At 37.9% G+C, this 222,431-nt stretch overlaps 2 protein-coding genes across 7 annotated transcripts; both read right to left on the bottom strand.

Moving 5' to 3' along the window:
• Window positions 1-6,722: 6,722 nt before the first annotated feature.
• On the bottom strand, window positions 6,723-94,729 carry LOC124164851. Of its 3 annotated transcripts, none has more exons than XM_046542053.1 (13): window positions 94,547-94,729; window positions 33,767-33,907; window positions 30,657-30,853; window positions 29,156-29,295; window positions 28,688-29,066; window positions 27,483-27,673; window positions 26,985-27,166; window positions 25,851-26,107; window positions 25,044-25,290; window positions 14,838-15,014; window positions 12,865-13,020; window positions 10,355-12,241; window positions 6,723-8,683 (listed from the first exon to the last, which is right to left on the bottom strand). In XM_046542053.1, exons 1-13 carry the CDS (start codon window positions 94,617-94,619, stop codon window positions 8,679-8,681), a joined length of 4,032 nt encoding a protein of 1,343 aa, XP_046398009.1. In that variant the 5' UTR covers window positions 94,620-94,729; the 3' UTR covers window positions 6,723-8,678. The 3 variants fall into 3 exon arrangements, with proteins under 3 accessions (XP_046398009.1, XP_046398008.1, XP_046398011.1); XM_046542052.1 differs by having other exon boundaries at window positions 14,826-15,014; window positions 94,547-94,728; XM_046542055.1 differs by lacking the exon at window positions 94,547-94,729 and adding an exon at window positions 36,003-36,075 and having other exon boundaries at window positions 14,826-15,014.
• A 145-nt stretch (window positions 94,730-94,874) lies between these two features.
• Window positions 94,875-132,722, bottom strand: LOC124164852 (stathmin). 4 transcript variants are annotated; one of them, XM_046542057.1, is made up of 8 exons: window positions 132,585-132,722; window positions 124,453-124,583; window positions 116,801-116,973; window positions 109,392-109,583; window positions 106,613-106,753; window positions 105,848-105,988; window positions 101,503-101,658; window positions 94,875-96,745 (listed from the first exon to the last, which is right to left on the bottom strand). In XM_046542057.1, the coding sequence occupies exons 2-8, from the start codon at window positions 124,484-124,486 to the stop codon at window positions 96,665-96,667; spliced, it is 918 nt and encodes a 305-aa protein (XP_046398013.1). In that variant the 5' UTR covers window positions 124,487-124,583; window positions 132,585-132,722; the 3' UTR covers window positions 94,875-96,664. The 4 variants fall into 4 exon arrangements, with proteins under 4 accessions (XP_046398013.1, XP_046398014.1, XP_046398012.1 ...); XM_046542058.1 differs by lacking the exon at window positions 132,585-132,722 and adding an exon at window positions 132,236-132,301; XM_046542056.1 differs by lacking the exons at window positions 124,453-124,583; window positions 132,585-132,722 and adding exons at window positions 119,977-120,054; window positions 120,490-120,802.
• Between the last annotated feature and the right edge of the window lie 89,709 nt (window positions 132,723-222,431).

The raw sequence follows: 222,431 nt of genomic DNA, 5'->3' as shown, positions 1-222,431 counted from the left end.
TTATAATAAATAATCTATTCACATGCAGAGGTTCAGAAATGTTTAATTAAAGTGATTATACACATATTCAAGACAATGCCATCTTATGATATGAAAAAGTTACAATTTTGGTTCAGCTACGTTTGGCAATACGGGTGGCCCCGCAAAGGGGGGGCACGCACCCCCTCTCCCCCAATCTGTATCCACCACTGCAGCAAATAACTTTTCATGAAAATCTACCTTTATTTTGTTAGTAATCTGTTAGTGTAAGCTAAAACTGGACAGTAATTGGATTAAGAGAAAAACAAGGAGAAATATAGGCAGTATTGACAAAGGCATCCAACATATTCAAGCCATTAAATTTAAAAACAATTGCTATCTAGGAAGCAATGGAGAATTTTTATTGAGGTTCGAGTAGAAGTCATCAAGGAATGAGGGCCCTAGGGGGGCCCTTTGAAGGATACCACACAATGGGGTGGGGACCCAATAATTCAATTGATACGCCCAGTCACCCAGGGAGGGGTTGGAATAAGAAGGAAAAAAGGAGGTGCCACTATGACAGGAGCCTGTTGAAGCCTCCAGGGAGAGGATTAGAGTGGAAGGTAGGGGATAGGGAAATTGCCATGGGGACAACAGGGCCTACTACTAGCAAAACCATTACTTGATTTACCAATGAAATTGACAGATTTTTCTATGAGGAGAAAATGCCAACGATATTTTCGTTGGATATCAGTAGAACTCATCAGTCATCACATTCATAAATGCTCATTGCATTTCAAAAATGAATGAAGAATTTTTATTCTATGGAAATTCTCTTTTGCCAGATGAGCCACGAATAAAAAACAATTTCCTTGAAATGTTCTGTGGTCGATGCAAAAATGAAGTGCATTAATAAGACATACTATGAAAGCGTAGCAATTGAATACATGCATAGGAGTGGAGTAAATTAATAGCCCTTAGTTATAACTAACTCAGGACTGAACGACCAAAAACTTTAATTTTATACTGCTTATCACATAAACAGGTAGTACTGACCAATTATTTGAATCTTAAGGACTATATAGCTGTGAAAAGGAGTGTATTATGTATTTCCTACGAAATACAGTTTTCCCTCCAAAATACTGTGTGAAAAATAAAAATCTTAGTATTCTTCAGTTGATGTATTGAGGAGAAACCATAGAAAATAGGAGTTCAAGATGAATACTAAAACAACAGAAATATGTATACTTTGCCAAGAAATTACCACAAACCCCTGAGTTATGGAGTAGATGACCAATCTCAATCATTCTATTCAGAATCACATATTGTTTATACTGGAATGAAATTTGAGAAGCCCTAATCATAATAATGGTAGAAAAAAATTATCTGTGGAAGGGGAGGTGGAAGTACATCTGACAGTGTCCACGTACTGCTAATGATAATGAAACCCTTAGCTAAGAGCGAAGTGCGTTCAAAAAGAGCTCATAGGTTTCATTCAGTTGCTTACTCCATAATGATCCTTCACAGCTTCTGATATTTTTAAGCACTATATTTTTCTCAAAAAGTAACTACACGAAAAATGAGGTTGCTTCAGCAGATAATTAATAAAATGCTTGTTAACATAGGGTAGTGCGAACCTCTACCCAGGCAATCTCGAAAGTTATGTACATAGTATATCTAGTAACTGCCTGATGGAGAGGGAGCTATCTCATGCAATATTACCTGTTTCCACAGTCAGGTTAGTACATCCTGAAGGTAGGACCTAGCATAAGAAGGCTTACACTTACTGAATAGCCCCTATCAGGCACCCTAGCCAGAAATTTGCCTTGGGGGATGCTTGGGAGGTGTGCGGATTGCCTTCACAGGTAATTTGTGACCAATTCGCTCACATCGGTATACCATATGTTTAGTAAGTAATAATTTCATTTGGACTTATCAAAAGGACAGTCTGCACTCATTCTACCTGCCCGGAGGCTCGACAGTCAGTCCCAGGGGCGCAACTAGGAATTAAGGCTAGGGGGGGTTTAACGTGCAACTGGGGGTATTACATACCTACCAGGGTAACCAGGAGTTTTGGGGGCCTTCCTCCAGAAAAATTTGAAGAGTAATGGTTCAAAATGGCGAGTTTTACGGCTTTCTGAAGGGTATTTGATAAATCCTAACACTATCCTATATGTAATACTGATCCAAATAAGTAAAATGGATTAAACTTAAAAATTTCTCTGATCTCTGGGGAGGGTTTTGTCCCCCAAAACCCCCCCCTCGCTGCGCCACTGGTCAGTCCAATCACGTATCAGTCTTCTCTTCGCTATAATGCAATGATCATATTTATCTCGATTACCCCCAAAAACAGCATAATGAGGCCTTTACATCGGGAGTTTTAACAATCAACAACAAGCGATCACACATACCCATGTCCGGGAAGGAGCAACCTATCCAGGTGGGACTCAAACCCACGACCTGTGGTAAGGTAGGTGAGGACTTATCCCCACCACCACCGAGGCCGACAATCACTCTTTCTGACTTTCATTCATCAGTTTCATACTCTAAATCTTTACGCCTATGTATTAATTATAATGTTGTCCAGTTTCATTGTAATTAGAACAATGAATTTGATTCTTAAATGCGATTCAGTGACAGACGTAACTAAGTATTTGTAGAGAAAAAGAAAGTGTCAAGGGATAGATGCCCCAGGGCTAGTGGTCTCCTCAGCAGATGTATCATGGGCAGCTATCACAGGAGAAAAACATACAGACACTGCAGTAGTCCTTTTCACTACTATTCTATAATGTTCAAGAGAAGATGGGAAACTCCATTCAAGGGCGTACCGAGAGGGGGGGCTAGCTGTGGTCGTTTAAGTTGTAACGCAGAAAAGGTTAAGGAAACCAAAATTTCAAGAACATTATAACAGCCATTATTGGTTTTTAAAGTTATGTATTTGCTCGTAAAAATTATTTTGCTTAGACGTTTTATAGTAATATCACTTTTAATGGGTTTGAAGCAAAATTTGCTCAATGCTTTCATTTTGAACTAAATTTACTTTTGCTTCCAGGGGGGAAATTACCCCATGGGCTAGGGAAGTCCATGACTCCATTCTTAAATATTAATGAGGTATGTGACTGAAATAATTAGGGAAATTCAGTTAATTGATACACCTAGTTGTGAATATAACCCCATCTTTTAACCAAAATGTCACAAAAAATTAATCGCGCGACTACGTTCAAGCTCAAAGGACCAGTGGCGTAGCCAGGGGGGGTGGGTCCGGACCCCTCCCCCCAAAATATAAAAAAACTCAATTATTTTCCTTCATAAAAGAAAATGAAATATTGAAAATACATAATTTACCAAATATTATTTTAACAAATGAAATTTTTTCAATTATGAGAAGTGTTAAAATTAGTTTAAAACCCATTATTTAGTTCCCTGTTTTTCGAGAAATTTCTCCCTGCTTTCGGACCCCCCCCCCCCTCCCGAATGATATTCCTGGCTACGCCACCGCAAAGGACTAATGTTTTTCTAAAATGAAGTCCTCAAAAATGGGGTGACAATATTTGGTGAAAAATAGTAATTGTTACCAATATGTAATCATTACAAGAAAGTTTTATTACTACCATGAATGTATGAAACCTCAAGTAATGACAAAGAGGATTTTGAGGGATGGCTACAAGCAATAGAGTATTCATCGTTATCTGTCGGCAAAATTGTTCTCTCAAGAACAAGCCTATCACGTTGTTTTTACTTAATATAAACTCAAAATGTCATGTTGCTTTATGTATTCATCGTTCTTAGGGGTATTTACCCAGAACACTGAATAAATTTCATTTCATCATGTAAGTACACAGATAAATCACAATTTTGATTTTTTGTGAGTACATAAATGCAAAATTCAATCCATTTTGTGATGGAGAGCAATAAAAGCTAATTTGTGCAATATGCAGGACTGTATCTGACTTGGACAATCCAACAAGCTGACCAGAGGAGACTTGAAACCTTGGAAACCTGGTATAGGCAGTGAACTTTAGATCAAAAGATGGATAGGGCGAGAAACTAGGTTTACCAAAGAATGGAAGAATTACAGAGAACCATACACCAGAGAAGGATTAAGAGATAGGCCTTGTAATAAAACCTCAACAATGGAGAGAGAAACTGAAGGGAAAGTCCCCCGTGGAAGATCCAGTGCTAAAGGTAGATAGATGAGAACACAAGCAAGAGGAACATCAGGGAACTGGTACAAGTTGTGGTAAAGGCAGACATGAAGGGTTTGAGTGTACCAATCCTAGGAATGCAGCACTATGACCAGTTGAATAAACTCATGCTTTCATTCTCTAACCTGTGGAATGCAATTTTACTAGAGAACATATCGATACATCCACTGCATAAACGCTCAACAATCCCCCACCGAATCAAATCCGTTCATCTAGTAGCCCAACAATACAACTATGCTCAGCTGGCAGAAGCCGTAGCATAAACGCTCACCTCCAATTCTCAAAGCTTCGAAGGTGAGCATTTGCGATCTGGCTATTGCCAGCTGAGCGTATTTGTATTGTTGGGCTCCGAGATGAGTGGATTTGATTCGATGGGCTATTGTTGAGCATTTGTTCAGTGGAGGTATTGATATCAAAGCCCGCTTCCCTGGCAATGGGGTGAAGTCCTCACCTGCCAAGCAAGATGTCCCACAGGTTCGAGTCCCACCAGGATAGGTTGCCTCTCTCCAGGGCACGATTGTTTGTGCATGTGTAATTGTTATCTTGTTGAAAACACCAATGTAAAAGGCCAATATGTGCTGTTTTCGGTGGAATGGGAATAAATAAATAAAACCAAATGAAAACACTAAATAGTTCACTTCACAGTGCTGCAATGTGAAGGTGACTGACTTGACTGATGCTATGATACCGATGGATTAGGTACCTAAAGGGTAAATAACGAGCAAAAATATAATATATGCTTGCATAAAATAATTTGCCTCGTGCAACATTCAAACCCAGTTATGCTAATGAGGACGTTTCTTGACCTGGGAGACGAAAGTTGCAAATTTTCGTCGGAGATTTTTCTACGCAGGCGAATGGATGCCGAAAATGTACATATCCTTGGTCTCCCCCTTTTATGACCATTGCAGGTTTGCGAAGTCTTAGTATCAGGACCTAACATAGTGGGGCTTAAGCCGTACCCTCAAAATCTGGGAGCAGTTACCCGGACCCTTTGTCTTATTTTACCCATCTATGTGGTAAGGGGTCATACAATTGTTCATTCAGTCAGTTTTCGAAATAAATATTTGTTCCTTCCTCAAAAAATATAAACTAACAATTGAATTATCTTTTGAGCAGTGTTCACATTTTTTAAACAAAATTCTGCAATAAATATTAATTCATATCTCGATTTCAGCATGAACATCAACATGGAAATTGCTGATGCATTAAATCCATTAATATTGACAGTAGAGCTTCGTTCAAAAATTGACAATTCTCAGAATAAAACGAGGTATTCAATTTGACATAAATAAAGCATGTGCAAGCAACATTTATACATATAGCTAATTCATATAAAAAAAAGCATGAGTTTACAGCAAACCAATGCCGCATATAAACCCGGAAAGGAGGGAGCCCAACTACCCTTGGTGTCCGAGATAATGCAGAATCTCCGCTGGGAATGGTCAAAAAAGATATGTGCCGAGAGTGTGTGATTATCCACAAGACCCTTCCAAACAAATGTCCTACAAAAATGCTCCATATAGAGGGGACGGAAGAGTCTCTTGGGGCTCCGTACAGCAGCCATGCTAAGGAGAGAACTTCACCGTCTCAAAAGGTTTAAAGTAAAGCATGGGAGCATACTGGAAAGAGTTCACCCCTTGTGAAAGTGTTGTTGACTGATAACAGGCTCTGAGATCCAAATTTTTATCAAAATCAGATACATACTAACATCAACCTCTGCTGCCGGAGCCCTAAATGCGTATTAACACATTCAATGCGGGCCCGATTTTCATTTAAGTGGTCATAACTGGCCGTAAAAATAAGAAAGAAAAATGGAGGTTTTCGCACCATAACTTCCATTTAAATACGGCTTCTTTCACGGTTCGAAAGAGGAAAGCTTGCTGAAGGCCATACACACGATCGGAAAACTCAGAAGTGGATATTAGTCACGTATGGAGGCGGAGAAAGGGCTCCCGGCCCGACAGGCAGAGCACGTCAATTGACGTTCTCCCTATCTCGGCTTGGACAGGACCACCTCAATTGACATGCCTTGCACTGAATGTGTAAACCTCAAAACCCCTAACATGCCTACGCAGGCACAGGAAAAAAGCTCCACTTGGTGCCTGGCGTGATTATATGGACATGCTAACTTAAAAGGGTTAGAATAAAGGGTGATCATTGAGAACTTAAATCCAGCACAGAAGGGCCAAGATTATTTTTTTCAATATGGCAAGGAGACATTTATGTGGTTTAGCATCTGGTGCACAAGCTTCAGTAGTTCTACACTTGGCAGGAATTCATCGTATTTTGGATTACTATGCCAAAACAATATTTTTTTATAGTCAGGGGATTTATTGATGTCCACCAGTAAAAACTATGGACAATCAATGCTACCTTGCAATTACCACCAAATTTAAGTTGAGAGTTGCGAGATTTATTTATGCCATGCAAAATATCTGCTAAGTTAGATCACGTTAATGGTAAAAATGAGAGAGTGATGAGGTCCTTATTTAATACGAGGGCATTAGTTAGAAAAATGTTACATATCACAGAAAATATTATACCATTCAGAATCACTTCAAAATTAAAATACATTTTATTGAATTAACTCACATTCAATTAATAATCAGGCTCATTAAAAAACAGATGTTAAATCAGCTTCATTTTCATAACAGACAATTACAATGAAATTATTAAAAATACACAAAAAACATATGAGTAGCAATATAAAGCAAAGTGCTTGCTTAAGTTGATCTTACATTATTCCATTGCGGACTGCATCTACAAACCAACATAGAAACATAAAGCACAAGTCATCTTATACCTTTACACAGTATCGAATTACAAGTTCAAAAGCACGTGTATATTGGGAACACACAAAATACAATCGATTCTTCTGCAAGTGAATCTCCTTCATGATCTGTTGTCAAAATATCAACATTATACTCCATCAAATGTAAAACAACAATTAATCCACCAAAGTAGTAATTTAGCACTCTGACACATAATGAAGCCAGATGATATTGGAGGAACTTGGATGGGTATATTCCTGAAATTAAAATCCAATGCTCAAAAACCATAGCCAACCCTCCATTTAGCACTGAGGAAAAAAATGGTACCAGTTGAACCAACTCCCTGTAGACATTTCTCATTTTGAACATATAATATCAGCAACAACGACTTCCAAAAATGCATCCAACGTAGCATAGTAACAAAGGTCACATTCTACACAGTAAGCGTCACACATTTACGATCTCACTTTTTGCTATCTTCATATTTTAAGTGTAAAAGGCAACACAATCATTGGAATCTTCGGTCAGAAAAAACACTGAACATTAAGTATATGTGCCAAAGAACACTATTTAAAATTCTCACATTTACTCAACTCCTCAGCAAACCAAAATTTAAAATAATCATGAGGCACCAAAGAAACTAATGCATCTTTTATCAAGAAGAAAAAGACAGAAAATTTTTAACTCTGACAAATGTAAGGAGACTGAATATATCCGGAAACCAAACAAATGACAGTCATTATTTCAGATCCTTGAAGGAATGATGTCTAACAGAAAGCAGCATTCACACTACAGATCTTGAAAGACCACTTTTTCATGATAACAGGTGACTACAGGACATCTGATAGTGAAAGAATCCACAAACTAGAAACTGGTCGTATTTGGATACAATTATCGCCAACAGAGAAATAACTGTAATAAGCCATTAAGGCCCTAACACCCATTCCGATGTATGTACAGAACTAAAAAAATCCCTAGAGCAACCAGCTCAAGGGGATCATGATAAATTAACAATTCAAACCATTCATTCTACATCATTCAGAGCACTTTTAACATGACAACTATGAACAAATCAAACTGAATACAACTACATATTTACAAATACACAAAAATACAGTCTTCATCATGGGTCAGGATGAATCGCCAGATTTAAATCATGATCCTCATAGAATTTCTAAAACAAAACAATACTGTAAATTATTAATGCAGGATGAAAATTTACATTGTACTTACATACATATACATCTTATAACATGCATAAATTTAAATTTGAGATAACAGAAATCTACAGATTTACATTCTTAATCAGCAACTCCGTAACATGTTGTATAAAACATAATAAATGCCAAGGGACATATCATCCCTTCCTCTCAAACATCAAGCATAAGCCTTATCCATCAGGTATAATGACCAACGAATGGGTTAAGGCTAATATGTAGCACCATCTACCACTCCATTTCTGTAAATTCAAAATCTTACACAAATTTTACAAATCAGAATTCTTAATGAATTCCATGTTTGTTTGTTTTTAATCACTCTGTGTGCATAGTATAAACAAACACTACACTTAGCACCTATCACATAACTAGATTCCTCGAGTCTTCGACACCTCACAGTTAAACCAGCAGCTAATTTTTAAACCATCACCACCTCTTTGGCACAAATAATCAGCAACCTTGCAACCAAACAATTTCAATAAGCTTTTTACAGGTACTTCATGATCTCCTGAGAATAGTTCTGCTCACACTGCAAGAAAATGAAAAGAAAAATCAAAATGGCACGTTGTTTTATTTCATAGTCTAATCATAACATATTCCTTTAATATCATAATTTCGCATCATTTTGTGAACTAGCCAGGCTAAATTATTTTGAGAAATCTGTTAGTTGTCTGGTGGAGGCCTATAACAATCAAAAACAACAACGGGACTGTAAGCCATCTTCATTACAGAGGTTACTCTTAGCTTATAATTTTGGTGTTTAATGAAGATACATGCATTACAGTGTACAGGCGGTCCTCGACTTTCGTACACTCGACTTTCGTACAATTCACACTTTCGTACGTTCAAAATTGACACCTTTTACTTGACTTCCGTACGCTAAATTCGGACTATCGGACGTTGGTCTGTATTTTTTTTAAATTCCCGCGATGTTTATTGCGCATCCCAACATTCAATTGTTTCAAATGACAGTATATGCGAACAATACGAACGTTTACAATGAAGGGAATTGTTTTTAGTTGACTCAAATCTAGGTGACTTATTTGGGAGAACGACTGCCTGCTTTAGGCTCCTTCATCAAGAGAAGAAGAAATCCTTCATTGGAGAGATTTTTCAAAAAAGTTGACTAGACATCATCAAATAGCTTTCAATAAAACTAGTAAGATCTTATTTCGAATTGTGTTTTTTCATTTGAGGGCTGTTTAATTCAAGTACACCTTCAGCAACGATATTGCGTATTGCACGAAATATCACCCAAATTCCGTTAGTCTTTCGTCTTTTTTGAATGGCATGCGAGATATACGCAATCACGAATGTCACCTGCCGGATGTCGAATTTTGGTGTGAAAATTAAAAGGCATCCCGAGTGCGGGTTCAACAATTACATTTGGTTATGCTTCTTGATATGTCTTTTCATTTATAATGGACGTAACAAGTGGAATGTCAGTTTAAACGGCAAGAGGAAGTTTCACTCGATAGCCAACGGAGTTCTTGTTTTTTTTAAACTTTTATTTACAGTTTCCGGAAACAGCGGCCGCGTATTTTCGAAATAAATCAGATGATTTGAGGAATATTATTAACATATTATTAAAATTTAGTGAACTGAAATGAAATATGTGGAAAAAAAGGTTTTAGTGCATATATATTCCGCTCTTATGGAACGTAACCCCAAATTAGTATTGAAGTCAATGGTTCGACTTTCGTACAAGTTCTCGGGAACGCATTGTGTACGAAAGTCGGGGACTGCCTGTATTACTCATGTAGAAAAATATCATATTTAAGCATCAAAAAGCCTTATAAAGGGTAAATTTAAAAAGATACCTCTCTATTTTTATAAATAACAAAAAAGCAAAAGAGAGATAAAATCAATTAACTTGATATCTTCATGAATTAATTATCTATAAAAGTATACTAGATTTTATAGAACCATATGGTGTCAACTGTATTTAATTTGTGGAGGTACAATAATTTACGCCAAACTGAAAAATAGACTCCAAAACAAGTTAACTGACTTAGGTGCATAAATACTTCCCATGCCCCTTAAAACCTCCTAAGATGGATCAGAGATGAAAACGGCATCAAATCATAGGAAGACTAGTATTAAGTTTTAAACTTAACAGACTTTGGGCAACAGTTTATAGAAAATTCTTTCCAGTGATAATTTGAGCTATGATAATTTAAGTTCAATAAATGCACCTCACCTTGGTCAAAGCAACTGGGGTTGATGTAGCTCAACAGATCATGGTCAGACATTTGCGTGAGTTCCTGAGGCACCATCCCTCCATCTTCGCCACACTTTTTTGGACCAACCGTCACTGCCAGCTGCAACTGTGGCTGCAAGGGTGCCTGAGGTGTCACATTTTCTTCGGAGTTCAGAATCCTTGTCGTCGATATGTCTTCCTTCAACACCCTCTCCATTGCAGCTGCAACTCGACTTTGAGCTCTGTGCTGATCCTCTATATCTTTCCTTGCCAAAGGATGAACAGGCATTCTGAGCAATGGAAAAGCTACAGTGTTCACGCTAGGCATGGGAATGGTATCTTGGGAACAAGACGCTTTCTCAACGTTTTGCAACATATTCTGACGGACATCAATCTGGGAGGGTGCCAATGCTTCTACATGACTATCAATACTGAGATTCTGGCATTGCACACCAATGCTTTCATTGCTGTGACTGCTGACTGAAGGGCAAGAGCTGCTCACTAAACCAGGGCTGATCTGGAGATTATCAGTCTGGACAGACATCGCATGTTCCAACCTTGGTACCAGACTGGCACTTGTAACAGCATCTGCCACGCTGAGAGACAAGGACCCACTAACCGGCAACGAGGCACAGCCGTGATTCAGCTCAGTGACGGAGTCCTTCTGACCGCTCTGTCCTTGCTGAACAGTCATTACTTCGTGCATGATCGCAGCAGAGGTCACTATAGGCAAGGAGGGGTTGTGCTCCAGGGTCAACTGTGGCATGGTCTGTGCCATAGTTGGAGGCATGGAGTCTCGAGGTTGGGCCCCTAAGGAACCATCTCTGAGGGCTGCGGCCAGGGCATCCGAGGCCATCGTGCAGTTAGGCTCCATGGAAACTGACAAAGGCATCGAAGTATTGGGCATCGTAATCATACAACTTTGCTCCATTGTTTGAGCAATATTACCATTTGTCACTTCGGGAACTATTGGATTACTGGACAGTGCTGACACCAGGGACAGTCCACACAAACTTAGCTCCTCCTTGGGGCAAATCTTAGCGGGAGATACAGTCATGGCATTGCCACTGCACATATTTGTGGTGATGGGGATATCGGAGATGCGTTGGTCAGGCTTTACAAATGCAAGACAAGCATCAGATGGTGGCGATGCAACCGTTTCCACCTGATTTTCTTTCATGGGAGACGTGGGATCACTAGATCCTGTAACCGGATTTGCCAGCACTTCTGACAGAGTGTGATTCAAAGAGTCTATTACAAGCCTATGGGGACTGACAGAGGAAGGGTTTTCATTGGGAATCGAATCTACTTGCTCATCCACAACAATCTTTTGTTCCATGGCCTGAGTTTGCATCATTGATGCTAATTGTAAGGCAATACTTGACGGCAGTGATGGTGCTACAGAAGGCGTTGATGCATTGGCATGAATTATGGCAGTAGAAGACTTTATGGGCAACTCTCCTGATACAAGAGATTGAGAAGTTTCAACTTTCACCTCAGAGGGTGGTTTTAGTTCTCCTTCGATGCGAGATAGGAATTTTTCCACACTTTGACCAGACTGAGCTGGCAATGGACCGCTTGTGTTATTTGACACAAATTGCTGAATTAGATTGGCTTCGGAACTAGAAGACGCCATCAGATTCCCCTGGGGTTTAGGAATGCTATCAGCCACAGTGGATGAGCCAACACTGGCAGTTTCCTTCTGACTTGAGCAGGTCCCTGGCCCTGCCAATGTCTCTGTCAATGGCAAGTGAACACTTGGCTCAGCAGTAACCACTGCGGTTGGTAATTTAATTGGCCCAGAAAGAACTTTGATGACTTCTGTACCAGCACTCCCTTCTGTGGACCACAATACAACAGGATGAACACCATCTTTTGTACCTGTAACTGCAAACATACCACATTTAAAATATCGAACTGAGAAAAACAGATAAAAGTTATAACATTTTGCTACAATAACAGTGAGTGAAAGAACTCAACAGAGAAAAAATCATTAGCCTAGACTGGGATTTGAACCCCGATCTCCCAAATTCATTTCAAAATCTCTACATAGGATGAAGATGCCCAGGTAGTTTAAGTGGTAATACATCTTGTGCAAATTTGGGCAATGAAGTAATAACTTTTAGTGGCTTAGGATACAAAAAATTTTCCTCAATAAAATTCCACACTCTATGCACACTTGCTGGTAACCCTGTTAAGTTACAATACTTGATAAACCGCATTAATTTCCATAGTAAAATGAGTATTTCAGATATGAAAACTTACGCCAGCATTTAATCTAAAGAAAATATAATGAAATTCAGCTAAAATCACATCTGTTTTTAATCTTTGGCGTATCCTTGTATGCGATAAGTTCTGCCAAGCAAATCCTAGAAGCTCAGATAACTAAAATAAATGCATGTACTCCCTATAAATAAATGTAAGATACCATTTCACTGCAATATTCTTTTCTAAAGGTAAAAAATTTCATTACGTCTCACATTTTTGGTCATATGAATCACTACACTTACTTTGAGGGGCAGATGGATGGCATGAAATGAACGACCTCCCCAAGGTGGGTAGCGTTGCAACTCCAGCGCCCGTCATAGGTGGCTCTCCAACCACTGCAGCAGAAACTGACACATCTCCAGATTCCACTTTGGGAAAGTGTTTGTTAACCTCCAAACCTATGAAAAGAAGATGAAACAAAATATAATATTTAGCATTTCCACCCGTGTGCAAGAGAAAACTAATATAATGCAGAGGCACAGTCATACTCATTTCCCATGGATTTAACTACATCAGGCCCATCTCGTTGAAAATAAATGTGAAAAGCAGTCAAACCCAAAAAATAAAACCTTTCAGGCACCAAGAGGTCCAATGACATACGCAACTCTGGGCAGGAGATGCATACTATCCAATTTCGTAGGGAAATAATCACCAATTAATTTTCTTGATATGAATACCAGAACCTAATAACAAATTTTGCCCAATTGGCATTACATTAAGACGATTAGCAACATTCAGGTTCATTACTTAGAGTGCTAAGCTACTGATCAAAATGTTTCATGTTACCAACCATGCCTGCGTGAAACTTTTGGACACTCCCTAAAATATCCTTGAAGAGCAAGGTAGACCAGGAAAAGATTTCACTCCCCTGGTGAGTGTGATATATGTTATAATGACTGCTACTACATGCTAGCTGCCGGATTTAAATTCCAAATGATATACAGTGGAACCTCGTTAAAGCGAGTACGGGCTATAGCAACACCCCCGCTATTACAAGAGATAGCCGATGCACCGTCAATTGACCCTATAATAAGCGTGTTAAATTCGTTTTTACGAGACCCTTTCGGTGTTGGCTCTCGCCATAGCGAGGGTTTCACCGCCGGAAGACTTTCATGAAGACTCCTTAACCTCTGTAATTGCTAGCGATCTGTTAGAAATGAAGTTAATGGAGTGCTCAGTCTCAAATTTATGTGGTAAACTGTTGTTCGATAAATATAATGATGACGAAACAATGCTTTGCATGATTTTTATTCAGTGCGGCGCTTATAAATTGTTTGAATAGTTAGTCGTTATTTGAGTAAGGAAATTTAGTGATGCAAAAAAACATCACCTTTCGTCTGGATTTATGCTTACGTTTATCGGATAGATGTTTATCTGTCGCCGCACCACTCCTGTTCCTGTATATCTGTTCGCAACAGTTATATTGGCAATTATTTGCTCCACCTCCGGTAAAGCGACAATTCGCTTTAGCGAGTGTTTATTAGTGCACCGTGGGGTGTCGTTATATCGAGGTTTCACTGTACTTAGGCATTAAAAGGATATCGAAATACAAAGGAGGATATAAGAAATTTTTGGGTGGACATCCATGTCTTAAATCGAAAGATTTCATTGCACCATACGCAGTTCTGGTGAATGATTCTTTTCTTTTGATTTAGCCAGGGCTCGAAGATCCCTTAATTTTGAGTAATATTTGCACTAATGTTGGGTAAAATAAAAATACACTTCTATTCTTTCCATGAAGTCTGCCAAGAAATGTGCATGCATGAACATTCAGTGTGCAACACCTATACTTTCCTGTTTTTACATATTGACAATCTGGCTTTGTTGAGCAAATTAAGGTGCCAACAATTGTCACTGCTATGAAGTAATCTTTAAGGTAGTTGATAATTATCCTTAGCCTGGATAATCGGGAGTATACCATCAAGACCAGAAATCCAGAAACCCTTAGGTCCCAAGCTTTCCGGATTTGAGGTCATCAACTGTACTAACAACAAAATAAAAACCAACTAAGACCAATAGTAATTAAAGATGAAAACTAACAAGTTAATGGTTGGATCATTAAGGATGTCATGATGGCTGAAATACAGTTACAACATTCACTTTCTGTGTTACAACCCAAGGTGGATGGATAATCCTGGTAATAACAATAAATCTATAGCAATCTATGGGTATTAGATACATGACTCTTGCGCATCACACTTACTAAAAGGAATACCTTGATGCACATGCTGAGGATGATGATTAACAGCTGCACCCAGAGTGACTGCATTTCCCATGGCTGGAGCTATGAGGGTGACCGCCATTTTGCCATCATGTATGCCTTCTCGGGATGTTTCTGCGGGCACCACCAGAGACGACGAAGCAACCGTACCGAGGGCGCAAATTGCCGGGGCTAGTGGTCGCAGAGAGGGATGAAAGAACAGAGACACGATGAAAACACTAGTACGAGACAAGGTGTGCCTACTATCACAATGATATATACAGATGGGACAGAGAAATCACAGGGACTACAACCTTAAACAATGTCCAACAATGCTCTCTTTTCAGCAACCCACTTTATTACATTATAAAGTGACGTGAATATAGAGCATGGTTGGTTTATTTTTTTTTTTTGGCTGCTGCGCATGGACAATGGTAGAGAGTGTAAAAAAAGTGAGGATAAGGAAAAGGATTAATGGGGAAATAATATTTGAGGTTTAAAAAAAATAAGAAGTCTGCTTTCCAGGGTCTATAAAAAGGTTTTGTAGGGACAGGAATTGCATAGCAGCACAAAAATGAAAGAAATTGAGAATATGCTGCAGCTACTGCATAGTTTCTAAGGCAGAAACTTTGCATGATGCAATAATAGCAATTATCAAGGTTTAAAAGGAAAAGGAAGGCAAAAATAGGATGCGCAGCACAATGGTGGAAACTTCACAGCGTGGTCAGCAAATGATCATAGAAAATCCAATCAACACAAAAAGTTAACTTTCATTGAGGTATTACTAAAGTCGATTCTTTCAACTTCATCATCACTTAAAGAATGTTTGACCTTCATTTTTCCAAGTACGTGACATGTTCCAAAGGAAAATTGAAATATATTTTTATTAATTCCTTTTCATCAAAAAGAGACGAGCTTATTTCAATGAATGTCAAACTAAGAGAGTTGTGACGATAACTGACCAGTACTGTGAAGATACCAGCCACACCACAGAACTCCGTCACTTTCACTCACTCAAAACAAGCACAGCACACAATCATCTCATGTGTTCAGTCACTTACAACACATCCTTCTTCCTTCCAAACAGCACACAAAACGCACACGCAGACTTCATACTAAGATATACTCACTCATTTATTTCACAAGGCAATCGTACAGTCAAGCACTCACACTTAAAAAAAATAAACACTCTGCCCAGAAGCAAATCAACATAGAAGTAGCAGCATGCATTTTTGAATGCTCAGCAATCTTATCATTCGTTCAAAAGAAAAACATGCTTCAAAATGTGCAAGAATATATTATTAATGAGTAAGTTTCTTCAATGTTCCTTTGAAAAGATTTCTAAGCACATTCCAAGTCTGGATAAAAAATTAAGGCATTTAATGAGACAGAGATATTAAGAACTTCTAAGATGTTGCAGCTCGCTGAGAACTAAGTGAAGAAAGTAAAATAAAAGAGAAAAATATTGATAGGTACTTAATACCCGATACTTCCTCCCATAAAAAATATCCCAATGAGTAAGACAGGGTAGCAAATCTCACAATACCGGAGAAGTACAGTAGCACATGCAATATGAATATTATAATCCATATGAAACGGTAAAAATATGCCCTGAAAAGACTTGCAAGGAGTCCCTCCATTAACACTGACAGGTACATATTAGCAGTTTTGAAATTATCCCCCAGAATAAGCTAAACCGAGAAAATTAACCTTCACAAAAAATAATTTAATGAAAACTTAATCATAAAATGAGCCAGCCTAACAAATTTTTAAACTAGGAGATATTTACTTTAATAATAAAAAATACAAACTTGGTTTGCTGAAAATTTCCATAAATGATTCAAGCCATTATATGACAAGAAGAAAACTGTAACTACTTGAAGAAAAGTAGCCTAAGAGAGAATTTCTCCATTCTTTTGCATCCACTGATTCAAAGCTAAAATCTCAGAATCTAATCCATGCTCTCCACATCATGAAATAATGATGCTGAAATTCAAAACCATATTCTTAGAACTGTCTAAATCTCAATAAAGAAGCCTTTAATTAAGTACCTTACTTTCTAAAGATTTATACATAAGCCCCAATTGACAACATACCTATACCACATAATACATCACACTAAAAAACCATAGATCGTATATAAAATTAAAACAATTTACGCAACGTTTAGCTGTTGAATCATTTTGAAATAATGATAACGTAAACATTATTTTTCCACCCCATTACTAACACATTCCAAATTCTAGCCCCAAGGGGATTCATAGAGTAAATATAATTTCTATCTGTGAAAAATTCCCATTATTAAGCTATGACAATCCAAATCTTATTTCTTTCTTTTCCAACAAACCACAATATTTCTTACAGAGAAGTCATTATTTTTTCCATACTTTACATCACTGGAGACTCATTGATTGAATTATGAGGTTGGTTTAAAAGGGTGAGAGTAAAGCTCGACCCAGACTTCCCCTTCGATCACTGGCCCGATGATCTAACAACTTGGCAAGCATATGCTCATTGGGTTTAAAAAGGTTTGTTCGCTAAAAGATTAATTTTTCTTTAATTGCTCATGGCTCTAACTACATCAACCAACATTATGGTTTGAATACAAATGGAACTTAAACAAAAGGAGACAAAAACTTACAAGGCATGCCACAAGTATGTATCTACTAAATATTACACATGCATTTTAAAATGCTTCATTATTTTCAGCTAATAACTTACAATTAAGTCACGAGTATTTTTTTCATGGAATAAATAACATTCAGATCAGCTGAGCATGGATAGAAATACAATTACTTTACCTATTCCTACTATATTTAGTTGAATCTCATATATTAAATTTCTCATCATAGACGGGGAAATAATTTAAATCTATGAGCAACATGAGCTCTATTAATGATATTTGGAGCATTACAATATCACTGAGTTATCAATAATAACAAGACGTAACAAACAATAACTTATCCTTCTGTGTGTAAGATTATAAATTACACTTTATGATATGATGCACTTTGAATTTCCAAAAAAAAAGTTTTCACCACCCTTGGTGAGCTAAGTCACAATGTATATTAAAACCCATAGAGGACTCATAATTTCATTGAAATCACATAAAACAAATGAAAAAAATTTGAATACTCATCTCAAGAAAATGCTTAACAATAATAATAAATCTATTAGCAAGCTTATCCAACTAGGAGGGTAATAAAGAATTACTTTGATCACACATAATCTTCTAAGGAAGTTTTTACATACTTGGTATCTCATAATTGTTTCTAAAAATTGAAATGGCTTTTTTTTGTCCAAAATTTAAATAAAATTTTATGATAACGGGCATGACAGGATTAAACAGTTTACCGACCTAAAGTATGGATTGAATGATTTTGCAATGCTGAGGAAAGCATTGAGTAAGCTATTTAAGAATACTTGGAGGCAAAAAACAGATGATGATTCTTAGAATATTATAGCTGGCCAAGCTATCATGCACAAAAATTAAAATAATTGGAGTATTACTGAATCTTCTGTAGTTACTATCATGCATTTGAATTTCAAGCATAAAAAATAGTTATCATGAAGTCAAAAAAAACTATAAGAGATTCCTACAAAAATACAGGAAAATGCATGAGCCCAAAGGGCAAACAACTCTTCAGGAAAACTATTAGGGTTCAAGACAAATACTGTATAACCATAACCAAAGTATGATTCTAATTGAGTGAAAGAAAAACTAAGGACTTTTCATACTCTGGGCCACTCACACACACACACACACTAAACAATCAAAACCAAGCATACTCAAGTGCACATTCTTTCTCTCTGCTTCAAACACTAAAGACGGAGCTCTGCGGTGTAAAAATAAGAGGGTAAAAAGGAAGAAAAGTGAGGAATGGGGACGAAAGGTGCAAGGCATCTCAGAATTGGTGCCTGATTTAAAATGCCAACCAAAAGCTTGAAAACTAAGGATGTTGGCAAAGAAAAGGAATCGGTCTAGGGAGGCAGGAATTGACAGATGTGAAGGCTGTGTCATGAGGCACTAGTGTACAGGCCATGGGGAAATGAAGGATGAAACATGAAACGAGGCACGTTTTCATACTCTGATTTCAGCGAACCATCACATACATGCATTCCAGCAATGAGAAGACTTTTTATTTATCGATCAACCAGAATTAACTTCTCATCCATGAGTTCTGAACGATATATTTCTTTCGATAAAAAAAAACAGCAGCCGTTCGAAAATTACACGAAATTTAGAGAAAAGCCATTATCCAAGAGAGATATTTCTTTTAACTACAACCAGAATAGAATACAAAAAGTATTCCACATTTTTAAGCCAAACATTGGCAAAGACCTTTATTCAACAGGCTAAAGAAAAATTGCAAAGTGGAAAGACATTACACAGACATAGGTACTTCTGTGTCATTTCTGACTAATCAGTTTAAAAAAGCCAAAAAGAATATCGGCAAATTTATTGCTGAAAATAGGACTTTATATGGCTCCATTTCAAAAAGACACAACAGGAAGGAAGGGTGTGTTCTTACTTCTCAGCTAAGAGGTGCTACAAGGGAGGTAAGGCAGGATTTTTAGCTGTAGAATATTTTCAATGAGTTCAAAAATAAAAAGGATCATATGTCATAAAGATAAGCTATGGACCAGCGATATTTCTGTCCCCTTTTGAACTGAATGGTTTGGCACCATTTCAAATAGACAGTGAAAGACAAGAACAAAAAATGATACAATATGAGAGGCTTGTTCTGGACATATCACCGGCATTGAAATTCATCACCAGGACATTCTAATTCAAAAGTAACAAAGATACGACTGCTAACAATCCTGAACAAAGTGAAAAGTAATAGACTAGATAAACAGTCTCAGTTGTGCACGGTGGACCTACGAACTTAAGAAAAGTAATGCTGACTTAAACTGAGCAGCACAGCTAAATGATACCCCTCTGTTTTATTGCCAAACAAAAATGAAAAAGGAACCGGATCTGAGACTGAGGAATGCACAATTTGGAGAAATACAAACTTATTTATTGGAAATATAAATGCATTTCAAAACCACCGGCCTTAAGTAGTATCTTTATTGAAACAAAGATTAAAAAAAAAGACAGCAGCATATGAGGGACTTGCCGAGGAAGTCAATCACAAATCATTTTCGATAAGAGTAAAAATCTACCGGAGTGGTTGCGAGCATTTCAAAGGGTACAGGCACCTTCTCGAAAGAGAAACAAGAGAGAGATAGAGAAATAGAGATTTCTCGTAGGGTATATCCAGAGAAAGATGTTGAGGATGAGGATAGAGTAGAGGGATAAAGAAAGGTGTGTGTACGAGAGATAGAGATAGGGAAATAGGAATTGCTAGTTTTCTTTTTTTTCTTTCTTTTCTGATCCCTCCCCAACCCCTGCCCCCAGCTGACGATTGACATACCGCCCTCTGGCACACCTGCAAGAAGTGGAGTTCAAAGATTATCATCACGCAGCTGGAAGGTGAAGTTGGTGTTGGTGGGAGGGCAAGCCACCACTCTCTGCTGCGGATGGTAGAATGCCCCGACCAACCGAACACAACCCACAGGTCAGACGGATGGATCGGGGCACTAGAGGCGACTGACTGGTGAGTAGATTAGAAAACCAAAAAATTAAACGAGAAAAAACCAACAGGCTACATATATATATAGTACACAACCATGTAAAAAGAGTTGAGAAAAAAATGCACTTCTCATGCAACACTTAATATGTTTCTATTTTTTTGTTCTGTGGCTCTATAATGGCAAGGTTATTTTTTAATTGACGAATGAATTCAATAAGCTTAGTTAACTCATTAAATACTCATCTGAACTTCCACTGGGACGTTTATATTATCACCAAGAGATTTAGATTCTGTGTACACATTATATTGTTTTTTTCAAAGGCAATTTTGTCCAAATTAAGAGATATAATTTAAAATTAAATTTTTTTCACTTTTTACAAAGCTGTATCACACCTGATGAAACTGAGAATGTTCTCAAAAACTCAAGCCTTGCCAAATTATTTAACAAAAGATTTAAATTGCAAGCAATTTTTAAAGTGATGCTGTGAATCAAAAAGCAAGGCATGAAATAAGTGAATTAATTAAAGCAGGATTGTTAAATGTTCATTTGTTCAAATTATGTTCGAAACATGATGCAGCAAAACACACACACTTGACTAGTTTGCATTTATTCATTCATGATACATGCAAAATTTACGCATTATATGGTGTCCGGTATAGGCATGTTTTACAGAAATAAAACTGGATTTTGTGCTTAAAAGGCATTTTCAAAGAAAAAATCACGAATAACTGTAACACCCTCTTAAATTTCCTAAACATTGGCAAAATGAATAGAAGAAATATTAAAGAAAGCAATGCCTTCAAGATTCAAGCAAAATACCTCCATGAAAGACCAAAAATCATTGACAATTCTTATCCGACTTGTATTCAAGTTCACTATTTAAATGGATCAATTATTCATGTAGTTAACTTTTAATAACAGATATACTAGCTACTAAAGGTCACCATTCTGAAGGAATCTTAGCAAAAGTGCAATTCATCCAAAAGAAACAAGCAATATTAAATTTTTTTAAGGAATGACTTCAGTAAACATATGGGATAATTTAATGATTGGAAATATTAAATCATTAATTAGCATGAATTGTTAAAAAAAATGCTCGTAGAGCAAAATTACTACACCTTACGCTGCCATCAAAGTTATTCCTTACTGATCATGATCTGCATTGAAAAATTACCCTTCTTAACCTCCAACAAATGAAAAAAGATTAAAATATTACTGCAGCCTCAAAAATACAATTTTTTTGTTATAGATTACGTTGAGACAATGTTACTATCAATTAGCTCACACGATATCAAAATGCCCAGCACAAGGTTCTTTCAGATTCTGCATTCTGAATCTCAAGAATTAGCAAAATTACTGAGGTACGCCCTTCTAGATCACTTTAACTGGACTTCAGTTAGGGCATCCCCAAGCCTGACATCATGAGCAACAAAATAAAATGTGAAATGCAGTCTCAGGCAGCTTAGATATTAATCTCTACACGCACTTCTGAGCTCATAAATGTGAAAAATATAGAAATATATAATATTATATAGTAGTAATAAGTAGTCACCATGTACAACTACCGATCACGGATCTTGGCCCGTTACCAGCTCACCCTCGTCCTTGGAGACACTGCAAAGGTATGGTTCTAGGAAGGGGGCCTAGGGTAAGGAGGACTCGGAGGGTCAAGGAGGAGGAGAGGCGGGAGAGGAAGGGGAGGAGGCGAAGGAACGCCAAGAGGCTGGCACCCTCTCCGTCCACCCCACATAGCTTGCCCAGCCTCCCTTCTTCCTTGCCTTCCGCAGAGGCAAAACAAGAAGAAACGACAAAGAGTTGAATGTCAGTAGTGGCGGGCCACAATCACTCGCTCAGACACCCTCGACCAAACACTCGCCCAACTACGCTAACAGACACCCGCTCAGTCAAATATCAGTAGTGCAGGAACAGTAATCATTACACATAATACAATCAAATTGAATCAAAGAACACTTTCACTGAACTATGATTACGTTTCATGAAGTTTCGCCATGGGCTCCCAAGGAAACTAATGCATTAATCTGGTTGGCGGTTAACAGTTTATTTTCATTCTTACGATGCTGACCACTATATAAGATCAATCGATCATAATATTTTGAAAACTTGAGCATTCTCGGCAACAGTCAAGAAGAGAGGTGCCCATGGACAGCTTCAGAGACTTGAGAAGTGAACCTATAGTCAAACATTCTGCTCATTCTCCCCGATTCACATACATTTGGACACACAAATGTAGGTGTATGTAGGAAAATGACAGCACAAAGATTGATTCAAGCATAAGATGAGACTGATTTTTAAAATAAGAATATGGGACTTGCCACAAAAAAAACAAACTGTTCATATGCCACACATTAACTTCATGTTTGACCAAGCCATTCACTTCTCCGAAAGCTGTAAGAGAAACACATTTTTACAAAAATATCTTTCCTTGGGCCAAATTTCGCATGGGCACACACAATCACCACTCAGTAAAATAAAAAAAATAACCTCGCAGACAATCTCTCACTTCCAATCGCTCACACACATAGGCATGCAGGCGTTGGAGAGCTTAAGGCGCTCCAACGCAACACATTCAGCCTGACGCACCACAATCACTCCACATGCCCCCAATCGCTCTCACGCACCTCCCCATTCACGGCTGTAAACACAAATCAGCCACACGCACGCAAGTTCCAGACACCCTCAGCCACCGAACACCCTTCCTCACGTTCCTTGGACATCAAAAAGAAATATGCAAACACGCTCTCACTCGCGCAACCACTCATGGAGGTGCATGGCCAATCACAACTTCAGCTCATACCCCACGAGAAATTTGCCCCAGGGAAAACTATAACTTAAGAAATAAACCTAAGGGGAGCCATACTTCATAGGTGAAATTCTGAAATGACAGTGGAAACGGCATCTGTGCGGCAATTATGTGAAACAATGATTGAAAGAGGTCAATTCAAACCTCAATACTTAAATAAAGGTGCCTAAAATGATGTTAACACTGTCAATTCAAATGTGCCATGATGAGCAGCAGAAGATGTACAACAGCCGACCATGTTAACAAATCTGGGGATTGATGTGAGCTACATTTCATTGAATAAAGATAAATGTGAACATTCATTGTTTTAAGATAAAAGGAGAAGAATGATGCCCCTCATACTAGTCAGCTATATTCTTGATTTCCATAACTTGATTTCAAATATAATGACGAAATAAATCATTTCAAATGGTAACTCATTTAATATAACAAGCATTAATTATTTAAATACAATATGCCATTTAGTAATCACAAGGTTTCCCAGATTTTAACAGGAAAGCTTATTGAATGATGAGATGTTTTCTTTAACCATGTGCTGAAAATGGTCGTTTGATCAATTTCAATATATTCAGTTGATGTAACTATTTAATGCCAATACTATGAAGATTTAAACACATGCATAAATTATCAATTACAAGTCTCATCCTTCAACCGACATTTCACTGCCACGCACCATGACACCTTTTAATTCACTTGTGAATAATAAAATTAAATAGAAACTAACTATAATCAAATTATGCTAAGACCATAGTATAAATAAATTAGCCAAGACAACTGCCATTCCTGCTTGGATAGGAGCACTAGCAGAGAAATTCAAAGCCAAATGAGAGGTAATTGATCATTATAATAAGAGAAAACGTCTTTTGAGAATTTTCCAACTAAAATCAGAATTTTTTTCATTCCATGCTGATTTGAAAGTGGGAATGGCAGTTGAAACTCAGTCCTTAAAAAGGCCCCAGTTCAGTCTTGGCTGGCAAGAGTGAGTGAAAATTGAATGTAAGCAACCACAGATCTTCTGCATCATTTTCATGAAAATTTTTGACACAATCTATGCCTTTAAAGACATCAAAATTTATAAAATGGATAGCAGGTGAGTCAAGTAGATGCTTACAATTTTCGCTAACTCCAAAGCGGTTTTCTCCCAACCTCCCCAAGTCATTCCCAGTCAATCTTGGTTTGTATTAAAATTTTTACGGAAGCAACTAATTTGAAAAAAAGTCATAATCCCTCAGTTATTTCTTTCTTTAGCACATTAATGATCTGATAACCCCAACTAGTTTCAGAAAATTTTCAAAATCAATGCTTGGCTTCACAAGGGAATTTTCGAAAGAATTCAAATGAGTGAATTTTGAACAAGGAAAAAATTTAACTTCCCATTTGTTCCCAATGATTTTAATTTTTTTTAATTCTTTTTTTTCATATCCTTTCACTCAAAAACAAACTGAAGACCTCTAGAGCAAAAAATCAAGCCACCAAACTGCCAATTTTTACAGAGAAGTGAGCAGAGTCAAACTGATATAATTCAACTCTGGAAATACTTCCAGGGAATCACACCAATTTCCTTTGCTAACTTCTCACTACTACAAGTCAAAAGACTTTTTCTAAAACAAAAACTTTGTGGCCCATGGTATCCCATCTATTCCAGATAAAAATAAGATGGCTTAAAATATCAGGAATGATGAGAGAGACCCAAAGGTGTAAGATTGCAAATAACGAAACGCTTAGGCAGCATCGTGGTTGACCTTTCTCCAGCCCTTCCCCTTTCTTCCCATCCCAGAGCCCCGTCATTCTCAAACAACTCCTTCCGTAACCGCTCTCACCTATCTTGGTCGGTGACGCTAAGGGCGTGGTTGGTGGGGTAGCTGTGGATATCCCAGACCCCCTTTGGCCCACAAAAATCTTGGCCATTGAGGCCTGAGGCAATGCTTGCGCTGGCAATCCCTCAGGAGAGTATGTGAACACGTGTGCCTCACTTTTCTTCCCACTAGAAGTCACAAGCAGCCTGACCTGGACGGGGGAGGTGATGTCTCGCCGTCGATAAGGAGGTACAACGCAGACAAGATGAGTCTGGAAAAAGAGAAGTCATACTTATGAACAACAATCAAGAATAGCCACTACTATCAACCTCCAATAATATCAAGACATACACTAATCAAGCCTTCATCTAACCTGGATAAGCATGGAAATATGTATTATATTTGTTAAGCCACACGAAATCAAAATCTGACCAAGTAATAAGCTCTTATTAACTAACTTTCATTCTACATTTAGATTCAAAGTCTGCATGGAAACATTTATGAACTGGTAATAATGTAAGCATTATTGTCAATTTTATAAATTTTCACGCACATTGAGGTAAATTTCTTGCTACAGGCAAAAAGGAAAATATATTCTGACTGAGCATATGAAATGATGACAATATCCTAAGCACAAAATAAGACTTGATTGGACATCATTACAAAATACCAAAACAATTATTAATAATAATAATAATATCAAAACCTATAATGAGTCTCTTTTTAAAATACATTTGCAGACAGAAATTTAATTCTTAAGGAGGAGTGGCCGATTCTAATTCTAGGGTTAAGTACTGAAGGAAGTATAACTCAATAATGAAGTTTACTTACTGGCTGAAGAAATTCACGATCTGGAATCACTTGTTCTTCCCACAGAGGTTCCCCATTATCACCACAACTGTCTTCATCTTCACCCGCTGAGCCTCCACCACCATCGTCACCATCTCGTGTGACATCTCGGCCCGTCCGAAACACCACACGAGTGTCTTTCAGAAAGTTTTTACCAAGTATAAACAGCTCTGCACCTCCACCACAACCACATCCAGTCAATGACTTTTTACATATTTCAGGTACACCAGGGGGCTGAGCTGTAAACAGAAAATGAAGATATTTGAAAATATAGCGACATCAAATAAACCACAATGATAATTGCAGAGCGCTGAGATGATGCTTCAAATTCAAATCAAGATCTACCTACAAGCATCATTTAATTTGCTTCTGAGGTAGTTTTCAACATTTTTTTTGTTACATCTTAGCCCACAATCTTAACTGTAGTAGACCATTAGAAAGAACTTAATCACAATTTTTTTGCAAGTTTCACCCAAATTTTAAGTAGGAGGAATAATTTTTACTTAAAATGCAAAATCACTAATGAGGCCAGAGCCGACTTCTCACAGAATTTAAATTAACTTTAGTTGCTATTTTAGATTAAGGTCGCAATTTAGAGAACTGAAGTCATACATTGTGTATTATTTAAAAGTTGTTATAAGTAATAATTTGGTAATAAAAGTAATTATTTGAAGAACCATCCATATTCTACTACTTCATCAGCTTCACAACAAGATGCTTCCAATTGTGCCTCAACTTAGTAACCAATATCTTGGTCTACGAGTTCAGAAAACAATATTAAATGAAGAGCTATGACTTCACAATTCCACAAAATTTATTCGACCGATTATTCTTTCCGGGTGGCACTTCATCATCAGGGATCATCACAAAGTACAAACTCACAGTTCTTACAAAGTCATTGCTCTTCATTTACAATGATTAACAAAAGAGCAATGACCACCAAGTCACACCGGAGACTACTACTTTAAGAATACAACTTCATACTCTCCTTAGTTCTTTCAAGTAGTTATCACTTTATCAATGCTAGCACAATGGCGGCTAGTTCTCATGCACCATGAATTGGATGGACTGGAAGAAATAGCTCCAATTATTCATTAAATGAAAACATATACATACTGCAAACAATGGGCTGAGAAATGGTCTGCAATGTCTCCGTAGTTCCATTAGGAAGCATTAAGTTAGCCCTGAACACCATGCGGCAGCGAGTTGACTTCTTTTTACTCCTCCCAGCAGATTGCTCTGGAAATCTATGCTCAACATCCACATTTCGTTCTTTGAGAATTCCAACACAATCACACCTAGTTATAAAAAATAATAAATATTTATTAGTCACCACATCAAATAAAACAACTTAAATGACTCGGGTATAAACATTTCACTCAAAGTTATTTAACACCAAATACTTAAATACTATTTTAAGATCTCTCCATATACCTTCTCTCACATAATAATGTTTCCACCCAAAGATATCAACCGAGAAAAGTATATTCTTCATCTTTGCATCCCAAATTATATTGTATTCATATTATATTTTATTCATACCGATGTTTCAAGTCTAATAGCATTTATCCAAATTATTTCTACATATTGCAAAATGGAAATTATATTACTCACGTGATAACCATATCTTTGGCAGGATCAAACTCTACTTCAATGAGAATAGTGCCATCCACTTTCAGCTCGGAGCAAGGAGTTGAATTCTTCCCACTGACACGACATGCTTGATAGAACATGTGCGGTGCAACACGCCCCAAGTCAGTGCCAATGAATACTTGGAGTTTAGCTGGACCGTTGTATCCTACCAGCTGGTAAAATAAGATAAATACACAATTATTCGAAACTACTTCCAGCATAATATCAAAAAAGAATTCTGCAATCACACACAGCAAGATTTCTACTATTTGAGATGGATAAAATTACTATTTTTTATGAAATTTATAGTATTGTCAGTCATCGATACAGAATATCACATTTTTTAAGTATCTCAATCATTTCTAGATCAGCATTGACACAAATAAGCATTGAAAACACCTATTAGAAATAAATAAGATTATATATAAGCCAGATAAATGACCATAGATTTCAAAGCTCATACGAAAAGGCCAATCCCGCCACGTACGATGGATTTGAAGCCTTCATAAAAGATTGATAGAGCATTTCATAAAGTCAAAACAGGGATCATAGTAGAGATTCCATGATTTACTATGAAGATAACTGGAGGAATGGACATATTCCAGGTTAATTACAGAATAAAGATGAGAATAGGGTGGTTTCCTATTTTTTTAATGCCTAAATTGAAAGGTTATTACTCCTGGAGTACGTATTTCATGCTTTTAGGTTTTTAAATTTTAATTTAGATTTTCATGCTTTTAAATTTTTAGAATTTTCACGCTTTTAGAGTACCTTGCTAGCAAGTGGTGCTTGGCTTAAATAAGGATTATTAATAGCCTATCAAACGAAGGAAACTTTCTGACCATAAGCAATTTTAATAAGTGATTATTAAGAGATGTTTCCCTAAGCTTTGTGCCTCATGCATGCATTGGTAACCGCAGACGATGTAAAACTCTTGACTACTCGTATAGCATCTAGGTCCCTGCGACATCACGTGGAGTGGCATCGCATGAGCTCCAATCTGGCCTTTTTTTTCAAATGTTAAAACTGACCATTCATATTCGTCTAAAGTGGGATTTCCAATGCCGAATAATTTGTATATTATGAATACACTAATGGTGGGTAACGAATCGCAATCAATGCCTTTCCTTTTCTTTGATGAAGGAAACTACCCCACTATTTTTTTTTTTAGAAGATTACAAACCCACCTTGACAATAGGGAAACCATTGCCACTTCGGTCCTTCACCGCACCACGGCTACCTTCAGTCTGGTATCGAGCGCGATGCTGTGATTCTGGCTGTGCCAGTATGAGAAGCTGTGCAAGGGTAGGTGGCCCACTGTCATTTTTTATCAGGACACTCGATGGGAGCTGTGCTGTCAGAGGGTAGTTGCCATCAGGCCCACGTGGTGGCAATACAACTGATGATGCCGCTGTTCCTGATGAGTGAGAACCTGAGCCAGCACTTCCTTGGGAAGATTTTCTCTTCAGAGATTGTGACTTGGTTGGTGTAGGAACTGATCTAGCTTGGCTGACTGGCCTGATTGCATTGCTAGGCACTAGTGGTGGAATGGTTGCAGGCTGTGGTCTAAAACATAACATGACACATTGAGGTAAGTCTCAATCAAATGAAAAAGAATTATAAGTGAATAACTTAGACAACATCAGCCACCTTACCTCAACTCTGAACCCTGAGAACTGTTACGCGAAGACATTGAGAACACTGAGAAACAGTCACTACCTCCTTCCTCAATTTTCTCCGTCTTAATACCCAGGCACTGCTTTTTAACCTCTGGACAATGATTGTCCCAAGATTCCTAAAAGAGGAAAAAAAATAAACACATGAGTAACGTACATTAACACATAACAAATCAGCAACTATGAATTCATTGAATCAGCAATTAAATTTAGAACAGCTTTCACAGCACCTTAGGCCACCTTAAGGGTTCATATTCTGCATAGAATTCAAAGAGTTTTAGAGGATAACTTGAGGAAGGGTTCTAAAGAATACACAACAGGGTCCAAATATTGTTAAGTACATGGGTTTATTTGTGTGTTTTGGTCACATTATGTTGTTTTGCGTTCACGCGGTTTTTATTCTTCTTTTGTTTTTGCTGTTTATTTGAGTCCATGAAAGTGATGTAATAAAACGAGTAAGATAATCTGACAATTTTGTCAAATTCGAACTCAACGAGTGCAGAAATTGGGAATATTTTAGTAAGAAAAGCATTTTTCCCAAATTAAGGGATGACCAATAAAATTTCAAGTTTAGTAAATTTAAAAAAAAATCAAGTTATTTCTTATGAAACAGGGCTTTCATTATCCATCCATAAACATTATATATGCAATCTTTAATTTGCTTTATGTATAATGCTAAAAAAATCATGTAATAAAGTAGTTGATCTTGAGGAGGGGAAGGGTAGAAAAGAGTTTACAAGGGGATGGGGAAGAAAGAGCATAAGAGATTTTGAAGACTTAGCTAGGGAAGCAAAACATTATTAATCTAATGAACGCAACCTCTTCAGGACTAATGTGTCATTAGTCCTGAAAGCCTTCTGACAGAGAGGAAAAACCATTGACTGAAATCATTGGCCACAAAATGCGGGTTAACTCAAAAGTTTTCTTAAATGACAACATTTCAGTATTAAAAATATTAAATTAACTGATGAAGTTAGAAGATGAACTTCATCAGTTATTTATCTATTTCTCACTTCCCTGTAAACAGATCAGAATGGTCTTTACAATGGGTGTTTCAGCATTAACAATAGAACATCACAAACATCCATGCCTTGGATTTGGGCAACCTATCCAGGGGGGATTCGAACCCACGACCTATGGATTGGCAGGCAAGAACTTTAACCCTCCGCCACCGAGGCCGGCAGACCAGTTAATTTAATATTGAAATATACGGATCTTCAGATCTAATAATAGTTAATTTAAAATTGAAATTAAAGGAGGTTACACTTGTCCATAAGTATTTAATGCATGTGATACATTATGGCTCACAAAGCCATCATTTAAAGGCTCTGTTGAGTTCATTTAATGACAAATAAAATTTCTAATGCAATGACAAAAGTAATTACAACCTCTGTCAAAATCTACAGGCAATAAAATCAATTAAAAACCGTTGCAAGTTGTAGGAGAGCAAAACTGAGAATACAGGATGACTTCTACACACCTCTTGCCCATTAAACTGAGGCAACTGGCTGCTAGTAGCAGTGGGATGAACAAACAATTGCACCTTTTGAACTTCAGAGGGGTGGTCAAATCCCAGCCCTGAATCATTAGAATTATCGCATGGATCCAAGGCTCCAACAACACCACCTCCGATCCCTCTATTTTCTTCTGACCTTCGTCGAGCAGCAATCAAGCTTCCTGCGAAAGAAACAAATACAAAATTTTATGATGTCATCAAAGCCTAAATTCAGTCAAGTTATGCCTTATTTTAAGTGGTAAAATAGCAGAGCAGACCAGCCCTAACACCAACATGCAAATTTGTGGGTATTTTGTACATAAAAATTAAAAAAAAAGGAAAATCAAATACATAGCGCAGTGAATAGTCCACCAGAAAGACACATTGGGTATGAACTGGGTATATTATCCCAATAACAATTCTTAATTATCATGCTCAGAAATATGATTACCAATGCTCAATGACAACAAGTATACTCAACAATGCTGAAGGGAACCATTAGGTCTAAAAAGGTCAAGTTATGTTTAACATTCACCATCAACTGCAAACCAAGGTGATTCAGCCTTTGAGAAAGCAGGCCCATTATACCAACAAGAAAATTTGTATGTATTTATTGGATGTATGTAAAGAAAGGGAAAATGTACGAAATACTGCATAGTCCATCAGACAGATGTGAGTATGACCTGGATTTTAAAACGAAATGACTGTTAATTTACTAAGAAGGAAATTTGGGCACTTGAGTGTTGGACACAGTGTACAATGAACTTTATTTTCCATGCAGATAGTCTATGCACCCACATAATCAAACCTAAAATCATAAACAAAATTTTACCTAATAAGGTTTCAATTCCATTGTCAATACTTTTGAAAAAGAGACCCATTAGTTACTGTATTTTTGTCGTACGTAACCAACTTTACAAGCGACTAAGGCGTAACATTATAGGTGACAAAAAGTCGAATTTCTAGAAGCCCTTATCACACGATTAATTTCCACAGCTTTCAAGGGATAGCTTCAATTATGGCTCAAATTATTGCTTAAAATGAGGAAAACTTTTTCAAGGCTGACTCAAGGGATAGAAATCCCAGTACTTTTTTCATCATAATGCCCATCCATCTTTGTGACCCAGAAGATATCATTTAGTTATAGTCAAAGCACACAGCCGCAAAGAGTGACTGTAATGCCACTTTCAGTTTTCAATGGAACTAGAGGAAATTGAAGGAATGATGCAAAAAGGCAACATGAAAAAAGCAAATTAAAATAACCAGTGATAAAAAAGATGGATCAAACCATCATTTCCAAAATTTCAGACAAGCTTTCATTGAAGCTATCCTTCAGAGGGACAGAAAAAAAATGTTCATATGATGAAAGCTTCATAGTTTCATGGAAAGGAACATGGTAAGTTTTAGTCAGTACTTGTTCTACCAATACAATTGCAGAAGGCAATTAGTAGCATTACTTATATTTCACTTTCCCTCGGACAGATGATGAGATAATAAAATTTTCATGAGGGCAACTTTTGAAACACTTCACAATTATTGGTGAGATGATGAATGTAGAAGAATAGTTTTCCTTGAAACTTTATTTTCTCATTGCTATTTTGAATTCCCAGGTTAAATGGGATATTGGATAAACTGGAATTTGAAGAGTAAATCATTAATTACTGAATGCTACAATAGAAGAAATCATAAACAAACAAAGGAGTTATGAGTTCCATCACTGTAATTCTTGACAAATCATAGCTTATCTTACACTTTTTACCACATGAGCATTAAATTAAAGACACTGATTGAAAAATACATAATGACTCTGTTTACACAACTAATTCATGATTTCGACCACTCCTTCAGAATGAGAGAATAAGCAAGACCCCAAAGGCTTTGGCATTTATTCTGATATATTCTGAGAATTAAGTTCTGATTTTTTTTATTTATTATTTATCACTCACAGGAGGATTGGCTAATCTCCACCACATTGTATTCATGAGTGCTTCTCAGGACAACTCTAACTGCATCATAATTCTAATTTTGGGAAAAGGTTCATGACACCTGTGTAGACCTCTTATGCACTTTTATGCATTAGTGCTATTTGAAGACCAATATCTACTGAAACTACCAGGCTAACTTAGCAAAAATACTTTCTCCTCTCACCCTTGCTTCTTCCCAGCCACCAAAGCAAGAGCTGCAATCCAATACTGGATAAGGCAAAAAAATGATGGGATTACAGTGCACCTTAGGTTTACACTTCCCAATTTACATGCCTGAAAATTATTTGCCACACATCAATTTACTGTAGTAAATTACCTAATGTAAATCTCTTGTATTAAGCATGACACATTGGTCCACTTTCCAACAGAATTCACACTAAGGAAGGACCTGAGAAATACATTTTTACCATTGAGCTGGAGACTAACATAGCCCATAAAAGAGAGTGGAATATCTTAGAAAATGATACAATAATAAGGCCACTAGGCTGGTCACTCTTCCAAGAGTATGAGGCATGCATTAAGAATAAAACAGTAAAAATAAGGTTAATAAGAAAATGGTAAAGATTATTTACCAAGCACCAAAATGACACCAAAACCATTAAATTGAAGTATTTGATCGATCCTCAAAAGTATTTGAAGAGAACAACCATACAATCAACAACTACTATCAGAAAAGAAGAAAATTGTGAATGATATCCTCCGGTAAACCCAAAAGGTATCACCAATTCAAAAGGTAAATTCAAAATATCAAAAGATATGACCAATTATCAATGGCCCTATTTATAAAATTTATGCTTGAATAAGACCAACTCAAATAAAGGTAAAAACAAAATATGGAGGTGAAAAAATATATTAGCCAAATTTTACTTTTAAAATATAATGTAATTGCTGAAAAATTGTTCATTTTTATTTATTGGAAAAATCAAATGCTTCTGCACATGAGGCAAATAGTCTTGGCTATGAAACTTAAAAAATACTTTAAAATAATATATAGTCTGTTATAGTTATTATACCATTAAAGGCGTGAACTGGATGATAAATAAATCAACCATTTGTCAGCATTCATTTTCTCTCCTAAGGTTGTTGAATGATTAATTGATCCATGCATACCTGAGTTGATACTAGGTAGCCTTTTATGAGGGACAGAAGCTCTTTTGGATGCCACAGTTCCGCCGACACTAGCAGAGCTGCCTTTCATTGACTTCCGATGAGGCCTTGGGCCAACGCATCCTCTGGAGGGGCCTTTCATTACTGAAATAGAAAAAATAGATATTTCCATGAGATCCCAAAGAATAACACATTCAAGCATGCAATGATAGTTATTTTTTTAAGCTACCAAACTAAACTTAAGATAGTACAAATAACCGGGATAATACAAGTCTGGTCATGGTAGATTATCTTTCCACACTGGAATTATTGCACTTTACACTAGTGAGACACTCCAAAAGGGTGCTCCGCTAGCTAGTCTATGGTTTATTGTCTATAAAATATCCAAAGAGAACATCTGTGTTAAACATGAGGCTTTAGCTTTGAGACTGTGGCACCACACATGCCAGGATTATCCTATCATATGGCGTTCAACATCTGACATAACCATGGACCTACGCTTTACTATCTATTACCCTTGACTCAGCACAGTCCATTGAGAAAGAAAATGGGTTGGTATAAAAATAGCAAAAAGCACCTGTTGGGAGTCCATCATATTCAGATTTGAATTCCACTCAAGTAAAAAAAATTGTTCAAACATTTAAGGATAAACCAAATTCCCCAGTGATAATCTTCTTAGAAATTTTCTAAAGCTGTCAGCACTATAGTACAGTTCAAGTTATTCTTAACAATCCACAAATTGGAGAAATTTAAAAAAATCTATGCAAATGTTGAGAACTTAATGATAATTATTCAGCAACATCAGAGGAACAGCAAGTAGGTATTTCTGAATTACCACTCACCATCTATAGATCAAAATCTCAACACTCACACAATGATTCTGCTCTTTCTTTATTTGCCATGATGGACTGAATGGATCATTTAATCAAAAATCTAAATTCCACCAATATTCAGCGACTCCAAAAACAAAAATTAATGCCACCATCACCCCTCATAAATCATACGATACACGAGGAGAAACCCCAAGCCGAACGTAACATCATGCATGAAACTGGCTCATTCAGGCAGAATCAAAAACTTCTGGCCAGCATTAGAATACATTGCTAGGTAATATAAATAATAAATTCTTCGATGATAAAAAGAAAATATTTAACTAGATAAATACAGCAAATCTTTGAACTTCTGAGAAACAAAAACTTGAGGTCAAATATTCAAGTTTTGCACTGAAAATGCAGATAGAGTAACTTCTATACAATACTTCTTCCAAGATTTAGAGATTCTCATATACGATTTTGTAAGAAAAAGTGGGTACTACTCCTCACCATACTTCAATGGAGAAATAGGATGCGAGGTGAATTCGACGTTAGTATTCAAATAACGCAGAAAACTCAACAAGGAATACTACTACACTCATTCGACAACATTAAAATGAAAGGTGAATAACAAGGTAAAACCTTGAGTACGATCAAGAAATTTAAAAAAGATGAAGAAAAGTTTTCGACTGAATATCCAGAAGCAAACCCAAGGAATGCAATTAAAAACAGAGTAAACATCTAACTCTTACAAATTTAACTTAATCTCATTCCGTATTAATATGCCTAAATCATTACCCGTGTCGAGAAAAAAAATCCAATAAAAACACAACATCACTCATCTCCGAGAAGATAATTAAACACTGAAAATAAATACATTTTCTTTTAGGAGGCCGAAAAGTCACAGAGGCTAAGTGGCTATTGCGTCAAAGAAAAATAACGTTTATTTGCCACCGTTTGTTTGGGCTGCCGTATCCGGTAGTTGGGTACAATAGGCCACTCTCGTACACAGGCACACTATTTTTGGAGGACTAGAAAGCTGTCGGCCCAGGAGGTAACACCTTGGTAGCAGCAAAATTATAAGGAGCGAAAGATGGTAAAAGCTCTTGATCGTAAATCACGTTTTTCACACCTTCAAGTGACAATCAAAACGATGCGAACCGGCGAGCCGGTTACGCGATACGACAATATTGACGCGAATGACAATGGCGAATGATTTTCGTCGGGAAATATGTAGGGGGGGAAATTATCTGTCTGAGATCACGGACGAGTACGATAATTCCGCGTGGCCATGAAAACGCGCGTGGTGTGACGGTTACGCCAAACATTGAATGTCACGTCCACAAAGGATGACCCCGAGTAAATACTAATGCTGTGCAAATAAGATGCCTAATATCGCCCAAAAAGGAGACAGCGTAATCACACACTTGTTCTTCGCTCTCGTATCTGCGATCTTGCTGACGAGTATACCACAAGACAAATCATACTACTCCGCCATATCACTGCTTTATCTTCCCCAAAATTGGCAGCGGATGGAAACGGGAGGCCATGAGATAGCTGATCACGAAAAATACCAGGGCAATGTACGGTTTGCGCATGCGTTGAGTGACGCAACAATTCCGTGGGGCGAGAATCGATCATAGAAGACGTCAAACTTCAGCCTCCGTATTTTCCGATAGTACCGAGTACAAAAGAGTTGATGACGACAAAAAAAATATGAGAAAATTATTTATTTTAATTCAGAATGAAACGCGGAAATGAATGGCTACTGCGAGGAACAAAATTGAGACAACCCATACGTTCCCGAAAATCGTCTGCATGTTCGCATTCATTGCAATGAGAAAACAGTCACATGAGCGAGAATAGAACCATGGACCTTTGGCCTCAAAGGCCAAGGCCCAGGCTACACGTTATCCCATACACGAAGGAGATTTGGCTGCAGCCTGTAAAGCCGTGAGACTGAGGTTCAATTACCGGAACAGGAGGCTTTTCTCTCATAGCAATTTTCACTAGTTTCACTGCTGATAACACGGCGGATTCAAAATTTACGCACTCACCTATGAATTTCTAATGAAGTAACTTTCAGATAATATTGTCAGCTATCATTACAGTTATACCAAATATGCAACGTAAATATACTTTACTTCCTAATGATTCAAAGAGATCGCAATCGCTGGGATTAAACAAAAGCTAAGTGGATAGAGTATTTCGAAAAATGTTGTGCTATTTTTCAAAGCATTAGGTGAATAATCCAACATTACAAATAAGTTCAACTTGAAATCAATCGGTGAAGAGACTAAGAAGCCTATAGGCAAGCGCCATCCGACACTATCACAGATTGGCGGAATGAAAGTCACAATATCCAAACGATTTCGAACTGAAGAAAATGCCGAATCAAGGTCGAGTGCAGAGAAAGTACGTAATACCCCCGGGGTACGGCATTGACAGCAACTTAAGGCTATCTTCATCTCTTTCACCGAGCAAGCAGGGAAAGTACGGAGACCAAAAATCTAACTGAAGTATAAAATTCGAAGAATCAAGCGAGATGGAGTGGAATTGATTCATAATGTGTAGTAATTTCCAAATGATGTAGTAACATCGAAACTCGAGTCGAATTAAATTTTATTTTTGTGGAAAATTGCAAGTCAGTGTTTCATTACTAACTGAAGTAGTTGAAACACATGAACATGAACACATGGTTAACAATCCTCATTTAAGTCTAACCGTAAGTATATCTAAGTTTCTAACTCACCTTGAGAATTATTATGTGATGGTTACGAAAAACTGCTAAAAAAAACTTGTAAAATAAAAACACATGATAAGTGCAAACGATGAAAGCATCCGTTACAAAGAAGAGTCCAAGAGGGAAGACCAAATTCTTCAAAATAGAAAAAATATTTTTAATTTTAACGTTTTTCAACAACTAGGTGCATAAATACGTGAAATTTAACAAGATTAAGTCTCAAGCTCTAAAGCCCGCTGAAAACGTCAGCAGCGGATCTTTCTTAGGTAACAATAAGATCGCAGAGTAGAATGAGACTAAAGTAATCTTATGTCACCACTTCTCGAAATACCGATTAGATAGCCAAAAAATGAATTACCTAGGGAGATGGCGACATATCTATCCCGTCACTACAAATGTATGGTTCGAATGTTCAAAGAAGCAAATTTTGATATTATCCCATCATTTCCAGACGGTTCCTCCGACATGATTTTTGGAAATACCCCCTTAAAATACAGTATATTTACAAAATTTCATCTTGAAGTGGAGGATAAAATGTTATTTTAACATGAGCTACACCGATTTCGACATTAATCTCATGATCCAGTCTCAAGTGTTTCCATTAGAGAAGAAAGGTGACATAAGATCACGCGTTTTGATAAGGATAAATCCAAAAAGTAACATTTACAGAAAAAAACTCGACCCGCCTCTGACAAAAAAATCGGGATATGATTTTCCTATATTCTGCAAAATATATTCATATCATTAATGCATTATTGCATTGGTTTTTCATAATTAGTTAAGAGGGGGAAAAAGTTACTATTATACTACTAGCGTAACGCATTCCGTCGAGGCACGGTACTTACTAATTACAATTGTTATTTCGTCTTATTTCAGTTATATATGAAAGCATTAACAACAGGGTGAAGAGAACGTGAAGACAGTTGAAAGAATAAATATTCACCCATTTTAAACGAGGTGGATTAACTAGAAGCTTCAATACCGTAAAGCATCAACTCTCGAGTGCGGTCCTAGAACTGCTTAGAATTCTCCTTGCCACATCTTTCTAGCACGGTCCGACGGCATGCCCAAAAACTAGATTACCTGAAGCGATGGCGACATAGCTAGTCGGTGGAATGCAACCGGGTCGGTAGGCGAGCGTAGGGGAGGGGGAAGACTGGCTCATCTCGAGTCGGTAGGGGCCATGAGGGTCAGATGTCCAGATAATAGACTGTCGCGAGCAAGTGGCAAACAATTCAGACTCCGCGTGGGATGACGAGCCAAGCCTTGGGAGAAACACATACCTACCTCTCGACCGGTCTTCTATGGTGACGCACTGTGGCCAGTTCATACAGAAAAATTAGCAATAAATTATCCGCACTAACAAGGAGACATCGCCAAAGTGATGTTCGGGATCTGGATGCGGATATTATTATCTGAAACTACATAGGTGAGGTAGAAAAAGTGTCACGGCTTTCTTCCACATAGGCCCGGGTTCGAGAGATATTCATATGTAAAGATTTCGCGCAGCATGACACCCCTTGAGTTGCGGGACTAACGCCCAGGACCGCACCGCCACGGCCGTAGTTGAGAGGAACGCTTATTCAAGGGATGTCATGCTGAGCGAAATCTTTACATGCAAATATCTCTCGAACCCAGACCTATGTGGAAGAAAGCCGCGACAATTTTCTATCTTACCTATATAGTTTTAGAAAATAACGTCCACATCAAGACCCCGAACATCACTTTGGCGATGTCTCCTTGTAAGCATGAGATTCCAATTTCATACGTCAATGGCGACGTTTATAAAAACTCAGTGCGGGACGTGGTGAAATTAGCGTGGGGTTAACACGATTTTGAACTAATGGGAATAATTTTTCGAAGTCGAAGTATTTTTGTTAAATTGTTTCATACGCTTTCTACCCGTGTCTTGTTCATTCACGGAACGCAAAAGTTATCGTGTGGTTTGGTCGATTTTGAATTAACGGAAATATTAGCGTGAAATTTTTTCAACGCGTGAAGTCGTAGTCATATGTTTATGTGTATCATGCGCTATTTAACCGTGCTTTGTTCATTCAACCCGTGAATCACAGAAGAAGATACCTTGGGATGAAAACTAACTTGGATATAATTTGGAATGGAAAAGTTAACTCCGGAAAAAACATCGATGCGGCTGAAAAAACCAACTCAAATCGATTTCAATGCACTGCGTGCGGTAGTCGACTGTTAGTTCAGTAGAAAAATAATAGATGGCGACCACGCTAATTCTTTCTATAAACGACTAAAAGCTATGAAGCTAATTTTTACTTAAGTGCGAATTTAAATTTATTGATCATTTCTTCAATGAACCAGCTTTTCCTTCCGTAAACTTAACGCTATCATCGTGACATTTTCAGGGCAAACAAAGTGGAATCAGTTCAACAACTGTCTCTTTCTCCAACATTTTAGTTATCCATCTGAAAAATGAATAACAGGTAAAATAATCAAATTTGAGACACAGGAAACACAGGATACAGGATGTTGACCACGACCTTTATGCACCCTGAATCGGCCTACGAATTGAGCTGAATTTACACACGCCTTCTAAAACTTCACATTTCGTCGCTTTTGATTCCATTCGCACTACGCCATCAACTGTTAAACTTTATGCCTCAGAAACATTATTTAAGATACCGACATTTGCATGCGCTGAAGCTCTTTAAACTGATTCCACGTCCAGAAATAATGAAGCTAGTTCAGCATGCGATTAAATTCGCTTTATGATCGGTCCTCCAGATTGATTTAACTTCGTAAAGCGAGTGTCGACTGTACCCTGAAAATTTCAGCATGATAGCCAAATCTAAAGGCCTGTTCACACGATACATTAACACGCATGATTTCATGTCTGTTTGCATGGACTTGGACATGGACATGGTTTGCATGCATTGGTGGAGGAACGGGACCTGTACGAATGCATGAGTCAAATTAGAACAAGTTCTATTTTCTGTTCATGCATTCGCACAAGTTGGGTGGTTACGCGGTGCGTTCATTCTCGCGTTCTTGCATTTACACAAGAACTGGTACGAGCGAATGAATCGAGTAAACAGGCATAAAAACAAGTGACATGTCATGAAAAAAAAAAACAAAATACCATCGGTCAAGCGGTTCAAACCGAATACTTCACGAATAAAACAGTTAATTTTCCTCTTATAGACGACAGTTAACGAGATGAAAAAATGACACACACACAAAATGATAGCATTTTAAGCCTTACATTTTAACAATAATCTTTTTTTCAATATTTATGAGCAGTAGGGTAATTTTCATGCCAAAGATTTAATTTTAATAACGGCATTCATTTCCTATTAGCAATTAAAGTAAAAACGAACTTAACGCTTTAATAAAGTTTTTTTTTCACGAAGACATCAATATTCTAGCTGTAATCAAACTTTCTTCCTTATAATTAGATCAGCATCGCCAACACAAGCCTACGTAAAAAAAAACTGATTTTAAACTAAAATCTCAAGGAAAATGGACATCCCATTTTTGAGATTTTTAGACGAAAAGGTAACAAGATCAGACTTCGGAATTTTCATTAAAATGGCATCTCTGTTCCTCCCTTATATGTTACGGTCAGACTTCGAGTATGAAGAAAGGGTGGGAAGAAATGCTTCAAAAGACAGAAGGGAGAGAAGAGGCGATGGCGTCAGGAAGGCGCGTATGGAAACACGACAATCCCATCCGGTTATCTCCGATGCCGTGTTTGCTACACACTTTCTTAAGCCCAGCCGGGACAGTTGAAGGAACACCTCCACAAGAGAGTAGGGACAGCCTTGAAAACGCGAGTGATGATAAACCCACAAAAAAGCTCATTGGCTCCACCACGAATATAGACATTGGATTTATGATGCCGACGCATCGACGAAATCTCCGTATCATCTGACGCGTTCCCATGGCGATGTTGCACCATGACGATTGCGCTTCCGCCGCTGATACAGTAATAAAAGCGCGCGTCGCAAGTATTTGCCTTCTTTGATATACGAAACAAGATAGAGATATGTCCTTTTCTAGGTTTTGCCATTCATACAGTTGGTTCCAACATCCATCCATCCAACTGGGCCACATATAATATTTTCACCTTAGCAGCCCATTCATAACATGGCATCCAACTAGTTGCATTGAATTTCGTATGAACAGTTCGATTAATAAGCCACATGACGCTAGAGATCCAAGCGAAGCTCCTATTGACTCCTTATGAAAATTATTTGATGCTGGGATACTGTTTACATGATCGAAGGTATTCATCATTCCTCAACCCCCGATTCCATTATTAGCACTATTATTATATTAACTATCCATTCCCTCGCGTGAACAGATCAGCTCATGGATGAATTGAGCGGGGAAGCTACCCCTAAGCTTTTTTAAAGGATGATCATTGATCACTGGTGAAGAAGGACACAAGGAAAATGAACTAAAAATCCAGATTGGGTAAGAGATAATGAAATATACCAATGCTATGATTACAACAAGCACTATAATTAAAATGGCCATTGAAGAAGATGAGCTCTGGATACAATCGCTTGTTCCTAAATAGCTTATGTATTAATAGGATAGGAAGTGCGGTAACCTGCTAAGTATGGCCGAGGACTCTTACTCTTCTCTAGTATGGCGTACTGCTATACGACCAAAGGACCCCAGTAGGAAATTCGGGGCGCAGCTTACGGATACCCCCAACAGTAAATCCATGCTTGACGAATTCATCCAGGGAAAGGAACAGGGCCCCGATACCCAGAACGTGTGAAATTCACACTCCTGTAGCTTAGTCTGGGGTGAATTTTACCTTCACCAAACCAACCTGCGGGTTGGAGATGCAAGTGATTGAAAATCTGGTGGATTAACTCCCGCGGCCGCGTATAATCTCCTCTCTACAACGTCCCACGCCAGACAAAAGGATGTTTGAACTTCCTCTCCTCCTCCTCCACTGTTTACCCAACATCTAGCGGACACTCGGGAATCACGTGCAAGTGGGGGGGCATTAATCATGGAACTGATCCAGCTAACCAATTGACTGGACGTGGCGATCTGACCCAATAATGGGTGGTTGTCCTCTCCGGGAGACCAACGTCCCTTTGCCCCTTCACCTCCCACAACCACGCTATCCAAAACCATCGAATAAGCTATGTCCCAATCTGAAAAAAGCCGCAAGGAGAGAGGAATTCCCAATTTAGGAGGAATAAAATTATCTATATGTACAATCAGTGGCGGATCCAGAGGGGGGCTGTAGCCCTCCTTTGGGGTATCCAATTTCTACAAAATAAAATGTTAATTTTGTTCAGTTGCCGAATACATACGGGGAAGGAGATCCTCGAGAGAGAGAGGAGAGAAATGTTTGATTTAAATAGTTAATTCTTTCGAAACTTAATATGAGACAACTTAACCTCCAGGACCCCCATTACCGCAGGGAGGTTAGCCCCCAAAGCCACCCTACCTAGTCCCCCCTTGCACCTACCCTGGATCCGTCAGCGTTTACATTAGAGTTTTTCTTTAACTTGATATGATAAAATTACAAGATATACATGAATAAAAAGTTAAAAATAATTTTCCACATATACTTCAAATTTCCTTCCATATTCGGTTTCAATACATTTTGCATTATCCGATTTTTGTATGGATAATGCAAAATTCATTGAACCGGTCGTGGAAAGAAAATAAAAGTACCTGTAGAAAAATTCCATCAACATCATCAGATTCTATTAATTCCATTTATTTTTCCATTCCTTCCATTAATTTTTAATTGACTAATTCAGCAGCAAAAGATGCGCGAAATTGATTTACGACGCAAGCTATAGACGAAATGCACTATTTAATCCTATGACGTAGATCTAAATTCGCGGAATCTTTCCAAATTTAAATATCAAAACTATTTGTTTCCAATGGTTCAGAAATTTCTTTACATATAATTTAAGTTATTGCTACAATGTATTTATTTACCACGATGAAAAAGGAAAACAGCATTTTTTTTAAATTAATTTATGTCAATTAAAAGAAGAAAGTCATGACATGAATTATCTCCGACGCCCTGGAAGGCGTTTCCTGAATTTTCCCATTTCTCATTTCCTGACTTATCAGATTTCCACGGACTTTCACAAATCTGCCATACAAGCAAAGAAAGATATTTTATTAAAAAATCCCCGTGCCTATGAGTCAAATTCAAACGTGTCGCATGAGCGGTGGTTAAATACACATAACTACAATGAAAATAAATTTTTTTTCCCGGACTAGGTTCGAACCGCGAGCATAACGAGCACCAAACTGAAACTCCGCTAAAGTATCTCTAGGCAATTAGAGTGGCACTAGGAAACAGCAGTGATCTACGCATTGACCCGCACTACCAAATTTCCGCGGATCACTTTCTGGTTGACGTGATCTCTAGCACATGGAAATTACCGTTCATCTCAAGGTCTATCATTGATTTTATCACATGTCCTTATCATTCATTTTTGAATCACGGACCACGGGCTTCTTAAAACAATGATTGGACCACAACTTTGATAAATAACTTCCCATTGAAATTTTACCAGGGTTTGGGGGAATTCTAATTGTAAGTGAAACTTAACAGCAACTGGAATTCTAAACGTCATAGTGAGCGAGCTTACCCAGACAGGCTTACGTCAAGATTGAACCCTGGCCCAAGAAATATTTGCTCCTTGAAATGTGATTGGTACTACCGACTGTAATTAATTTTACTGACGATTTTTTTCAACGGGGAAAAGATAAAATTATTCCGACTGATCGTTGTTGGACCAGCATTATAAGAGATGCAGAAGATTCAGAAGAGAATATCAGCCAAGTATGAGGTGAGATATACCCTAACCGATCAATTAGCGCAAAGCAAACGAGATATGACGAGCGTGAAAAAGGACAGTTAAGTTTATCATGCATATTATTTTTCCATCGAAAATGTCCATTGCAACACAAAAGCATAGAAACACACCATAAACTTTCGACTACATTGAGATACATAATAAGCTCGATCAATTCACAATGCACTAATAGCACTACCAACACCACCTGACCTGGAGACGCCAATCCAAACAAATGGTACGTGAATAGTGGCAGTAAATTTGACACTTAGTTTTCATCACCGACTTATTCAATCTACTCAAAAGTGGACCAATTACAAAGCAGTTAACAGTAAAAATAACGTATACAACGCTAATTCTTCGTTTAAACTTTCGCGGGTACTCGTCACGTTGAATAAAAGCTTTTGGGCTACGTCGCCGCGTCAATTTTTGGGTGGCTCCAACATTTTCCGACCGATGCTGATCGCTGTCTTAAGGGATTCTGAGAAATTCTGAGAATCCCTTGCGAAAGGGACCAGCATCGGTCGGGAAACGTTGGGACCAGCCAAATATTGACGCGGCGACGTAGCCCAAAAGTTTTTATTCAACATGACGCATACAACGCTGTTTTTATGATTGGTTTAATTCACAAAATAATGATTGACGTCTTGATATAAAAACTGGGAGGCATTAAAGCAATTAAAAGTTTATTCCTATCATCATCATCCTTCAATTAGGGAAGAACAGAGATAACGCACACTTCAAACAGCCTTAGCATCACAAGGTAGTATTTAATTTCAGGACCAAACCCCATAACGCAGCGTCCTCTAGTCTTCCGAATACGATGGAATTTTATGGCGACATTTTACGCATTCGCTATCTTTCGCGGGAAAATTCTGAGGCTTAGTGAGAACACGATATTGATCCCAGTAATCAAATCTTTATGAAATGTCTGGTAAAGATAACAAAGAATTATCCAATTTTGAGTAAAAAATGTGGCCTCTAAAAGGTGTATTCTTTGATAAAAGTTTTGATAGTAAAGCAGTCTCTTCCTCTCTTAACTCCAGCTAACTTCTCGTATTTTCCCCATTGAGTAAGTAACAAGGAAGTGCTAAGAAGGGTGGGATAAAAGAGAAGCCTCCTAAAAACCTTAAGGAGAAGACGGGACAACCTAGTTGGCCACATTTTGAGGCATGATGGGCTGATGAAGACAATCGTTGAAGGACAAGGGAAGAATGGCATAGGACGGCCCAGAATGAGTTGAATAGGACAGATTGTAAAGGATATAAAAGTGAAGAAATACGTCGCTATGAAAAGGCTAGCTGATTGTAGATAGGAATGGAGAGCTGCGTCAAACCAATCTGGGGATTTTAGACTAATGATGATGATGGCGGTATGTATTGTAATATTCAGATTTCCTACCTATTTGAATATTAATAAATTAAAATGTGCATCAAATTGAACGGTTCTCAATTTACCCTGAGGGCCTCCAAAGGTCGATCCTTATGGTAGAAATTGAGTCTTGAATATTAAAAGAGCGTAAAGAGTGAAATAAGAACTGAGTATATGGACCAGCAATATGCCTGATATGGGAATATCCTTCACATACTGTCAAAGCTCCTAAATTAGAAAAAAAAACATTCCGTAAAAGACAAATAATTTCGTGAACCTAAAAAAAAAAAAAAAAAAAAAAAAAAAATCGTCATCCAAATCCAGTTTTGTAAGTTACAAGTTCACGGAAATCATCTGAATTTTGGCAAGCACCCTCAGGGGAGAACGCATCTAGTCACGTCAAAAATATGTTTCCGTCACGATAACAGCTCAGCCCACTCAAAAAGCAAACTATTCTTAGAGCTTGTCCAGCTCTCAACGCTTAGTTGAAGCACATTTGAAAGATTTCTCTTTTTACGCTGACTGCGAATTTGAGGGAAGATGAAAAATTCATCGATACATATTTAACGGGTATCAAAAAGCATGTACGGTAAAATAAGCAATCAACCGCGAAGTACTCGTCTATAAATAGATCATCCGATTTCCAGAAAAAAAGACAATTTCAAATGAAAAATGTCGCATAAATTCGACCAAATGCATGATAAATCATGGTGGTTAATTCGAAATTACTCACTTCCACATCTTACACAATCTAGCTTGACTAACCATGAAAAATGATAACAACTACCAGATTTCTAAACAGAATTAAATATCGTATCGGAAGCCACAATGACAGCGAATCAGGTAAAACCGGGACTAAACTTGGGATATTATAACCACAATATAACGCTTCTCACAATTCCTTGATGGAAAATGTTTTCAAAATTAGAAAAATTCACCGATAAATCCAAGTCATGCAATAGTTCATTCGCCTACTTCCACTTATAGCGCCTCAGGGGCCAATCGGCGATTCAAACTGGGACGGAAGGAGAAACTTATTTAATGGCGACGCCTGGGGAGCGTTTAGTAACTGGCACCCTTAAAACCAATGTCGGAGACTGCGGAGGCTTTAAAAAGATTATTAATAAAACTAATGTATTAACAATTTATTTTTAATCAAATTGTTATTTAAAATTATGATACACCTAACACTATTCCAAATGATATGCAGTGTTCATGATAAGAGCACTACTACAAAAAATCTGAAAACGTAACGACCCTCAAACCAGAGCAGTTTTCTGGCTTCTACAGAAAACCCTAAATTACCTTCGGTAAACCCACTTAAATGCGCGGAGGTTGACAGCACTGTTAATTGCCGACTGGAGGATACTACGCTGTAATACTTGGGATTTTTAATATAAGATAGTCATGCTTTCTCTCAAAATACTGAGCGTAGCGTTGTAAGGACCCCTCCATTAATGTTCCACACATACTACAACGATTGTTTGTGAGCACTGAGTTTAAAGGCCGTTTTACACGGGGCACGGAATTGCGCAGGTTAGAGCTGCATGAATTTCTAAAATGGCGTGGAATTGCGCGAATGCATGAACGAAATTAGAACAGGGGCTATTTTGCCGTCTCGCATCCACGCATTCTCGCATGTGTTCTAGCAATTCACCGCTTTACACGACGCAATTTTGATTGCGCCTTCGCACGTACGTCAAATTGCGCAATTCCGTGTACCGTGTAAAACGGCCTTAAGAAAGAGCCCGTGTCTAAAAAAAAATACTTTAAAAACCTAAGCATCCAAACCAGTTCAGGAGACTTGTATCAACACTCAAGTCACTCCCGTAGGGTTAAGGCCTGTTAAAAGGGAGGATGATGCCCAATAGAGGCATGGCGTCGTGCTATCGTCATCAGATGACGCCGCGCACATCACGTGGAAACGAAGGACGCTGATATAAAACGCATGGCCTTGCGTGGAGTCAGGCGTGACAGCCGCCGAATTCCGTCTCACCAAGGGTCAAGTTCACAGAACGCGAACTTTTGAACATGACCAAAATTGGCCTTCGACTGCGAGGCATATTACATACGAGATAAGCGAGGAAGAGGAAGAGCGACCACGAAGATTTCCTGCCCCGAGTTCCAGCAGCGGGCTTGTAAAACCCATACAACAATGAATGGCAGCGCGTAAACCACACTCACGCAGCTTCTTGTTCGACTAATGATTCAAAACGACGCGACGGCGTCACTGGGTCAAACATTGCCAAAACACAATCCAAGTGTACTAAAATAGAGAATTCTCCGGTCAACCTCAATATTTTTTGTCATCCACCGCGCATTTAAATGGGATAATTAAAGTCGCCACTTTCGCGATGGCCAGAGCGATCGGAATTTCACGGAGAAATAAGGTATACTTTGGGAAGTTAACTGTAAATTAAAGTCATTTTATTTTTTCTATTGAAATCCATTACTCTTAAATGTTATTTTTCGCAATTGCAGATACTATATTGCAAAATATTACAAGAAAGTGGATCTTTCCGCACTCATAGGAAATTTTGAAAACTGATTAAAAAATACCAAAGTGGCAAGAGAAACCAATCGTCAATGGGATGGAATTGGACCTCCTTAATATGGTCCTCTTGATACAGTCGAAGACTGCAGTCACGCAAAGGTCACATGTAACTTTAAATCATTCACTTCCAACGCGAAAATAATTTTGTAGAGCAAGGGCTAATGCAAGCATCCTGTCAAAGAAATCTCTCGACTTCTAATGTCTGCTGATTTCCGTGGGAAATTTTTTTGAGAAGAGACATGTGTCAAAAATGAAAATAAATTATCTGTCGTATCATATCAGCTTCAAAATTAGTAGTAGCTAATATAGTTTGGTCACTGTGTTGACTGCGCCATTAGCTTTTCCAGGAGAACGCCCTCAGTATGCTGCAGAATCATTGAACCTGACCGTCTTCAAGAACAAAACTGGTAATGAGCTCACATGATGGATTGGAGTCACTGGGTAAGCCGCTTCTGCCGTTCACGGATGAAATGCCTAAGAAGTCAGAACGAAATCCACGTGATAAGCACTTAATAAAAATTTAATTGCAGGGAGTAAACTTCCGATTCTGTACCAGCTCTTAGTCTTACCAATCAATCATCTGCTGCACAATTTTAACTCGCGATATGAATTTGGAACGAAAGCACGCGAATTTTTTCCAAATTTTTATTCTTACGATAACTATACCCTTCAGCGCAGAATGTCGGAAGTTCTTCCGGGACACACTTTTACCACGCACACTGCTAGTAGAAAAAATAAATATTATAAGACTGCCCAAAAGAAATGGTATTAAATGTTCCCAGATCATCAATGAGTTAAATGGCTGCTATGTTACACTTAAAATAAACGATGTATTCAATTATATAAATAATATATCATATATACCCGTTATTTACGGAGTTAAAAGGGAATGCAGACAAAAAATACAGGGAATAAAACCACAATCAAAAATATACTAAGTTTTATTAATTTTATTAATACAGTTTTTTTAATCGCTAATTAATTGAACTGGAATAGAAGAAATGTTATCCCATTACGAGAAACTACATGCAAACTGGAGTTTCCAAGAAGCACCTACGAGCAGATTTCCTACGAGCAGAAATTAGAAGGTCCTTATTTTTTTCTACAGAGATCACAAATACGAAGCATTCGCATCTACTGACACTTACCGTATTTTCCGGCGTATAAGACGACTTTCTAGCACCTAAAATCATTTTTAAAAAGTCGGGGTGGTCTTATACGCCGGGAATGTGGCAGCAAGGAGGAGGGGTGGCCGCACTGAACAAACACTTCACACATTTGCAGAACCCTAACCCTTACCCAGTGCTGAGATCTAATATACCAGGCTTTGTGAACTTCCATGTTAAAAGGAGGCCAAGGGAGAACCAAGCAAGACAATTAAACCAACGGTCGGAGGCACTTCAACACAATCAGCAGAGGACATGAGAAGTCCAGTTTTACAGTGGTACTAGCTTGCACAGCTGATGGCGCCAAACTGAGACCAATGGTTATTTTTAAAAGAAAAACAATGCCGAAACTCAAGTTCCCTGTTGGTTGTTTTGTACATGTGAATGAAAAAGGCTGGATGGATGAAGAAGGGGTAAAGCTATGGCTTGATAACGTATGGACCAGGCGACCAGGTGGACTTATTAAAAAACGTAGCCTACTGGTGTGGGATATGTTCAGGGCTCATTTAACTCCCAGCACCAAGGAAAGGCTTGCGAGACTAAATACAGATTCAGCAGTTATTCCTGCAGGATTGACATCATTGGTACAGCCACTGGATGTGTGCCTAAACAAGCCGTTTAAAGATCGCATTCGAGAACAGTGGAATGAGTGGATGGTTAGCGGTGAGAAGTCATTCACAAAAGGAGGAAACATGCGTGCTCCACAGTTGGATGTTTTGTGCAAATTTGTTATAAAAGCCTGGAATGACATTGATGCAAAAACAGTAATCAAGTCTTTCAAAAAGTGTGGCATATCAAATTCGTTAGATGGTATGGAGGACGACTACTTGTGGCAAAATGAAGAGGAAGTCGAAGCTGAGACCACACCATCTGATACGGAATTTGATCCATATGATGATTGCCTTACAAATGTAGAACAAGACGTTATTGATGTACTGATGATATCAAATGACGAACAGGAGGATTTTAAAGGTTTTTAAATGGAAACTGCGTTGCTGACTCGCAGTGACTTGCGAGCTCTCTCTATCGTTTGTTAACTTCCTTGTATCAGACTGCTTTAGGAAAAGTTTAATCCACTTGCACTGTTTTAGTTTTATATGTTTTATGAGGAACTGACTTATGTTTATTAGTGACCGTTTTCATGCTATCATGTCATGCCATGATGTCATAAGCATATTAATTAAAAATTTCTATATTGAAATCAAATCTGATGTTTTTTATTTACCGGTAGTGTGCGTTGGAAAAGGGGTAGTCTTATACGGAGAGTATAGCACGAATTATATATTTTAACAAAAAAGTTGGGGGTCGTCTTATACGCCCAGTCGTCTTATACGCCGGAAAATACGGTACTTCGACTACTAACTATGTGCTTTTTTGTTCCTGAAAGGTGAATACTCAACTTAATTCGCAACTCCACATGGAAACGATTTAATGTCAACAAAGCTTCATGGAATCATGGCTGCTTTAATCCTCATATTCACATTCGGCATACCACTACATGCTGGATGTCTGCCCACGAAGTTAAACTTAGAATAGGGTGCTGCACGACTCACGAGAACTTACAAGAAGTGACGCTGCACGGAAGAGAGTCACGCTGATTAGAAGATCACTTAATTATAACAAACAATCACGGCCGAAACATTTAGCATTGTACAATGTATCACTTGAAATCAGATTATTCAAATAATACAAAATGCGGCAAATTTACAAAGATGGAGTCATCAGAGATAGAAAAATGACGACACAAATGAAACAAAATATGGGATATCTCTTACTTCAAAACATATACTCCCGTTAATCCCCTAACAACACTTACTATACGTAAAATTCTATTCGAACACCACTACATAGTGAACCTCTAACCAGTAACAAATCTAGTCTGTGAGGCACAACATTCCATCCTTACTAATGCTTATTGGCTTTACTAATCTTTACGTGCCATAAAACCATAATATTTGCACAGAGTAAAAACAATCATTAAAAAACATAAGCGATGTCGCGGTACACCAACTACCATTACCTACACCAAAAAACCTTAAAAGCATAATGGTCAAATACAGTATCAAGATGGTACAGAAACTGGCTTCATAACGTAGCACGGCAGTATCAAAGCGAAATCTGCAATACATTTTCATATGATAGCAATGAGGACGTAGTCCTACAAAGCACGAATACAGTACATCAAACTAAACAAATAACATATTTCAACCAAAATGACAGTAACGTCGAATCACAGGGTCGGAGATGATGGGAAACTCAATAGAGCTTTACGACAATCATAAAATCCGAGAAGGGTTGTGGTTTCGTGTTAAAATTCTACCGCCAAGAAATTGGAATAAAACCACTATTACAAAAAAACGGCGAATAAGAAATATAGAAAAGAAGATAAAGGAAAATCATGAGTCAAACCATCATCAACAAGGACAGAATCACGGTGAACTACATAAACTTACTTACAGCATTATGTTAAATTACCACATGAATCAGTAAGCGAAGATCAACCCCACTACGAGATTCATACATAAATATTTGAGTTCAACCAACAGAGAAAATAGCGGATGACAATTTAATTTCTGACATAGGAATAGTCTCTGCACTGTCTTCCGTCCTTTGATCCTCATTCTTCCAAGTAACTGAGACCAGCAACCTTTTTCTAGGCCACAGAAATAGAGGCCGCTAGCCGTATTCCTATCAGAAGCAAGCCTGTCGCATTTTCAAGCGCTGCTTAGCACAGTAAAGCGGTATCTGGGATTACGTGGTCGCACGAGCCATCTAAAATACTATATTAAGAGTAGATATTGAGGAAAAAAAATGCAGGTAACAATATTTACTTTTGAGTTTTACTGGCGAATCGAACGGTCATTTTTGTAATACCAAAAGCTTAAAATAAACAAAGGGGTTTGGACGCAATTATTTTAGGAAATTGCCATTTATAATTCCGCATGTTGATCTCATTGCATTTTTAGCCTTATTCGTAATATAAATAAAAATCAAAATTATAATACTAAAGCCATTTTTACAAAAAAGTAAGAAGGACCTATGGCTCGAATAAAGGTCATATTAATAAATATAAAATAAAAATATTCCTATTTTCTCGAGTTACACGCAAATTATTAACGAAAATAATATTACAATAACTTAACTGAATAATAATGGCGCTAGCATTGGTTAATACGGCTGGGAGAAATGTTACAATAAAATGATATTTATGGAATAATTAGCATCCTTCGCAGTCTTAACTTCCCGCAACTCCTCATTTACTGAAAATTTAAATTTAGAAACGCTGCGTGACGCATGTAATTTGTTACAGAGACATTCAAAAGGATTTTCGTTGCCTTTTTCTCAATCCAAGAACGTTGCGAGAAGATGGGACATAATCGTATCTATGATATCCATTAATAAACAATTGTCATTCAAGGCTTAACGACAGAGAGACGCCATTTCCGGGAGGAAGAAGGCCGTAATCAGACACTCGCTAAGAGCGTAAAATTAACACTATACTCAAGATATCGTTCCCTCAAGGATAGCAAATAAACTCTTTCGTGAGAAGGCATAATAAAGCGTTCCGAGGATGCATCATCGACGAAGTACGATAAACCTATCCATCCTCAAAGAAAATGCTTTTAAAAGAAATTAAAAAAAAAATTTCTAACATGAAGGGCCGTCCGGCAATAGCCACTTCAATTTCAAGATAAATATTTACAATAAGTCTCACAACTGCACATATTTTAAACCGTGTGAGCCAAAATCAAAATGAAGTCTTTGGACACCAACCAGTACAAAAATCTTCGAAACGCGAGGTGATCCAGGGAAAGGAATTGGCCTCCCAACCTTAAATAAGGGTAAAAATTAACACGATCGTAGCTAAGTTTGGGGCAAGTTCTAACTTCACTTATCCGAACAAAACCTCGGGTTGAATCAATGAGCGAGTGAAACCGAAGATGATAAAATATAAGTTAGAATTCTGGATCAGTATTTTATCGCGTGAAAATGATTCACTCGCTAATATAGATGAATAAATAACTCTCTTAAAAATATGCGACGGAGAAATATGAAAACGTAGGGGCTAGATACGTGTGTGATAGAAAGTGTCGGCTGATAAAATTCACATACCTACTACATTTTTTTAAATTTTCGCAGGGGCCAAAAATTGTTAACGTACACGAAAGTTTTTTTTTAGTGTTCGTTCACAAGTGACTAGCAAGCATTATAGAAACTATACGAATAGACTAAGCTACAGTACGACATGCTGGAGGATAGACGCGTCAAGATAACATTCCTAGACAGGCAGATAGCCAGAATTAGTTTCGTGAGGCGCTTGGGAGGTATGCAGGTTGCGTAAGCTACAGTTTCGCTGTCATTTCTCTCGTATCGCAAAACGCTACACTTCATTCAGCAAGATTTATGTTCCGCTTGAATTATACTGAAAGTTAAATTCATTGCCAACAATTGGCGGACACTATAAATGAAACTAAGTCGAACAAATTGAGTATTCGAGGATGGCTGTCCTTGGACTAGTGGTCTCTTCAGAAGATGTATCGCGGGTTGTAGCCACAAGGGACAACATTTCAAAGAGGGGAAGAAATCACAACACCCCTCCCTCCGGCTGCGTGTATAGACCTTGAGAATTTAATAGTTGAGATATTGAAATAATAAAGTGAAATTTTCAGCATCATAAATTTTTATCTGACTTGGGTTTCAATGCAGCAACATCATCTTCCGGATATTAGTAATATATATAAATTTATCTTGTAGAAAGTTGCACCTAATTGCTTCAAAAATGGCAAATTCCACTCCATTCTGATAGAATATTCCGCTTTTATATGGAAGAGATTGATTGAAGTGAACCTATACAAAGTATTTCCAATGCAATTTTTTATTAATCTTATGCAAATAATCGCAGAAATACTACCTAATGATTATGCACTGAAAGATATATTTATCTTGAGCCGATAAGAAAAACCAGGACCTTTATTTAGTGTCAATCGTAAATAATTTGACATTCTTCCATGTCAACGGATGCATTCGCCTCCACAACTATCATGGAGAGTCAAATCTGATATCTGGTAATAGTAAGGGGTCAGGAGTTCAAACGCTCACGAAGACATATGCAATGCAGAGGGCGTGTCTACAACCGTTGAGCACAATGACCTTGGCACTTAAAACATATCCCCTATCTCGCGACGTGAGTGCGCAAGGTGGGCATATAACATAAATAACCCCATTCCGGCGAGTGAATGAATAAATTTACTTCATTTTTAGGGGGCGAAATAAGCGCCTTCACGTACGAGGAAAAGGATATATTTGTTTCACAAGTCTGTTGACCTTTACTTGCAAACACAAGAGAGAGTCAGATTTCAAAAATAAGTCTAACGCTGGAATGGAGTAAACTAATTTGTAAGCGCCAACGGTTAAATATTACATGCAATAACGATGAATACTATGGTTCTACCGATTGATAACTGGTATGTAAAAACCCTTTAAATAAAACACGCGCACGGACAGGTATGTAAAAACCACACAACCCTATTACGCAAAATATTTCCTCAGAAGATTTTTTTTACATTAACCTCATCAGACTTTATATTAAACGAAACAAAAATTGAAGCTTTTCAGAGGGGATCAACTGAAGGATCTATTGCATTCATAAAATAAAATTGCTTATGAGCCAGACGAAGGGTAGTCCACGTGATGGTGTCACGTAAAAGACACTGTTGGAATGGACGTGGGAAAACCTACCAACTATCTCTTCCCAGAAAACATCGAACTAGCCTCGGATGGACTCGGGAGCCCTTGAGGGCGTGTCCCGCGCAAAACAAAAACTGTTCCATATCAGCAAGTACCTGATTCAAAAGAAAAAAGCCGAATGTGTTGGGCAGACCGGGGCACGTTTACGCAGTGCACTTTTCTTAGCCAAGTTATAACTAGGGCCCCACAAGTCATGGCATATTAATGCTGCTCCATATGGGCTATTCTTTCGAGATTTTGAGCGTCAGTCAAGCAACGGTCTAGAGTTCCGTAAACTTTCCCCAAGAACGGGGCAAGTTTACGCAACAGATGTGGACCAAAAAATACTTTTTTTACTGTTAAAAACACGAATAGGCTAACAACTGAATGCATACAATTTTGACCTTCGTAACGGCTATATAAGATAAGGATGTATAAAATTTCCCAAGTAAAAACATATAAATTAGAATATTCATTGAAAAAAATCCGCGTGTACGTGCCCCGGTCTACCCTATATAGATTGAAAAAATTTCTTTCCAACAAGCCATTTTAACGCTTATTTTTGTAGTTTTATTGATTTTTTTGTAAATCAATTATAATAAGTCAAAAATTATTAAAATTAGTACAGCCGCTTTAGATTTATAAATGATGTAATTAAATTTTTCATCGATTATTAGGCGGCACGAAGTTCGCCGGACCAGCTAGTAAATTTTAAACAATCACTTGCGATTAAGGCCTAAAATGGTATTCGCAAGCAAGCATCGAAAATAAGTGGGGTTGAGTATAACGGGACAGAAAAGAACCCTGAACGACCACTAGCTTTTGACGACGTTCTTCATTCGAGGAGGCAAGACAATGATGCTATTCAATAGGCGATGATACTCAATATATCGATCACCTGGTCACAATCATTTCTCGGAATCAAGTACATGTGAAGCACTTCGAGCAGGCTGCTACGGTACAGTAAGCCTGACCAGATTGATGGATTAACCACGAGCATCCTTAAACTACCAGAAATATAGCGCACTTCGACTTTAACCGTGATACTTCATTTTCTGAGATATCGCTTATATTAAGGGCTGTACATTTTCTCATTCAAGAACTCAATACCATATTACTACTATCCGCGATACATCATCTTACACATTACTTTCCAATGCTTATTGATAACATCCCTAAACAAAAGAACGCATACATCGAAACGGTCCGAAACTTATGAATCATAACCTAATTATCACCTATGTATTTCAAAGTCTTAATCGACTTCCAATAATCCAACTTATACGGAATATTGGGAGTTTCACGAAAGAAATCCAGGATAAAAAAGCAAAATATTCTTAAAAATAGACAAAATGCATGGTTATAGCGCGCATCATAAAAAAGTTCTAAAACTTTTTGAACCACACAGTAGGGAACGTGAATATTGTTTTAATATTCCCCATGACATTCCTTTGAATGTCTACTGCTTTCCAAAGAAAAATAAAACAATTCCTGTGATTTAGAAAGACGAGAAGATTTTAGGATATTTTTTGAATTCCAGTCTGAGAGTCACAAAGGAATTCAACGTAGGTTCCGGAAAAGTTACGAATGAAATAAATAAAGGCACCCACAAGAAATATTTTAAAGCAAAAGCACAAAACAGCTTTGTTTTTCTAGTGAATGACCCACAAAATCTTGCTCCCTCTTTCAGTATCTTATTTCATGTACTTACAATCATCATCCTTCAGTAACTCTATTCCATATGACTAAAATTACATTTGACTACTTGGTTTACTCTTTCGTCTTCAAATATTATAAATGGAATTTTTATTACACAGATCTATTATGTGTGCTATCTATTTTCTAAGAGAAAATTCTTCCTAAAACGAAGACATTGATTTCAACCAGAAACTGAATAATAGTACAGAGGTAACAGCACAATACGAAATCCTAATTTCATCGACGTTATCACGCTGAAGGAATAAAATGAGAAGAGGAAAACGGAATTTAGATTCTTAGTGTGAATAAAGAACTACATCATTTTGATTTCCAACTGCGTCATTTAGAGATTTTGATCTTTAAAACTTCTTCTGAGCAATAATTTCCACAATCAACAGCATTACTAAAACCAGACATAATTAAAATGCCCTGACATCCATTTTCACGATTAAAAAACAAGATAGTAGACGGTAGCTTCCGCAAACATTCAGAACGGCTACAAAACAGAAAATAAACTCCCTACCGTCTAATGAACGTGTATATCAAGGCTCTTAGAACATGGTGACGATAAGAGACTCGTTAGAATGACCAACAGAGCTTGACGTTGGATATTCCCAGCGTTCAAAATTATCACGATAGACACCACCGAGTAATGTTGTCACTGTCGACACAAAGAAAAAAAAACGAAGGCAGCATTAAGCGAAAGAACAGAATAAATTATAACAAAAGAGCGGCATCGGCTAAAGACAAATGATGTATTCGGGTTACCTATCATTTACGAAATAGAGTGGCACAAAAAATTAAACAAAAGAAAACAGAAAATGGAATGAAATGTGAGATCAGTTCTGCACCTCAGCACGATGCTAACGTCAAAAATGATTTTTTAAAGGTATTTACAGTAGTCAACTTGACTAGTTTCAACATTACTTCCAACCTTCACAAACTGTTGATCACATCTTGACTAAACATTCACAATCTACACGGTAAATACTAAATAAATGTTTATTTATAAACAAAATATGTTTAAGACGCATGTAAAAGCCGGGAAAATAAATATATTCGCGAAATTTAGGCGAAGTTGGGAGTAGTGGTTTCCCTGTTGCGATGTTGGTGCCAGAGATTCCCAACTGCCATGCCACTTTCTGTCAGTTGTTCGCAAATGTCTTTCTTCTTTCATCATGAACTTATAAATTCCCGTACACATTTAGATTTTTCATAAAATTTTGCTTCTAATGAGTGCCGTCTCAATAGCGTCTAGTCACAAACAGCTTTGCTAGCTCGAAAAACAGAATTTCTCCAATAATTCTAAGTCTACCATCAAATATCTCAGAAACGGCTCATGGGAATCCCTTTTTCTTTGGGTCATTGTAAGGGAGTCTTTCAAAGAATATGTGACCAAAGTTTCGTCAAATTCTTGTTACTTTTACCGAGGCGCTCGAATTACCTTAAATGATCCCAAACATTTTGATTGGTCTAATAGTTCTGGAAACCTCCAGCCGACCGATAAAAAACAATTAATTGCGAAACTTCACAATACAAGAACCAAGCATTTTAAAACACGCAATTTGTTCCTATTTCACGGGAAGGAAGTTATGCAATCTGACGAGTCATCGCCAATCATAGACGGTAAAGATCATACGGCATAAATGGCAAATTTCCACGGCTACCATGCGATAAGTAATTATAGCTCGGATAAATATTATCATACAACACCTAATGTACACCGATGCTAATACCACGACTGTCCTAAAGCTCTTCGTTCCAACACTTGACGGAAAAGTCTTTAATATCAGTGGTACTTCATCTAGATTACCTGACGTATTACTAGTTAAAGACTTATCCTATCATATTGAAATTTTAGAGTCCATACAGCATATCTTTGCTTACATTGACATGTATTTTAAATACAAAATTTTATCTCAGATCAGGACAAGGCGCAAAATTTTCATATTTGAGGGTTGGTAGGTAATTGGCGATGAAACTAACTGCAGGCAGGGATCGGGAAGCCTCCAAAAAACCCATCCGGCGATTTGACCCCAGATATACCAATAGGAAAAAACCTATTGTCTCCCGTTGGATTTTGCAAGTCGGAATGCGCGCGTCGGCCATGTTCTCAATGCGTTAAAGACGGGCATTCAAACAACGCATCTCACATCTCAGGCAGTGTCCATGAATAAAATGCTGGAATTCCGTGTATACAGAGCCGAGTAGCCATAATTCTCACGTCCCTGCATCTATAAGAAAGGAATCCGATTACGGAAGGTAGTGCAACCGTGGCTACGCATTGTTAGACGAAAATTTTGTGTTAAAAGCCGCAGTAAATGGTATCAGTCTCTACACATCACAGTAGTGCTGTAATAAAGTGTACTTATCCGAGTTGAAAATTATCTGCTTAGAAAAGAAACGAGAAAAATGAGTGCACTCCCTAATATACGTCAACAAAGAAGTAATCAAAGCTCGGAAATGTAATGTACTAAAGACTGTAATGCACTCTGTGCCCATTCTCCCAGGGTGATAAGCCAATACTCCGGCCATGACGGCAATCTGGTCCCCTTTCATATTCAAGATGAGTTACACATGGGGTACGTGATGCGTCTCCTTAATAGTATTACCGTCCTATTTTATCGTTCTTTCTGCCGCATCACCAGCTTAAACATAAGTTATCACTTTCTGTATTACAAAATAGACCTTTGTCAACATTTACCTACATCGGAAATACGAAATTTTACCTCTGAGAAAATAGTTAGTGTTAGTTTTCATACTCAAGTTTAGACCCCACATATCTTATATCTACTCAATATCACTCAGTGAAATAACCTGTAGGTGAGGGTAGAGTTCACCCTGGACTGAGCCACAAAGCTATGCGTTTCACAATTAGGGTAGAGGGTTAATTCCTTTCCCAGGACCATCTCGCACTTGGAGGATTTTCACTTCGGGGTGCTGGAAGGCTCCACCCGGTATTTGAAACCAGGATCCTACGAAAACTAGACCTACGCTATAACAAAAATATCTAGGAGTAGGACTCAATAATGCTCTATAGTGGAAAAAACATAATCGGGAAATAACCGGTCAAGCTAATCTTAAAATGGGTTTTGTTAAAAAAATATTAGGAAAATGCGACGACAAAGTGAAGAGTTAGAACGCATGTAAAGAAGAGCTGCCAGGTATGTGAAAGGTCGTTACGATAGTCTTGTTAGTGTAACTGACCTCTTAGATAAACTCGGATGGGAATCTCTGTCAGACCGTAGATTGAAAAATAGACTAAACCTTTTATATAAATTCAAGAGCAGTGTCTTTTCTAACGAAGTTAGCCATATCTTACGGACACCAACATACTACGGTAGATCAGATCATATAAATAAAATAAGAGAGAGACTTTAGAACAGACAGATTCAGAATGTCTTTTTTTCCACGATTAATATGAGATCTTAACGGCAGCGATAAAACTCATAAATAGATTAGATGACTTTTGGTGTAGCCTACTAACCTATGTAAAACTTAATGCATGTTTATTAATTTTATTATTATTTATATTAGCATATGGTAGTATAATTTGTTAGTATGCGTGACGTTTTTTGGACTGTGTGGTGTGCATGTGGGAGTCCAATTGCATGCTGGATGCTGGTGATTGATCACCCCCTGCCGAACACCCTAGAGGTGGCTCGAAGGGTATTATGTAGATGAACCACTAGACCACCACATTCTCCTCACTCGACATAAACATGGAATTTTCAAGACGATAGCTTGAGCACTAAACGGTATGGTATAATATTGTTTTTGGTGTAGGCGCGAGGTCATTTGCTGCATGAAGGAATGGTAGCTGACTTAAGCCAGCTCTTACCGAAAGGCGCCAAGAGACCTTGGCTTAACGTCCCATCCGAAGGATGGCGTAAAGGGGACATCATTAAATAAGGCCCAAAAAAATGGCGGTCAAGCGTTATGTCTGTTGCCGTTTCGCGCGCATTTTATTCGGCAGAGCCACTAGGCAGCGGTACCTCGTTCAGTGTGACTTGAGCTTTTAACCGTAGTGGAGGCGGTTTTTTAAGTTAAAAATTATCTCGCATGCGTTAAATGTGTGGTTTATATGATGTATTGGCTCATTTAAGTATTAATATATTGTATTTCCCCGTAAAAAGTGGATATCGACGACTGCTAGCGCCGCAATTTTCAAATCTGATTTTAATACGCGCGGAGCGACAGAAATTCAAGCGGGAGATTTGAGAATCCTAATGTAATATCCGTGGGTGGAATGCTATATTTGAAGTGCCCTCCAAAAAGCACTAGAGCAGGGATCGGGCAATCTTTAAAAATTTCTTCCACCCCAGAGATTTGTACTCGGACCACCGCTCTAGCCACCACACCAAACCGATCGCCGCTAGATTCAAACAAATAATTCGTAATGAAATCGGAACGGAAGGGCGGTAGCGATGCGTCTTAATGTAAGACAGCCCCTCACCCTAGATTCCGGTCAAAAACCCTTCATCGGAGCACGCTTATTTTTATTTCCATTCCGATATGAATGGCAAGATCACACATATTAGAAGGCAGCGTGAGAGACAAGAGAGACGAGGCATCGGCTCCTGATAAGCCAAGGCCGGTAATGGCATCGTGATGAAATTCCCCCACGGTGCGTAAACTCATTAATGGAATAACTTGGGCGGGAAACCCAGAACAACAAGCTGGAGCAAGTGATCCCGTGCCCTCACGCAGCGAGCTAATATGGCCTTGAAATAGGGAAAAACCTAACAAAGTAAGAGATATAGAATGTTTGGGCGGCGCTCCTCCAAGGACGGCTGGAATAATGCTACGGACGTCCAGCTCTCCAAAGAATAAGGCATGACTTTATACGGTGATTCCAACGTAACTCCTCTAAACAGGCATCCAATATACAAAGGGATTCAATAACTGACGATAGACCCCACTCGGGAAAATCTGGGAATATCGATGGCTCACTAATTTTTCCTTAATTGATATAAACAACGCATTAATAAATAAAAACTACCAAGGTTTCGTTTTAGTGGCTTTAATAAGTTCCAAAATTGAAGGAAGTGCGGAAAATGCTAATCTTAGGGTCCGCGGAGTTAATGAATCCCCTGGTGTAATTTAAATAAATTTTTTTTATTTGTAAAAAATATATATTCATCGCCATAACTTTATTACTATTATGTGTGTGCAAAATAAAAGTGAGCATAAAAATCGAAATATTTATGTGTAAAGTCATTTTGGGAGCAGCAAACTATTTTCAAAAGGTCACCTACGCTGCACTATTTTCCACAATTATTACCACATATAGGGAACAACTGCAGGTAAAATTCAGAATGGCAGAATTCTTTCCGAAAAAAGAAAGGAAACACATGTAAATGTATAAGTTAAATAAAAAGTTAAGGTAAAAATAAATTACAATAGGTCATTTTAGGTATCATAAAAAAGCTATATGAGACACAAAAGTATGGTTTGGGAGGTAGGGCAGAAAAATTTATCGTATTTGGAAAAAAACGTAGTATTAGCCCGATGGGTCTACAATCTTGAGGTAATTTTCCCTGTAAAATTGAATCGTAGATAACCTCAACCAGAGAACATTGAGACGCTTAAAATTATTTGATTCCAACCACGCGGTGGAGATCTCACTGGAAACAGCTTTGCTGCCAGCTAGGAAGCCCATGTGACACTCTACCCTCTTAACATAGGTAATTAAATTCAATTGATTCCTTCATCTCGACAACGTAAAAATAAGGATGGTACACGGATATCTTGGTTAGGTGGTTCAAAGCATATGCATGCATAGAAAGCGATGCTGATCATTAGGTTCATCAGAGTCCAACAAAAATCACATTAGCCTTTACGAGCACGAAATGAGCTCGGGGATGCGTGCGATGGGAGGGAGCCGCAGGGCACCCACCTCCAACCGAACGCGGGTGACGAAATTCGAGCAACTCGAGGCACGTGGACACCACGAGCAATCCCAGCTGTAGTCCACGACGAAGCAGAAAAATAAGTTCTGTCAAAGGCATAATCAGCGCGAGAGTAGAGCACCTATGATCACATCGAGGAAGACGGTCCAGCCTCTGTTCCCAAGGCTTTCGGAGCCCGAGAGTAGCACGAAGCATCTCGGTGGCTCCTCCATTACTCGAAACATTAAATATATTGGAACGCAATTACTCAAATTAGCTTTGCGATCTCTGTCACGCCAAATATACAGGGTGCTTCAGCAGGAATCTGAAATACCAAAGGAGGTGGTAGTGGAGACCATTTAAAGATTTTTTTGTCCATAAAAATACGGTGGCAACTCCTTAGTTACTGAGCTATAGCAACGCAAATTTTTTTTGGTTGCACTAAGCAGTTACCATGAAAACGGATTTCTTTGTTATCCAGCCGTATCGACATTTTATTTAATACTTTGGCTTTTTAAGGACATTCAATAATTTAAAAAATATTAATAATTTTAGACTACTATAATCGCATACTTTCGTCCAGCCTAGAAACAATGGCAGATACAATAGAAGTAGGCGTTAGTTTCTTTTTATCGTCTACAGCTATCATGTTCTCGCAAAATGCGAATGAAGAAAGAAACGACGGAATTATTCTAACACAGGAAGCTCTTAGATAAACACAGTTGAGCGAGACACCAAAAAACTAGATAGAAGGGAAAGAAGCTAGTCGTCAGACCAGGAGAGTAAGCATCATTTCTAGGCGGCTTCACAAGTTATTCAAACACGCACGGAGCGGTCCAAAAAGGAAAAAGACGATACGAGGAAAACGATTCACAAGGCATCCGAGAATAACAAATTCAAGGTCTTTGAACCGCTCACACTTCGATTCAGGCAGGACCCGTTTGTTTATCGGTTCTGAAACTTGAGTTGAGACGTCTCCGAACATTTTGAAACGACTTTTAAGCATTGGTCTCTGGCAGTCGGTTCTTCCGCCTGTGATTTAAAAAAAATCGGAGGACTGGTCATACAAGCTCGTAAAATTTTTTCAAAATTAAGCTTTCCCCCATCAATCAGCATCAGCCTTGGGCACTGTGGGAACGTTAAATCAAATTCAACGTTAATCCAGGGAGTGGCGGGACGCACTTCCAAGAATGAAAACAAAGTTCTCCGCGACCTTGAGTTGAATCAACAGGTGAGTGAAGGGGAGGGAAGCCAGCGGAAGACGACTCGGAATGTTTACCGCAGGTGAAAACTTCGCGCTCTCCTTCCTAAACATAGGGACCGCTTGGCATTTTAGTCAGGACCTTTCTTAAAAATAAAAAGTTAACCAAAGGAATCGAGGAACTACACAAAACAAAATCAATCGAAACAACGGAGCCAAGGAGACTGAATAGAGGAGGCCCAATTTCATTCCATATAAGGCTGATTCCTGTGTTGCCACTTCGGTCGCATTTTAATCGGTTTTCAAAAATGTCCGCGGCGCGGTGATGAGTGCAATGCGATCCGCTTTTTTTCCAATATTTTGCATTATTATGTTTATAATTTCAAGGAATAGCATTAAATAGTAATGAATTCGGTATATCATATCATCATGTGTTTAAATTTCGGTTAATACCATTAATTTTCCTTTATTTCCCCATGAAACTCGGATCAATTTGTCCGTCAGGGACGCGAGTGGCGACTTCTGTAAACCCATTAAAATGCCCGCTGGTTGACGACACATTTAGTGGCCGAACTGAGGATCCTCTTTTGTAAAATTCCTGAACGGAGCAACAACCGAGATATCCTGACATGAGCTCAAACCTAAAAATTCAAAGATCTGCGACATCCACAATAGAATGCATGAACAAATTACAAATTCGGAAAACGAACAATTCTACTGCGAGAGTACTTTTAGGAGTTAATAAGGGGAGCTGCAGATAATAACAAACATCTTACAGCGAGCATTCTTAACCGCACTTCACTTCTTTATCTAGCACATTAATTCTACTTACAGTTAGATTACCGATGGTTTCCGGCATAACCTAAGAGAATCCATTAACTATGGACATTGAAAAAAGCATTTCCTTACGATTTAATGAAAAGAAACATAGGTAGCAAGACACTCAAAAGTTTTAATTTTTTTTAATTGTATAGGTAGTAACTTAAACGCAGCGATTTTCAGAAAAGGCTGAGTCAACAGTGTGCCACAGTAAGTTGTCCAACTGTCGTTCACGAATATAACGAAGGAAAACGGACCTTATGTCCATTGATCAAAGCATCTAAACGCACCTTCCACCTCGGTGTTCGAAATTATCGCATATTAATTTCACAGTGAGGAAGTAGAGCAATGTAAGAAACGCATACAAAAAAGACGACGAGTGATGCATATGTGAATAAGTGTCGATGCGACTACACACGGCTAATCACAATTCGCACTCGTTGTCAAGCTATAGCTACCTTATTACGCATTCCAGTGGGATAACATCTGAACAGAGGATGCGGTGAGCATCATTATTCACTGGCGCGTAATTAATCGTGAGTAATTATTTCCAGAAATATAAGACCGGTAGATGGGGAGGGGAAAAATACCTCCGCACACTCAGCGTATAAACCGCCGGAAATGACGGCTGGAAGTACCATGAGATGAGCGAAGGAGACCCACCACGACGGATGTGCAGTAACACATCTACCTACTACCCCGCAAGCCCCCTCAATATGCATGCGGCGGGGGTGTTAAGTGTTAGGACACTAGCCGTTTACGAATGAGAAGGATATGCTCTAACGAAATTACTCCTAGCATTTATTGAAGTCCATTGTTCGGGGGAAAAACGATACCCCGTACCCATCCGTTCGACAAAATATCTCCCATCTCTCTTCATTTATCGTTTCTGTCAGACCTGGAAATGTAGTGGGGTTCTAGTATGGGGTTCCCAAGGATGTTGTAAATATATATACTGGAGGGGGCACCACTGGTTCCGAGCGTTGAGTGGGGGTGCTTGAGTAGCATAGCCTAGTTTGAGTGCTTGAGTAGCATAGTACTTTGACCAAAACATTGATAATGCCATAATAGTCAATGCTAAATATTTGGTGAAATATTCGATCATGATCGTTGTTACGTTAAAATAAACTAACGCCAACGAACTAAACCTCTTTTCTATCATTATGGGAAGGCTTGGTGAAAATATGCCTCGAATATCTTTTGAATATATTGAAAGTGGATCTGTGCGAGTATAATATTTCTCCAGATGTTCATGTTAACATTTTGTTATGAAAAATTAATAACAACGCTCAATGTCCCATTGAAAATCCCACAAGATTGTCTCAAAATTATTTGTGTATGTACTTATGCTCCAAAAGACAATCCTAGAGCAAATAAAATATGTATTTAACTAGACTTTCATTGTTCGGGGGAAAAAGAATTCCCATATCTATCCGTTCGACAAAATATCTGTCTTAATTTATCGTTTCTGTCGGATCAGGAAATATAGTGGGGAACTAATACAATGTTCTCCGTGTAGCTTTCAAAGATATCTTTTTTCAGTTGCTCACGCAATATAAGCCTAGCGCGTAGCCACCGAGTATCTGGCTGTTCCCAGACTAATTCGTTCAACATCTGTGTAACGCTTTCTGTACGCCCGTAGCAGCTTTTGAGGAATCGTACAGCTTTCCTTAGTATGTTATTGAGTTCACGGAACGTCTTTTAAAGCTTATATTTTAAAATAAAAAGAAGCCATCCTTGGAAACCACTTGAAATATAACTCAATAAACAATTGTTCCCTTTTATGCAGGCTAAATTTTACATGGCTCCGTCGCAATACCATTTACAAAAGGAATCAGCGAGAAGGCTGGTGTGAAGATGTCCAAGCGATAAAAAAATTGAAAACGATTAAGTCACGAAAATGGAACAAATAGATGATATTTTTAAAATAATCTCGACGCATGCCAGTATATTACAAAAACTAGCCGGTTGTGGTATATCCATATACTCCATTACACCTTTGGTGTCCTCTAATCGAGCTATCCCTCCGACTAGGAGAGGATTGCTCTCTCTCTGTAGATAAGCCTGCTACCGCCGACTGCCCACAACATTCCTGAAAATGAGGAATCATTTTCCCGGCGGTTTTTTCTGCAAACCCCGCCCAGACGCGGCCTCTGTCCACCTCACCGCACATAGACAAGAGCACATGCAGAGGCGCCGACTTGTCGGGCTTTCTAGGAAACAGGAATCGTTGGTGACGTCAAAGGAAAGCAGTCTCGGACGCGAGACGGAGGTTGAAAAAAAAATTATAATTGCATTCCTGAACAACAATACGCCACTTTGAAGTGGAAAGTTGCAACACTTTGAGAAAAATGAACGATTGACATGACTATTAAGAATATTCGGATTACAATGAATGGGAGCCGCGATGAAAACGAAAACGATAAGAAACAGCCCAGAAAGTTTAACAAATTAATGATATTTTAAAAATAATCTCGACTTATATCCGTATATTATGAAAACTACCCTATTACGATAGCATATGGGATGTAAACATGCATGCACCCCTTCTCCATAACAAACATGAATAACGAACGCTTAAAAAAGTGCCGCATGAAAATAATGCGAAAGTGTCAACATGAGTAAAAGCAATTCTTTTTCATCACAAACAAAACTCAGCATTAAAAATTGTTTTCTTTTAAATACATTTGCGATGCATTCAATAACATGCAATCTTATACAGAGGAAGCACTTGACTGAAAAACAATTCTATGAGGCCCATTAAGTAACCGGCGACTAATTATTTTAGCGCATGAGATGATAAACGTGAAGATGTTTTATAGATTCAATTTCGTAGATCATTAATGAAATTACACAAATATCCTAAGGAAAAGACTCGTTTTACCATCCTGAGCAGTAAAGCCACTTTCGCAAACAAAATAACACTTTCCCACCACTTAACACTAGGAATACCGGACTTGACACCCCTCCTTGAACTACCAAATGGAGTCATTTTGACTCCTACCTTATAATTGTTTATTTTTCCAGTTTATCTATGTTTTTATTTATACATTGCTTTAGTTTATCATTACTGTTTATTATTGAATTATTTCAGACGTTATTTAAACAAAAAAATCATATTTTTTTAAATGCGAGTTTCGACGGTATTGCTTTGAAATTCTTTTTTCCTACATGTTATGTTGTTTTAATAGGATTTTCACACGGTAATTGGATAAAACAGTGAACATAGACATTTCCACACATTTTATCATCATGTTTGAATGATCAAAAATATTACCTAGGCTACATGGAAGTTGGGAAGATAATTAAATACAGCAAAAAAACTGCATTTGATAAGCCACGCATTTGGCTAAGGTGCTTTACAGTTCAAGCATTGTCGTTCATTGTCCACAGTTGCCCACAGAAATACTTTTGGCAGGTCATACAATTCCAAACTGAGCGATTCTTTCTGCACTTTGGTATTGCCTGGAAATATTTTTTTGCAGGATCCCGTCAGAAGAATATGCAGCATTGGACACGCTTTTGTCGAGATCTAACATGAGTATCAGCCGACTCTGTATCGAGCTTTTTCAAAAGCGTCTTGCGCGAAATGTTTTAGGTAGTCTCCTTGTACACTACCCATGAATACCTGCTAAGTCGGAAGTATTTTCCAACGAGTGGATAGGCCATCGCTGAGTATATGTTCTTGTGGTAATAATGTGATTTCATTTCTTTTGGTACTTCTCTTCGAATTATTTACCTTTCCCATAATGCTAGAAGCCTAGCTTTTTCGCTGTTCGGCGAGTTTGACTGAGGTAATGTAATTATCTACAGTAACATTTCACCCTTTTTCAGAAACGTTTGCATTAGTTTCAGTACTACTAAACGGCAATATGCATGAAGTGAATAATCTTTTCCATCATTAGGGAAGGCATTTGCAAAATATTTTCTATCATTGTTAACAGCTAGCCAATATTCATGACCGTATTTGTCCGGGTTAGATGGAATGTACTGAGTAAAATACACCTGATTTTACTGGGGAGAATTTGCTCAACAACCGTTATGTATGGACCAGGTTTTTAACAAGGAATGTAATTATCTGTGAATCTATCCTACACTCTTGAAAAGATGGCATAATTGACAGTTTTGAGCCGCTGGAATCGATTAGATTTCTCATCAAATCTTAGATAATGCAAAATTTTTACAAACCTTTTCCCAGTCGTTCATTTTAGATAATGGTATTCCCCAGTCGTTTGACCAAATACTTGCAATAGAGAGATCATTTGTACCTGATATTCAAGGGCATAAAATATGGCTATACATGCATCTAGCTCCCCACCGAAAAGAGTAAAATCTTCATAATTTTGTTTGCGTGCTTCCACAATTTTACATCACTTTATGTGAGTCAGCACACACGAATCGATAAATAATTGTAGATAATATCTTTGTTTTGTAACTCCTTATGAAAGGGAAAGTAAATGTAAATGACTGCATGTCTTTTGCACGTATAATGTCTGAATCTTCAGACTAGCTAGAAACGTTGTGAGGAATAAAATCTGTGACTTCGTCAGAGACGAAATGATGTTCCTTTTCGCAATCCGATTTACCTTCCGGTATAGAATGCAACATAGAAAGGACTTCACGCTTTAGCCTACTTCTTCTGGTCATACTGCTAGTCAGGAAAAATGAAAGCCTTACTTCACTAGAGTTCTACAATCCATTCCAGAGTTCACTGGATTTACTAATGCGAAGGACAGCGCACGATTTTCCTGTGCGGCGCGCGACAGCCAGCGCTGTCAGAGCCGACAATGCTAGGACAATAACTTTATTTCATTCTACTGATTTATTTTCCTGGTTCATCCTTGTATCAATGGAAGGATACAAAGGTAATTTTTCAGGTTTGAAAATGAACTTCCACGAAATCAAGGGTGAAATAAAAGCGCTGCAGTTCAATACTGTGTACACAGTATTGAGCTGTAGCGAGCCTGATAGGCGGGGAGAAGGGAGGGGTAAGGGATGAGGGCAAGACACGACGGCTTCTAAACACATTAATTTGAAAATGCTCAATATGAATGGCATATTCACCACTTTACCGCAGGATAAAATTATATCAGGACATTCATATGGTTTGTAGTTCCAAACACGGACCCGTAAAATTAGAAATGCCTTCAAATTCTCGCAAATATTGGCCTTAAAGCGAAATTATTATATATTTAAGCCATCTATTGATTGAAATTAATTATTAAAATAAGAAGAAATAAACTGTTGAACAAATATTACTATTTGGCGAAAAGACGAGCAAAATACAATAGGGAGTCAAAATGACTCCCTTTGGTAGTCGAAGGTAAATTTTAAAAAATAAGTACTATTTTACTTTCTAGAACTATTTTGATCGCAAAGTTTTATTTCGTGTCAAAAATGAATAAAAGTCACGAAATTTCAGGCCGGAATTCGGAAAATTTTAGTTAGGGCGGAGAAATAAAAATTGCGAGGAGTCAAAATGACTCCATCGATAGTTCTAGTGTTCATAAAACACCGTGGATAAATACTTGAAATGCCATTTTGACGTGGACGCGTAATTAGCCTTTATAATATTATTTTGTGCCACATCAACGAAAACAAAGCTATTAGGCTTCTGCATCGGGTTTTTCATAGCATTTAACAATAAAGCGTACACGAACGTCCATATCATGGATAATGGTAATCTATCTAGGCGGGAGCCGAACCCGCGACCTTCGATTCAGCAGGCGAGACCTTTACCCCGCAGCCAATGAGGCCGGCTTATATTAAAATAGTCTTTCAATATACTAGAACAGGTTCTAAATATATTCGCCAGGATGATGATGTTAGATCTGCAGGCCCGACGAAGTTATAAAATATACAACTTGCAATGAAAACCATATCCTTATATCCCCAAGTCTTCCTTATGGCCCAAAATGACGCACAGGAAATGTCAGATGAAGAAAGGATGACTAACAGGAATTAATAGAATGTATTAAAGAGTGCGGATTATAGGAAACTAACGCCGTGAATTTCAGTCTTCGTCGTAAAATACTTATCTCCATCTAAATTCAAGTTCTTTTGTAGAAACGCTTCTATTAAAACACGTGAAACCACAACGTGCTTGAGTATCGGCAATTACCATTATTAACGAAGGATTTTCAATGCCAACGCATGAGAGAGAAGCAAGTCACTTGAGGACGTACATATGCTCCTTTGACGTCAGAGAAGATGGTGGCAGCAGGTCACAAATAATACTACCTCCTTAAAGGTAATTCGAGCGCCTGGGTAAAAGTTACAAGAATTATTATTATTATTATATTGTACAAGTTACAAGTTGGCCATTTGCCAGGTGGTAACAGTTTATACAAAATAAAAAAACAAAAATATTGTAAATGAAAATTACATCACCAAAATGAAACTAGATAGTGAATATTTAAAATGCAATGATATTAATTTTCCAATATAAATCTTTCACACCTCTTCTTGAAAATCCTTACGTTGTTAGGGTAGGGCTTAAACAGTTCTGCAGGGAGTCTATTCCATTCCGTAGATTCTATTCCATTAGATGAAACTTTGGTCATATATTCTTTGAAAGACTCACTTACAATGATCGAAAGAAAAAGGGATTTTCCATCAGGCGCTTTTGAGATATTTGACGGTAAAATTAGGATAAATTAACATGGGCCCTTAAGGAGAAATTCGGTTTTTCGAGCTACCAAACCGGTTTGTGACTAAACGATATTGAGACGGCACTCATTAGAAGCAAAATTTTATGAAAAATCTAAACATGTACGGGATATCATAAGTTCATGATAAAATAAGAAAGATATTTGCGGAAAACTGACAGAAAGTGGCAAGGCGGATGGGAGTCTCCAGCACCAACGTCGCAAAACGAAAACCACTACACCGAATTCGCCTAAATTACGCATTTATATCCAGTTCCCGGGATTTACGTGCGTCTTGCTTATCTTTTGTTTATAAATAAACATACTTATTAACGATTTACCACTTAAATTGTGAATATTAAGTCGATATGACTCGTCAACAGTTCGCGTTCAAAGGTTGGAAGTACTGTTGAAACTAGTCAAGTTGACTACTGTGAATACCTTTTAAAAATCAATTTTGACGTTCGCATTGTGCTGAGGTGCAAAATTGCTCACAAATTTCATTCCTCATTATATTATCTTTTGTTTAATTGTTTTTGGGGACTCTTTCGCGGGATAATATGTAGCCCGAGTACATCACTTGACTTCAGCCGATGTCCATCTAACTTCCTTAACTAAAACTTTTCTTATAAAAAGTCACCAGCTGTCAAGAAAAACCGTTTTGTCATGCCAAGGCACATCCATACAAACATTATAAAAAATTAAGTGAATTAAAACGCGTTCAGAGTATCTATAGAACAAATTAACTTGCGTATATCTCTTGTAACCCTTGTAAAAAATGATCAAGAGAATTTCACTCGTATTAGAATTAACTTTTGTTATTGAATATAAAACAATGCCTGATCTTTATTTCACAAACAATTTTCCATCTACAGCGAGAAAGGATGATATATCAGGGGGTAAAATTTAGACTCCAATGTAAAATTATAAATAAAACTTCATGCGAGGAGTTCGACAGGTCCTATGTAAATCACTCCAATGACAACCGTCAGCTAAGAAGAATGTCTAACTACAGAGAGCTGTAAAAGAGAAAGAGCACAACATACAGTGGATAGGTTTTTCAACGCCTGACATTAATAATTACATATAAATTAACAATTAGACCACTTGTCTTAAGCGTGCTACCTCCAAAACCGAACATTAAAAAAATTGAAGCTACTATCGAAAAATATAGATTATTCAAAAAATCATTTCGATGGCACGAAGAAAGAGTTAGAAGCATTAAAAAATGCCTGTTAATAAACCAAAGAACTCGGAGAAGAAATCAGTCTCAATACAAGTTTAACTTTCACCATCAATATAGAGATTTAGACTCATAGGTACAACACACAGCAGAATTTATGGTTATGAATAACTAATTATACTATGCAAGAAAATGATATAACCTGTAAGAAACAAAAAAAAGGCAAAGGCATTCGAGGAATTCACCCAAAAAGAAAACCAAAGCGGTACGGGCCGAGAGTCGAGAAATAACGGGGGAAACGAGGAATGAATTTAGAAATAAAGATACGCATAGCTGAAATCAACACAACCCATAGAGGTTAATACGATAAATTATACGCTTCTTATTTAAAAAAAAAAAACAACGTTCATTCACAAATAAGTTCGTAAATATTATTTAAAAAGCACTTGGCACAAAATTAAAAGAATTAGAGTAGCGCATCCCACAAAACAGGTACAATGTCGGTGGTACCTGAAGTAACACGCGAACTGCACCGTGAGAATACTTCTCAAATAGGACATACGAGTTGAAATTGTGGAAAAGTATCGATTCTGACAAAATGAAATGGATAATTACGTAAGGAACAAAAAACACTTTCACCAGTCAAAACTCTTCTATACAAAACATGACGATTCCAATACTTAAGAGAAATGAATGATGTAGCTCTTAAAATTTGATAATTATTCCGAAACACTGAGAGCTTAAGAAAAGCATAATCATGCAGTCAACGAGAATTGATAGGGCTCGGCTATAAACATGACGCAACATACTTTCTCTAGCATCCAAGACCCATAGTTAAAAGGGATAAGGCAAGATATCCAGATGACCTAAAGTAAACAAAACAAGGCTAGGAAGTGGTTTGGAAGGCCACGAAGCGGACTCGATCCGGAAGGAGAAAGAAAGCAGAGGCCACTGGTTAGATGGGCGGGGAGGCGGGATGAGATGTTGAGCAGGGGAAGGTGTTATCGTGAAGGGGAGGGACCAGAAGATCTGGAAGACAACCGAGGCTACGAATCGCCTCTCCAGACTCTTTCGAGCCTCGCCTCCACCAGATGCGTCTGCGGTTCGAAGCGTTCTCGATCCACTCTACGCCCTTTACGTAATGCCCCCGCCGCAAAAAGACTTGAGCTCAAAGAGGGCAATGGAGAGGTGATCGAGGGCGGATCAACAACGTTCATACGTACGAACGAATACATGCTGACTGGTCAAATTTAAGAGGAGGGTAAAAAGCCAGACGCGCAAAAAACAGTACCTGAACGCTAATAATAGAAGAAAAAAACACGTCACGTCCATGGAAATGTGACGGTTGTTTTGATTCACGCACATCAAGCTCTTCACCATGTCAACAATTATCCTTTCCCCGATCCATGTCAGTTGTACTTCGCTCTCCAGCCGAAAATATTCTTAGGATATAGGATTCTGTGGAAATAGATGGAAATTCTGCTTGGTGGCGTGCGGTTTTCCGAAGGGTTTCTAAGATTCAATACAGAATAAAAAATACCTTGACTGACTTAATATAGGAAGATCCACGGTATAATTTTGAACAGACATGGCGTCGCGGCGTCGATCTATTGACGGCGTCGCGTCGGCGGCGCGGCTGCCCACAGGTCCAGTTTATGGCAGTCGCAGTCCATCAAACTAAGGGGCGTATAATCTACATCACGAGGCACTTTTCGACCGCAAAGAACTATCAAAGGATTTTAGCAACTCGCTCCACACGTCCAGCTACCATGAATAATGAAACATAGACGTAGAGGTAGACTCATCCGCAAGAAATTAGCCAACACTACATGCAATGCATCCTGAGTGGGAGATAACCACAGAAATCCATATGCAAGCGTTAGTGAGGTGCATATATAAATAAACATGTTTTTTCACTATGAGCTTGTCGAAAAAAATTACACCCAGGAAGACATAGCAGGTAACGCATAATATGAAGCATACAAAATTGCTAACATTTCGCGATTTATTTTCTGAATATAGTTTAAATAGCATCATATGAAGGCGTTAAACTGCCAAAATACGTTATGTCTACTGAATTTGCATTCAGAAGAATGAGTTGGACTTATACCCGACGATCACGATTGAGTTGTAACAAACACGGCATGCGTATTGCAAAATTATTGATTTCCACCAATATTCAGCCACGCATTTAAAATCTAAAAAAATAATACAGGTCTAGGAAAACAATGACATAAGAATCCTCAGAGAATTTGTAGCTTTGAAAAAAACTAATGAAGTGATTTAAAATCTCGCGACGCCTGGAAAAACATCCAAGATCATTGCTTTCCGCTGAGTCACATTTAATTAGAAGAAACGTGAAATTCAAGGTGACTCATTACAATCAAATGCACGTCAATTGCTGCTCGAAGACCAAGAGAGACTAGCAAATGAAAGTCCGTCTACTCTAGAAGCTAGCTTCGGTTTCATTTTTAGCAATGGATAGTGAAAACTGCAATACGCATGGTAATACTACAGTAGAGTTCACATGATTCACTTGCCAGGTCCAAATTATAGGTATTATACCATAAATACCATGATGTATATGGTCAACCATTTAAGGTATGTCTTAATGGAAGCATCTCATACGCATGATATTAATTTTTAATTTTCCTCTCACGTGCAGAATAACATCGTAATATGAACCAAAAATAGCAGATGGAAGTTTTTCCAATTGAGAAGCTACCTTCGTTTTCTCTCAAAAACCGCTCGCTCACCAGAAATTACATGTGCGAAAAACGATTAATACGATAATTTAACTGTTGCTCGCAACGAAAGAGTCATCGAAGGGATAAGAACTATCATCCGTTGACCTTCGCCAGTCAAAATAAGACCTCCATGATATGACAGAGCGCTGGAAAAAGCCGCAAAGCAATAAATTCTGAACCACGAAAGCAATCGTACACAATAACCTCTCTCGGAAGACGAATCACGAAAGTAAAATTTCGCGATCTGTCACCCGTAAGAAATGAACTTTTTACAAGTACTAAACTGAGAAATTTACGAACTACAGCACAAACGTCGACCGAATTAAACCATTGCGAATACTGACTGCGGGCGCCTAAAGTGAAAATGAAAAGGAATAGAGCATACAGAACGGTGATTGCATCACACTACCGCTGTAGTCATTTGCTAATTAAAAAAGAAAACGGTTATTCCTCTTTCTTGCACCGCCAATATTCCATTCTTAGGCATCGAAGGCAGCGAGTCTGTCCTCGTCCGTTAACCCTAAAGTCACGGGTTCGAAACCCACCCAGGTGGGTTTTACCCCATACAGGGCTGGGTTGCTACATTGCATTGGTGAATGATATGCATGGAAAGCTTCACGTCAGAGAAGACTAGGTAGAAAACTATTGTCTTAAGCATGAAGGGAAACTAAGGACAGGAGTGAGAAGCGACTGAACATCCCTTACAAATGTATGTAATAAGAATTTGCATTACATCGAAACTTGAAGCTTGTACGTGGTGGAAGGGGCCAATATTATCAATAAAAGACACTTTGCTACACCCGCAAAATATTTATAAAAATTTCTATTTCATGAAAGGTTTCGGCTGTTCCACCATTATCGAATACAGAAAAAATGCCTGTATTTGTTAATGGTGTAATAGCCGAAACCGGTCATAAAATAGAAATTTTTATAAACATTTTGTGGAAGTAACTAAGCGTCTGTTATTGATAATTGGAATATGCATACTGAAACAGAAAGGAGAAAAATAAAACTTAACATAAACATTATACGTCACAGCAGCCAATGAAAGTCAACGATAAATGGGCAGAAGGAAAAGAATGCACTACATAGGAATAACGAGGATGCCATACATCCACACATATAGCTGAAACATCTCGGGGGGATGGGAAGAGAATATAAATAAAATGCAAGTCACCTATGCCCTTTACATGCCGAAATCAAATATACGGCGAAAAAATCTTTTACCTTGACTAGGATGGGAACCTGATTCTCCTGATTTCCGAACCCTTAAAAATAACCTTCGACCAATGCTTGGTGGCATAAATGGTACCTCGCCAGACCGTTAAACAGGAGTTCGAATCTCGGTCGCGTGAAATGATTTTTGGGCCGCAAATTTCCTGCTTCGGTATTTAAACACTGGCAAACTTGCAGTGATCCGCTTATAGGCTTTAGAAGAGAAATCTACCTTGGGATCAAATGCATTAGCTTTACCATCCGCAGATTACCAAACCTCGAATATATAATAATAAGCAAACGAAACATAGATGTTTTCTTGGTCAATGCATATATAGAGGCATCAACTAAACGCCCACCTTACATCGTACAAGATCACGTTGGCAGTAGAATAATCAATCAACAAATCGTTTTACAGTGAAAAAAGGTCTACACAGGAATGGCGTTACCAAACCATTTTCCCGAATCGGTGGATAAATAGCATCTTATGGTGAAGGAGTGGAAACCTCGCAGTAAAAAAAGCTTTAAAATTCACTTTTATGAGGCCAAACATTAAAACGAGGAACAATGTTTAACTTTAGTAAAAACGTTTAAAGAAAGACTAATTGTAAGAGAAGGTGTTGAAAGTCATTTTATTACATACACTATTCACAGGGCTGGGCAGTATTTCAAATACAAGTTTTTTAATACGTATTTGAGAAATAAATTTGTAACTAGTAATTGGTACTTCAAAAACAAGAACTCAATGTATCTTGTGTTTTGTATTTCAAAAACAGTTTTTGGTATTTTCTTATTTTAAATTAAAACATAAATGTGTAAAATACTTTTTATGTAGCTCTGACAACACTTCTGTAACATAATGCTCATGAGATTACTTAGTTTTCGTTAGAATCGTTTTCTTCATGATTGCAACTATTCATATCGTGCCAAGGCAGGTTATATTTTTTAAGATCCCTTAGTTTCCATACAAATGTTTTTTTTTTAATTTTAAAAGGTATTTAAAATACTATTTCGTAGTTTTTTTTCAAATACCCAAGACAAAAGTATTTTTTACTTTGCATTTCAAATAAAGTTGGAGCGGTATTTTGTATTTCAAATACTTCTCGGTCTGTATTTTGCCCAGCCCTGACTATTCCCTGTATACACACACTATTCGAAATAATATCTACTAAATGAAGTCATTACCTACGCAATTTTCCGCCAAAAAGGTAACCCTTGGGCCTTCTTCACAAAAATTAAAGAAACCTAGCTCTAAGGCTATAACGAACTCACATGACAGGGTTCCCACTCCAAATAAATTATTAAATTCACGGTTTTTTCCAGGTTTTCACGGTCTAAATATCGTCTAATTCACGGTCTGTTGATTAGCTATTTTAGGTAGAAATATTGATCAAGTAACAATAACCGACCACACGTTGACTAAAAATTTGACAAAAACGACAAAAGCCGTGAATTACAACGCAGCAATGAAAGTGCTAACTCTTATGACGTCGCCTTTCGATAGCAAAATTCAGGACCGACTAAAGGTTGTGAGTGGGAAAATGGAGTGTTCAGGGTGTCAGGGAAGTGAAGAAGTGTCTGAATTTTCGCCCGGACTAGTGAAAACTTTGGTTACCGATCTTCCAATCACAGGCTTAATGTCAATGTGTCGTCATAGCACACGGACCAATAATCGCGTTTTGAATATACCTATACGCGTGCAGATATATGCGTGGAAGGTGTCTGCGCGTGACTGACCTTGAAACATGATCGACATATGAATTTTTATTTTGATCTGTCAATCGTAGTTAAACAATCAAGTTTGATAGATTTTTAAGGTTTTATGACGAAATTCACAGATTTTTCCAGATTTTTTCACGGTAGACGAAATTCACGGCTCATTCACGATTTTAAGGTTTTCACGGTTGAGTGGGAGCCGTGATTTAAGCACATCAGCTATTTCTAACCAAATGCGAGGTTGGGTAACCCATCCTAGATCGAGTGAAGTAAGCTAACTACAAAAATACCCAATGATAACAAAACCTATACGAAGGTGTGGCAAGACCACGCGATACTGCATTTAGAATCGCCGCATGTCCACCCTAGATTTCAGTCGAATTTATGAAAATCCGCCGTGGGATTACCTGTCGCACTGCTACAATTTCAACAAGATTATTCTTTCTAATTTTAGCACACCACCGCCCGTTTTATGCACAGCACCACAAGAGCAACTTACTCAGAATTTAAAAAAAAACCTTCACAAAGTTTTCCGCTCCCAAGGCGCAAGGTATTTTAAAATAAGGGATCCTTTCAATGCTTCCCGTTACGGTGCTCAATAGAAATACCAACAACGAAGAACGGCCGTGGTAACACAATTACTAAAATGTAATCGGCCCGGTCCACCGCAACAAAAGCCGTTAAGACAAATACCAACAGTTAAAAAAAATTAAATATCATCGTGCCAGCATCCAAAAATCAGATGATTGAGTATTAGCATGAAGTATTACACGAAATACTAAAGGTCAAAACAAATAAGGTGTGCACCCATTTCAAAATTACCCCATCCATATGATATGAATGTCTATTCCGTAAAACCTATAGAATATAAATAGTTAAGTCAAAAAATACCACGGGATTTTGCCACTTAATTCGAGTCCCAGTTGTTATCATTAATATTTTAAACATCACTGTTAAACGGTAGGATTGCGTACAGGCGGGCACACCTACGTCATCATAGACTCAATGAGTCCATTACCTCGAGTCCCTACCTCGCTTTAGCTCAGCATGTGGCCTCTTATGCATCCACAAAAACGATTCTTTTCTTCCCACTTCGCCGCTTACATAACATACTCCCTTCGATCGCGATTTTAGTATCCCACCCTTCTAGGTACATATTTGCCTACTTTATACCCAACAACAATTTAACTTCATCCGACATGTCGAACAAATTCTCATTAGGCTACAACTTCGTCCACCTCTCATCACCAGTTTTTCATGATACCGTATCATTCAGTGTCGACTTCTGTAGTACAAATACCACACCATCATGTACATTTAAGGGAGCGTTACTAATCATGCACATCTCAAATTAATTTCCTGACATATTTACAAATTCCCATCACTTTTCAATGATCGACCGATGGTTTCATTCCGAATCTAGGGAGTAACTAACCGAATTGGGTATCAATAAATAAACTTTAATCCAGTACCTCTCACCAGGCATTCTCCACCATTACAATTACAACCCCGGCCTGCGAGTTTTAAGAATCAGTCCTCCGCCAAATTAATCCACGCTCATTTTTATTGGAATGTTCGTTACATTTCTCCAGTTCTTACATTTCCTCACAAACCGAAATAAGAAGCAAACACCCCTAGTCGATTATGAGTCACTTCCGAAAGCATTTTGATGGAATTTAAAGGAACTTGAGTTTAGTTCATGTTAAGCTGTTCGGACAAGCCGTAAGCTGACTGATGCATTCAATCGCATCCAGTCGTCGATTATAGCTTAAGTTGGCAGACTACAAGTAAGGAACAATTCTAACCACGTAAGGAACAATCATAAGTATGTTCGTACTTTCGAAAAGAGAGCGAAGCAATTTCAGAGATATGTTACAGCCGTAGATTTAAAGTAAATAATCACGGGTTTATTATTGCGATAGATGCGACAGGGCCTATTTATTATACTATGACAGTTTTCTTGGGGTTTACTTGCACATAATTTTGAAAATACCTTTTTAATCAGTTAATATATTTCGCCATTCCTTTACTATAATTTCGGTATGGCTAGACATCTTTTATCGACCAATATAACTTCCACCCCATATGTGTAATATATCCTCTCCTCATGTAGCTTTACCAATTCACCGAATTTCCCTAAGCTATTATGAACCACTCCCTCTCATCAAAGATTGACGTTTTCGTCAACTCTCCTCTGGACATTTCGGCGCTCACGTTTTCCACTTCCTTCCCCCCTCCATGTCCCCAATCATTTCCTCTGGAACCAATGGCTTCGCAACTCTTCAGGCTTCCACGGATCCAACAGACTTCACAATCTGCCGGTGAACACTTTAATTATGCACACCAACTTTCACTCATCTTGTCTAGAATCCTTCTCTTATCCTACCAACCACTCGCTCCCGGTGCTGAACTATGGTTAATTTATATCTAATTGCCCCACGCTAACTCAAGCTTTAGAGTCTAACGACGCATTTCATTGACTCAAGATTGCGATTTTCATCCGCATGATACTACTACGCGCCGGCGCGATGTGGGAGGCTATCATTCAAACAACTACCCACAAAAGAAAACACTATACCACCACTTATAACCCATTAATGGTAGATTAATCCATAGTTACGGCCCAATCGTGCACATTGGACAATAGCGCACAGTTTGATGTGAAAAAGCCTAAAATTAATCAAAAATTATGGATGCTGAATTTTGCGGGGTAAGTAGGCGTAAGTGACACTTTCTTTTACAAGAAACTCAAATTTCTTCTAATATTATTTTTCATTACATATCGGCCTTTAACTGGAAGTGTCATCAACAATTGTAGCGATATATTATTCAGGATCGAAACCGACTTCATTCAGTAACGTTAAGAAATAATATTTTACAACCCACAACGTAGGGCGATCGCATCGTGAAACATTTCGGTACCTAATCTTATGGCATAAGAGCCAAAGCTATTCATCATCCGTTTGGCTCCCTGATACCAATTATCTCGTTCATTACTCATACCTACTTGGAAACTGCTCACCAAACATTGCTGAGCAGACGCCCTAGCGCTATCTTGAAGGGTAAAATGAAGACTCATAGAATTAAAAATAGTTGTTAAGATAATGTAGATGGCATCGTTAACTAAAGATTTCCCAACCGTGTATTCCCTAAAACCCAATGAAGTAATGCGTCCTAAGAAGAAATGAAAATATATTTGGTGAGGCTACAACCCAGTTTAAACTGAAATCTAAAGACATACAAACAGATGCAAGGTCCTACCTCGTACACCCATGGAAAAAATAAGAGGTGCAACTTCCGTATCAGAAGATTCTCAATCCAAAACCATACGCAGCAAAACCATAGTAAAAGTATACCTTTACTTTCCCTAAGTCCTCAATTACTGCCGACATGAGATTAGGGCGTAGGTTAAAAAAGTGAAGAGACGCAATACATTATTAATTACAAAGACAAATTAATAAATTATTCCTCTGAATTATTCTGTTTTAGTGAGAATACTCATATACAGTAAACATATCTAGTTCGATCTATACACATGAATTTATGATCCTCTGATGCCTATTAATTAAAACGGTATATTACCGATACTATCAACACATACACTGGTGAACTAAGTCTTAAACGACCCCCTACGAGGAAACATCGGGGATAGCGACCCGCGGTGTACAATCATGCGGCTAGAAATAATTTAGGGGGTAATAGGTCCAATGCTAGTCAACCGTTCCCTTTAAATACAAAAAGAGAAAAATTGTCTTGAGCATAGACCAATTTATTGAGTGGTTTAAGAAAAAATGAAGAAATGCATCGATGAACAAGTTTATATACCAATGATTACACGCTAACTCATGTTATGCTTAGTTGGCCGTAGTAGCGGATCCAGGACAGGGACAAGGGGGGGCTAAGTAATAATAATAATATTTATTGTTCTTGGACAAATTGTCCATTAAGAACATAAAATGAATATTAAATACAAAAGAGATCACAAAATAAACTTGTACAAAATATACCAAATATATCCGAATGGAATTCGGCACAACTAACACATCAGGGTATAGAAATGAAATCTTGAAGTTAACTCAATCAATCATAGCAAGAAAACCTAAGTATGCACATATACCCATCACAACATTTAGGGTAGAACAGGAAAAAATAATTAAATAACTAAATAAATAGAACATGAATAATGATAAATCATTTACTCCAACAAATATGGCATTCGATTTCAAACAGTATGGGGTAAACTCCCAGAAGTACTGCGGGTCCGAACAAAAATTGCCATTCTATCTGGTGTAAATTGGATGTCGAAGGGGGGGCTATAGCACCCTTGATAGATCCGCCACTGGTTGGCCGCACACAATATCCAGGGATTCTTAATACCCCCGAAATCACGAAGATAATCACTCTCCCTCGCTACGAGCCTGGCTGCAAGGAAAGACCCGTATCGAGTGCAATCACCATTCCGACTAACTACCACGGACCGTTCCGATGAGCTTTTCCGCGCTAATTTTATTTATAGCGGCCATGGATGCAGCTCGTGAGGCGGGTGACTGCCCGCACAAGGCACCCGCTTCCTAGGAGATCGATGCCCCGACGGCAAATAGACGCCGGCATGACTAACAGTCACCAAACGATGTCTAAGTTAATACGGTGTCCATCGAATTACAGTTGAGGCCCAAAGAGTAATACGAGCGCAAGTCCTCCTACGCTGTTTTTTTACATTGCCTATGCTAACCTAGACAGTACTAGTCCAATGTCAAACTTGTCTCTAGTCTACAGTTTAATCCCCCAAACGGTCACAAATTACTCTCTCAACCAGTTGTTAAGTCTTTTTTAAAATGAATAACTCGTTAAAACTCATATTATTACATAGAAATAATAGGAGTACACATGCTAAATCTTCGTCAACATTCACCTAAATATCTGTATAAAAATCTTACTATCTGAGAAAATAAGTACTGAAGAAAATTTTTCAAATATGCGGTACGAGAAATGTTGACACGGGTTCAGAATTTTTCAAAACAAAACCTTAAGCACTAAATGAGTCATTCATCAGGAAAAATATAGACTTGGTGAGCGGCATTGATGCGTCCTAAGTTTTCTTGAAATGTTGAGCGGTGCCATTGCTGCTACGACCTAAGTTGGTTTGTAGCGGGATGTTTCTTCCTCCCCATGTTCCAGTTGCGATACGTCCATAACATATTTCAAGAGAGAAAACGGTAAAGTTACCACATTTTGGCTTCTTTTCTGGCTCTTACTTAAATGAGTGGGTAGATATATGAGAGCACATTTGGGGCATAATTATCTCTTCGTTGTAATACCAACCCAATAATATATCCTACGGAAGGAAATTCATATCTTACAGAAATATTGAATTTACATAGTAATAACATTGGTATAACATTATTTATGACTATTCGTTATAATACTTTTTATACTATCATTTTTTATATTTTATTATTTTTTGCAATTTCTTTATTATATTGAGTTTTCCAAATGTAAGGGATTTTGAACAAGTGTCTCAGCTACCATGGGAAGAAGGATCATTACCCACGATTGGTTTTTGAAGCACTCCTATTCGCCTTTAAGGTCTCGGCTGAATGGTTTCCGGCTTTATACATTTGTGAAGTTATATACTGCTGTACAAGCATTCAGGTCTTTGTATAAAGGTGATGGCTAACGTATTTAAATCTTTATCCGTATCCGAATCCTTATCCCTAATGAGCCATCTCAGAGAAGCATGCTCACCGTTATAAAGACCTGCAAAAATTGTGCATTTAGGCTCAGTAACAATTCCCTTGCCAATAAGAAATATTAGCACAAAATAAAAAAAACAATATACTACTCTAAATGTCTTTTAACTACAATTAATAAATCTTTTACCTTGTAATTAATGTCTTAAGTTTTCCATACACAACCAATTATCGCCAATTGCTATGACTTCTTACGATTTTCTTAAGATTGTTGAAAAAATAACAGCACAAAAAATGTTAAAAATGAAGACATATCGTAAAAATTATAACATAAACATAATAAATAATAGCAGGAAACAACCATTTTTGTAGCTAATTTGGATAAAATAACGACGAAATTATTATTGGTCAGCTTTTTTCGATTTGGGAACACCGTGCGGCGGCGCGCCGGTTGGACAGTCGGTGACAGCGGGGTACAAGTAGGTACACCTCAGTCCGTAATAAAAAGGTAAGGAACAACAACTATCCACTTTGGTTTCTGGAGAAAAGACCGTTGAAAGTAACTTCAAAGTCAGCCCTGAAATTAGTTTGTATGAGAAGTAAAGGAGATAGCTGGTAAACGAGATAACTATGCGTCATTAAAAAAAATAAGCTGCGGTTAAAATAATACGGGGGAAGACAAACAACGCGATCCCCGTACACTCATCATCTGAAAAAGAGCGTTGGAAACGGGCAAGAAGAAGGGTCGGAGCAAGGTCTTCTCGTCTGGGGAGCCGGTGAGAAGGCCGATTGGCAAGAGGCCAAAAACAACTGCGCTACGACACTGGTCACCGGGCAATTACGATAATCGCAGGAAAAATCGATTTCCTGAAAATACTACTTCAAAGTGCTCAAGATTGGCGAAATTCGAGAAAAACGAAGATTTGAAGAGACGATAAACGTTAAAAGGGGCTGAAAAAGAGCTACTACTAGAGTGAATAGAAAATGACGACTACAAATCAATAAGTGAAAATACAAACTCGATGCCAAAGGCATTATAACGGAAATAAATGGAAAGGCATTTTGAGTGAGTACTAAATAACGTAGAGGAGGCGATGAGAGATGAAATAAAAACGGAAGGGTCTTATGGGAAAATTTGAACATCTACCGTGGGAGCCTTCTAGAAACGAAGATGCCTAAGGGGCTTTCCCCGACATATCCATGCATACGGGGATACGGTTACAGTTAACAAAAATGTAGATTGAATAAGCATGAGTATTTCCTCTGATGCCATAGTTCTGGAACCACGGAAGCTGTATTGACTCACGAACAACAAATATGCGTCTATTTCAACGCGAACCGCCAAGTTCACGGGAAGGGAATCCGAGTCATACGAAAACATTTTTGTGGCACGAAAAGCAAATGGCTCCCATTGATTTCAAAATCCTAAGTAATGACATCACTTCTTTATAAGCATCGCTGCGATTCTTGATCATTGATTTGTGAAAACTGAATTCAGGGTATCAACTATACATTAAATATGGATAAATTAATTGAGTCTAAGAGGCATGAAACCCACATCGAAAAAGTGAACTCTTACCGCACAATGAAAGACATATCAAATAAAAATTTACAAAAATATAAAATAAAAAATATTTAAAAAAAATAGATCGAGTTTAATTATAAGGAGCGTCTCAAGTATACCTTCTTACGTGAAAATGCGGCACGAAAGTACGAAGAAGTAGCTGAACTCCGAAGTACGAGATTTATTCTCCTAGGAAAATTTAAAGAAAACAAAAAAGCAAGGGATCAGTTAAACTATCACATTGCCGGATGAAATGCCATGTTCTACATCCCAGTGGTGATAGCAAAATCGCTACCAGAAAAAAATTATAGATCCTTCAGCTCAGTAATCATGTCAATTCTTTATAAAACTCCACCTATACATATCGGGTATCGTAAAATGTTTTTCGCGACATCCGAAAATACCTCACCTGGGTACTTCGAGGTTCACGAGAAAATATAGGCGACATTAGAGGTCAACAAATGGCCATACTAACGTCATAAGTGCCTTAAAGCATGAAGAAAAGGAATCCACAATCGGAATTCGCTGACTGTATACACCCCAGGGGATTCTCAATTTCCGCCCAACTGACAATCACATGCCACACTAAAACCACCACGTAAAAGAACATAGCCAACCAAATACAGATTTGTGACATAAACAAAACGCGAGTAACTTCCAAACGGGATTCCCGCCGAGTTGGTGGAACAGTTGCGAACGCTCGCATGACTCACTCCACTAGCGTCTTCAGGGCCTCAACCCGATGGAAATCCCAAATGGTATTTTCTCGCATCATTCGACAGGGAAACCGCAAGAATTCAAAGCACGAGGAAATCAACATTTGCTAAGTATAACCAAATAGGGTAGTAGAAACGATCTTTAAATTCCCCCAATGCTTTAATAACTATGTTTGGGATTTTCATGAAATAGTCTTAAAAACAGAGAACGCGTGGAAAGAAGAGTTGCCAGGTACGTGAAAATCGTTAAGATAGTCTTGTTAGTATAACTGACCTCTTAGATAAACTCGGGTGAAAATCTCTGTCAGACCGTAGACTGAAAAATAGACTAAAGCTATTACATGTATAAATTCAAGAACAGTGTATTTTCTGACGAAGTTAGCCTTATCTTACGAACACCAATAAACTACGGTAGATCAGATCGTATGCGCGACGTTTTTTGGACCGTGTGGTGTGCATGTGGGAATCCTATTGTATGCTGCATGCTAGGGCTTGATCACCCCACACCAGACACCCTAGAGGGGGCTCGCAGAGTATTATGTAGATGTATATATGTGAGAAGAAAGCGCACAAGGGCCAATATGACAGTTTGGGGGAGCGGTTACGTTACTAGGAAATGTAAACTTGGAGGTGAGCCATATAGCAATACAATTGCTCCGGTTCATTCCCCCTGTCCATCCACTACAGTTCACCCCACCCTTCAGGAGTATCATTACGTAATACAACAGCTCAGGTATACTCCTTCGGAGCATCTGCACCACCTCACCAACCCCATCTCTGTCATTACTGTTCTAGTGGTCCTCCTATTTCACATCGTAAGCAGCATTCGTCTGTTTCATTGTTTTAAACTTACTAGTGCTAAATTTATATATACTAGTGTACTAATTGTTTTGAACACTTAAATTCTTTTTTTATTTTTTTAAGTTTTAGTCAAGCAAGTCATCACTGCTGACAAGGATAAGCTCGCAGCAAATTAAAACGGATACGCATAAAGGGAGTTTAGGAAGAAGATAGATGGGTTCCTTTCCTTATTACTTATTTATAAGAAGATAGGGGCTGGATTGCTTTAGTAACTCCAAAAGGGTAAACTGTTCGCCTTTTTTCGCGACACCGTATCACCCTGTAGAATTTATTTTTTCGAAGAACCGTTTGTTACCTCAATCATCTTACCTGGTTAGAATCTTCACGTAATTTTCATTAGTAAATTTGACCCGGTATTGAGGAAATATGAAAGCAAACGATGGAAGCATTGGTGGGTATGAGGCCAAGTGAAGCATGAGGTACAGGGAAATAAGTTCGCGAAAGTCCCACGCTCAATAAAATTGAGGGATCCCAAACTATGGTTTCTGAACAAATATATTAGAGAAATCCACCATTAATTGGGGTACATTTTCAAAACAAGTCGTGGAATCGAATTCTACTTCAGATGGGTAGGAAAATTTGAAGAATACTGGGCTGGAACAATTCAAGTTTGGAGGGTAGAGAGGATTTTCAGGAAGGCCGAAAGGTAATATCAGCGCCAAGAGGTTCGCGATTTGATATTACATTCGACGAACTGCGCACTCACCTTTATCTCATTCCCTTCAAATATCAACATAGAGCTAAAGAATCATTTGGAGAATCTTCGAAAATGCTGGGATACGACCCTTGAGGAGGGATGCTAGCAATCTAGAAATACTACTGACCATTAACAATTGGCCCATAAGTAATTAACACCTAAAAACCACCTAATGCCTGAATGGGTTAACTTGAAAACAAGCAAACAATTTCTTCGGGAATACGAAATCATTATTTAATACGTGCGATAAGAAAAAAATATGAACGATCGGGCTACTTACGATCCGACGTACTTGCTTAATGAAAATTTACTTCATCCATCTTCAAGTTCTTCGTATCTAATTACAACTTAAGCCCAAAAATGAATCCATTAAAAACCCATGTCTATTACACGTTCCGGAGTCATGGCTGCATAATAGAGAGCATTAACTACAACATATACATAGTTGCTAGTAGCGCAGGTTCTCCAAATATTCAAGTTCAAAGCTACATTATAGGAAATGTTCGTAAAATTAAGTAACGTGAAAGTACCTTCTCTTACCTGAACCAACGAGTGAAACGCATCACTAATTTAAATGTATACCTCTGATCAGAAGGAAAGTAGGATATAAAAGCACCTATTAAAATGAAATATGAATGATCTGCTGAACACAATAGTGCGACTTTTTGTTCACACATAATCCGTCAACAACGAAGTATAAAAGTATCAGATGCGAAATCAACACGAAGACTAACCTTTCTTGTAATTATAATACTCTTTTAATAAAAATCCATGAAAAACCAACAAAACCATAAATATCGTTTCGGCATTTCAACAAAACACGGCACTGCAAGTCAGTTCCCTAGGAAGGAGAAGGTTTTAGTTCTCCAGAATCTTAAATTGCGACGCTATGAGAAAAAAGTAATTAAATTGAAAATTTCAAGTTACAAATCATATCCGCTTCACCGAAGTGGCCCATTTTTCCGACAGTCCATCAATTACACGGTCACCGAAATCACACTAACGCGTAAGATTGAAGAAGGTCCATGATACTGCTTTTTTGACCCATGATAAGAAGAGGAGGCATTAAGAGATACTTCTGTTTACTAAACCAAACAAAGGCATCAGGTGCATAACAACAAAAACTAGATAAAGATCCCTCACATTAATATTTCGGTAAACATTAATTAGAGGCCCATAAAACAGCTGAATGGCACAACGGTGCATCAAACAGAGGGCCTGATTCTTCCCTATCTCTTGAGATTTCCGTTTGATCTTCTTACCCAATTTAAATAGTAGCAGCCCGTAAATCACATCACTTAGGTTACGAAGTAAAGCAAAACTATGGACCGAAGAGATGGATAAAAAATATTGACTAACGAAGACGTTGGGCGCAGAGTAAACAATCATCCGAAAGCTTGCTGATATGAAAGGCCGGAAGTGAAGTCGTTTTAATCGACAGCTACATAAGTATCGGATTCCGCTTTAAGTTCAATGATCTGATATTCGGGGGCAATTGCCAAATCGACAATTCAACAAACACAAAAAATACGGTAGGAACAACGCGTTACCCGATAGAGATGAATGGACAGTGCAAAAGTAAATTAAAAATGACAATCAAGATAAAAAAAATACAGCCAATAAAAATGTAAAAAAAATAGTTCCTCCAGTGATGCCTAGATAGTCAATTGAGGGAGTGAGAAACCAATGGCTACAAGTGATTTTTTTCTTAGCAGAGTTAGGTAGAGAAATTTTTAGAAGAAATACAAAAAAACTTCAAGGGATACGAATCTCTGTTCTGGGGCCGTATTCTGTATTTCGTCGGTGCCGCACCGGTCGGTTTCCCTTTCAAGCCCACCGACTGGACATCAAACCGTACCGACAACGGATTCCGCACCGACGACGACACTTTCAGCGATTCTGTAAGGTCGTCGGTTTCAAACCAGTCGGTACGGTTCCCCTTCCTTCCCAAACAGGGAAAATCCGAATATATCCGAAGTTTCACGTGTCTCCACCAATGAAAGAAGGGTAAAAACAAGTGAAGACTCATTGGCACAGTTTGTTGTCGTCATTCTCAATCTTTTTATTTGCGGAAATTACGACTTATTGCTAGATTTAGATAAACGATATTGGATAAGTTGTTAACAATGCTTATATAATGTGTGGTAGTAATGCTGTACCTACAGAATCGAAGGAAACAATATTAAAACATCACAATAAAGTTTGTATGTGATGGAGATTGTTGTTGCTGGAATGAATTATTGAAACTATCCTTGAGATCGTAGTTTCTTTTAAATATTGGTTCCGTATAATGCTATTTATTCATGATTTGGTAATATAGTTGTCATTAAGTAAGTTCCGTATAAATGTTATCAACGGAAGGTTATGCCATTGGCACCGTAGCAGACGAAAATAGCATACCATGGAACGTGAACGTAGGATTCAAATGCAAATGTAATATTAGAGGAACAAGTTAGGAAATTGTTATAAAAATATGGAGCTGGGTGCAATTAAAAGAAGTGTAATGACGAGGAAGTAAATAAATTGTGATTGGGTGAAATACATATGAATAAGTTGCGCATTCCAAGTGAGAGAAAATGATAATATTGCGGTAAACCTCATACTTATTAACAAATATCTTCTTTTATCGTCAAGGGAATCAATGGCTGACGATGAAATGAAATATAGTTGCCCGTTACAAATGAAAGAAACTGATACCGTTGTGGCAAACTTCATACTTAAATAAAAAGATCTTATTTCTATGCCGAGAGAAACGCCAAATTGATGATTGAGTGAAATAACAGTCGCCTATTCAGAGTGATATAAAGTGATAACATTGCGGCAAAACTCATATTTAATCAAAAATATCTTTTTTATGTCAAAGGAGCAAGTAAATGATGATAGAAATAAAGCCTATTACAAGCGAGTGAAAGTGCGGTAACATAAATGAGAGAAAGTCATTATATGTTAGCAAACCTCATTTTTATTATTTATCTTATTCCATTCCATTTCCATTCCATTCCATATTCCAGTTCCATTATCTTATATTTCTGTCAAGGTAATTAATATAGATGATGACACAGTGAATTATAGAGGCGTATTCGAAGGGGCAGAAAAAGATAACATTGGAGAAAACCTCATTATTTACTCGGTGATGAGGTAAAAACAAAATAAAACGTACAATGCGCACCGGGGAATTCATGAAACCCACTAGTCGGTGGCCGTACCGACACCTCTTTGCTGTCGGTACGGCTACCGACGATCTCCCGTCCTCTCGTCGGTGCCGCACCGACCGGGTTCGTACAGAATCGCACGACTTCTCACCGGGAGTCGGTGTGACGTCGCACCCGACGAATCGGTGCCGCACCGATCGGTTTGGAGTTACAGAATACGGCCCCTGTGCTGATATCGAGTGCTAGATCAAATGTACGAACAATTATCTAGTTGATCTCGTTTGTTTTCTTTACCTAATTTCTGTATCTTACTCTGTTTAGTAAAGAAAATCACTTATACCCTTGGCTTCTCACCCCTTCATTTAATATTAAAAAATATCTACGCAATGCCGGCGTAGGGAAGAATATCTTAAACCTTATCGCAAAATCTTACGGTCATGGAATAGTTACGCAGCATTCATGCACCACGGCGGTTAGTATGTCTTCAGCAGGATATTATTGCCTTCTAACCAGTCTTCCGCAGAGCAAACATCGAGGTTCTCAAGACGGACGCAAACTCGCTCCCCCTACCAACTTCCCACGCCTAAATTTCCGCGTCTTTGCATTCCACAGTATATTCCTCCTCTCTCAGGACCGTTTAGAACATTGAAACACCTATCTTAGCCCCAATTATAAAATTTCCGACATTAGAGTGACCTTTTCTGTATTTTCCTTGTAAGAACCTTTTTAGATTGCTATTACGCATTTCTAATTTCACAAAGATTAATCAAATTTTTGGGTCTTTGAGCCAATAATGATTTTAAAAATCGGATTCGCCAATTAAAATATGTTCCTATGTTTATACCAGCACGGTAGTGAGCTTTTCTTAGCGTCAGCACTTAGAATAACAATATCATGACGTTCCTACTGTTTGACCACCCTGCACACATACTGTTAGCACCATTTTCTATTTGAAAACCAGAATGGTACAATCTCATCTACAAAACTAGAAAAACTCTGGTCAATCACGGTAACAAATTACTAATCCAACACCACTCTAAGTATACCTTATCTACCTGTGCAGCCTGCGGTGAGCTTTCACTAATAACTGACCTGATTCGTGGAACTCATGTAATTACGTCTAAGAAGAAAATTACATCCTCCATGGCACAAAAATGTATGTACTAGCTTTCTGAATAGAACAAATTAGTATTGTGGAAAATGCCAACCTCCAAGTGTGAATTCTTATTTGAATCAAACTGAAGGCTGTTGATGTAAATTCAAAATAAAGATAATGAACTTTCAGGCCTGATAATGAGCAAATAATTTCCTTAGCATCTCAGAATTTTCGGTTAAAAGTTTATTCATTCTGCCATTTGCTAAATCTGCCCTAGACAGTATAATTAAATTATACATTTGAAATTAATGACACCCATGGGGATGGAAGAAAAGATTTTGAACTTAAAAAAGTTGAACGAAAAACCTCATTCATATTAACTGGGACAGAACATGGACAAAAAAATCTTCAACCTACATACACAGCACAGAGAGAGCTTGAAATAATCATATATGGGGCAATTTTATTTGGATATGAAACAGTTCCATACATTTATGACACTAAATTCCATTTCCACACCTTCATACATATACATATTTTAATCAACAAAGCAAATTCCAAAACACCACCTCGTCCAAATATACAGTGACATGTATTGGTCTGAGAAAAGCCAGAGACCTATTAATTTCCCAATGAGTTTAAATAATTGTCTGATAAAAAAATTGAAAAATCTTATTAATCAAGAAATTAATATGCAGTTTTTTTCAAACATCTTAATGCCCATTAATCGGCGAGCTTAAATGATAAAATATGTTTCTGATATCAAGTGATTCAACAAATCCAGAGACTAACTTTAAAATGCTAGCAAAGAGTGCAAAGGGGAACCACCACAAGTTATTTGTATTTATGCTGGAAACAGTTAATGGTAACTGGCAAACTTAAGAAATATTTCTTAGGAGTATGAAGATTTGTATTAAAAGAGAGACCAAGCCAGAAAACAAAATGAATATTTGAATTATTAGTCCACCAAACGGTAATAAAACTGGTGTACTGCACGACTATTGAGGTAACGACCACATTAACTATGACACAGGTCCCTCCACTGAAGGAGAATAAGGTAAGCTTTCGCTTACATAGCATCCAGATGCCTCTTAAATAAGAGGTTCCACAGTAGTAAGTTTACTAAGAGTTTCAGGCCAATTATCCCTCAGGAGAACCGCCACACCCATTCACATATCCACCTTGGAAGTGTCAACAACGCTATTTCGAGCACCCCTTCGTCTCCATGAATGAGAAGGCGCGGTACAAAGGAAAACACAGTCCGATCGATTGTTTTCCAACGCAAGCGAGAAGACAAGAAAAAGGATGGTGGGACGTAGGGGTGTACCAGCTTATAACGCACCTACCGTATCCTACCCAGCACCATACACTAATCTGTAATAAAATAACGAATTCAGCAAAATAAATACTAACATAAAAGTCCAACGATGTCTGCTCAAACCATATGAAGAATTTAATGAAACCGGAGGGTAAAGAAGCATGCCGATGTCAGAATGAATCAAAACACACATTGAATTTATATTCTGAACCCTGTTGTTAAAAATACACTTGCTTACGAAAGCACTCCTCAAATAGTTGAAAAAAAGGGCCTTAATAGTGTTATCTAAATAAATTGATATATATCTGTAAACAATTAAGCTTAAGGGCATTCCAATGTGCTTCACGATGAGTTTGGCGGAACAAATGACACTAAGAGTAAACACTATAATAACTTCGGAAAATTTTAGAATATAATTTTTTTCTTAATTTAAAGATTCGAAAAAGCTTTCCATTTGAGATTCGAACGAACTTGGTACATGGGGCTTCATTCATTGCTCGTCGGCTGCTTAAGTTCTATGAGTTGGTGTCTAGGGGATTACTTTTCATGTCGTCGATTGAGCGTAAAATAAATAATAAATTGCAAATGACACTATGAAACTAAAACAAACAGCACATATCACATCTTACAGAAACACCTCGACACCACCACAACAAATAATCACCGCTACATAAACTTGAAGTAAGAAGTGGTTATAATCAGCGTTTCCATTACACATAACTACTTTTTTTAATGGCACGACAGGCACTGACGAAAATGGGAGGATCATAATATTATTCAATAGGAAGTAGACGAAATTAATTCCTTCGTGAGGAATTCAAACCAGTCACACCGCCGTAAACCTTTCACTTACACGACTATCAAAGCCAATTTCTTTATAAGGGTAGTGCTATTTAGACGCACAATCAAATCATGAAAAGGTACAATTATATTAACGAGAAGAGTGATAACATTGGTCCATTGCAAGCGTGCCGAGGCATAATAAACAAAATTATACTTTATCGCATGAAATGTACATCTGAGCCACTCGAAGTACACGGTATGGCACCGTTAATACGGAGATATACAAGAAATATCCAACGGTTATCGACGCTAAACCTTTGCAGGCCATTTCTTGATGAATTCCCGCAGACAAGGGCAAGTACACAAATACTGATTAACTTGTTTGGGATGGACTCTTGCAGAACTAACGCCTAGACATTAATAACAACGCACCAGACAATGCAGTACCATGCCACACCTTCACAATGCGAAATGGCTTATTCAGTAATTCATTCACTAAGTTCAATCTTGTACACTAAGTCGATACGCACCGAACACAGAACAACATGACGCCATTTTGCATCGTACTATGTACCGACTACATCAAAAAACTCACCGGTACTCCTCTGCTGCTTACAGATTACATTCAGCTTTGTCTTCTTATCGGCTTGCGTGTACTTGATCAGCATTTCCACACTTGTTCATTCACTCTAGGTAATTGCAACGAGATACAACGAATGCAGATCGCTACTTCCAATAGCCAGTTGTGGACTACGTTCTAAAAGACACTGACGATACTGTCGCCCTCTGAAACTGAGACAAGTGAACGTCGAAATTATCGATCCGCATGACATCAACGCGGGAGTGATAATTTTTACTTGGAATTCGATTTGATGCAACATTTCTTCATTGGAAAGGGAATGTGATTTAAATAAAAACATGAGTTTTTCGTGGTATTCGTTTTATTGAGGTAAACTATCAATACGTCTAATGCTCAGGCCTGTTAATTTCAGTACTAAGACTAAGCACATTATCACCAAAAAGAATAATCAAAACCAAAGTTTTAAAACGGGCAAAAATACAAAAAACAGTATGCAAAAATAGACATTTGAAGAAACCACACAAAAACCAACTGCTGCGAACCATTCTTTCACTCCTTAGAAAAAGGGACAGGGTTTCCCAAGGCAACTTGACAAGGTAGAGTATATCAATGATTTTCCTGGATTTTACTTGATTAGTAGGGAAAATGGGAAGTTAATAATGCAATCAATGTAGGATTGTGGCACTGAGGATAGGGGAAGTGAGCTAGAGTGTCATTACGAGGCCATTGCTCTCGCTATAATCACAGAACTCGACTCAAGCCCTCAAGTATAATGCTAAGGATATTTTTGCAAGGATATCTCTATTAACTTGAAACCAATAGCTAGAACAATGACATCTAATTCCCGGAAGATGGAGCCTTTCCTCTAAATGACAGGCACTTAAATACAGTAATGTTGGTGCATGAGGAGCTTTCATATTTTCATAATCTTGTAGACTCGATCAATGAGGTGACTACAAACAAGTGAGATCGAGAAAATGCATTATTAAAATCCGACATGCATATAAAATACAACTCAAATGAAACAATAAGTTTTACTGAATTACATAATGAAAGCACAAACATTTGCACCATGAAGAGCTCCATGGTCTCATGAATACCAGTTGAAAACACTTCACTCCTCAAGCCAACACAAATTCAATCACACCTTGTACATTTTGTTTATAAAACATCACAGAAGCTTGGCTAAGCTAAATATTTCACATAGTATAATAAAAGTATGAACACAAGATATTTTTGTTCCATTTCAAGACATTATTCAGCAACATAAAACCCTCCCACTCTCACAAAAGCTTAGCCGGGGAGGAAAATAAAGGGTGCACATTCAACATCAGCAAACACTGCTGCTTCCCAAATACACCAAGGAGCAAGAAATGTGCGTGAACTCCACAATTTACCATTAAGCCCAATACCTCAAAAAGCAGTTTTGAACATCTACAAAACTGTACCAAATCACAAAACTCACACGGTGACTGAATTCTTTGCATGGCCCCCTTGTAAATATGAATCAAGGACTTACTTCAAAAATCTGATACCGTCAATTTAACACATTTCTCTTGATATTATTTAAGTCTCTACACACATTGCAATTACCCAACCCCATCAATCTGCTTCTCAGGTTCTCCAGCAATTAAATAGCGTGCAGTTAACAGCCCTTAAGGAACTGCAACTTAAAAGCAATCCGCTGATTATTTATGGTTTTATTATAAGGCTTCACAATGCGCTCATTCTTTCTCTCACATTCACTCTCACAGGCACACTTTTCACAATCGCACAATACAGGAAAAGGAGGCAAGTCTGAAACACTGAGAACGACAAGATTACATGGATTAAAAAGTGTTGAGGGTTAGGATTGACTTAAAAGAGGTACAAAGGGAAGCGTACTGGGGACTGACAGGAATGTGGTTGGGTCAATGAGCAGGGAGGATGATATCCTTAGATAATAAAAGCGTATGAACAATATCAAGCTTCTCCGGAGCACCGGCAGTGTTTCACTGACACGAGATCCACAACTTCATGTTTAATGGTGAAGTAGGGTAGGAGGCTAACTGCAGCAGGACCAGGAAAGGAGACCAAAGAAGATATTTTTAAAGGTAATAATTTCTCCTTTCACAAGGTCTCACACTCAACAGCTTAGCCAGAAGAGGCAGTCTGCTGTTCGCTCTGCATACTAAGTCGTTCCTTGTTCTGACGAACCATTTCAGCCCTGCGTTCCTGGAATGCAAATAATTTCCATCAGATTTAAGAAGAAATTTTTTTTTCCATTCCTTAAAGTGAGTTTTTTAATATTTTCTTGAACCTACAATATCCACAGCATATTCTCCAACTCTCAAAGTTAGATACATGTATATAAACTGGGTATAATAGGTATATTATTGTTGTATTTCAATCATATTTTGAAAGAAAAACTATACAAGGCTTAAATTTTGAAAGCCATAATGAGATTTAGCTGAGAACTTGAAATAGAAGGCAACACGCCACCAACTGTCATGAATGCTAAGGACATAATTACTTTATTAAAAAAGGGCGACAATGCACAGAAAGTGTGAGTCTTCTTTCCAATATTCATACTCAGAAGGGACCTTTTGTTTCAGTATCATATTTACTGAAAAAATATTAACATAGGTGAAGACTTGAAACTAGTTCACATAACTGAATATTCTTCAAATCCTAATTTTGTCTAAGTAAGACATGCCAATTCTGAGTGCAAGTTGCATTGAAAAAGATTAAGATTTAAGAAAGCTGTTTTCTTCTGAGATCTTGCATGTGCAAGGAGAAAACAGTGACACTTTACTAATGTTCTCTCTAAAGCTTCAGGAGTCAATTAATCTTATTTCCCAATAACTTAGCTGTCTCGCCTCCTCAATCGAATAAGGACATAAAATAATCAACATTAAATAAATATTTTGCAAGCACACCATTTTTTACTTTGCAAGCAATGAATAAAAACAAACATGCAATTTCCTCGAGTTTCAGCATAAACCCAAATTTTGAGGATTAAGTTGAATATTAATATAAGATAAATTTTAACATACTAGCTTCTTGACAACTTCCAGACTATTCATACTGCAGCAAGCATGTTCAACAATCATCTCACAGACAAAATAAACTCTTAATAGATTCAATACCACTCCCTCAACCACATCCATAATTGCAAAAGCCATGAAAATAAGATTATTGACAACATAAAAAAATTACTGAAGTGAAACTTCTACCAATAAACTCAAGAAAAATATATTAAAATATATTCTTCAGTATTTTTCCATTTATTAGGCTGGCAATAAAGTTATTGTAGTTAAACACATTTAAGTTGTAATTCATTTCCCTAGTATTTCCTAGTAGAATGTTTTAATGCTGTTGAGGAAAATTTTCTAAACATACAAAGAAGGAAACCTCTCATTGAAAGCGGCACAATGGTCACAAGTTATATGAGTGCCTAAATTTTCACCCTCGAAATGTACCGCCCGACAGAGTATAAGTTATCACACAGTGCATTAGTGATTTTATCCACTGTATGTATGTCCACAATACATAATACATCCAAATATAACCAAGGAAGTGGATTAATGGTTATTCAACTGATGACGATCTGACTGATCTTTCTTTATACTGGCCTCAACTCACCTATGCATGACATCTGAAGGAGATATAAGCATGCAAGGACTCTGGCTACTTCCTAAAAAGCTCTGCTACTCTGGTGTGCATAATTTTGTAATGACAAAGTTAAGTATTAATAGTCATAGCTAACAGGCTTGCATGAAAAATATTAACTAAAAAAGTATCTTTGGCAAAATGATCACCAGGTGATATTTAGTTATAGACATTGTCAGCATGGGAGTTCTTTCAGTAACAAATGAAGTTTAATAAAATATCTAATATACAAGGATACCATCAAATTAAGCATGAAAAATAATGATTTTTCCAAAAAGAAAAGAAGGACAAAATTATTGGAAGGTTGATGCAGTTCAGCAATATCACTTAGCTGGAGACAAAAAAAACTCAAAATCATGACCATTAGGCAGAAGAAACTAACGGACCTGATTTCATTGCAAAAATTTTGTTCATTTGAAATTCATCTCGCAAGCAAATGAAACGATTATTATAAAAATTGCCCCATAACTCTAGTCTTAAGTTATAGTTAGAGAAGTGAGTAATCTTTCCCAATAAATCAATCTTGTAGGAGAGACTTAAAGCTTAGAGCTTATTTGCTTACTGAGAAATTGCTAGTTCTTGGAATCAGCATTTTTGTTGCCAAGTTATTTTCATGATATCAACCAACACTTTCTCTGCACTCATACTAGCTGTAGAGGGATGTTCATCACCTACTATCACGTAGCAAATATTTCTCGTAGCATTGTGTGTATGTGCTACCGTATACATATTTATTAACTTAACCATCATTTATTTCTGCTATATACTTAAGAGTACCGTGATTACAATCACGACAACAAAAATTGATTGAATTCAAATGTTTCCTCACAGGACTGTTCAAACTTTGAATTAGATATTAAAGAAGTGCCTCCTAATCAAATCTTAATCAAACAAGGATGAAATATTCTCACTTAAATTAAGCGATAAACATTGAATTTACACAATAAGCTAAACAAGAATTTAAATATTACACAAAGAAAGCCACAACCTATGCGTGTCACCACAAACCTCAATGCTAGAGTTAAAAAATATATCATGACAATTCTGATTTCACTGTGAACTTATTATTCTTCTACATAATTTACGAAAAATATTCCAAATTTGCAGTATTAGTGACAACAAGAATGTTAACTTTTTTCTTCGCATACATCCAACAGTTGTATTATGCTTTCACTATTAGTTCTGACTCTAAAATAATGTCACATAACTTTGATTTCTTCCTTAGTACTATAATTGGTTTAGATTATTCCCATGGAAATTTGAATCCACACTTCTTTTCTAGAGAAATTAAACAACAGTCCTTTGCTACCTAACTGTTTATACACACATTTTGATAGAAAATTGTAAATACACTCCAATGACGTCATTACTAGATGCACAACATCCTACCTAAAATTTAACTGATAACTTCAGGCTTGACTTTGTGTAACCTCTCCATATTGGTGGTACCATGCCTATGTTGAATGTATTTCCAGGATATTGGCAACAATCAAATAACTATGTTGTGGCACTGTTGTTCTCAGTACTTCTAGCTACATGTATCACTACCATTATTTCCATCACCAAAATTGCTCTCCACAAAAAGCGTAAACCTTAATTTGTCTAATTTTTGGGTCATATTCCCATATCAATAGTTTCAGATGGAAAACAAAATATTTATCTTCATTTTTGATTCCTTACCTAGTAGAATTATCATATATATGATCAAAAAGAATTAAAAAGGAGAAATTTTACTCACAATTTTCCAATTATTCAATGTACGCTCCATGATATACTATATCGCATCGCAAATATATTGCTGAATGCATGAATTCATCAGAGCTGAAGGCACACTTCACTTCTGGTAGCAGATCAGTCGATTCACTTCCAAATATGTAGCTTGAATATTTAGTTGGATCGCTTAAGTCTTAATTGTTTCCACAGAAAGGGTACCATGTCTATCCCTGGGTACCATGACAAGGTTTGCTTGATTGTAGACTACATGTCTCCGAAAAACTTTACTTCATTAAAAATTGCTAGGGTATGAAAACTTCAAAAAAGGAATTACAGCGGTGAATACCCTAAATAAATTTTTAGGGCCACTGATAAATAGAAAATAGTTAATTCAGACTTTTCCTCAAGAAAACGGCTGTCATAACAATGCACCACTAGGCATGAGTTAAAAAAGTTCATTCGATGTAAAAACTTATATTCAACAAATTATGCATACCTGAACTCATACGGATATAATGTAGTAGGAATACTTGAAAAATGCAAGCTGTCTGGAGTGCAAATAGGAAATTACAAAAATCATCCAAATCAAAAACATGTTGCTATCATAACTGTTAATAGGTGGAATCTATGCATTTTTCTAATCATTTTTATGTCCTTACACTCCTACTTGTTTCAGTCTGTTAGCTAAGAGAAAAATGTTTTCAATTAAATGCTGGTGAATTGTATGAACTGAATTGTATGATAATAAATCTCATTTATTTTCTCATATTTGTATATTTTATAAAATTAATGACCAATTCAGTAAATTTGCAAATAGGATAGTAGAGAATTACGTACTGTCAGATGGAAAGAAAATGCCACGAATGAATTGCCAGCAAATGCATTGGATAAAATAGTATTCAGAAAATTATTCCTGTCAGACTTACAGAATATTTGAGGGGTGAATACATTTGAGCGAAGGGAGTCTTCAGACCTTTCACATAATCAAGATTAACATTCAAAAGTTAGAATTCACTGTTGCATTTATTCCCCAGAGTAATAAACGTGTGAAAGGGCACTGGCCATAAGTCACTACTTTGCACACTGACTCAAAGTACATATAAGCATACACTGTAAATATAGAAGAGCAATTTTATTCACCTCAAAGGCAAAAATACAACATTTTAATGATTAAATTAATAGTCTGAGCATGAAATCTCTTAAATGTATCCAATCATACAATAAAAGCTTCTAATGTAGCCACATTAATGCTTCTCTTTCAAGTGTAGACAGCTGACAGGGGTTCACATAAGGAATAACTTATCATTTTTAGCCATTCTTATTACAAGTAGCATTTAACTAAAAAATTATGATTTTTTATGTGCCAGATTCTTATACAAGATCTCATCTCATCACTACAAGAAAAAAAATCACCATATCACATTCCATAACTTCATCATTTAAAAGCATGCTATTGCATTCCAACATTAAGAAAATTCAGTGCCACTGAACAATTCATACATGGGCACTTACCTCAGAAGTGGTGATGTGATTATTTATGAACAACAAAACGTTGTACCCAGACCAAAATATAAAATCCATTTTATTTCTCATTTATATCTACAGACCTGTTTCCTCAAAACCTCCAGTTTCTTCTCCAACTCCTTTGTTTTCCGCTGCTCAGCAGCCTCAAGCTTTTCCTGCAGCTCTTTCTGAAGTTCCATTTCATTCTTCTTCACCTGTGACTCCGCTGACAGTCTGACTTCCTGCAGCTTCAGTACATTCTGCCCAACCATCAGGTACACAAAAGCATTAATTTCATGCAAAAGGCAAGTAAATTTCTTACGTCACCAAGTGAAGCAAGCTACAGAAAAACATAAACACTAAGGTATCTCTTTTAGACATGCAAACTCAAAACATTAAGAAATGTAATCAACGCCTTCAATATGTAAAAATACATAGAAAGAAACTGAAGCATCAGCTAAGATTAATAGTAACATGTTGAAATAGATTAAATACTAAAAAAGCATTAACCATTTGTGTATAATGTGTCTTCCTTGGGACATTAATATGCATTATCTTCTGATTCTTACAGGAAAGATCATGGCTATTATTACTATGAAACATTTAGGGTGGGTCTTTGTGGTGCAATTACTCCAAGAACAGCAGCCTTATCACCTTATAAGAACGACTTTGGGGTTGAATATGAACATATGAATATGAATATGAGAAACAATTAAAAAATCATGGTAAGCAATGATGTAGAGATTTTAGGCTGGTTTAAGAGCTAAAATAATGCTCCTTTCCCTCATTTTGTTTAAAGAAAAAATTCAGTTCCCAGATACATATATATCGGGTATGAATTCAGAGGACACTTCACAACACTTTAATTTAGGGATGGATTTATGCAACACTTTGAACCCTTGGAATGTTATTAGACATTAGGTGAAAAGAAAAAAATAGCTTATGCCAATTTTAAATACCTAAAAAAAAATTTAAAACCATTTTATATCAGCGTATTTCATATCTCAATTCTTTGGAGAACCATTAGCTGGTCAGTTATCTCATAGAAACAGATTCCCCAACCAATACTATTCTAGTTCATTTTAAAACAGAATTCAAGCTAAATATGTTCCAACGGAATAAATTACCTTCATAAAAAAGAGTTTTTAGACTATGTATTTCCTTTAAAAAATTGAGAAACTGGGCAAATCGAAATAGGACTAGGAAAATATATTGGAGTAAAGAAGGATTTGGTGCTTTCCTGACGAATGCTGTTGATAAAGTCTTCATGAGAAATCAGCCTGGTAAGGATGGACATTGCTGCCAACATTTCACTGGCCTTCTCTGCCATCGTCTTCAGGGCGAATGATTCATTCACCCTGACTCATTCGATTTCATTCGCCTTGAAGACGATAGCATAGAAGGCCATTGAAACATTGGCAGCAATGTCCATCCTTACCCGGATGATTTCCCGTGAAGATTATATTGGAGTAGCTTGGCAAATACAGGGGCATTTAGGACAACTGGGTGGAGCACTCTGCTACTGATCAGGAGTCCTACATTCAGATTTAGGAGACGCCTTCCGATATCCCCAAACATGAATCATAGCAGTAACTTGATATGACCCATGGAAAGGTACTAGTACAGTCCTCAGGGTGTGTGAAATTCTCGTGCTTGTAGTTAAGCCCTCCAAGATCTTAACCCTCATTTGTCAAAGTAACTTTAGAGTAGAAGCAGTGAGTGTGAGTGCCAGATGGCAGGAACTGTGGAGTAAGGATTTACACGGGTTGTACCAAAAGTAAGGTTCCCAATGAGCTACAACGTTGAGGGAAGATGCTAGGCTAAATCCCACAACAGTGCCGTGCATAGTGGTTCCCTACTCTCACGTATGCTCGTCCATGATTCACTATGTCGCTCAGTATTGGCTTCGCAACCGGCAACAATGGAAGTGTCGATCCCTGTTCCCACCAAGTGTGAGGTTCGAGCAGTAATCCGATTTCTCCATGCAAGAAAGTTGGCACCCATGGAGATTCATTGGCAACTGATAGAAGTTTATGGTGAAGAGTGCATGTCCATTCAGCACATCCGCAAATGGTGCTGGGCTATAGCTGAGGGTCGCACGGAAGTTCACAATGAAGAACAGAGAGGAAGACTGCCGGTTTCAGATTGTTCAGAAAATCAATAGTGAGCTGCACAAAGATTGGAGGGTCACAGTCCGCGAAATTGTTAAACGCATTCCTGAAGCTTCCCATTGCATAATTGAAAGAACTTTAGAAGAAATGTTGAGTTATTGCAAAGTGTGTGCTCGCTGGGTCCCCCCTGCTGACTAACAGACACAAGGAGTAATGCCTTGGCTCAAATTTCTTCAACAATGAGAGGGGGGAAACAACAAGGAGAAGTCGTTGGACTATATCGTCACGGGAGATAAAGTGTGGGTGTTTCATTACATTCCCAAAACAAAACTCTTAGGTGGCAAATGCTTCAAGAGCGAGCTGAGTCCGAGCAGACGTCACACACTTCCTCATTGGGTTGGTGGGAGACTTCTTCAACTAAGGGATACAAAAGCTAAAGCACAGTCTTCAAAAGTGTGACAATAAAAAAATGGACACTACGTTGAAAAATAGGCAAAAGTGTAAGCTTTTCAACTACGTGAAAATAAATAACAATTAACCAAGTTTTCTCTTTGTAAAAAATATCGGATCATTACTTTTGGTACAACCCTTGCAGCTGAAACAGTACTACCCTATGTATTTCATGATGCATGTCTTTGACAGCAATAAAATATTACGCAAGCACATCAGCTCTTTGGTGGTAATATGCAGGAATGTTAACAAAAATTAATCCTTGCCTCTGGAAAAGTTATGAGTGAGTTAAATTAGAAACTTCAATTTCTTATGAAATTGAAGTCAAGTGGACATTTAAGTTTTGTTCTGGATTGCTAAAAACAGAATTCTTCAATTACGGCTTCATTAAACATTCCTGGTAATAGACATAATCATTTAGTCAATTTCCTCAATAGCAAATGGAAGTATGACACCAATTAAAACTTTAAGGGTGCAGGGACAACAACTTTCACGATAACGGTAGTCTACAGTGAGCATTTAGCTCTAACCAGTATCAAAAAGTTTCAAGTAACAAGCCACTCTCTGCATAGCTACCACCAAAGATAATAAGTAGAGAGCAAAATGTCAACTCTTGAGAATATAAAATAAATGCAATCGCCAACCTTAGACATATCAATGCAAAAATTATATGAAGGGCAATGGAACAGAAAGTAGCATTTTTTATATGGTAGTAGTTGGCATCTTCATTTTGAATTCAAATGAGATTTTTTTTACCATGAAAACTAAGATAAGCTCTCCCCAAGATCATAAATCCTGCTAAGATTATTAATTTTGAAAATTAAATTATAACAACACATACCCCAACAAACATTCATAATACTTCTAAATGAATAAATAAGTCACTAAATTCTGTCAGGCAGTTGAGAAATTTGAATAATTCTTTTGGTTGCCACAACTACTTATGAATAATAAATTATTCCCTATAGAAGTTGAAACTATCCAGGCCATGGATGGTTGTGATAGCCCATAATTGTTGATCTTTTTCAAATGAACCTGATATGAAGGCCTAAAATGTGGGGTTTTTGGGGAGTGACGATAAAAATAAAATTAAAAGAAATCCCTATTGTGAAACAAGAGTGCCGTTGCACATAATTTTGTTATACATAACATCCAAAAATAATAGTTTAGTTTAATAATATTTCTAAATGTTGTTAAAACCTAAACTTTATTCCATTAAAGTTTGAAAAGAGTAACCAGGTGAGGTAGTCAGCAATGAAATGTAACCTGGCACAGATACTGAGAATGCAATCTGATAAAACTGGGAATAGAACACAAGTGAGTATAGTTATAGGGCTAACCTTGTCCACAAGAGATATCAGCTGATGTCCAAAAATTAAAATAATTTAATCAAACTCCTTTGATTATTTTAAAAGTATGTAGATTCTTATCGCAAACTGCAATATTTCATTCAACAAAGTTAAAAATAATTTCAACTGTTCAAAAACAAAAGAAAACAAATAATCGAAGTGCCAAACAATTTTCTTTAGCCATGGTCTAACCAATAAAATGGAAATAATAACCTTCTTAGCGCAACGGTATGATTTGTAGGAAAAATCACCTGCATTAAATTTTACGGTCATGCAGTGATTACATTTATTCTTCAAACACTGCAAAATTTTCATCACAGATAATAGTTCAACTTAATTTAAAAACCCTCGTACAGACACATAAAAAACTTCATAATAAGAAAGTTAGATAAGAGTAAGGACTTAATGAAGACGCCAACCTCAGTTTGGAGGGAATAAATGGAAGTAGTTAATGGATTGTAAAAAAAATATTAAATTGTAAAAAAATCATACAACTCGAACTGCAAATGAACATAAACTAAGAGGCCGACTAAACTTACATGGCTGTGCAGCTTTTCCTTTTGCTCCTGTTCCATCTGTTCTCGCCTGTTTTGCGCAAGCTCCAGCTTGCCTTGAATTTGAGACTCAAGGTGTGTGACCTTCTCCTGCAGACCATCACGTACTCGCTGAGATTTCTCCTCCTAAATGCAGTAGCCATAACTATCATGAGCCTTAAGTGTATTAGAGAACAATGCAATAGCTTACCTTAATGGGTGGGACTGGAGAATGAATTATTCCCAGAGTCACAACCACTTACCTTGCCACAAAATACCATGCATCACAGAAGTACTTTGAAACATATAATAAGCAAAATGGGATATTTGAAATGTGAAATGTACACCAACATGCTCGAAAATAATGAGCCAAAACTTAAGCAAGAGATAGTCTTACAGCAGAAGTGGTGTTTCTTGAACAAATGGATAAAGATAATGAGAGATATCCATGTCAAAGGGCCACAAAGAAATAAAATCTTAGTGTACAGTTTTGAACATGCACCACTTGATTAACTCTATAAGATCGTAATTCTTACTGAAAGTTATAATTTTTGGTGAAAATTATCAAACAACAAGGGGCTACAAGTGAATAAGAACATTATGTCCAACATTAATGAGTCCAATCAAATAAATGTAAACCACCCCTACAAATCAAGGTGAAAACTGGGACGAAGTGCAGTATAAGAATATGAAATGCACACTTACTAATTTATGGCAAAAACAGATAAGGCACAGTATTGCAGGAAAACTATCATAGCTCAAGTGACTTACATGGTCCCGGAGTCTTTCAATCATCTTCTTTATGTTCTCATCCCTTTGTGCGGCAGCTGTCTTCAACTTTTCTTCCACAGCAGTCCTCACTTCTTCAGTTTGCTGCTCAAGACTAAGACGAGTCTTTTCAACAGTTTCCAGCTATAGAGGACAAAGTATGCGTATGAACAGACGACAAAGATACTTTAAGAAAATTTTCCAAACAGAGGGTTATAGATTTCAATACACAGAATTGGCAATACAAAATGGGAATTGGATAATAATGTGAGAACAGTTGTAGGCATGAGACCAAAATATGGACAATAGTGATACTAAATAAAAACGGAACATGGAACCCAGAATATTTCTCAGCTCAAACAGATGGAGCACTCCTTAGCTACCTTAATTTCTATATATCCATCTTAATTCTAGTTACACTGTACGTCAGCTACTTTCAGACAGTCTGGCTATTCCCTGTACACTACACACACTTTTGCATGGATGGATGCACAGCATAACACTGATATGCAATTGATAAACAGAATGTACAAATAATCACCAGCATAGCTTAAAATCTTAGTATCCCGTTTTGAACATGCGTCACTTGATTTACTCTATTAAATAACAATTCTTACTGAAATTCAGAATTTTTGGATAAAATTATCAAACTGCATCTTTCATATGAAAAGCCGCACAGAAGCATGCTGAACAGAAATGAGTACCTTGATGACAAAGGTGTCTCAGGATTCATATCAACTACCGATTTTCGATTTCTCTGACTATTGGCGGATTTCCAGTCAGATTGTTTTAATTTCCCTAACTTTACATCATTGGCGAAGGAATTTTATAGAAAAATTCAGTGACGTGTGCTGTGAAATTACTCCTGGGGTGTAATATATTCCAGTAAACATTCCAAAATAAAAAAGATGTAAAAAATCCTATGCAAGTTTGGCTTAAAAATCTGAGATAATTAAAAATCACACTTGTCATCACCTTGACTTGACATCAATGCAACAATCTTATCATCATTTGCATTTATTTCTCAGTTCTCACGAACCTAGTCCTCTCACCCTTCAAGTCAGCCAAGTTATGTGCCAATGACCTCGTCTTAACCTTCTTCCCTCTTTTTATGAAAGCAAACAAAATGCAACACCCAATTCGCAGCTTGAACTCACCAATTCTCTGCCCATCCAACTACAGTAAAACCTCTTTAAATCGTAATGGAGGGGACCAAAATTTGGGCAATTTGATGTATGGAGGTTCACTATAGAGAGGTTTTAGTGATAGGCACCATTTTTTCATATCCCTTGGAAATGAAAGGCACTACTGTCTTTTAAACCGTTATATTTATATGTTTAAACAAACAAGCACGCATCAGTGAACATATATTTATTATTTAATAATTACAGAAAGTGAGCGCTATCGCATGATTTTTACCATGATTCGAGAGAAAATGATGTGATCTCTCTCAATTCAACAGTCACTTAAAATGATTGGGATAGTTGGATACCTTTTTTTCTTATTTACTGTTAGGTATATGCTCTCATATGGAACAAAATGGCCATAACTAGTGATTAACGTGAAAATTACAGCATAATAAGGTATATAAGAAAAAAAATAGTGAAACATCTATTGCCGAAAATGTCATTCCATGTACGTATTCGCGGCTGCATTAATGGTCTCTAGTTGTATTGGTACGATTTGCGGAGGTAGTTCGGCCATCTCGGGAGTATCCCCTTGGTATGATAAGTGGAGGTTTTATGATATAAAGAGGTTCACTACAAAGAGGTTTGCTATAAATTTACATGTAAATCAGACGGGACCGTAGGGGTGGTATGATGTATGGAGGTTTATGATGTAAAGAGGTTCACTATATAGAGGATTTACTGTATTATTCTCCCTTTTGTCGCTGAACCGAGTTTTTGCCTGACAAGAATCTAATTATCCTGGACATTTCCCAATCTTTTAGCTCTGATTAATTCCCCGACTGATATGAACCCTGCGGCTATCACCAGTTAGGAGCTGTTGATAGCAAGGTTTCCAATACATTAAGACACTCCTTCAAGTTTACAATTACAGCACTTGTGTAGAATGCATCATGAAATGTCTGAACAGTGTTAACAGAATAGGATTTCACATTTACTCTTGCATTAATGAATATGCAAATTAACTCAAGAGTATATATAAAATGTAGTAAAATTATTTTGTAGTATAAAAGACTTTTCACTTGAACCCAGCAGCACTCAACCACGTGTTTCCCTGAGATATAATCCAAAAGGATGGAAATTTTCCAACTAATTGCCTATCTTTCATGACTCAAAACAATGCGGAATACACAATAGCATAACCTGACAAGTCATTATCTTTTCCTCCAAAACTAATTACCCAAAGGGCAACCTTAAATTACATAAACGCACTTTCATCATGACAGGTCTTGATAAACATTTCAAGAAACAGCAGACGCTATTTGGTGCAAGTTTTATCTTGTACAAAATATTTTAAAAAATTAGAAGGGAAAATAAATTACTCTATAAAGTGCAAGTGACACACAAAAAAGCCAGCTGCATTAATTTCATGGAGAATCGAATATGATGAAGTTTCACAACGGAAAGGTTTGAGTGAAATTATACAGGTGAAAAGTTTGAGTGAAGATAGCACGAATCACTCACGACATTTCAGCCACTAGCCTGAAGGAATACTTGTTCTACACATAGATAACACCTTCTACACAAACTGGCTATTTTCTGAATATTTGACAACAATAATTTACAAATGAGATCTAAATTATATCTATACTTACATGATCTTTAAGTTTGGCCTTGAGATCACTGAGATATGCCTCCCGCTTTCCAGTGTGAGTCTCCATCTTCTGCTCTAAAGCATCACGGGTTTGGGAAATAAATGCATTCGTCTGCTCATCCTTCTTCTTTGAAGCCTCTTCAATGCGGGACAGCTTGGCTGCTAGTGTAGCAATTTTGTTGGCCTCCAAGGACTGAAATGTAGAAAAAAAGTCCATACCATGATGAAATTCTTAAATTAGTTAACAGTACCTACATGAAAGTATCAAGACTTTGATGAAACTTTGGCCACGTATACTTTGAAAGACTGACTAAACTATCCAAAGAAAAAGGGATTCCGTAAGCTGTTTTCGAGATATTTGACGGTAACTTAGGATAAATTAACATGGGCCCTTATGAAGAACGACGCTTTTTTCGAGCTAGCAAAGCTGTTTGTAACAAGTAGTTGTTGAAACTACACTCATTAGAAGCAAACATTTGCAACAAATCTAAATATGTATGCGAAAATATAAGTCCATGATAAAATAAGAAAGATATTTGTGAAAAACCTCCTGAAAACAGCTGGAATTCTCTAGAACCAACATCGCAAAACGAAAACCAATACTCCTACTCCTCCTAAATTACCCAAATATATATAGTTTATCGCCTTTTACATGTCTCTTAAATATCTTCTCTTTATAAATAAATTATTAATTTAGGATTTACCACATAGATTGCAAATATTTATTAAAAAGGGTCATCAACAGTTCAGTGCACCAAGGTTGGAAGCATTCTTAAAACTAAACTACTGTCAATACCCTGTAAAAATCATTTTTGACATTTGCATTTCCCTAAGGTGCAGAATTGCTCATTTTATTTAATATTACTTTATCTTTTGTTAAATTTTATTTGGAGACTCTTTAGTGCAAAAAAATATGTAATGCAAGTACATCAATTGACTTCAGCTGAATCTGCTCCAACTACCTTAAGTCAATCTATTTGAAAAAAAATTATTAAAAAAGACTGGCAGAGACAAAAAAAACCACTACAATTTTAAATAAAACCTCAAATCACAAACTAGAAACTCCCAGTGCCTGGGGTTTACTGAAACCCCACTCTTAAACCTCAACAGAGCTTTATCCCCAACAATGATACAAATCCTAGTACATATGTTCAAATCACATAGCTATAATGTATAAAGCAGTTACCGTATCCCAACATTTTTAGGCCTTTAGTTTATGTACAATAAAATTGTTCATTTTAAAAATTTCCTCATCTCTGATCTTTAGAAAATCCAAGGCTCCTTTTCAAAATACTAGAAGCACAGGGTGAAATTTTGTCTCATTAGAGGACCACAAAGGATTAATGCCTATAGCTTATACCAGCGGTTCCCAAACTGGGGGTCGCGGGCCATTCGGAAAGGGATCGCGAGATGTGCGAATAATAAAGTGAACTATGTACTTAAACGTAGACAACCATTTTTAGGGGGTCGCGGCTAAAACGTATGGGCTAAAATGGGTCGCAGAAAGAAAAAGTTTGGGAACCGCTGGCTTATACTGATATATGGATCTACATGTAGAAACAGAAAACAAGCATATTTACTTGCTTATTAAAACATAGTGACTATTCAGATAAACACACTGAACACTGGCAACAAAAGAAAACAAACCTGATAAGTTGTGTTGAAAGCCTACTAGTTTTCTCGCAGTAAGTAATTAGAATTCCATACATTATAGAAAAATACATCATTCGACAAATTATAATTTTACTATTCACAATTTTATTTTGTACTCCAAAGAAAGAATGCAAAATAACATGTGTACAAGACACTTCTAAGAGGTCAAAACCTAATATAGTTGAAAATGTATGATACCATTCATTATAACTAGAAATTGATTTTCTAGGGCTCATGGAATAGGTATAGGCATGACCCTTTTCCAAATTGAAACATTAGTTCATGCCTGGGAAGCATATTAATAAGCAATCTTCACTTGAATGACATTCTCAAAGGGTATGCATTTGCTAATGAAGAACTAAATATGTACATACATACATGGATCCTATCCACATGAAGCTATGTAATTGCAAAACCAGATAGTGGAAGCTTAATTTGAAAGAATTTGAGACACAAAGGTACAAAACTACGGGATTTGTACAGAAATACCGATCAATTTAAGAAAAAGTAAACCCTATTTGGTTGCTCCAGCCTGACATGAAGTTCATGGAATTCCAAAATTGTAAATGAGAGGCAGCTCATTCCAGATTCAAAAATGTGTTAAATGAGTAATAAAATATTAAAAAAAAGGGAAATATTGTAATGAACATAATTGCAATGATAATTTTGTTGAAAAAACTTGAAGCCACATTGTGACTATGATACAGATCAAACCCGTGAAAGAGGTACAATGGAGGAAAAATATGATCAATCCCCCAATTAATGCCAAAATAAAAAAAAATTAGCTTAGAACATACATTGTGTACAAATACTTTAGTCCACAATGTTTAGCTGCAAGTGATTTATAGGTAGGCTAATAAACAGTCTTAGAGAAGTGTCAAAATTTGGTAAGCCAAAGTTTAAATAGTAAAAAGTACTTTGTATCGTCCTCAAATTGATAGAATACTCATCGCTCAACACAAATCTGATTTCTAGTTATGCAAATACACTATGATGCCAACGGGTTTTTGCATGAGGCGACTGACTCATTTTTGCTGTTAGTACCTCATAAGGGTAGCTACTAAAAACCAGCAGCTGGCATAAGCCTGCTTTTAACAGGATCAGCAAAGTTGAAATCTGCTCTATATTCTATCTGTTGCAGAGGTATTTGTACTGCAAGACACTCATGAAAGAGTACCAAATCAGGGAGCAGCATTGATCAGAATTACATCTGCAATCACTGGGTCTGATCGCAGGTCCTCTACATAAGGTGCCCTAAACTTAAGCCATCTTTCCAGTTAGCCCCTCATCCTAAACTCCAACTTAAGGTTACCATGACACTCAAGTATAATATCCAGATCTTTTACATAAATGTTGTTATTTTAACACTAGGAATACCGGACTTGTCACCCCCCCTAGAACTACCGAATGGAGTCATTTTGACTCCTACCTTATTATTGTGTATTTTTGCTGTTTATGTCTGTTTTTATTGATAGATTGCATTAGTTTATCATTTTTGTTAATAATTGCAATATTTCAGACGTCGTTTTAACAAAAAAAAATATTTTTTTTAAATGCGAGATTCGACAGTGTTGCTTTGAAATTCTTTTTTCTTACATGTTATGTTGTTTTATTAGAATTATAATGGAGGAATTGGATAAAACAGCAAACGTAGACTTTTCAACACATTTTATCATATTGTTTGAATGATCAAAAATATTACTTAGGCTACATGGTAGTTGGGAAGATAATTAACTAAAGCAAAAAAGTGCATTTGATACGCCACGCATTTGTCTAAGGTGCTTTAGAGTTCAAGCATTGTCGTTCATTTTCATTGCCCACACAAAAACTTTTAGCAGGTCTTACAATTCCCAACTGATAGATTATTTTTGCACTTTCGTTTTGCCTGGAAATAATTTTTTTGCAGAAACCCGTCAGAAGAATCTGCGGCATTGGACACGCAACGCTTTTATCTACATCTAACATGAGGATCAGCCAACTCTGTGACGAGCTTTATCTAAAACGTCTTGCGCGAAATGTTTTAGGTAGTCTCATTGTACACTATCCATGAACACCGGCTAAGTCGGGAGTATTTTCCAACGAGTAGATAGGCTATCACTGAGTAGACGTTCTTGTGGCATATTTGTGATTTCATCTCTTTTGGTTCTTCTATTCTCTTTTATTTACCTTTCCCACAATGCTAGTACCCTGGATTTTTTTGCTTTTCAGCGAGTTTGACTGAGGTAAAGTAATTATATACAGTAACATTTCGCCCTTTTTCAGAAATGGTTGCATTGGTTTCAGTACTGCTAAACGGCAATCTGCATGAAGTGAAATACCTTTTCCAACATAAGGGAAGGCATTTGCAAGATATTTGTTCTCCTTGTCAACGGGTAGCCAATATTCATGGCCGTATTTGTTCGGATTAGAAGGAATGTACAGAGTGAAATATACCTAATTACACTGGGAAAAAGTTGTTCATCAACTATAATGTACGGACCAGGTTTGTAACAAGCAATGTAATTCTCTATGAATCTATCGTACACTATTGAAAAGAGGGTAAACTTGACAGTTATGAGCCGCTGGAATCAATTAGATTTCTCATCAACTCTTAGACATTGCAAAATGTTAACAAACCTAGTCGTTCGTTGTAGAAAATGGTATTCCCCAGTCGTTTGACCAAATACTCTCAATAGAGTAATCATTTGTACCTGGTATTCTTCGGGCATAAAATATGGCTATACATGCAACTAGCTCCACATCGGAAAGTGTAAAATCTTCGTAATTTTGCCTGCGTGGTTCCACAATTGTACATCGCTTTATGTGAGTCAGTATAAACGAATCGATAAATAATCGTATATAATACCTTTTTTTGTAACTACCCATGAAAGGGAAAGTAAATGTAAATTACTGCTTATATTTCGCGCGCGTTTCGTCTGAATCTTCAGACTCACTAGAAACGTTTTGAGGAATAAAATCCTCGACTTCGTCACAGCCGAAATGATCTTTTGTTTCGCGTTCCGATTCACCTTCCGGTGTAGAATGCAACATAGATAGGACTTCTTCACGCTTTCGCCTACTTCTTCTAGCCATACTCCCAGTCAGGAAAAATGAAATCCTTGCTTCATAAGAGTTTTGCAGTCCACTCGAGAGTTCACTGGATTCACTAATGCAAAGGACAGCGCACGGTTTTCCTGTGCGGCACCCGGCAGCCAGCGCTGTCAGAGCCGAACGTGCTAGGACAGTAACTTTATTTCATTCTACTGATTTATTTTCCTGGCTCATCAGTATATCAATTTTTCTGGGGAATCGGTATATCAGAGGTACTGTTTCATATTTGAAAATCAACTTCCACGCAGTCAAGGCTGAAATATAAGTGCTGCAGCGCAATGCACAGTATTAGCGGGCGGCGGCAAAGGTGGGCGGCGAGAAGGAAGGGGTAACGGAGGAGGGACAGACACAACGGATTCTAAACACATGGATTTGAAAATGCTATGAATTGCATATTCACCACTTTATCGCAAGGTAAAATAATATCAGGACATTCACATAGTTTGTAGATCCAAACACAGACCCGTAAAATAAGAAATGCTTTCAAAGTCTCGCAAATATGAGCCAAAAGGAAAATAATTGCATATTTAAGCCTTTGATTGATTTATATTAATTATTATTGACATAAGAAGAGATAAAAACTCGTATAAATATTACTATTTGGTGAAAAGACAAGCAATATACATTAGGGAGTCAAAATGACTCCCTTTGGTAGTTAAAGGTAAATTTTGAAAAACGTGCACTATTTTATTTTCTAGAATTATTTTGATCGCACAGCCTTATTTTGTGTCGAAAATGAATAAAAGTCACGGAATTTCAGGCCGGAATTCGGAAAATTTTAGACAGGGCAGAGAAATAAAAATGGCGAGGAGTCAAAATGACTCCATCGGTAGTTCTAGTGTTAAACGTCACTTTCACTGTAAACGCGATTACTTTAAAAAATGCAGTGTAAAACACTGCATCACTAATTTTGAGCGCAATATAGCATTTAAAAAATCATCAAACACAGAAACACAGGGTTAAAACAGAAGGGCAAACTTTACGAGTAAACAGCAATCATACAGGAAAAAGCACCAGAGCGAAACCAAAAAATTACATTACGCGCAAGAATTAATGGATCCCGTAATCGTTAGTGGTAAATAGATGAGGGAGTAAAGAACATCGAACAATCGCACATTCCCCCTAAAGCGTATCGCGTTACATTCACGAAATATCAACTCAATGGAGACGCAACATGATGCTTCCCGAAAAGAAGAACCGTTTCGCATTTCAATATTGAATTACTAGATCGTTTCTACGACAACGTGAGAAAATAGGAAATTTTCGCATGATTATTGAGTTTCATAACTTTAAGGTTACGGAAAAGTTGCCAAGAGCGTAAAAACATCGACATTTAGACAAAGTGTATACGACAACTCGAGCGCGAGATATGTCCGCGGCGCAACAATCGTAGATCGTAAAAAAAGATGTCCATGCGAGTGAAATAAAAAAATAAGACTAGACGCATTCTGGAAAAATAAGCATCGTCAGAGGACGATTTTAATAAACGCGTATGTTAATAAAAAATCAATCGGAGAAAAATTGTTCACATGAAGTGACTACAATTAACTCAGATTCTAATTACAAAATATGCTCATGAAAGAGATTCGTTTTAGCCACTGCGGCAACCGTATAGGTTTTGATAAGCGATCGTAAAGGTCTTAAAAAGGGCAAGAAAATGCCAGCGGTCGAGACGAGGACAAAATTCTAAAGGTAAGCTGAACTAACGATAACTTGGAATTATTTACGAATTCGGGGAATGATGAGAAAAATAACAAGCTACCTGCAAATCAAATATTTCTCGATCTCGGATATATTTTAAGACATGGCTCGCCGCAACATCAAGGACCTATGTTACATAAATGCGGTCGGTGAATACGCCTACCCTTCATTCACTGTAGATATTAGCCAAAAGCCAAATACGTACCAACTTCAAACAAAATGCCCAACGGGTTCAATTGCTCAATATTATTCAATATAATAATCTTGTAGCCTTAATTTGATAATGAGAAAGGCCTTACTTTTACTCAATTCATGAATCAAATTCACAGATTATCGCCAGGAAAGAGGACGACAGCGAGATTTAAACTTATTTCAACGCGCGAGTCTAACATCGGCAGGTGATCTTCACCACTACACCACCAGGGCCGGAAATTCATACGAGGTTCAAATGAAATCAGCAGCATTTACGGAATAAATTTTCAATTGGGGGAAGGTTGGTGCTTCATAGATGCGAGAGACCTGATTTTAAGTTCTGAGAGACTGCTTCTCATGAGAAACAGAATTAGGAAGTCGTCAGAAACATACAATTCTTAACTAGATATCGACGAAGAACAAGTGACATTCTGCGACTTCCAGACAACCTTGGTTCGTCTACAGTTTGTTACTAACACTTGCGAGTTGAATTCAAACGGTCAAATTTGACGACAATTCAAAGAAATGGAGGGAACCGATAACTACACCTCGTTAGCCAGATGACGAATATAGACACTTTTGTAATCAACCAATTGTGCTAAATTCTTGTACCTTATGAGTTTGCATACCAATTTCAAAGTTTAAGTAGTGAAATGAAATATATGAAGCTGAAAATAATACTTGACATGGTAAGCAAGACCTCGAAAAAAGTCATCGAGAGAGGAAAAAAACCGAAACATTAAGCATAATAAAAATTAACAATAATTTACTCACCTGTCTCCTCTCCTCTGCAGCCTTCAACTTTTCAGTAATGTTCTCAGCTGATATGGGTTTGTTTGAAGGAGGTGAAGGGGGCCTCTTTGGTGGGGTCTCGGATACGGGCTCGGCTAGGATCACCTCATACCTCAATCCTCCCTTTGACTTCTCCTGGCATCGAATCTCTGTCGCTAAAAGATTCATTCAAAGAAGGGAAAATAGGAAGTGAATACATTAGGAATTATTTTAGGGGTAAGGCATATATCACTTCAAACGAGGACTCCTCTACAGTAAGCACACCTAGTAATTCATGAGTACAACTACGCAGAGGCTGATATACCATGAGCATTTACGTACGCATGCATGCATACTATAAGGAAACCTCAATAATCTATCCTATAACATACCATAAGGAGTCCACAATTAAGAATACCTATGTTTAAGATAGGCTATACTTTATAAGCTTTATTAAGATAAGCTTACAACGCTCAAAAGCATTTTCGAACATTATCTACCAGTGAAAATACATTATGAAAAATTAAAGACAGAAAGATTTTTAACAAGACCAGAAAGATAGGAACTCTTAATTCATCCATTTGCGTATTTTTAAAAAGTTGTTTCATTAAATTAACGCTAAAAAAGTCCGCGTATCTATAAAACGTTGTTTCATAAAATAAATGCTAAAACAAGTCAACCACAAAAGAAATTCCAAGAGCAATTACGATGGCAGAGAGAGAAAATAATATAAATGCATCCGCATAATTTTTTGGGAAATAAATTTAAAGAGAGAGAAAGAGTACCAGAGAGCAATGAACGATTACAGAAGGCAGAGAGAGAGAATATGATGACACTTCCGCAAATTCTGCCGGTCATTCACCTCCTTCGATTCGCGGAGGATTAATCCCCCGCAGCATCGAATTGGCAATTACGAAATTGGGGGAAAGAAAACAATTCGAGGGGCGGAAGACGGCCAAAATGTGTGGGGTCGGGGTTTTTTTTTTGGCTACCCGAAGGAGAAGACGTGGGGGTAGAAAAGGAAAAGGGCCCCATGGTTCTGCGTCGTGTGTTGCAGGTCCGCCGGGGGCATCCGCTATCGATCTTTGTGGGCGGCGCCGCTCCGTCTATGCCAGACGTGACGTCACGGACGCCCAGACTGGCGCTGGAGGGCTACCGCCGGCATTGGGAGGGGTTGGGCCGCGATGGGGAGAGCCCTGCGGCCCGCGGTGTCGGGGGGGTGGCCGAAAAAAATGGCCCGCGGTGCTGGGGGGGAGGTGATGTGTCGGGGGAAAGCCCATCGGCCTCCGTGCCCTGTTCACGGCCATTGCCACACGCCGCCCCCAGGCCGGAGACAACGCTACCGGCAACCAGAGGGACAGGCAGTAGTTGCAAAAAAACATTAAGATTCTTGGATCAAAGATGGAAAGGGAAACGGACGGACAGAAACCCGGTGCATCCGTTTGAATGCTTCACACCACCGGACCAAATTCACCGGTAAAAGGATATGATATCGGGAAGGTGCCAAAAACAATAACTTGCTATGCCTAGAAATGGGAGAAAGGGAGGAAAATCCAGTGCAAAAAATTCTCCCACCAACACACACCGACTAGAGCGGTTGATGGCATATATAAGATAGTAGTAGCCCAAAACACCAAGAAGAAACGATCAAAGATCGTACAGAAAGAGGGCGGAGAGAAACCAGGCGTATCAATTGCCTACACTTCACTCCTGCCGACTAAAATTACCATGAGTGACTGGCATTTAGGGAGATTTTGGACACACTAGACATTAGGCGCCGAAAACTGGGGAAAATTCGACGATGTGAGAAGGCAATGACTGTTGGAGAGAAAACCGGTGTATCCTACTCCTTACAACCACCAAATCAACGTGAGTGCCCGGAAACTAAAGGGCTTAGCGGTACAATTGAGTAAAACCCGGTGGATTATGTGGCCCTCTGTAACCTCCACCGACTATTATCTACTACAGTACGTAACCGGATGAGATTAGAGACATGAAAATGGGTTGCGTCCAAAACACAAAGAGATGCTAAGGTTGCGAAAATACTCTAAAGGAAGTAGAGAAACCCAGAAGATTACGCACACTAACGCCGACGGAGGAAAACGATTTGAACGACCGGCACCTAGAGAAATACATACGCTGGAGAGGATACGCTTCGAAAACACTTGGGAAAATGTACGAACAGAATTGGAGGGGGGAGCAGAGAAAATCGGCGCATCGTATGGGCTAAACTTATACCGCAAGATTTCCAAATGAACGACCTGCAACTGCAGAGAACAGGCAATTGAAAACGTGTAAAAGGGTGGATGGAACATTGAAATAGAATTGAAGGAGAGACGAGATAAACTCGATGCATCAAATTGCCTACCTTTACGCGGCTAAACTAAAACGAAGAGAACGTCCGGGAAAAGTTAGTGACATAAAAGACGAGTGGTCCCGCAAACACTAAACACTCGAGATGGAATTGCAACAGAGGGGATAGAATCCGGAGTTCATCCAATTTTCCACTGAAAGCGTAAAAGGCACCTATGAATGGAAAATCTCCTACGAAAAATCTTCAACCGAACGGGCTCGAACAAAAACGAAATAACCACATGGTGAAAGAAAATAGACGCATAGAGATACCTGATGCATATTTACATGCCTTATCTCGGAGAGGATGGTTCCACAGATTACACAAATAAAAATACCACTTACATGAGAATTTTCGATCACTTACGGGGATGAACTATAATGCGTGGTATGGATACGAGATGAAAATAAATAAAATACGGATAGTAATCCCAAGGCATTCATAAGCCTATGCATGATAAGATCGGAGCAGTGCATCAGCGTGCAGCCCACACAAAAATACCGGAAACGCCGAAAAATCTATATCATTACGAACGGAGCTTGAACCTAGTACCGTGGGGAGTAAGGCTAGCACGCTGTGGCTGGCACAGCAGCTCCATCTCTTGAATGAAAGCCATGGCACACACTAAGTGATACACGTAAACTTCGAAGATCAAAAAGAACAGCAAGTGCACAACACTACGAACTCCGGTCCCAGCACGTCTCCACGACACGGTAAATGCAAAAATTAACTGACTGCTCCGAATATCCAAATCCCATCGAGTGGAGAGGACGAGATAAACGAAAAAACTAAGTAGAAATTGCAAAAATATTACTGGGTTACTTACTGATAAATTTCACTTTCTTCGGTTGCTTGGAACGCGGCTTTGTCTTCGCCTTCTTCAGAGGCAACGCCCCTCGGCGATCTGTAAACGCACACACAAAACTTCCAGACTGAACAAGGAACCATGGTCACAAGCACAGCAACAGTTGTATTCAACAAGCATAGGGATGCCGGCCAGTCAGAGGAATGACTCCAAGAGCAAAATAACCACGGTAAAAGAATCATCACATGAAAAAACTGAATGCCGGCAAAGATGATCGCGGTAAAAAAACTAACCCGTACACTATTAAATTAACCACGGAAAAGACAAAACGGACTGCATTAAAATAGCAGCGAAATAAATCATTACAGTCACAAAAAGCAACACAGGAGATGATAGCATGGATAAGAGCGATTAAATTCGAAAATGAAATAACTTGAAAAAGGCTGCATGTACAAGAAGGCAGAATGCAACACGGCAACGAATGAAGGGAATCATTCCTCCACCGACAATCCCTGGAGTAATCCCAACAGTTACCTGCAACCATCGGTGCACGACATGTCTGGCAAAAGCACTGCAGCACGGAATTCTTAACTAACCCTATCAACATGACGGCGGACCCCGCGGTTCAGGCGCAATGTACAAACTTGAATAAGAAAAATATGAGGTAAAAATACTCTCGGCCGGGGTAGGACTGGAGGAGCAACGGAGCTACCGTTTCTTGTGGGCCTGGCGGACTGGATGGTGTGAATCCGTTGGTGGTATATTGAAAAGGATGGCCCCCCTTCGTTTCCTTCCCTCAACAACGTCCTTTCCCTTTCTCTCCTCCGTCCTTCCTTGGCGCACCCCTGCCGCACAGTGACGCCGGCAGGGCGCCGCGGCGCTCCCAGCCCTGGCTACGCCCCCCTACCGCACCCGCCCCCCCACCCCAGCGGACCAACCCGAAAGCGGCGCCTTCCCCAACCCCTGAGAATCGATGGCGCCGGTCGATACACGCGAGTCCGGCTCTGGCAACGCTGCAAGCAGGCGCCGACACAAGTAAGCAGGCGCAGCAAAGACGAGTTGAATAAGATGGGGAGCCGAAGGAGAGGTGACCCTCAAGAAAAAGGAAGGGGGGAATGATATCTTTCCCCGACACATACGACTATCTCCGGCGGTTCCTGACATGCCAACACTCGAGCCGGCACCATCCGGAAGAGGTACAGCAGCAGGAGGGGCGTGTCGAGTTAATAGTCCTCCTGAACGGCTTCATCGGTCCGCCTGATGCGCGGAGCGCTTGAATCACTGGAGCACTCCCACCCTCAGACGTTCGCTAAAATAATTCATTAAGCATCCGGACTCCGGACCAGGCGAAGAGAGACGGTAGAATAGCGCAAATACCGGAGAATTACTACGGGTAAGAGATCGTGAAACTTGCACTCGCACTATGTAAATCTATTAAGAATTCCTTCTCCGCAAACCGTCAAGACTAGCGAGTAACTCGAATGTCAAAGGTATATTCACAAAACCGAATATCTACTATAGAGTAAAGACAGGGAAGAGACAAAGGAAATCGTTTACCCGACTGTAGTGACTACCTACCTTCAAATTTACCACGCTACTAGAGAGATACGTACTTCAAAATACTCCTATATAGTAGATAACAGCATTATTGAAAGACTAAGCGACAATAGCAAGATTTCCTTCCTCTACCTTCTCCCATCAGATTCGTATGCGAGAAAACATTTGATCATAATTGAGTCAAAGAACGCCATAGAGAAGACAGCAATGCATAAGTCTGCAGGTATACTTGCGAATACGAAATGCAGTTATTTCAACGCTACACAACGATCATAATTAAACAAAAAAATTAATTCTGTTTCATACCTAAACAATAATAGCGTGCTTTCATACAATATTACAATTTAGCATAAACGACGTCTTAAATACGATCAATCCAGAAGATTCTTCAGCATATAAAATTATTGAGCTTTCGAAATTACACACGCAAGATGCCAATAGTGACTTTTGATGGAAAAAAAATCGATGATATACCTTGAATTCTCGCCGCGTACCCATCATTAAGTTGACTATCCAGACTAATTGGCTCCAAAATCTTCGCAAGCGAATGACTTCAAATCTGACAAAGAACTACGCCAAGGGATGTCTAGAAACCGGACGTACTGCCAATGCGGTACTAACGTTTAAGCGTACTGCCAATGCGGTACTAACGTTTAAGCATACTAAATAATAACTTGTATCTAGGAGGAAGATAACGTCAAAACCTTGGGTCGATGGAAAAAAAATGTTCACAGGAATGATGAAATCAAAACATTATCTGAACGTATTTAAAAATTAAATAAATTGTACGGGCATAACTTAGGTAACAGTAAAATTTATTGTTAAAATTGCTAAAGAGAACAAAAAATTACCGTAGTGTGACCTCTTCTTATACGATGTATAAACGGGCAATGTCAATTAAACCCAGGATGGATGACCTTGAACAGGCAAATGGCCCCTTAATTTTACTTATTTCCTAACGAGAAGTAGGTAAAGACACGAGGGCAAAATTAAGGGACACGTGGAAAGGACATCACTGAGAAGTTTAATAAGGCAATTCTAGGAGTGCGACACGAGTGCGGGAATCGATTCGTGACCGAGGAAAACTGCAGGTACGAAAACGATAGGACCAAGCGTTACACTGCGGGAATCCACCCACACAAATTCAAACACGCGAAAGAATATCCGAGAGAAAGAGCCAATCAATGCTAAAAAATAACACAATCTGTTGAAAGACGACGGACAAGAAGGCCAAGAATAAATTATTATATTACAACGAAGCTTTAAGATAATCCGCCAAAGTAGAGAACCAAAGTAAAAAACCAGAAGTTTTTCGAAGCTACTAAAAACATTTGTATGACCAAACAATTACACCTCTAATGCAAAATCGTCTAAATATGTAATGATTAGGCTCTCGCGAGGACATAACACAAAATCGCTCTACAACTACGGCCCACTATGAATAAATGGAAACTAAAAAAGGCACCAGTTCTACGAATACAAAAAAACGGAAGTTTGGTACATGAAATTACCAAAACATAGCTACTAACTTCAAGGATATTTCATAGAAGCATGCCATACTATGCTTCATTCAAAGTAGCATTAAATGGAAGTGAACTAGCAAGATTTTAAACGAGGAAAGTAGAAAATGACTTTTTTTAATAAACCACGCACGACCATGCACACTGACATTAGATTTATGCAAAAAGATCGACACAAGCAATTGCTGAACTAACATAAAACGAGTAATTGTAGGCTGCCATAACACTTTGAAACGAGAGGTTGAAAACAAATGAAAGAGGGGATGCGTCAGAACACGGTCGCCTGACCCTTACGCACATGGGTGTCAGGCATTCAAAACTCACTTATGCAATAACGACCACAACCAAGGAGTACCGAGCCCAAAAATGCCTTTCAAATTTGTCGATGTGAGCCATGAAAAATCAGAGTACTTCGTCCAAAAGATAGGTTGAAAAGCATAAAAAATTAGCGTATGGTTAGGTTGAATAGGGCAACACGCCCTAGTTTTCTTTGTAAAATTTGTAATCCCACCAATTAACGCTGCACGAAAACGCCGAACGCTTTGTTAGGCATTTATTTGTGCAGAGACAGCTGTACACCGTCACACCTGCCCTACCATAGCTCAGGATATTCAATGATCCCCTATTCACGGTAACTCGGGTAGGTTCTCTAACCACTTCCTCCCTGGCAACGCAGAATTCGCACAAGGTTATGCTTAAAGGGATTACATACATTTGTTAAGTACAGCAATGCACGTGGAAGAAAATTAAAAAATAACAATAGTTACACCATAAAAAGGCAGAAACAGCGGCTGGGACTAAACGTGTACAGATAATAGACAGGACGTCAAAGTTTAACATCGACGATTTATCAAGAAAGGCATTTTCACGGACACGAGGGGTACAGTTCATACTACCCCACGCTGACAATTTTTGCTATTACACAATGCCAGCAGCCGAAACTCAAACTTACAAAGAAAATTTCTAGTAAACCATCACGACATAGTACCTGAGAGAAAGACTACGTAATGCATCAGGTAAAGGGGGTATGAGGACTGAACATTAGAGCAAGGTAATTGTACAAGAGTGGATACGAAAATAATACGAGATTAGAACAGTGAAACGATTATAAATCCACCGAAAAATAGAGTGATCAGGAATAATTGCGAACTGATATATATAAATAACTTCATACAGGAAAAGGGACATAAAAATGTAGCAAGAAACATAATGCAGTTATTGCCTGAGGTACTTTCATAGTCTGTTACCGACCGACAGGATAAAAATTAAGCTTCCTTCACACATTCCGTAACCAAAACTAAGCCTTTCCGGCCAAAATCTCGGTAGATACACCACCCACGACAGGGAAGGTGGGTGGCGAGCTACGGAGGGAGTTGAGAGAGTCAGCAGGGAAAGATCCGCAGCAGACTCCCTGACCTACCTTCCTTGTCCATGGTGGCTGAAGGCGAAGACATCTTATATATCCCGTGGGCGGTTCACCGGTGACTTCGCGATGGATCAGAGGTCCGGCAGGATGCTCCCTGGTATGGCTTGCAGACTGGTCGACACTCGCTGCGGGTAAAAGAGAGACAAGCTTTTGAGCCAAGCCGAGGAGCAGTGTGAGAGAGGTGTGCGCCGGCGATGAGGACGAAGTCTGGGGGCGGGCGTCGGGGGGGTGCTGCGGTGAAACGGGGCAAGCGAAAAGCGGGAGGAGGTGGGGAGGGAGGTCGCGTGGACGAGAAAGCGGGGAAAAGCGAGAGTGGCAAGGCGGAGAGGGAGGGCGCACATGCCGACACCACGTTGCAACCGGAGGGAGGACCATTGCGGAAGGGGTATCGGAGGCTTAAGTGGTCCGGTAGGGGTGCAAGATTTTAGGGGACGAGGGAATAGGGGCATGACACTACATACTACGTCGGCGGGGAGTAATGCAAGCATGCCCCCGCGCGAGTTCTTCCGGTCATACTCGAAAAAAAAACTGCGAAAAAGTAATCGTCCATGTGATGGAAGGATTGCTTCATGGGCGATGCGGTGTAACGCGTAAACTCTTCTCGAGACTAGAAGGAGGGAGACCAACAAACAAATTGTCTATCTTCACTCATGATGGATATAATGTCTAAAACTTGATTAATATGTTGTTGCAGGAGCGACAAGGTTATATATATTCTAACTTTCCGAAATATATGATTGTAAAGTTTCCAATTATATTTATTTTCTTCGCAGGACAAGAGTTTTAGGACACCGTAATTATGTGATACAATGAAAGGAGTCCTGCAATTTTGTAAATACCAGCGAAAATATAACATTTTTTTGCATATTCAAACCAACGAGTAATATAGACGAAAAAGGGCCACAACTCCTTCCTAACAAAATAATGCCTTAGGAAAGGGACCTTGGAAGAAAAACCTGAAATGGTATCGGAGACTAAACGGCTAGTGTAGGGGGCAAGACTTCGGTGTGAAGGAATAGGGGCATGATACAACATAGTATTACCGCGGGGAGCCATACAGACAGCGTTGCGCAATATCGTCTAGTCGCGAGATCGAATACTATCCCAATGCATCCAAATACATAATTTTCCTCGAGATTGACGAGTTTATATTTGGTTATGAATAAACCACTTGCTTTTAGCATAAATATTGTAATTCATAGGAATGCCAACATAGTAATGCACTAAATTCTACACAAAAATGGTAATTTTCACCCAACAAGTGAGTGCTGAAGATCCGGAATTCTGGTATCACATACTTAAATGGATAAAATACTGTCTTCTGTTAACGATCGCTTAAGCCAGTAGTCAGCGCGACAACCCAAAGATTAGGGATTTCTTAAAAAGGGGTTAAACTAGGAATAGTTATCAAAATTTAGCAATGCAGTATGTATCTACTCTGAGGCAATCTCTCCGGGATAACATTCAGCTGTGCCTGTAATATTCTGCTATTGCAGGATGCAGCCGACATCCCGGGTCAATGCAAAATCCAACTTTGATAATAAAATTAGGAGGGGCATGTGATAACATGCAAGAGCTGGCTAGGTTATGGCCATCTCCCCCGTTAAAGTCCATTTGCTAATTAAACGTCATCTACGCCTCTAGATCTAAAGCGGCGGAACACCACTAAGATCAAAAGCAAAAATTGGCATTAAATCGGAGCAAGTCCGCCACACCAAAAAGGAAATGAATACCACAAAAAAAGAAAAAAACATCTTAGTTTACGAGAGAGTTGGCAGAATGACGGTAGCATCAGCAGGATCATAGGTACGGAGAAAGGATTACGACCGCGAGATTAAACACCACTATCCACGCTGAATATCATGCAACAAAAATATGAACAATTGGATAGCTATGAGAAATATGATCCGAATGATTATGCATGGATTACGTCGCACGGTATTTCATAATCAGAATCGTGTTTCTTTTAGTAGGCACGCTATGAAGGATAAATCTTGACGCATTTTCTGGTTATATGACGTAGAAAGGATTATTAAAAATTGCGAAAAGCAGCAATTGAATAATACCCATCAAGAACGGCTTTAATAGAAAAATTAAAATAACCAAATGCATAATTACAGCTCTTAATCAAGTTGGATTCGATCACTCAATCGCGCTACAAACTTGAACAAACAACGGGTTCGTATATCTTTCGGACCCACAGAATGCCCTTAACGAAAATACACAAGAAAATTCCCAACAGTTACGGGAAAGAGAGCAAGATAAGTATGCAGCACATGCAAAAAAAACTGAGAGTCTAAATGTCTACGGGTGTTGAGTAAACCCAGACAGACAGTCCACACGAGCTCAAAGCCAGAAAATGATACTATGTCACCTCAATTACGCGAATGGACCGCTAGTTCAATACCGCGAAAGGGAAAACTTACAGTGGACAGAATACAATTACATGGAAGAGCCGATGTCGATTGTACCGGCCTCCGAGTCCCTCATCCACAAACAAAAAGGAAATTATCGTGATAAAGAAAAGTTAAAATAAAAGAAGTATAACTATTTCCAACTGTACGTACGCGAGATACCGAAAATTTACCTCTAGAAGGATTAAGAAGGACTCACATTAACGGAAAACATTGAAGTAAGACCGTCAAAGCAATCTTTACGGAAACAACGGGAAAAAAAGCAACTGTGGTATAGAACCCGGCTACCCCCTAAAAACAGTAGCACATGTTGAGGTGGGAGGAGGAGTAAACACACGACAAACTGATGCATCGAGACAAAACGTCGACCTATGATTAGGAAAACTTTTGCGAAGACGAAAGCATACAATAGCGCCTTCCCAAATAAGTCTTTGAGTGGAGAGAATGAAGATGGGGAGTTTTAGGGGTAGAAGTAAGTTTTATGAGGCGGCGGAAAGTAATATCAAAATAAGTATGTAATCAAAATTGGATAGGTTGGCCGGCACATCGAAAAGGCAATAAATGGCGTAACCATTGAGAGTAACAAGCCAAGGACACTGGGAACCCACGCCGCAGTGAAGGATTGTCAGATATTTGGAAACAAAGCGAAGAACTAATAAACTATGACGTAAAATAGCATAAATAAATAACCCAAGTATCCCCAAGCGCTGGAGTAAAATCTTTTCACCCGTTATAACTCATTATTTTTGAACATGGTAGTATCAAGGAGCTTTACTACCGATGTGATACTTTCAACGACTGATATATTTTAAGGTAGACACCTACATGACGTAAACCAACACCAAATACTTCTCAGACCCTATTACTTACAAAGCTCTCCCACAACTGGCAATGGAATTGGATATAAACGCACTGTGGCAAATATTCCACTGAAAGACGAAAAGCAAGCACCTCGGGCAGACGATCGAAGGAGGACCACGGAATACGAGAAGCCAAAGGCAGTCGTACGAGTTTACAGCTCGGTAGACAGGTGCGGAGCGTTCAGACTGGGGGAGGACAATGGAGGGGGAAGAGGAGCTTACCCTCAGACGAGAGAGGGGATAGCGGCTGCGAAACGAGGGCAGGGTTGGGTCAAGCACCGCGGCCGTGTGCAAACGGGAGCCGGTTCAGCACGCACCACCATCACAGAATACATATAATACCCTCGGAGTATAATATAGTGAATATTCAACGAACACTAAAAAGTTGCCTCAGTACCAGAAAATGACAGCAGTTTCTATTAGTTAATGATAAATTAGTTCATTATTAATTGGACTGTAACAATGACAGTCGTACTCAGTTTTAACCATAATATCAAAGTTAAAATAGAAAAAGATGTAGTTATTCTGCATGGAAAGTTATGAATACTCCATCAGAAGTCAATCCAGGAGAATAGTACCCATGGTGCTTTCAAAGCTACTATGTTAACAGGCTACATTTTAATAAACAAAAAGTGAATACATTTTACCTATGATTTCCTTGCTAAGTAATAGTTGAGTATAAATGCACCCAGTTAATTATGTTTTATTATAGCCTTATATACCTTGCATCCAGTAGCCCTGATGATGAGCGCCGAGTCGGAGCTCGAAACGTCGGCCATTATGAAGCCTTTAACCCGGTGGGAAACCCGAGAGAAGTTTACTCATATTATAGCCTTATTGGCCCAATACAGTAATAAAAAATTGTAACAATTAGACTCTTAAGAAGAACAAGAAGATTTGAAGTAATACCCACATATTATTAGGTCTAAGGCTTGTACGAGCAATTACAAAAAAACTGTTATTAGCGGAAATTATGTAACTATTGATTAGGGAGGCTAGTCAAACACTTGGCTGCAATTACTGATTTTCCAGACCACTTAACTGTCCAAACCATGAAAGAGTATGTCTAAAAATTTTTATAAACATCAATATAACTGATAATGATAAGTATGGGCACTTTAAGATAATACGGGGTATAATGATATTTAAGATATTTAGAGAGTGGGAAATAATATAAATTCAATAATATAAAAACAATCAAAAAAGCTACTGGGAATCCTCTGGATGACAGCATTGTGCATTCATATTAATGTACTTCAACGAATTCCATTTTGGGTGAGACTTGAAAAATGAATAGCCCTGTGTAACAGGGTTACAATATATAGGTATATGAATTGTCAAAAAGAATTGGATTATCATATATCTAAGCTATACCACTCTGTAATGTGGATGAGGAAACATCACCTCTTCACATTAACACAAAATATGATTATTCTAGATTATTCCATCTCCCTGGCATGATTTCAAGATACAATGCAATATCCTAAAAATTCATTTACTCAGCACTTCAACCAGATGTATGATTAGGATAGGCAGGGGTAGAACTAACACCATTAATTCATGATAGGGATGTTAATTTACAAATCCATTGCAATATTTATTTCCTTGATATTCTTTTTAAAACTAAAGGCCAAACTGTCGAGTCAACATTAAACTAAAGAACTGATTTCATAGGAGAAAACTCTGGAAATTCTCCAACCAAGTCTACTCATTACTTCAACTCTATGGCTGGATTGGCAGGTAAGATTAGACCCATGAATTTAATACACTCACGGCAGGGCAACAAGCCCCATCCCATGAGCCACTTAGTACTCCAAGTAATTATGATCAGGAATATAATAACCTGATCGACATTATGAATTTGATTGAATTGATCAAGATTCATGCTCGATATTTATGATGATCTCTATATACTGTGACTTACAGCGTGCAACCATTGTTCACATTAATAAAACAAATTCAGGTTTAGAAAAATAACCTGATATAAAAGCAACCCTGATACTAGGACAGGAATTCAAACCATTACTAAGTACTTCATTAAAGAGGAGTAAGAGGCAGGCCAAAAACATAGAGCTAATCCTCAGTATATTGAAAGGAAATCATAGGAATGTCCGGAGCAGCCTACCATGACAATAAACTGATCCAACCATAATGGCTCTCTAGGGGAAAAAATATGTCAAATGCCCTAAAAAAATATAAAGTTAATCAACTTTTTATGAAGCAGATACAATGTGGTAGATATATCTGAACACCAAAGTTCTAAATCCAATGCTATTGCACAAAGAAACACTTCCTAAGGAAAGAATTGTCCCACGAAAAAGAGGGAAGTAGTTCTTATATTTAAAAGGTCAAAATGCTGAACAAAGCAAATTCAAAGTAAATTAACGTAGTTTAATTTAATAGATGACCCCTTAGTATAAGTTCGTGAGATCAGAGGCTGAGCCAATAACAAAACCTAGAGTGGTAAATGTGTAGGTCAAGCAATTGACCTAGCTTATGAGGCAAATGAATAATCTTAAATAAGAACAGATGGAAGGCAGAGGGATCCAAATAAAAGGTTTTAATAAAAAAACGAAAAAGCTATGCACTAAAGATGCAGGTAAACTCATCACATACTGAAGGCAGGTCATTAAATGCAAACTAAGAGAGCGATCCATTGAGATAAAGAAAATAAGTTCTATATCATGATAGTAAATTTTAGCAATTATATCGATGTTTAAGAGATACCCATACTACCACACTACAGTCTAGGCACATAGACCAACAACTGTTAATTTATGCCAGGTAGAATGGTATACAAATAGTTGTAAAAATAAAACCTGATGAAGATTTGTTAGAGGAATAGGAAAGTGACTCTGAAAGCTTTGTCTAGCCGAGTCCAACATTCTGTCTTACAGTCCAATAAAAAAAACTTAAAAGCCTCCTGTAACAGACAAAACCAAATTCCATGATACCAAACAAATGACTTGAATTAATTAATAATAATATAGCCAATGACTCAAGACATTCCTGAACAATAAACATTCAAGTTGCTAAACATGCTAAAAAATACTCTTGAGCCCAAAATTTAAAGGTTGCAAAGCCCTGACTTGACGCAGGTATCGCAATGCTAATTCTTTTACATAGAATAGGTTTTAAATAGAGAATCATTGATAATCGGAAATGAGACACCTGAAAACTTTACGGCAGGCGTAGTCCTGAGTCGTGTAACGCCACTGCGTAAGATCAAGTGATCTATCCTAAGTAATCAAACAAACCAAATTCTAATGATTGCAGTGTTTAAACAATCAAGATTAAAAGAATACATACACCCCCCTGAATCTCAAGGGGTGCAACATCAGCAGGCCACATGAATGGTTGAAGATTCAGTTAATAGCGTTAAGCCATTGCAGTTATCTATTTATTCACATTAGACTGTCTCTCAAGGCTTATAGCAATACTTCATTAATTTTCCTTCTGGGATACTCTCAGTCCTCCAATTACCAAATAAGACTAAACGCAAAAAACTATTGTTGGCACTTTCAAAATTATGATACAGAACTCAGTGGGTAAAAAATTTTAATTCATGAACTTCAGAAATCCACGAGACGATAGTATGAGAGACTTGTCATTAGTACGCAGGGCCCAGTAGACCCAGCAGCTTCCGCCTGAAGCACGAGATTGGAACTGGTAAATAAAACGAACCCTTTGAACATCGAATGTCAGTGCAGACAAAAAAAATACAACACTTTATAATTCCTAACCGAAAGCGCATGCATTATAGCACCAACTTGTAGGAATCATTACGTCATGTGCTCCTTCCTCGTCTTTAAGGAAATTAAAAATACGACATCCACACATCACATAAATCGATATCCCCGAAGACGAAAGTAAATTAGTAAATCCTAGGCATGACAAACGACTCAGGATGCTGGAGTAACTTTAGATAAAATCTGGTATACACAACTTAATTACGATAAATAACAATCAACTTGAACAAGGTTGACTGCATAGTCGGTAGAAAGCACGGTCGTATCTAACAAGGCTTAAAAAAAGAACTGAGCAATTACGAAAGTTAAAGCGAATCTAACACGTGTTTACCACAAAGACCGCAACTTAAACACAGATTATTTAACAAGAGCTGAAAAGATCCTAGTACATGCCACGGAAAACCATAGGAATCGACTTTTAACTGAATAAATATCAAAGCAATCAACCTCATTAGACAGTAAAAACGAGAATGCACCAACTGTTCCCACACAATACGACATTCACAAATTGTATGTCGACAGTGCAAATATAAAAAAGGCAACGACATTCAGAATCGTTAGCAATACGCAAAAAATATAATTCTCCGGCAAAACCCGAGAAAAACTTGAAGTCGACTGAGTATTCTCAGTAACAAAGAATAATCTCTTGGATGTCAAGTGCTGAAATCCTTCCCATTACAAAGGCTTCTAATATTTAGAAGGTAACTAATTTTATGACACAAACAGAGGTTAAAATGACGACAGATAGACTCACGGATTATAACTGCTATGATTCTTTACGAGCGAATGTATTTTGCTTTCACAGGTCCCCAATACACCAAGCAACAATAGTAACTAAAACGCCATGAACAACAGGTAAACGATATCCACTACGAACATGGCAACAAAAGAAAATCTACAGGTATGACAAGATTAGCTAGCATCTCAGATTGAACAAAAATTACCAAACTCTACAAAATACTTGACAAGACACGTGAAAACTCAATCATATACTTGCATTATTTGAATCGAGTAACGAATATGATACCCACGCCACCGTTGTGTTCCCTCCACTGACTCGACCGAAGCCTTACTTAAATACAATTATTAACGTCTGTACTAACCTTCAAATGGATTCTGAGGATGAACCGGAATGCTCTCAAGCACACGAATGCACAAAAATGAAGAATCCACAATGAACACGGCACTGACGGTATGCAAGAGAATGCTTCAGCAACGATCCTCACAGACGTTTATATCGTCCACCATTCCCTTGTAAACACACATTGAAAACGACTTCGGGATTGGCTCATTCAAATTCACAGTTGTATCGCGGCGTACCATTGGGTATTGGAGTCACGTGGTTGTAGAAAGCACGAGAGGGATACGGTTTGAAATTTTTTGAAAAATAAAAATATTTTTCTGAGGATATATCGCAGTCTCCTGCGAACACGGTGAACTGAAACCATTATTATAACTTCAAATTAATGCTTTTCATCTCTCAATTACGACATTCCAATTAAAAATAGTTATTACGTGCGTTTTTAATCGTTTATCAATCATAAAATTTTTGGTCGCCGTGAAATAATCAAGCTTCAAGTAATACACCAAGAATAAAAAAACACTTCATTAACCAGTGTAACCTATTTTTCAAGGGAAAATATTTTAATTTAACTAGACCTGAGAGTCCTCCGATTTGTAAAAATTCAGTGAATAAATTGACTAAAATATAAACGAAATGAATTCAAAGGAGATAAAGTAATTTTGGTTTAGATGATTGTAATCTCAGTTCCACTGCATAATTAAATAGGCTATAGTCTCACAAAGTACATTATTCTAAATAAAAGACTACGGGACTCAAAGCCCCAGGTAGAAAAAAATTCCAGAGTAAAAAATTAAAATAATTTGTAGAGGGGCCAAATTTTGGAGTGCAGGGCTCCATTAAAGAGTGCGTTTAAGACCCATATCTTGGAAATATATTGAGGTAGTCGAACCCCTTGATCCTATTACCCGCTCGCTATGGCCTTGATGGGATTCAAGCGGTTACGAAGAAAGTCTCGGTCCGCAACTCATATTTTCACAACGCGATTTTTGAGAAAAAACACCAATTTAACTTAAAAATTTGAATTAAAATTATAAAACTAAGAGCTATAATATGGAAAACAAGGTAACACAGTACTCTGTTCCATGAACGGCGCAAAGGACGTAGTCTACCACCCCCTTTCTATCATCCGAACATGACCTTTCGAAAAAATAACTATATAATCTTCAAACTTCGATAAATAAATTTTAACCGCGGAAGCGTACCTTTTAGAATAATTTTCAGTGAATGATTTCGGGAATGCATTGCATTTTTTATTTACTTCAAATAATTATAAGACTTGACAGAGCCATAAGGAAGTGGAGGTGGTTACCTTTGTGCTCCGAGGCTTTGATGGAACTTCCAAGAGTTGTTTCCCGCCTTTATTTTTTTCGAGACTACATTCCCCGCTTACACCCTCGCGGGGCCCCATTCCGCGTACTGACTCCCCAGGCGTGTTAATCTGGCATCCGGAGGCTGAATCGTAATTTATTTCGCATTGCTTTCTAGATAAAAGCCCATGAAATAGCATAAGTTAAGAATTGGTAATATCTATAGCATTGGTCTTCAATCCGCGGCCCGACGGGTAATTTCTTGCGGCCCCTAGAGGCCAAAGAAAATATTGTATCGCAAACCAAATATCGACACACGGGACAAATATTAACGATGTTAAAAATCGCATTGATTGATTGAACCTTTTTAACCAATAAAGATTATTGCACTTTGGAATTATAGGTTTTTTTTTTAATTTTATTGATGTGGTGGTAAAGTGACGTGGAGCATTGTGGCCCCCCGGACGATATGAAATCGATTTTTGGCCCTTGCATTAACACAAAGGTTGAACATCCCTGATCTATAGGTTGGCGGAGTTTGTGTTGGAATTGACGTATTAACGTTGGATGCAAAACCAAGAACTTATCGAAATTTCATTTATAGGGCCGGGTACACGATTTTTTTCTGGGGGGGCACAGGATCTGACATGCAAAGACATTGAGATAAAAAACAAGATACAACACTCACTGTACGAAATGTTCTCTTTATTTTAATATGAAAACTAATAATATGGAATTTAAAGATTGAGGCTCGGTAGTATACAAAACAAAAGAACTTAATGATAACCGTAAAAAAAAATTTTGTCTATTAATTAAGCGTCGGAGGGGGCACGTGTACCCGTCCCCCCCCTAAATACGCCTATGTTCATTTATATATTTGATTAAATTGAGGAACATGGTGGCCCAGAGGGAAGAGTATTGGAGTAGTAATCGATGGGCTCCGACATCAAAACCCGGGTGAAGCCTGGAATCATTGTTATAACCACAAATAAATTTATATGCATTTCTTAAGTACTCAATTTCAATTATAAATACATAGTTTATACATGTATTTTTTAAATCGCTTATCAAGCATTTAATATTTAGTCAATAATGAAGTAAAACCACCAAATCTAAATCTATATATGAGTAGACAAACAAATGTTTAGAGTTATTAATGACAGTTCCCTAACGAGCAAACTTAAGTTAGCACCCCCCCCCCTGAGAACTCTCCCTTGAAAATAAGGATACATATACGACACTGGACCAAGGGAATTATTCATTAATTTTCTCCATTAACTAAGGCTACAGTATTCTACTCAGTATTTAATTCAGGAAAGCATGAGTATTTTGAAAATGAGCAATGAACCAAGGATATCGGCACAAGCGTGATATCCTTGAGCGAAGTTACGGGTTGCGTGACTTCGCTCTATCACGCCTTCGCTTGCCGCGAATACAGTGGCATGTGGACACAAATTTCGGTGTGGACCTTGAGCGTTTTCGTACGCCTGCACTGCAAGAATTTAAATTCTATTTGTCTTGCAGATAACATTCCATATGGTCAATAGACAGCACTTTCATAGTAATCGACCCCTCTTACCATATGTGGCTTGTTGGCTGGCAATTCGAATACGTCATGTTTGTCATAGACTTTATGATGTAATACCGATGAAACCCGACGACCCCTACAAATGCTCAATAAGCTATAGATTTATGAAAGCAGCATTCTTATGCATTTCCACTAATAAGGCTCACCTGCTAATAGAGCCATCAATAATTAGAGAACACTTCTTGTTCATAGCGAGGCATATAAATTATTACAAATGGCGTAATTTATTTTTTTCTTGCTGCAAATATAATCGGTAGGTAGTCCTATTATTAACTGGATCTCTACTTAGGGTACTATAATTACAAAGGTGCTTACCCTGAGTACAGAGAAATACCCTCGCTCCGGAATAAACAAAACGAAGATCTTCCCTCCTTCAGAACTTAAAGGGGAATTCCGTCAAACGTTAAAATAAACAAGCATTTCAAGGACTCAAATTTTTTGTAGCAGGCCACGTAAAGAAATTTCACAGAATCACTTAGTGATTCTGCCCGGTATGGTTGGACATTATTTTAAAGGATGAATGTGCAGAAAAAATAAATATCAATTAATTTTAAACTCAATTTTCCCTGCGATAGTTTTCAATCAGACGCATTCCTGTTACATTTAAGCCATGATGAATAATGTGGAGAGCATGAGGGATAAGAGGAAAGAGCGGTAGGATGCTGATAGCAGGGTCCCGGGCAGGGCCTCAGCCAGAATAATTTTAGGGGGGTTAACGCGTAGGGGGAAAAATTTAGGACTATTTTGGGGGAGGGGGAATGCATTACGTGTTGGGTTAATTTTTAGGGGATACAGGTGCGATCGTATCTCCCAAACATTTCTTGGAGATTGGGTTGGTGTGGTGGCTAGACCGTTGACTTCCCATCCCGTGGGCTCGGGTTCAAATCCCGGCAGTGTTAGGGAATTTTCAGAGACTGCCCTATCCCTGCTTGAATGCTGCTTGGAGCTAATTTCAAGCGAAATACTCCGCCCGTCGGATCGGACGTTAAGCCGAGGTCCCCTTGGCGCCTTTCGTTATGAGCAGTCTATTGCCGACGCCGGGTTTCTCTCCACCCTTCCTTCCCTACCCTTTCCTCATGGTGCAAACGACCTCAGCTGTCAGTCGCGTCCTCCAAATACCTTCCCATACCAAGCATTTCGGGGGGGGGGGGGGGGGGGAGGGGGGGGGGGCGATTTTTGAACCCCAGGAACATCACGGTCAAATTACCGGGTTCATATCCTGGGTGAAGCTTTCGTACATTCCCAAACACGAATCGTGGGATTATGAGGTGGCCCAGGGGGAATTGATCCACCCTACCCTGAATGAGTGATATCACACGCCGCTGTTCTTATGCGAGCTATACCCTTACCCATATAAACCAATATTCGGATTCAATTACTGTGTGAGTATGAATACTAAAGGTGGGTTTACATTGTGTAACATGTAATATAAAACAAGTTACATTTACACTGCATAACTTGTTTTATGTATAACATGTTACGCAGTGTAAACGCACCTTTCACAAAAGTTACTTGTAACATTTATTTTACATAACATTTGTTTTATAACAAGAGTCCAGCGGAGCCAAAAATGCTCAATTAACATGTTACAGATTCAGTCCTTGCCCACCAGTCAACTGGCTATCCCTACATAAGCCTCACCTCTTTTCTGTAACATGTTACGGATTTTCCCACTTAGTGCGGGAAGCCAAAAATCTTGTTATACGTCACGAATTTTTGTTTTGTTACACAATTTTACGTGTAACTTATTACACGGAATTGCAACTTTTTCGTAAAACATGTTATATGTAACTTGTTTATATAACATGTTACACAGTGTAAACGCACCTTTAATGTTAAAAGGAACAAGCCATCTTTCCTTTGACCGTTATATCTGCAGGCGCCTACTTGCTCGTTGGCAACATGAAAGTACACAACATTGTGTTGCCACGGATTCCCCTGTAATACAATTCTGCGTACTCATTACCCCTTGAAGGAATATGGAAAATAAGGTATCGAGAGCACCCGGGAGAAGTTGCCGATCAAAGTTACTTTGTAAGTAACTCTCTGTCGCGGAAAAATTATACGCTGCCTACGCCAGAAACTTGTGCCTTGAGTGGAAGAAAGGGAGAATACGTAAATTATCAGAGTCATAATTTGTATCCAGCAGACGAACAAGAAATGTCTATTCGATTCTCGCAAATGCTTATCCAGAGAAATACCCGCTTTGGCAATAACTTTGAGTTATTCTTTGAGCTCTCTCTTACAACAAAAATACATAAATTTTGAATTCGGAAGGTAATCATTATGATGACCGAACGTATTTTACGTGGGCGACTCATATTTAAAATGAAATCGGCTATAAAAAACATTTGAATGAGTGGGAAATGAAAAAAGACTCCGAAAATAACATATATTACTTCGATGGAAATGCAGAAACACGATAAGCTCCGAACAATGTGTCCACATATTATAGGTCCAAAGGTAGGTTTCAAAGTCATTTAGTAGGTACCCTCAATTCGTATTTATCTAGATTAATCAAAGTTGAGCAGAGACTTTCTGAGATCAAATTAGTACTGACATCAAATTAAAATAGAACTCAGATAGGCAAGGTAAACAAAAAATTCATTTCCTTTCACAGTTCCTTTACAGTACTGCTTTCTCTATTAATATTACTTAGTTAACAAGTAGCCCAATTCGTCCACAAAGTGAACGCAATAGATGAATAGTAAAATTATTAATTAATAGCTCTATCCAGCCGCAGTAACCAATAGAGACACCATTCCCCGTTGGACTTGCGCCCATTAGCATTCCATCTCTTTCATTAGACCTCAGGTAATGTCAATTTTAAGTTAAAATTTACCGGGACGATTTTTAGGTGTCATGGTAGATACGACAAATTTTGTTTTTGAAAGCATGTGGATTGAACCAAGGCCATGGTAAAAAAATAATTAGGGGGGTTCACTTTGAGGGGAGGTGAATTCGGGGGAGTTTGAACCCCCTGACAACTCCCTTCGCTATGGCCTTGAAGCTTGAATGCAGACCGTCATTTCCGGGTAAAATCTCGGCAGGACATATTGAATGTGCAGGTTAAGGTGACCGTGACGGGATGCCTTGAATGCAAACGAGCATTTACCGTGAGTTTGACGGAAAGAACAGTACAAAGTGACTATCATCCGATGTAAAGAGTACCTATGATAGATAAACTTCGAAAGGGAAATGCCAAGCCATTCAAAGAATTTGTAAACCTTGATAATGGCAACACATGGCGAAAAAATTATTAAAATCAAGTCCTATAATGGTTGCATCCTGTTTCCCAATGTACAAAATATATGTGGATGAGAAAAGTGATCCAATTTCACCATGGGTGGAGTTTTGGGGGAGGAGGGCAGGATTTGGGGGAGCCTGGCCCTCCAACTTACATGGTAATTTGTCCGAAAAAAGTACGAAACCTGGTAATTCTAGTAAAGTGAAAACAAAAATATCAAACTTTAAAATAAATTTTAGCCTTAGGTAGTACTTAAAATTCAGTTTTGAGAAGCTAATTGAAAATGAAGGATCCCAGAGACCCTCCCCCCGTTTCAATGGGTGTATTTTATAGCCCCAAAATTCGGAAAGGTATAGTTTTCCGATGTGTGCAAATTGACAACAAATTTCAGTATGGGCAATCCACATACCTCATAAGTGCCATCCTTAAGATATTTCTGGCTATGTGCCTACTCAGATGACATTAATTAGCGATCCACTTGGGCAACTATCCAAGAGTTAAGATTGGGAAAATTACCGAGACTTCAATTTTCTTATAGAAACTATAGAAATTCATATTTAAACAGAAGTTAACTTTCCAGATAAAATACCGGTTTCGAAATCCACACCAGACGATTAGTATCTTGACGAGGATGAATACTTAACCCCATTGTCCATAATTGAACCTGCCCACGGGCTTAATAAATAATACATTTCGCTTTCATCACAGGTGAGATCGTTGAGAGAACGTGACGGATAGCCTATTTAAAACAGTGGCGCAATTGATGAGGCAGCCATGAGAGTGGGCTTGGAGATACAAATCAAATCAGTCCAAATACGAGTAATCCACAGAAAGGCAAGTGAGAGTATTGGCGAAATAAAAATGCTGCAGTAATTAAAGGAAATGAATGGCATTCGTGCTTCGCCAAACCCAGTCATGCATCATAAAATAATTTGGACAAAATACGAACGAATGTGCATCTGTCTTATCGAAAATAATGACGGAATACTGTATTAGGCACGTTGCTATGAAATTTAGGCTAGGGAGGGTTTTGGGTTCAACTAATACTGGGGGTATGGAATACGGGGGGTGCAGGTGCCCTCCCACAGAAAATTTTTAAGATAAATGGCTCAAAATGGTGAGTTTTACGGCTTTCTGAAGGATATTTTATTAATTCATACACTATTCTATAAGTAATATTTATACAATCAAGTTAATTGATTAAATTTAAATATTTATCTGAGTTGTGAGGGGGTTGTAGCCAGGGGCGGATCCAGGATTTTTTCTGGGGGGGGGGGGGCGCACAGGAGTCTGACAGATCTTCTCATATATGAGATCAAAAACAAAATATAACTAATCACATTAGAAAATATTCTCCTTATTTTAATATGAAAGTGATTCATATTAAATTAAATGATTGAGGTTCCGTAATAATCAAAATAAAACGAATGTAATGATAACCGTATTAAAAATCTTGTCTGTTTTATAATCGTCACGTGCCCCTGTGACACCCCCTAAATCCGCCTATGGTTGTATCCCCCAAAATCACCCCTCGCTGCGCCACTGCACTGCATGGTACCAGTCCTGGCAAAATTACATACTTTTATGACTTCGGGAAATAAGTTTAACTTGGCTTTTAACATTATATGAAAAAGATGCGTGAAAAAAAAACAAGTGAAAACGCCGTTGTAAATACAATGGAATGGTTGAAAATTTTTCTGTGACATTCCTCCATGCGGTTGACTTTGTGGTTGTGAAGCACTTTGTAGTGCTGTTACTCTAAAACACTTCAATTATAGTACATTTTTAGAGCGCAAGAGTTTAACAATAAAAATAATTGGGTGGGATGAAGTTAAGAATGTTTAACCGACGTGAATATGCAGAACGAAGGGAAATCCCTAAACTTAATGTTGACCATCCATACTTCATTACAAGTAACTAATTAGTAACGTTATAAGTCATGAACTTTATCCTAAAAAAATATAGACATTTCCTAAATATATACGTAGAAAATGGATAAAAGTAGGGAAACTTTAGGTGCTCTTGAAAATGATTTTTTAATGAAATAGTCTGAAACGAAGGTACTTCTTTCATCGAACATTTTTATTTTTATAGGAAAATACTCTGGTCCGTCCAAAAACTACAACAGTGAGAAAAAGACGTTATGAAAGATGTTGTAAGATAGAGTCTACCGCAGCATTTCGGATAAATTATATAAACAGAATATCAATTATATGAATTTACCGGCTGGCGGTGGGGTACAGTCCTCGCCTGCCAAACAAGAGGTTGCGGGTTCGAGTCCCGCCTGCTTAGGTTGTTAGGTTTATCGCGTACGAGTAACTGCTGAAATGTTTAATAAAACCCTGATGTAAAAATTCAATTATGCTGTTTTCGGTGGCTCATAAATAAATAACTGAAAAACAATATACTTAGGGCTGAAAAACTTATAGAAGTAACTGCAGTCCAGTATGTGAAAGGGTTGTCAGATGGGCATAAAAATTGTGACTGTTGGGTGAAAAAAGTTACCTTGGGGAAATTCAATATATTTATGGACAATATTTATTTTATTTTCGGGGAGCATAGTGCAAGTCCACGGCGACATAGCGATAGGAACTGATCCCCCTGCCTTAAATGCGTGAATTTATGCCGGGGGTGAGTTCTACCCTTACCTTTTGAAACTAACTTTCGGGATGATTCACTGAGTGAGTGTAGTTTATTTTCAGAATTTCAAGAAAATTAAAAAATTAACTTGATTAAATCTCACAAAGCACCAATTGGATTAAAAGTTTCCAAATCATTACGTAAATCAACCATAATTTACTTGTAACCTTTACAAATTTCTTTTCAAGACTGAAATTAGTATCCGTGAAAAATAAGTTGAAAAGTGACAATAATTGAGCTCAATCGCCTTATTTTTCTCTCCATCTCTGAATGTGAGAAGTACCCCATAATAAAACTAAAACTTTTACCTCTTATGCCTGTCAATGAATTCATGAAGGCACTTAAACTCTGAAATTCTACGAAAAAATCAGATTCGTTAAATTAAGCCTATGATGAACTTACTCCGCAACAGTATTTTTTTCGGCGTAAGCGGATCGATATGAAGAACTAACTTCCGGCGGCGTCTTCGATGAAAATTGGCCTCCAGGATGGATGTGTGCCAACTTTAGATTGGCTGCGGAGAGCGCATTATTCACCGAGCTACTTCGGCCATTAGGAAGGATGAAAGGAGTAAACAGAGTAAGAGTTATCTGTTCAGCACAGGGAAATTGATGAGGGAGTCTCCAAAATTTTGAATGGAACCATCTCCTTCACTCTTTGTTATGCTAGACGATTATAAATTTGGATGAATAAGTACTAACACCTAAAATATCCATGATTGCAATAATTCAAATTTCAGAATAAAAAATGCACATTTGTGAGTGCCAATGAAATCACGTCTGGTAGAAAATTAAGGCAATGATAACCCTGGGATGCAGTTAGTGAACATTGAACCTAAGACAGAAATAGGACGTATTCCATCCGTAAAATTAATTACTTTGAAGAGTAAAATGCACGTACTAATTTATTGGCTAGCGAAGTGGGGTACTCATATCGTAATGGGGCAGATGAGATATGCAATGCAGATTATTACTAATATTAAAAATGTTATTTCACCATATTTTCACTTATTTGGATACTAAGAAAAATACTAACAACTGAGGGCCATTGATAAAAGCGGAGAAAAGGTCAATCCAAATTTGAAGCTTTTACCTAGTGGAAGGGCTCCATATTAATAATGAAATACTCTTTGTTACTTCCTGTTTCTGAGAAACTCTGTGAATTTTGTGGAAGTGACAAAGTGTATTTCATTACTAATGCGGAAAAAAAGGTTGGGGGGACTGCCCTCCCTACCATCGCATCTGTTCCTCACTCTTTCCAAAATAATTGAATGGATATTATTGGCCATGTCATGGATTATCGAAATAAAAAAAGAAACAGCCCTACTCTAAAATTATGAGATGAAAAATAATTTTGTCCCCATCGCTTAGGTTTGCATATCAAATAGAAGAAATGGAGCTTAAATTGTTTTTTTTTAAATATATACAAGTGGGGCGAGATAATATTTTACTTTTATGCCATCAAATTCTCAATCTCAATGTACGGTCGAAGAAAGGCGGGCAAGGCCTTGGCTACTGGTATGCTTTCCTCTTATTTATACGATTTAATCTTTGAAAAATCAAATGGGAATTTAGCGCATCCAAAAATCGAGCCTGAAATGCCACGACATAGAAAATTACGAGGGTAATTTAGCGGATCAGATAATTAAAGAAATGCGATTTGACGCCCGGTTTTGAATGATTATTTACCAATGAATCACGAAACGATTACAATTAGGACGAAGATACTAGAGGTTTAATGCGATTTAAATAAGAGGATCAACTACTAGCGATATGCCTTTAACCTTCAAAGTAAACAGTGTGTCTGTCGATTAAATTGGAGGCTACCCTCAGCCTCCAATGTATTCTCTCGAGTGCTTAGTCACCTAAATACAAATATCTATACAAATCACCTATCAGAACGTGGTTTCCTTGAAGATTGAAATTTATCCTTGTTTTCCAATGGCCAAGGAATACTTTTAGCAGGAAGACGAAACGAGAAGAGAAAAAATGACGCACAGGTTTTTAGGAATGGAATTTCAGAGACGGCGCGTAATATTCTGCATATTCGGTCACGATATAAAATAAAAGTTACAATGATGGGTAGTTTTTTAAGTGTGGAGTTGATTGAAATAAACACGATTGTCTTCAAATGGTCTTCGGTCGAAATATTAGTGAAGGGCTGTAACATTTAATAATTGATAGAGTTGGATTCGAGCAACATAATTTCTTCATTTTTTGATGGATAATTAAAAAGGACCCGAAAAAAACAAAATTCAACAAAAAATTGATAAAAAATTACAGCAATAAAGAGCGATATTTTCCATTGCAAATTAAATACCTACATGTTAGAGTCCACATTTCCGAACCAAATGTATGTGACGAAAAAATAATTGAATGCAGGTCGGCGAAACTCAAAAAAATAAGAAGTCAAAATATGAGTAAAATGTGCGATGCAAACATTTCTAAATAAAATTTAAAAAATATGGAAAAGGAAAAAATCAAAATATATTTGGTACAAAATAAATAAACGAACAGGTTGGTGACATCATTTATAAATATGGATTAAAAATGGCATGCCGTTGTTCTTGCGATATGAAAATTTTATTCGGTGAACAAAATATCATCACAATGCATTCGAAGTGGATATAAAAATACTTTTTTACACAATGGATGAATGAATGAACGTTTATTTTTGCTCTGGGTTTCCCCATAAGAGCAAATAAAAAAAACAATAACTTTTGCACAAGCAACAAAAATAAAAAGTAATTTATAACGTACAAATAGGATTGACACCATCAAAATAAATACACTAGGCACATTACTAATTGCAGCAAAAATAAAAATTAAATTGAAAGCAAAAACAACCTCAGAAGAACTATGAGAGCAAATAGAATAAAAAAATGGGAAGAGAAAAATCAGAAAAAAATAGATAAATTGTGATTGCACACCATAAAAATCAATATAATTCACTAGCATAAGTTCTCTCTCAGGTATTAATCAAAAAGCTTAACTTTTAAAATGTATAGAGAAGAGGTATCTTTAATAAATGATGGCAAGGAATTCCAGAAATTACAACTAGATATGAGAAAATAATTGCGATAAGTATTTGTCCGAGGTACAGACCGCAGGAGGTGGGAAGAGTCACTTGCAGTAGTTATAGAATTAGAGGCTGATAGTAATTATTAAGGTAAAGTTCCTCGTGAACTCGGAGTGAAGGCCATGAGGATCATGACGCCTCCTTTTCACATCATTTGAAAAGTACACAGCGATACAAAGTCCCGAGGTCTCGTAACTTTCTTATCTTCCGTACACATCCTGGAGGTGGGAAGTTTCCTCGGACTCAGCTCGGCCGTTGGGGAAAATACGATCAGCCGTTGAGAGAATCCTTTTCATAATGGAAGTGTTACCTGTAGGTTAAAATTTATCAAATTTTAGAAAATTAGAAGTTTACACAAATTTGAAGTAAAATAGATACCCAAAATAAACATTGATATTGAAAAACTATTGAAAAAAATATAGTAGTACTCCTCTTGTGTACGAAAATTTTTCCTGACGCGTAATCATCCGTTTACATGGTTACTAATATTTTGTTATTACGTCGAGTAATTAGATTTTACAACCACTAGTAGATGGAGAATGTAGTGAAGAACGCCAGCCTTCCTCAGGGAGCACAGCTTGAAAAGTGAACAGCCTCGCTAAGTCGATCGCTCTAAATCCTGAATCACACGATAATTTTTTCCACCCCTATCGAGGGACAGCTCCAGCGATCGCTCCAATGATGGAGGGGAAAAAATGTCCATTTCAAGGGATCATTTTCCGTGATAGCCCGAGGGATGGAAATTCCATCCATTTTACCATCACCTGCCACGTCCCTTTTTCCATCGCTGAAACCATCACTGGTACTGTCTTTCAGTAAATCAGAACCCACGGACGCTAACAGTAACGCCATGCTTGACTAGTAATTGAACTAAATACGGAAAAAATAATTATCCAATCAACCAAGGAGGAATATTATTCATCACTTTTATATCATCGTCATCTCATACTACAATATAAAGTACAAGGAGAAGATTGTATATCGTTGTTATCTTCGTATTTTATATTGTTCTTATGTTTTTTCTTTCATAGCCCTGATGATGGTTTAAAATAAATCGAAACGTTGACTATAACTTGTTTTCATAAAATACGTTGACCTAAACTCCAGGAAATATTATAACATATAAATACGGAAAGTGACGGAATAAGCGATGGAAAAAGGGACGGTGTGAATGACCGCGTGATTAATAAAACGATGGGTCGAGCGATCACTCCTTTGGTCCCTGAAAACCTATCGCTAGAGCTATCATTTTGAGGGAAGGAAAATAAAACGATCGTGTGATTCAGGCATGACTTTCGCCCTCGGAACGTCCTTGTGATGAGAATCTGCGTGGGACTCGGATTGTTCGTTGAGTTCGTTGGGAAAAATGGAGCAAACGTCGGTTGGGAGATCCCCTCCAGAATACTCCCTAATGACGGTTGGGCAGTTATATGATTAGGGTGGGGATTCAGTGGCACAGTAATAAATAAAAATTGACAAAAAAAACATAAGTAAAATAAATGATAGCCGTTGGTATGAACTCAAAGAGACGATGCATTTGGAATTCCTGGAAAGCTACATTAAATATTTGGAAATGTTTCAGAACTTTTTTTTGTTAACCCGAGCTTAAACTTCAGAACCATTATCACTAGAGAAGTTTCGAAAATTTTGTATGATCACCTTACACATATATTTATTTAATTTATCATCTTGTGATTTATATAATTCCATAGGTGAGCTGAGTGTGAATTAAAAAAATCCATAAAACGGCTGAAAAAGTTTATTTAGCAAAATACATACCGGTAATACGAAGAGAAGGTAGAAAAGTCCAGAGATACGATAAAAACTAGGATTTATGATTCAAATAACGTTATGATTGGACTGCATGTTAAGTCGGTCAAAAATACTAATTAAATTACTTGTTTTGTTTTTACCAAATAAAAAACTGAGCTCCGTAAAAATATAAATTTTTAATAGCTATATTTATTAAAATATTGAAATTATATTTAAAAATTTAATTCGAGCTATTTTTGTGCTTCCATCTCGAGTTGACTCTTCACTACCGTGTTTATAAACAAATCTCCAAGCAATTTGATGACTATCGTTAATGTCCGTGTTCCTTACTCAGAGTAACGATGGGGTTCCTTACGACGAATCAAGCAGTTAGACTTCATTTCCTCGGAATAGGGTGGTTTCCGATTATTTTTTTATTGCCTAAATGGAAAGATTATTATTCCTGGAGTGCGCATTTCACGCTCTTAGATTTTCGAATGACAATATCTATTTTTCGCAATTAAACGAAAAGTGAAAAATTTCAAGCGCGCGAAAACGCGACGGCTAACAATAAGTAGGAATGATGGGAAATCTCCGTGTGACGTATTTCTTGTTCCAGCTGTCGGCGTGTGAGATGACCTTGGGGCGAGACTTTGAGCGGTGATACGACGCAGGGTGCCAGCAGGTAGCTGAGTACCCTGCTAGCAAATAGCGCTTGGCTTAAATAAGGGTTATTATTCCCCTATCAAACGAAGGAAACTTTCCGAACTTAGGTATTTTTAATGTGTAATTATTAAGAGATGTTTCCCTGAGCTCTGTGCCTCATGTATGCATTGGTAATCTCAGACAATGTAAAACTCCTATCTACTCGTAAAGCATCTAGGTTCCAGTGACGTCACGTGGAGTGCAATCGCATGGGCGCCAATCTGGCCTTTTTCAAATGAGGTTAAAATTGACCATTAACATTCGCCTAAACTGGGATTTCTAAAACCAAATAATTTACATAAAATGAATACACTAAGGAGGTGGGTAAGGAATCGCAATCAATTCATTTCGTTTTCTTTCATGAAGGAAACTACCCTATTTATGCAAATTCGTTTCATGGAAAGATGAGCTCATCAACAAAGGGTTCCCGAAGATTAGAGGCGCAAAAAGCTAAGAAAAATACGCAAACAGTTTAATATCCGAAAAATAAATAATGAATTTATACAATATATATCACCTTGAATACTTTGGATTGTAACTCCATGAATCACCCAGTCGGGGTGGGGGGAACACGATCATTCCATTGGGATCAGTTTGAAAATTAAACACCTCCACATTGTCGTTCGCTCCACTAACTTTCGGGTCATCCTTGAACCTACTCGTGACGGAAAACTGCGTAGGACTTAACTTGGCTCGTCTGTTGGGGTAATGTAACCGTTATCCCTCCCACAATGAGGCCTAGGTATGATTTTTATGAAGTCATTATTAGATTCATAGGGATTCACAGTGTGAGAAAAATCGACAAAAATATTTGATCAGAGAAAAAATTTAAAATAATATTAGAAGTTGCAAAAGACAAGAGATCACAATAAACCACAATCATTCTGTTCGCAAGATTTTCATGGTGTCCACATTAGGCTGAGGATATATTTGATCAAAAATCAAGTTAACTGGGAAACTAAACCTTTTTGAAGGACAACATGAGCAATAAAAATGAAAAAATAAGGCAAAAACATAATTTAATTAGTAGTTTTGACCGACTTAACCGCTATTGTAGTGTTACCAACTACTAAATTAATACACTTAAGATCAAGGTAAATTTTTTTCGTGAACTTTTACTGAATTTTAATGTTTATTCTGTTATCCGGGGTTGAGACGAATCCAAGGAACCGAATATCATTCAAATCGGTTCAGCCATTCTCGAGTTAAAATTGGTGTCACTAACGCGATTTTCGACTTTCATTTATAAGTATAAATATAGATATGTGTTAATAATTTCACGAGATTATGCCTTACATCGGCGTTTTGTGCCGTGCAGGCCAAGTGTCCTTTGAAGAATCCAAGAACCCAAGAATCCTTTGCGCACATATTTTACATATTTATTCATTAATAATTCCACGATATTATGCCTATTCCATTGGACTTTTGTGTCATGCAGGCATCCAATTACTAGGAGGAGAACCTGAGAATCCTTTCTGCATAATTATTTGTTAATAATTCCACGATATTAAGCCCGAAACAATTCTCCATAAAGCCTCCAACGTCTTTCACTCCAACACAGTTCCCCCTGCTATGAGCACCCTCCCTGCATCTCATCGCGATGTGAAAATGCGTGGGACTATTTCGGCCGTTGGGAAAATGCATTCGCCCGTTGGGAGATCCCCTCCCACACAGGAGGGAGACTCATCGGGGGCCGAACTCGTCGGGGCAGACGGCAACAGACTCCCTCATCCCGGGGCCACCTCATCGCTCGGATGTAATCCTGCCCTCCCCGCAGCACCAGCATATAAGGAAAGACGGGGTCCACCCGCCGCACATGGTAAAGGAGAATCCAGACGCCAACGGCCGCCCTCCGAAGCAGGCAGTCGGCGGCTCGTCCGTTAACTTGACCTCCCACTCGAGTCCCACGCACCGCGGCGGAGTTTAACCGCCACTCTGGGAGGGGTGGTACTCCCCCACCCCCTCACTTCCCCGCTTGCATCCCCCCCTTGTCGTTTTCACCGGAACACCCGAAGCTGACACGACGGGCGATTCATCACACTGTGCTTGTTCGGATTTGGCGCCTTAAACCAACCTTTATGGTTCACCCTTGATTTCAGACCAACATCTCACAAGGGGGTCCTGGCGGATTAAGTTGGCATTGGAGAACTGCACCCCCGCGTAATTTCTGGAAATTTTGAAAAAAGATTGCCGTATCTTACGGCCGTTTTACACGGGGCACGGAATTGCGCAGGTTAGAGCTGCATTAATTTCTAAAATGGCGCGGAATTGCGCGAATGCATGAACGAAATTAGAACAAGGGCTATTTTGCCGTCTCGCATCCACGCATTCTCGCATGTGTTCTAGCAATTCACCGCTTTACACGACGCAATTTTGATTGCGCCTTCGCTCGTACGTCAGACTGCGCCATTCCGTGTACCGTGTAAAACGGCCTTTAGAGAATTCTCGAATGAAATTTTTTATTTCATCAGCTTAACAAATATAGTTTAAAAATAATCATTCACTTATTTAATTTCATTCCACCGAAAACAACCTCTTACGTCAGAATTTTGTAACAACTTAACATTTATCGTTCAATCACATTCATGCCCTGATATATGCAATTTACTCAGGCAGGACTCAAACTCGCGACCCTCGGCTTGGGTGGCGAGGACTTTCCCCGCCGCCACCGAGGTCGGAAAATGGAGAATATCTAAAAGCTACTTGTCAACGTATATAGCGCCGGAACTAGGGGGGGGGGGGGGCAGGAGTAGCACATGTCCCAGGAGGTATATTTCAGGGGGAAGCAAATTCATAAAAGTTTATTTTTAAAAATTATTTAATTTTATAATTAAATTATTTAACAATAATATTAAATAACACATCATTAAAGAATAATTCTAACAAAACTTCTTAATGCCCAACATAGGGAGTGTATAGCAACTACCGCATCTCAAAATATAGCTTGCGGATGTGTTACATTTTAGTGGTTGGGGGAGGGAGAGGGAAAGGATGCCTCCTCATAGAGAGTGGGGGGATAAGGGGATGAGGGGGTGAGGCAAACTGATCTTACCCCCCCTAAAAAAACTCATTGTTCTGGCCCTGTTCGCATATCATACGAATTATCACGGAGAGATATTGCATACCACCAAGACACCGTGGAAAGTGATCAACCGCCCTGCCCCAAAACAAATACCTTAATCCACCCAGAGAGAGGGAGACAATATCTGCTACTTTAACACATGTTAAGTTTTTCTTAATGAATGGGGAGAGAGGGATACATTAGGTTGATCATTTTTTGTCACGGCTAAGTTCATAATTCTGGATCTATTACCACTTCTATTTGGAATAAAAAAGTTTTCCCGATCATTTTTTTTAAACGTTGAGAAAATTCCACCAAGTTCTGCCTGATACAGGTAGCACTGTGCTTGGTTGCTGTGTCTGTCTGGTGGTAGCCTAGTGGATAGATTTATCATGTAGTTTGCATAATAAATCATCCTCCCACCAACGTATTGCCTTCATCGGTATTTGAATTCATTCAAATTGTTCGAAGCAATGTAAATAACGGGTTTAGGAAAAATAAATCTACATTGAAATTTAAAAAAAATCGTCGGCTGTAAGTAACATGTAGTTTCAACGGGGAGAGCAAATCACTTTTGCGCTCAGTCGGGAGCGTAAAGCGTGGGTAGAGGTCATGATTACAATGAGAATTCTGATTGAAATCCACCTTTGTAAGTAGCCACCAATGTGTATCATTTTTATCGGAAAGTAAGTTTTTCCTGAAGGCCGTGGGAAGTAATCACCCCTTTCCTCTCGTCCTTGTGTCTCCTCCTGTCTGGCCAGAACCGCATTGAGCTACTGATCGCAGTGTTCCAGAATCCTAATGATCCTCGTTGAAGCCTTCAGAAATCTTTTAGAAAATTAGATAACCAACTACTTAATTCAAGGTGTGGGCATACGACTATCTTTTTAAGAAATATTGAATTAAAAGGTAGTTGCCCAATAGTGGAAATATTAAATTTTAAATAAATAATAATGTTTCCACAATAGTGAAAAAGTGCGACTACCTTTCATTTCACTACGTAGAATTTCCAATTAATAACGCCTGAATTGGTTGAATTCTAGAGCGTGAAATAAAAGATCAATGTGCTATTTGATTTTTAGGGCACAATGAAGAGTGATGAAGACAAACATTCTTTCGTAATTCAATGGAATATTATTTTTTCGGCATGACGGGTGAAAAATTCAACAACCTCTCTATACAATTCATAGCGGTGAACAGAGATGACTACGAGAATTCTGATTGAAATCCACCTTTGTAAGTAGCCACCCATGTGTATCATTTTTATCGGTAAGTAAGTTTTTCCTGAAGGCCGTGGGAAGTAATCACCCCTTTTCTCTCGTCCTTGTGTCTCCTTCTGTCTGGCCAGAACCGCATTACGCTCTGCGGTGTGAAGTGGTGCTCAACCGCCGGAAATGAGCCAGTGCATTCTTCATAATTAGGTGGAGTGCAGGCGTGGCGGAGGACAATAGTTTGCCACGCCTTTACCACAGCAGGAGGTAGTCACCTGCTGCGCCAAATGAATATTTGTCTTCAGCCTAAACAAGTGGGCGCACCTGCACGTGGTTGAAGATTATTATGATATAATGCTCCTAAGTTGAAAGTCTCCCTGAGAAAGATCATAATAATTATCAAGCAGCTGTACAGTGAAAGGAGAGGTTATATTATTGTAGCTGAAAACAGCAAGATGAGCATAATTTCAAATATTAAATCACAGATTGTGGTTGATATTTATTTTTAGTATCTGTGATTCAAACAAGGTTAGTCGGTCGCTACTGGCAATCACTGCATTTTATGACACGTTCATTCGTCGTAGAAGTCGTCATAGAAACATATATAACCCTGGAAAGCCAGTTCACAGCTTCGTAGCATGATTCCCTGTGAGTGTCCTGTTTGACTTGGTGATTCGGTTTCAAGTTAGATTCAGAGTTGGTTAAAAGGTTGGTTGGTTGATAGGACAGTACATATGCTCATTTGCTTCTGTGAGCAGTTGTTTGCTGTAAATAAACATGAATCCATCCAAGAGAAATCCTGTATACTAAAATTTAAAAATTACGTTAAGTAAATCCTTCCCACGGATTATGATACAAAATAATGTAATAGTACAAAATATTTCAGAGAATAATATCCCATGTATAATACCGAAGAAAATATACCGATTTATTAGGGTAGACCCTCTTATTTAGAATTGAATATCGGTTCAAACATAATAAAACGAAACATATTTACATAAATTTTTGTTATACGCCTTGCAGTACTGTTCCTTGCGTCAATTTCCTCCATATTTTATACGTAATAGCTGTGGCAAAACACTCAAAGTATACCACTAGAAATCCGAGTAAAAATAAAAACCTTTACTTATTCGATCGATTTTTTTAAACAGTGCTATCGAACTGCCAGCAAAAATTTGTAAGCAGAGATACTACTGTGATAGCAACACTAAGTGAAGCAGAGACTTACGCTATCATTCCATTAATCGTGGAAAATTTTCGAAAGGAAATGTGATTGAAACAGTAGGAGCCTTAACTAAAGAATATTTGAAAGTTACAGTAGATCAAATTAGTCCAGAATAATGGCGAGTAAACTCAAAGCCATAAACAGGATTATTTCTCAGCTTCGGTTGCCATGCTCGACAAAATTTTAATCAGAAAACGTAAAACTGAAGCCGACAATCTTCTTCTCGCGATGAATCATCTGGCGTTTGAGGCAAAACAGAACAGACGGTTACACCTTGCTGCCCACGGTTTCAGAAGAAAACCTCTTACCCAGAAAGTCGAATCGAATCAACTACTGCCGGCAGTTTCCCTTTCATCGTTTGAATTTGAACATCTGATCTTCAACCGTTACCAATAGGCCATTCAACCGAGATGTGGTCCATAAAAACTTTGTTAACATCTTTGCTCACTTGATTTACTTGGATTATTAGCATTTTTGTGATTTATATATAATACAAAATCCTACGTCAATTTCTTTTCTCAATTCTATGACCTACACAGCCAAACCTTTGGTTTAATATGCGACACGGAAATGCAAAATATTGCACGGAAATACAGACGTCATATTGGAAAAGCTGTTGGTATTTTTTTTTCATTCGATTGTATATCAAAATTTATTCATGCGATGCCACTAGAAATTTTTCCGTTTGTTTACAGCTTGAATTCAAATTGGTTTATTCGCTCTATAAAAAATCTTTATGAAATAAGCGATGGCATTTTACCCATATGATTCATCTAAATGTACCTGCTAGTCCTAAATATACCTGGAAAATATTTGAACTGTAACTCATATCACGCATTGCTAGTGTAAACGTATAAATACGTTTTCAGCTTTGCGTCTCAGCTTTGAAAGGTTAAATTGAATTCCTATGGGGACAAAAAGTCACACAAATAAATAAATGCAGGAAAAAATACGTGAATTTTGAGCTACTGTTAATAAAAAATATGTTGCTACAAATCAATTGCTTAGTATTAATGCAGTCGTATTAAGTACCTTGGTTTCAAAAGTATAACAAGCTCTCTGTGGCACGTATTAATAAACATAGAAAGATAGGTTAGCTAAAGTAAAACAAATCAGAGAAGGAAAGTTAACTCTGTCAAGGAAAAAATATATAAAACATACTACACACATTTAACGACATACAAATTGATTATCAAAGTCGTTTTATATAAAAAATAAAGAGGTTGACAATCATACATGGATAATGACTTTTTGTAGAAAGAAATTTGGAAAAAAAACTCGCAAGACTAATATAAACACCGTCTACATTGCAGATACTATCGTAGTTTAATAATTAACACCTGGTCTTACAAAATACCAATAGATATTTCGAAATAAATCATTCGTGTTTTTAGAAGACGTTTACAATTTGTGAGAGATGAAACTTATGCGGTGTTAAGTGGGCATCTTAAATAACTTCCAGTAAAAATTTGAGCTGAAATCGAAATCAAAAAGTCAAAGAAATGGTCTGAGATGAGCCAATTATTTATTGTAAGCTGATAAATTGGATAACTGCAGTTTTTAAAACAAATTTCCAATAGCCTCACTCTTTCATTCAGTTCATCCATATGGCATTCATCGTCAATTTCTTACCATGCTCCATTACCACACTCCTTAGCGCTCCAACAATTTTCAAAATCTTGAGCCTATTCAATAAAAATAGTATTTAGCTTCACATACTATTTCAGCCATAATGAACCGAAGGATGGAAAATTCTAACAGAGAAGAAAAGACCGAGACGAAAGGGTGAAGAATGACGTGGGGATACAACTGATTGTAGCCCAAAACCGGAAGTCGTAAACGGCAACTTCGGCGCCAATTAAAACGATTAATTAAGGAGAGTGCTGCAAAATTGGAATAGGGATGGTTCGAGCGAGCGAGAACGACTTTAAGGGAGTAAATACAGCACCTCTACCGACCTGGGAAGCTTTTTCATTAATAACTCCGCGCATCTGAGCTATAATTCATAAGTAAACCACATCTGAATGTGGGAAAACGCTATGGATAACCTTATGGCGCGAAATGTTATTAAATATGATTTAACACATTATCAGGTTTCACTTTGTGGAGCCATAATATTATAGGGGATCAGATTGGTGTGGTGGCTAGAGTGTTGGCTTCCCACCCGGCGGGCTCGGGTTCAAATCCTGGCGGTGGCAGAGAATTTTCAGACTACTCGATCCCTCCTTGCATTTTGTGCAGAGAACCTTTAAAGCACAACACTCTGTCCGTCGGATGGGACGTTAAGCCGTGATCCCCTTGGCGCCTTTCGTTAAGAGCAGTCTAATGCCGACGCCGGATTTATCTCCACCCTTTCTTACCTACCATTTCCGCATGACGCAAATGACCTCAGCTGTCGGTCGCCTCCTCCAAATACCAGTACCATACCATAATATGATATTTCGAAACAAGTTCACCTTCAAGGGAAGGTACGCAAGGGTCACTGCCAGATCGCATTCAAACTTTGCATTAAGATACAAAATGAAATTATTTCAAGAGATACGCTTTTTTGCTCAAGCAACCCACGGGCCTTTCCTTTTCAGCGATTATCGATAGAAACAACTGGTAAAACTCCTGTGTGAGTATGCGACCCGTGACACAACAGTACAGATCAGGCGATATGATGGCTTTAATATAGCCCCATTCCGCCGCTAGTTTCAAGGAGTAGCATGGAAATGGCTATTTTGGCATTAAATTCCGGTAATTTTGAATCAAAAATCTAGGAATGTACTCATACTTTATATCGATAATATCTTGAAAACCTAAACCCATTGCATGATTGGACGAGGAGTTTGTCTCTTAAAATTACATTACTTATCTATCACACTACGAAGTCAAGTAAAATCAAATCCTTTATTATAATTCGATCTCTAAGTTAAATAGTTCACTAATCCTTATTCAATAAAAAAATATATTTGAATATAATTTGACTTATTGTTAGTTATATCCCACAGAAAGTTTTCAATTTACCAAGCAGCAGTTTCAGATAGGGTGCTAATTATTTGCTCGTGCCTGAACACTAAGATTATTGTTAACAACCACTTCAGCCTCCATTCGTGTCCAATAATCCCGTTTTTAGGAGAAGGTCTCCACTTTTTCGCTACTATAACCGAGACATTTCGTTTCGTTTTACTTGCCTACCCTGGTCTCGGTGCGCCAAAACTTTACTTGCGATTATCTCTCAAACCTAGGCCTACGGGGAAGAAAGCTGTGATAATTCCTCTATATTACCTGTATAGTTTCATAAAATAACATCTGAATTCAGACCCCGAATATCACTCTCGCGATTTCTCCTTGTGGGCCAACTCAGATTGCGAAGATTTTTAATTGGTGGTGCCCTAGCCCGGATTTGAACTTGAGATATTTTTATTCGTACCGAACGCTCCATCCGATATATTGGCCAGCACGCTTCCTACGTGATAAATATAAAGATTTTTATGACTTTTTCTCCATAAATGATCGATGACAATTCTTTTCGAAGCGGAAAGCAACATCAACAGGCACCAAAGAAGTGATTTAATTTAATTATAGTATTCTACCGATTAAGGTAGGTTTCCATGGAGTACTAAAGAAGTATTCTGGGAGCCTCCCTTCCCTTCAAGCACTGGCATCTTCAATTTGCTGTAAGGACTACTCCCTTTCATTCTATCTAAAAATCCTATTCTCTTCCTGCCTCTCCCAAAGAAGTGGTTATGGAATGAATATTTCATTCACATTAATCATGACTGTTCCACAGAAAGATTTAACGAATTGATTAAATTTTATTTTAACTGGATAGTGAGACATCATATTTTACATATTAATAACTTAAAGATTATATCTAACTCCAAAAACAAATCGATCCGGTGAAATGTGGGGATATGGGACAATCGTCAGATACCGATCTGGATATTTTATTATCTCTCGTATATCAATTTCATTCGTACTCTATGGTCAAAGACTCAACTAGAAAAGAATAAAATAAAAATATTTTATTCCATTTCATTACTATGTTTTCCCTCGATTGGATTTATCCTCTCGTATACCATTAAAATTTTATAAATCGGAGAAACGATAGATCCCAACACGTGTGAACAACATGAACAAGAGTTCTCGCGTCAGAACTGAAATAGTCCAACAAAAATACCTGAAACTTGGTTAAAATAGATAACTCTAACAATAGAGTTAGTTATTAACGGTAAAGTTAACTGTAACAGTAAATAATTCAACGAGTAAATTGGAACAAGTTTTACAACCTGATAATTTGATTTTGCATACGATGGTCTGATGGCTTTGGTCCAGAGAAATCAAAATTACATATTATGTAGAAACTTATGTACAAAGAAACCTTTTATTCAAGATGAAATTAAATTGGTCACCATACCTTTTGGCTTCGAGTATAATAATCATTTACCGTACATTAATTGATTTTTTGCATTTTTTGACCACTTTCTTTGCGATATTTATGATGCTTTTCTGGGTTTGGTCAAAACCTCTTTTTTCTCAGCCAACGTTTGAAAATATTTAAATTCATCATCAGGAAAAAAATTTAACGATTTCAATATTACAAATTATACGAAAAGAGGTATTTAAAATTTTAGCACGCATAGAAAAGAGAAATAAATAAAAACATTAATAAGAAAAATTTAATTTTGAAGCAAAAAAACAGTTACCTCTGAATAGTTAATACAAATCAAGGGCGGGAAAACCAGAAAATTTTTATAACGATCAAACAAAAAAAAACTCCTAACTAGCTACTGTATGAGTAGTTTATAGAGCATCCTGTAAGTCCAAATAGCTTAGAGAGGCCATAAGGCTTTTACGGGTTTAAAGCAGGATGTAGATTCAAAAGATTGAAAGTGTGAACTAACCATGGAAAAATAAGGATAGCGCGGGATATTTCAAAGTTTCCGTTTATATTCTCGGAGTTCAAGTGCCCTAAAAACATAATGGATTCTTGGACGCCTTTCGCGTGAGTACTGCGTGGGATGTTCGTAACCGTCTCAACCGCCATCTCCCCACGCAAATTTTCTAAAGGGGGCCTCACATGTTTCTGAGAAGGTTTTCACACAAAAGGATTCCTCGGGAAAACTTCAACGACAACTCCTAATACCGATAACTCCAAACGTCGCTTCATTATTTTCCAATTCCAAAAAGTGTTTTTATCTCAAGGATACCCAAAATAACGAGGTTCAGAATCAGGATACCTACTTCGACTACAAATAGGTTAGTGGAAACTCAACCGTCACATTACCCGCGTGATTCTAACCAACCAACTTGTCAAATAATCTATTTTCACGGTCATGAGTAAAGAATTTAATCCTTTTCCATAACGATCCTAATACAAATTACCAAAATTGTTTATATGTAAATTTTTACCAATACCTATAAATATATAATCTAATGAAAGAGATCTTGGAGAACTTACAAGTTACTGTCCATAAATTGCCTTTTGTTTTTCTCGACCCTTTCTATCCAACAGTTACAAGGTTAAAGTTCCACAGGAAAACTTAATTTACAACACGAATCGTTTCGATGCTTTCATATTATTTTCAAAAGTGGCATGCGCCAAGACATGAAAGCATGAAAACACGATGTGTATTGAGTTTTTCGTTGGAACTTGCAATTTATCCTTCATTTATGATTGATCGGTTCCATTATACCTGAAAATAAGAATTTCAGCTATGCACTAATTTGAAATTTTTCATAAAAGTGTAATGGATTTGCAATAGTGTGATTCGAATTATGGTCCTCCGATATTTTCTATTAATAATAGTAATTAAAACATGATGAAGGCCTTCTTTAGCACTGTATGATTTGGGAGATTTTCCAGAAAGTTTACAAACAAAATATAATTTGAAAGATAACTTCCTAAGTTTCTGAAGACCTAAGGTGTTTAATGATTTTGCTAAACGGTATTTCGTAATTGGCAATTAATTAACTCCAAAATATATAAATCGCAAAAATTCAGTCTAAAATATTGGTTTGAAGTGATAAAATGGATAAGGAATATGTAGGATTGTAAGGAGTGTATGTATTCACTTCTAGACCAAAATCACACGCTAACATTATAGGAAAACCTTACTCAGCTAATAATCTATGAAATTATTTCATAATGGCTTAGAAAATTTGATGTGTTTTACATTTTCACCTTGCTAAATATATATTGTCTTTTCACTCATAATGATAGCATTTACGAAGAGGGTAGTGTCTTAGATTCAATGTCTACGAGTCGCTTTTCATGCTTTGTACGCATGAAAGTTTTTATTACTACCTTCCACATTTGATAAATTTACCTTTTCAGACAGTCTGATAGAAGGTAATACAATGCATAGCCAATATCAAATTTGAGATAGAAATAGGGAGGTAATAGTGATAAATATGCTCACAACGTGAATCCTTATTCCACCACCGTGTGCGACGCGCACTACAAGACTATAGCATTATGGATAGGTTAACGCTTGAGGGCAGAAAGACGGGCACGAAAAAATTCCCAATACCATTTTTCCGCGGAGTTGACGACGACCTTCTCAATATGTTTCCGGCAGTTTGCGCACGACATTGGTGCAGACTTGAGTCTTCTTCCTAGCCCGAGGTCATCACTGAAGTGGACAAACCCTTCTATCATCCTCTTTGCTCGTCCTATGTCTCCCTTCCCGCACACCATCATTTGAAGAGGTAATAGAAAGCGTTGGTGCACGCTTTCTCACCCCTATTGCTCCGACCCACCACTCGAGTCGAAACGAACCTTTTGTCATGGCTTCAAGAGATATCTTCCTTCCCTCGGCTGATTTTTCAATGGCGATATAGACGAACTCGTGGCCTATCTGCTCTATGGGGATGAGACTATGGTGCAGCCAGAGCACGGATTTCCCGGAGTCGAGAATGCTTCACGTCGTCGTCAGTGCACCGCAAAAAAGGGGGCGTGGTCTGTTCCACAAAAGGGATACGCGGTGCCCCCGAGCCGGATTGGTTAGCTCGCTTAACAGAGCCTCTCTTCAAACTTCGCGGAAATGGAACGCTCTCCAGCCGTTGGGAAGGATTATTTTTTATTCTTTTATTATTCGAATCGGCGAATAAAAGTTCGATCGGAAACGTGCCGGTCGTTCGTCTTGGCCGAGAGAGTGAAAATTCAAAGTCCTTTCGCTGGTTTGAGCGGTAAATGTCTCAAATTTGGGGTAACGCAATGTATTAACTTATTACTATACTGGATATATATTGATCTTTTATTGAAATGATCATGCACTGTATTAAAATTAATTAATCATTGTCCATTCCAATTTATTGACTTATTGTAGATAACACCTGTCGAAAACGTGCCGGTAGTCCTTAAATACATTTTTATTAAACAAAATCCTTTGATATTTCGTTTTCTACCCTGAACGCGGTGGCAGACCGAGCAACTAAATGTTAAAATGTATTTATAAACCAATTGACCAGGTGTGAAACACGAAAACAACTTATAAAAACGATCCACAAGGAAAGTAAAAATATTAAATTATTATTAATTCGAATCGATTGAATCAACTTATAACCAATATAAAGAAAACAAATAATCAAATTATTAATTTTATTAACAATTAAATGGTCGCACTGATAATTTTTGCCATTCTGGAAAAACGAAGAATTCAGAGAGAATACTCATTCAAGATCCTAATCCTATATCCTTCGAATAAATGAACCACAACTTCATAAAAAGAAAGTGTAATACTAATGATAATGGAAAAATAAGAAATATTCCAAGGTAAGCCAGCAAACCGGCCGTCATTCGTCCACCAGAGGTTAAGGTTTACGAAGAATATACTTTGTGAATATGGAGGTGTTGGTCGTGCTGGAAAAGAAAGTCTGTAAAATTCAAGGCTGTTCTCCGAGCATGCAACAGAACTAAATATTGACTATTTGTAATATATATTATTATATATATGGACTATTTATATTATATATTTTCCCTAAGCAGTCACAAGTAATCTCATGAACTCTCCTCGATGGGAATGTTAAAGATGATTCATCTTACAATTAAAACAAACTAAATACCACACAAGTAAAAATCTCATTCTATTCACTTCATTAATACTGCAAAGCAATTATCGACTCCACTGACTGAATGAATTTCAATTCAGCGGTGTACATTTATCCGTTGCATTCAAAATCAAACTCCACATTATTCCAGCGACTCAATTCAGGATGAAATTTGTATTAAAATGCGAACAATATTTTTTGAAAGGATATTTATGGTAAGCAAAACAAAAATGAGCAAATGAGCGTTCAAATACCACTCATTGATACAAGAAGGTTTTCACTCATACGTTAACAGCAACGCAAACACAGCAGCATGGTAAGAGCACAAGTGAGGTAGAGTAGGGCGCTGAACTTCCAGTGTCCCTGCCACACTTAACGGATATTTTTCAAATGGAATCCTGCATGCCGCGGACTTGGCGAAGGCCGTGCATGAGTAACACGTGCTCTTTCAATTCGTTTTCCTGCCCCGTCGCGGTCGTGAGGTACTACTTGAATACGTGGGCGTAATGTCTGCCGGGAGTAGAAAGTTTATGATAGTACCTGCCTCTCATTCGGGACTAATTCAAACGCGCGGCTAGATACACGAAGGAAGTATTTCTTGAAGCCCTAACTCTTACTATATCGGTAGCCCAATTTTATCATTATAGATGAAAATACGGATTTTCCACAATAAAATCCACTCAACTCTTCTTTGACAATTATCAGAAATTATCCATTGTAATAACGGAGAAAAAGCATTACCTAATGGTAAACCGAATAGGACCAAAATTGAGTAAAACCCTTCAAATTTTCAGACAATTATAGCGATTAACTGAATGTATTTTCTGTGAATTAACATTCTTGATAGTCCCGAGAAATAAAAATCCGAGGCGACTCGAATATCAAATTTTTAGAAATACTCATTGGAAAAGAGAAAATACTATACAACATATCAATGAGTCTATTAACTGGGCAATTTATTTATCATATCTACTTCGGTCATTCATTCAAGCTGAAGCTACGTCCAAACAAAGTGAAAATCGCCAGCAACATGTTTCCGGGCGATGTCGACGGTGTGTCTAGGTAAGATTCATATCCATTATCCACGTTGCCCGGTGACAACTTTAAGCGGTCTTTCCCGCTCAAAATGTATAACATCGCTGAATCCAAGCAACATGGAGAAGTTTTGGCGGGAACTCTTACTGAAGCACGCTGTCTCGACCAAGTAAGAAATAATCTGGATTAGGTGTAAAATATATATGGTCTCCAATTTTGAAACGGGTGGGTAGCTGCGAATAAAGTACAAATGTAGATATGTAAATGTATATAAATCAATTTAAGTTGAATTAATGAGTTGATTGCCTCTGTTTCGAGAAATGAACAGCGCAAGATACATTCCGGATTCTCTGTAAGTATGAATTATCAAATGCTAAATATTTATCATGAGAGACCCACAGCGACACCTATGTCGAGGCCCCATGAAGGCTTTGCGAAAGATGAGCTGCGAAAATCATTTTTTTGAAGTTACAAGTGAGGATGTATATTTTTGGTGTAATTTCATTAGAAAAAACCACATAAATCATCAACTCCGATCGCGCAATAATCTACATCTACATCTACATAATACCCCGCAAGCCGCCTAAAAGGCGTGTGGCAGGGGGTGTTAGGACACCAGCCGTTTACAGCTATTAAAAAAAAAGAAGTGCTCTAACGAGGTTGGGACAAGCGTTTATTAAAGTCCTTTATTGTTCGGGGGAAAAACGAATTCCCATATCTATCCGTTCGGCAAAAAATCTCTCTTAATTTATCGCTTCTGTCGGACCTGGAAATATAGTGTGGCTCTAAAGTTATGTTCTCTGTGTCGCTCTTAAAGATATCCATTCTTAATTGTTCAAGCAATCTAAGCCTAGCGCGCAGCCTCCGAGTCTCCAACGGCTCCCAGCCTAATTCGCTTAACATCTGGGTAACACTGTCTGTACACCAATACACATAATACACCAAGCCGAATTGCTTTCGAAACTTTCGGCTGTATTTTATCAAATATTTGACCAAATTAGTTATTCATACCATAGGCGGATTTAGTGGGAGGGGCACAGGGACACGTGCCCCTCCCAGACGCTTAAAAATAGACAAGATTTTTAACACGGTTATCATTGCGTTCGTTTTATTTAGTGCATTATGTATACTCAAATATATAATTTAATATTAATAACCTTCATATCAGAATAAAGAGAATATTTTCTACATTGATTGTTGTATTTTGTTTTTAATCTCAATTATGAGAAGACCTGCCAGACCCTTGTGCCCCACTCAGAAAATATTCCTAGATCCGCCCCTGATTCATACTGCATGTAATGCAGGCACTCATACTTAATGAAAATGGACGGCATCACAGCTTAAACTGTGAGCATGTCAGTCTTAGGACGATGACTTTAAATCGCTTATATCACTAATTTCAGACATATTTATATTTTATTCAAGCATGAATCATTTCAACGTGAAAAGAACATCGAATAACGAATGTTCTACGGCTATGTTAAGTAAAATATATTACTCAAGGCCGAACTCATTAGGTGAGCGAGTTGGTAAGGGAAGTATGATTGGGAAAGGGAAGTTTTTTTTAGTAGGTATTTTTATTGGTACAAGTGTGGTCACTGGCGTCATTGGAGATATCCTCGCTATTCTGAGCCTGTGAGACCTACGCGTAAATTATTTCTCAGATTTTTTTTTAACAAGTCACGAGGTGTACTTAAGTTTTTCCTCGTTTTAAAATTTATTTGTCTCATTGATTTTATTCAGTTTCCTCTGATATAACAAATTCCTTCCTTTACCCAACTTCATAATGTGTCCACTAAAAGATGTTTTCCTCTCGTAATGTTAAGGTGCGTTTACACTATGTAACATGTTACATAGACAAGTTATGTATAACATGCTTTACGAAGAAGTGACATGTAACATTGTATTACAAAACCAAAATTCGTGTTACATAAACATTTTTGGTTTCCCGTACGAAGTGGGAAAATGTGTAACATGTTACAGAAAAGAGTTGATACGCATGGAGGGGATTGCCAGTTGACGGGTGGGCTAGGACTGAATCTGTAACATGTTACTTGTGCATATTTGGCTCCGCTGGACTTTTGCCAAAAAACAAATATTATATAAAACAAATGTTAAAAGTAACTTGTTACCTGTAACATGTTCGTATAACATATTACATAGTGTAAACGCACCTTTAGACATCGCTGCGTCCATGCAACGTAGAGAAGTTTTCGCCGGAACTCATATTGAAGTGCCCTATGGCGACCACTGAAGTTAGGAATAATCTGGATCAGGTTTAAAATACATATTTACTCTGTGAGACCATTCATACAAGCTAAGGCTACCTCCAAAAAAAGTGAAAATCTACAGCTACAATGCTCAACATCGAGGATAAAAAGATTTTGAAAAAATAATAATGAAAATAATAAGAATCTGTTCAAAGTCTTCTTTTATTATACATACTATTCTTGGAGTTCTGGGCTCAACAGCTTGAATATCTTAACCGTTTGTTCTCACGTTCCTTCCTTCAAGATTCGAATTCTAGCAAACGCGGATTTTGCGTGGGAGGTTGAGGTGGTCAACGGCGGGAACGTGGAATATCTTTTCGTATCGTGGAATCGCTTTTAGTGGCCGTGCATTCTGATTGGGTGAAGGATGGTGCTAGCGATGATTTTAGCGACGGGAAAAGGTACGAGCCTAGTGATGGATAAAGAAATGGGATTTCCATCCCAGAAAATGATCGCTTGAAACGGTTATATTTTCCGCCATCATTGGAGTGATCGCTAGAGCTATCGTTCGGAAGGAATCAAAGTTTTCACTAGGCTTCTCTTCTCTCCTACTCTTTTTAGAACTTACTGTTTACCTACTCGGTCGAACCATTTAATCCTCATCACTCTTCTGAAACACCGCATTTCAAAAGCCTTTGCATTTACACTTGCATTCTCCGCCGCTGTCATTGTCCATGCCTCACCTCCATAGAGAGTATATACTACAAATGTGCATAAGTTCTAAGAAGCTGTTTCCTTACTTCTATCTTTAAATTTCCCTCTGTAAGTAGATATTTCTGTCGGTGCAAAGCACTCTTCGCCTTAGCTATACTGCTGATAATTTCTTTCTTCGGTAAAATTGAACCCTGAAACTCATAGAATGAACCTTTTAGTATTAGGAATATGAGCTAGAGAGCCCTGAGTGGCCTTCGCACGCCACTAATTTCAATACATACCTTTTCAACCAGAAACATCTCTACATAATCTCCTACTAAAAGTGCCTATGGCCATTTCAGATCAAATATGGTCAAATCATCTTATCCGTCATTTCAGAGTGATCACTGTCGCGGTCACAAGAGTGATCACTCGCAAATGATCGTCGCCGGCAATTGTTTTTCGCGATGACTCTAATTATGAGGATTCCCATCACTTTTTTTCATCATCACTCGACTGGTCGCTGAGATCGTCACAAAAATCCCATATCAGCCAATCAGAACGCATTCCCGTATGGAGCGATTGCAGCGAAACGTTTTACAATCGTGGGAACGACATAGGTAAACAAACACGGTATATGTTTACGTGATGCGGGTCCTATGACAACGAGCTGTGATATCGAAAGTGATGCGAAAGGCGACGGCGGGATGGACCGTGTGATTCAGAAAAATGATCACTAGAGCGATCTCTTTCCCCGTCACGAACAGTGATCGCTCTGGTGATCACTTTTCGCGACGAAAGAGAATGATCGTGTGATTCAGGCTTTAGTTTTGACCTCTTCTCTTCTGCTGCATACAAATATCTTGGTTTTCTTTGTGCTTATTTCGAGCTGGTATCTACTCATTACGTTACCCATATTAAACAGAATCTATTTCAAATTCTTCTCAGTCTCTCTGAACCCAATATAAACGAAGAGTAACAGAAAATAATATTAATATGCCAAGAGACGGACTGGTGTGTTCTCTATGCAGTCCCCTTGCTCGCGGGAATTCGATTCTTAAGGCCGCTTTACACGGGGCATGTACTTGCACAATCTGACGTGTGTACGAAGGCGCAGTCAAAATTGCGTCGTGTAAAGCGGTGAATTGCTGGAACACATGGGAAAATGCGTGGACGTGAAATGGAAAAATAGCCGCTGTTCTAATTTCGTTCATGCATTCGCGCAATTCCACACCATTTTAAGGCCGTTTTACACGGTACACGGAATTGCGCAGGTTAGAGCTGCATTAATTTCTAAAATGGCGTGGAATTGCGCGAATGCATGAACGAAATTAGAACAGGGGCTATTTTGCCGTCTCGCATCCACGCATTCTCGCATGTGTTCTAGCAATTCACCGCTTTACACGACGCAATTTTGATTGCGCCTTCACACGTACGTCAGACTGCGCAATTCCGTGTACCGTGTAAAACGGCCTTTAGACATTATTGCAGTTCTAATCTGCGCGATTCCGTGCCCCGTGTAAAACGGTCTTTCGGAGGTCGAAGGCGAAGAGCGATCTGCAGCAACCTGCAGGTCGTAGTAAGTCCAACGCTCCGAAACTTCGGCTCGTGCATGATAAGGTTCACTGCACTTTCTCCCCGCTCGCTTCCCCGCCTCCCGTTCCATCGCACGCGCGGCTGTGCATACCGGTTCATTTTGGAATCGCATCAGAGCGAAGGACCTCTCCTTCACTTCACCTCTGCCGCAGGAATGCGTGAAAAACACTGCACGGACGACCGCGGACTAGGGAATCATCCGCGCTCTGGAACTCGGGTTGGATCAAAAGCCCTCCACGGAAGGCAATAATCACACGAATTTAATCTCTTACAAAAATTGATACGCTAATATTCTTTCTGAACCTCCGAAATTACACGCACCGTTTTAATTCCCATCCATCATAGGAAGTGTAGGCATGATTGCCTAGATTGCGCTTGATTCTTCTAGGATATTGGGCGACAATAATAAAATCTAATGACATTTGCCGCCTCTAACGGACAGCGAATTTTGTTGAAAATTTTATGGAAAATGAAGTGGAATCCTGAAAAAAAAAACATTTGATATTATGGAATTTTTAAAACACGGCTGCTTTGAATTTTTTAAGAACGATAAGATAAAAAACACGATCAATCTATCATCGGAATAAACTTCGTGCTACTTCACAGCCTAGGACACTCGCAGCGTAATACCTCCTCAATTCTCTTCAAGTAAACCATGAAGTAAAAAATGGTGACTATACCAAAAAGCAATACGAACGCAGGTTTAGTAAAGTATTCAAACCATGCAAGGCTATATCTACTAACCTGAAATATCACCTATCGTCTTTAGGACCACAGAGTTACAGAGGAGGCAATCGCAGCTATTATTTGAAATCGTAAATAGGGAAAATATACTTAACATATTGAGATTTGTCGATCGAAAAAATATAAATAAACGAGGAAGTAGATTGATTCTCATAAAAATCGTAAGTATATGAAGCCTTGGTTTACCCATAATCATAATTATACCCATAATGATGCCTTGTTAATATGATGACGGTTTTCCAACGGTTGAATTCGAGTTGTATAAATGGATTTATCGTTTTTTCTAAATGTGACGACTTAGAAAATACTGACGTAAGGTTAACTAATTCGAATGAACGTGATCGCTATTATATGTTCGGGGGCATTCTTGAACGTAATAGCAGTAAATTGTTTGTGAGGACACCGAAAAATACGGGAGTGTGTAGTGTAGTGGTTGGAACTCTTAAAACTTACAACCTCGTGTTGCAAGTAAATATTCCGTTCAGCTTGCTGAAGAGGAGCACTTTGTTCTCGAAATACGCGTATCCGACGCTCACCCTTGTTCCTTTGTGTTTCTTCTTTTTTTAACTGCGGTCTTTTTGAGTGGTTCCCCGGAATTTGTGCCCTACTGCGTGCGTAAGTGAATGTTTTAAAGTGCTTGTGAGTGTGATTGTGTGAATACTTGTCATCCTTAGCAGGGTCACATTAGCTCTCCGAAGGCTCCCGGGTTACAACTCAAGGTTACCTTAGCGGGGTCCCTACAGCCTTGTAAAGGTTTCATTCGGGAAAACTGCCACATGAGGGTTATTCGTGTAGAGGTTCCAAATTTTACATCCTTTGAAGACTCTCTTTTTGTATTTTTAAAGTTCTTGACCGAGGGGTCCCGGATTCAAATCCTGGGTGAAGCCTTCGAACACCCCCCCCCCCCCCTCTCAAATAAAAATCCTCGAAGAACAGCGAGGAGGCCCAGGGAAGGTAACCCCATACACTGAATGTGTGAAATTGTCACGCCTAAGACTAAGTCTGGGGTGAGCTCTACCATCACCTATCCATACAAACCTTCGGGTTGAATCACTGGGTTGAGAGGGAGGGGACCCCCCCCCCTAAACGAGGAATATCAATAAAAAATGAAGTACTGTCCCGGGACTTAAGTTGCCACCCGCCCGCCACTTGAAGTAATGCGGTATCCTCATTCCATCTACTAATATTTCGGTCTTTTTAAGTTTACATTAATTTCCAATGGAACAATTCATGGAGTTACTTCCTTAATATTTCATATTACATTGATCTTAGTCACCCCTCAATAAAGTGCAGTTCACATACGACGCAGTCTGAGGAAGTTCAAATCTTAAGAAGTTGGATGAATAAGAACAACAGATGTTGAGTGATCTTATCAAAGCATTGGAATTCAAAACAAATCACCCATGATTTTATTTAGCAATTCTAAAATTTTCGTAAAATTTATGATTATTTATTCATCATCCATACTAGAAAATTTGGTTCACGGGTTTTTCCTACACATATGCAGGAATGAATATTTCCTTAACTTTATGTAAAAAAAATGCCCCTTGATATGCCGTAGAACAATTGCGCCATAACTGTCAGGTTATTTTTAACGGAAAAGTACGGAATTCGTTTTGAGAAGCTTTTGTAAAATCCTCTTTAATACAGGGTTGCACCCCATAGTAATTGAAATCAATAGCATTCGAGTATCCTTGGGCCTGGGCAACATTGAAACCACAACTCCATTATAAGGTAAATGGAAAAGTTAGCAAATAAAATATTAAAAATATATATTAATAAAATCCCGATACTTATCCTTCTCCGTGAGAATTAATTTCAATGCAATGTTGGGTCCAGCGATTACCCACCTTAAACTACCATTCTCTACCGTCTCCAACGTTTAGGGTGAAAAGCTTATCTACAAGAGCTTCTTTTGTAGCTCATGTAATTTTTTCCATATTATGGTCACCTATCAATAGAAAACATTACCATCCGCCCCACCCACTTCGTCCACATAATTTGATAATTCCCCTTGATATTTATGTCAAATAAAAGTTCAATTTGTGAGTGGTTAACTACCGAAATGGATGGATAAAGAAACAGCTCACCCTGCTTACGATGATAGCCATGAGAAAAAATTTTCTACTCAGAGCAAAACCACAGACCTTGGCTCTACGAACTGTTTCTATTCCGGCACGTAATTAAACAACCTGATCCACGCGGTATGATGGCACGCCTGATTGAGAAAAAATATCCAGTTTGTGGATATGCTATTCAGATCCTTGAATCAAACGGCTGTTGCGCCATCCGAATTATTTTAAAATTCCCATTGCTATATTACTATGTTGATGGATATTTCTTAATTTTTATTATTATAAGAAGAAATTCAATATATATCATACCGTGGTGGATGAAATACGAGGAAATAAAATTTTAATGAGAAGCTCTTCGTCGTAATTGCGAGCAGTACACTGAAATATAGCTATAATTATGTTAAAACTGTCTCAGAAATTTGCTAAGCTTTAGTAAAAATTAAAACATCTATAATTTATGAATATTCAAATGGCTGCATGTAACAAGTCCATTGGTACGCACACAAGCGCACTGGTGCCTAGTAATTTTCACCAGGGTTGAAATTTACCATGGAAAGATCATTTGTCCCGTTCCAAACGATTTATATCACGATGAATTTCATCCTTTGTTTAAATTTACCAATACTATTCATTTAGCTGCGAGTATAAATAATAACTCGATGAATTTTAAAGGTGTTAATAAGAACTATGCAGGCATTAAAAGATTAGCTAAAGTGCGTTACGTACGTGCCCTAAAGTGCGTTTTTTCGTTGGCTAAAACACCTTAAACTTCTTTCCTCGAGAAACATATGCTACATATAGTTTTTCAGAGGGTGAGCCTCGAAGAATACTTCGCCTGAGACTCCCACAATGGAGCTGGAAAATATGAGGTCTCCCTCGTAGACTTACGGGCTTAAGTCTTCCCATCTCCGAAGTGAGCTTCATAACGAAAAGAGGACTTCTGGTTTTAGAGAAAAAATATTTTCTCTCTTCCCTCATTGTTGTCGCCCGGCGACCGGGTCGGGTTTGGAGACTGGTGAATCGTAATGGCGAGTCGGAGGCATTTCATTTCCTTTAGTGTCCTTCTCCTCAATCCTCCCAGAGTCCTCAAAAAAGGGGGGTGATTTTATTTCCCGCTTCGACTCGTTGTACCCGGAGCTTTACACTCATATATGAAAGGAATCCTTTCGCCCGTGTTATAAGTCGTGGAAGCAGGTACTCAAGTTGTCTCGGAGAGAACCTCTGCTGTAATTAAGTCGACTCGGTCCTTGGAATGTTGCCACTATCTCTATATACTGCGTGAATCGCTGTCCAGAATGTCTCCGATTGGTTATTTTTCATCAAGATTTGCATTTTTATGGGCGTAATTACCTCCCACTTGAATGAACTTTGGCATCGCTGATGAGTTTAGTAGGTTCCTTCTTAAGAATCGAGTTTCGCCCGTAGTTTTACAAAAAAATTCGTGCCATTAATGATTAATAACAACAATCGACAACGCTATCTTTTGAATTTCCTAGTTTTACCGAAAAAGGCTAGCGGCTTATTCATGCCAAGCACAATTGCTCCTTTCTCTGACGAATAACTGGATAACGGTCACGGAATACTAAACCGTTTGTAGACTATATAAGCTGAATACATCAAGGATAGATTTCCATGAAAAAATATTAGGTTTAGCTCAGACAAATATTTTTAGTAACGAAAGCCAAATATCTAGGCTAAATATTTTTTCATTGCGAAATTCATCGTTGGTGTACATAACTTAGCACCCGTGCGCGTGACTGCGTACAAAGTAACTTTTTAAATGTAGGGTTTATATAAGCCGTGCTTATCGGTGAAATTAGATATGATATTGTTAAAAATGCTATGAGAATGACCTACCTTAAGTAGATGCTGCAGTGGCGGTAACACGAAAATGAAAAGTGATCAATCAATTCGACCATGCGCAATTGACCAAAGTTTATGGAAAGTTTTTAAGCATTAATCGGTGTGAAAATTTAAAAATCAGATTCTCCATCCTTCATGCCTCTTTGTATTCCACAATGCGTAACCAGAGACAGTCAAAATCATGATTAAGTGTTGTAAGCTTATGATTCCAAACGCGATCTCGCAAAACACCGCTTCAGCATGCGATCCGGGTTTTGACGCAAACCGAGAAAATCAGAATGGATCTGGATCACCACGTTGCCAAATCTCTTTAGGCTAAATAGTCATAGAAAAATCAGGAACCATTAAACCATACATTTTGTATGCAAATCTTTATGTTTTCATATGATTTGGTTAACCTACGTTTATTTTAATAAACTAATAACATCAAGGACGCAAAAAAACTTCATAATGAGATTCAATTTCAATTAATATATGTGTAATATACACAATGATTAACCAATAATTCATGCATTAGTGTAAAAATGTTGATAAAATGATCACCAGTTCAAGATATAGTGCAGATCGCAAAGGAAAAATGAAAAGCAGTTCTCCTCCTTTAATAGGACCATGAGGGACTGGAACGACCTAGCAGCAAAGCTATTTAAGCCCTTCCCGAAAAATTTACATATTAAAAAAAAGCGGTCGAAGAAATAGGGACCAAGGGTTTCTTATGATATTTTCAATTTTTTTTGATCGTGTGTTCATGTTACCAACAGGCCAATGGCCTACTTGCAAACAATTTAATGATAATAATAATATGCAGGAAGTTCTTTTTGCATAAAATTTGTAGTGGTAGTATGTTTAGTGGAGCCATAGGCGTACCCAGCGGGAAGTAGGGAGGGAAGATAGAAACGAAATAGATTTAGAAGCGAAAATAAATTTAGTTCAAAACAAAAGTTATGAACAAATTTTCTTTTGAAGAAAAATGATATTAGTATAAGACATGGAACTGAAGTAAAAATCATTATTTTTCAAGCAAATAATTATAAAAATTGCTGTGAAAGTTTCCTTAAATTTTGGTTTCATAAAGCTTTTCTGAGCAAAAAAAGTTACAACTTGAACGACCACAGCTAGTTTTGCCCCCTCCGCCCCCCCAGTTTTGATTCTGGGTACGCCCATGAGTGGAGATACATAGAAAGGAAATAATGATGCGTTCTTACTGAGCGTACATGAATGCCACTACCCTAGCATTGAATCCATGTAGCTTGTAGCATATAGCGAAGTGACTTTGGCTAGCAATACGCATTCCCTTCTTAAAACCCCAGCGGTGACTTACAAGCTTTCGTATAGACGTAGCTCAAAGCAGTAAGGGAGAGAAGCCTAGTGCTGGCATTGCCTTGCCCTCGAGGAATACAGAATACCACGGTTCAACGCCCCTTGCGACGTTGTATTGTTTCGCTGAAGTGTTCTCTTCATGCCACCCCTGGAGAGATCAGATTACTGATGGACAATGTTCACTACCGTCGGGGCTCGACACCGGGTCCTCATCGTTGGAAGCCGGAACCCCGGGCCCCCACGATAATTTTACCCCCACCACCAACTCTGAATCACCACGTGATACCAGTATGGTCGGCACAACACGACACTTCTCAGTCCTATGGGGGGATATTAGTTCCTATAATACTGGGGGTTGAATAGTGGGGAGGCGGAGAAGCCCGATGCTAGCATTAATCTTTCCGTAAGAATAGACGCCTAAGGGTTCACTATTGAACGACCTATGCGGTGAGAGAAGTGCTATACATGGAGTACTCTCCGTATAGATCTCAAGTAAGTATCGGCTTACGAGTAAAGGAAAGTTGAGAGCATCATCAGGGGTCGAACCATGGTCTTCCGCATGGGGCGAGGAAGAATGGTGTGCTTACTTCGAAGCAAACATATTCATGTGCGATGTTCGGCTACTCGCGACTAAAGCTGAATAACGCGATCATTTTTTTCCAGCGATTTCCTCTTAATTCCAGGTACAGAATATAATGATACAAGTAATTATATAAGGATATGGATTATACTGAAAAAGCACAAATAGTTACGATAAAAGAACAAAAATTATGCTTTTTAGAAAAATGAATAATAGTTTGATACACCAAATTAATTGTAACAGTGTGTCTTAGCAACAAAAAGAAAACAAAACAAAATTCAGCTGCCCTGAGGATGAGCCTCGAGTCGAAGCTGGAAACGTCGGCAGAAATGAAGAATTTAACCCGGTTGGAATCCAGAGAAAAGTTTACCCACCATGTTTGAATTGTTGACTTCTGATTACGCCCTCATATAAAATGAGTTAACCAAACCTAGCATTGATAGTAGTAGCCTCACCTCCCCAAAATATGTATGATATTTATCAGTGTTGGTAAAAGTACAGAGAAAAAGTATCTGGGCTTGATAACAGTTACTTCGTACAAAAAGTAATACATAAGTACGAGAGCAAATGATTGATTTTCAAAAGTAATTAGTAAAATTACAGTTAAAGTTAATACTACTTCTTCAGAGGCGTAGCCATAAATTTCATTAGAAGGGGGGGGGGGATCCAAAACGAGGGTTGGAAATTTTTTAAAAACAGGATACTAAGTAGAGGGTTACAAACTAATTTCAACACTTTTCATGATCGAAAAAACTTCATTTGTCAAAGAAATCTTTTTATTCATGATATTTCAATATTTTTTCTTTCATGAAGCAATTTGTTGTGTTATGAAAAATTAATTTTGGGGGGGTCCGGACACCCCGCACCCCTTCACGCTACGCCACTGTACTTCTTGTAAAAGATTGTCCACTCTTGAGACCACCCGGCAACTATCGAATGTTGCTATAAAAATTTGGAATAACTGAGTCACAGAAATTGTTAATAGCAATACATACGATTATACGTAGCTGCTGTAGGAACACAAGATGTGTCAGATTTTGTACCATCCTAAGTAGGCTACAATCAGTGGCGCCGGGTCCATGGGGCCTGAGGGGGCCCGAGCGCCCTCAAAAATTCGTTATGAGTGCGAGGAAAAAATGTGTCAGGCTTGTCGTTCTTCCCCGGAGTGTCCAGATATCGAGATTCGAGTTATCAGGGTTCTAATGTTGATAATATGGCTCTTCCAAAATACTTAAACAACTTAAAACTCACTACTTATAAAATTTCCCGGGGCAAGATCCCCGGTTTGGGCACCTCCAATATTTTTTGTAAGTCGGCATCCCTGGCTACAATATAAGGGTGGCTGAACCTGAACAGGCAAATTATTACACTCAGGGGTTCGAGGTTGTCTGCAGACCTAGATAAATCAGTAAAGTAATTGTCGATTAAAATCAAGTAACGATTACAACAAAATTAACAATTCCTCTTTCACCATAATCAGTAAATTACAAATAAAACTTAAAAATCGGAAATAGTAATTGTTGCAAGTTAAAATTACTGCAAAAGTAATCGTTACAGGAAAAAATTACTCCAAAAGTAATCGTTACAAGTAAAAAATACTGAAAAAGTAATCTTCACAAGTAAAAATTACCGTAAAAATAATCGTAACAAATACAAATTATTGAAAAAGTAATCCTTAAAAGTAAAAATTCCTGAAAAAATATTCGTTACGAGTGAACATTACTGCAAAAGCAATCGTTACAAGTAAAAACTACTATTGAAGTAATCATCACAAGTAAAAATCCTGAAAACGTAATTGTTACATGTAAAAATTAGGGCATAAGTAATCGTTAAAAATAAACATTCCTTCAAAAGTAAACGTTACGAGAAAAAATTATTGCAGCAGTAATCTTTACAAGAAAAAATTACTTGAAAAGTGATCGTTACAATTAATCCGATTAATTTAACTCGGAATTTTCCATCCCTCTCTCATTATATTTCCCTCTCGCGAAGTGTTCACGTTCGGGCTCAACTAAATGAACTGTACGCCTCCTCGTTCATTTAATTTTCTCTCTCTGACTCCCCCTCTCAAGAGCTCCGTTCCTGTCGATATCTCGTACATTTTCGCTACTCTCTCTTTCCGCCAAATACCATTACTCCTCAAGCTTTTTTGAACGAGGCGTTGAGGAGAGGAATCGAGCCAGACAAAACAGAGGAAGCAATTAGTCTCGCTGCCTTCGCTCGTTGGAATGTCTTTTGTTTTTTTCTTTTATTTCAGTTTTTATGTTCCTCATTTAATTTAATAACTCCCGCAGTGACGCAGCCAAGAGCTCGGCCTCAACGGAGGCCACCAATGAAAAAGCGCCAAAGGAAAGAAAAGCAAAGCACTCCCATCTCAAACACTCGTCTCATTTCTCAGAGGTTTCAAAATCTTGAGCAAGAGATAGATACGGGAGATCAAATGGAGAAACAGAATGAGGAGCAAAGTATGTTACGAGAAACACAAGATGGAGGTCATTAGAAATCACACAATAGTACGTAAATGATGAAACAGTTTTGGTGATATTCTAAAGCAATGGTCAGATGCTTACCGCCATCAGAGACACAAATATTACAGTGAAGGATTCTCCAATTGGTCCTTTTTTTGTGTCACTCACCGCGCATTTTAATGGGATAACAAAATATCTCTGGTAAAATTCAATGTAAAGATGCTGTATCGTATTTTTAGAGTATTTTTCAGTTACCAAATTAGTATCATTTTCATTGATAAATCGCCTTCATGGTCAAAACTTCTCGCACAAAACATAATTTCGCGCCGATATATCAACCACGTTGGACTACAAGAGGAAAAAAATGTTACGAAAAAGGTAAAATAAACTTAAAAATAAAATACCTTGCTACCTAATTCATACAGGTGATATGAGCCATGCAAGACTCGAATCATCGTATAAAAGAAGGAAAATACATCTCAGATCAAACGGCTGTTTAACTTTTGGATATCTAAATGAGTTTACGAGTCCTAAGTGCTTTTTAAATCACTGCGAAAAAAATAAACGGATTCTGGGGCGGATCCAGGTTGGTTTTCTGGGGGGGGGGGTCTTACAGGCAAATGATGTCCTCATGCTTGGGATTTAACAGAAAGAAGACACAACAAATACTGTACGAAATATTCTCTTTATTTAGCATGGAAGTTATTAATACGAAATTGAATGATTGAGGCTCCTTGAGAACGTAATGATGAGAGAAAACTTTTTTTCAAGCGTTTTAGGGGGGGGGCACGTGTGCCCGTGCCCCCCCCCTAAATCCGCCCATGAACGGATAACTTCCACAAAAGTGAAGGTTGATAACAGTCAGAAGAATAGATTAACATCGTGTTGAAACTTTCACGACGATGATGACCTTCTCTATGTCATCATCGAATTCATATTGAGGTAAAAAAATTAATATTAAAAAAAGAGTAAAACTTTAAGTTTCCCACTGATGAACTGTAATTTATTTTACAAATAAAAAATAGTTGTAGACTTTGAATTTTTCCTACTGATTGAATACAATCATAAACCACACCGATCGAGAACGAACCAATCAAAGCACACTTAAACGGCTCTCAAGGGTATAAATACCGGCAAGAACTTGGCTCGACATTCAACCCCTCAAGACGATGGCGGACTTCGTCATCGAAACATTGAGACCTGTGACCCAAATCTACACCCGGCGGGAAACCCGAGAACTATTCCTGCACAAAAATACTTGTAAGTTGGCTAGATAATAGTATTACGACCGAAATGTATAGCATTTTATTGAAATAAATCAGTGGAAAACACTTTGTCGTCTTGCAGAAAAGTTTCTCGGGTTTTCCAAGAGGTACCTTCGGCTGGCCCAACCGGAAAAGTGTGAAGTGGCGGAGCATATTATCATTGAGGACCATACCGTACAATGGAAGGAGACGAAACTGCTATGCCGGGCACATGGCTACTGGGACCGCCTTGTCAAAGAAGCCATTCAGATCCGCATCAACCGCAACAACTTCAGCAGGGACACGGGCTTCCAAATCAGCAATGTTTGGAGACCAATATTGAAGTCTATTATATACAATAAAAATGGCGGGAAAACCACAACACGCCTGAACCAATCAGGTTACACCTGACCTCGGATGGAGTGAATATATATTGGAAAATTTTCGAAGAACGGCATTCGGAAGATCCCCTGAGGATGATCAGCAAGTCGCGGATCGAAACGTCGGGAGACATGGACGACATCAACCGGTGGAAAACCCGAGAAACTTTTCTACAACTGATACGCCAGGAAAACTTAAAGGCCGTTTTACACGGAGCACGGAATTGCGCAGGTTAGAGCTGCATTTATTTCTAAAATGGCGTGGAATTGCGCGAATGAATGAACAACGAAATTAGAACAGGGGCTATTTTGCCGTCTCGCATCCACGCATTCTCGCATGTGTTCTAGCAATTCACCGCTTTACATGACGCAATTTTGATTGCGCCTTCGCACGTACGTCACATTGCGCAATTCCGTGTACCGTGTAAAACAGCCTTAAGACTTTGTTGTCTTGTTTTAATACAGAAAGATTCCCGAAAGATCTTCTATAAAACTGAAATGAGAGAGAAGTAACGCGTTGAGGGAATATCATGTGTTTCCCTCAGCACTTGCCGGGTTACCTACTACCTTATTCACCCCCCTCCTCGTCTGCACCGTCAGCCACCCTGGCGCCTTCGCTTCCGGCAAGACAAGAGGAAATACTATCAGGTGAGTCATCCTACCCGCCTTGAAATCGATGCGCACCCGGCCGACTTTCAGAGAAGTCTACATGAGCAGTCTCCCAGAAACTGCGTGAGGGACCATTTGTCGGCGTCTTTGCGGTAAAAAAGGGACAAGTGGACCTGAAGAAACAATAAAGGAAATGCACAATCGCCTGATCTGACATTAAAACGAAAAGTACAGGAAATAACAGATTTCTATCCTGATATGGCAAACCATTATACTTTTGTGATTTTGTCAGTAAATCTTCTTCATTTCTTAATTAACTGGGTTGGAAGCTAAGGGGTTATCTCTTTTTTCTATACAGAGTTATGTACAGAAAATAGGTTTAGAAAAACGAGATGAATTAGATATTTAGTGAAGCATTTGATTTTCCACTCGATGTCAGCACAGAACTGAGACCCATTGGTATCCCTTGGCAACCAGTTTTCTCGTATTTCTTCTAACAATTAACTTCAACTATCTCTGTTGAGAAAAATGTCACTTGTACCCCTTGGCTTCTCAGTTCTCTCCCCTTCAATCAAAACGTGTTTACACTGAAATTTGAACGATTTAATATGTACACTTTCAATATTTACGGGTATTTAGAATTTTATAAGAATTAATGCTGTAATATTAAAGCTTGAACCGGGTGTAACTCAATGATACAACATCCCGAGCATGATCTGTCTCCAGAAACTATGTAGGGGACCATTTGTTGGCGTAAAAAGGTTGGGGTAAAAAGGGTCAAATGAACCTTAAGTATCCCTAAAGGTAATTTAAGCTCGTCTGATCTAGAATTGAAATAAAAAAACAGGAAATGAGCAGATTTATATCCTGATATGGAAAACCGGATGACGTTAGATATTTTCATATTTTTTCCGGTATATCTTTGTCATTTATTAATTGAAAAGACTTTACACTGAAATTTGAACGAATATACTAGTATACTTTCAATATTTTACACATAATTAGAATTTTGTTAATACTACTTCATTAATATTTAAACTTAAACCAGGTTTATTTCAATGATGCAGCAGACTCCTTTGCGTGAATAAAATATGCCGGCATTCATATAAAAATTCCAAAGAGAAAATTTTCAAAATAATCTCCACGTAATTATACTCCTATGACATCGTTCATGGCAGTTTTATATTTGAATTTAGAGACCTCTTTGCTTGAGTTAGATTATGTGTGATGTGAAGCTCTACATCAAATATATGCGGATTTAAATACCACACTCAAACTAAAGTAGGACAAATTTTAATCATTATTTCGCTTAAATTTCTACATAAATTCCTATGTATGCAGATTTGCTGCTGAGAATTTAGTAGGCACAATTTCTATGCTTTTGATAAATCACCCGGTAGTACATTTAGTTGACAACCATCATATAATTAGAAATCAATATTTTATTATCTTTCAGGCGTTATCGAGTGAGATAAGACTTCATTTCCTGGATAATATTGATGTGGTTCAGATAACGCCTCATTTGGTTCGGATCAGACCTAATATTCGCCTATCAGATGTAATTCAAATTAGATCCTATGCAGATAAATGCAAAATGCCACACAAGACGGGCTTTGACCCAGCTATGTCCCAGATGAATGGCCCATGGTTGGAGGCATGTAGATTTTAGGGTTTCAGTCACATATCCCAGCTTTATGCCCAGATGAATCGACGCAGAGGACTACCCGGAAGCCTATCTGCTCCAACCCAAATACGGTAGAAAACCCAAACATATAGGCACGAACCCATAAATCGACGTAAAGGGGTGCTTGTGTGGTGTGCAGGCAGTCCATAGTTTTTTTCAATGTCCACGCATCGGAAAATCATAAATTTCATTAATAAGCTATACAGTGTGTTTGTACAGAGCTGAAATTCACAGCCATTGATGTTTTTTATCAAAATGGCCGTAGTTATAACGAAGATTGTCGTATTTTTCCGAAATCCGACTGATTTTTAGAAAAAAATTGAAACTTTACGGCACTGGCGATAATGTTTAATGTTATCAAGTTTTGGGAAAATTTCGGAGCCGAGAACTTAGTCCACAACTTTTAAAGGCCTGATTACACGATACATTAACACGTAGGGGTTAATGTCTAAATGTATGAACGCGAGAATAAACGCCAAAATGCGCTGTGTTAACCGCCCAACTTGTGCGGATGCATGCACAGAAAATAGAACCTGTTCTAATGTTCATACATTCGTACATGTTCCGTTCCGGTACACCAAAACCATTCACGAAAACGTACATTAACCTGTACGTGTTAATGTACCATGTAAAAAGGCCTTAAGAGCTAAGAGAAAGTCAGACGATAAAAGCCCCTGGGATAGCTGTCTCCAAGAGGATATGTGGGGGGCAGTCGCTACAAGAGTTGAAATATCGAATGGGTGGAGCTGAAGACCTCAAAGCTGCATAAATGATATGCAAAGATAACGTGTTGTTCACTTAATTTAAATTTCACAAACTCCATAACTCGGGTTTCGATTAGCTTGCAATCATCATCAGATTACTGATTAAAATTAACTCTTTAAATAACGAAATGACTTGCCAACTAATTTTTATTATTTTTTGCATATCCTATGTATTTTACAACAAATTAAGAGATAGCATGAAAGAAAATCCGAACAAAAATTTTAAACGCGTTTTCAAGCACGTTCCCAAATGGGAACACACCACAAATATTTTTTATTTCTCGAAAAATAAATGTACACTCGACAAAAAACGTAATATATATTGATATTTTAAATAGATGAGCAGAAGTAAGTAGATTTTAAGTAGATTAACTGGAGAGCGAGTGTGTAGGGAAAATATCGAATAAACCGCATTCTCCCTACAGAGGTGATCTACATCTACATCTATATAATACCCCCCAAGCCGCCTAAAAGGCGTGTGGCAGGGGGTGTTAGGACACCAGCCGTTTACAGCTAAAATAAAGAAGTACTCTAACGAGGTTGGTACTAGCGTTCATTAAAGTCCTTTATGGTTCGGGGGAAAAACGAATTCCCATATCTATCCGTTCGGCAAAACATCTCTCTTAATTTATCGCTTCTATAGGACCTGGAAATATAGTATGGCTCTAATATTATGTTCTCTGTGTTTCTCTTAAAGATATCCATTCTCAATTGTTCAATCAATCTAAGCCTAGCGCGCAGCCTCCGAGTCTCCAATGGCTCCCAGCCTAATTCGCTTAACATCCATAATCCATTTCATAATCCATCCATAATCCGCTTAACATCCATTCGCGTGATGAAAATAACCAATTTTGAAAAGGTATAATTAACGAACAATGTATACACAAGTCATGCGATTCATTTTCAAAAATATTTCCATACCTTATTTACATATAAAAGCTATAAAAGTAATCACAGATACGAAATATTATTTTCGTGAATTTTTATGAATCTGTTCCCAAATGGGTACATTGGACAGTGAACGGTTAAGTGGACAGTACGATTTCTTCATTGTCAGTATCATCAAATATGCTGGTCCACGATATCCCCTCCGAAAAAGTTGACTTCACTCAAAGCTACAAACTTGCAGCCATGAAAAGGAAAGGGCAAATGCGCTACGCAGATGGAAAAACGAGGCGTCGAAATCGTTTTGATGAATCTCTGGGGAACTCAGTTTCTGTTGCGATCCCTTTGTCGTGCGAGGAAAGAACAAAATATGATCCACTCATCCACTTGAAAATTTGAACATGCACTCCACACCTCTTGCAGATATTAGGATTTGGTAGATTTAACATGATATTGACAAGTGGATGGGAAAAGGGGCAAGGGATGACCCCGAATGAGTTGCATAGGACAGGTTATAAAGGATGTAAAAGAGAAGAAAAACGTAGCTAATAAAAGGTTAGCGGATAGGAGAGAGAAATGGAGAGCTGCGTCAAACCAATCTTAGGGTTTCTGACTAATGATGATGATGGTGATGAAGATGATACTATCTATATGTGACTTAAAATGTCTGTTATGATATTCTCCATTCAATCTTAACAGTAGCGGAGGTTTCAAGCTGTACCGATTGCTTTATCAACTTAATGGCAACCATAAATATCCACTGTGCCAATCCTCAGTAACCAAAGGCCTCTTCGAAATAAAATAGAGACGGTATAATGCTAATAACAGAGCTCAGAAATTTCATAGTAATGGATTGTGAAGGTCAGATTGATCGTTCAAAAAATCCCATTAGTGTGGGCCATTAAGCACTCTTGGAAAGCGCATAGCCGTTGGACCTGGCGTTTTGAGCGTCTCCATACATGGGAGCCCAAACATATTACGATTATAAATTATCTTTTATAACCCAAAGACCCCAAGCTGATAGCGATATTTTTCAAGGTGAGTTCTGTACATGATTAATACCAGTACCTCCTCTTAATTTTTCATGACAGTCAGGATCACAGGGTTAAGTTATCAATCTAATTTGATTACCAAATAGGGTACAATTAAATTTATATAGTGTTGATACCTTTAAAATAAAATGAAAAGAAGCAGTTCAAACGAAGATATTTTTTGAATCAGCATAAAGTATAGGACAACCACCATATTGACCAACGAGGTAAATAAGAGTTTTATTGCATGAGGCATAAGTTCCATAAAAACAAGGTTTTTTCATCCAACAAAGCACCAAAATTCTTTCATTTAAATTTAATCTAGATGTCACATTTCTAAGTCAATGGTTCCTTGTTATTCCTTAAATAAAATTTATGCAACAATTTCACACCACTTTCCATATTTTAACTTTGTATTTATTTAAGTTTACTCGTATTTTTAAAATATTAAGTAATGAGTACACCAAAAAACAATATCATGTATGGATGACACAATAACGGCCGACTTTAAAAAGTTATTACTGCAGATGAATCTCAGTGAAAGAGATTCTGTAATTGGATGTAACCACTCGGCCAGGTGAGGCTGTTTCACGCAGTAATTAAGCTGAATTAAATCATAAAAACCTCATCGAAAGCGGCCGTCAACTTAAATCGGACAGCCACCGAAATGGCGTTGAGAAAAACTGGGTCGCTTAACTAATTCCATCCTCGGAGTTAAAGAAAGCATCTACAAAACCAAATCACAACCTAACGGCTAAAATTCAAAATCCACTCATCGTCTGCAGTGGCGGATCCAGGATAGGGACAAGGGGGGGAGTTATCTCCCAGCAGTGGAGGGTAAAGAAGAAAATTGCCATTCTATCTCGTGTAAATTGGATACCCAAGGGGGTCGCCATAGCCCCCCATAGATTCGCCACTGATTCTGTAAGTAATTGCGTTTCTAGTTAAGTTTTAGCACCCATGGAAAACCTAAATCTTAATATTCAAACGAAAATAAAGTTGACAAATGCTTATAAAACATTCCATTTCTTCCAATTAAATATTTAAACTTCTAGCACACAGGCTGAAAATTATTAATAGTTTAAAAAAATTAAGATCTTCCATCCACATAATTTGAATTACATCTAGGTAGAATTAATTCAGATAGAACGGAATGACAACTCCAATTATGGTTGAGTATGCCTTACACGTTAAATGTCTATACGAAAATTAGGTTGAAATACATTGAACAAACAGAGTATTATAATATTTCCACAAGAATTTTTTGCTGTCTGTTTTCAGCATTAAAGTTTTTCCGAATACGAAATTTAAAAAATGACCTCATCTCTAGCGGTGATTCAAGCGAAATAGCCTTAAGTGACGAAAATGCCGATGAACAAATTATGTTCCCACGATCGCCATCATATCATGTCAATCAACCTGTCAGCCCGGATGTTACCCGTGGGAAATGAGACTCTGATCAGGGTTGTCTTGGATAGGTGACGCCGCGACACGGAGACAATTTCGCAACGAGGAACGAGACAGCGAGCCAAAGTAAAGCCTGAATCACACGATATTTTATCATGTGAAAATATCATACATATAATTTCAGGTATGCTTTTCAATTACAGGGAAAATGGTTGCCTAAAACATCATTTTCTAATTCTATCCGATCGGGATTTACAATGAGGCGAGCTCTACTCTCACCTGCCCTTACTAACTTGAGGGTTGAATCACTGGTTCAGTGACAAGATTGATCCCATCGTAAGGCTAAAGAAGAAGATCAACCCTGGCTTATTTTGAATTGAACTATATCCTCACTTAACCTTATCAATCTTGGGCTAAGGAGCAGAGAGAGTGAGATTGATTTATAAAAACACTTCCCCTTAATAAATCTCGCTCAAACAGAAAGAGGAAATTGACCTCCTTCCTAGTACGAGTTGAGTTATAACCTCACCTATCTCAACAAAATGCAGTTTGAAAAAGAGTGAGTGAGTGGGATTTCTTTAAGTAAAATTCAGCCCCAACTCAAGCAGAAGCCAGAAAGTCCCACCTGGCTTAATCTAGGGCAAACTCTACCCTCACCTATCCTTAACAAAATGCTATTTAAAGAGAAGGTGAATGAGCAAGATCGCTTTCAGGAAAATTCTGCCCCAATTAAAGCAGAATCCGGAAAGTCTTACCTGGCTAGTCTGGGGTGAGCTCTGCCCTCACGCATCCCTACAAAAATGCAGATTGAAGCGCTAAGGGAGTGAGTGAGATTGATTTCAGGAAACTCCAGCCCCACCTCAAGCAGAAGACGGAAATTTTCATCTAGGTCAATCTGGGGTGAGCTCTACCTCACCTATCCTTAGTAAAATTTAGTTTAAAGAGAAGGTGAATGAGTGGGATTGCTTTAAGAAAATCCTGACTCAACTTAAGTAGAAGCCGGAAAGTCTCACCTGGCTGTTTTGGGTGAGCTCTACCCACACCTATTCTCATGAAAATTCATGTTGAAGCTCTTAGTGAGTGAGAATGATTCCTTGAAAATCTTGCCGCACTTGAAGCAGAAACGGGAAGGTCTGTCCTGGTTGAAAATTCAGGTACAAAGTGAGTGAGTGAGATTGATTTCAGGAAAATCCTGCCCCACCTCAAGCAGAAACGGGAAAGTCTCCCTCCGCAAAGCCGATCCGAAACAGCCACTCTTTCAACCCCTCTTAAGCGCCGGCGCCACAATATCCCCCTCCCCCACTGCGGCCAGCACGCGACGCCGCTGCGATTTCGGCGCCCGCCCCACCCCGCCGAGACGGACTCGTGGTCAATGTGGCGCTCGGGCGCCGGCTAGGCGCCACCAATCAATCAAGCCGAGCGGGGGGTTTGGAGGGGGTGCCGTGACGCGGGGTTATAGGTTAGCCCTCTCTTCCTATTTCCTGCCGTCGCGATACACTTCACGTGATTCGCCACCTGAGATCTTGGGTAGTCAGCCACACCGCCTGGCACTTTCGACCAAGCGGAGAAAGTTTCAACGAGTGGATCGCACAAAAACTTGGAGACGTGGTGCTAGTAATTTTTTCAGGGTTCGAGGAATAATGTTATTTCTTTGTGAACAAAATTTTTGAATAAATGAATGAATAAAATTCTGTTTTCGGGCAGCATTGTAACAGTTTTGTTATTTTTTTAATTCCCTCCGCCAAATGTACTTCACTTGATACGACACCTGAGATGATAGATGAAAAATAAATTTTGTTGTATTCCACGCATATTTCAGGTGAACCAACTCACTACTTAATGATGACCTGAAAATATCGAAACCGGCTGAGTTGTTTTAAATAAACACTGTGTTGAATACAGCGAAGTTTAATTTTTAATATATCATGTCGTCATTCCGGAATGAACTAGCAAACCATTAATTTAGGTATCGGAGATCCTGTGTAGGCAGCCACACCGCCTAGGACTTTTGACCAAGCGGAGAAATTTTCAGCGCGTGGACTGCGCAAAAATTTGGAGACGAGGTGCTAAGAAATTTTTTCAGAGCTTAGGGAATCATAATACTTCGTGAAAAAATTTTTCTAAACGTCCGTAAATGAAATGTTTCTGTTTTCGGGCAGCATTGTGACGATTTTTCCCAATTCCTTCCGACGAGATGCACTTCACTTGATGTCAGGTACCTGAGATGATAGAATAAAAAGTAAATTTTGTTGTGTTCCACGCAATATTTATATTTCAGGTCATTATCAAGAGGTAAAACAATTCACCACTTGAATTGAATTCACCTGAAAAGATAGAAACCGGTTGAGTTTTTTTAAAATAAACACTGCGTTGAATACAACAAGGTTTAATTTTTAATATATCATGTCGCCATTCCACAAAATGAACTAGCAAACCATTAGCCACCTGAAATCCTAGGTAGACATCCACACCGCCTACCCTAGCATTTTGACCAAGCGGAGAAAATTTCAACGTGTGGATCGCACTAAAAATTCTGGGCCGTGGAGAGAAGGAATACTTTTCAGAGCTTGGGGAATTTCAATACTTCATTAACAAAATTTTAAGGATAATAATGAATAGCATATTAGAGTATAGGTCAGGAAAATCATAGCTGACCACAAGCAAAAATAAGAAATTCTTCCCAGACCGATAGGCCAAGAAGTTTTTCAGAATTGCATAATTAAATCAAGAAAAATAAATCGAACTATAAAATATTGAGTTCCATGAATAAAATTTATTCTGTTTTTGGGCAGCAATGAAGCGATTTTTCCTTTAAGTGTTGTGCGATATTTCTCACGTTCGTTCGCTCTCCAACAAATATGACCATAAACATACTGGGTAATGGTCCAGTTGCCGGTGAGGATACATACGACATCTTCCGCGGTTTTGATTGTGCGTATAATGTGTACTATGGGGATAAATGTCACAACAAGTTCAAGGGATCATTATTACCTAAGATAAGATGAAATACAGGCTACTAGTGAACGCTTGCAATGCACACCAAGTCTAGGAGGAACCAAACATAATCGATAACTGACATTAGGAATAATTTTTGTAGTTTTCCTAGAATTTTCTTGGTTTTATATTTATTACTGTTTTTATATTTTTATAAATGTCACACGTTAGTGGATACAAGCATACTTATGAGGATGATAATTAGAAAGAACATGGAGATGAATGATACATCTTTCAAACCGTCGCGACGCGTCGAGTTAAAACGCGGGATGAGAATATGAGGTTGATTTAAGGAGAATATTATCCCACCTAAAGCAGAAGTCAGGAAGTTTCACCAAGATTATTATGGGGTGAGGTCTAACCTCACCTATCCTTAAGTAACCAAAGGATAAAGGCAGTATGAGTGAGTGAAGAGAGAAAGAATTTGTATCAGGGTGCAATGGCGCCGACTCCAAACGAATTTTTGAGGGGGCCCAAGCCCCCTCAAAAATTCGTTTTGGGTGTGAATAAAAAGTGTGTTAGGCATGTAGATTTCCCCGGAGTGTCCAGATATCGAGATTCGATTTATCAGGGTTCTAATGTTGATCATATAACTATTCTAAAATGCTTAAAAAACTTAAAACTCACTACTTATTAAATTACCCGGGGCAAGATCCCCGGTTTGCCCCCTCCCCCCAATATTTTATGTGAGTCGGCATCCCTGTCAGGGTGCATTTCCTTCCAGAGAAAGACATCAATTTCATCCAAATATTTCCAATAAAATCTTAGACGGTAAGAGTCAAATGTTCGTTGCATTTAGGCGGAGTGACTTATTGTTAAATTCTCCAACATACTATGACATGTTTGGGTCATTCAGAAAACAATGGAATCAAAAGAATGCCAAAGGTAACCCTCGGTAGCAGGATGGAAGGGATCGCGAATATACTGCTACAAAATGTAATGGAAGACTTGAAGGCAATGGGATTCACGATATCGATAGCTAAGTTCTAACAACACATATCTCAAAATTTGGTCGGTTTGAGACAGGTATGTTAAACAAAGTGTAATGGCATTTAAAATTCAAGCAAAAAACAACTCTTTGATTGCAAATGGATGTTTTTTTCAGTTTTATGAATTTTTGGTTTTTCATTTCAGCGTACACTTAAAAATATAAATAATTTCTTTTGCTCTCCTGAAAAGTTGTTATTTTTGAGATGCGTGTTTTTTAGAACTTAGCCAACGATATGGTAAAGCGAGAAGAACTGAATTGAGGCAAATTGTATAATAAGCACCACATTTGGGTTTAGAACCGTTAATGATGAAGAGATCGCAATTATTACACGACAGCCGACAGCTGTGGAAAAGCCGACATTATCGACATTTGTTTTTCAGTTGACGAAAAATTGTTGACAATTAATTTCTTCATTGTGATTACTATTTGTTCTAAATACGAGGATCACTCCATAGCTAATGCATCCAAATTTCCTGACACCGCAACCCTTATCCTAGGCACTTCCAATGTTTACAGTGCATTAACATATTCTTTAGGAACCCTATGCCACTTTTCAACATAATCGCCGTCCTTCTCAATAGCATTACGCCACCTTGGAACCGAGGCTTGTATTCCTGTTCGCTAAAACTCTGATTCGGCTCGCTGAACAGTAAGAGGTGTTTGTGCAATATGCGGTCTACCGCTGCGTCCACGATCATCAGCATTGGCTTGCCCGTTCTCACCAGATAAACGTTGTGTCCACTGACTAACTGTACTGAAATCGAAATCATCATCTCCATACCACAGAATAGGGACCTACGGACCTAGGGAATTCCGTAGGTCCCTATTCTGTGTCCATACAGTGGCGTAACTATGGAGGGGGGATAAGGGGATAGACACCCCCAAAGCCTAAGAGAAATTTAAAAATTATTTTAAACTATCATCTCGTTTTGCCATGTAATAATAGGGTAGTTTCCTTCATCAAAGAAAACGGAAGACATTGATTGCGAGTCGTTAGTGTATTATTACCCACCATTAGTGTACTCATAATTATTAACTATGAATTTTATTAATTTATTTTTTAATTTTATTAATTAATTATTTCATAATTATGAAAATTATTTGGTTTTAGAAATACCGGATTAGACGAATGGCAAGGGTCAATTTTATCCTTACTTGAAAAAGGCCAGATTGGCGCCCATGCCATGCCACTCCACGTGACGTCACAGGGACCTAATTTCTATACGAGTAGATAAGAGTTTTACATCGTCTGAGGTTACCAATGCATGCATAAGGGTCAGAGCTCAGGGAAACATCTCTTAATAATCACCTATTAAAATTGGCTAAGGTCGGAAAGCTTTCTTCGTTTAATAAGGTATTAATAATCCTTGTTTAAGCCAAGCGCTACCAGCTAGCATGGTACTCTACTACCTGCTAGCATCCTGCGTCGTATCAGCGCTCAGAGCCTCACCCAAGGTCACCTCACTTGCGGAAGCGGGAACCAGAATGACGTCACACGGAGTTTTTCCCGGTATTCATCCTTACCCGTCGCGTTTTCGCGCACTTAAAAATTTTCACTTTTCATTTAATCGCGAAAAATAGATATCGTCATTTAAAAATCTAAAACCGTGAAATACGTACTCCAGGAGTAATAATCTTTCGATTTAGGTAATAAAAAATAATTGGAAACCACCCTATTGCATCTGCTTAAAGTTAAATCTTTTGTGCCAAAATGATGTAAAATGTATTTCAACACATGTTATCTTTCAAAAATTTTCCCGAACCCAGTTGCCTAAGGGTTAAAGGTCGCCACCCTAGGCCATCCCAACCCCCCCGCCCCCAGATTCTATTCCTAGTTACGCTACTGTCTCCATACACCCTCTTTAATCTTTCGTGAATGTTTCCGACCGTCTCATTCTCACAACAAAGGAACTCAAGTACAGCGCGTTGCTTATGACGGGCATCAAGTGCATCCGCCATCTTATATAACTGCTGCTGTCACGCCACGGTCGGTATCGCGTTCAAATAAATTTTAATGAAGCGGGAGGGATGCATCTATGCACTCCATTAATTGGAAGTGCCTAGAGCTATAATAGGGTAGTTTACTTCATCAAAGAAAACGAAAGGTATTCATTGAGATTCGTTACCCACCATTTGTGTATTCATAATATACAAATTATTTGATTTTAGAAATCCCAGTGCAGACTAAATTTAATGGTCAATTTTAACCTCATTTGAAAAAGGCCATATTGGTGGCCATGCGATGCCACTCCATGTGACGTCACAGGGACCTAGATGCTGTACGAGTGGTCAGGAGTTTTACATCGTCTGAGATTACCAATGCATGCATGAGGCACAGAGCTCAGGGAAACATCTCTTAATAATCACCTATTAAAAGTTCCTATAGTCGGAAAGTTTCCTTTCTTTTGATAGGGGATTAATAATCTTTATTTAAGCCAAGCGCTATCTGCTAGTAGGATACTCTGCTACCTGCTAGTAACCTGCATCGTAGCGGCGCTCATACTCTCGCACCAAGATGGCCTCACACAGCGGCAGCCGGAACAAGAATGACGTCACGCGGGCTTTTCCCAGCATTCATACTTAAACCGTCGCTTTTTTCTTGAAAATTTTCACTTTTCATGAAATCGCCAAAAATAGATATCGTCATTTAATAATCTAAAAGCGTGAAATACATAATCCAGGAGTAATAATATTTCTATTTAGGCAATTAAAAAAAATAGGAAACCACCCTATTGTGGTTTCAGAAAATTTGTGTGCATCACATTTGGAGTGACCCTAGTACGTTATCAATACTCGCTTTATCAAGCTAAGGTGATGATATAAGACCACCGTAGGTTCCGCAATGATCGAAAGCTCCTGAGTTCCAATCCCCGTTTAAGTCTTTGGACACACCAAAACAAAATATTTTTAAATTTCAGGTTGCTTAAGGTTACAGAACTGCCTTGAATGAATGTGTGAATATGGACTACCTTGAATGAGTGAAAATAAAATTCCCGGCGGTCAGTTTGAGCTGCGCTATACCCTCAACCATTCAAACCAACCTTTAGGTTGAGTCGATGAGGGAGTGATCATTAACGCCGAGTGAATTAGAAATAAAAATATAATTGGACATTTTTTTTTCAATCGGTTCATCGGTTTCGAAGACTACATTTCCTACTTTCGAATTTTCATTTTCTGATTTACAGCAGAAGAATTATTTATTTTCTGCGCATGAAATGAATATTCCACTGAATATTCGAACGATTCCCCTGCTGTGCTTCAATGCTTGCAATTGTTTCCGGGCTTACTTACCCTCCCCGCCTTCGTGATTACTACGCAACTTCCTCGCATTTCCTTCTTCAAGGAAATAGGGGTTGTCGGGAAACATGGAAATGATTCCGATCAGTGATCGTGACTATCGATTGGAAACAAAATTTCAAGCTGTGAAAATGGCGACGAAAAATTACGCCGAGAAGGCTCTTTTGACACTTTATAGTGAGATAAACTGGAACTAGGAATTAATGATTTGGAAACAAATGAAATTCAAAAGTTAGAAAATGTGTATACTAGCAGAAAATATAAAAATTCTGCCAAAAAAACAAGTGCACCATTTCCTGTGACAAAAAGAATCTATTTTACCCAAGTGAAATGAACTTCATTTATACTTGATAATTTACACATATATTACATATATAATAACGTTTTTGGAAAGCTATTAATTGCATAAATTTAAAAGTATTAATATTTATTCACAAGTACGAAAGCTCGGTTTTAAGGTTTATTTTTTTCTATTCTAAATTAATCTGTAACAATTTTAAAGATAATAACATACATTCACTTGTTGTGCTCTTACAACCTCCTCTATTTTTTGTAGTTCACTTGTTAATGTGGTTATTTAGAGAGGCAAGCTTTGAATGTTTAGGTAATGTTTTCAGTCGTATATTGATTTTGAATCAATAATTTTAAATTCATTGAATAAATCTCTGAAGTCATCATTATTTTACTATAAAAACTACCAATAAACACGTAAAGTCATCTCACAAGTGATGACATTCTGAATGATATGAGGTAATGGAAGGTGAATGCTATGATAAATGATGGTTAGAAAGTGGGCAGGAAGATGTAGTAGTACGAATCAAAATCTGCAATATGGAGAAGATCAGAAGGTATTCTCTGTATTGTGAAAACTGGAAGGTTGGCAAAATAGACGAAAAAAATATTTTTCTATGAACCGTCATGAGATGGTAGAAGCAGAATTCTTCTCTGAAAGCTGATAAAAAATGCAAAACATTTTTCTAGAAGGACCGGAAAATAAAAATATTTCAAGAAAATTATGGCGAATAAATTAGGAGATTCAATAGAAATTTAGACTTAGATACAATTGTGTAGGCAAAGCAATAAGGATCAATCTCAGGAATCGATTCGTTTTTAATTAGCATTCCATCATTTACCATGAAAACATTAGTATTTGGTAATTTATGTGGTAAAAAATAACGAAAGATGTTTGTAGATATTTAGTGAGAGAAAAAAGAAAATATCTCAGAATTCGCTTCGTAATTGACTGAAATTCCATTGCCCATACGGGAAAAAATGTATTTTAAAACCGTATTTCACATAGACTTTAGTGTCAGCCACTTTGAGAAGACGCTATTTACGTCCCTGTACGAATATAGCATGGTATGGTGGATTTTTGAAAGACAATTTGTTTAGGAAGAGTTTTTTTAGCGAGCGATAATTTAACATATTTTATTGCTTCTTAAACAATTTAAACATTAAACTAAACGAATTTTGGAGATTCAGATGATCTCAGAAGCCTGATGTTGGAGGGATCACTTTCACAAATGCAATCATAATACTGTGCATATTATTGCATGACAAAAAATATCTTCCAGATAAACCTTTGATTGATAAGTGACATATGATAAAAATACACTATATAGTAATATAAGAAATATATCTCACGGATTTCTTTTTGGTTCTAATTTCTTTAAGTCAGGATACACTTCTCGGGGGAAGGGGAACAGGGAGGGGTGGAGGGAAATACGCGAATCGGCAGGTTGTTGAGGAAATAGGGGCGGGGGGGGGGAAATGGAGGGGAGGGGAAGGTGGGAGGGGTGAGGTTGCACGCGATAAAACTACGGTGCATGTGCACGGCGGTGAGTCATGCAGGTGTGGGGAGATGTGGCAACACCGCCCTCTCATTGATTCCCCTACTCCTCAGCTCACACTACTACTACTCGAGGGCCTCGTTGCAAATTCGCTACTATCTTACAACTAAGGGATTGATACGTAGGAAGAGGAATAAGGATTACCAAAACTTTCAAAGGACTTCAGGAAATAAAATAAGGTATTTTAAAATTGTTACAAATTTTAGCAAACGGTTCGCAAAGGAAAGAGTATCAAAATTGAATGATGAAGATAGCGGTGAACATTGGGTGAATAATGAATTTCAAAAATTAAGTAAAACTGCAAAGTGATTACCACCGAGAAATTAACAAAATGAATTATTATGACGGATATTTGTTATAAAAACAGTTGGAAATTCTTAGGAAAACAGACTGCACGCCAAAATTAATACCCTTGCATTGGTGTCACAAATACTGTAATGTTTATGATTAAGGTTTAGCTAAAATTTATGTACCACACAAAATGGACATTGTGCCTGAGAGTCTTGGAGATCGTGAAGGAATGGAAGGAGAAAAGATGCATGGTTAATTGAAGAATGTAAAAATTTGTATTTGATACTGTTCAAACATTTGGAATATCAAAACCAATTTATTCAAAAATTTAGAATATCAACATCCATTTACTATGTTCGGTTCTCTCGAGTTTAAATATTATAAATTGTGCTACTGAATTTGTTTTACAAATGCTATTTTTTGAATGAATATTCTGCGATTATCCCAATGTGTATGAATCCTGAAAATTCATGTGGATCAATAGGACCGTGTTTTGTAAGTTATTATAAAAGAATTAAATATTTGAAAAATACTTTTCTGCGCATTGAATTCAATGAGGTCGTAAACCCCCACTGTAGAAATCAAAATTTCATTCATGGATTCGAAATTTGTAAGGGAGAAAATGAATATATTTTCGGGCGAAAAAATATATTTTCTAACTTACAAAAAATTGATGAAGACTTCGTTCACTAAAACAGTCAGGCAGCATTTTTTTTATGCCTTCGGCGTCCATCCGACTTTTGATGAGTAGGAAATATGAATCAAAAGAAAAAAAACAAATTTTTGGGCTTTAACCCTTTTGCAGAAAGGTTTGATGACGTCAGGCGCTCCGCCCAGGATAGTCACCATTCCTCAGTTCTCTCCCTGATCTCGCATAGTTCTAGTTTATTTCGCTTTTCTTTACACTTTAGTTCCTCCTTGAACGGTTCCCTTTGAACTACTTGAGGAGCCAAAACCGCCCTGAACCGGCTCAAAAAGCGTCATTATTAGATGAGATCGGCAACATCTTTATGGAATGGAGTCGCTCACTTTGACCCGCATTCCCAATTAATTAAAAGAATGCGGTAGATATACATGATTTAAAGATAGGAAAGACGATAAAACTCTCTTCCTCATTCACTCATACGCTCATAAGAGTAAAATAAGAAAACGCAAACGTTTCCGCCCACTTTTCATGAGTTAGTGACGTAATTATATTCCTGAATCTTTACTCGTTCAAGTAGAGTCTTTCATTGAGGGAAATAATTGCTCACAAGAGTGTTAACAACAAATGACAACACTTATCCTATGTACAAGGCCGAGGAGTGGCGGAGAAGCGACAACACGCTAGGTACGAGTTCATGACGTCATCAACTTATCTGCCGAAGGGTTTAAGCGCATCGATTTTTCATCGCAAAGAGCTCAAGAAGTAGACAACGGATGGAAATTCGAAAAATTATAGCTCTGTTTATTATCCAAACTATATCACAATCGGCTATAAAATTCATGAAAGAGACCGTTAGTTGCACTCGGTGACTTCCCAATATTAATTTAAGAAGGTGAAAAAATGAGAGATCAAAGAAAATTAAAGTGAAAAGGAGATAATGGCGAGAAAGAGAACCCAAAACATCAACTGCCCACACTCGGCCTACGTGCAATAGACGGTATGAGACGGTGCCGTCAGATCGGTATGAGTCTGTGATGTCATCAACTTATCTACTAAAGGGTTAAGTCCGTCGATTTTCCGTCGCGAATAATTGGAGAAATAGGTGAAAATTGAAATAAGTACAGCTCTCTTTATTTCCCAAAATACATCGCAATCGGCAATGAAATAAAATTCACGAAAGTGACCTTCATTTGTACTCGGTGACTTCCTATTACTGAGCTGGTGAAAAAAAAAGACGAGAGACGTGCCAAAAGTAAAGTAGGAAGGAGATAATGACAAGGAATATGCGGCATTTAAAGAAACAAAGCAGAAAAGGAACTTGAGAAACGAAAGGGAGAAAAGGAATATTTCTGCACCATTTCGAGAGCGGTCGCATATTATGTTCACCATACGCCGTTGTGAGAGAAGAGTTGAAAAAATAAAGAAAAGCAAAGCGGTTAAATTTATCAACGGTTGAAAAAAATATTCTTTCTCCTCCGTAACTTTTCTCTTTTTACAAAAAGGAAGCTCCAGGAGAGTGTAACGGGATGCTCTGACAATAGACTCCTCGACCGTGCTAAGCGAGAGCTTGTATATATTTTCATATCGGATTCCGTTGGAAAAGCACGTTCCACGGAGATATCTTCGCCGGGACAAATACGGAAACGGCTTTAACGGTTTTCGCTACATTATATAAATATAAATATATATATAGAGAAGGATCTCAGAGTCATTAAGCAGGATTAAAATGTCATCAGGAAACGGAACATAAGCTTGAGCGTGCCTTTTTGATGGATATACGAATTTAGGCGGGAAGGATGCGCATATAAATAAATATATATTTTTTGAAATGCCGTCCTCGATCGCACGTGGAACGAGAAAGCACAAGTAAACAAATAGAAAATGAAATGGTGCATATAAATATAGGATGAGATACGCAAAATAGGACATTCAGACATTTTGTGATATAGTGATGACGTTTGATGGCGTAGATCGGTAAACAGACATCAATCTTCAAGTTGGTCACTTCAAGTCGAGAGAGGCGACGCAACGTTGCTGTAAAGAACCAAAATTTGTGTCTTTTTAAGTATTCACGATGTGTTTATAAACCTATTAACTATCACTTTTGTGTTGTCTGCATTACTGTTCTTCTCTTCGCTTCGTACAACTCCTTTTGAGTAGATACATTTCGCAAATGGTGCTGTACAGCTGAGTCAAATTCTTCTCTCCTGGATGGTTATGGATGGCATTTGGCCAATATTGATTTATAATTTATAATAACATTGTGATGCCTGGTTCTTTCCCGGCGAACAATAGCAGTGAGGATGGCATAGTAATTGGAGGAGGCGACCAGCAGCTGAGTTCATTTGTGCCATGAGGGAAGGGGTAGGTAAGGAAGGATGGAGAGAAACCCGGCGTCGGCATTAGCCTGCTTTTAACGAAAGGCAGCAATGGGACCACGGCTTAGCGTCCCATCCGACGGACGGAGTGTTGCGCTTGAAATGTCCTCCACACAATATTCAAGCAGGAATCGGGCAGTCCCTGAAAATTCTCTGCCACCGCCGGGATTTGAACCCGAGCCTACGGGGTGGGAAGTCAACACTCTACCCACCACACCAACCCGATCCACAACAGCGGTCCTCTCGGACTTCTCGGGTCCTTAATGACGTAAGGTAACCGGGTAAGATCCTCTATATCTCCTTCCAACGTTTCGACAAGCAACTCGCCCATCGTCTCCAGGAATTCAGGAATACCATTGGATTCAGGGATTCAAGAATCATTGGATTCCTGAATAATAACTAATTTGATAAAATTTTATAAAAATAATATTAAATATTAATTTAATAAAATACATAATATCTAACTTAATTTAGTATATATAATAGTACCCCTTCAGACGGTCCTTAGAACACAAGAATAAAATTTTCAAGAAAATTCTACTTACTCCACATGAAATTTGAAAGGAAATCATCCGTACCTTTCAGTCTTAGGTCAAATTGTACTCGAAAACAATGAGTTCAATTCGAGCACTATAATTTAATGCATTTACAACACTACAACTAAGCGAGAAGAACTATTCTCTCGCCGACTCGAGGCGAGGCAAGACTTGTCTTGCACGCGACTTCGTTTCTGAAATTTAAAATAAACCTGGATTTCTCGTTTCCATTCTTTCCCGTTTCGATTTTGCCGCACCCGGCGAGGCTGCCCGGGGAGCAGGCGACGCGGCGCCTCCACCAAAAAGAAACACTCCGCCGCTCCAGATATCAAGCCGCGATAATCGTGAATGCGGGCGGTCTCCCCAATTATAACTTCTGGAGGGCATGGTCGCATACGAAAACATTAGCAATTTGCATCGATTTTATCATTAAAGCCTCGAATGAATTCTATTCCTCATGCTAAAGTTCCAAATATTACGCCCTTCAAAATATAAACGGGGCGAATGTTACATCCAAATACCAAACACCACTTAGCAGAGTACTCCATTTTGCGGTAGGGCTCGAAAAATAAAAATTTGATTTATTCAGTTAAACCGGCCATCTATTACATGCGTGTTTGTGGTATTGAACATCTTTCAATGTTAAAGATGTCGTGATATGTATAAACTCTTCTCGGGATACCGCGCGGGTTAGATTATGTAAGAGCGCCGACGTTTCGGGTACCGACTCGCTACCCATTCTCAAGGCTACATTCACAGCTACTCATTCTCAGTATGTATAGATGTTGTTCGCCGGGAAAGTGCTAAATCTTAATATGTCGTGATATTCTAATTTAGCGAAATTAATGAAATTATCGAACCAAATACAAATGTTGTGCAGATACAACACCGTTCTTGGGATACGATCATTTCAAGCTCGCTTATGGCCTAAAGAAAAAGTAATGACATATACATCAGGCGATACAGACTTTTATCGATGTCTATTTTTTATATGCAATAAATGCGATCCGTAGGGTTAAAGGACTGGATTTTCAATCTTTCAAATCCCAACGGGGCGAACTTATCATTCATAAGTATTTCAAACATAATCTGCAGTAATATTCCATTAATCGCTTAGGACCAATACTGAAAATCGGTAAGATATGCAACCAAGAAATTCGATTCCTCAGACCAAATTTGTGTGTCCCACGCCACATAATGCCGGGTATTGTTCATGTTACATCCAAACGCAACCTGCAAGATCTCTATACCTAGAGGTCGATATAAGAGGTCCATCTTCGGTTGGGACCCAATACTATAAATATGATTCATGGACAAATTCTTACAATGCAATACTATTCGGTGGCAGCCAGATATGTGCAATCCTCGTCTACTATTCACGAGTTCGAATCTTACCAGGAAAAATTTTCACCACCCAGGGTATGAGAGTTTGTGGCATTCAACCACCTTCAATTTATTTCGCATTAACTCATCTCTCTCTTTCATCAACCGAATTATTTTAATTATTTAAAGCCTGAATCACACGATCGTCATTTTCGTCGCGAAAGGCGATCGCTCGAGTGATCATTTATCTGAATCACACGGTCCCTACCACCATCGCTTCTCGCATCATTTCCGATATCACAGCCCTATGTCGTGATGTCGTTACCTATGTCGTTCCTGCGATTGTCAAACGTTGCGCTGCAATCGCTCCATAAGGGCGTGGGATCTGATTGGCTGATACGGAATTTCAGTGACGGTTTCAGCGACGAAAAAAGCAACCGGAAGAGTGATGAAAAAAGTGATGGGAATCCTTATTTGTGCGTGACGAACATATCCGAGTGATCACTCGAGCAATCGCTGGAGTTATCACTCGGAAATTACGAAAAAGATGATCGTGTGATTTAGGCTTAAGATAAGAATCTGAGTGAGCGACTCCGTAACGTTTGAGAATAGTATAAGTAATGGTTGAGGTATTACGTAAATGAAAAAAATTGTAATTATACAAGAATTTATTAAAATACTACATAGGTTTCGACGTGGCTCGTCATCACCTGGTACACTTGAATGGAATACTGATTAATAGTCTCCCATTCAAAAGTACCAGATGACGTAACACGTCGACACCTACCTCGACACCTCCAAGGTATTATTCTCAGGATATTCATTCATTTAGGTCGAATTTGTGATGTCGGTTTACAACCTCCTATTTGATTCGTCACGTACTTTATCTACTGAGAGAATTTTAATTATTTCGATGATGATCTTTCTTATAGGTTTTAATCATGGAGTAAAATGGCATCGTAGTAGGTCCTAGGTACCACAGGGTGGGGCAACATAGCTTCTTTTTTTGTAATGCGCGGCATTTGGTCCGTTGGTGTCGTTGCAAAGCGCTTGTGGTCTTATTCGATAGGCAGTGCTATAAAGTAATATCGAAGCACAGCTCAGTCGCCATCATGCGTTGGAATAGTGAGGAGACTGCGTTTGCCGTTGAGGCCTACTTTTTGAGCGGATGTTCTGTGATCGCAACCCAGCAGGAATGTTACAGGAATTTTTCCCCACGGCTAAATGGGTTGGACTTGGGGAACATTTGGTTCCAACAAGACGGTGCAACAGCACACACTGTATGAGCATCGATGGCTGTTTTGAGGGAACAGTTCCCAGAACACCTCATCTCAATCAGGACCGATCCAGTGGCCAGCCTGATCTCCTGATTTGTCCCTTTGTGATTTTTTTATGTGGGGTTTTCCGAAATCCCATGTTTATGCAAACCGTTCAAGGACCCTACAAGATTTAAAGAACAACATCCAGGTAGAAATTGCCAACATAACGCCTGCTATGCTTGAAAAGGTCATAACAAACACCAGAAATCGGTATACTCAATGTATCAAGAATGGAGGATGTCATCTACATGATTTGATCTTCAAGACTATTTAAAACAAAACTTTAGGTATGCACCTACATTGTAAAAACCAAAAAAAAATTTCTGATTCATACAATGCGTTTCATTAAATAAAAAAAAAGTTATGCTGCCCCACCCTGTATAATAAAGTCATGTGGAGTTTGACTTTTCTTCGGTATTCCATTCAAATTTACCATATGATGACGTGCCACGTCAAAACATAGGTCTTACTTTAATAAATTCATGTAGAATTACAAAGCTTGTTACTTTGCATTATGCTAAGTCGATTCCATGAAAACAATTAATTATAAATTATTACGGAGTAAAAAGTTTAAATGGATACACATTTCGTAATACATATCGATCTATATATTTAGAACCAAGCCAAAACAGTACGAGCTGGAGAAGATTCTTTGCCTTACCGCACACATTTGATGTAGCTAGAGGCGTTTCACGCGGATTCAAAGGAAACTATTCACGGAATGGAAGGCTGGAGAGTTCGTGCACGTGCTTAGAAGTTATGCATGCGTCACAGACAACTTCTGTTACCCAAAAATGGCTTCAAAAGAGAAAATATTCTTCATTTTAGGTATTGACGTTCTCGCTTTTTTTTCTCCCACGCTTACTCATTCCCGTAAGGAAAGCATATAGAAACCTAATCCACAAGGCAACTGAGCCAAAAGGGAGCCAGTATTACCTTGAATGTTTACGTGAATCGAAAAAGGGGCGGAGATATGGAGAAACAAGGTCAAAATGAAATTATTTCGGGCGCGGAACTTTCTCTTATCGTTTTTCACAGCAGCGAGCCGTCGCAGGCGGCAAAAGCTATTCGCTAATCCCATCCGACACGAATTAACTCGGGAAACTCATCAACATGCATGGAATTCAACTAGGGAATAACTTGGATAAACCACGCGGAGGAAGGGGCGCCATTCTCCAGTAGGGTAACACGCCGATGGAGGCTCCAGTTTACCTCAGAGATTATCGCATTTGACTGGCGTGAACAAGCACGACGAAGTAACAGCGGTAACAGCTGCCAGAGGATGTGGCTTAGTCAGAAAGTAAGCAAGCGTCTGCGATTCCCAATGCAATATGGTACTGAATATACAACTTAACACTCGTGAACGGAAGGCATCGTGTAGGCACAAGACATGAAATAGACGACAAAGTAATTGGCTATGTTCACACTAAGATTACTGATTGTGTTTTTTGAACAATTTATTTGTTCAAATGAAATGCTTTCAATCAAATGTTACGCCAAAGTTACGTTTTCAAAGGATAGTTTTATATATCCACAAAATAGTACAAACTATACTCTGACAATTTTAATGACTTTAAACCAAAGAAATATTTCACGATGGGTACTCTATTTCACTTAGTGTATAATTATTGATTTGCAGTTAAGATAAGATATTTGACAAAAAATTTATACTTATTAATTATCTGCCGATGAACATTCAAAATCTCTTATTATCTGCTTCTAAAATCGTATGTCTTGCGTTGTCTTCAATGAAACATTGATCATAAATTATGTATATGAGCTACGCAGCTTAAAATGATAATGGATAGGTCTCCAATTAACACTCAGGCTTTCATAAAAATATGAAAAACAATTGTCCATTGCGGGTGACACCCATAAAAGTTATCACCGTGGCTAGTCCCGGTATACTTAAATCATGAAAAACAATGATAATCTTAAAATTGATAACTCATCCTACTGTGGCAAATAAACTGCCTTGACATTATATGTGTATGAAACAGCGCTTCTCACTGCCATTGGTTGCAGGTTTAAATGCCCAGATGATTATTATGGTCACAGTATACAAGCAAAGGGCGATTGACTTAAACCAAATCCGCCTTGCGGATAACTGATTTACCACGCATATAACCCCAGCTCCCGATACAAACCATTAATCCATAAAACATTCCGAAGTAACTTCCGAGGGTTTTCGTGACGGCGTTAATTGCAAAAAATAAGAGCATTTATCATAGATATAAATTTATCTCAGACACATCATTTAACACAAGCAATCGCATTGAATGGAGTTATATACACCGCAGGTAAACATGAAACAACGTAATGTGGAGTTGACTTCGAGATCGTAACCTCTATTCCAAAAAGGAATATAATGTCATACATTATTTATTATTATGCTATATTTTATTGCACATTCTAAAAAGAAATAAAATTCCGTTTTACTCCATGATTGAAACCAATAAGAAAGATCACCGTCGTAATAATTAAAATTCTCACAGTAGATAAAGTACGTGACGAATCTAATAGGAGGTTGCAATAGCGGCATCACAAAAATGACCCAAATGAATGGATTTCCTGGGAGTAATATACCTTGGAGTCTTCTAGTTGGTTTCCACGGTCAAGTTACCAAATTAGGGCCATTGATAAGTCCGATACGTGATTATCAACAAGAGAAAACTAAAGTCACCCCTTGACGTGCATGGAAGATGTACAAGAGTGAAAACATCGTTCGGAGAAAATGCATTAGCAGGCCGTCAGGATTTCACCCGATCGGCACGTTACGTATTTGGTAAATGGGCACACAAAGGAGATTTAATTGCTGCCCCATATTTTTTCAAAAAGGGAAAGATTCCCAGAGGACTTTTTCTAAGGTGAGGCTAATAAAAAATAGTATAAAAAATAGTAATAACTGCAAAGGGCACTTAGCGTTAGGTTTCCAATTCTTTTCAAGTGAATGGCGGCGACCATAGGAAATGTTTGCGTGGAACCTGTAAAAAAAAATGGGAAAATTACCGTGGGATTAGTCTGATTTTGAATCAGCGTGGAATTTTTTGAGCGCGCAGTCGCAGTATTTTATTTCATTAGCTTTCTTGCCATGTTTACTTACTCAAACCGTGAATTATGGGACAAGACGAGCGGGTCAAAAAATAAAACCTGAACCAAAATAATGGAATGGAGAAATAAAAATCCGGAAAAGGCATGAAGACGGCTGAGATACAACTCTACTCAATACTGCTTCGCAAAAAAAGCTATATATATTTTCGCCATCGCACTTGATCCTGGAAAGGATGCTGTGACAAACTGATATGCACCATTTGAAATCACATAAAGATGCGAGTACCACGTTAATTACAGAGGAAATACAATAGAAAAATGCTATTTTACATTCTGAGAGAGAGAGAGATAAATAATATTATTGGACCGAAAATTCCATTTTCTTTTACTAAAGAGAAAAATTACTCAAAGCAACCTTTCCGGGGAAATATTAGGATGCGATCAATGAAAACATTATATTACTTTTCTACTTCTAACTTTATAACAATGCATTTCAAGAGAATGACTTTATTAGGACATAGATATTCATTGATCGTCAACAAAAAATGGGAGCCTGAAGTATAATTCTAGTTGAAGTAATGCCCGCCGAAGTAGAAAAGTCTACCTAAAAGTTGCTATCCAGCGGAACCTCAATGGATTCTCAAGAACATCATGGTACCATCAAATGTTAAAAAATAGAGTCAGAATCGCATGGTAGCTTATCTCCACCGGCTGACACAGAAATTTGGCGATAATGAAACTGTGCTAGGCCACAGTGACTCCGAAATCTAGATCGGTATGATTTACCGATCCACTTAAAACGCTTGCTCCAGATGTTTTAACCAGCGCGACAACGTTCGACAAAGCGATCGATGAAAGGCCCAATCATTGCACCAAAAGATTTAAGATTTGGCACCGTAAGTACGTACCGCGTGCACCATCTGTGCTTGAGTACACATGTTGCTTCGCACCTGAGGGCATTACGTGATTCCGTAACTCACCAAAATTTGGTCACCTAGTAGCATGAGGCAGGAAGCACCCGATGCCTGTACTAGGACCTAGGATCTCCAGAAGAAATTGGGGTTACCTATTCATGACCGGAACAAGGGTGGGGCAGAGGGGGCAAGTACCCCTGGCGGCATATTTCAGGGGGCGGTAAAATTAGAAAAGTTCATTTAAAAAAGTTACTTAATATTTCTAATTAACTTATTTAAAAATAATTATTAATTTTTAAATTATTAAACAGTAACTAGGTAATCCGTGCGACAATATCGCACTTTCACAAATATTTTATTTTTTATATTTCTGTCTGCTTAAATTACGTTTCTTTAGTTTAGTTATAGTTTTAACGGGTTTTTAAACCTTTTTTTAAGTTTAGAATAAAAAATACTTAAAGAGTGAATAATGCAAACAGTGAAATTGAAAATGAGATTGTTTTTTTGTCTTAAGCCGATGATTCAACGTTTAAAATGACACCTCATTTATCAATGTAGGTGCAATATTGACGGAGTATATACGGGATGACAGAAAAAGACCTTTCTGTAATAATATAGGGTATTAATGAAACTTCTATTAAAAATAATATTTTTAAAACTACTTTATAACAATCATACAGAGTGTAATTTCAACTACCCCATCTAAAAAAATAGCTTACGGAGAATTGTTTTTAACAAATAAAATGAGATATATGGAAAAAATGAATATTATTTCGTATAGTCGAAGTCCTTATTTTATTTTACTGTCTACATCTATCTACATCTACATAATACCCCGCGAGCCGCCAAAAAGGCGTGTGGCAGGGGGTATTAGGACACCAGCCGTTTACAACTAAAAAAAATGAAGTGCTCCAACGAGGTTGGGACTAGCGTTTATTAAAGCCCTTTATGGTTCGGGGGAAAAACGAATTCCCATATCTATCCGTTCGGCAAAACATCTCTCTTAATTTATCGCTTCTATCGGACCTGGAAATATAGTGTGGCTCTAATATTATGTTCTCTTTGTCGCTCTTAAAGATATCCATTCTCAATTGTTCAAGCAATCTAAGCCTAGCGCGCAGCCTCCGAGTCTCCAACGGCTCCCAGCCTAATTCGCTTAACATCTGGGTAACACTGTCTGTACGCCCGTAGCAGTTTTTGACGAAACGCGCAGCCTTCCTTAGTATTTTATTCAGTTCATGGATTAAGTCTTTCTGCACCGGATCCCATACGCTCGCTGCGTATTCAAGGTGCGGTCGGACGAGAGCGAAATAGCACCTTTCTTTTACTTTCTCATCCGAAAATCTTCTCACAATACGCTTGACGAATCCTAATTTCTTCAGGGCTATGCCACAAATATTCTTTATATGTGTTCCCCACGTGAGGTTTGAGGTTATCGTAACTCCCAGGTACTTCACTTCGTCTGGTGCCTTTATGTTAATACCATCGGGGGAAGGGGAATCAGAGGTAACGGTTGCTTACTGATCTTTGCCCCCATAAAAATCCACATTGATTGTCCTGATTTGTTTCATCCATTGATTTCAGAGTGCCTTGCCGACCCACTCGTACACATTCCTTACTCCATACGCCTATCCCTAGACTATCCCTCGTTAACCGCTCACCACAACACTGCCTTTGCTCCCTGCTCAATTCATTACCAGACAATAATGATCCGTTTTTTCTGCTCTTAAGGTCAATTGTCACACTCGCCATGTCCCATTCCTCGGCTAATAAATAAACCTCCCTCTATACCTCCCTATCCTCGTGTTTTCTACTTGTTTCTTTACTATCTTATGCCTGTACTCTTTGTTCAGATTTTTTATGTTAAAATTTCATGTTTGTTACTTCGTCACTATAAATTGGCATAAATGCTGTATGTGAGCAACTCCTTAAATAAATAAATAAATGTTCCGGCACTGGGGATATGGGGCTCACAAGCAATACAACCGATCATTCGTACAAGAAGAACTATACATGAATATTCTTATACATTTTTCTACTCCCTGTTCATAGCACACTCAGCATATCATATGAGAGAGGCAAAAAACGTTGTAATTCATTCCAGTAGAAATTTAAGTACACCTTTCTAGAAGGTTATTTCAAGAACTTGGAGAATTAAACGCGAAAAAAAGAGGGCATATTCATTTGATAAAGGCTTCTTATGAAGCCGTTGTTTTATCAAAACAGTTATACTCAGTTCCCCGAGTCAAATGGAAGAAAAAATGTTAGAGGAAAAACGAGTACTTACTTAAAATAAAAAATGCTGTGAGTCGTCCTTTTAGGCAACAGATCTCTGAAGAAATGAATATGTATTCCTTCACTTGTTAATTATTATCGTGTAAATTAATTTTATATTTTCTGTCGCATTTGATGAACCTACTCCAATGACAGCAAAAGAACTTATTGAGCCATATGTCATGCATTACATGTTTATGATTCGTTGTAGTCATGTTTTTAATAAATAAAAATGGTTAGATAAGAAAAAATAGAACTAAATATCATTTTATATATTCGAAGCTGTTCCCACCAGAGAGATATCGGCTGCAAGGAATTTTTTCTGTTTCCCAGGCTTAAGAAATTTCCAATAGATTCCATGCTTTAGGACTCTCACCAATAATTGCATAGTTTTTCAGCTAGAAAATCTAGGGCGTGAACATAGTTCTGTACCTCGCGTTGTCGTTACCACATGATATGCTATTGTTATCCACCATTCTCCATTATCGGGGTAAAATCTAAAATATCAGGATGAAGATCTTAAGAAGCAGACGAGGATTGAAGAACAAAGATGTGACGTTTGTAGTAGTGCAAGCCTTTAAAAATGGCGTTGAGCACAGAAAAAATAATATTAGTTATCAATACTCGGAAGAATTGTGAATAATATTTTATTTGACAGAAATTCACCTATTCAGAATATTTTGCTGTTGTTTAATTTATTTGGCTCTTGTTCCTTATGTTGACGTCATCTAAGGTATGAGGTTTGTAATCTCGAACTCCTTTTTATGTTATATATTCATACTTGCCACCTCTGTCGTTAAATAATCCGACACTAATGCAAACAGAAAATCCCAAGCAACAGCTCGCCATCGATTTATTGCTCCGTTTCATCGATTTTTACGCTATTTTGGCATTTCTCGGAATATTGAGTTACTTAATTCTCTACGGAAGTGAGGCATGGAAAATGACAGCGGCGGAGAAATCAAAGATGTGAGAAATAACAAATACTTAAAATAATAAATGCTGTCAGTCGTCCTTTTAGGCAACTGATCTCCGGAGAAATGAATTACATATTCCTTTACTTGTTAATTATTATAGTGTAAATTAATTTTTGATTTTCTATCGGCCTTCGAAATGTGGTGCTACAGAAGAAGGCTGAGGATAAAATGGATCGACTGAGTTCGTAACGAGGAACTCCTAAGAAGAGAATGAGAGGAGAGAATCCTCATGAAAACCCTGACAAGAAGACAAAACATCCTTATAGGCCGTATCTTAAAGTATGATGGCTTGATGAAGACAGTCGCCGAGGGAGAAGTAGATGGCAAGAACCGAAATGGAAGACCTCGAATAAAACATATGGAACAGGGGAAGAATGATATGAAAAAGAAGTAATACGTAGGTGTGAAAAGATTATCTGATCGGAGAATTCAGTGGAGAGCTGCGTCAAACCAGTTTTTAGATTGTTGACCAGTGTTGATATCTGGTTAAATTTCATTGCGCCTACAGATTCTCTTATTTTCCGCATTGCACTACGCAGCGCTCGAAAGCGACTCGCTACGCTGCTTGAGAGATTGACACCGGAGGCTTTAGGGTCGCGGGTGAGAAAATGAGACAGCAACGAGTAAGGACGTGGTTCGCGGCAGAACGTCGCTCGGAGCTAACTCAGATGAGAAATGAGACGAGCAGATTGAAAAGGAGATGGGAGACCGCAGGAGCAAATATATAGTGAGGGCGGAGGTATTGAGGAGGCCTAAGAAGAAAACCAGTCGAAACTGTCATGCTAGATGTATACCTATTGGTAAATAAACGAAAAGTTATTATTTTCATTCATTTTTCACTTAATGAAAACTTTTTATCTGCAAATATGTCATAATTCTACAGTAATTAACTTGAAATAAACAACTTTTTTTTTATCATAAAAATTTTCATCAAATCTGAAACAATTCTCTGGATCTTCCCATACCATCTGCTTGAATGCAAACACACCAGTGACTTATATCCTATCCGCTAACGTATTAATTTTTGTGTATATTACCTCGTATATTTTATTTTATGAAAATTTACCGCTTTCAAACTTTAAAGGGGAATAAAAAATACATTTCCATCTAATAAAATATCATTCACTAGGTTTATGCCGAAATACTTCTTACCTTTGGTTATTTCATACTGTTCCGGAATGCACAAAATTTAACTTTCAATATTGCTCACCAGATTAAGCAAGACACGACTCTCGATACAGTTACCTGTGATCAATCACACAATTTTGCTGAGAGTCTACTTAATTGCATTCACACCTATGATTTTATACTATCAACTAATCTATTCATTTTTGTGTATATTACCTTGAGTATTTTATTCTAGGAAATATTACCTGTTTTGAACTTTTACGGTAGGTAAATCGAACCCATTTCCATCGAACAAAATATAATTGACTGGGGTAATGTTACAATTCTTCCTAGTACTAATTATTCAAACTGTTCCAGAAAACGTAATATTTATTTTTATTTTATACGCATAACATTTTTTTTGAGAATGAACTTTTATGCATACAAAAGAAAGATAAAATATTGTATTTTCTGGAACAGTGTGAGTAACCAGTACCAGGAACAATTGTAGTATTAAACTAATGAATGATCTTTTATTCGATAGAAATTCACCTCTTCAGGATTTTTTGCGGGTGCTCAATATATTTTGCTCTTGTTCCTTGTATTGATTTCATCTAAGCAATCCTTGTTTGTAAGTTCACCCTACTTTGCCAACTCTTCCCTTTCCCCACCCAAACAAGGATTACTCACTCACCTCTCGTGGCCTTCGACTCTAATCTTCCTCATTAAAGGGTATTTTAGGAATAGACTTAGATTTAGTTACACCTTGAAATACCACTGTCGAATTCGTGGTCGGAAATAATATCATTGTAGAATGCATGACGAGAAATTAATTTTTTTCCGGCACTGTCATCGTCGAGTACGATTGTCCTAATATTCCGAGATTTTAATAGAAATAGAAATATTTAGTCAATTATGATCTGGTATCCAGAACAGGAGATTAAAAACCTTATCTGTATCACTTCTTGTGGGATTTAGCTCCGCAATTGATTCGGATAGTTAGGGTAGAGCTTTCCGCATAATAGGCGTGTGAAATTTTTGTGCGAAGTTCGAAGAAACACACATTCAGGGCCAGACGGTAGCTTCTTTCTCTTAGGTCATCTGCAATCCCATGATTTTTGTCATTCGGTATTAAAATGCTTAACCTGAGATTTGGACACGGACCCTTAGATTAGTACCCAAGCGCTCGTTCACCCCTTTAAACCAGCGCCCCTTTCAACATCAAACTGCTTAACGGAATCAATACTGATCTATTTATTTACTTCTCGAGTGCTTACTTATCAGTACCAGTTGCGCAGCGAGGGGGGTTTTGGGGGTTAAACCCCCCCCCCCCCCCCAGAGCTCAGAGAATTATTAAAATTTGATCCATTTTGCATAATTGGATTGATATTATTAACATAATAGTGTAAGGATTAATTAAATATCCCTCAGAATGCCGTAAAACTCACCATTTTGAACCGTTTATCTTGAAATTCCGCAATTTATTGATCTCGCACCTACCGCTTATCCTGGTGGTTACTCCATACCACCACACACCGCGGTGTTAGTTGCACCTAAACCCCCCAGCCTTAATTCCTGGCTGCGCCCCTGATCAGTGCCACAATAGATATCTTGTTCCTTGTATTGACTTCATCTAAGCAATCCTTGTTAGTAAGTTCACCCTACTTTGCCAACTCTTCCCTTTCCCCACCCAAACAAGGATTACTCACTCACCTCTCGTGGCCTTCGACTCTAATCTTCCTCATTAAAGGGTATTTTAGGAATAGACTTTGATTTAGTTACACCTTGAAATATTCGGTGGTCAAACAATGACCATTTCTGAATAGCCACGATTTAAAAACGACGATAAAACTATCAAAGATCAAGTTAATGGTTTCTGGCGATACTATATGGAATTTACTAATTTTGAATGAAAAATTAAACATTTTTTCCACAGAATATTTTTATTAGCACACTATTATCCTTAGGCGAGGACTCCTTGCCTGAAGATGGCCGAGCTTCGAAACCATGATAGTGTACTGATAAAAGTAATCTGTGTAAAAAAAAGTTTAATTTTTCATTCAAAATCAAAGATCAACATATAATTATACCAAAGGCCTCAGCTTCGTTAAAATTTATGATTCATTTGAGAATTAAATTTTGTACCAGATTTTCTCCAAAACTTTTTCCTTGAAGTATGCCACCGGTTTCCGCCGAAAAGCGTTCAAAATGCCTTCCTATCATATCGGCATATTACGGCAACAATATACGACCTTCGTTTCAGAATCCAATTCCCCGAGTTGCATCATTGATGAGCAGTCCAAAGATTTACATCGCCCATCAAAGTTCATTGGTAAACATTGCCCGTCGAATACGTCTTTGGAAATAATGAGTTGTACGAATGAACTGCTTCATTCACGATCCTGATTTATGTCATCATTAGGTAACCTGACTAGTTATTTCCCGAATGAAAATGAAATTCACATAACCGAGACCCTGTTTTGCGCGTCCCAGTTGCAGGCTGAGGGGAAATATGAAGGCTATATTTTCAACCCCAGATCAAGCGACGAGTTGGCACATTCAGCTGTCGGACGTCGGTCAATGCAGCACCTGAATGCGCTTTTCCCACGTGCGAGATATAGCCTAGGCCGGGAGCGCAACGGTTTTACACTTCTTTAAAATTTTACCCAAAGCCTCAAGGTACCACGAGGATGCATGATCTCGAAGCACTGACGTCATACGAACTGAGAAAAGAACTTCGATAAATTCGTCCATCGATGTGATAAATACATAGATGTTATGGATTTTCAAAGTGAAAATGACAAAAATCAGCATGTATATTACACCTGATTCATTTTGTTCATGCGTGTCGTAATTATGTGAACCATGAGAGTTTGAAAACAATTAACGCTCGTATATAAACCATTTCAGCGTGTTCATTTGTCTGAACTTTGAAAATCTTATTATTAACCTGAAATAATTTTAACTAATAAAAAGAAAAAATTCTAATATAGTCAAACAGATGTATGGCCCTGACATTGTATTCCCTGCGGCACATATGGTAAAATTTCATGGCTTTATAACGCCTGCTGCCCTTATAATGCCAAGATATATAATAATATACAATAATATTATTTAATATTATTTAAATCAATACATGATTATATAAATACCCCTTTACCATTTGGAGAAAAAATCGTTATTGCTCATCTACACAATTGGAAACCAATGCATTCCGATTATTATTAAAATTTCATATTTGAGTCCCTGCTTTTCGAGGAATTTCCCATAAAATCATAATGGGAATAAATAAATAAATAATATTTGATTCATAATAAATTGATGCAATTATTTTTTAACATTACTTTTGAGTTTTTCTCATGTTTAATATGATGTTAACTTTGAAATGGGTTAACAATACCCGCGTATAAAATGTTATTCTTCGAATTATCATTTTTATTGTAATAGAGTAATCATGGAAATTTCCTGGAATCAATAGTCTCGAATGCATCGGAAGTTTTGCATTTCCAATTCCAAACGCGACTACTCCATAACTAAGGGGATAGGGACATGCGGGGGGAGAACTCGGTCGTTCTTCAGTCTGACCTCTTCGATCCTAGCCCTTCCACGTGTTTCCTGCATGGGCTGCGAACGAAATGCACGGGAACGAGGCCGTGCGAATTTCGGCCTTCTTTTTTTTTATAAGGATTTTTCGCGCCTCTCGCTTCTCTTTTGTTCTCATTCCTTTCGCGATCCAGGAGGTGTGTTTCGAGTGGCATGGTGGATTCAATTTTGGAGGTATACGGTGAGGCGATTCAAGAGTAGTCCTTTAGTATTCCAGCTACCGACGAAAATTTTATCCTGCTCATTCCCCGAAGTGTGAGACATTTTTTCCATTAATTCTTACACACAATCCTGAATTTTGACTGACATGGAGGATATATTCCAACATTTTAAACGTCATTTCGACAATCAGACACCCGAAGTTTTAGAGCATTTAGCGATTATAACAGGTTTACTGAAAATGAGGAAGTTGAATTCTATTAATAGAAACGTTGAAGGTTTGTCTGACATGATTTCCAAATGGAAACCCGTACGGCTTGGAAATTTAAGTCCAGCTACGAAAATTTTATCCAGTGTATGATCTCCCTACCGCCTTTTTGATACCATTAATTCGAACACATTATCTGGTATTAGAGACACATGGTCTGGTATGATGAATTCTACAACCCATTTCTGCAGTGAGTTAACGAAGTGGAAAGCGATCATAAAAGGTTTAATGAAAATGATCAAATTTATATTCCATTATTAGTAGAGTTAAACGTTTTTCTGACGTGGTAAGAAAATGGAATTCTTAAAAAATAAATTGATTACCACGTGCTTTTTCCAATTAAAACTTTACCATACCCAAACCTGGGGCCGTATTCTGTATTTCGTCGGTGCCGCACCGGTCGGTTTCCCTTTCAAGCCCACCGACTGGACATCAAACCGTACCGACAACGGATTCCGCACCGACGACGACACTTTCAGCGATTCTGTAAGGTCGTCGGTTTCAAACCAGTCGGTACGGTTCCCTCTCCTTCCCAAACAGGGAAAATCCGAATATATCCGAAGTTTCACGTGTCTCCACCAATGAAAGAAGGGTAAAAACAAGAGAAGACTCATTGGCACAGTTTGTTGTCGTCATTCTCAATCTTTTTATTTGCGGAAATTACGACTTATTGCTAGATTAAGATAAACGATATTGGATAAGTTGTTAACAATGCTTATATAATGTGTGGTAGTAATGCTGTACCTACAGAATCGAAGGAAACAATATTACAACATCACAATAAAGTTTGTATGTGATGAAGATTGTTGTTGCTGGAATGAATTATTGAAACTATCCTTGAGATCGTAGTTTCTTTTTTTAAATATTGGTTCCGTATAATGCTATTTATTCATGATTTGGTAATATAGTTGTCATTAAGTAAGTTCCGTATAAATGTTATCAACGGAAGGTTACCCGTAGCAGACGAAAATAGCATACCATGGAACGTGAACGTAGGATTCAAATGCAAATGTAAATGTCATATTAGAGGAACAAGTTAGGAAATTGTTATAAAAATATGGAGCTGGGTGTAATTAAAAGAAGTGTAATGACGAGGAAGTAAATAAATTGTGATTGGGTGAAATACATATGTATAAGTTGCGCATTCCAAGTGAGAGAAAATGATAATATTGCGGTAAACCTCATACTTATTAACAAATATCTTCTTTTATCGTCAAGGGAATCAATGGTTGACGATGAAATGAAATATAGTTGCCCGTTACAAATGAAAGAAACTGATACCGTGGTGGCAAACTTCATACTTAAATAAAAAGATCTTATTTCTATGCCGAGAGAAACGCCAAATTGATGATTGAGTGAAATAACAGTCGCCTATTCAGAGTGATATACAGTGATAACATTGCGGCAAAACTCATATTTAATCAAAAATATCTTTTTTATGTCAAAGGAGCAAATAAATGATGATAGAGAGAAATAAAGCCTATTACAAGCGAGTGAAAGGGGTAACATAAATGAGAGAAAGTCATTATATGTTAGCAAACCTCATTTTTATTAACCATTATCTTATATTTCTGTCAAGGTAATTAATATAGATGATGACACAGTGAATTATAGAGGCGTATTCGAAGGGGCAGAAAAAGATAACATTGCAGAAAACCTCATTATTTACTCGGTGATGAGATAAAAACAAAATAAAACGTACAATGCGCACCCACCCAACGGAGTTCATGAAACCCACTAGTCGGTGGCCGAACCGACACCTTTTTGCTGTCGGTACGGCTACCGACGATCTCCCGTCCTCTCGTCGGTGCCGCACCGACCGGGTTCGTACAGAATCGCACGACTTCTTATCGGGAGTCGGTGTGACGTCGCACCCGACGAATCGGTGCCGCACCGATCGGTTTGGAGTTACAGAATACGGCCCCTGTTCCGTCTGCTAGAATTGGGAGACATATTTAATCATAACATACAGTTGCACTTTCTAAAAGCTATGAATCACGTTAAATATTTGGGGAGTAATAAAATAATTGGGGAGTTTCGTATATAATCATCAATAAATAAATTATTATTGACTTGCCCCGGAAAATTCCTGGAATATAAAGCCTCTCATTCCTTTTAGTTATGGTATAGTCGCGTTTGGAATTGGAAATGCAAAACTTCCATTGCGTTAGAGGCTTCAAGTGTAGGGAATTTTCCAGGGCTGCTCTATAATTACTTATTTATTCATTCGGATAATTATTCGGTATGAAATTCCCCAATTTTTTTGTTATCCGCCAATAATGTGTCATATTAGGCCGATTGAAAAATTCTTCACCGTTTGTGAAGACATTTGAGAAATATCTGAAGGAATAAATGGATGTGTCACAAAAAAATAAGGAATGAGGTGGTCACCTTCAAAAGAATGTGTACATTGACTTTAAGCCATGAGTAGCGGGCAGTAGAGGATATACTCTCCGTCGGCGCGCCGTAACGCATAATAAGATTCAGGCCGCTGGCGAACGGATGAGATAGATCCGAAAAATAATCCGATTAGGGGGAAAACAAGCTTCCTCCTCCGCGGGTATCAGCGAACTAAATGAGATTCCACCAAGAGAGGTACGGAAACATGCTATACCTCTCTCTTATTCTCCTTATAAGTACCTCTGTTGATACCTCGCTTTCATAGACCTGTGAAAATCCGCCTGCATATATGAAAGAGTCTTGTCTGATAAAGAAGACGTTTTCGGATGCAATTTCTTCACGAATCATCTTCATGTGACCAATGGAGTTATATTTTGGGTTGATGTTAAAAAAAATCAAAAATAATACAAACTTGTATCTCATCGTACGCCGGGAAAACACCATTCAAATGAGAAGCCATTAACGTTAGTGAAATGAAAAACTTTGTTGTATTCTACCCATTCATTTTTAGATACGACTAGTTTCGACGCAACAGCGTCATCCTCAGGTACCTAAAGATAAATTGGTGGAATCCAACAAAGTTTTTCATATCATTAACGATAAAATGAACGTTCACTAAGTCGAGCCTGTGATGATAGAGATGAAAGAGAAGCCATTATCTTATTTTCAATTAATTAACTTATTAGGATTCTCAAATAGTAATAAGTAAAAGAAATGGAAGTTTCATGAATTTCCATTTGAAAATTTTTCTTAGAATGTGAATAGAATACGGCTAATTTGGCCAATTATAAGGTGAGTAATATATTTGAAGTCCTTGACTTCGGCGCAAAAGTACCTTTTTATTCATTTACCATTTCACACTACTTTATTTTCTTAATAAAAACTGTTAAGAAACCAATGGAAATTTTTTGCGATGTTTTGAGTAATTATTTTTAGATGGTCAGCTGGAAAAGAATATAAATTATTTCACATTCGGGCAACGAAAATAAAAAATAGCCAACCTCTAAAGATTATATGTATAAGAAAATTTCCAACTTTCCTAGATATTCAGAAAATCGAAGTTGATACTCGACTCTAAGGGTAGAGTTTTTCTAAATTACAAACTTTGATGAGAATAAGAAGCTTTGATACGTTATAAACAAGGAACGAAAAGGTTATGGGTACTTATTACAATTTCCCAGATATCTATTACAAATTGTATAATTAACCTGATCTGTGATGACGTCAGAACATTTCGACTGGATATTTCTTAATGTTGCGCAATCAGATTATTTTTCCCTAATCATTAAAAAAAAACCTACATTTACCCAGTTTATGACATTAACTGGGTTTTTGTTCATGACAGAAAGCCCAATTAAAACACATAGTTTCTCTTCAACCCTTCATTCTCATGCAAATAATCAAACAATATGAAGGGGGTGGAACTTTTTATAGCGAATTGATTGAATGAAGCTTTCTCGCCTATTCAACCGCTTGAAGACTTCATACTGTTGTATTTGTTCAGCATAACATATAATTGCAACAGTGACCTCGATCATAACCGCCTCTTTCAACTGCGACTAAAAATTAGCTTACCTTGTCACTTCGATCCGAACATAAAGTTGGAATGCATTGAGACATTAAAAAAACTGCCTCGCGCTTAATTGCATCATGACATGAATACTGCTTGTGGCATTATCATTTGAAATCACCAGCAACCTTGGAAGTTTGAAAACATCCAGGAAAAACCTAGAGATCAGATGGAAAAATATCGGTGCATTATCCACCAGGGATAAAAATTGAAACTCGAAGCAGAATGGGGGAAAATATTCATACATTAAAAATAAATAATGATACATAGAAATTAGCTTTAAAAAGATCTTTGGATACCTCTCACTACAAAATATATGCTTGAATTACTGATAAAAATAATATATTAGTAAATCAAATTTTACAGAGAATTTCTACAAAGGTCAATTGTTATTCATAAACATGAATTGACAAAGCAATGCTCCTGCATTTCTCCTCATTCCTATCAACCAAAATCGTGTCCCAAGTCTAAACTCACTGCATCAATAACAAGGGTATAAGATACAAGAACGATGGGCTTGCACCAGCATGTAAATGCAAATAATTAATTGAGTTGCATTTAACAACTAGGCTCTAATATTCTGTGGCACTGAGGATTTTTAATGATATAGGGAGTTCATATTTACTTATTTCATTATCATTAAGCCTTCTAGGATCAAATGCATTCCTGCAGTCCGCAGTTTGAAGGATTACATCCGTCGGGAGCATCTCGCCATGCCTCGCTCAATTATTATTCGCCGGCAGAGGAATCAATATTGATTTTGGATAAACCTCCAATATTGCGAGGTGTCATGAACTCGTTACGCTGGGGATTGTGAACGTTCCTCTCTTGCAAAATATTTTCTGATATTTTCGGGTAGCACCTATTAACTACCAAGTAAAATTTATTCACTATCTATCCCGAAGGATTAATATAGAATCCTTCCATTCCTCTTTAAAGACACGAATATGATAACTAATCAACCTTGTTAGGTCATTCCTTCCATCGTGAATATTTAATCGTGATACATATCTCCCTATATCTTGACAATCCACATATCATTCTTGAACGGACGCTGAAAGTTTAGTAGAAATATAAAGTTTTACAAGGTTTCCATATCCAATGAGATCCCATTTGATAGCAGTTGAGAGGAACAACTAGGCATAATTTAAAACTTGGCTAAGAATTAATTCAAAGAACTCAATATACATTAAGCGGCACTATAACAATTTCAATCCAGCCATTATTTCCTAGTGTTAGAGGAAACGATAACTAAGGTGAGTTATTATTCTGACTTAAGCCTACTACAATAAGAATAACTGTTTCGGGAGATGAGAGATGCAGAATTCTACCGTTCATTATTAGGTAGATTTGGTACAAGACATGGAGTAGTTGTAAACTGTACCAGCCCGTATTTTGACAACATTTCGCATAGAAATATAGCATACAGCGTATGGCACACCAGTGAAAACTCACTCCCAGCGAAACACCAAGGAGAATATTACGGAGGATTACGGAGACATGCATACAGAATTATCCTATTCCACTACTCTTCTCTATTTCTATCTACATTATAATTTCCCCAAATCATCGAAAAAGTCGATGACTGAAGATTATATCCGCATCAAATGTCTATAAACTCTTTTAAAACTCTAATTTAAACAATTCACTATACAATAGTGTCAAATGGTCACCACTCACCTATACTGACATATAGAGTGCAAAATCAAAAAAGTAAAAAAATCATGGAGTAGAGTAAAAAAATCAAATTTTGCAATCTTGGTCCTTGGTTTAATGCATACTCCAATTACAACCTAAAACTGGAAAAACTTTTCGCATTTCAAAGGAGGATTGAAAAATAAGGTATATAATAAATCAGTAAATTATCCCTTCGCAAAGAAAGTACTAATAAGAAGTGTTTGAGAGCGTTCTTTGTATATTATCTAGATTTGTATATCTGAAGATTTGCCTGCGCCACAGCAAGCTTAAAATAAATACAAACCACAAGAGGAAACCGGATCGTGGAGTCCAGAGACCGAAACGGTCGCCTTAAAGATGTCCCTCTGCAGTAAATTCCACCTCAGGGAAGAACAAGGACATTCCACGCGCGGTGAAAAATCAATAACCCGAAATCGGTAAAAGTTAACAGCCCTTGCTCACCTGGACGGTCAATACGTAATGATGATAGGATTTTAGAGGACAAGGAATGTTTTCTAGAAGCGGTCTTGACACACTTGAGCAGCCACCTATATGAATAATATTTTTGGATATAACCTTTGAAATCCAGCAAGGATCTCCTTGAATAGCTCGGAAAATGTTAAAGTTCCCGCAGAAAGCCAGAAATTTAAAAGGGTAAGAATCACCAAATAAGGATTTCGACCAAACATAATTCACAATATCAGAATTAATATAGCAATTATAATTTCATAAGAGAAATAAATACCATATTTATTGGGAATATGAGGAATAAAGGAAGAAAACAATCCTACAATAATTTTCAAGGCTAAGTTGTACTCTTCCTTAGACGATGAAACTGATACCTAATATGGGAAAAGAACGTTAGATTCTCAGCATGAAATGAACGCTTTTCATGCGCAATTATACATACACTATCCAGCAAGTACTACATTATGCCAACCTGATTAACTCATCAGTAATGATTTAATTATAAATTACTTTTTACCTTCTATCTTAACATCTGAATGACCACTATGGGACACTCGCAGCTTCAACTAACACCGACAATGCAGTCTCACTTTTGTTCTACAATGCCTACGAATCCACAAAAAAAAACAGAAAAAGTATCGAAAACCATTAACGTAAACAAAAAATCTTTTGTATCGTAAATTGATCGTAACCTTAACATACTGGAATGTTTCCTATTCGCACTTATACGGCACAATCAAGAAGTCAATGAATGAGATTTTGTAAACAATTCTTCCAAGGTGATTTCATCAATAGCCTGATTAAATGTTCTAACTGAGTACTAAATGATGCTATGAGATTAGGAGGATTAAAAAAGATGTACGTAATTACTAAAAAAGGAAGGCTGTTAGAATATTAGAGTGGAGAGCTGCGTAAAAACAAGTACAATTTTGCTGACTGGTCATAATCACCATAAAGCACAAAGAAAGCCTTGCTTGCAATGAAGATCCCTGACTGGGCAGATCTATGGAGGCCCAATTCTGCTCCATTCAAGGCTGATTTCTGTTGCCACTTCGGTCGTATTTTTATCGATTTTTAATGCGATTCACTTTTTCCAATATTTTGAAATAAAATTTTTTCAATTGCAAAGATTAGCATTGAGAGGGTATGAATTTCATAGATCACATAATCATGTATACAAATTTCGGTCAACACCCCAAATTATACCTTATTACTCCGAGAAACCAGGATCAATTTGGCCATCAGCGACAGGAGTGGCGACTTTTGTAAACCCATTTAAATGCGCTGTGGGTGATAACATAGTTAGAGGTGTCTTGAGGATCCTCCTTCGTTATATTCGTGGAATAACCTTTCACAGTAACTCAATAGAATTTCTATGCCTGATTTCCGATGACTAATTTCGATTAACTGATTTCTCATCCATTAGAAGTACTAGATTCGAAAGTGCCAAAGTTCAACAGATTCAGGCCTCAATTGGTGGAAGTTAGGCATATTTAAATAAATAAAAGATCGTAGCACTTTTCCACAAAATCTTTTACTGCGTGCATTGCATTTCGGCTCACTAAGCCATCATCTGGCACAAGACGATGGAGTACTCTGTCTTGTACCAGATGATGGCTCAGTGAGCCGAAACGCGATGTACGCAATAAAAATTTTGTAGAAAAGTGCTACGATCTTTTATTTATTTAAATGTGCCAAATGTACTTGAGTTTCAAGTGAACTCTAAACTTGGGTAGCTCGTTGGGAGCGGCTTAAGTCGCAATTATATAAATAAATAAAAAATTCAGGTCTTAACCTTGAGAAATAAATGCTAGGGTGCATAACATCACTACTGTGGAGGCATGGGAATCGTCCTTGAGCGCAACACCCTTGCCCCAGCCCTCATTCCCGGCAGTCCCTGGCCTCGTTCCCTTTACCTCCTGCGGTACCCTGGGACACATATCCCTACGGAGACGATCGCACTCCATTATCATAGAGAAAAAAATAGACAAAAGCTATCCTCGCTCTAGAGAGAGAGGAACAAGGAACGGAATGATTTCACATTAAAGGCTCGAGGGGGCAGGACATAACTGACAAGGGGCGGTGGGGAGCAGGCCGTGATGATGTTGGGAATAAAAAAGAGCGTTGGAACCTCTCCTCCGAATGAATAGAACGAAGTAAAATAAAGCATCGTCGAGAGAAAATGCATTCGTAACATTTTTTTTCTCCCTAGGCGACGCGACGCTGGGAATCGTGACAATGACTTCAAAAGCAGTGTTACGATGATCCGCATTTGCCTCCAGCTATATTGCTACAGTTACAGGTATTATGCCGTCTATATCTCTCATTTTAAATTCTCGGACAGATAAGAGCCAATAACATTTTTCACCCGCGGTACTAAATAAGTAAAAAGTAAAGAAAACTTTCTAATTCCACATAAATATTTAATGTACGACAGTGCGACGTGGCACCTCACTAACGTACAGAAAGATTATTAGGCAGAGAAATTTCTCTCAATAGAGTAGTTTCCTTCAGCAAAAAAGGAAAGGCATTGATTGCGATACGTTGCCCACCATTAGTGTATTCATAATATACAAATTATTTGGCATTAGAAATCCCACTTTAGACGAATGTTAATGGTCAATTTTAACCTCATTTGAAAAGTCCAGATTGGCGCCCATGCGAAGCCACTCCACGTGACGTCACAGGGACCTAGTTTCTATATGAGTAGATAGGAGTTTTACATCGTCTGAGATTACCAATGCATGCATAAGGTACAAAGCTCAGGGAAACATCTCTATAACAATTACCTACTAAAATATCCTATGGTCGGAAAGTTTCCTTCGTTTGATTGGGTATTAATAATCCTTATTTAACCCAAGCGCTACCTGCTGGCTGGGTACTCTGCTACCTGCTAGCGGACTGCATCGTAACGGCGCTCATAGCTACACACCAAGGTGGGCTAACACAGCGGCAGCCAGAACCAGAATGACGTTACACGGGCTTTTCCCTGCATTCATACTTGGCTGTCGCGTTTTCGCACACTTGAAAATGTTCACTTTTCATTTAATCGCGTAAAATAGATATCGTCATTTAAAAATCTAATAATAATCTCTTGATTTAGGCAATAAAAAAATAATAGGAAACCACCCTATTTCAATCACCGACGGCTCATTCCGCGGTGAGGTATTTCGATCAAAATCGAAAAGAGGAAACGAAATCGATTCATGATCTTTGATTTTCGATCCAAACTCGATTTTTTAACTTCGATCTTGAGCATTTCGTTTGATCTCTAAACTTTCAATGATGTATTATGAGTAGATTTCCTGGGATTTTTTAAACACTTAAATGGTTTTTTGAGTTTTTTTTTCGAATGAATAATAAAAATGTATTTTTCAAAAAAGAAAAATCGATTTTTTCGATTAATCGATCTTTTGGTTCAAATTTCGATTTTTGTTGACAACCCTAGCTTTTCATTCCGCTTAAAAATCGGTTACTCAAAAAATCGATTTTGACCGACATTTTCCCATTGCAGTTTCGGTGCGTAAGGTGTACCCTCATACTAAAAGGAGGAGTGCTATGAACTTAACGCAACTCTGATTTGATTTATTTCGACGTTAACCCCTTTAAAAACATGTTTTTTTTCCCTCTTATTTTTCCTTAGCTATTAGTTCTGAATATCCTACTTTAAATTGAAACAATTGTATATCATGTGTAAGCCACAAGCTTTAAAACTTGCATTTTCTAGATGTCTACCGTTAAATTTTACAATAGGGCTTAATAATTCAAGTAAGCCTATAATAATATTCTTGCTAGTCATAGCCAGAGCGACGGTCATACGGAATATCTCATATTCCCATGAGATTCCCACGTCTAACCTTGAATCTACCCGTGATGATTAGAGGCTGTAATCCGTCAACTGCAGCCTAGCAGTTAGCCTGGATTTGGATACTGGATTCCCTGCTGGCGGTTCGGTTATCTTTGCGAACCACGGCAAAAGGTTTCGCAGCCACGTGATCGAAGAGGAAGGGAGGAAGGGTTCTCTTCGCAAAAGGACGGATGTTCGCCTGGGAACGCTTCATCGAAAATCGCGATCTCTTTGCATTTGCAAAGTTTCCCTCAGCGAACTAGGATATCCTTATCCCCTGGTTATTGTACCCATTCGGTAGCGGGGACTGAAAACTTCGGAAAGGATTCCCTTAGGTGCCTTTTACCGTTTGAGTTCAATTTTCGCAAGCATGCCTTTGACTTCAGGATACTTCCAGCCAATGTTCCAACCAGTGCACAATAGTTTCATTATTTTTTTAGGGAGTTAGACCGCTCTATGCTTGATCATGGCTCGAGAACGAGCTATTTAAAGCCGAAACGAATGTTTGGATCGAATTTTGTAGAATTATGCATCAATACATTAAAACACTACAGAATTTTCATCGGGTAAGAATACATTAGATGCATTTATATAACTATTACGGAAACCATAAAACTTATCACTGTTGGAAAATTGAGTTATCAAGAGACGTAGTCAAGGAAAAAAAGTTTTTTGGTCCAAATATCTTTATTCTTGATTGGGTGTCATAATAATTCGATTTTACAATAAGGATAAGTTCTAGGTTTTCCGTAACGACTATATAAAAATCAAATTTATAACTTTAACCAATGTATTCTCACCTGGTAAAAAATCTTTAGTGCAGAAATATCTAATTGCTCTAAATATTATATGTAAGCATTTTAAATTTTAAAAATCATTTTCCGGCAATATTTTTGTTTCCTCAAGACACGTTTTTCTGGGCCAACGATTGCAAACTTTTCTGGCAGTGAAATTTACGAGGAAAAATCAGCTGTTTTTTGTTACAAATCTAAGATTTTTCGTGGGATTTAAGCAGGATGTACAGGGAAAAATATTTTTATGCTTTCCCGGCGAATAATGTGGTTAAACTTTTCTCGGGATTTCGGGATTTTCTCGGGAAACGTTGGCCGTTATAACAACATTAACCCGGTGGGAATCCCGAGAAAAGTTTACCCACAGGATGTACAGTGATTTCTTGCTTTGAGTCCAAAACCACGGAATCAGGTAGAAGGTTCACTTATGCCTCTTTTTTCATTTCCATCGGATGAATTTGTGACGTTCCTCAAAGGCAGCCTAATCCTAGAGCCATTTGTGGAGTGAACTCTTTGAAAGCCTAAGAAAGTATTCACTCGGGTATCCAGCATTATTGCAGAGCAAGTGGGCCTTAGACTCTTGATAGACCACCACGTAACAATTGAATACCACCACAAAGTTTACCCTTTTTTCAACTATTTATGATCCAAATATATTCAATTCTGATTACGTCTCTTGATAAATCAATTACCAAATGA

This window comes from Ischnura elegans, chromosome 9 (assembly GCF_921293095.1).
Source record: "Ischnura elegans chromosome 9, ioIscEleg1.1, whole genome shotgun sequence".
In the NCBI taxonomy this organism is placed as follows: domain Eukaryota; kingdom Metazoa; phylum Arthropoda; class Insecta; order Odonata; family Coenagrionidae; genus Ischnura; species Ischnura elegans.
Note: the sequence above shows the minus strand (reverse complement) of the source record. Positions and strands in the feature narration are given on the sequence as shown.

What these genes read in the sequence shown, in the direction of transcription:
- LOC124164851 (XM_046542052.1), bottom strand. Translation starts at nt 94,619, where the DNA reads ATGCTGATCAAGTACACGCAAGCCGATAAGAAGACAAAGCTGAATGTA. An exon ending in GCCAAAGATATGGTTATCAC is followed by an intron (nt 27,167 to 27,482) that starts GTGAGTAATATA and finishes TTTTATAACTAG; the next exon opens with GTGTGATTGTGTTGGAATTC. An exon ending in TTCTCAGCCCATTGTTTGCA is followed by an intron (nt 26,108 to 26,984) that starts GTATGTATATGT and finishes TTCTGTTTACAG; the next exon opens with CTCAGCCCCCTGGTGTACCT.
- LOC124164852 (XM_046542056.1), bottom strand. Translation starts at nt 120,562, where the DNA reads ATGTTGATAGGGTTAGTTAAGAATTCCGTGCTGCAGTGCTTTTGCCAG. An exon ending in TCGTGCACCGATGGTTGCAG is followed by an intron (nt 120,055 to 120,489) that starts GTAACTGTTGGG and finishes GTGCGTTTACAG; the next exon opens with ATCGCCGAGGGGCGTTGCCT. An exon ending in AGGCCAAACTTAAAGATCAT is followed by an intron (nt 106,754 to 109,391) that starts GTAAGTATAGAT and finishes TGTCCTCTATAG; the next exon opens with CTGGAAACTGTTGAAAAGAC.